Consider the following 287519-nt stretch of genomic DNA (forward strand, 5'->3'; position numbering starts at 1 on the left):
AAAGCTTCAATCCAGCTACAGGGAACCAGCAGAAACAAACCAAGCCCCTTCTGAACTAAAGTTTCCTTCTCATGAGGAATCTCTTCTCTGGACATAAATGGAAGCCAAAATCACCATGCAGAGGAACGCGCTGTGCTCACTGCAGACCAGATTCAGAGCCATACTTTGAAAGGAAACCTGTCTTCATTACAGACTGAGCCAACATCATATACAACAGTCTGCTAAAACCCACGTCATAAAATCTGTCCTTGCTGCTGGGTGTCTGGCTGCAGATACCTGTTTTAAGGATTAGACAGTAGCACTTTTGATCTTGGTTTTGGCCCCTGCATTACATAGGCAGCAGCACACCTCATTCCTCCTCCCATCTGGGACTCTGCAGCTGATGAAGGGATGCTGTTGGGAAAGATGTCTGATGCTGAGGGACTGCCCTGGCTCCGTGCAGGCACGGGCTGAGCCCCATCTACCATCCCATCCTGCCAGGCCAGTATTTCAAACACTATCACCTGCCATCAAGGGTGACTGATTGCATGCCCCACTGCCCTCAGAAGGGCACTTTATGGGAGCCATGTATCGTACTAGCCCTAGGGCACAACGCTTGCTCGTCTCCCTCCCTGCAGCATCTCTTCTACAGTGTTGAACTGGGGACCTAAGTAGCAGCACAAATCAATTTCCAAGAAGGAAAAAAAAAATAATCCTATCTCATCCTGACCTCCTCCCCTGCTGGAAGAAACAGAGCGGCTGTAGGCAGAGCACGGTCACCATCTTGTCTCTGTTCCTCCGGGATGCCATTAAAAGGTTATGAAAATACTGTGCGGGAGGGAGAAGGGAGTTATTTTCTGCTCCCTTCTCCGCAAGGGCCTGCCTCTTCCGCAAGTCCTGACCCATCACAGAGGGGGAAAACTGCTGAAAACCAGCTCCAGTGACTCTCGAGGAGCAAAGGCATGCCAGGGCAGCAGATCACTTGTGCTCCTGTATTCAATCAGAGCACTGTACTACCCACCCAAAATTAATTTTCTGTGCCACTTGCATGCTTCTAGCACAACGTTGCACTGTCTGTGTGTGTGCTGTCACCCACTTGTGTATGAGGGGACCAGGGAGCAGAGCAGGAGAATGTCAAGGGCAGCTGTGTTTGCCAACCACTGAGAGCAAGAATTTTTATTCAAATAAAATACCAGTGCACTTGTAGATACTATGCACAAGTAGCTACTCCAGTGATGGTCTAACAAACAGATACTCAAACTGTCGGGCTCCTAGAGCCCTTAGATATGAAAGTCTCGTTATAAGTGTTACTATCGACCAAAAAGGTGAACTTTGCCTCTGAAGCAGCTCTTCCTCAGGCAGCAGGTGGCAGAGCTGGGGGAACAATGCTTTCACCAGGTGACATTTCAGACGGCAGGGAGCAGAGCTCAGACCACAATCTTCTTCTACAAAAGCGACAACCCTTGACAGCTTTGGCTGAAGAAGTTTGTGCAAATCACAGGCAGCTCTCAGAAGTGCTGCCACTTTCCCTGGCGAGGGCAGACTCTTCTGGTGACAGTTGGGTTAGCTGCAGCCTGCTCCAAAGTGATGCACCTGCCTCCTCCTTGCAGCAAAGCTGCTGCTGCCCCTGCCTTCCCCTTTATCTCGCCATCTCCCCTCTAGCTTATCTACATGGATATTTCTGTTGTCACTCTAAGTTGGATACTAATTTCATCCCACAGCATCTCATTATAATTAGCTCTTAATTGCCACTAAACAAAGAGATCATTTTGGAAGTCTGTAACAATCTTCCTTGAAGAATTATTTGAGCACTGAACGCTAATTATCTGCCCCATATGCCCCTGTAAACATTGTGGATAATGAGAACTATTTCAAGAGGAAAATTTAAAGTGCTGTTACTCACACAAGCTCTGGAGGCCTGCGTTGTCTCTGCGGCTCTCAGGTGAGCACGGGCTGCAGTGTGAGCCCACAGACCTCGCCCAGAGCAATGTGTTGGTCTCTTGGAGACCTCGTAGTGTTTGCAAGGCATAGACCACACCAGTCAGGGTGTTTTGTGACCAGCCTCCCTTCCTCTGATGCCCACCATGTCTTTATACTGAAAGCATGAACATTTCAAGGAGCACCTGTAAAACACGAGGGGTAAACACCACGGGCAGTTGCAGTGCCCTCATGGCATTGCTGCTGCTGTTGCAATTGGCACTCTCAGCCAGGTAAAAGCATGCAGAAAATCCCGAAGACTTGGCACTTCAGGGCCAGCAGTCACTCAAGGAGCAAAGAGAGAAGCAGACTGTCAGAACCTCAACATCATCCTTTGGCAGATACAAAAGCTTTGTCTAAGACTTGCTTTGTTCCTGAACAAGTTAAACTCCTGCAAGATTTGAAAACCAACTGGATGCAATTTGACAAATTCCTACCAAGAACCACTGCCTTTTCCAGGCAGGAGTTACAACAAAGTGCCAATCAGCTTTATTTAGTCACCTACCTACCGCAGCAACAGCGAGACGGCACAGAGAGGAGACTGGTGCTATTTTGCTCTGCCTCACGTTCCCCATGCCTCTTAAACCAGTCACCCTACCAAGAGCCGTTTTAATGTGTGGTTGTAGATCTCTGGAAAATACCACACTGAAATAAAAGTACAGACTCGGGTTTATGGTTTGTCAGTCTACTGATGTGCTCTTCTTTCCCCCCAACCAATCCTTTTAAAAAAAAAATAAAAATAAAAAAAAATCAGGAGCTTTTGTTAGTTTTGTTAGGGTCCGGATGGTTGGTGAGCTCAGATAGCTTCTGGGAAAATGCTTCCTGGCTCTGCACAGAAATACTTTTTGGAGAAGTGCCCATGATTCAGAATCCTGATGACTAGCAAGTTTCTCCTTTTTCAATTGCACTTAAACAAGCCTTCAATGGTTTAAGACAAAATAAAGCGCTCCAAAGCCACGCTACCAAAACAGCCCCCTCTGGCCACCCCTTCGGCAGCAGCCCATCTGCCAGCGGATGGACCTGGCACTGAGCTGCATGAACAGCACAAGGAACACCCTGGGAAGCACCTCCCTGGAGAAGCCAACCCTACACAACCTATTTAATACCCAGTGGAAGTCTGTATCATGCCTGTTAATACACTGGTGCTTAAACCCATGAATGTGGTGCTAGGGGGTGAACTTCCAAGAAGCCTTAAGAATATATTCCTAAATGTATTGTACAGCGCAGAGAAGTCCTTTGCAACAGAAATAGAGGAATGACTCATTTCCTCCGTAGCTGCTGCTCCAGCGCTCCACTTGCACAGGAAGCGGAGCAGTTACCTATGCCGTGCCGGCAGGAATGAGCAAACTCCAGAGCAGTTTTCAGCATGTACAAAAATACCTGAAAAGCCTAAATTTCAACAGGTGCTCATGTTCTAAAAAAATGTTATCCCAGATGATAACGTGGGATAGAGAGGAGGTAGATTAGCAAACAGTTCCCGAGGACTCCCTCCCTCGACAGGAGTACTGTGTTTCAGTGGCTTCGTTCTGCAGAGTAAAACATGGGAACCCAGAGCTGGGAGTTGCCTTCTCCCTCACCCTGCAGCACGTTTGGTAAGCAGGCTGGGGTGCCGGTGATTTCAGCTCAAAGTTTCTATTCTCCCCGACTTGAAACTGGAAAGCAGTGGACTAAAATAGAAGTGGAAAAATAGTCCATCCTGTCACGTTTTGCTGTTCTTCCTCTGTGTCTTCAGCCAGCGGGTTTGTATCAGTACAGAGACTTGTCGCAGAACTCTGCCATTTTCTCCTCTAGGAATCTTATCACAAGAGGAATTTTTCTTCCTTAATTTGATAGCTAGTAACCTTCACAGCATAATCCTTGTCACTTCTGTCATCCTGATTCCTTACCTCCCATCATATTTTCCTGCCCAGATTATTGAGGAAACGCTTTGTGTCAGGGATAGACATCTATAGAGGACCATGAGTATCATGAAAACAGCAGCAAGCCATTATTAAACCCAGTCCAAGCCAGAGAACTGCTTATTCTGTATGCAGCTTTGGTCCTGGTTTTAGGGAAGAAAAAAAAAAATCCCAAGGGTTTCAAGAAATGCAGACCTGTAACTTGAGTACGCAGAAATTTTCCAAACCTCTGAACCAGTACTGCTATCCTTTAAAGGGAAAAAAAGGCTTCCTTAATGCAGAAAACTGGTACGCAGTGACATTTGATGCATATGCGTTTGTAACAACCTTTAAGAGTTTTGCATGTAAATCATTATTTGAACACTAACAGACTGTCGTGCAGATACTGAGCATATGTTATCTACAGCTCTATTGCTGATTTCATAGTACAACGCTTTGAGTCTCTTGAAAAGCAGTTGCAAATATGCCAATTCTTGGGTATGGATTTAAAATAGGACGCTGTAGGCACACACAAGAGCATAGGTAGTCTTTTAATTAGGCATACCTCCAGGTTGAGAAATCCAAGATGGCAATACAATGTAGAGGAAGCTCTGTGCCAGCCCTCCACGTCCTGCTGGTTTTGGGGTTATGAGCTACTCAGACCCCTCAAGGAGAGCATCAGCAAGCACAGAAGCTGAATCCACAAGCCTAGAGGGGTGCAGGTTCCCTGCCCTTATGTTGATGGCAGCTTCCCAGAACTATCAGCACAACAAAAATGGGGCTGGCTGCTCTGCTGCCAGCTCCTCGAGTTAATTATCGTCAGTCAGAACTTCACTTACCTCAGGAAGACTCAACAGGCAGACATTTAAAGAGGTGACACAGGAAATAAAACAGCCTGGAAAAGCATGTTTCTCCTGCCTGAACTCTTTGAAAAATGGGATGAAAAAAGCCTTATGAAAACTGGATGCACACATAAGAGTCCTTTCCCCTCCAGGCAGCTTTAACTCGCATTAGCAGTACTTAATCAGCAATTCACTACTGACCTTGGCTGCATTACAAGGGAGGTATTTGCACAAGGGTGGAAGGATTTTAAACAATTTATCCAATGAGTTGGATGCAAACAGGCTTTTCTTTAAACACCAAGCATGCAAGTCCTTAGGCCAGTTAATTTTTGGTTAACAACAGATTTATCATGAAAGAAAATCCCTATGTTTCTCTGATGATTTTCTGCTGAATAGAACCTCAGGATTCAAATGGAGAAATACTTCAGAGAAATGAATTAATGGAGACCAGAGGATTGTTACTGCTTTTAAAGGAAGCCATTAATGTGAGATAATTTTATTAAAGAGGTAAAGATCTAAATACACTTCCTCTGTTCTGACTTGGGTGACTGAGTGTTGACACTAAAAAACTGATATTCCTTAAATGTTTGCAAGTGAGAAGTCCATTAACCAGCTGGACTTTCTCAGAGTCCTATAAAATGCGTGGTGCCCCTCTTAGAGAAGCTACTGTCAGCAATGTAAGAGGCAGGCACACAAAGATCTGGAGATAGTTATTTGCAACATAGCTTTGATTTAATAATCAAAAATGTAGAAATCTTGCTGTTATTCAATTCTTTAATAGGGAAAATCAGCACAAGCCACAAGTGTATAATTTTGGCATCTTACCAAAGAGTAGTAAAGGACAGGTAACTTGCTGGTCCATCCATTCAACTCCTGCTGGCTTCAGCAGGAGTTTTTCCATATTTAATAAAGCACAACCTACGTGATTTGGAACGGAGGCGTGTTTGTACATGCCATACAGAAAAGCTCACAGAGATACCGTGAAATGAAGTCCTAGCTCGTCATTAAGAATGAGGAAAAGCAGATATTGTGCAGTGACCCGAAACAGAAGGTGGGGAAACAAGAACTGATACCTTCATAACCTCAGAGCACTGCAGCACAAACCTCAGCGTGCTCCATTTCAGAATTCAGCAACACAACCACCTGCGCCAGCCGTGCTCCAGTCTCTCTCCTGGCTTTCCTCCCGTATCTCTCTGCACAACTCCCAAGGCGTGGACTTCCTGGTTTCCCATGGTTTTGCCACTTTAGTCGTCTCCTCCTAAAGAGCATATAAACCTGCAGTCACAGTTTTACGGCTGTAGGTAGCTTTTACTAAGACAAAAAAATAAACAAACCAACAAGGAATTTCAATCTTGAGGCACAGGTGCTTTAAAACAGCTGTTTATTACTACAGTGAAATATTAAAACAAGAACACCAACTTTATGGAAACAATAAAAGTGCAAATGTATTTTGATATTAAATAGGAAATGAATTTATAAATGTTTCATTAAAAAGGGGCTGACATTTTGAGCCTATAAACACTTTTTGAAAACAAAACAAAACAAAAAAACAGCAATAGCAGCTGAACACTTTAGTTTAATCTTTGGTCTAATTATTAACCAGCAAAAATAGTTGTACCAAAAACATCCATTGCAGACAGACATTTGAAATTTACATTACTCTGTAGAAATTCAAATTCGAAAAAGGAGGAATGTTTTTGAGACACTTAGTCAGATAAGAAATAATGATGTCTTTGAGAAATACATATTATTTTTCAATACAACAAGAAGTCACGTGTATGCATTTTGGCATTGCCATTGCATTTTGGCAAATAAATTTACTCTTTCACAGGCGTGACTCCCCATCCCAACCAATGTTCAATAAAACCAACTTCATTTGCACAAAGTCTCTGTAACATTAGCTTGCAGATAAAGAGAACCAAGAACCCACATTAGTGCTAAATAACATGCTCTTTCTTCTGCATTTGTGTTTCAGTTTCCACGTACAGAGGCCACCATGCTGAACCTGTAGTACTACATGGAAACAGCTACGACCTTAACACATGGCACATATCCAGAACCCTGGTGTATTTAGTACAGTATCGCCAGGTCAAGTTCTCTGCACACCCCTTGCAGATAAGGCTCCGTAATGGCACCAGGACAGCACAGTTCCTACCACTGTCACGTTTCTTGTGGAATAAGATGAACAGCATAACAGAACCCAACTTCCCTTCCGCTCCTTTTGTCAATCAGACTCATGAACATACGCTTTGCAGTGGATGAAGAAAATACACTTCATGTCTCAGTTGCACAACAGAACTGCAAGTTAGTCTAGAGGTCTCCCTCAGCCCTCACCTAACAGCATGCACATGGTCACCTCAAGAAAGCTTGCCCGGATGGATTCAACTGGTTTGGAAATACTGTCAAAATAACACCCAGTTAAATCTCCTTTCCCTCCACCCCAAGTCTGCCAAACTCTCAATAGATCTCCAACCTTAACCCCATGTCCTTTGGCTTATTTGTAGTGTGTCTTCACTGAGAGCTTACCATCAGTCTCACTCACCCCTCAGCCCAACTTTCATTTTCTATTTATTTTCTCCATCTCTCCTTGCCATGAATTGCCTGATGCAACCATCTCTTCCTTTTATTACACTTTAACGACAAAGTTCTTACCAGGTCTACTACAGACTCCCACCAGTACAGAATCCACACCAAACATGCATCCCTTTTCGCAGAAAAGATCACTTTTCAGAGAGAGGGATGCACAGCGATATGAACAAACCAATAGCTGACTGAAACGGTTATGATGCAAGAATTAACAGCTGGAGTGTTTTTGTCATGAGCTCAGGCAGCCACAGTACCCTGGACTGGCCATCTAGTCCTTCAGGCAGACCTGCATCTCATTTCAGTCACCAAATAACACAAATCTTCAGAAACAGTACACATCTTGGTCTGCTAGAAAAAAAAGAAAAAAAAAAACAAAACAAAACACAACGAAACAAAAAAAAAAAAAAAAACACACCACTGACCAAGGTAGCTCACTTAGCCTTAAATACCATGTGCAAAGAACATTTGATCAATACTACCTTTAAATACACTATTTGTATTTGTAGAAAGAAGCCCAGCGCTTCATATATAAAAATAACCCAACTTGCGGGTGTGACCTACACTATAATTACCTGAAAATAAGACAGCAAGAGCAGTTAAAAAAATACACAGACAGAAGTAGGCAAACATCTGCCTGGGGAGTGTTTCCATTTAGAAAAATAGATTTTTATAAAGCTTCATAGATTTAAAAAATGTTTGTTTTGTGCTTTGTTGCATAGAACTGTGAATAAAGCACACCAGTATCTCTATGTACATCAGGGAGAGGAGGAGTGTATTAGTAATTTCAAGTTATCCTGAAGCTTCCCAGGAGTTACATTTAGTAATTTATAATTCCTTTCAGATTGCTCACCTAGGACACAGTAGAGTGGGTAATCAGGCAAACGTTAACATCCTGAGCATCAGCAACTCAGTAACACGTTTTGGCTTTCAATACATCAAACACTTGAGCAGGTGACCCAATGTTTTAACTTAAAGCAAAGATTTGCTATTCTGCATTTGCTGACACCCTAGGATACATCAGGCTCCTGTACCGGGAACAGAGGACACTCGCAGAGCTGCGTTACACCTCACCAGGTTATTCCAGAGACCGGGATGTAACCAGGCAGAGGCCCACAAGCCCAAGCACTCCATCAAGCTGGACTTCATCACCAAGGCCAACAGGAGTAGTTTAACAAACAGTTAAATGGTGCCTGTTCAGCCCGGTAAGATGCTTTGTGAGGTATTCTCAAACAGTCTTTCCACTAGAAGTGGAAATTATCTCACTGATGCTTACATTTAGAAGACACCATAATCCATAGCCTAAGACTGTCCCACTGTACCACGAAATAGTGCTACAGAATTTTCAAGTACCCTGAAATATTTTACTTCCTCCTCCCCACAAAAAGATAATGATTTGCTATAGCACAGCACTAGAAAATCCCATCAGGTTATTTGGTCAAAACACTGCCACAGTCAAAGAACCGGCTAGGCATTAATCCAAAAATCCCACCACACTCTTACTGGAGAGCACAAGGGCACAGCAGTCAGCTTACAGCACTGAGATTTAGACTGGTTGAAGCTTTGTTCCAAAACAAATATAAAATATCTTTGTTTTGTTGTTGGTCCTTGTGTTAAAAAAAATTCTGAGAAAAAGTTACTCAAAAACGAACAAACAAAAAAACGGTTCAAAACCAAGAACCCATGAACGGACTCCCACATATTTCTGTCAAAAGAAGGTTTTCTCGGGGATGATTCAAACAGCATCCCTTTATGAAAATACTAATGCCTCCTCCATAGCAAGTATTTAGAGCAGCCAATTCTGGTAGAACGAAGGCCTTTGTGAAAATAAAGTGCTTTTTGTTTCTTTTTATCCATATTTCAATCCTTCAGTAAAACCTTCATTTAACACAGAAAGGCACAACTAGATTCTTCATACATAAGAGAGGTTTAACTTCTTCCCTCGATGCCACATTAGCATGCATATTATATTACCATTCAGCACGATGTATTAGATTACACAGGAAATTTAAATCATGTCATTGAACATTTCAAACTGAGATCAGCACCCATGCTCTAATGCTCATCTCATTTTAAGAGCATCTCGGTACATTAGGAGGTTTTGTTTGCACTCATGGGATTTTTAAATCCCAAATGGATTTTGTATGATAAAAAGCGAATCTCAGAAAAAGGTCAATTTTGCCACTAAAACAACAAGTTAAGACAGATTTCTAGAATCGTTGCTTGGAGCTGACTGAACTTTAACACTTCCTCACTAAGGCATTTCCCCAGAAATTTCACAATTCTCCACGAACCAACAAGGATGAGATTAAAACACTGAAGCAATCACAATTTCCTTAAGTCTTCGCCTTTGGTTTCCTGGTTTTCTCAGGTCAGGGACAAAACCGCAGAACAGTTCAGCGGGTGCCACCTTCCTCGGGGAGACGCGGGCTCTGGGCAGACAGGCAGGCTGGGCACGTGGGTGATGCCGGTCACTCTCCATGCAGCTCTTGCCGGGCCTCGGTGACGTGCCTGCACGGGGCGGGCATCGGCCGCAGGTACCGGGGTCTGCTGTACACCCTGATGAGGTGCGGGGCCTGGCTCCAGGTGTAGAGCAGCTGGAAGGCGGCCATGTCCAGCGTGGGCCCGTCGAAGGCAGCCAGCAAGTTCACAGGGGCGGCTTCCTTGAGGAACCTGGGCAGTGCCACGGCCTCAGGGAGGCTGGTGTTGCCCAGGAATAAATGCATCAGCACCTGCTTGCGCAGGCAGTCCCTGAGGTACATCACCAGGTCCTCCAGCCGCTCCACCAGGAACCGCTCGTCCCAAGCCTCCAGGGGCCCCTGCAGCAGCAGGGAGAAGAGGGCTGTCTTCAGCACGTAGGAGGAGAGCACCCGGCCCCACTGCGAGCAGAACGGCTCCTCCAGGCTCTGCCTGCGGAGATCCCGCAGGCCCTTGAGGATCTGCAGGCACTTGAGGTGGCAGGAGGAGGCTGGGGCTTGCTCCTTCAGCCAGCTCAGCAGCCGCTGCTCCTGCCGCGAGGCGTTCAGGCCCCACAGGACCTCCTGCGCCAGGGCTGCCTGTGGACCCTCAGGCGGCAGGGCCGTGAGGTAGAGCGCATCACCCAGGGGGATGGCAGGGATGAGACGCACGGCCATGGAGATGTGGCAGCACACGTAGTCGGAGCAGGGCAAGATGTGAAGCGTCGGCGGGCGCCCTGGGCAGGCCGAGAGGCTGATGCGGCAGCGCTCCTGCAGCCGGTACCGCACGGCGCCCAGGCAGCGCTGCAGGTGGCCCTGGAACCAGCGCAGCACCAGGGCCGACGAGAGGAGGCAGCGGCCCTGCGGCTCCACACAGAAGGCCTCGGTGAAGGGCCGGTAGCGGCGCGGCCAACCGGACCCAGCAGGGGCCCGCAGCCCGCACACGAAGGCGGCTCCCGGTCCCAATCCCGGTCCCAATCCCGGTCCCAATCCCGGTCCCGATCCCGGTCCCGATCCCGGTCCCAATCCCGGTCCCAATCCCGGTCCCGATCCCGGCCCCAGGTCCCGCCGAGGCTCGGGCTCCAGGCGCGGCGGCAGGCGCAGCGGCACCAGGACGTCGAAGCAGTCTGGGCTTCGCACCTTGTGCTGCTCGTAGGCGCTGCCGATGCGCACGAAGTCCCCGCGCAGGCTGAGGGCCAGCGGGCCGGGCTGCAGCCCCTGCGCCTTGGCAGCGCGCACCAGCTCGGCCACCACCCGGCCGACGTGCGCCTTGCTGTGCCCCAGGACGTGGGGCGAGAGCCGCAGCTGCCGGGCGTGGAAGCCCTCCAGGGCTCCCCGCCGAGCCGCGGCCGCCCCCCAGCCCGACCCCGCGCCGTGCCGCTGAGCGCCCCCCGCCGAGCCGCAGCAGCGGGCCAGCAGGCTGCCCAGCAGCACCGCCAGCAGCAGCAGCAGCGCCGAGCCCTTCAGCAGCGGCACGGAGCCCGCCTCCGCCGCGCCTTCCTCCTCCTCCTCCTCCTCGCCCGCCGCCGCTCGGCCCCGCGGGGCCTGGCAGAGGCAGAGCAGCGCGGTGCACAGGCAGGTGGCCAGCGGCCACAGCACCCGCACGTCCAGGCTGTCGGACACGGCCGGGGCGCGGCGGGGGCTCGGGCCATGCCGGCCGCCGCCCGGCCCCGCGGGCGGGGAGCGCCCGGCCCCGCCGCCGCCGTCGTCCCCTTCGGCCGCCCCCAGCGCCGCCGCCGCCCCGCTCCCCACCGCCGCACGCCCCCCTGCCTGCCGCCGCCGCTCGCTGCGAGGCTTCCTCTTCCGAGGGAAGCGGCGCCGCGTCAGCCGCCGAGTGAGCTCAGAGGAAATGCCACGGGCCCGGCCGCCGAGAGAGGGCCGGGGGCGTTGTCAGCCCGGGGGCCGGCCGGCACCGAGCCGCCCGCGGGGCGGGGAGCGGCACCGCCCGCTCCTGCCCGGGCCTCCGGCGGGCCCCGCTCCTCAGGGCCTGGCCCGGCTCCTCAGGGACCGGCCCGATCCTCAGGGCTTGTCCCGGTTCCTCACCGCCCACCCCGGTTCCTCACAGCCCCGCACCGCAGCCAGAGGATGTCCTCACCCCAACATGCCCCCGGAGCAGCCCCCTGCCCCTGAGGGTTCGGGCAGGCAGCCTCAGACCCATCTCATCGTGCTCCCATCACGGCCGAAGAATGTTTTGGGGCACGCATTTGGCGTAAAACTGCGTGATTCTGCAGCTCCCCCTCAAGGGGGTAGGGAGCAATGGGGCCAGGGCAGTGGAACAGCATCACGAGTACAGCATTGTCCATTTCCACAAATAAAAGCGATAAAGGTCAGCCCCATGGCAGGGGAGTCATTGTTGGTCACAGCTCTGTGGGCATCAGTGCCTACAGAACAGCAAAGTTGTTGCCATCAATACATCGGGGTGCCGATGGGCTGCTGTACCAATAGCTGCTTGCATTGTGGTCTGCTGCTGTACCAATAGCTGCTTGCAGCCTCTTCATTCAAATCATGAAAAAAGCCTCTTCTGTTTTGTTTTGTTCGTTCCTCCTCCCCTCCCTTTCACCCAAATCACTCATCAGCTGACAAACTAAAAGGGAAGAAGAAATAACCCCGGGAGAAGTTATTCATGTGTTGCACAGGGCCCGTTTCCTTGCCTGCTGTATGACAGCTGCCATGATGTCAGCCCTGCTGCCAGTAACGGCGGCTGTCTGCACAAACCAGATGGGAGAATTTGAGATTCATCAGAAATACACACCCAGGGCTACGGCGGGACTCATCCCAAGCCCACGAGCGGCAGAGCCAGACAGGTTGGAAGACAGGCACAGAAACATCTCCACGCTCGCAAAGCCTCCAGCACTGCTGACAGGGTCATCGCCTTTCCCTCGCAAGCTGTGGTCTGTGGGGAGCAAGTGGCAATGTGACCTGGAGATTGCACCAAATAGTGCTGACCGAGGGAGATGTTGCACATAGTTAACCCTGCCTTTTGTTGCCAAGAGCTGGAGAGTCATGAGCCGAGCCTGTTGAGCTCGAGGTTCCCTCAAGAACAGCAACTCTTGGGCCCTGTTCTGGGACCGAGCAAGTGGAGCCAGGTGTGGGAGCACTCACATAAAGCTTTTGTGGCACGGTTTGCTTTTAGGAGGACAGTGCAGGCCAGGGATTGGGAACTAGTTTGCAGAAGATGTAAGGAAGCACACTTGCTTCAGACTGCATGGCTGGGCTGTCACAAGGTCTTTACATCAGCAACCACAGCCAAAAATGTCAGTCTGACAAAGTTTCTTTGTTTGAGCCCTCCCTTGGCAAGCCTTTGAGGTCTATTGCATGAGGAGAGGGTGTGAAGCAGATTCAGGTGTGTGAGCATCCTGCTCCACAGGAGAGATGTACAAACCCGACTGCTGCAACCGCTCACACAGATACTTCTCTCGGAAAGCAGAACATCCTGGAAGCAGGGTTACTGCAATAAATATGAATAATAGGACTTGTAAAACCCCCAACGATAGAAACTACCAGTGTTGCTAGTTTGTTGCCTCTCAGAGGAGCAGGATAAATCACTTCTTTGTCTGTGGTTCCCTTCAATTTCTCAAATACCCGAGCCACGGGAAACTGAAGAGCTGAGGAATTACTGCTCTTCAGTGGACAAGCCATGCAGGTCAGCCAGGACTGCAGAGAGCAGCTGTGGGCCAAAATCTGGGAGGAATAGTGTATGTCCTAGAGGAGACAAGGGGGGAAATACTGGCAGCATCGTTAGTTAACCTAGGAGATGTACACAGCTCTATGTTACCAGATTATGGTTCTGACCTTCAATACTCAGCATAGAAGCCATAAGCAAGATAAAGTGTCAGGCATGAAACAAAATATACATATGGCAGCCTACTAGATTTAAAAACATAAGGGCGTCAGTCCACGTGCTCGTAATTTGCATTTTTTTATTTTAGTTATGGTTATGAAAAGGCAAATCAGATTCCTCCACATTTCTGTCCGCAGCCCACATCAGTGCTCCAGACTCACTGAGAGGAGGTTTGAGCAGTCCCATGAGGCCTCCGGGACTCATCTGTCACTGAGACCTCCTCACCCAACCCTCTCCCTCAGGGCGCTGCCAGGTCCTGATGATCTCTTCAGACCTGCTTTTCCTCATATCTCACATGATGTCTCCCTCATGGGCCGTACCAAGCCCACTACAGCCAAGCTGTATTTCTGGATGCGTCTCTGTGTCCTGACTAGCTTTTGCTTCAAAAGTCCTGTGGTGACGATGCTTAAAACCAAGAAATGAGCATATTGAGTTCCTGCTCTTCAAAGACTTTAGAGTTTGCGATCGCCTGGATATCTGCAGGCAGCATCTCACATTTGCAGCCAGGGAAACTCCTGCCATGCAGTAACACACAAATCCAGTCACCCAGCTGGTCTGACAGTTCAGGACATGACTCCTTTACATAACATTTTCCTGTCACTGTTTCTCAACCATAAGGCCAGATCTTGTACTGCTGTTGTTTTCTCTAGAATTCCTCCCCTGCTTTCTGCACAGATAATTCAAGATCATTTTTAAACACGTATTTTGCTGGCAGTGTTAGCTCTGTCTCAGATGTCAGTGCAGACAGGGCCATCATCCCTGGCTGCTCTTTGTTTAGTAAATGTTTACTGAGTTTTGAAGCTGCTCGCTGAACTTTAAGAAGCATCTATATAAACATGGGTTGTGGTTTCATTTCAGGTAATCAAGTTAGAACTGCATTTCTGCAACACAGCTGCATCTGCACAAGGCTGGGGGAGGCCCCACTAAGGCACAGCAACAGCGTGTGAATGCAAGAGATTGAACCCAGTGAACTGAAAACACTGTAACAATCTGAGAAAGGAGTTAAAAGAAGGAATGAGTCAGGGAAATAAGTGCAAGAGAAAGGCTGCATAAACGTTTGTTTTTGTAATTTGTCTTTATATGAAACAAAACATTACTTCAAGTACATAACCGTATTTTGCAGAAAGAAGCTCACGCTCAGTAGCCAATATGCTACACGCTGAGATGTCAAACTGGGTAACCAAGGCCAAGCAGCCTGAATTCATTCCCAGGCAGCCAAACCAGAGTGAGACTCGAGATTACATCTGAGAACTGCAGGGAGCTACTGCTCCAACACTGACCCTTGGAGTTCTAATCAAGATTTTTTAATTTTTTTTTAAATAAAGCAGATGAAAAGGTAGGGAACCATAGGCTATGCTATGACATCTCAACCAGCAGAGTAATTCCATGCTCGATGAGGACATTGCTGACAGCTGAAGTCACAGCCTTGCTCCTCAGAAGTGTTCTTCCAGTGGTCGGATTTTTGAAAATGAACAGGAAGTGAAAAGCACTTTTCTCCCCACACACTCCTTGTTTCACGTTTTCCTGTATTCCTTTGTAAGGCAGGATAAGAGGACCAAAGCATTTATCATGCTACTCACTGCCTATGAGCCATCACTGCAAGCACTCTGTTCTGCACCAACAAGCAGCAGAAGTGGTTAAAAAGCACAGCTGTGCTGGTACAAAGCTTATCCTTTAAGAAGCCCTATTACAAAACACCATTGGTCCAAACCCATTGGCCCATAGCTCCCACTTTCACTAGCCTGTGCTTCTTTACACCCTCAAACCCAAAGTGTTTCATATGCCTTCAGGTCTTTGCCACAGGCACACTGATTTTTGACCCAGCCTGCACTGTCTTCATGCAAGGCTGACTTGAGGAGCTGCCCCTCTCCGCTCAGCAGCCAGCCAGCCACACCTGCAGGAGCCTGCGTGGCCGTGCCAGGCACCCGCTGCCCACCGGCTGCCCTTGAGCTTCGCAGCACGGCTGCTAGCACTACAGGAACAGTATACGGGGGAAAGGCTGCAGCCTCCCCCCCAGTTCTACATGAATTTATCTCTGCAGGTTCTGCTGGCTAGAGGAAATCCAGATGTCGCCTGCCCCCGTGGGACACGAGCCTGGGGCCATATGGCAGCAAGCGTGCATCAGCTGCTCCAGATGAGTGCAAGCACGGGCTCTGTGCATGCTTGTGCAGGTGCCAGCAGTGCTGGGGCAGCCTCGCCTGAGCCACAAAACAGCCGCTTGTACTCCAGTATCCACAACTTCAAAATTGGGACCAGAGTTGGCAACACTGGTTTTCACCGCCATCATTGAAGTTACCAGCCAGTACCTCCTCAGCCAGCAGCAAGAAAAGAGCTGGAGAGCCAGGGGCTGATGAGGGATGGCCAACAGTCTATTTTGCAGGACCCTGGCTGCTTCCGTGTGCCCTGAGCACAGGTAAAAAGCTTTAGGCAAAAAGCTGAATACAGCAGAGGTAGGAGACTTCACAGGGGTGAGCAACTGCCCAATTTTGCTGTCAAGAGCTTACTTGGAAATTGCCAGTTTAAGAGTCACTCCATCTACCTGCTCCCACAAGCTAATAGCATCTGATGGCTGCTGTACCAGAAATAAAGGGGTTGTAAACACAAAACTACTTTCAGTTATCAAATAGCAGCAAGCACTGCTGCTCATTACACATCATTGCCATTCTACTGAAATTACGCTGCAGGGGCTGTATTTGCTTTGCAATGGAAACAGCTCATCCACGTTATCACCGTTGATCTGTAGTTCACGTTTTACAGCCCATCAGAGAGGAAAAGAAACAAACCATTTTATCTTGTCTGGAGTGCTTTGCTCCTCTTGTCACTTGGACTATCAAGGTTACATTGAACTTGAGGACAAGCAGCAGGGATGTGACTCGTCCCTCCGTGTCTGGGAGCTGGACCACAGGCAATGCATTTACTTCTGGAGCGGCTCTCCGATGTGTTTTCAGCCTCTCCTGGAGAAATAGCAGCTCATTTGTTTGGGTTAAATTATCTATAAACTCCACTGCTGGCAAGTTACAATGCTAATGCTCCTTGTTTTTCACTTAAGCAGCGATCTTATTGTTCCTGTATAAAACAACAACAAAGAAGTTGATGAGGTTTTTAATAGCAATTGCATACTCCAGAAAAATAACGTCATACACCAATAACCATAGCCTCAAAATCACAGAGAATCCACAACATTGATTTTTACTACCATTGTTTAAATCACCCATTGTTTAAATAAATGTTATCTAAACACTTGCTTCAGAATGCCCCCTATGCAGGATATCCTGTTTGCTAAATAAGGAATAATGTTATACTTAATCATGTACAACACCGAGCTAAAAATAGACAGCCCAGTATATACCATTTGCATGACATCCCTGCGGGAGATTCGTGGAGGCAAAAAGGAGTGTTGGGTATATAGCATCCATTAAGTGTTCCACCGAGAGCAGTATTTCATACATCTGTGTAACTGATATGTCAGTGCTACAGCATGCCAGACACTGTCTGAGACGTGGGAAAAGCAGCCTGCACCAGAGAGCTCGCCGTCTGGGCAGGCAGAAGAAAGCAGCAGAGAGGCAGAAGGCACATGCAGGTGATGACATTTGGTGCTTTCATGATGTACCTGAGGTGCAAGCCTTAGAACCCTGCTGGGTGTCCCACGTCAGTGCCTGCACCGGGGAGCCCAAGCTGCACGTAGCCTGTGGCAGGTGCAGGAGGCAATATGTGGGCACCCCTTCCTGCAGCAGGGAGCTACAGTTGCGAGTGGGTTATACCTGCTGCTTCATACCGCACGCTATTAAACAGGCTAAAGCAGAAAAGTACAATAAATCACACAGAAAAAAAAAAAAAAGTGTCTGGAAGAGCAGTCAGACTCAGCAACCCAGGCCTCCAGAGCATGCCCATGGACATCCAGGAGTTTGTCCTCTCATGTCCTCTCTTAAAATATTTCCTATTTTGTAAGTGGGATGTTCCTGCCCCCTCTGCCAATCTGCTCCCTCGCCAGCTATCAGCAGGGTGTAACACTGAATCAGGAGGTCTGCGAGCAGACCCAGCTTCTATGAACCATGTATAGCCCAATACAGGATTTCCTTGCTGCAGAAGGACAGCTTCCTGAGTAATTCATACAACACTCTCTTGTCCAAGGCAGTCCTTAGAGCCAGAAATACCCTGGCTCTGTGCTGGTGAGCAGCACAAGCATCAGCGGGCTCACCTCCAGGTTGGCACACACTGTATGAAAGCCTTCAAGGGCTCTTTTTTGGATCATGCAAGCAGAGCATTTATGCTTTCCCCTTACGCTGCTGTTCAGGAAGCCATGCCTATATGTTTCCAGCAATGTAATGAAACAGGAACAAAAACAGACAAAGAAAAAAACCCATATCTATATTAATGTACACTTACACACCAAATTCTGCCCACCAAGCCGTGAGCATGGGATGGGAGCATGCAGTGACATCCTCCAGGAGGCTGAGGCTGATGCTGCTGTGGAGACAGCCTCAGTATGTGTGTGTTCAGATGTAAATTTAATCACCAACAGCGATGGTTTAGCTTAATTAACGGTAAGCCACTTAAACTTGTGTTTGCTTCTGCCTGAGACGCGCCATAACTTGCTGAACTAATGAAAAGTGATCGCATAGCTGATTTCTAATTTGCTGATTAAAGCAGAGTAATTTAAATGAGGATTATAACAGTTTTGTTGCACCAGTTTGGGGTTATTTTACCATTTGATCAATTTAAAAATCAATTTAGCAAGATTGGAACATTTTAAACTGGTCTAGATTGTTAATGTTTGTTTGTTAGCAAAGAGAGAGCCTAGGAATGAGAATTGAACACCGGTTTCAACCTCCTATTTATTGCTCAAATTACTAGAGCACGTTTTCCCCTTTGCTTTCCAAGAAAACTATGCTTGTCCTGCACTCTCACTCTGACTAACTCCACAAGCAATTTGGTTGAGATTAGGGAAAAGAGCAGAAGTCCAAACCATTACTGTTCACATTTTTGTACAAGAAAGCTCCTGTGGAGGTCCCCAGGCCTCACAGGAGGTCGGCCCTGCCTGGCCCGCTCCACTTGGGAGACTTCCACAAGTTCATAGCTTCATTGGGTGCTTAGAGCATCACTTATTCTTTCCCACATTTAAAACATAACTTTTCACAGAGTATGTAGAAGCTTCCCTTGCTTTCACCACCACCTGCATAGATCCCATCCACAAGCATTTTTCCATTTATCCTGGCAGAAAGCCTCATGTTGCACAGCAAAAACAGCTCCTCAGTGGTACTGATTACCTTGACCACCAAACAAACAAACAGAAAACCAAAATCACTTCTGCTCTGAAAAATAAAAAAAATAACAGTGCGAGGGAGTTAGAAACAAGACCTCAGGCTTGTACTAAGGCTCCCTGCTGTTTTCAGCGGCGCTGAGGATGTGTCCGTGTCACTGACGGCTTTTGAAGAGCAGGAGCTGCTGCCTCCCGTTGGCGATGCTCATTACAGGGCAGCAGCCTCAGCCTCAGCTATCAGCCTTCCTGGTGTCTTTTAGTTTTAGGCTTTTACACCCCTAAGTTTGAAATTAGAAAAGGGCTTTGTGCCTGACAAATAACCTGTGGTGGTGCTGTGACCATGAAGCGATGCAATCCAGCATGGAGAATCAGAGGCACATTGGGTCATGCGCTGTTATCAGCTTGCATCCTCCTATAACGGGACAATCCTGGCTCAGCCAACACTAATGAGCCTGGACCAGATCACTCGCCCAGGGAAAAGACGGACAAAGAGCACTGCAGGAAACATGAGTGAAGAAGGATCTGCACAGGGAAACCTACTTGTCAACAGGCTTCAATTAGGGTAGAAAAGGCAGGCCCTCTGCCCCCCAGCTCTCATTCTGTGGGGCTGGAGGGTGGAGGTAGCTCGAGAAGCCTGGTCCTAGACCTCCTATCCTGTTGAGGACTGAGAGCACAATGCTAACAGCTTTAAAGGAAAGCAGCAAAAGAAGGAAAAGCAACCCCAAAATGATAGAGCAGCCTGAGCCAACACTGTTTCTCACTCCTTCATTCCGAAGGGGCTGACAGCATAGGTGATGCACGTCCTTATGATGCTATCCCTCCACCTTTGCCATCCCTTCCCATCCCCCAAATGGGATCTCTGCAATGGGGGCCCCAAAGCTTTACCAAGTGCTCAGTGTTTGGTGTGGCACTGTGGCCACACAACCACACAAAGGCCCCAAAACACAACCCTGGGGCTTAGACTTGTGCCCAGGGAGGATTCACCAAAACCCCATCAGCAAAGCCAAGCCTGGTCTCTTCCAGCATCCCTCTGCACTGATTTCTCAGGCAGCATCCCTTTAAGTAAGATTAAATGCTCCCCAGATTGATGCAAAGCAACAAAATTAGCTCATTAGTGATACAGAAAGTGCAGCATATCCCCATCTTTGTTTAAGGCCAGTTAGATGAGCTCATTAAGTGACAGCTATTTTTACATCTAGTGTCATAGGTTTCCTTATTAGTACAGTGCCAACCACTTGAACAGAGGTAGAATCATCTTTCACATCCTACCTAATTGAATTTAAATCAGTTTTTTCCATTTCCCATACAGAAAGCATCACTTTGCTCTCTGGAACTGCAAAATGCAAGCCATCCTGCTCATCTCACACAGGTGCAAACGCAAAGCCAGGCCACCAAAGCAACAGGCTCAGCACAGGCTCATTTAGGTGGGATCGAGACCAAGCCTGAGCAGCCTCTACAACAAGCTGGCCCACAGCCATGGTCTGTTTCCTGCTTTCCCTCTAGGAATATGCTCTGTCCCCCTGTTCCCTTGCTGATCTCTCAAGTGATAGCTGCAAGTGGAGGATGAGAACTCACAGCACTTCAAGAAAACAGCAGGAGGTTCTGCAGGTTGGGCAGCAGGGCACCTTCCAGAAGAGTAAGGAGGATGCTGAGATATTTTGCTTGGTACCATCAGTATCCATCCCCACTGACATGAGGTCCCCACAGATGGCTTCTCACCAGCACTGGCCTCACTCTGCCCATGAAAACATCACTTCCCCTAGCAGCTGGGGCACCAGCACCCCTGGGACCTTCATAACTAGGTCCCCTCTGAATTGGGAAAGGACATATTCATAACTAAAGGGGGACATAAACACATAAACATCTGGAGAAAGCATAGGGCAATAAAGACCATGCTGAAAGTGTTCAAGGGAAACAGTCAGGCACCTTCATAACACCATGCGCTAGGGACGGCGGATGCAGTGCTGCAGAGCAGACCTCACTGGCCACCCTTGCAACGGCTTGATGGTCATCATGGCAGCAGAAACTAGGGATGTCTGTGGTGGCCTGAGAACAAAAGGCCTGAATTGAAAAATAAAGAGGAATGGTCACCCACCCAGAACTAGTACTTTTGCCCAGATTGTAGCTCTTAAAATGACATGACGCTGTCCCCATACACATTATTCACCTCCCGCAGCTCCGCTCTGGCTGCTATCACAGCGCGCCAGGTGACAAAGGCTTGGGGACAGACGCCTCGGGCTGGACAAATCCCAAGCTCCCTTTGAGAGCACTTTGATACCAAAAGAGACACACTTGAAATTTCCATACCTTTTCCTCCACTGTGCTTACAGCTGTTCTGGGAGCTGATCGGATGTGAGCTTTAACAATTCATCTCTGTGGGGAGGCTTGGGTTGTTCAAGAAACGCGAAATACCAACGGTCGCCTCTAAACTCACTGAGAAATTTCAGTTCCGACAGTTTCAGCACCAGCTTTTGGCTCTGAAATAACAGATCCTGCTTCTAGGTCAGGTTTATTGGTCATAAGCCTAGGAAATACATTTTAAATATCACTCCTAAACACATTAAAGCACAATGAATTATTCCTGCTGAATGAGTGCCTCATTGAATTAATTTCCCTTGTTTTAGTGAATCATTCATGAACTTTTGGAAATTAATCTTACTTGAAATGTTCACCAAATACCTTGAATGAGCAATTCCGAAACAATGGGTTTTTTTGGACACCATTTGCCTCCACTGTCCTCTCACTGTCATTTGTGGTTCAGTTCCTGCTGTGTGTGCAGCCACACACATGCTACAGCACTGACTTAGCTGCCTGATTAGATGACTAAATAAATAACAATATAAAATTAATCAAATGAAGGTGTTTGTACGAAGATGAAGCATCCCCCCATCCAACCAATCAACCAGATCATTGATTAAAGAATACAGGGGAAAAAAAATAGAAACGAATATAACCTGCTTTTAGTTCTATCTATTTTGTATTCAGTCGCTCAATGGAAAAATCATCACCAAGTTATTTTATTTGCTATAAACTCACACTAATAAAATTTACACCCCATAACATCTTTAGGGAAGCATGAATAGTATTCCTTCCTTGCATGTAGTGAGTGGGTAAAAATAAATATTTCTTTCCTATATCCTTTCACTATGATGGAAAAGCATCCTCCAGTAGAGCTCACAGGAAAGCATTATCATTGACTGAAGAGGAGATGAACTATAAACAAACAAATAAACAAAACCCAATGTCCTAGGTGAGCAGGGCGAGCCTGGAGTAAGAATAGAGTGGGGCACAACTGCCAGACATGCCAATGTTTGCGGTGGTTTTACAGTGTGAACAGCTATCCATTAGAAATCGTCCTCCTCAAACCTCTCCTCTTGGCTTTATGCTGTGTTTCCATACCTCACACACGCAGCTCACGCTCGTAATTTGTTCTGTTGGTTTCTCTCAGCTGTGACAGTAAGAGTCTTCACAAGCAAAATGGTTTGGTGTGTCTTTTCATTTGTTGGTTGGTTTGTTTTTAATTTTCCATCCCTCAGTGGATCAAAGACGAGCATATTTGTTCTGCTGACTATTCTTAACTCATTGCAGCTCAGCCTGGAGTAAGTCCTCTGTACAAGATGACGTGAGTGGTATATTATAATGCATCTGCCGAATACAAAGGCTATATCACACGTATTTTGACAGCAGCAGGGAAAGTAAAAAGGTGAAGTATAACCACAGACTTTCTTGTCATTAGGAAGCCCTCTGTAAACACGACACAGGGCTTTCACCACTGCAAATGTGAAATTTATTTTACCACCTCCATCTAAAATACCAAATCTACAGGGAATAATGAGTTGATAGGAAAGAAATGTCGAATCATTAGGTCACTTCCAAGCCCCAACTTCAAGCAAGCATTTATATCCCAGCACCTTTGCCACACCACAGCCAAGCAATGCATCAGGCAGATCCAGCTAGCTGCTGAACCAGTTATTAACTGCCAGCAACGCAAGCTGAAAGCCAGGCTGTACTTCGCCTGCTCCATTTGGGATTTTTCCATGGGCTGTGCTACAACCCACGGGAAGGCTTGAGGTTGCTTGTGTCTGCTTACTGGTACAAATCCTCTTGCTGGTCACAAACCCAAAACATCCCCTGAGCATTAGGATTCACGCCACATCTGCAGGAGGGGAGCGTATGTTCCAGCTCACGCTGTATTAGTGCTTGTGCCGCATGTGTCTGCGTTTATGACAAACGATAATATAACCAGATCTAGAGTTTGTCTGTAAACACACATAGCTGTCATTTTCCTTTGCAAGGCTCAGCTCTCTGACAAGAGAACTCATTTCTCATGCATTATCCCCCTAAACATATGCCTGATGTCTTACTAGATTCTCACATTGTATGTAAACAACAGTACTCGTGTCACTTAAAATTGAGATGTAATTATTTCTCATTAGCAAGTATTGCTGTGGTATTTGAGTGGGAGGAATTGAAGAGCGGACACATTACTTTTTTTTTTTTTTTTTTTTTTAATATAAAACACATTTCAGCCACCCTAAAAATTTGCAGGCATGCTGCATTTTTTCTGCCAAAGTCAGACCCAAGAGGGCTGACAGGATGAGAGGCAGAGGCAGCACCTTAGCCATCGTTAGCAGTCAGCTTTCTGGTCAGGGCTGGAAGTGAGCCACTAAGCTCTGCTCACAGAACAACCTCACCAGGGACTTGAAGTCCCTCTGCTGTTCTTTTGCTGGGTGAAAAATGCATAAAAGCTGTTAAGTCTGGATTTTTCTGTGAGATACCAGGAATGGGGCACAGGTGGTGCAGACACCCAGGAGGCCCAACTCCTCTCAAAGCATGATTTCCAGGAATTTCTGCCCCTCACCTGCTCGGTGACCGCAGGCAAGTTGCAAAATCCTCAGGGCAAGAGCCCTGCTGTGGTTTTGGCAGTGGGACACCAGCCCCAGCAAAGCAAAGCACTTGTGTCTTCCCTTCTGAGCAGCAAGGTGCCACCTCTGGAGCACGGCCCTTCCCTGCTGGCAGAGAGGGAGAGAGGGAATGATCAATCAGCAAGATGAGAAATCTACTTTAGCCCAGATACAACAAAGATGAATATGATCAGGTTGTTTGCCTTGGCACTGTCTGTCTGCTCCTATAAGCAAAGGCTTCTCACTCCTCGAAACGTTTTAGCCATTTACATACACAGTAAGCAGTCCCTGACTATCCAGCAGTCCTCAAACCACCGACTTGGGAAATCCATGACAGCTTGCTGAAATGCAACTGGCAGAGGGTGCCTTCAGAACAGGCTGCAGAAAGCTATCACCCCTCACCCCTGCTGCCTCCGCTCTGAACCAAGCAGCTGCTGGCAGGTGGCTGGCCAGCAGCCATAAAGAAAAGTGCTTCTAGTGCCAGTAGTCTTTTCTTATTCTGCAGTCCACAAAATGTATTTTACACAGCAGAAACACAGAGTGCATGTGTTTGGCTTACTTTCATTGCTACCTCGGTGTACACGTGCCCATCTGTACCGTCACATCGATAAATCCACACATCCTAGGCGCAGGCAACATGAAAGAACAAATCACTGACACGCAAACAGTTGGGTAGAAAATAACAACAGGGAAAAACAACAGCTTCAGGCATTCATTTGAAGCCTGGAGTCTAAAACAAACAGCACGGGAGACAGCCAAGTTGGTCACTGGATCTGTCTCTTGCTTTTGCATTCCTCTGTGCCAGCTCAGGAGCCCCACTACAAGGGGAGCATACTGCTCAGTGCCCTCCTTCCTCAGGACACAGTCCCACTGGCTCCTACCTTTTGCTGTGAAAGCCGTAACTGCAGTGGAAAAGCAGCAGGAATGATGCAGCCACACAGAAGAGATGTGTGCCCTGCTGCTGCCCTGGTACCCACTCAGCTCCTTAGTGTAAGGCTCAGGGGGGACACGCAGAAGGAAGGTGAGATCTAACAGTAGCCTCCAGCTTTCCGAAGGGTACTTAGACTCAGACTGTGAATCTGTTTAGATCCCAGATAATCACTGCTTAGATTTGGGTCCTGCTCTGTAAAACAGTACCATAAGGTGACACTTCCCAAAAATATGTGAAGGTAACAGGAAGCTGCATTTATTGAAAGCACTTAATGATAGAGAGCAGAATTTTCCTTCTAATGCAGTCAAGTTGTATTAGAGACCTGTTACCGCTGTTCCAATTAACTGTTAATTCAGTTACTCAGCACTAACTCACACCCCCAGCTCCAGGTGTAAGTGCCAACAAGCTTTCTCTAATGCAAGTTAAGTTTTGCCACTCTAAGTGGGAGTTCAACTGCAGAGCTGCTGTCATTCCCTTAAATCTATTCAGGTTTTTTCATCTCAGTCACTCCAGGGAAACAGAATTAAGAAGTGGTAAAATGAATGGTCCTTTTAAAAGCCCTCCTATCATCACATGTTCCTCCTTTAACCTGGCCAATATTTTAGACTTCCCCCTTTGAAGTCTTTAAGCTGAAAATACCTGCAGAACTCAGCACAAGTGACATGCCACAAATTTGAAACTGTTGACAAAGAGTGACTGGCACCTGTCTGAAATGATATCTTCCCTGAAGTCAAGAAACCATGCAGACAGAAAGGACCACACAGATTAAGTAAGCCCCTAAATGCTAGGGAAAATCAAAGAGGTACAATTCACGTCATCACTAGCATAAATTGTAGGCACATCCTCAGCCTACCTACAACAAGCCTCGCTCTATTACACTCAAGTAAGCCACGCAGATTTAGTCCAGACAAAGCTCAAGCCTGTTATACCTGGCATTCATCTTGTATCAGTAATATTTATCATCTCAGACAGTGATCTAGCGCTCTGCCAAACAATCTGATGAGCCCCATTTTACATAACTCGCGGCACAACGTCCGTTCAGCTTATGTCAGCATAGTTACATTAATCACAGACACACGGATTTGGCTTTTGCTCAGCCTAGCTGCGGCAGCAAGAGACCAAAACACATCCTGCCTATAGCCAGCTCCAAGCCCCTGTGGCGTCACACAGCTTTGCCATCCTGGCAGCTCTCCGGAGTTGAAAGGATGCAGATCTTCAGAGCTGTTTGGAACGTGCAGAGCCATCCTTTGCTTGCATGACAGAGCTGCAGCTGTCTGCCCACTTCCCTTTGCTTGGCTTTCCCTTCCCAGAGCCAGCAGCTGTGCCTGCGGATGGTGCAGAGCTATCAAAACATCAGGAAAAGCCCCGAAAGCTTGGCACAAGACCCACACCAGCTGGCTGTCTCTCCAGCCTGACAGAGAAGGCATTGCCTGCATCCTTGATCAGGAGCAGCTTCAGGGAACAAGGGCCACCCCCGTCCCAGCACCGATTGAGGCAAGAAGCAGTGTGGGAGGGCTCAGCTCAAGGCACAGGCCACAGACCCACAGACCCTCGCCTCACCGAAGGAGGAGGAAACAATGGTCAAGTCCTGTGTTACTGCGGAGTGGCAAGAAGCCATTGTTACTCTGAGGGGAAGCATTTTATCTCACTGCATACTACGAGACACAAATCATGTTTATTTTCAGGCTCCCCCCAACCCAAAGGGGCTGCGAAGACCCCGCCATCTCATCCGCTCCCTGATTTGAAAAGGCAGCATTTCACAGACTCCCCATCTGAGCCAGGTTCCTTTTCCTCTGGCAGCACGACCCGAGCCAGAGCAGAGTTCATTGGGAGTCACAGACTCGTACAAGTGACATGCTTTGACTTCTGCCTGCCATTAACCTCTGCCAGGATGGCTGACATCAGCCAGCTTTCGTTCTGGCTGAAGACAACATACAAAAAAAAAAAAAAAAGCACAGCCTTGCAGAAGCTCTGTATCACGCTTGACCACCACGTGTCTTTTTGCTGCCTTTTATCACCTTTTGTAGTCTTTCAAAACTTGAAATAAGTTTTGAAACAAAAAATGTCCATTTTGCACCACAAAACCAGAAAGCACCTCCATTTTCTATGTCGAATAACAGAAGTAAAGAGTAACTGGCAGCAAACAGAAATGCACAGCCATGAAATTGGCAGAACAGCTCACCCCCACTAACGGATGAGTGCAAATATGCTGCTCCAGTAAAAAGAAGGAACAAATCCTGATCCAGAACATAAAGCCGAGTTGTTCTCCCAATTCCTCCCTCATGCTCGCAGCTAGAGACAGCATTACTGTCTGACAGCCTCCTCAAATGTCCATGATGTTTTCAGCTGTTGAGGACAAAGAACTTGCTGTGAACGCTTTCACAGTTACTGCAGATATGGCCAAACACAATGACCTCATACAGTGATTTACTGATGTTTCCACTCTTCAGCCAAACAAAACTCACTAAAAATGGGATTTGTCTCTCAAACGGTGTTGCTCCAAATGAGCAGTGTGTGATGGTCCCAGAGGCCAACCACGCTTGGGAAAAGGATCACATAGACCCTTCTGTGCCAGCAGCAAATTCCCCAACAGCACCACAGACATCCTCAGAGGATCTCTCTGACCAGCACCATTAAGAATGGTTTTGGCAGAGTGCTGTCGATCTAGGAAAGCACCACACATGCCTCGACTGGTATTCAATCCTGAGGCAGCAGCTGAGAAAGCAGGCCACTGCCTGGCTCAGGGCTCCCAGTTTATACCACAGGCCCACTGTATGTGTGGGTGTGTGACTCCCAGCTTTGATTCAAAACACTGTTCTCCCTCCTTGATTTAATCACGGACAGTGCTGCCCCATGCTGCCCTGTTATTAAAGTCTTTACAATAGAGTATTCATCAAGCCTTTTTTTTTTATTATTATTATTTTATTATTATTTTTTACTCAGTTATTAAAGTTCATGGCTTACATGACTGCGCTGCACATTCTTTCAACACTACTTGCTACCGCTTCAGCCACTTTAGTTAACTATTCATTCATGCCAATTCCTCACTTCTTCAAACAATTTAGAAATTTTCCCATACCCAACCAGATCAATGTTTCAGGGAAATTAAGGTAAGAAGTTCAAGAGATTTAACTTCTGTTCAAAGAACTGGTCAAGTCAGGAAGACGTCTTAAGTGTAACGGGCCCTACCTTTAATAAACTCATATTTACATGCCTACTACTCACAACTGTCTGAGGCTCAGGCAAGAAGAATGAGAATCCATTAAAGCTACCCTGCTCTATTATGTAGTCCCTGAGAAAACAGTGATTTAGCTTTGAGTTCCTTACGTTATTCCAGTGGATGTGCAAACAAGTCATTGATAGAGAACCAAATACTACTTTGTTTAGACAATGTAAATAACATCTGCAGTTTGAGTATAACCAGGCCAGCCTCGCAATGGTTTGATAAAAAATATTCTCAAAGAATGTATAAAGCATCAGTCAGAATAAATCATACAGGAGTTCCTATATTAAGATTTTTCTTTCAGTCTAAGCTCCTTTACAAAAAAGGGAAAATTATCCTCTTGAAGAAGTCTTTCATGACAAATTACACACTGATCAGTACCTGCAAACACTAACAGAACTACTCAAAAAGGCAAACTCAGATGTACCTGGATTACATACTGCCTGAAACCTTACCAAGCACACTGATGCAGGATGTTCTGGGTTCCTGTACACACCTCAGCATTGCTTCTCCTCCCCTGGTCTCAAAGCAACTACAACATCAGTACATAGAATTGGTCAGCAACACAAGACCAGAACCATCGCACAGCAACTCAATAAAAGAACTTAGTTGGCTTCAATAAAATTGTGCAGATTTGCCATGGCATGGTGGCCCCGTTCCTTATTATGGTAATGGGCAACACTGCTACCATTTTATTTCTTGGTTTCTAGTTCCTTCCTTCTCGGCTAGGTTTACATCCATTACATCCCACATCCAGAGCTGACCTGTCCAGTTACGCCTGGCTAGCACATTGTTAAGACCTAACAACCAAGGCATGCAATCTTGCAAGAGGTCCTTTTCATCTCTACCAGTTTAAGGCATACTAATTCCATCGTACTTTCATCATCTCATTAGAGTTTAGCAGAGCAGATATGCAGAAGTGTGTCCTGTGCATTCCCATCGGTCCATGGCAGGATGTCAGCAAGAAGCACGTGGAAATTGTTTTAAAGTTGAGAAAGCAACAGCTTTCTATTCAAGAACCACTGAAGACTAGACTAGAGGCAAAGATAAATGTGAAAACTGTAAGAGAAAATTAAGTGCAATTCCACAGGTGCTCCAAGTTGCTCTCTCCTGCTGTATATACCCAGATAGTGCATGCACTCAGGACAAATTCAAGGGAAGAAAAACTTCAGTTAAAAATAATTCAGAATTGAGCCAATAGAAAACAAAACAACAAAACCTCCACAAATAAGTCTTCAAATGAGAGTCTTATAATAACAATCTTTATTCAAGAGAAACTGAAAAGAAATACTTACTAGGACTTCATGTACTTACCCTGAAAATAGAACTCAAGAATATGCTACTTATTCAGTATTAACCATTTTAAAATGAGCTCATGAGCTCCAGCTTATTTCAAGAACATATAAATTTGAAGGCAACAGAGAAGATAGTTACCACTTTCATACGTGCATATATATGTTCTATATATCCAAACTCTCTTTATACACACATATATATAAATCATGTATATACAACATATTTTACTGCCACCTTGTGAACAGTTTCTGAATAAGGAGGTTAAAGTCACATAGACCCAATTCTATCATCATTCACATTTAGCTCAACTGACTTTAGTGTAGATACCTTTTGAACAAGTACTCAACGCAATGGCAGAATCAGGTGTTTAATGAAGAACATTTTAAAAGCCTGAATAAAATAGATTTTAGTCTTCCACAGTTTTCATAATCTTTGGCTTCACAGTTTATTGCCACAAACATTATGGAAAATATCACTATATTCTTTCTGATAAAAATATCGCAGCTTTGCATCCAAGCTGTATTACTGTCTTCAGAACAGAATAAGCTGGTGCCTGTAAAACAAAGAATAAAAGACTAAATGATCCTAGTAGAGTGGTGTTGTCTTTGAACTACATCTATCATAAGGAATAGTAAACATTTTAAAAAATTCACCTGTATTTTAACCTAATCTACCCTAGAGAAAACCAAATAAAAATTAATTCTAAATAAAGGTTCCATTTCACTACAAATATAAGCTAAGAGGAAAAACAAGTGAGGAAGCTACACATTCCTCCTCTGATATTCAGGGGAGCACAGTATTCTTCAGTAAACAGAAATATTTCAGTATTACACCCCTTCTATCATGGTTGTGTTTATCTATCAAGATGATGCCTCAATTTTCCAACTGTATTAATAGCATTTATTAGCCATATTTTAAAAAATATTTAATTCAAACTTAAAGAAGATCTTTACTGTCCAGAGGACAACTCTTAATAAAACACAATCACTAACACTTGACATGAGTTCCAACAGATTCAAACCGTTCCAGAAATATGAAAGCTCTAAGATGCCATGCTATGTCAGCATTTTCTTGTCTTTATCTTCAGGAAAGAATATCATAGAATCATAGACTCTATGATTCTATGAATATCAAGCTCCTTATTTTCTATTTCTCAAAGAAAAAGCTGTGTCACAGTCACTGAATAAGGAAGACAAGAGTGTCACACCTAGATCTTTGCTAACAGCACGCATTAGTTAACATTGTACTTACTCCCTCAGCATCATGCTCCAGCCCGATGTCATGGTGCTCCCGTTCATCATCCCGAAATTGCTTTATTATCTTTAAAAATAGCAGTTAATTAGTAAATGTACTTTGCAGAAAAATCAAGGCAGCTAGAATACAGAACTACATCTCGTTGACCGTTGTATACACCAGGACTGGCATCTGAGGCTCATGTCTCTCAAAAGCTTCTCAAAATCCTGAACCTCCAATTGGCCAAGAAGGGGATTATTTACATCACCCCTAAAACCTATTCAAGTGTTCAAAAAGTCTTTAGAAAATTAAGCTATGGTTTAGTATACCACTGTCTTTTTCAATGTTTTAAGAAAACCTGTAGTCATAGTGACTTGTAACACTAATTTCACACATACAACAGTTACTGACAATTTAATTAAAAAAAATTGAAGTCCTTGCCTTGACAGACAATCAGTAACAGTGTCTTCCGGTAACTCCACAGGGCTTTTGTCCACTTTAGTATACTCTAAAGAACACTACTTTTCTCTTCAATTTTTTCAACTAGTACGTAAAGGTTTAAAGAATTTCCTCTTGAGATACCTACAGATAATTAGGACTGCTTAATGATACGCTCAGAATTTACACTCAGGTGCTGTCCCAACCCAAGTGGTTTGCATTGGTTTTGCCTTTATTACTGGTCTTCCTCATACTGACACTCTGAATAACCTTGCTGCTCAACGTTTCCTCTGTATTTCACACTCACTTCTTAGCCCTTATTTTCATGGGCAATATTTTCCTCACATAGATCAGCACAATTTGATTACTTATGATACTATTTTGGTATCGAGACAACAATTTGGAAGGATGCAGTCTTGGCTAGACATTAAACTAAGCACAGCTGAACACAGTAACGGTCAGCAGAGAGCTGGAAATGTGCACACAGGCCCTAGAGCAAGCTCCCACCACCCAGAGCACAAATGAGGTGAACATGCAGCACTTGAAAGCCCCTCATAAGCACCCTACAGGAGTGTGTCCCAGTTTGATGCTGGAAGTACTTGGGAACTAGTTCTCTTGCAGAGCTAACAAACATTAGCCCCGTTCATGCTCTGAAATGTTCAAAACTAGATACAGTCATATGCAGTATAAGCAAAATGTTACTATACAGACATATTTTTTCTTTTTGTTTTCCTCTAAACCCTTCCTTTCATTTAAAAATAATCAAGATTTAAGTACAATTCTCCCAATCAAATGGAGAGTGATGAATTAATGAAAGCATGCTGAAGCTAATCTTACATTTTAATCTTGTTCCTCAATCAATTCAGTGTTATTGAAGGAACAGCCATCCTTTTATCCTAATGTTCCTATTGACTTCGGAATTCCAAATGATAGAACAAAGAGAGATATGCTGCAAATTCAATCAGCATATTGTTTTCTGAATCAAGTCACATTATGTAGTTCAATGAATTTGTTATGCTAGTTTTCAAGTCATGGTTAAATACCTGCAACAGCTCCTTGTACTTTTCTGGATCTTCTTCCATAAGAGTTCTGATCTGGTTGTTATAGTGATCCGATATGCTCTCTTCCACTGCCACCGTGCAAGCCATCGCGCCCTTCTTTCCAAGTAAAGCGCTTCCAGCCCCTGCGATTGGGGTACCAAACATATGCAATGAAATCTGAAACAACGTAAAAAATTTAAGTACTTAAAAATTTCATAAAGCAAAACCAGCAACAACGTGACAAACTCACCTAAAACAAAACCTGCTACATTCCAAAAAGGCAGCAAAACAGTAGGTCGAACCCTGTAGGCAATCATTAACTCGTTAAACTTTTTCAAGTGGTCTTTTTCTTGATTCCACATTTGCTGCAAAAAAGAAAAATGACAGCAAAGCGTAAGACCAAAAGAAAAAGTTAAACATTTCCAATAAAGCTAATAAATGAAAGAGTAAACTAAACAGCTGAGATCACACACAATGACTGTAAAGGCAACATTATTAACATCACAAAAAGGAAATGTGCAAGAAGGGGAAGTGAAGAGCTGACTGTGTATGCTTGCAGCCTAGAAGGCCAACTGCATCCTGGGCTGCAACAAGAGTAGTGGCCAGCAGGCTGAGGGAGGGGATTGTCCCCCTCTGCTCTGCCCTTGCAAAGCCCCACTTGCAGCACTGCGTCCAGGTCTGGAGCCTCCAGCGCAAGAAGGATGCAAAGCTGCTAAAGCAGGTCCAGAGGAGGGACGCAAAAATGATCAGAGGGCTGGAGAAACTGTCCTATAAAGAAAGGCTAAGAGAGCTGGGGCTGTTCAGCCTGCGGTGGGGGGGGCCTCACTGCAACCTTTCAGTGCTTAAAGGGGGCTTCACAAAAAACATGGCGAGTAACTCTTTGCTCAATCGGATAATGACAAGACAAGGGGGAACGTTTTTAAACTAAAAGAGTGGAGATTCAGATTAGAGATTAAAAGTAAATTCTTCACTCAGAGCGTGGTGAGGCACTGGCACAGGCTGCCCCATCCCTGAAGGCATTCAAGAGCAAGTCAAATGAGGCCCTGAGCAACCCGATCCAGCGGGCAGCGTCCCTGCCTGTGGCAGAGGGGTGGCATGAAACGACCCGTGCGTCCCTTCAACCAGAGCCGTTCTATGACTCTAAGATAAGACAGTTACAGCTAGGGAACACAAGAGTTCTTTTTACGCTCCAAGCGCTTTCCCCAGAGCACCAGGACAACACGCAGCAATTCCCCCCCGATCAGCCCCCCGCTCCTTATAATCCTAACCGCCGACTACAAGGCACACAGCTCGGGGAGCCGTGACCTTCCCCGTGCGGCTGCGTGGCGGGGCGGGGGCTGCCCGCAGGGCCGCACCTGTATGACGGGCCCCGCGGTCGACCGGCCCAGCACCGCCATCTGCCCGGCGTAGATGCGGTTGGCGCCGTACTCCCCGGCGTGGTCCACCCGGATGATGCGGTCCACCACGGCCCTGTTGATGCCGTCCAGGCTCGCCGCGGTGCTGCGGAGCCTGGGGGCTCCCCCCGAGGCAGGCCAAGGCCGCGGCGCCCCCCCGAGCCCTCCCCGGGGCCGCCCCAGCGAGCGCCGCAGCGCCGGAGCCAGGGCCGCGGCCGCCGCCATTTTGCTGACCCCGCCGCTCCGCGTCGCGGAGCGCTGACGTCATCACCGCGGGCCGGCCTCCCGCCGCCCCGTCCCGCTCTCCCATTGGCCGCTCGGCGCCTCCGTATTGGACAGCGGGGCTGTCAGTCAGAAGCGGCGTCCGCTGGTTGCCGTGGAAATGCCGTGGGGATGGGGACGGCGGTGCTAAGGGGCCGGCCGCGCGCCGCGCCTGGGCGGGAAGCGGCTGAGGGGCCCGGGCCGCCCCGCCTCACCACAGCCAGCGCTACACGGGGGGAAAAATAAATCTGTAAAGCCCCACGACGTCAACGGAACTTTTCTTAAAAAACAAGTCAGCCACTAGGTTTAAAAAGAAGACATTTATTACACGTTAATTTCCCAGAAATGAAGAGAGAGAACATCACAAAACAGTCCATAAAAAGAACATGGTATCTCATGTAAATTACCAGTGTCCTGACAGAAATTTCAAGTTATGTACACATTCTTTGCACAAGTTCTTGAGAGGAACAATCTTTAAATAATAGTAGGCTACCTAGAAACATTTTTCTGAGTCACACAGCTCCGTCACCTCAATTAACTAAGAATTTAAAGGGTACTGGCATATAAGTTTCGGAATGCTGTATTTTTAACTACAAATAGCATAACTCTCAAATATTCACAGTTTAGAACAAAAAGAGCAGGCTTCAAGACATCTGTACATGAATGAAGGCAAGTAATAAAGCCTTACACGTGTTAGAGGCTACTCCGTGCCCATAAGACTGCAGCAGGGACACCCCGTGGTGACCTGACAGCTGCTGGTTTCTCCCTATTCACAGTGTTTAGGCAGAACTCTCCTCTGCTGGTTTTCTCTAAACCATTTTATCTAGTGTTCAACTGGCCTTACTGTCTCAGAGCAAAATAAATATCAAAGTCTCTTGAAAAATTTACAAAGCTGATTTCAAACCCATTACATGTTTTCTTCTCCTATGGACTATTTCAAAATGCTGACATTAAGTTGCTTTGCTTTGGTTTTATATGGTGAGCAGGAAACACGTAAAATCACACCTCTCCCCTCATCAGTTGTTAAAGTATAATTCAGTTGTTAAAAGTATAATTCATAAAAACAGTGTAAACTTTTTAAAAAAAATTTCAGTTCTGATTACATTTTACTCAAAACACCTGAAAAAAACAGGTGTATCATAAACCCTACCAATCTTGAAATTGCAGCACCAGTAAGTGTCCTACTGTACAATTTTTGGACAGGTCTAACACAGTACAAATAAACAACATTCCAGTCTTGGAAACTGTAAGGCCTACTAGCATAATCAACATGAAGAACGTTAAGTATTCCTGACAGAGAATGCAGTGCCACAGTTCCAGTCAGCTTCGCAGTTTTCACATTACGCTAATGTTCTCTCCTTACCTAGCGATTCCAGGAGTGTCAGGAAGTCAAGTTCTTCTGGCTTTTTTGTGGTTTTCAAGTACACTTCTGAGCTTCTGTTATTTTTCTGATTAGGAACAACTTGTCACGACTTTCCTGGAAAGACAGAATACAAAGTACACTCTAGATAAAAAGAAGTACAAGTTACCTATACACAGCTTATTTCTTTATTAGGAATAAATTGGTGCTCTCACTAAATGGTACTCTAATTATCAGTTAACAACATCCCCTCAACTGCCTAAACAATTTTAAGTTTACAATGGTTTTGAATTCATTTACCTCACATTCAAAGTTCTGCTTTGGGCCTAGCAGAAACATCTGACAGACCCAAAACCTTTAAAAATGTCCTTCAAGAAGCCTAACAACAGTGAGCAAACAGAAATAAAAAGCAAAAGCAGCAAGGCTTTTGCTCCTAAATGCATTATAAGCTTCAAAAATCTCTTCCCAGCACACTGTTTTTCTAAGGACAGATTGTTAAGTGTCATATCTAAAAGAAGCACTTCACAAAACCCAGATTCTTTCTTAAGAAAGTGAGAAATAGTAAAAAGGTGAGAAATAGTAAAAAGGTGAGATTTGGACTAGAGCAGTTTGCAGACAATATCAAACTGGTAGATGGCAGCAGATTTTGATGATTGCAAACAAGCATATCTGCACTAGTGACATTCTCCAAAAGACTAGTTAGTGGTGATTTGCTCCACCTTGAGTACCTATTGCAGGTAGTGCTGGGACCCACAGTCAGGAATAAGACCAGATGTGACTTAATAGAAATATAGGCCTGGAGAGAAGGGTAGTGAATTAGGTGCCTGTCCATGACAGTAGAGAAGGAAACAGTGACAGAGGTCGTATAAGATGGTGGAACAGACAGGAGCCACAAGGTTGAGGTTCTAATTTGGCAGGAAAATACATGCATATGGGTAGATTTAAGCAAGACAACAGATAAAGAACAGCAACAGCACTTCTTAGAGGCTACAGTTGCAGCTAATAGCTAAGCAAACCAACCAGACTGAAAAATGCTTCTGTACTTCAGTTATTTTTCCCTTGTAACCTGTAAAACATTCTTCACTGCCTGTCCAAAACCAGATATCCAGAAGACTTTGAAAACTGTTGTTCCTCTGCATGCCTGATTACTGATACAACAAGGAAAATTTCAGGGGCACAGAAAAGATAGTGGGTCAAATCTTACCATAACCAGTTGTTCCCTCAGCTGCTCAACCACTCTTTTATGGGCTCCAGCCAAGGCAATAAAATAGAACATAATAAGGCTGCGAACAACAAACCAACATTATACCTTAGCATCATACAAAACAGAATTGATCAGACAAAGGCTGTTAAGGATCAGAGGAAATACAGTTTTGTCCGTATGAGAAAAATACTGGGGAAATAAAAATAAATAAAAATCAGCACAGAGCTGGGCTAGGTAGGGCATAGCTTTGCTCAAAATGACCTGTGAGATATTTGCGTTGTCAGCAGGCTAGGACAGAGCTCTAGGAGATGTAGAGGCAGGGCCTCTATCAGATTTTACAGGTTGTGTTCAGACATGCCCAAACACACACAAAAAAGAGGACTTGATTCTTCCTCGGTACACAGCAACAGGTTCAATTCAGGAGAACACATTCAGAAGAAAAGGCTGGATGGAGTCTGAGATAAATTGCATGGTTTCTCAAGTATAGAAGTTGAAGAAAATGCCTGAAAACAGTCAGATTAAACTGAAATGAAAAAAAAAAAATCCATTTAAACACAAGAAAAAAGAAAAACCATATTGCTGCAAGAGCAACCAAACACTGGAAAAGGCTGCTCAGAGAGTTTGTAGAGTCTCCACTTTTAGCAACATTCAAAACCCAACTGAACAAAGTACCTGACAAACATGAATAAATGGCAAAGACAAAAGAGCCGAGGCTTCATAGAGTCTCTGGTGCCTTTAACTGCAGATGGACAATAATTGTTTGGGACCAGTTCAGTAAGGAAGGAAATGAACCATGCAGCTGCATGACTACATAAGGTCTTCTCACTACTCACCAGACAACCATAAAAAAGGGTACTGCAAAGGCTTCTGATGCTATGCCATTAAGGACCATCTGTAGACCTGTCGGAAACCCAAGTATTGTATGTGGAACAACTGCCCATGAAGTGTTAAAATTCCTGAATGGCCCACATGCCTTAGAGGAGGGGATACTGTCAAAGAAAAGAAGAACAGAAAGGAGATGCTACACCAAAACATAAAGACAAAATAATCCAACACAAGCCCATCACCTTGTTGCCGATGGGGTAAAAGCGTACTTCATCTTAAACCCATGTTTATATGGACTACATAATAATTTGACTTCATTATATGCAAGTGTATTTTATTCTAATTTATTATTACAAGTGTATGTGGTGTCTGCTTTCTAGGGAAATTTCAAATTTGCCTTAAGGCAAATACCAACTTCATAGAAGTTAAATTGCCACTTACTGTGCTATGCTGATTCCCAAAGGGATAAAAGCCAAGACGAGCCCAATCAACAGCACCACCAAGAAGAAAAAATTGGAACTCGATGCTCTGATAGGCCTACCTGGAGGCTTACGTGTGTGTATCAAGCTGATCTGGAGAGGAAAAGGGAGCAAGACTGTTACCAGGTACATCTGTCTACATACGCGCAAATACACCTCCCCCACCAACTTTATTTTCCCATCTTGCTAGCTGGTAGTGTATTTGAAGTAACCATCATTCCTTTGATGGACTGAGAAGGGATAAGACAAAAATGATTTACATTCTTCTATAAATCATCATCTCCTGTTTTGTGGAAGGGTTTGATCCAGAGAGAGATTCACACACTTGCACAGAGCCAAATGACACGAGATATATGGTGTATGATCTATGGTGCATCCTTTAGTTTTCATCTGCTGAAGCTTCACTGAATACATCCCCTCTTGTCAAAATTAAAGAGATCGATATGAAATTGTTGCGCAGGAGATGTCTAATCATAGAGCAAAGCTTCTGATACACTGAAATCACATCTCATATGTAATACATCTTCCATTTCCCATTTTGCTTCCAAATATGTAGCAGCTTGGCAAAATCTTGTCCTAGTTCAAAGCTCTGTTGATGGTAAACACTTTTTTTTTTTGCAATGATTTGTTATATATTATCTTTTATTATAAAAAGATATTCTTTTAAAATAACATAATGAATTATATTGATGATGCGCACCATTAAGGTGCTGTTTTGCTTGATCTCAAAGGAAAATTCTACCTTGTCTTAAAAGCAAAAAAACACACAGAAAATGGAATTCTATTACCTCATTTCCAATATACTGCATCCTCGTTTTTTTGTTTTGTCTTTAAGGTTTTGTTTGTCTTAAATCAATTAAATATCTGTATTGAAAACCAAACAAACAAAACAAAAAAACACAGATGTGCTGCTCAATTTTATTTACCACACCTTCATTACCTTTTTAACGTAAAAGATGATGAAGTATTTTATAGTTGCTATTGCAGGAAGAAGTGGTGAAAAGAAGGTTCCAATCCAGCAGATAGTCTGTCCATAAATGATTTCCAGGACATTGTCAGAAATCCCAAATTCCTGCAAACCACACCACTGAACTAGCTTCCAAGAGCAATGAGTAACTAACAACCTAAAAACAAACAAACAAAAAAACATAATTAGTTCTAGAGTTCAGCTGAATTCTAACACATCTGAAATATCTGGAATACAGAAATTTAGCATTAAAGCATTAGACCACACAAAATAAAAATGTCTAAAGAAGATTCAAATATCAAAAACTACATCGATCTGAATAGCAAACAAGTACTCAAATCGCCAGAAATATGTTTTATTTTAAATTTCGCAATTGAGTTAGAAATATAGGAAATTAATAATTGAAAAAAGAAACATTTCATAAATCATTTTTGCAAAAGCACGCTCAAAAGGCAGAAATACTTACATCCTAGGGAAGTCCATAAAAAGGGTCACAGCAAGAATTATCATGAAATCAAATATCAACAGCTTATACATTTCTTGCCCAACCGCAGACTCCCAGCACTATAAAAGCAAGTCAGGAAAAAACAGGATTTTAAGTCTAATAACAAGTGGGGAATAAAATCTGTCAATCAGCAGCAAACTTTTCAATCGGTTAACACTAATATAGTTCAAGTTGTATTAATCACATTTCTAGAGCGTTCAAGTGTTTTCAGAGCTTCCAAGCTACGCTTTTTGTCTGTTTTTGAATACAATTTGTCTTATTGAAGCAAAAAGACAGTAACACAACCATCTCCAAAACACAGCTACCTCAAATAAACTTCATGTCAGTCACAAAGTCTGAGCTAAATAACCTGTCACTGGAACAAGATCATTGGGGTTTTAGATAAATGGAAGTTGTATGAGAGTTGTACTGGTGTGCATTAAGCAGTAAGCAGCAGCACTAAGTACAACATGAATGACAACCTCAAGTCCAAATCTGAATAGCTCTAAACAAGCAAGTCTCATGGAAAAAGAATCTTTGTTTTTAATCATCTGAACTTGCAAATAAAGATAAATCTGCTTACAGGATAAAGTTTGTAATTGTATCCACAGGCCTTACAGTTGTCATCGTCACAATGGATCTGACTCCACAGTGAGAACAAGAGAACACCAATGTTGGCCAACCGCACAAAGACACACCTGAAGAAAAGAAAAACCCAATTTTAAAAGTGCCAAAGCACAGCCATTCTGGCACCTGACTCAGTTTGCATAGGAGCCCAACGAAGCTGCACAGAGGCCAGAATGCGAGAGCTTTAATGGAATAACCAAGCAGATAAAGCTTGCTTTCTTTAGTAACAGGTTAAATCACTTTTCACCTTCAGGCTACAGTCCCTTAGTTTCTTTTCACAGTATTGTTTTTAGATCAGTCTTTTAAGTTCAGTCCTTCAACCCACAGTGGGCTGCTATTCTCTCAAGAACAGTTTGAGAGGCCAGATGACAACTCTGTGTGCAGCATTTTCCTCTTCAGTGCCTTCGGGCCTTCAGAGACAATAAGCCACATCAGAAATAAAAAGCACAGGGGCTTGACCAGAGTTCAGATGCTTCAGTCTGGATCTTACTACCTTAAGCTGCCAAATTCCAGTTCTTCATGCTGTCACTTTAAGGTATCTTTTATCCCCAGACTTTTAACTTCTGCCTTGAGCTGCTGTATAGCACTGTAGCACAAGTAAAGCTGGTTGCTGTGCACACACAACTGCTCATCCAGGGAGCTGCTGCACATAAAGCAGTATGAATTGACAGCTCTGCAGGCAGCACTTTCTAGTAATTTCCCTACAAACTTTCAGACTGTTGAAGATGTCCAGATCACACAGCTAAATGGAACAGAGAGAAACTTGGACACTAAATGGCTGCACTGTACTGTCACCAAACAGGAGACTGTTTCCAGATTTTAAATGAAAGCTTCCAATGAAACTTAAGTCAAACAATGCCTGCCTGGCTTACAGTGCCCTGGCCCTCCACTGCAGGGAGTCCAACCTCTCTGTGTCTTTATACTGGAATGTTTACAATATCTCTAACCTCTCAAGAACAACTTGTTCAAACATCCTAGGCTACAATAAAACCATCTTTACCTCAACAGTGTCAGCTTGATTTCAAAGGCTGGTGAGTAATCTTCAAATCTGATCAGAATTGAAAAGATCTGAGGAGCAACAAAGTTGGCCAACGTGATCACCATTGAAGGCAAATACTGAACTAAGAGATTAGTCTGGAAGTCCGTATTGCTGCCGTTCTGTACAAGAGATGAGAGAAAGATGAGACTACATGCACACATACATTTCTGACATTGTGCTCCTTTCAGATACCTACCCAGAACTCAGGCAGCACCTGTTTTTCTTCAGCTTCTTCCTATATTTAGAACAAGCCTGACCACTGCCGTTTCTGCAGTTTGCTGCTACACACCCTTGCTTTCTTCTCCCTTCCTTCTGCTATGAATATTTTAGTGCTTCCCCAAAGCTTCTGTTGGAAGAGACTGTTTTCACCAAGACTTGCATTTGGCCATATTACCTAGCCTAGCACTAAATCTAACAGCTTTTAGACCTATGCCAAAATGCCAACACTTTTCAAGTTATTCTTACAGGTGCCAAGCAGCTCCCCGACTTTCCCATTATTTTAACAAGCTCCTCTACCTAATAATTTAGGCAAAGTCAAGATATCAACTCTTATTCATAAAGCTCCATTTCTATTAGGATCCTTTAACCCTGGAGTCCTACAGAGAGCTCAATTACTGTTGTGAAACTGTTAAACTGCTGCTTGCTCATGCTGTTCTGCTTCTGAATCACTCCTCCCATCTGTTTGTCCTGCCAGGGGTGAACATGCTAACAACTGTATTCTTTACACTACTGATGCAAGAACCTTTTCTTCTGCAAAGCACTCCCTGCTCCAAGACTTCCTGTCTCACCACACAGCTGTAACTCAAGCCACAATACAGATCATAATCTTTGCTCTCCCCTTCCCTTACTGTTTGTTTTTGCAGCTGAACAGTGAACCAGATCAAGAAACTGACCATAATGAAGTTTGTTTTGACTCAGCTCCCTGAGTCAGCTCATTGCCCAGACACACTAGTGGTTGTATAGCAGATCACAGATGTGAGAACAGTTACATGGCAAGGAAAGCGAGGGCTTCTTTTCTTTTCAGCTGCTCCAAGGCACTCGAGACAGAAGCCTTTGCATCAGAGGAAGACATCATTGTGCTTTTTCTTGCACATGCTTCTTGATCCTTCTCACTCTCTGCTACTAGTAAGTATAGGCCTTTTAGAAAGCAAGTGTTTTCAGATCCATTACGTGAAAGGTGCTATATTAAGATACTTGGCTTTCACAACACTTCCTCTTGCTCTAATCACCACACTTAATTGAATCTGTCCTAAGGTCACGTCTGATACTTACATTGGTCTTTTCTTGAGAGAAGGCAGTTGCTTTATAAATAGAGTAAAAACATCCCAATAAAACTGCAAGAACAATTATATTTAGAAATATTCTCAGAGAGTAGATGCGTAGCTTTTCTTTCATTGTCCTGTCAGCTATTTTTCGTTTAATTCTTTCTTCCTCCAAGTCTGTCTACAAACAAAAGAAAAATAAAGTTTCATTTTTTGATGCAGGATATAACTTTTGACACCGTATATTCTACCTCTGGGATGTTCAGGCTCTGTGATATGCAAATCTATAGCCTGTTCTAGGAGGGTCACTCTACAGCCTGCCCAAATGGACTGAACTGAGAGTGCCTATTCATTGCCACAAACATGTCCACGCAGGAATGGGAACTCCCTGTGGGAGCCCAGCATGGTTTGCCTCCTCAGTCTGGGGGCCCAGTAGCCAAAGACAAGCAACTTGTAACCTATTACATCTACTGTATTAGTAACATCTTCTTGAGAAAGACAGCTTGTCTATTGTGAGAGACTGGTCTCAGATAGCTTGGTACTAAACTCTGAAACAGGCCGGCCTGCTCATCTCCATAAGGTAAGTTATGACTCAAACTTTTTCTGCTCTGTGAAGGTCAAGTGGAAGCTGACACAGAGAAAAACAAGCTCAGCCTGGAGAAACTAGTCATGTAAACTTTGTATATTTCATCTTAACTCATGTGAAAATAGAGTACTGCCTGTGAAGGCAACATAACCTGGACAAAGCCAAATTATCCAGGTATTTTCTGAGGACTTATTTCCTTCAAATAGTATTTCAAAGAAAACAAAAACTTAACAAAGAAACAGAACTTCAAACATTTCCTTCAAACAAAAGGGACAATTTTTTTTTTGTTTTTGTTGGTGGTTGGTTGTTTTTTTAAGATATGAGTTTTTGAGGCAAAAATGCAGTAAGAGCCTATGTGGCTCTGGCTGTAAGATTTAAAAAACAAAAACAAAACCCTGAAGATGGCAACTGAACTTTACTGGAGCAGAAAGCAACTCACTGTAATTTATGAAATCGATAATTACAGCTTTGTGGCTTGAGGCGGAAATATTTTTTTAGAGGTCACTGTTTCACTCCACTTCCAGTGTACAGATAGGAAAGAAAAAAAAAAAGGTAACTGGCTTCACCCAAAAAGCCTTTCAGAGCTCTCTAAAGATACTTGGTAAATTTATTAGCTCCCTCAGTATTTTGAATGTGCACATATGTCAAAGACAGCTAGTGAAAAAAATTTAGCATCTTCTTATGACAACCATGCACTGAATTTGTGAAGTATCCCTTCTGAATGTTATTCCTCTCCTAACAACTACCTAACACGTTGCAGACTTACAATCCAGCATATTCAAACTGACTCCCAACAGTAAAGGGTTTTTTTTTTGCCCACAACTAGAATAGCTTTTCCTGTTTCATTACGTAGAAACTAACACAGGAAGCGTGGTTGGAGTGTGAGGAAGAGGCAGATAAACAGCAAACAGGTTTGGCTTCAGTCCCCAGTGAATCGAGGAAGGGCCTTCAACGTCAGTACCAACTCTTGTCACGTTATACCACAGTTCTAGCTACCTAGAAAGCATGTAAGAGGATGTGGTTCCCTGGTTCCCAGTGTAAACTACTTCAATCCTTCTTATCCTTATTCCATTACCTGCACAATTACACACATCTCTTTTTAGTCATCCAAGTTATATTAAACGGTAATTGTAGAAAAATACACTAGATACTCACTTGGAGCTCGTACTGCAAGCTGCGATGTTTTAGCCGTGCTGCATTCAGATCTGTAATGCAGAAGTCCCAGCCTGCAAAGACTTTATTACAGTAGCTCTGAAACTGATCTTCATCATGCACCAAACTCCGCTTAAATCCTGACGCAGACCTAAGGAAAAGCACAACTTTACTTCATTCAGGACATATTTTACAGAATCACAGAATTTCTAGGTTGGAAGAGACCTCAAGATCATTGAGTCCAACCTCTGACCTAACGCTAGCAGTCCCCACTAAACCATATCCCTAAGCTCTACATCTAAACGTCTTTTGAAGACTTCCAGGGATGGTGACTCCACCACTTCCCTGGAGCCACAGGGAACAAAAATAACCCAAAACACAAAAACCCTACAGCTCAAGCAACCTAGCTGAAAGCCTAAATAATTCCCTAAGAGCAACCAGGAATATCTGTATTGTATCATTGAGTTTGAGAAAATTTCAGTGCGTGGTTCTGGAGCAACCCAAGACAACTGAGACCAACACAGGTTAATTCACTGTGCCGTTTAGCCACGTTCATTCTTTCTATTTTTACATATACAAAATATTGTTGGAGTTGTGTTCTCCCTTACTCCCAATTTCAGCTCCCCAAAAAACAGGCAAAGGCCACTGTGGTGTTGCAACCTCAAAAGATTCTCCATTTCCATATAGAACTATTCTGTAATTCAGTGTTCCCTACAAGTGAGAACGCAACATTAATTGTGCAACACATAGCAGTAAATGAAGTATACCCACATCTTTACCTTTTTATTATCCAGACAAGACTTAGCGCAAGGTAGGCAAATGTAGTCAGCAGGTATGCTAGTGGAAAGTTGTATCTCACGTTACGGAGCACGGCAGCATCTATTGCGTAATAGCCATAAAACAAACTTGTTGTTTCCAGGAATCCCTGTGAGAAAATGCAAAGAACACTGTTAAAAAAGAATTTGTAACAGTAGCAAGACTGCTAGGCTCAATCCTACCTGGTTTGAACCAAGTGTTTTGTAAATTTAAAATTTCTGTTGGGGCCACAAGCAAGCTACAACAGTCTGTAGCTTCTAAATACTGACATGCTTCTAACTGTCATGTGGACGCTCCATACTTAAAATCCCTCCCCTCTCCAATCAAACAGCACTGTGACAGGGACACTAATAAGCTACAGAAAGCACAAGAGAAGGCATGCTCTAGATCATGCACCATTTAACAGCTGGGGAAGAGAGGCACAGGCTGCAGTGTGCAATGAAGCTTGACACTCAGTAAAAATCTGTTTAAAAATGCCCTTCTCACAGGTAAGGGATAAATGCTAATTTTACCCAGTGAGCCTATGCCTTAACATTTTTGAAAATTATCAAAGCACAATTCCTTAAGTAAAATATTTTTGTGTTTTACATGTTATGTGAAACTTAAGGGAAAAAAAATGAAATTACTTACAGTTCCAGTGAGCAAATCTTTGAGGTAAGTATAGAAGTAAACAAGTCCCTTATTACCACTAGGTGTATAAACTGTGCAGAGAGAGTCTGTTAAAAGAAAGGCAGGAAAAGTCACTCTAATAGTAATGCCCACTAAACTGCCAGACCAAGTTAATTCAAGTATGACATGTTCTTACAGGAAACAAACAAACAAAAACAACACAGTATTCCTCTGTCCTGGTGGGTGAGGGAAAAACTAAAGGCATAGGGAAATCTTACAAACAACAGCAGTACACAGAGAAGATGTTTACCTGTGTTCTTTGGAGAAATTTTAGCAAAGCTACTGTTGAAAATTCCATATTTAGAGATGACAGTGGGAAAGGTAACAAAACCAAACATCAGGATAAAAATTAAAAAATTCAGCAGGACCAGAAAACGAAGGAAGGAGAAGTAGGACTGGATGCCAGTACCAAATTTCCCTGGGAATAAAAGAAGCATGTGTATTACTAATTAAGATGATAAAGATCACTGAAAAGTACAAACAAATTAGAATTTCAGTTACACTAACAATAATAATATAGCAGTAGTAAAGAAACATTACTAAAGCCAGTTTTAAGCACTGTGGGCTTTTAGAAATGGAAAAGGCAATGTGACTTTTTAATCACTTTCACCATTATATTTCTATCTATCCTGTTTTATACAGTTAACCCTTTCTCATCACCAGTAATGAGGGTAACTGTTTAACCCATACAGGTACATCTGACATGTAAAACCACTAATAAAAGAGCAAGTTGAAAGAGGAGAAACCAAAAGAAGGTGAATACCTTCTATGCTGTGAATATCATGCCGCCAAAGCTGCAAGTAAGATAACGATTCCTTGATATCCTTGAGAACTTTTCTCCATGATTTACTACTCGTTCTTTTCCACTGATTCCATCCAGATAAATATTTTATATTGGCCTGCTGATAATCCCTAAGAAAGACGAAATACAATTACTGAGCACAAGAAATACTTTTTCATTGCATGTAACAGGACCTAGTGCAGTGGAGCCTGCTTGGAGCCTTCAGAGGGGTATCACAGTGCTAGCAGCTGGAGTAACGTATGCTAGTTGCCCCCATTTGTTCCTCTTCTTAACTGCCTTATCAGGTTAATTCAAATATAGCAAGTCCTCTCGTAGAAAACACTTGCCTCTCCTAGAAAAAAAATAATCAACTCGATAATAGGACAACACAGAAAAAACACGTAGCTGTACTTCCTGGCAGGATCTTTGAGAAGTCAGTGTCAACAATCTCATATTCACAAATGGCTGAAAAAGGAAGAGAAAATTCTTCAAAAGCATGTTAGTAAAGACATCCTGTTTTAAAATTTTTATCTCTATAAACTATTTACCTTCCCTCTTACAACATTATAAATGCAGCTGTTCAAAATAGAAAAATAACATTTTTGTTAGAAAATCAAGAAATCAAGAGATTTCAAAATCAGAATGAAGGTCAAAACATGTTGTAGGGTAAAAAAAAACAACTACCTTATCTAAAGCTATGAATAGGTTTCAATATTAAATTCAGTGCATAACATAAAACAAGCATTTTAAAAATTATTAACTTTTACTGATTCGGTTTTCCTAAAATTCACTGTAAACTGCTAACTCAATGACTTTGAAAAATTGTTTCTTTGTCAAATATGTATGGGTGTAAACCATTCTAAGAATAATCTGCAAACAAATGTCAAAGATGACCACAAATTGTCTGCAATTTTTGGTGATTTTTCAATAATTCCTTGTAGATTTTTATACAATCTGCATATACATTTTCATTTTAAAAACTGCTACGTGGCCAGCAACAGTGTCAAGGAGAATTCTGAGTTGCTCACTGTTTGCATTTTGTTTTAAGAAACCTTAAAAACAAACAGCCCCCCCCAGAAACATAGCTTGAAAACTGATGTGTTTGCAGCAAATGCTGTTCCAAAGCCTGACACCCCTGAAGAAGGGCAGCAGTTAAGTACCCATGAGGAAGGAGCACTAGAGCAGAAGACAAAGGCTCTGATTTTTTAATAGTTTGTACAAATCCCTATTTATATGCATAAGTGACTCACTGAACAGCGTACTGTGTCAGGACCACAGCTATTGCCACATGTGCTCTATGTTGATGTGGTTTCCATAACTTAAGGTGATATTAATTTCATTCCACTCAGCTGAACATGAAATAAGGATTTGGATAGGAAACCTGATTAAACCCTGCTTGCGGCTATCAAAAAGCAGCAGATGATCTCATTTTTAAGTGTAAATACTCACAAAAGGTTTCATTGTATGGAAACTACAGGCTACAGCATGCAATGTTTTAAACAAACACTTCACAGAACGATCTGGCTTGTGTTTGCTTTGCATTTTAAATGTAGGCGTGGGCTGCATATTCATTCCAGACACTGAGTATTCAGCATTTATTATATCAAGCATTTTGTGTTGGCAGCTGCTTACAATACACACACAATTACTGATCTGTGGAGGAGCCAAGGAGCCCCACCAGAATCCCATGGCATTAGAAACTTGTCAACAAGCTCAGGACATCCCAACTCCATTCCTAACAAGCACCATGGCCACAGAACTGCAATTCCTTTTTAACTGAGGAATCAAGCTTTATACACTCAACTTCAAATAAAATTCCGTGTATGGAGAACGTTCCTTTACCATGATCTAGATCTTCTGTAGCTCCTTGCGTACCATCTGCAGCGTTAAGCTTGACTCCAGAGGCAGGCTGCAAGAGTTGTTACCCAGGTTCAGCCACCCCTACCTGGTCCTTCCCATTTCCAGCTGCTCTTGCAAGCAATAGTTTTCTGTGGCGCATCTGTTTGTACTTTCACCTCTCCCCTAGCTCATCACCGCAACTACCAAGCACCTGATCTAAAGGTCCAAATGTGCCTAGACAATAATGTTGTAAAACCAAGTAATGGACTCTTTTCCCAGAAAAGCTTTCAGGCTAGCAGCAGGACAGGAGACAACAGACAGGTTACAAGCAAGAGACACAGGCGGGGCAAAGCACACAAGCCCCAGCTGAGGGTTACCACCAGAGGACAAGGAACTGCTCACGGGGAAAAAAAAAAAAAACAAAAAACAACAACAACAACAACAATTTAAGAAAGGGTGAGAGGAAAAAAAAAAAAAAAAATGTCTCAAAAAGCTCTTTCCAGGCAGAATGCGACACATTAGGGAAAGCATGGTGTATTTGAGAAAACTGCCAACGGGAATGAGGAACAGCAGCAGGCACAGCAGAGAGAAGGGACTAACTCTAATGACAGATGATCTTTAAAAAGGGCAAAACCCCAAGACAACAGAAGGAAGTGAATCGTTTCAGAAGCCAGGAACATGTTTGTCTGCAGCAGGTAATTCGCAGTTCTCTTTTCTTCCAGCTCAGCTGGTCAAATGCTCCTTAATGCCAGCCAAGAGCCTCCAGTCCCACCTCCGCAGGTGAGGATGTGCCAGGGAGTCCTGTTTTGTGAGGGAAGAGCCTGGGGGGCTTCTTTTCAAAGCCGCGCCCCACAGGGCCGACTAAACCCCATTCTATTTCTGCCTCCCATCGTACGTGTAATACACGTACGTGTAACAGCGTGTAACTTTTTTAAAAGTCAAAAAACGCGTGAAGACTCACCGTAACCTCCTCTTCTCCGCGATGCTCAAGGCGTGCTCCCTCAGGGGGCGAGCGTCCAGCTCGGCTCCCTCGGGCTGCGGCCCCCGGGCCTCTCCAGCTCGGGCCCCCAGCGAGCCCTGCGGGTCGTGGCCGCCCCCGGGGCCGGCCCGGCGCCTCAGCACGGAGCGGTAGCTGGGCAGCTCCTGCAGGAAATCCGCAGGTGCCGCGGCGTGCGCCTCCTCGGGGAAAAACATCTCTGCGGGACGGAGGAAGCACGGCGGTGAGGAGCAGAGCTCGCGCAAAACATGGCACCCGGCCGGCGAGGAGGGCAGCCCCGTTACAGCCGCCGGCACCCCGGGGCGCTGAGGGGGGACGGGGGCAGCGCTGCTCCCTCACCCCGTTCCCTCAGCTCCCCGCTCCCTCCCCGCGGGCGCCCGCCGCCGCTCCGTCCCCACGCAGCCCTCACCCGTCCCGTCCCGTCCCGTCCCGTCCCGTCCCCGCTCTCTCACCGCTGCGGCCGTCCGCCCCCCATGCCGGCAGCTCCCCGGCGACCCCGAAGCCGCTCATCGCCTTCCCGGGGCCGCCCCAGCCCGGCGCTGCCGTTTCCGGGCGCTGCGGAGTCGTGAGGCGAAGGCTGCCGCGGGGCCGGGGCCGCTGGCGGGGCGGGGGCGAGGCTCCCGCTCCGGGCCGCCTCCGTGGGGCGCCTCGCCCGAAGGGGGCGCCCTCAGGCTGGGCTGCGGGGGTCGGGGGGCCGAGGTTGGGGTCTTTCACGTCCCTATCCCCGTCCCCGTCCCTGTCCCCAAGGGAGCGGCTGTCCCCGGCTGAGGGCAGGGGGTGGTGGCGGCGGGGGGGCTTCTCCTCACGTCCCCGCCCGGCGGAGCCCCGCGGTGTGAGGAGCGGCTGAGGTGAGGGGGCTCGGCACCGTGGCTGAGGTGTCCGGGTCCCTCCCTCCTCGGCATCACTTCGGACGTTGAAAAGAAGGATTTCAGACTTTGGGGCATTAAAGTCTGTTCATTCCTCATACCCAAGGCTTAGTTAAAAACCACATGAAGAAACATGGCATATAGACACTAACAAAAACTTTTTCTTTTTTTTTTTTTTTTGTAGCGAAATGAGGCCCAAACACCCAGCGAGTGAGGGGAAGGCTAAGGCGCATTGGCTCGGAGGTGGGTTTTGTTTACGTGTCGTCCCTTACTGGTACCTGACAGTGCCAGGTGCACTAAAAACTCCTTGCAAATTGATATTTGGTCAAGTCCTGTCAGACCATAAGCCTGAACTCCCTGCCTTGTTTGGAGGAATTCTTACCTTCGGTGTGAAAATACCATGTACGTGAGGAAAAGTGTTAAGTAAAATGAAACCTACAGTAATTTCCACATACTACATGAGAAAAAGTCAAAGCATTTCTGGCATTTCTTACTATGTTTTACTGATAGTTAAACAGACAAGATTTTTCTGAGTATTTCTCATCCACTTCCTGCAGTAGCTGTTAAAAAGAATCTTCATTAAGTTTCAGGATGATGAATCAGACATAAATAAGGAGATTTTTTTTTTTAACTTCTCTCACCTGTGTGTCATCATGTCAGGTATGTGATCTTCAAATTGATTTATCAGCAAGAAGACTCGATATGGCTACATCACTTTTCATAATAAAACCATAAAATGTTAATGATAAAACTGTAAGCTGACATCTAAATGTACTCAAAGTAATTTAGGTGTACATGTTTATGATTAATAAGTTGATGTATTACTTGCAGAGGAATAAAGATACAGAGAATACTGAGATGTAATTAAAGCACGGGGACTTCCTTATTGCACTGAACTACTTTTCAGAAAAACATTTTGTAGATATTCATGTTTTCATGCTGGTATATCAGTCTACAATATAACTAATATTGTCAATATTGCTTTTTGGTTTTGTTCCTTTTCTTACCCCTAAGAATAAAAAGCAGAAAGGTAATATACTTGCTGATTAATAAGATTACTTTTCTGAAATGCCGTGGGGGTAGAAAAACATTGGGTTAATGACCCTGTAAGAACAAATTTAAATACAGATTGTACAAATTGAAACAAGATTAACTTTCCCAGGAATTATGTGAGAACATGGTCTATTCTCTCTTTCACTAGAGAAAGTTTTTTAGGCACTTGGTAATGTTTCAGTTAATTTTGAGGATCACAGCAATCTTAGGTGTGAGAACAGGAAGAGTAGCACACTGAGGTGAGCAGGTGATAGAGCTGGAGTCTGCCAGTTGCACAGCGATTGCAGCAGCTTCTTTTCTTGCATTATTTGTCCAGTGTATTCTGTTCACACAAGTAGCAGTTTTTAGTCTGTGTTGGGCACAAAAGCCAGTGCCATATACTATTTCCCACAATGCTGGAGATCCGGCTGTCTCATTTAGAAACAGCACATTTCCAGGACGTTTTTTCTTTCAATTTCCTCTTCATAATGCCACAGTTTAAAATGGCTACTAAAGGTTCACAAAAGTTCTTAGTGATTGTTCAATTCTGGGGCTTCTTCTGTTCAACTACCCTGTGTTTTCTCTGCGGTCTCTGCCACATGCAGGCAGCTCCTGGATCAGTGCAGGAGATCTACAGACAAGTCCTCTGCAGTCACGTCAGGAATGTTGCTTTGGGCAAAACATAAAGTAGGACCAGGAAACCTCACCTAACTCTATGTTGAATGCACCTGGTACAGGATAGATATGTTTTACCCAGTTTAGGAGCTGGAAAAGCACCATCCATTTGGTAAAAGTGGTCCTCAGGCGTTAAAACAGCACAGCTTCTGAACACAGAGCAAATTGGTTTGTTACTGATTCCCCAGTGGCTGGTAAGGGTGTCTTTAGTCGAATGAAATAAAACAAAACAAACACATAAAACCAGAGAGGTACGTATCATGCTAAAGGTGAAGAAATTCTGTATGTTCCCTACAGAGTTCAGCAACCTGGGGCTGGTATGAAATTCCCCACCCAGAAGCTGCTAAGTACTGCCAGCTTTAGTGTGAACTCACTTTTTTTTTTTTTTTTTTTTTTACCACTAAATGAGCCTTCCTGCAATACAAGATGCAAGGTCAAGATTTTTCTTTTTCTCTGCTATACAAATGATTAATCCAATAATCAATGTTAACACACCACGTGTCTGAAACTAATTACTTTCTGTCTCTTTGTACTTTGTGTCCCTTTACTATTGCGATCTGAGCCAACAGCAAGGCATGCCTTAACTCCTGGAGGGGAGGCGGGTGCCTGAGAGATCAGCTGGAAATAAAGTGACGTGTTCTGCACCAGGTAAAGCAAAAAAAAAAAAACGATCGTTTTGCTCCTTCCCTCTCCGTAAGCCTCAGGAGCAGGACTTCACTGGGGCGGTCCAGGGCTGCGGGAGGAGCCGGCAGGGTGAGGGACCCAGGTGCCTGCTGCGGGATGTGGGGTGGCCGGCAGCAGGTGAGGGGTGGGGGCTGTGCTGGGGTTTTGGTGGGGGCTGCGCTGGGGTTTCGGTGGGGGCAGCCTGGGGAGCTCCTGGGGGACCCTCAGGGCCTTGTAGCTGTTCTCCGATGGTGGGGCTGGGTGGTGGTTTCTCTCTGCACCTTGGGCTGGAGGAGTCGCCTGAACAGCCAGACAGCTGGCTGTAGTTTCCTAAGCTCGCTGATAATGTAGACGGATACAAGTCTTAAGGCTGGGTTGCATGTGTGCTGGGGGATGTGCCCGGCTTCTGCAAGGTGGGTGGTGAGTGACCACCTGGAGTGGTGTCCTCTCCTTGGTAGCAGCCCAGTTATGTGGCACCTCGCAGCTTCAGCTCCCCGTTTGTCACTAAAGAGCTTCTGCTGGCTTTAGCTGGAAGGATCAACCCCACAGGGGAGGATTGCCACAGCAATTTTCAGCCTTCCCTGATGTGTTCAGTGTGATGGGGTGTGCCACGCTCTGGACTGTGAGGGGTCACACCAGCCGTGCTGTGATCACCAGCTTGCAGTGCGACGTCTGGCAGGGAAATCTCCCATTTAAGAATCATGCTCTTTGTGGTCTAGCATTTTGTAACACCCTCAAAACACACAGGCTTACTACTTAAACATTGCTCTCTCTTCATTCAATCACAGAATTACTTTTTTTTTTTTTTTTTTCTCTTTATCCCAAACCTACAAAGGTTTAAACTCTTCCATGCAGAAGATTACATTCAAAGCCCAGTCTTTACATCCAAAATTCACTGCTAAACCTCTTTCCCTTTGAAACAGCCTTTGTTAAGCAAACTGCAACAAGTCAGTGGTACTGGGTTGAGGCTGTGCTAACTTCTGCTTCCACTGACCTTGTGTCACTGCAGTCTTGTCTGCAACTCATGGGACTCAGCGGCCATATCCTTTTCCATGTAGTAGTGTTATACACCAGTGTAAAACTGAAGCTGTGCTTGAGAATGGTGGCTCAGATGTGGGTGCTGTGTCAGTCCCTGCCCACGTAAAACAGCCCGACACAGGACAAAGCAGCAAACTTCCCATACTAAGCAATGTAATGGAAATTGCGTCCTGTTTTGGGCTAGCGCAAAGCAATCAATTATTTTCCTTTATTCTTTTCTCTCCCTCATATTCTCACCTCTTTTATTATTTATTTTTTTTCTAGAGTAAACTTGTGGGACATGCATATGCTGGAAGGTCTTTTTTTCTTGCCATGAAAGTGGTGAGGTGTTGTGGTGTTGCTCTATGGGCTGACATAACAGGCACTAGCACTTTGTCAAGATGTCCCTGTTCATAAATTTATGAAAGACTCTGTGACGTGTATAGTCCATAGCTTCTGTACATTCACTGAGGAGTAGAGCCCTAATGTACTGACGTGTTACACTGTGTTGTAATTTACCTTTCCTTTGTCTAAATAAAATAAAATAAAATAGTTTATACAAAATTAATTGTCCAGCAATTTGAAAACTGCTTGTAAGGATTTTGAAGAGCTAGGAGAAAGCTGTGACGGTACTGACTGTCTGCTCTGCTCACTGGTTCTTCCCAGACATTTTCTAGCTTCCTAGTTGACTTGCTAGAATGTGATGAATAGCTTTTGTTTTCCCTCAGGGTCATCATAAGTGCTAGCTGTGCAAATAGGATGAGATGACAATATCCTAACAGGAAGTTAAGCTAAAAATTACAAACAGAACAATAGCTTTTTTTTCAGATCAACAAACTTGTGTGTCTTCAAAGCACTGTTTTGACATAAAATGACTGTATGTGTAGTTTCTGTGGGGTTTTCCAATAGAACTTGTGAATGAGACTCCTGTAACTGATACTGCTCATTAAAGTATAATTTGAAGGTTGCATTTAAACTGAATAGGTGTCCATTGCACATACAGAATAAACAAAGCAAAACATTGGAACTGTTGTTGTAATCTGTATCTCCTGCCTCTAATACTCTAACAGATCAGGTGTGATAGGCTGTCTTTCCATGGAAAGCAGTAAAGTCAATTCCAAACAAGTGCTCTTGAAAAGTACTTATTTTATTTTTATTTTTTATTTTTATTTATTTTTATTTTTATTTATTTTTATTTTTATTTTTTGTAACTAAACATTTCTTTCAGATCTGAGTAGCTGGTAGTGTAGGTTAGTAGACAGACTTAACAAACTTGTTTTGCAAAGCAAGATTTAGTCCTCATATGCAAAGAAGGTGATAGTTTGTAGTTAGGAAATTTAGTCACAAGACTGACTTGCACAGGTATGAAGTGATGCTTGTCTTAGCCTTTTTTTTTTTTTTTTTCATAATAATGATCAGACAATGAGCTAGGTAAAGTTTTTCAAGGGTCACAAAAATAATGCAGAATTCTGTTCACAGTTTCTTATTCTTGCTAATCTTTCCTCTCTCTGACAGGTATACTGTTTTTACAAAATCCTCATTGTATTTATATCAGTCCACAACAGTTGTGATTCTGTGAGCCCGTTTAGGTGGAGGAGCAGGTATTTTTGTGCTAGATGAGGGAGAGTACTATGAAGTATCCAAGTTTTAATCCATTTCCATTAAGCAAAAATTTTGAAGTGTGTGCCAAGTTCTCAAGACACTTAACTGGACACAGAAATTAAACTATATGCTGTAATAATTTTTTTTAATGTTTCAGGGGTATGTTTATTATAAAGGCACTTAAACTCAGGTGGAGCTGTAGAATCCTGCTTGAGACCTGCAAAGGTTAAGTAGCTGTCAGTCCTTCTCTAAAAGCCTTATCTAAGCAACCACGCATAATAGAAGGGATTTAACTTGCAAACAAAATTAACAGGATGAAAATGTTGTAGTGTCACTATATTTTGGGGGTAGGAGGAAATTACAAGAAGACTACTAAATGGAAAGGACAAGGCAAATCAGTGAGCAGGTAAAAAAAAAAAAAAATGGATATAGAGCAGATAAGAAGCCGAGTTTATTGGGCTGAAGCTGTTTCTGGAAATGTTGGGAGCAGCCAGCTGACAGCGGAGATAGTCCAGCAGTAGGATGTCCCCATGTCAGACAGACACTGTTCTCCCTGCTCCTGACAGCTTGCCCAGCCACTCTGCACCCTGCTCTCTCTCATCAAGAATAGATGGGGGGGGGCGGGGGGCAGAGAGAACGGGACCTGTATTCTGGTAGGGAGCAGTGAACTATAGGACTGGGAAATACCTTCCTTTGTAAGCTTGAGGTTCAACAAGGTGTTGGGAGAGGCAACAGCATTGTGACAGTAACAGTGATGCTGTCACCTTTCCCTTCCCATTTTTCTTACCTGCAATTTTACTCTGCAGTGGTAAACAAATGAATCTTTGCTGCTACCACATCTCTTTCACTGGGAAGATCTTTTGTAGCCTCTTTTTGAGGCATGGTTTGCATTACTGAAACTAATTCGGTAGACTTCAGTCGAAGGTCTACCGTAATAAAGCTCTGTTATTGTCTGTTGTGACAACAATAAAAACACAATAGACAGCCAGTAAGAGGTGGCACTTGTCAGTGCAGACCAGGTACTTTGGAAATATGCATAAAAGCTAACCTTCACTTCCCTGTATAATTCACACTTGTTTCATTGCTAATAGGTCAATTTAAGATCCGTTTTTCTCAAACTGAGTGCTTGTTTAGCTCACAGGCTCTTTAGATTTCTGAGAGACTTCCTGGTTTGTTGCAGCTGTGTTGAAACTGTTGGGGTAGAGATGGTGGAAGAATAGCGGTTAGTGCCAGACCTTTGCTACTGATGCAACATGTAATCTAGTTTTAACTCCAGTCTGACTTTCAAACTTACTTTTTGCTTCCAGAAATCAATCTGATATTCAGTTTGAAGCTGTGTGGAATGTGTTAAACAGGAGAGGGGTTCATGAATGAAAATAACATATATCTTGGTGAAATACTGTTCAGTCCTAGCCTACAAAATTAAAAGATCTTTATGCTAAAGGAACACATTCCACCATATGAATCATTTTTTCCATGATTTCTATCCCCTTCATTCATCATTGTTAGGTAAACTATGATGTAGTTCCGCAGTTTACCATTTGCATTTGTCTACAAGATTTGCACAAGTAGAATTTACTTTACGTAATCCTTGTTACTGAGAGATTACAGGTAAATGACTCGAAGGTGTAGATGGCTTTCCTAAAACATGATACCAGGGCAAAGCGTAATTAGCAAGACAGTCACGTTTGCTTGATTAATATTCTAAAAGAGGATCAGTGCCTATAGCAGTGAATTACCCAAACAGGAATAGGTGACAGTAACCTGGAATATTTTGTCATGGCTGTTGGTTTGTGACGTGAAAGCAGTTATTTTTTTTCTGGGAATCGATCCAGAAGCGCAAATTTGCACTGCTTGGAGTTTCCTGTTCTTTATCATTACAGAGTGTGTTGAGTGATTTAAGCGGAAAGCACCCTTTCTCTACCTATCCTGTACCTTACTTACATATCTACATGTATGATTCTTAAGCCCACTGACCTTAAACCCTTCTCTTCTTCAGAGGGAGAGCATAAGATTTGCCTCATTGTTTGCCAAAATACAAAATGTCATCCAAAAAAACAGATGCCACCCTGTAAAGGGTTTGTCAAACTCCTGCTTTCTTTCCTTGATAAATAACCTTTGTTCTCCAGCTATGTTATTTATTTTTTCCTTCTGGAAAATAAAATTTTCAATGGGAAGCAAAGTCTAAACTTCATAGCTGTTCCTGGAGCTATGATTTACTGGATCTGGTCATAGGTCAAAGAGAAGAAGGAAATGTTTTAGTTTCAGTATTACATGCTTCTGGTTCTTTCCAACAAATTATACCTGATCAGAAATTTATAAACTGCCAGTGCATGAAACTGCAAACCAAACCAATAATGTATGTACTTGATTTGATAGGAAAAGTTTCTCATGGTCTTTGGGTGTGGGATGGAGGAAGAGGGTGGATTGGTGTGCTGTGTGTACACCCTATCTGTGCTACCTGTGTAACCCTGGCATGCCACTTGTACACCTTTAGCACGCATGCACAGACACACCTCCATCCCCTTCTGCAGCACTGTGTGCACCAGATATCACAATAATCTTTGGGTAAGTACAGCCTCAGACAAAAAAATGGGTTGTGCGTGTTCTTGCTTACTCTAAATGCCATTCAAGGTTTAGGATCTAATATTCTCAACTAGCAAGAGAAAAATCTCTAGTTTTTGCAGGAGCAAACTTCAAAAATTTGAATATGTCTCAGCCTACATGGGGAATTTATTTAAAATCCTCTAAGCTTCAGGAGTGCAGAGAAAGACGTGTGTTGTTTCACGTGCTGGATTCCTTCTTAGACTGTAAATGTCTCTATGGATTTTTGCAGAAATTTTGGCATAAAGTGCATCTTTAAACTCAAAGGAAACAAAGTGAATAATGATGGAGCCCATGGACTGTCTCTCGGGTTTATTTGGGTGTTTTTGCAAGCCTAAGGTCTAGAGTTCTTCAAATGAAGTAAGAGAAAGAAGTAATGGATGTATTTTTTAGTCATGCTGATCTGTTTCCTCTGGTTGGGTGCATTTTAGTGGGCTGGTTGGTGTAGCTGGGTGATGCTTACTGCCAGAACAAAGCGCTTCTGGGTAGTGCTGGTTCTACAGAACCTATGTTTATCTGTCAGAGTGTTTGATCTCTACAGTTTGAGCAAAGACCAGGCAAGTTGACAGGCTGGTTAGATCTGTGCTCAACTCTCCAGTTGCCTTGCTGGCAGGCTTCACAGCTTTCTGGATGGCTGAATCTGAGAGTTTGGCTTCCTGGGAAACCAGCGTATTTTGGGGCACTCTTCAAAGACAGTTGTCTGAGAATTTTCTTCCTCTGAGAAAGGCATCTTTTCTTAGATAGCTTTCCATTACAGTTTGAAATGTTAAATGCTCTTAGAGAGGGAAATTTGATTTTCCAGGCAAATTCTTGCAGAAAACGATCATGATCTTTTTCAAAAATTGTACTTCTATGCTTTTTGATGAAGTGTAAGGACAGAACATGCTAATTCCTGAGTAGTTTGTATAAAACTCCATATATATTGTAAGCTAGTTCTCAAAAGCTCATCAGGGGCTAAGTAGTTTTCTGTCAAAGAAAGCTTAGCTCTCAGGAGATTAAAACTTGCTATGACTTTTCATGTAAGACCCTTACATTTGTTTCCTGGAGTGATTCTTGATTTTCTTTGGGGATAGAGGGAGGAAACTCTGCTTATTGCTTGTTTGATTACATGTGAATCTCACCCTGTCTCAGTAGGTTTTTGCCTGAAAAATACAAGTTTCACCAGGGGAAGGCTGTGTTTACAGTTTCTTGTTGGCAGGGATCAAAGTCCATTATTTACAGAAGCCAAGGGTGATATGGCACATACCAATTGCCTGCTGTACTTTTTTTTTTTAACTGAATGTTTGCTGAAGATGTGGGCATCATTAAAACATGCTGCATCATGATATAATGAAAGCATAGACAATTTTCTAATTAACATGTAAGAATCAGTTATCTATGTTTACAGGCAAATCTCTTTGCAAGTCATTGTGCAAAACCTGGACAATGTTTTACAAATGTATGTTACACAGCATGATTTTAGACTATCTGCCAAAATCCTTAGGTGTGTAAATGATACGATAGTAATTAAAGAGCTAGGGTTTTGACAAGCCTTCAAAAGCCTTAACAAGACACTTCAATTATCCATTTGGAAGATACTTTTCTTCATGTGATACTTTCTTTACGGTGGTAGAAATTAGAAGTGAGAACCACAGAAGACAGAAAAGCTGGTTGAGAGGGTAATGTTAAATGAGATTCAGCTCTACATTTCTAGGAGTGGAGCTGAAAGTAAAGCAGGGAATCTGATAGATTTTGCCAGACATGTCTTTTTGTTTTGTTTTGTTTTATTTTTCTTCTCTGTTGTTGGATATCTTCCCAGCTATCAAACTTGGCATGACGCCTTTAAGAGCAAATGCTAAAAATTGCTTCTTTTTCATTTTTTGAGTATGACTTCTGAATAATTTCAATAATTGCTTGTTTAATATGGATTCTGTGTTTAATTTGAATATGAGGTTCTCCTTTTGCCAACTTAACTGCATACTCCCATTCTTGTAAATAAAGTTAAACTCTGAACAAGTCTGGTTTGTTTAGTGCTAATGTGGAACATTGTAAGAAATAAAGCTAAGAACGAAACTATTTACAAGATCAATACATTAGGTCATTGGAAGAGCCCTCATTAAAAATGGTTCTCTAAATAATGTCAGCTATGTACACAGCATCGATCCAACGTGTTGTGTGTTCACAACTAAGGCTTAGAGGTGCTGTTGCTAGTATGGAAGTGGGCAGACTTCACCTGCTCTTTGTTTTTTGGAAACACAGTGATCAGAGAAAAACTGTGTGTTTGTCTTTTCCTGTATGAAGAAGAAAGAGAATTTTTCTTCTTAATATTTCAACATGTTCTTACTTGTCTGTCAGTGCTGGGGAAACATGCTCAAGCTCTTTATTTTTTTGTAGAGATAGCTATAGAAAAATACTTCTCATTTTACCTGCAACTTCTCATGGACCATAATTTCTCAACAGTAAGTAGAATAAAATCAGAGAACAAAATTAAAACCATTTCCCATTTATACTGTTTCATGTTACTTGTTAGAAGAATGACATAATTAACTATTGTGCTAAAATGAACTTCCTTTTTTTCCATTTCATATGTATATGCATCTGTTTTGTAATTAGGTCTGATATTTGTCTTGTCATGAACATATTACTGAGGCAGCAGAGACAAAAGTAAGGAAGATTTCTTCCCTCAAACCACAGACTCATCATGTCTTATTATTACAATGAAGCTTTTGAAAATCCAGACTACCACTTCTCAGAGACACTGGAAATTGATACAAAGTGAGTTCATTTAATTCTGCTGTTGTGACTGTGCCATAAAAAAAGCAATTTTTTAAGTGCAGGGGAAACTTTTTTTCCTGAGTTTTGATTTGTGGAATTCTTTTAATCCCTCCTTTTTGCTCTCATTCTCAGGCACAAACTTTTAAAGCTGTCATCAGGAAGGTGGCATTTAAGAGAAATGGCTTGCTTGCTTGCTTTTTACGTGTTCATAATTTATCAGTTGTTTTTTTTTTTAGGACTTATGGCATAGATATCATGGATATTTTTTAGTTTAGTAATTTTCACAGCATGTTATAATCTTGCATGTCCTTGTTTTCCAAGCACTTACTCATGTTTAGGCAAACTCCATGCTAAATTCAAGTGGAGAAAGTTTTAGTCTTTCTAATTCAGTTGACGACCAAACCCGAGTTATGATGCTGAAGTTCTAAATACAAAATACCTCTTCGTATCTGTGCTAGTACTCAGATTTGATGATAATAGGTAACAATTTTTTAAGGATATCTATTGAAAGATTTTATGGCACTCAAGTTTTTCCTTTTTATTGCTCACACAGCAGGAGGTCTCAACGGAATCTGTTACCTCACCAAAACCCCTGTGATTCTTCACCATATGGTAACAACAGAGAGCCCAATGGAAGAAGAGAGAATTACTCTCCAGCCATACCAATGGCCTCCATGAGACATGGCTCTGAATACAGAGAAAGTTTTTCAAGAGCTGATGTCCAAAGGAGAAGTCCATATGGAAAATTCCATGGTATGTAATTTCTCCTATCAACAATCGACATAAACATTGAAACAAATTATGGCTCACTCTATCCGGAGCAAGTCCTGTATCCTGTAGCTCCAGAAGGCTCAACTGTCTGCATATATTTGTACTTGGTGGCAGTGTGGTGTTTTGTTTTGTTTTGTTTTCCTAGAAAGGAGTTCTGATGATATATTAACAAATAACTATTGTAGTAACAGATTATTGGTAAATACTGACTTTTATGGAGTGTGTGATTCATTGAACAGTAGGATATACATAGTAAAGAGGGAGAATTTTTTTTAAATAGGATATATTGCTGTATTTGTAGTAGAACTGTATTTGGTCAAAAGACCTGATATTCTGTGTGTGTAAATAATCCATAGCAGCACACGACTTTCTGTATAATTCTGATTCCCTTCAACAGATAATCGTTCCTTTGAGCCTGAGCCAGAATGGGCATACAGCCCACCTTCTCCCTTCCATCTGTTGGATGGCCCCTCTGCTCCCAGTTTTTCCAGTGCATCAGAAGGTAAGATACAAGGATTGTGATGAATCAGAATACCGAACGTTAGTCTCACCTTCCATGAAATAATGAAAATTTAAAAAGCCTTCTTGTTCAGGTATGCAGATTTTCACTTAATGAAAGGAATCAGAACACACTAATTCTATTTTACTGTCCTACATCACTGTAGCTGAATTTTTCAATATCTTTCTGAAAGTGATGATCTTTGTTCCTTGAGGAATGAAAGCTGTAATACCTACCTATTTTAACTCAAACTCACGGTAAGTGGGTCAACATAAAAAATAAAACAAACCCCAACTTATACAGTTATCTGAAAAGGTTCATTGGAGGAAGAAATAAAGGGAGGATAGGATGCATTTTTTTGAGACTGTTTTTAGTGAATTTTTCTCTCTGTTGTCTAAAAATAAAATCTGGACTATAGCAGTAATTGGAGATTTATGTTCATTAAGATATAGATGGATTGAAATAGTACAGTCTGAGTTCCCCCTTAGCCTAGCATAGCAGTTTATTGTTAATTTTCTGGGTAGGAACTGTTCTTCCCATATCCTGTAATCTTACTGTTACAGTCAGTTTGGTTCCTGCTTGCTGCTTCTTGAATGTAACTAAGAGTTCTTTTCTGCAATTATAACCTAGATGCATTGAAAGAAACATTTTTCTGTACTCTCATAGTAAGAAATTCTTTGATTTTTTCCTCTTTTCATCATAGGAACATGGTCTTTAATTTAAGATCTGATTTGGCAAAATCCTGTTTGTATTAAGGTGTAACAAATTTTATTGGTATTTTATTGTCTTGCTCTGTAAGTGACCATAGAGAGAGGACATTTCCAAACATAGCTTTTTCCATAGCTTTTAATACCTGGTAGGAAGGAGAGTGTGCATTTCTAACATAATCAACTAGAGGTTAAATGTGTAGGTACTGAAAGTTCAAGAAGTACCTCTACAAGGAGATACAGTTACTTTTCTTTTTCTGATTCGTTTTAGTAGCTATAAAGGAAGTTGGCTTAAAGTAAAAATGACAGTAACATCAGGACAGCTTTAGACCTAAGTAGTAAATGTGGCTGGGGGCCTGCAACATGTGCATCAACTAGCAGACACTTCAGTCAGTTGGGGCCTTCCAAACTAGAGGGTTGAGCTCAAAAGGGGGGGGAGGTGTAACATTGAGCAGATTGGCCATTAGCTTACTTGGGAGCTAAAGTAAGGAAAGCTGTGGCTAAACTCATTGGCATCATAGCTGGAAGACAGATGCATTTAAGGAATAAAGTTTGAATAATTGGATGAAAGAAGCTTGACATATGGAATACCTTGAAAACAGCTGCGATTTGGCCCCAGAAAAATGGAAGCTGATACATATATTCAGCATGATTGAATGTGATTCTGAAACAATCTCTCAGTCAGTAGAAGGATTTTGAAAGAAAGGAGGTGTCTTCTAGGAAGAAAACCTCCAATAATCAATGTGGACGTTTATGAATGGGTTAGATGAGACAGTTTTCCATGACAGCTGAAGACTGGGCCCAATACCATTTTTCCAGTGTGTATCTGAAAACTTGCATGCAATCATTGGGCGTGACCAGGGAACACGTGAGAGGGAGGGCATACACTTGCATGTAGGCAGAGAGATTGAAGGGTATATTTTTAAGTTCTTTCTGTGAAAGTGAAATTGTCCGAAGACAATTTTGCCTAGGAGCATCCTGACTTATTATACAGTTCATGTTACTTAGCTAACTTTATTCAGAGGAGTAATATCTTACTATCTATTTCATATCAACTAACTTCAACTAAGATTACAGAATAAATAACACAAAAGTCTAGCTTTCAAATCATTAAGTAGTATCTTAGAAATGTAACTATTAAATGATGATCAGCAATAGACCAGAACCTTACAGTCTGTTAGTATTGTATCTTCCTTTATATTACAGCTCCTTGCATTAACATTAAACAAACAGTAGAGAAGTGACACTTATTTTTTTAACATTCAGTATTGTGCTATTTCCATACATCTCTATTAGGGTACTGGTAAGGATATTCTGAGCTGTATCATTAAGTCTCAGAACCTGCCACATGTTAGTGGCAGTGAAAGTGGGGAATATTATTATATCAATTTCATATTTTTTTCATAAAAACTACTGTTTTATCATCCCAAAACTTGGATTTTTCATGTTTTTTGTGCAGAAGAAAAGTTAGTTGAAAATCTTGCAAGTATGTCCACCCGTGAAAGGATTAAAGCAATACAGAAAATGCCAGAGACCATGAAAAAAAAGAGAGAAATCAGGTAAAAATAGAAGTTTATCTGTTTAGCTTTACAAGCAGCATAATGTTGACATCTAGTTATCAAGCATATGTTGCCATCTGCTCAACTTGAGTTTGTTACTTTGAGTATGAAAGAACTGAAAATACTTTTTTGTTCACTTTTTAAAAGTTAACATCTTGCAAGAAAAAATAATTTAAAGATGTTTCGGTGTCCTTTCTGTGAGTGAGAAGAATCTTTTACGTAACATGAAATGAAACAGCAAGGCAATGTCTTTCAGCATGCAGGAAAACTTGTGATTATTATTCAAAGGGAACTTGGATGTTGGTCATTGCAAATTAAGAACAGACCACATGATCTCAGCCATCATGTCTAGTTACATATAATTACTTAATATCTGTGAATATTATATATATATATTTCCATCAATGAGTTAGTGGAGGGTCTAGGATATGCTGTCATAACTCAGCTTGTAATGGACAAGAGCTGTGGTATCAGCTAATGCAAAAACAACCATTAGAACTGACTCCACATTCATGAGCATGTGTTTGCGGCAGCTTCTTTGGCTTCTTGTTTTAATTACAACCTGTACTATAATGCCTGTCACCCTCTGCCCTGCTCTTCCTCAGGAATAATGTTCTTAGAGAAATAACAGAAAAATCAGGGAGACGTGGTACTCAATTTGACTGCTGTACAAAGTGTCTACGCAGAACAGAAGTGGTAAGTGTCAGACACTTCCGTTTATCACAATCAAGTAAACCACTACAGCTGCAGTGTTATTATTGTCTCCAGAGGTATTTGGCAGCTTGCTTTCTTACTTTCCAAAGAACCAATTCATTGCTGCAGTGTTCATTAGTAATGACTTGCATTATGGTAGCCGTTAGGAACACCAGTTCAGCATCTTACAGTGTATGTAATGGGAGAAATATGTACTTATCATCAAAACGGAGCTGTAAAAATGTGAGTCTGCATTATGTGAATTTGAGCCCTGTGTAAGACTGCTTGCTGAGGTCCATCTCTCTCATATCTTTTGTACTTCAGTCATTTCGACGATTTAGAAACAGCTTGTCAGAACGTTTTCACCAACTGTGGTTATGGCACAAGACTCTGAAGATCATTGGTGGCGAGTTTGGAACAAGTGTTCTTTCGTATTTTATTTTCTTGAAGTGGCTGCTAAGTTTCAACATCTTCTCATTCCTCATAAACTTCAGTTTCATCACAGTCCCTCAGTTTATTGCAGCAGAACCAAATAACCTTTCATTCACGGGTCTGGAGCTGCTCACTGGAGCTGTAAGTATGTAACAATGGATTTGTGTTAGTACTCTCTGCAACAGATCTACTTTAAAAATCATGACAAAGTAAAAAAGCAAATATTTCTTCTTAAGAGATTGAGTTAGATGTTTATATGACTAGAAATGATAGTGTGTATTTGAAAAACAAAACAAAACAACAAAAACTACAACAAACATTAACCCAGGGTGGAACTCATTCTAATGAATGTGTCTTACTGCAAATGATTGCTGTGTTCAGCAATATATCAAGATTTTTTCCTTGTTCTTCTAGAAAGGAGTGGAAGTCAGGCCTTCTGGAGGTGGATACAATAGTCTTTAGCAGAACATTTTTCCCATGTTAATTTTCCTCTAAAAATACAGTAAAGATTTCAGTATATATTCCTGTGAGTTTTGCTTATTTCTAAAGCTTTATTCTTCCAAGGAGTGCACAGATTTTGTGTGGCAACCCACCAACTGTAGTGTGCCCTGTAGACAGGAGGATCTTTCACTATGTGGAGATCTTTATATTCAGGGAATAAAATTCCAGGATATTTATAAACAAAAATTTTGCATTGCTCTAAGTTTAGTAGTATTCATCAACTACTTGATCTGAGAAGACTTACTCTTTTTTTCTGTCTCTGACAGTTGTAAAAATTGTGTCAATTTTATTGTTGTTGAAGGATTTCTCTGGTTAATAAACACGATTCTGCTCTTGCTAATGCTCTTTTTCAAAAGGAAAGGTGTTCACCCTTTCTTTCTAGAATTGGGTTTTAAAGTATTTGGCTCTATTTTATAGTAATGTTGTTTAATTTTGCAAAGTACAGTCGTCATTGCAGGAGGTCACCGGTGATGTAGTAACTCACGTATTGAATGTCACGTGCTTCCTCCTTGGTTCCCTTGCAGTTGTTACAATTTGTCAGTTCAGAACATTGCTCTGAAGAAATAAGCGATTAACACTTTCCCTCTTCAGGAATTTTCAGAGAAGGGTAAATCCTGCAAGCATATTGAATGCTCAAAATCATCCCAAATGATACAAGTCATTTATATACCTCTTAGAGTTCTCCAACATATGGAAGTTTATAGCTGACAGAATGAAAACAGGGTCCAGTTTTCACAAATTTAATCACACCTGATTTTACAGTAGGGAATGGGACAGCTCCCACATCTGAATTGTGCTTCAGGTGATGGTACTGCTCACTATATACAGGTACTAGAAAATATTCTGAATGATGTCCATATATTTACAGGGTTATTTTCAAAAAACAGTACTCTACTATGGCTTTTACACCAATGCTACAATCAGTAAAACGGAGAATGGTGCATCTTATAACATGCAGCTGGCCTATATTTTTACTGTTGGAATGTATTTTGTCATCTGCTTGCTTATCTTGTTGATCAGGTAAACTAATTATATATTCTTATTTCATTTATATTAGCCAAAAAATATGTAAATGTCAGACAGTGATAATTGCCTGAGTGTGTTTCTGTAAGTCCTTATTTCCAGGTCTCAAGTTTAAGCAGAAGATTCTGCTCAAAAGACAGTCTCACACATCAAACTTTCATTAGGTGAATGAAGAGCGACTGCAGAATAGTGAGGGCCATGCAGGTGAATCCCAGCTCAAAGCAACTGACAGCATGATCTCCCTTTTGTAATCTGTTGCTGCTGACATCATATAGTATTGACATGGCCTTCTAATATCCATGAAGTAATGATTGTCAGCAACAACTGGGAGAAAGAAGTGTGAGAGTTCACTCTTACATTAAGATTTATTTTCCATGTCTTCTTATGTGAGATGCTCTGACATAAGTCCACTAGCCAAGGGAAGGGATGGAAAAGCTGACTCCTCTCCTCTCCCCCTTCCCGTCTTGCACTGCTGTGAAAACCTGACCTATTTCCCCATTATGCATCTCACAAATTTAATTTTTTGTTGCAGCATGGCAAAATCCTTCTGCAGGAACTTCATTAACCCTCAGATATACTCTGGAAATGCTAGCAAGCTTCTCTGCACTTGGGACTTCAATATAACTAATGAAAAAGCAGTGAAGCTGAAACAAAAGAATCTCAGCACACAGATAAAGGTACAAAATACAGGAGATGCAAAAAGGTGCAAAGAAGCATAACTAGCATGCTTGGATCACTCTGCCAGAATGTATGCACAAATAAGTCTCCAGACCAGTGACTCAGGCGTGCTAGTCATGTTTCTAATAAACTTAAGTCTTCCTGGCTGTTAAGTTTCATTTGATTTGAACTTCTGGAGTTGTCATAGCTACTTGTTTTTCTTTTCTCTTTAAGCTACATATAAATATTTATGTCGTTTTATTCTACTGAATGAATGCTTTTGTTCTACTGAACGAATCTCTATGACTATTAAACATATGCTAGAATATTGCTTTTTTTTTTTCTTTTCCTTTTCGCAGTTTAAATATTTTGTCAACAAAAAGCAGACTTATCATATTAAACATTAAATTAGCATAACAGAGAAACAACTTCTAGGACAGGAACACAAAGTTGGCCATTTAATTTTCCCAGGATATTACTTTGCTGATCTTCTAGATAAAAAAAATCTTTTATTCAGTCTCTCAAGTAGTCACTTGAAACAGGTTTTCCTTCATGCTGCTGACTAAGCAATTCTTCATTGCAATTTGTTTCCTTGCAGGAAAGCCTCACTGATGTAAACAAGGAAGTTCTAAATTATTCTGTAACAGAGACACTTGTTCACATTCTTATTCATCTTGGTGCCTGGGCTGCTTCCCTGGGAACAGCAGTGGCTGCTTGTGCCAGTGTTTACTTCCTCGCCATTAATAATCTAGAGGTAAGGACAGACTTTGCAATCTGTTTTTAGAGACGTTATTTTTCCACATGGATGTCATACACAGAATGCAAGCTGTGGTCTGTTTGCTACTAGGGAATGTAGGAAAGCGTGGATGTTACTGCCAATACACACACACGTTCTTCTGTACCTAAAGAGCTGGTTTGCAAAGACTCACACCACTGGGACTATGGCAGGACTGTAGGACCTGAGGAGTCTGAGCAAATCTCCCACTTCATCCCAGAAGTTGCATACCACGGCTGGCTTAGAGCGCAGCTGGTGGCCTTGAAAGAAAGTGCAAGAAGAAGCCTCAGAAAGGACTGCCTCTCCTTTGCCCTGGAACAGCTTTTAAGCTGGGGCTCCCACCTGTGGTCCCATGTAACACAGTGGAAGGGGGGGGTCATTGTGGTGCTGGATATGGGCCAGTAAAACACGGTGGCCTCTAATCAGAGAACATTCAGATATGTGTGTCAGGTGTGTGGGCACAACTTGAGGAAGCATTTCAGCTAAGGTTCTAATTTCGGGGTTGGTTCTTTTTGTTTTTCTTCTCTCAAAGCTGTTTATGGAAGGGCATAAAAATGACCTGGAGAGCCAAGCTGCCATGTTGGTGCTACCAATTGTTGCATCTCTCCTCAATGTGCTCATCCCATTCTTCTACTCATGGCTTGGACAGCTGGAGAAATTTCAGAATCCCAGAAACAGGACATATGTCACTATTGCCAGGTATTTGTTGCTCCCTCCTCTTAGTGCTTTTTGCCTGAAGTTGGCTGACTCATCTTTTTTTTTCAGCAAGCTATGTCTAGATGGTTTGGTGGGCAGTACTGAGGTATGGAACATGTGAATTCATCTTCTCCAAAGGCTTCTGCATGCTCTTCCATCCCTATTCTGTTTGCTTTCTGTGAGTCTTCTGGAGTGTTACGTCTCTGCATGAGGACAGGGTATCCTTCCGAGTTAGGAACACTGTGACACTGGGCTTGGCTTTGTTTGTAGCTCCCATAGATAGCTACTGGGCTGTGAGCCTCCTGGGGAAAGGAAGGGAAGTGGAGAGAGGAGTGAGGAGGTCTAACTTTGCTATAGATGCCTGGAATTAACATTACATTACCACCAGTGCCCCTCAGGCCTTCCTCTCCTGTGAAGCCCACACACCCAACCAGCAGCATGTTTAGGCCTGTATCAAGGTCGTCACACCTGGCTTCACTTCTGCCAGGACAATAGAATAACGTGGCACCGGAGCTCCTGTTAGTCCTGGCACTGTGCAGTGCTATTGTTGGTGTGTAAGAAGGTAGCAACATGACCGATGGCCATCCTACCATTGTTCCTCCCCGTCAGCTTACAGACTAGTCAGTGCAGTTACTGTTACTTTTTCTTTGTAGAAATATCATCCTGAAAATATCGATTATTGGAATACTGTGCTACTACTGGCTTGACATTGTGGCGGCATCAAAGTCCCAAGTAAGTTTCAAAAGTATGCGTCTTTGACTTATGATAACTCTTTAAGAACCACGTTGGTAATAGGCCTGCTTCATACGAGAAGTACATGGAGTCCTTTGGACAGCTGAATTTCCCACCCCAGCATTTCTTTATTAGAATTTCCAGAGAAATGAACTTATATAGGAGAATGAGTCACCCGATTTGAGTCTCAGCTGGTTTGCAACATTCTTCAATGAGAGGTCAACTGTGATTAGTTAGGGTGCCAGCAAGTCTTTGATCCATAGCCCAGATTTCAGATGTCCAAGCATTTGCATTTGGGAAAGTTAAAATCACATAATTATTTCTTTCAGATACATGTATGTTTTTAAAATTTATTTATTTGTTTTTATTTTTTCCACCTCTTAAAGTGCTGGGAAACACTGATTGGCCAAGATATCTATCGTCTTATTCTGGTTGACTTCATATTTTGTTTGCTTGGCTCTTTCTTTGGAGAATTTTTACGAAGGTGAGCACTATGTTCCTAATCTTGTTTTTATTAATTAGCCAAAGACATAGTTCTTTTGGTTGGTTGGTTGGGTTTTTCCCCTCCAATGTGAGAAAAGGAGAGGTCCAACAGGAGCAGACCTAGGAAAAAACTGAAGCTTCCTCAGTTCTCTCTACCCAGCATGGTCTCTGGGTACATGCCTTGGGTATATTCCAGCTCCCTCTTAGGAGAGGTCACAGTGTGTACTGTTCTACTCTCCCAGTGTGTCCTTGTTCCCTTTGGAGATGCAAATGCAGGCAGAGAGGAGTCACATTGTACTCCATTAGGTCTCCTTCATGGGATGCCAAATGACCAGGTGTCTCAAGCAGAAAACCCTGCTTTTCTGCATGCGCACAGGTGCACTGCTGGCTTTTCTTGGTATGTCCCTCTGTAAATGTTTTTTCTTTTTGTTACATCACTCTACAGAGTGCATGCAAGTTTAAAATCTCATTTTAATCAGTCTTATTAGGGATGTAATATGTCTCTCTACTGTAGAGGTCTGTAGTGTGGTGTGTGAGAGAGCGTTTTTAACTGAAAGTAAGCTCAGCTAAGTGTGTAAACAAAAATTCGTTTAATTCAGTAATGTGTTGCGTGTCCCTTCCTACTGCTAAACATTATTTATGACTACAGTAGTATAGTACTAAGTGCTTGCCACCTCTATAGAACATTTAGGGATCCTGGCTATACTTCTGTAGGAGATCTTTATGATTGTTTGCCCTTCACATGTGATGAGAACAAGATTGGTTTACAAGTTAGGACTTTGACTTTTGTGTCAAATCAACACAAAGCAATGTTGAGAAGCCCTTGATGACTTTCCCTTCACAGCTCTTGTCAGTGTACTTTAATCCTCCTGTGTTATCGTTCTCTTTAGACATGAAACCACCTCCCTACAAAAAGTCACAGTACTAAAACTGTGTCATCAACCATTATGAAAGTTCTCCACTGAGCTGTGTGAAAGCACCAGACTTACAGTCATAAAAGGTTAAAAGTACAAGTACATTTAATTACTTGTATGTCTTCAGAGTAACTGAAACACAGCCCTCAAATGTTGATGATGCAGCTGATCAGGTGGTACCCAGACCTTTACTCAAGGCAAGATGGGACAGTAACCAAAATCCTCCCTGTTCTTGCTACAAAAAGCAGAAACTGAATCTTCCCATCTCAGGCAAAGAATAAGTGATAAAATTAGGTTATAAGTCCTCAAGCGGAACCCTTGGGGTAATTGCTTACCTGTGTGTCTCAGCGACCTGCCACCTCGGTTAGTTTAAAGTAGAATATGTTTAGGATATGTTGCAAATGTCAGTTTAGAGGATTCATTTTTTTGATTAAAGCTAAGAATTTTCAGGAGTTGGGAACTGGAAAGCTGTTAGGTTTTTGTCATGAGGTTAATTGTCATTTCAATTGTTAAATCATAAGCATAAGCATACTTTTCTGATATAGTTATAAATCCTTTAATCCTTTTTTTTTTTTTTTTTTTTTGGTCTTTTTTTTGACTTGCATTAAAAATGTCCTAAGTCTTTCTTACTCCTGTTGTGTGTTATGGGAATTTGCTTTTGTCAGATTCTTCTGTTTCATTTTAATGTGCTGTCTAATCAACAAGCTGTGGCTGCTTTGTGGGACACGTGGTTAATGGAACCCCAGAATAACCTGTCACTGACCTATTTGCAGAGGTTTATACCATTTAACAAATTCTTTTTTTTTTTTTCTTTTTTTTTTTTTCTTTTTTTCTCCCCAGAATTATTGGAACTATAGTCTTTGTAAGCCTGGGAATGCCAGAATTTGATATTGCACGAAATGTTTTAGACTTGATCTATGCACAGACTTTGACCTGGTAAGTGGTAAATTTACAGCTAAAACTTCATTTGCATGTAGGAATACCATGGAACATCCCGATTCAGACACTTACGGGTGCTTCGCATCATGAAAGAAAGTGTAGGACAAGTGTCCAAGAGAGATGATATATATCAAGTACCTTTGTAAGGATCGTGACTTGTCAGTTCTGTGACTGAAATTATTACCCGCATAATTACAGTAATTTAGATTGTGGCCCCCTGGTCTGGGAGAAAACTGTAAAAGGAATATCCAAAAGTTTTGTTTTAATCCCCACTGGAATAGTGTTCCTGTTGAATTAATCTCAGTGTTAAATACCGGAAAAACTGCCTTATTTCCTCCTTATTTCTGAGAATGAGTACAGTACTCCAGTTATGAGTTTTGCAGATGTGTACACAGATATGTATATTTAAAGTTGCATGTTTCTAAAGGTTAACTTACTGTTACAGGATCACTGTTAATATAATTATACATTTGCCGATAGCCAAACTCTAACTGTATATTAATATAGTGTGATATTTTCTATTTTTGGTGCACTGAGCACTGTGTAGTGAATAGTGAAGATGTAATTTTTTCTTATAAATCTTTTCTGTTAGGATTGGTATTCTCTTCTCACCTCTGCTGCCTGGTATCCAGATGATATCATTTTTTATAGTATTTTACGTGAAAAAGGTAACAAGCTTTACATGTATTCATCATACAGTACCATGCCATTTACACTGCTTGAAATATGGGCAGGATTTATTGGGTTAAAGTGCTGGGTTTGGCTAGACGCTCTGGTTTTGTGCCCAGGGGAGCAGTTTGGTTGGTTTTGTTGTTGCTTTGTTATTGTTTTGTTTTTGTTGGTTGGTTGGTTAAAGAAACAACATTTGTATGCACACGTTTGAATTGCAAACCTGTAAAACTTGAGAGGGCAGAAGTGTGAAAGCATAGGAATTAGAAAGGGGAGAGAATAAAGGACTAAAATTAAAGCATAGGGAACTAATGATATGTGCATTTCGTATGCATAATGCACATGAACTATACATTAACTAAGTGCATGTGGCAATATAGATACTCATCCTATTGCTGTGATTTTGGATTCTCTTTCTCTTCCCCAGCCACCTGTTTCCTACCCCCAAGTTATCTAGGTCTAAGTGGGGTGAATCAGCTAAATATCATGGTGGAAATTCTTCTTTTCAGTGTTCTTTGTTTCAGCAGTGTGATTAGACGACAGATTGGTTATTAGGTGACTGAACAGTTTGTAGCGTTGAATGCAGAAGAACAAAGCTACAAGCACAAATTCAAACTTCCCTGAATCATATCACAGAACCACTTGAGTTGGAAGGGATGTTAAAGCCCATGAAGTTCCATCCCCCTGCGACCCACTAGACCAGGTTGCACAAATCCCATTCAGCCTGACCTTGAACACCTCCAGGGATGGGGCATCCACAGCTTCTCTGGGCAGCCTGTGCCTCACTGCCCTCTGAGTGAAGAATTTCCTAACCTCAAATCCGAATGTCCCCTTTTAATTTAAAACCATTCCCCCTTGTCCTATCGCTGTCTGCCTATGTAAAAAGTTGTTCTCCATCTTTGTTATAAGCCCCCTTTATGTACTGAAAGGCCACAATGAGGTCTATCTAGAGCCTTCTCTTCTTCTAGCTGAACATCCCCAGTCCTTCATAAGGACAGGTGCTCCAGCACTTTGGTCATCATGAACATTTTTCGTGTGTGCTGCAAAACCAAACTACCCAACGGAGTCCTCTTAGTATTTGAAAGACTATACCCTTTTTCTAAAACTACATTGTATCTATCAAGTTCTAGAAGTCCTTGGATACTTTTGATAGATGCTATTCTAGCAATTGCTTCCAACAATTTCAGTAGTATTGACTTAAATCCAGTTAGAGTGATAAGTAACAAAAAAAAAAAAGAGTATATTTTCATCTCTTAAAAGGTCAGCCTAATGAAGAATTGCCAACCCCCTCGCCAAGTCTGGAGAGCAGCTCAAATGACAACGTTCTTCATGTTGCTGCTGTTTTTCCCTTCTCTCACTGGAGTCCTGGCTGTCATTGCAGTTACTGTCTGGAGGTAGGGAAGAGCACTGAGATTCAGTTCCAATATGTTATGCTGTGACCTGATACCAAGCAGAAGAATCTGTGTTGTTCTGTAGACAAATTTGTATTAATTGCTAAAGGAAGGATTCAAATATTCATGAGATGTTTTGTGTTCTGAAAACACACTCGGAAAGTTTGCAAAAAAAAATGGTTAATGCAGAACTTGTCCCATAAGAAAGTGGGAGGGGAAACTTTGTTGCCTTCAAGTTTTAGTATTCTATTTAAATGTCAGAGAAAATCATTTGATTCATCCTTTCCTTCTCCTGAAAAATTTCTGTGACCCAGCCTGTTCCTCGGATTAAATGTTATAGGCCATACCGGGCCTATTAGACGTTATAGGCCATGACTGTCTAGATTAGTTCAATTTCAAAGCAAACAATATTTTCCTCTTCCTGTCTATCTGAAAATGTTCATTTTTGCTAAGGAGACTACCTTACTTCACCACAGCTTGTTGTTACTGAAAGTTTGCAGTGACTCGTCCTGGAAGGCAAGGTGGGATGATGGTTCCTTTACACATCTGTTATGCAACTTTGGAAATTCAGATTTTCAAATTGCTGTAGCCTGTGCTACACTGATTGACTTGTTACATTTAGGTCAAGATTATGTTCACAGGTTGGTGCAGATCCACTGCGGCAGGGTGTCTTAGATCTCTGGCTGCAGTAGTCTCAGGGGGACATTGGGGTGGCATTTTAAGGTGCACGAGTTGACCCAAGTAAAAAATCAGACATAAATGATGGAAGTTCCCTGAGGGTCCAAAGAGAACAGAGAGCTATAGCAAACTAATGAGAATCTTCATCAACAAAGTGTTTAACTAAATCACATGTTAGTAAATGAAGCTTTAAATAGCTGTTTTCTCACACTTTCAGGTTAAAACCTTCAGAAGAATGTGGTCCTTTCAGAGGTTTGTCTTCTATGTTTGCAGCAGTCTCTGAGTGGATAAAAATACTGGAAAATTACACTGGCTCAAAATGGGTAGTGTGGATCTACAACAACTTAATTACTAGTGAACTTTTCTTCTTCATCCTCTCCATCATTTTCCTGTAAGTATCTGCTGATGAAAAGCACTTGAAAAGAACCTGAAGTGGAAAAACCTGGCTATGTCATAGCCATTCTCCATAACTGAGTTACAAAGTACATTCTAGAGCATCAGAAATTATTAATAAATTGGAATATCATGTCTTTGAAGTACATAAATAAGTTATAAAATCTATTCCTTTTATGTTAGGATGCCAAAGCTCTTTGCAAACCAGCTTCATTCTAACTATAGAATATGCTGCTTTCAATTGAATGCTTTTAGTTTAGTGATGCCTAGGCTTCCAGATCTTAATACCATCAGTTTATTTAGCTTTAGGGCCATCAGCAAACAGGAACATGCTGCGTACAGTTGGCAGGTGAAATTACCTTTTTCATTAGTGTATAAATCAGTAGGAAAAGAGAAATCATTCACAAACACAGGTAGTACAGGCTTGATCTCTACTAGAACTTTGGGCAACATAAAAAGTGGGGGTTCAGAAGGTGTTTTCTTTGTCTTTTCTGACCATGGGGGCACAGTGGTGAAGGCCATGGTGGTACACAGGTGGCATGTTAAAGTGAGCACAGTATTTGGGGGCATGCTAATAAGTACGTTGCAGTCTACATCCAGCTAATCTCAGGTAAATTCACATAGTGTCTTCCTGACTGAAAAGAATTATATTGGCAAAACCTGCATGTGCATCTTTAAGGTATTTGCCCACTGGTAGGGTTTGAAATTGTAGCTGTGCTGCTTGCTATTTCCATCATAGCCTGTGCACACGTAAGAGCCCAAACCTGTTCACATTAAACAAGCACCCAGCCATTCAAGTGGAACCAGAACTGGCCTGGAAACAATAAGTGTTCAGTGTTGTGATTTAATGTCCATGAATGTGTCTGAGCAAATGACACAAAATTGGGTAAGAACATTAGGTTCACGTTTGTTATCTTAAATGCAACTTGTATTGTTTACTTATGTTAATTGTACCTCTCATCTTGAATAAGTCTGTAAACCTTTGGGTCTTTTCCAGGAGAAAGCAATTTCATGTTTGCCTTTTGATATGCAATTATATGCATACAGACATATACATGTGTATATTATTAAATTTTTAGTGAACAAAATGAAAAAGATAACTTTCTGTTTAAGCAGTGACTAGAAGGAAATACACATGCGTATGAGTGTTCATCTGTTGGACTTTATTTATTTATTTTTAGAATTATTACTTATCTTTACTGGCAAATAATAGAAGGAAGAAAGACCATGGTCAAGCTCTTATATAAGCAAATTGTTAACGTAAGTTCATCTTTCACCTTTATCTTGTTTAAAGTTTGGCTTCCTTGTTGATTTTCTCACACTTGTATTGTTCAATTGTAATCTGCTCCTCCTATAGCAATGCAGATGAGGGTGGTAGCCCTTCTGCTTGTCAGTTGCAGGGAAACTTACAAATAGAGTTGCTGCAAAAAATTTTTACTTCTAAGCTGTGCTGCTGCAGCTCTCTTCATAGATTGATTAAATAGGAATCTTAATGATTATTCTGGTCAATGGTTACTCACAGACCTTGAGCCTCCCTTATGATTATTCCATTCCAGCTAATGATAAATAATTTCTTGACCACAGGTAGGAAAAGATAAAGTGTTTTTACTTCGAAAACTCCATTTACAACAGAGGGCAAAACAAAATCCATCTGTGCCAAGAGGACAAGACCAGCAGGTCAGTTTCGTAGTTCAGATATTCCTGTTTCAATTACATGTTCATTATGATTCAATGGGATTTCTCTAGTCTTTCAATTAGGATGCCATTTTCAGCTATGTCTGTGTTTAAAACTTCACCTAAATTGCTTGCTTGCTATTTAGCTCCAGCCAGCAAAAGGATATCTGGGATATTCCCTACTTACTCCAGAGAGGAATTTAACTTGGGAGGATGTAGAAGGTCCTTCCCCTCACTAAATATTATTTATGATTATTAAACTGCAAGAAAACATTTCTAATCTAGGTGTAGTGATGGTCAGAAAAGGGTTCAGCCACACTTAAACCTTGCCTAGAATATGAAGAAGGCTGCATTCCTCCCCTGACTCTAGATTTCCTTATGGGTTTATGTTTTGTGTCCTCCTCACCCATCTTTGCTGATGTGTTGAACTGAGTGCCCTGATCTAACCCGATTTTAAATCCCACACAACATCAATAGACATCTAACATCTTTAAATTAAATTTATTTTTCAAGTCAGTGGTGCTTGCTGAACCATCAAATTAGTGTACATGTAGGTGCTGTGCAGTGTTTTCATTTAGGCTGAGTGAAAACTCTTTGACCTACATACTTGGGCAACAAAAAGGTTTGCTAGGCCCAAATAAGTACCTGTCCCATGGAGAATAGGTTGTCATCTGCAGTTGCTGCTTTGCTCCCTGCCACTTCTCATTGCCATTTTAGAGATCTGAAATAAGATAGGGCCATTTTTTTTTTCTTCTCCACCTGTTCATTCAGGTTAGTTCCTAGTAAGTAGGTCTGGATGTCACTCTCTGCTCCATGCTCTTCCCTGGCGTGTACTCACCTGCCACAATCTCACATATAATTGGCACTAAGTTACAAGCACCTTTGTCCTCACAGTTATCCTGCCTCCCCAGGCTTTCCTTTGCCTAGAAGAGAAAGAAAACAAGCTAACATAACTGCAAAACAATCAGAAATACCAGGACAAAAGTAGTCTCTTCAAGGCAGGAAGCTCCACGTATCCAAATTCAGACAGCATAGAGAGACCGGGCTACTTTGCACAGCATCCAGTACTACGTCCCAGCTCTGTATTTCCTCTATTGTGCACAACTGTATCTGCTTCTGTTCCATCTAGTTATTTGTGAATAAAGAAATATAAAGTATTCTAATAACAGCTAAATCACCTGCATAAGTCTTAAGGTGTCAAAGAAGCCAGTCCGAGAAAGAGAGGTGTTACCAGAAATAGTGGCTAAAAACAAGAGTCTGAAAAGGAAAAACTGAAATTTCATTTCTGTGTGGGTGGCAAACCATGAACACCTAGGTCCTTTTTATCTCAGATCCTTCCCCAACCTCTCCTATTTATAAAATTGGGGTTGTGGCATTATCTGACTAGGTGATAATCTAGCAAAAAGTACCATGCAGTTTGCAAAGCACTAAGGTTGTATCCCTGTGTCACTATGAGATGGAGTCCTGGTCTGTACAAAGGGCAGTGCCTCAGCACTCAGGCAGGTCCTGGTACAAGCCAGGTTGCCTTTTGGCTTCTAAACATCTCCCAAAACCATGGGTAATAGATGTGGGCGTGGGTACTGACCATAAGACCAGGACTGGAAGCCATAATATATTACTGCTAATGTCAAATATTATGTCTTTCAGAGAAGATCTTCATACCACCCATCCATGCAACGTGCCCAGCAAGAGCCAAACTACCTAGGCAGGACGTTTGACAGAAATCAAAACGCATCCTACAATGAGGTGAGATAGTCAAAGAAGGACGTCTCTGCTTGTTTTCCCTATATAGAACATCGAGCATGTCCCTATATAGACAATGGGCATATGTGGGACAAAGAGGACAGACAGTCCTGTACATGTAGAAATCATTTTAAAAGATTGATTTGAAGAGATGAAAACATATAACCAGAATAAGTGTTGGCATATTCATGTTCATAATCCTGCTTGAGATCTGGAGAGAGAATGGTTTACTTACAGGAAATGCATAATTAAATACAAGATAACAAGCACAGGAGGGAAAACTCTGACTTAAATCTACTTGTCAATTTTGTTTTCAGTATCCCTATTCTGCTGGGATCTTGAAGGGGACTGGCTTCCCACCTGGTAAGCAACAAATGCTAAGCACTGAGAAAGCAACTCTCACCAGCTCAGCTCAGTAAAAATGTTTGATTTAGTATAGACACAGCATACAACAGATTGAGGTAATAGACACAGACTTTTAGCACCCTGTATAAAGAGAAAACAAAAAGACTGTTTCTGGGGCCAGCACTTGCTGTTGGTAGCTTATTGGTAGCTTGCTGCAATGTTGGGTGGTGACTTCTGAAGACTGATCTCGAGGTTCAGTATACTTGAGTTGAATTTTTTTGGGTAAATGAGATTCTTATTTTGTCTTATGGGAGCAGCTGTAGGAAAGAGTATTGCATCATATTAAATGAGTACTTAACCACTTCTGAAGTGGTTATTAACAACATAGAGTCCTTAGCACATTGTATGTCCAGAATAAAACACAGAAGCCTGCCTGGTAGCTTGAACCATTCCTGCTTCGTACAAACACAAATGTTTGACAGATGAAACTTAAAAAGCATGGGGCTTTCTAATGCAGGATGGCTATTGTACCCACATCAACACAGTTAACGTTATTTCTCCTGTGAAAAACAGATTTGGAGACATCCCAGCCCAGCAGCAGCCCAGGGGTGTCTGAAGCAGTGGCACTTGCTCTACGTGCCAGACAAGCAGCACAATGGGAAGATTAAGACGACGTAGATTTCCAGCTGTGAGCAGGCAGAGTCAGTGGTGAATGTTGTCATTGATGCTCTGCAGAAAACAATACTGATTCACATTAATGACTGAAACAAACACTTTTTCTTCCCCAAATGGAAGAAAAATAGGAGACTGCAAAATGCAGTTTGTTGTAAGAAAGACAGGGAATGCACTGCATGTTTGGTTTGGTTTTGTAGTGAAATTGTAGTGATAATGTGGCCAGGCCTGGAGGAAGTCTTTATCTTGTTTCAGTAAGGGTCACCCCACAGCTAGTCATTTGTTGTTGACTAAATATAAGAAAATTTGTGCCTAATTTTAAGTAAAAGCTTTGGTCTAAAACTATTTTTATGTGTTAGATTGTTCAAAAAACTTTCATCTGATCTAAACCAAAGGTGGAGTATCAGTCAAATAAAAAGAAAACTGAAGTGCAGTTGTTTTGAATGACAAAGATGTTGTAAAGGCTGCAGACTAACGTGTATGAATGACTGTAAAGCTTTTATTCCATCTTCACTCTTCAGAGCCATTTTTACAGGGTTTATTTCAGTTACTCAAAACCAGCTTGATGCACTCAATTTTTTAAGAATGGTTTCTTACCAAACATCTCACCTGTGTAAAACAAAGTTGTGAACAAAAAAGTTTATGACACCTGTTCCAGTATTGAACAGAAGGGATTGGAAGTAACACAACAGGGACATTTTTTTTTTTTATCATGTGACTTTGAGACATTCAGTGCAGCTGCTTTTTACTCATAGCCCCAACTTTGCTATGATGATAAATTTTAGCTTTTTTTTGTTTTGTTTTGTTTTGCCTGGTTTATTCCTCCCTAGCTGCTTTGGACATAAAAATGCCAAGGAAAGAGATACACCTGTTTCTCACGCTCATAATTTACATTAAAGACAACCCAGAGATACAAAAGATATAGAAAAAAGGACAAAATTTACATGCAAGACCAGAGATTCAATTTTATTATTTGTTTCTGCATGCGTAGCCCTGAAGTCTGGCTGTGAATATTTCAGTATGGTCCAGTGCTGGCACTGAGGACAGTGAGATTCAGCACTACCAGCAACCCGAGCAGCAACAAAAAGAACAGACCTTTGTAGAAAGGATCATTTGCTGTTAAGCCAACTCTTCTTATCAGAGATTTGAGAACAACTGTAGAACACAGCTGTAAAGACAGAGGTTAGAACTCAGGGCTGGACAGAAACTGGCTGAAGGTATAAGTAACAGACACAGATACAGAACATGCACCAGAAGGCTGAGACTGTTGACTTTGCAGTACTTGGTAGAAAAGTGACATGAAAAGGTTCTTGTAATCATAACAAGAAAAACCACCTCAAGGAATCCAGCACGCCTCCTTACTCCTATGTTTCTTTGTGCTTATATATAACTTAAGATAAAAGCAAAAAATAAAATAAAAATTCATCACCCCTTGCACAAGATAGCATTCACTGACTAAATAGCCTTATACTTAGCTGCCTGAGTAGCAAGTTTGCTTGAAAAATAATAATGTAATAGAGTCCATTTGACACCACCTTAGGCAGCCCTCATAGTTTCGGTAGCATACAAGGCTATCTACTTCCAGAACGTTATTTCATCTTCTCATCAATGTGTTAGATTATAATTACTTCTGCTGCTGTCTTTCAGGAGAGAGTATGTGCTGTAGCAAATATCCAACTCATAGAAGTAAAAAGAAAAAAAAAAAAAAAAAAAAAGAGAACACATAAAACCAACAACAAAACCTTTGTAAGCAGACTGGAAAGATAAGATTTCCTGAAGTGTGGCACATGCCAGGAAGTTTGCAACATCCGCACCAAACAAATTCAAGTATTCTCTTAATATGTGAAGAGGAAGATGCAGTTCATCTGCCACTAATTCAGAAGTTTGGACTTACCTTAATTAGGACAATTGTTCTTTCCACTGGTGATTTAGCGCACCAACAACACCTACATAGCTCAAGGGTCTACCTTACTAAGATATGATTACACAGTCTAGTCAAACATGCACACTGTTTTATGTGCAGTCTAATGTAGCTTGTGAGATTACATCTGAATAACTTGTACCAGGTAACCAATCCATTATGTTTCAATCACTCATTTCTGTTGAAATTAATATGACATTCTTCTGAAATTAAAGTACTAAACTTGGTAATCGCTATTTTCCATATAATGGCTATTAAGAAAAGGTGGTCTCATTTATGTTGGGGCTGGCTCCACGTGAGTTTTATGCTCTTTGCTAATCATCCACAGTCTTCTCTAACTACCAGCTCCTTCCAGAGCGGAGCCAAAATTGTTTATGGCATGTTAACGGCAGCTGTGATGATAACACCTAAGAGTTTTACTTAGAAAAAATCTCAAGCAACCTGCACTCGTTTTGACATACTACATCAATCTACTAGTGCACAGCTGGTAAGTATACTGTACCCTTAAGCTATCAGATACTTGTTTATTGTGACTGCAGAATCTTTTTTTATTTCAAGTTAAATCTGGATTACAGATTCTTATGTATCCTTGTGAATGTCCTTCAATCATGCAAACGATTAGCAAAGAAAAAAAGACAGCTCTATTTATTCTACCACTAGCAGCACTCGGTATGTACCTTGATTTTAAAAATAAATACATTGATGTGCAGTATTAATAGAAGTAATCTAGCCTCCCTTGGTGCTTTTAAAAAGACTGGAACATAAGAAGATAATCAAGTTTTAATCATTAATTCTCATAGTCTTCACAAAGAACATGGATTGTTGGCTTTTCTTTCCCTGTTAAGATGCAATACAGCCATTTTTCCATGCAGTGGAGGGAAATACACTCGCCCTCTATTTTGGCACCATTTTCACCATTGTTTTCAGAACAATAGTGTAGATGCTTTTAAGATACCGTAAATAAACCTCAAATTATTACACAGTTATAGAACAAACTGTTTCAAGTACTAGAATCAAAGTGCAATTTTACATTATGCCATCAAAAAGGCTGATATGACTTTATAACCAAGATTTAAACAATGCAAAGGAATAATAAAGCAATCTGCACATATAAAGATTGCCCAGTTATCTTATCAAAAATCACCCTTTCACATTACAATGTGATTTCCCCAGACTACCAATGGCGGTACGTCAGCTTTTCTCAGTGTTGCACCAGAAGGTTTTCCTGCATTCAAGACCTGATCACATAGCAGAAGTAAAATACTGTTCCTCCTCTTCCCAGAACTATCATTAGTAGTCCCATCTGCATTAGTGGATACTGTCTTGATGGTGAAATCAGACCTGCCTGAGTAAGAGAGCTTCTTTAAGGTGGTGAATAAGTAACTACAGGCCTAGTAATGAGGATCACAGTCTTCTACCAAGCTGTCTGTGATGTAGCTGGATTCAAGGACATTTTCATAATATATTTTTTCTGCAAATGTGTTCACTGTCCAGGCAACCACTTGAATTCCTTTTGAAGACCAGTGCCTCACATAATCTCTGAAAGGAACAAAGACACTGTAAGAGGAAGACAGACACTATCAGAGTCAAGACAGACAGCACTACGGTTAAAATTGAGTTTCAAGTCTTACAGTGGTAACCCATCAGGAACGACGGTTGCGTTATCTTTTGCAACATGTCATTTTTTGGCATGTGTCGCTACTGTAAACAAGCAAAAGCAACAGTATTCTTTTCCTTTGAGATTACACTTAGCATCTAACATAAAGTAAAAATAAAAGATAGAGGCTTAAAGAATAAAATAGCATGTAATAAGGAAACCATCTATAGAACCTTACACAATACTAAATAGAACATACTGATTAACATACTATTCTAGTGAACGATAGTGCCTCTTAATATATTAGCAAGCTTTAATACTCACTGAGAAACAAAATTTTTCTGTATGAGGAAGGCTGAAACCCCACATAATCTCCATAAGAAACTGTGTAGGCTCCAATCTAGAATGACATCCATCATCATATATAAATAATGTTTCCAGAAGGAATCGAAACGAGGCGTCCCATTTCCAAGATGACTCAGGTGCCAAGGCCGGTGTGTCAGGGCTGTTACCACATTTCTATCAGCTTGTCTCATCTGGAAGATCAAGGTGAAAAGACTAATTCAAACAAAAACCAAATTGCTTTAAATATAAATTGGAAGAGGCTGGATACAAACTGCTAGCTTAAATTTACAGGTCTGCCACAATCCTTCTCCCCTTTCCCCCCAGATCCTTTCATAACACTTTTAGAAAGCTGTATATGATCCTGTACTGTTTTCTTAAAAATGGAATTAATAAGCAACTGCTCTTATGTAAGAAATAAAAAATTTAAAACGTGCTGGAGCAAAACGATCAGGCAATGCAATAAAATAAATGATAAATAGCCTTTGCAACAAGAATTAGGAAACAGTTTTAAGAAAAGTCTACATTTACACCAAAATATGGTATTTATTTGTCAGTTATCTTGCACATAGATAACTGGTCATGTGCCAACTGTAAGAGCGACACACTTTCAGAATGGAAGGAATCGCTGTAGATTCGTAAAATGTACATCTAATGAGCATAGAGCAATCTAATCTAATCTAATAAGATTCATGCAGGATTTATGATTTATGCTTCATGTGGTTTTAATGTCTCCACAGTTTTAACAACTCAAAGGCACTCTGGAAGTCGCATATCTTACTGAAATTCCCAGATAGAATTAAAAAAAATCCAAAATAAACATCACCTTATAAACAACATCTGGCATGAAAGAACAGACTATGCTGCTGTTATACAAACGAGGAAATTCCAGGTAGAGTTGTTTTAGGGCATCAACTGCCTGCCAATTAGAGATACACACAGATGTTATATTTACACAGACTCATATATTTACTTTACACAACAAAGTCATTTTAGAATAACCCCCTTTAAAATACTTTCCTGTTTTGTGCAGCAAGATTGACATGGAAAGAGGGAAGAATAACAGTATCTTGCTCATAGCATTATCTCACAAACGCCGGTTTTTTCAACAGAAGCCCTTTTTATGATTCTGATTAAGAATGCTACTCATTCTAGTGTTTGCAATACCCTTACATACATTACAGAAAACATTCTGAAGTACTGTCTAAGGTTTTGTTCAAGGGCAAAAATGAATTTATTTCCATATTTTGCTATGCTAGAATAAAAAATAATTTTAACTTAGAATGAAACATTCAGTTGGAAGGGGCCTTCAAAGATCATCTAGTTCAACTTGCATAAAATGGTAGTGATTCATCACCTGTATCTCTCTCAGTAATGCAAATTACAGACAATTGAGATCCCCAGTTGGAAGCTGCAGATGAGACACTAGGTCCCCACAGCACAGGCGGGGAATTTACTTTGCTTTGTTGTGTGGTGGTGACGTGAGCTAAACTTGACACTCACGAGTCACATTCTAATTTTAAGTTGCCACTTTCTGGTTCAAAGGAACGGGGTGAGGGAACACACTGTTTTTGGTTTTGACAGGCCCATTTTGCATTACTTAAGTAGCAGACCTGGCTTCACTCATGTTAGAGAGGACTGTACCACAGGTATCAGCTTGAGACCAACAGAAAAGGGTGAAAACCAAAAGCAAGGGTGAAAGAAGGTATCTTATTACAGTATATATAGTACAGTAAGCGGTACCTGATTTGCATGGCCTTTGACATCAAAGTAGATTGTAAGGTTGTGATGCATAGACTCCACAACAGCTTCTCTCAGAGTTGGTACCTTTTCACCCTGAAATTTGCTCCTGTAGGAACAGAGAGCTCCTCACTGGAATGCTGTCAAGATACCCATGGACATGCACGCACACACATACATCCCCAACTACACGGAACGGTTTCCTAGGGATTCCTAAAAGTTTTAAGTTTACACAAATTTTAACTGCTAATTGATCAAAGCAATCATCTTGTATATCAAGGATTTTTACCATTGAAACAATAGTTTCAGAATAGCAATATTTCCTTTACCATAGCCTGTGTTTTGCAGATGGATTAAGCCTCCTAATTTCATCAAAAGTCAAGTCACGCAGTCTGCCAGACCCATCAGTTGTTCTTTCGACTGTTTCATCATGCATTAGAATGGGAACACCATCGGCGGTAAATTCAAGATCCAGCTCAACACCTGTTGCTCCATTCTCAGCTGCCTTAAAAAGAAAGAAAGAGGAAACCATTTACACAACAGAACAGATAGCTTTATAGAATTAACACAGGCACAGGTACAATTCATTTGTTAAAAAGTAATAAACTACTAATGTTCTTTTCAGTAAGCCTGATCTGCAAAACAAGGTAGGTTTTACCCAAGTTCTTGTGAGAAGCATTCGTTGATCAGCTGAATGGATGTAATCTGTGTTACACACCGAGTGATAGTGTCAGGATGGGGACTGTTTCAGGATAAAATGCAGAAAAAATCCTGCTCTCTCCTTCTGGCCCAGTACCTCCCGACTCCAGAAGTTGTGTTACCTTCTACAAAGCAGAGCTGCAAACGCGTCCTGTTCCTAAGGACCATTATTTTATTTCATTACGACTCGGGACAGCACAGCTGGTGACACCTTACCCCGACCCAGGGGCTGCGCTCCTGCCCCCGACTCCAGCCTCCCACCCACCCCACGGGGCAGCTCCGCGCTCCCCACAACCCCGCTGCGCCCCGACCGCTTCGCTCCCGACTCGTCCGGGGCCAAACGCACCCCGGGACCCCCGAGGCCCCCGGGCAGGGCTGGGAGCGGCGGCGCTGACCTGTCGGATGGCCGCCAGCGTGTTCTCGGGCGCGTCGTGCGCCCCGCCGCGGTGGGCGATGCGGGCGGCGGCGCCGCGGGGCTTGAGGACACGCTGGGCGCTCTGCGGGGCGGCGGGCTCCAGGCTGCAGAGGTGCAGCAGGAGGTAGAGGCCGGCCGGCAGCACGCACGACAGCGCCGGGCTGCGGCTCAGCGCCAGCAGCGCCACCAGCAGCGCCGTGAGGGAGCCCAGCAGCCCGTCCCCGCGGCACAACATGGCGGCGGCAACGGGACGAGTGTGGCTCCGGGCCCCGCCGCCTCACCTCAGCGCCGGGGCGATGGCGGCGGCGGCGCCGTGAGGAGGCGGCGCGGGGCCGGGCTGCGAGGCCCGGTGGTGGCGGGTAGGGGGCGCTGCGGGAGATGCGGGGCGGGGCAGGCGTGGCTCGGGCTAATCTTTATTTATTTTATTTTATTTTATTAAAAAATTAGGCTCGGGATAATATTTATTTTATTAGCAAATAAATAAATAAATGGGGGCGGCTGAGGGAGGGGTGCTGCTCCGCAGGGGGTTGCTGGAGGTTTGTGTGTTTGGTTTTGTCCTGTCAGCTAATTGGGAGTGTAACGTTGATAATCTTAATTATGTTCCAGTTATTATGTTCCCAGCTGGCTGCCTGCTCCCACCCAGAGCGAGCCCCAGTCCTGTGAGAGGACAAAAGCCAAAATCATCAGAAAGTATCGGAGCAATGAGATACAGAATGGGGTGAAGGGTAAAGAAAAGGGGTGAAGGGTAAAGAAACGGGCTTGTCTGGGCTGGGATAAGAAAAGTAGAGCAGACAGCAGCCTGTCTTTACATAAATAAGGATTTGGGGTAGGATGTGAGAAACTCGCTCTGTAGCGAAGAACACTTTCCGACCAGAGGTGGCACAGGTACCAGGGAAGCTTCCGAACTGTGTTCTGATCAACAAACACCAACGCCTGTCACACGGCGTCCCAGCTGGTTCTGAGCATCTCAGCTGCTCTTTTTGTCTGTGGCTTTGTGCTTGTGCCAGCCATACACAAAGGAAAATCGGACGTGTACATACAGACGACACACAACAAGTAACTGAACATCTTACATATCTGAAAATACTTTGATAAACGATGGCATTTTTAAGATTCAAGATGAAGATAAAAACACAAAAGGAGCTGTTTCTGGAAGCCAGAACGTCAGCCTTCCCATCTCGGGGTGCTTGCTGGGATCCAGGCGCTTCCCCCACCCCAAGCGGCTGCCGTGCCCGAGGGCTGCGGGGATGCAGCGCCCCGGGGCGCGGTGCGAGCCTCCCCGTGCTCTCCCTATCACCACCCACCCTCCCTGCGCGTCCCCGTCCCCGCCCGGCAGCCGCCGGGCCCTCGCTCCCCTCCCGCCCCGAGGGCAGGCGGTGGGCGCGGAGCACGCCGGGAGTTGTAGTGCCGGGACGGGCGGCGGCCGGGAGGCAGCGGCTGAGGCACGGTACCGGGCAGGCCGCGGCGGCGGGACCGGGACCGGGACCGGAGGGGGCTCGGGGAGGGAGGGAGGGAGGCAGAAACGGGCCGAGGGGGACGAAGCACCGGCAGCGCCTCCTGAGGAAGCTGGACTGTGGTGGGCGGTTTGTGTTCTCGGTGGCAGGGCTGGTCTGTGTTGCTGCAGGGAGACGGGAAGGGGGGGGGTGGTGAGGTGAGCTGCCCTCCTGTCAGCCCTCCGAATATCGAGGCTGCTCTGGCCTTAATATGGACTTAACATTAGTATTATTTTAATTTAGCTGCATTTTCTCTTTTAAGCGGCCGATGAGAAGTAACTGGTCGTAATGGGAGGCCTTAAAGGTTTAGTCTTTGATGGAAATGTTTAAGGTTACCTTTAACACATGTAACTGTGTGTGTCTGGGTTACCTCAGTGCTTGTCTCATCAACGGGTCTGCGATTGAACATGGTTTTTCACTCATATATGCAGATCTTAAAAGCAAATTAGCTTTGCTGCTTTTCTTAATGGCAGGAAAAACGTTGAGTGACATTTCTAGCGTATCATTTGTTTCCCAGATACAGTGATACAGACATAAAAACTGAAATTCGTTGTGTTGTTGTTTTCCTTTCATGGCCTTGGAAGTACAGTAGCTTAATTTTATTGCTCTTTGCTGTTTAGTTAAATGAAAATGGAGGACTATGAAGTATTCTGTAAGAAGCATCTTACCAGAATCCAGGGAGAGGCGATAAAGACAGAAACCTCTTTCATTGTTCAGCACAAAAATATCTCCTTCATTCAGTTCCATGGAGTTCCTGTGCTTTCGCCCCTGGTAAGGCTTCTCTTTCTTTTTCTTTCCTTCCCTGATGTGTTACCTGTGCTTTGATATGTGTGTAGTGACGCTTCTGAAGGTACAGTTCTGTTTTAAGGTACTACCTGACCGCTGCTTAGTGTAGTCTAGGCATTCCTAGCTTTAATTTTACAAGGTAAAGGGGTAAGTTTTTTTTCAGTTGGTTGGTGTTTTTTTTTTTTTTTTTTTCTGTTTGTTTGTTTCAATGACTGCTATCATTTCTTGATTCTTCATTTATTATTTTTACATGGAGAGTGAAAGTATTTGTAGTGTTAAATAGATAAATGTTAGTGCTGGGCTTAACTCTAATATTATATTGACATTCTAAATGTCAGATCATCTGTTTGTTTAAAACTGTCCAAAAATAATAATGTGACAGTGGGAATAGGAAATACTGAGGTTGTTAAAAAGCTTTTTAATTATACTTCTTTTTCTCATATATTTATACCTTCCTCCTATATATTTTACAGGGTCATCAGCTACGTTAAAGCTATTCTAAATTTAAACAGATCCAAGCAGGAAGCTGTTGGTAGTTTGTGTTGCAGTGATGGGAATTATGAATGGAGAGTATGTCTGACAATGATCTCCAAAAGTTGTGATGCAGATATACATTGGAGACTAGAAGAGTATATTGTAATATTTTTCATTTATAAATGGGTGCATTTTTGAATTTTCATAAAAGAAATGTATAATTTGGCTAGACACTGCTTAATTTTGGACAACTTTATGAAACCACTTTTTGGAAATGAAATTTTGTAAATTTAGTTTTGACTTTTATCCAAACTACATATTCTAAAGTAGTAACTTAGAAGATTTTCTGATATAGGTTTTTGAAAGGATCCAGAAACTTGTTAGCTTACATTTCTGTTTGTCTGTCTCATTGTGAAATTCACCACTGGTTCAGAGGGCAAGTGCAAGCTAGTCCTTCACAGAGCTTAATAAATTGAGTGCAGGTAGGAAGGTTGGTCACAGGGCTGCTAAAAGCTCCCATCTCCATGGAAAACTGGGAAAGACCTGTCTTGCAATCTGAGTCCTGTGTCATTTGAAGTTGGCATTACAGCATGTAATGCTCATAAAAAAAAATATAAACTATCTTTTGAATTCATATTCATTAGCATGTATGCCAAAAAAGGCATTTAGTGCAACTGCATAAAAAAAGTGTAATTGGTTAAAAAGAAATTGGCATTTAAAGTGTGTGCAAAATCTCAGCTTAGGTGTTGATTTTTTTTCTTCTGTTCTTAGTTTCTGTGGTTTTAATTTATTTCTTTAATTCTGTATTGTAACTTGCATTTAGTGGTATAAACCGTGTTTCTTACACTCTGTTTTGCAGCTGAACTTTGAAAAGAAAAAGGAAATAGAACAGTATAAACAGAAAGCACTGGATCTAGAGACCTGGAGACAGAACTCCAAGAAAAGAGCTTTACTGAATCGTGTTCAGGAGATTCTAGAAAATGTTCAGGTAGTGTTCAAACCCTTTTTATAGCTTTAGAGGAAACATCTCCTTACATATGCTTTGAGAAAGGGCTGGGATTTAGGTATTCACTTGTGAAATTAATAGCAGTTAACTCTCAAGAACCAGCATTTGCTAGTATTTGTGCTGTGTGACCAAATGATTATTTAGCAGTAGTCTCTACATTCATTGTAATGTATGGGATTTGCTCTTCACTGCTTGTTTTGGTGTATGCAAAAGGCAGACCACACTAACTGACTGACTGTTGCTTTTGTAACGCTCAAGCAACTAGATTATAAAAGCAAACAAACGAAACTACTGTTGTTACAGCAACTGGCGTGCTTTGTTTGCAAACCTGTGGTTTAATCAGAAAAATGTGTATGTGTATATGTATACAACTTCATGATTACAGAAGTAAAATTACCTTTGAAACAACTTGTAATTCAGTTGGGTGCTTTGTAATTTTACTGCAACTATTTTTTTTCTTTGGTTCTTCGGTGATGAATTCAGTAGGGTTTTAACTGAAAAGAATATTAAATACAATCAAGCAGTATTATTTGTCTTTGTTACATAGCTGTAATACAGCCTTTAAATTAACTTCTTGTTTGAATGGGTACAGTTAATGCTGAGTGTGTTGAGTTACTAAGGTGGCAAACCTCTGAGTTACCAAGCTTGTAGTGTTTACTGGAGCATGCATGGCAACAGTCACCTGACTTGGGATTTGAAGAGCAGACCAGGAACTTGCATTCAGTACAAAACTCTTTTTTTCTTTTTTCCCCAAGGATGTCCCCTTGATAATTGAATTGCAACATGTAGGATAACCTGTATTTTAGTGTGGAAATCCTTTTAACCAAATGCTGGCTAGAAGTACCATGTAATTTTCACTTACATAAAAGAGAAGCTACATAATGCATGAAATGTAACTAAAGTTGTTTTTACAAGTACTTAAAAAATTATATTTCAAGTCTCTGGATTAGTAAAGAAATGAAAAAAATATTTTATAGTTCTTCTATTATCTTTAGGAATTATTTTGATTTGTTCTTAGTTGTCTGTAGGTTAATCTATTTGATGCTGAATTCTTTCAATTGCATTTCTTATTTAATATGGACATGATTTCATATTTTAACTGGAATCTTGCAATACAATTTGAAGCCAAAAAATTATTTGAATGTATCCAAATTACTGTGTGAAGAAAAAAGCATCTTTACATTCAGATATTTTGTATCACTAAAAATTCTGAGTGGACCACTATCCACATTTATATTTTAATTCCAGTAACCTTTTTCTCATTGCATGGAGCTCCATATTGTGAGTAATTTGAAGGAAATTTGCAAAATATTGAAAAAAAAAATTGAAAATTTTTATAGGTTTTAAGGTCTCAGCATTCTCTTTTAAGTGCAGATGAAGTTTGCATTAATTTGAAAAATCAGAGATTTCATCCAAAATATGTGATATTTTTCAATTTTTATTTGCAGATCAGGAAGGGATCTATTGCAAGTGATGTGAACACATGGGAGGGTGTGAATACGTGCCCTGCTTCAGACTCAAAAGCTTTGACTGACCTCACAGCTCCATCTGATGACAATTTACCATGTTCTCCTAAACAGCATGGTCCCACAGAGTTTGAAAAGACTCCAGAACTCATGTCATCAGATACAGTGGAGCAAGTGATATCCAATGTGACAGAAGTACTTCAAGCAGCAGAAGAGAATGTTTTTTCAAAGCAAAGCGAGAGTTGCTTCTCCAAACACATACCTTGTCCAAGGGCTGCATCTCCTGATAGCACGCAGAGTAAGCTTGTGTCACATGCTTTGCAAAAGCAGGAGGTAGCAGCAGTGCCATCATCTGACAAGGAAGTCCAAGATCCATACGCAATGAGCCTTCAGAACCTGCTGAAAAAATCCAGGGAGTACGTAGAGAAAGAGCAAACAAGGCGTAGCTCCAAAAGTAATTCAAAGAGGAGTATGAGTGAAAGTCATTCAGACAAAGAAAATGATGCGGTTAAAACACCTGATTCTGTGAAAGAGCGAGCAAAGCTTACAGGCAGAAATTCCACTGCTGTGCCGCTTGATAAGCCTAGTCTTAATAAATCAAATACCCTTCTCCAAGGTACCTCTGCTCATACCAGTAACACAAGTATGTCAACTTTATCCAGTTTTTCTAAAGTGGACATTCCTATGAGAGTTGGAACACCCCCGCTGGTGGATTCAGATTCAGATGAAGAATTAAAAAATACTTCTGCGGTTGATCGTGACAGTAGCATTGTCAGGAGCCTCATGGGATCATATACCAAATTGCCAAGCCCAGAGCCAAGCATGAGTCCTAAAATGCACCGAAGGCGCCCAAGGCCTCTATCGATGGGACACATTGTTATCAATAATCCTGTGAATGCTTATGAATTGAGCCCTAAAGGCAAGGGGAGAGCGATGGATTTAATCATGCAAGATATTGCTGATAAAAATAATGTGTCTGAATCAGTGCCAAAGTTTATGGTGGACTTCTCTATGCTTTGCCCTAGCAGAGTTCCTGGTGTCATCAGGAATTCTGCAGCTCCCTGTGATGGGCTGGTGGTTGGCAAACTAAATCGACATTCCTTTGGGCCCTTGGAAAGCAAGGGGCCGTTGTCTGCTACAGTGGAAGGACAGGTGGCCATGGACAGCAGGGGACCATATAAAGCAGAGACTGCTGCTACTACTGCAGCTTCAAAACTGAATGAGCCATTTGCCATCAGTCAGTCTACAGTAACACAGAAGCTCCTAGCAGTGCATGAAACCAAGCCATCTAGTTTGCTCGAAAATACTAAATGTAATTCTCCAGTAGAACTCAATAAATCTTACGATGTAGAAAACCCATCCCCGCTGCTAACACAAGGCAAGAATATGCATCAGCAGATGGATACTCCTAGTGTTCCCCCGGCAAATGAGCAGTTTCTGGAAAATACCTTTGAAAAGGTAAAACGTAGACTTGATTTGGACAATGACAGTTGCCAAAAAGAAAACAGTTCCAGTGGTGTAACAGTTGGAATGGAAGAACAAGAGAAGCAGTGGTTGCAAGAACAGAAATATTCTGTGGGATCAGTTTACATTACCAAGAACGCAGCCCCTGATTCAAGTATAGTAAAAGGTAAAAGATTCGTTAGTTGATGGTTTTTCCTTCAACTTAGTTCTCAGTTTATAATTTTTTAGGAAAAACCAATGATAATGTTATAATGTAGTTGTTGGTGGTTCGAAGTATGTATATATACCAAAAGAAACAGTTTGATTATGTCAGTTACCTTTTTTCAGTAATTTCATTATTTCTCTGGCTTTTAATCTCATTATTTCTCTGGTTTTTAATTAATAATGAATTATGAAATTTAAATTGCTACTTGAGCCTTTCTTAACTGCTACAGAATGGAGTCATTGCTGATTTAGGAGTCGATTGGAGTCAAAAGTCTTATAACATCTGTTGGTAACAAAAACTTGATTAAATAATTTATGAGGAAGGGCTGACTAAAACATTGTTTCTTAGTTTGGTGAATTCTGTATTTATTCTCAAGGGTGTCGTTTAACCACAAAAAATACTAAGTTCTCATCTGAATGTAGAATTTTGAACTTAGTTTTAATAAGAAAATAATATTCTATTAGACTTAAATAAGCCTACTGAAATACTCTGTGTAAATTAAAAGAAAATACCTTTTGAAAGGTAGGTTGCAAATTATTGTATAGATATTTTCTTCCAGTTCAAGACTGTTGCATTTGTGTGTGTCTCTACCACATCAAGCCAAAATGGCTTAAGTATTTTAACTCAAGTGAATGTAGGTATACTCTTCTCAGAACTAGATTTTTTGCATCTGTGTTTTAATGTAGGCTCAGTTGGTGCCACGTGCTTATCCTGCAAATATGAACATGCAAATATTTTGAAGGACTGCACTAACTGATAAAGTTCTGTGTAATACATAGTGGCAGCTTCATATCAAGGTTCTTGCAATACATAGTGGCTACTCGATGTGAATGATGCCATGTTTTTTACCGATGGTGCAAATTACTCCTGTTAAAACTTGTATACCTGTGGCAAGGATCGCATATAAAATGTTTGATGCTTGATTCTTTGTATTGTATATATCTTCTTAGAAGAGATTTTAAAAACTAAAATGTTGGCCTTTGAAGAAATGAGGAAGAGGCTTGAAGAACAGCATGCACAACAACTGTCGATTCTGATAGCTGAACAAGAGAGAGAACAGGAGAAACTGCAGAAGGTAAAGCAAAAAAAGACGAAAAATTCCAAGCTGAAGTCATGTGTGTTGAAGTTTGTCAGGAAGCAATTGGTTTTAAAGTGTATATTCTGTTGCTTTGCAGTCTTAGAAAACCAGTCTTACAGTTGATTCTTTAATTCATAGGAACTGGAAGAACAGGAGAGGAAACTGAAGGGAAAGAAGGTTGCTACAACAGAAATAGAAATTTCCAAAGTGAACATTAACAGTAGGATGGAGTTGGAGTGGAGAAAAAGCGAAAGTGGCTTACTGGAAAGTGTGCAGTCTCAGCTGGAGACAGTCCATAACACAAACTCAACCAGCATTGGTAAAACTTAGAATATAATTAAATATTGTGAGATGTTTTGCTCTGGGGTGCTTGACTGAACTGACTGCCCAATGTACTAATAGAAACAGGGCTTCTGTTCACACCTTTTGTCAGCTGCTGCCTTCAACTGCTGACAGCATATGTAAAACAAATTTTATTTTGCAAGTTTTTCTGGGTGGCAGTTTCAGCCATTCTTGTACTGTTCCACGTGTTGCATCTGCATAGAGTTGTTAAGGGAAATATTTGAGTAAGGCAAGTTAAAAGTAAATTGATCCGGTCAAGGATGAGGACATGAATTTGCATCGTGTCACAGAATGTTCATCGTGATGCACGTAGCTGTGGTCTAGTGCTCTTGTGTGGGAGGATTAGAAGGGCTCTACCGGGGGGTCATGTCTGTAAGGATGTACAGCAGTAGTCAATGGCACGTCTTGCCTGTTCCAGTGTGTTATGAAATGTTTGTTCTTTTTTTTTTTCCATTGGTTTATCTAATTTTGCTCTGAAATGAATCAAATTTTCAGATTGCTTCTTGCCTGTAATTGACCTTGTAAACAAAGTTGCTACCTCTGAGCTGAGTTCTGCTTCTGGACTGTTTTAAGGTGCACTTCTCAAACAGATGGAAAACTGATGTTTTAACAGGAGAAGAGCGAAGGAACTTTGAGAGTAAAATTTCTGAACTACATGATTATGATTATTTATTATTCATCTTTAGATGCCATGTTAGCAACATGAAACTCTTCAAAACTGCTTTTTTTTAGATGTTTTATGGATAAGATTTTGTGTAGCAACTTTAATATTACGTGAGTGATCTTTTTTTTCGTGCTGTAGCATACAGATATTTTTTCTTCCAATATGGAAGTATTATAGTCCACAATGTGAATAAGAATAGCTAACAGCACTGGGAACCTCTCTGTTCTTTCCAAAAAGACTTCCTGACTGCAGCCTGAATTAAAAGTTTGTGTGTGATTGAATTTTTTTTTTCCTAATTAGTTATTTTTATGGAGTGCCGTCTTATGTTTTGTTCTTAAGTATAGTAATTGCATCTGATCTTGTATATAGAGCTCTGTGTGTATTTGTATGCATAGTCATTACTTTATGGAAAGAAATCTGTGTGTTAAACTGTACACTCTGCTTTGCATGCAGGTTTTGCCCATACTACAACACCTAACACCTTCACTTCAACAAGTGAAACTTCATTCTACCTCTGGGGACCATCGGGTAGTGGAGTTATAAAAACCTCAGTATCTAGGCCAAGTAACAGGATCAAAACTAGGTGGACGCAGGTAAGGAAAAAAATTATTTATAAATTTAAAAGTCCTTTAGTTTTTGTAAGATGCTGGCAATTCTGTAATAGCTGTATAGTAATAAATTTCACTGAAAAGTTTGGTATCCCTTCCTCTATTGACTTAAATTACATGGGACAACTGTATAGCACGTTTTTCTTGCTATTACTATATGCAAAATAATCATATAACAGTATATTGCTTCTGCTAAATTAATACTGTAGTGGGTACTTCTGGCCTAGCCACTAGCCAAAACTTTTTACCCTTATCAACAGCTTGTTTCTTACTTCAAAACTTAAGTAACTGATGTTATTTGAGAAATAATTATTAACTTCTGCTTTGTTTATTCAATGTTTAGAAAATGCTACTTTTCTTTTAAGGTTTTCAGTCCAGAGATACAAATGAAGTTCAGTAAGATAACTGCTGTGGCAAAGGGATTTCTTACTCGTAGACTCCTGCAGACAGAAAAACTGAAACATCTTAAACAAACTGTAAAAGTAAGATCCACATTTTTAATTATGTGGCTTCTCCTCCTGTTGCGTATGTTCTTTTTATCTTTCTTTCTCTCCTGTTGTCAGTTGACAGTTGAAGTAATGCATTTCCTGCTTTCAGAAGAATTTAGTAGTATCTGCCATTTGAACACATTTAAGTGCTGCATTGCTTACTGTCATAAGGTCCAAGTAAAAGACAACCTGCACTACGCAAAAAGTTTGTGATGATTCCTTGGTTGTGAAGGATTACGCTTGGTGCTTAATCTCATTTCCCCCTCTCCCCCAGGACACTATGGAGTTCATAAGGAATTTTCAGTCTGAAGCCCCATTAAAAAGAGGAAGTGTTTCAGCACAAGATGCATCCCTTCATGAAAGAGTAATGGCTCAGGTGACATAATTTAAACTTCCTTTTTCTTTCCTAGCTATTCTGCTTTTGTAAAAAGAAGTTGGTTGTTCATGTGTGGTAGTATAAATACATGAAACTTTCACAGTGGCTTTATTCAAAAGAAAAAGTTTAAACTCTGTGAAGAAAAGATTAGATTTTTCTGCTGACACATTAAGAGGGATTTCTAAATTACCTTTTAAAGCGTTTTGTCTAAACGGAGTTTGGTGATCATTTCCACAGGAAAGTTAACTATTTTATAAAAATTTTAACTATTCTTTCTAGCTGCGAGCTGCTCTGTATGACATCCATGACATATTTTTTACAATGGAGGCATCTGAAAGAATGAGTATTCTGCGTCATGATCGTGAAGTTCGTAAAGAAAAAATGCTCAGGCAAATGGTGGGTTATAGTCACAACAATGCAAAATGCTTTTTTTTTTTTTTAGAGTTTAAATATGTTTTGCTTTTAAGAGACTTTTTTTTGCTTTTAAGAGACTCTTCCTGACAAAGTAAAAAGTTTACAATCTTAATTGTTAAATTGTGCTCGTGGAATTATTAAAAGTTAAAAATAATAAGAAAAATCACTGCAGTAGGAGATACCTGTCTTGAAACTTTTAGTGCATAGACGTAATAAACAGTGAAAAACATGATGAAAGTGACAATGAGGTTTCGGACTTTAAGAATTTGTTATGCCACACAAGCCTTCTTGATCTGGTAGTATAAGGAAGATTCTTTGATTTTAAAGAAGATAAAAATCTTGAATTTAGCCTGAACGTGAACTTTGTACTGAAAAGAGAGAAATTTAAAATATAGCAATATTTTTATTTGTTTGTAAAGTAGGGTCAGGTCAGATGAGGTTAAGCTCAACTAAAGAGTGTTGCTGTTGGTTGTTTTTGCCTTTATAGGATAAAGTAAAGAGTCCAAGAGAGAGAGCAACGCTTTCAACAGCTACGCAGAAATCTCTGGATAGGAAAAAGTACATGAAGTATGTGCAGATCTCCCTTTGGTGGGTGGAGGGTGCAAGAGGATGGGTAGGAAGAGTAGGAAATAGTGAAAATAAGTTTTTTTGAAAAACAGATTATTTGGAAACCAACATCCCTTCTAAGAAGAATGAATAAAAAAGCTTCAGGCATGTGGTGTATTACCACTTGTAGCAGTTCCGTCTTAATTTTGAGACTTCTTGCCCCTATGGGCAAAACGGTTGTTCCAGGTTGTGCATTTACAGCGTATTTCAGTGGTGATCAAAACAACCTCTGTGCACTCAATTTATGGTTGACTTCTGTAGGTTATTTTATCAAACTTTCCAAAGTGCCTAGTAAGAGAGATACTTGGTAGACTATCTCTGGCAAGGAGTATTTTTGGGATGGTGGCAGACATCTGTCTACTGTAAAGCAGTGGACAGAATAGAAGTGTTACGCTCACTCATGCGTAAAAAGTGGTTATCTGTAGAACTATTCTGGCAGTATTACATGTAGATGTAGATTCTGTTGCTGGTTTTCTCTTGCTATTTATGTTTAAGACTTACATGATGATTTTGTGACTTAAATATGCTTCAAAACTGTTGTTTCTCTAGGGCTTCAGAGATGGGAATGCCAAGTAAAAAAATAATCATAAAACAAAAAAGTCCTGAAAGCCGGTGAGTGAAGATTACTCTTATTATAATGCTTCTAAAGAACTGTCTTATAATGTTAGATTCTTCGATCTTTGTTGCTTGTTTGTCATCAATCAGCTTGATTTTAGCCATTATTATGGCATTAATGAAATCAGATTTAGTGTGGTCTGAGAAAAGGGGTTATTACTTCTGAAGTTAGAAAATACATTTTTTTAATTTTCCTCAAAGTTGATTCAGAAATTATTTGTTTACGGTTTTAACTCTTTATGTTCAGGTTCAAGGTTTCTCTCAGATACCCTATTAGTATCTCTTAAGCTTTACTTTTGTGTGTGTGTCTTCGCTTTAAATAGCTAGTGAAAGTAGTATTTTTACTATGGAATTTTAATTCTTGCCACTTTTGCCCACGTGTCAGAGCCTGCTAGCCATTCTGAAATTTGCTGCGTGAAAGATGATGCATAATTCAGTATACCTTGTGAGATTTTTTTTATATTTTTTTAAGAGGGGAAAAAAAGCACTAATAGAAGTTTGTGTTTTAACAGAGTACTTCAACCAAATCAAGGACAGAATGCCCCAGTTCATAGATTGCTTTGCAGACAAGGGTAAGGACACAGCATGTTCTTGGCCTAACGTTAAAAGTAAATGCAAAGTGCAAGAACACAGTAATTTCCAAGTAATATTTAGACTTAATGGTGCAACTGTTGTTCAAAGGCAAAATAATTCTCACAGTACTTTGAGAGTGTTGAAGCTTTATTTTACCTTGTACTGCAAGAAAATACTTAGTGTTATCATCCTCTTGTGTATTGTCTCCATTTACACCGTGTTTTGACATTTCTATTTGTAACATTCATTCCATGAAGCTTTGCTTCCACTTAATGAAATATATGTATTTTTAAATGTAGACTGTAATGCCACAGTATCTGAACTGAATCACTTTCTTGTACAGAGTTTTAAAATTCTCTGGAGAGATGTTCTCTTATGTAATGTATCTTCTTAAGCCTTAATAATGTCAATAGGTGTTGGGCACATAGAATCATTAAGGTTGGAAAAGACCTCCAGGATCATCTGGAGGAGCCTATATGCGATGGCGTAAAAATGATTTAATGCCAAATAGTTTGATAGTGTCTTTATATTTTTGGATACGGTCTTTCAACATTGATGCAAGTGACTTATTAACTCTTTTATATTTAATTAGAACCCCTAAGACCTCAGTGAAGGGGGTTGAGCAAAATAGAAAGAAGGCCTCAGAGAGCAGAGTGTCTAACAAGGCTGTTCCAGGTGTGTAGAAAATTGGTGCTTGGATCGTATAGTAAATAAGTTACTAGTATCGAGAAAAAATAGATGGGGGATATATTGTTTTCCTGTTCTTGTGCACCTGCTTTGCTGTGTCTTAAATCTAACCTGTCTCTTCAGACATGCACTGGTAACTTAACCATCCACTGTAAAGTTCTGTAAATGTGGGGTATAGAATGTACAACATAGCTCATTTGATTTCATTTGCCAGATGCCCAACCATAAGTAATTTTTCCAAATATATTCACTGTAACTGTTTGAGAGGCTAATAGTCAAACTAGAGTTGGATCGATTGTGTCATTGCAGTTCTGTACCTGTGTAACTTGTCCTTCCAATAGGCTTTGTTTCGAAGACAGGACAGTTTCAGAAGACTTGCCAGTGGGCATTTAGTCTCCATAGGCTGAGACTTAAGTTTCTACTGTAGCATCTTACTGAATGTGTGAGTCTTAATGAGGCAAAAATAATACTCCAGAAGTGGAGTATTCCTGAGCTTGCATACAGAGATAACTGGTTGGTTACCTTTTTAATAAGAAGGTTTGATAATAGTGCCAGACCTCTCTGTTTTCAGCCTGTTCAGGCATGAAGAGAATAAAACACTATGAAATATCTTTTGCAATTTCCATTTTTTAATCTGATTTCAAAGTTCTTAAATGACAAGCATTTATTTATCAACAGATGAGTTGATTTGGAGTTTTAAAAGCAGTTTAAGATCTTTATTACACTTTGCTCTCAAAGGAGAGTTCCACAAGTCAAGTATAAAACAATTAGGAACTTCTGGGCTCAAGAAGTCAAACTATAATGTGGCAGAATTTCAGCTCCTTCTCATGGTGTTCTGAAATAACATTGTGTATTAAGTATCAAATCTTTCCTAGAAGGAAGATTCTGCACTTACTGCTGACCTGGAGCAATGCTATAGGGAGTACCTCTGTACTTTAGTGCAGAGTGTGTGCTGTTCAAATGATCTGTTTTCTCAGAAATGATTGTCCTTGTACTTTGTGAAGCCTAGATAAGTGTCTGTAGAAAGACATACACTAATAAGAAACCATGCATATACATCTTTAGTACATACATCTACATTTCATTTTGAAAGGAAATAAAGGGGATGGGGGGAGGAGCAAATGATGAGATCCCAACCAAGGTTGGTTTGTTTTATTTTTCAGTTACCAATTCTCCTGGCAGTGTTGTCACCACTACTGTGCAGCAAGGCAGTTACACAGTTGCACTCAAAATTAGCAAAGATTGTAAATAATCTCTCTGAAATAGAAAGAAGAATATTAAGCAAGCAATATAACTGTAGCAAGCAAAGGTAACCATATGGCAGTTACTATTTGCAAGTTTGATGAAACAATCAATAACCCTTTCAGTTACAAAATTACAGCAGTTGTAAAGAGTAGTGATGAAAGGATGGTGTCAGTATCAAGCTTAGCATTGATTAGGGATCTGGATGCTTCCCCAGTCTCATATAATTGATGTTCGGGGTTGTGCTGGGTCTGTCTAGGCTGGAGTCACCTTTCCATGCAGCAGCCACCACAGTACTGTGCTCTGCTGGAACAGCACTGGTATCACTCCAGTGTTGTGTCTATTGCTGCGTAGTGCTGCCACAGCATCAGGACTCGTTCCAAGCCCCCAAGAGCCAGCAGGCTGGGGGTGGGCAAGTGATGGGGAGGGGACATCACCAGGTCAGCTGACCTAACCCAACCAAGGGGATATTCCATAACACCTGATGTCACACTCAGCAATAAAAGGGGGGCTCTCGTGGGGGAAGGGGCTGTTCCTCCTGAACAACCGCTATGCATTTTGAGGCCCTGCTTCCCAGGATGTGGCCAAACATCGCTCGTTGATGGGAAGTAGAGAATAATTTTTTTCCTTCGCTCTGTGCTTCCACACGGACTTACTGTTTCTTTTGTTTCTTTTTCTCCCCATTCCCTTTCCCTTTAATTAAACCTTTCTCATCTCAAACCTTGAGCTCTCTGTGCTGTATTTTCTCCCCCTTCCTCTTTGAGGAGAGGGAGAGTGAGAGAGCGGTTGTGGTGGAGCTTGGCTGCCCACCCGAGTAAAACCACCACAGGGGTGTGATGATCTATTGCATTTTTTACATTTAAGTCTGACATCCAGTTAAAACATTCTCTGTCACTCTCCAGCATTGGCACTGTGTGTTGCTCTGCTGAGTCCCCAGGTCTGTCTTAATTGCAATTATCTAAGTTCTGACAGTTAGTACCAGGCAATGGAAGGAATCCTTTGGAATATATCTCTAAATTTCTCATTGCCGTTCTTTATTGCTACGTGTTGACTATCTGGAAAGCTGTGTAATGCCTCCTGTTGTGACCTTAGAACACAAAGTAGATGATTTAACCAGTTGTAACTGGAACTAGACAGCATACACAATATAACCTCAATTCAGTGTTTTAGACATCACATAATTTCCTGTGGTATTTAACAGACCACGTGGAATTACTGGTATTAAATAAGTTAGACTACTTATACTACACATGTAGTAGAAAGGCATTCTGAAATTACTAGATGGGGAATGTTTGGCATGAAAGAAATCTGCATAACTTTGCATAATGAAGAATACCTTAAGTTGAATATATTTAATGTGGTTTTCTGTATATAGGCATTAATTTGAATAGTGAAAGATTTGGCAGTATGTTGAATATATTTGGTTTTAGTGAAGTAAGTTTCTTTTCAAGACAGATTCTTGAAAGTCAATTGTAGTAAGGCAACAAGTTTTGTCTGAGAGAGACCATAGAGAAACTATAATCTCAAGTCATTTTGAAAAGAAATGACATACTTATATCTGTAACTATGCTAAGTCTGCAAACTCTTAACCCATAATATTTCTATTTTGTTTATTGTCCTCATTCATCCCTAACTCGCAGTTAAATCCCTAATTTGCAGCTTGTTAGAGGGGCAAAAGGGAAGAAGGATTAGTAGAATACAGATATCCCAGATGTCACTTAAGCATTCAGAGTAGGTGTGAGAGAGAACTTCAGAAGAAGACAGTGATGGAGCCATCAAACTACTTTTTTTTCCTTTCTTTTGACTGTTCTTTTAACTTCTGTCAACAAAGTGCTTTGTAGTTCCAATACCACTCTGATTGCTGTCTTTTTCTAGCACAAAGGTATTTTTCTTTAATAGGTGGTCTTAAATTTAGTTTTTGTTGTGTACTCCTTGAATCCAAAGGTCTGTACTAAAGAGAGAACCTAACCTATGAAGTCATCCTTTTGTTTGTTTTTGTTTTAATGGGGCAAAGAAGCTCAGTCAGCAGCTTGCAAGATGTGCTAGGCAGGGAATTTACAGGGAGAGATTAGGCAGGGGGGAGAAAACTAACTTGAAATATGTCCACTTATTTCCTAATAGTGAAACATTAATAAAAGTGGGCTGATTCAAAACTATGTGCTTATTTTCTGTTTGTGAGATTTTTATATAACTTGGAGTGCACACAAGGAGAATTATGAGGGTAGTTTTCAATCACTACTAAAGCATCGTGCTTGTCAGCCTGGTTGTTTGTCATATGGGATCACAGGTGAGCTGAAGAATACAGCACAGGTGAGTGCTGGGCCAGCAAGAATGTCTTTTTGCGTAGTGGGGAACAGTGTTCAGATGTCAGGGATCCTGCTGTGGTGAGGTCTCTGGGGGCATTTCCAAAGCTGCTTTGCACCGTGCTGAATGAAGCTCTTGGGCACCTGTAAGTAACCACTCTGACTCTGACAGAGTAACTGAGAATCCTAAAAAAAAAAAAAAAAAAAAAAAAAAAAAGACTGGCACCTATTTGTCACATTTGTTTAATTGCCTGGTAACTGTTTCTTTTCCATGGCTGTCTTCCATTTTCACTGCTCTGCACCATGTGATACAGCTTTCACTGCTTTCATGTAAATGTTTGCTCACATTGCTGGACACTCTCAATAACTGCCTGAACCTAATGAATGCTGAATTGTGCTTCTTTTTAGCAGCCTGCAGTGCTAAACCCTTATCACTGGAAGATAATTGTGCTATGCATAGTGTAATATGGCTTTCTAAATATGTATATATTTAGAAATTTGTTACACGTGGAGAGATTTTTATTTTACTTTTTAATCCTAAGCAGCTTTCTTTTTATTATAAGGGCTTTTTGCCTGATGAAGTTATTCATACTGCTCTTTTAATCCTGGTTGTGTTTGTCAACATATGGAAACCTACAACTGTTCTCCTGAAAAGACAGTTCATTTGTATTAAGATTTGAGTATTCTCTGGTGCGAATATTATTTTTTTTTAATAAGTTATTGAAGTCTCTTTATGCTTAACAGTAAAGTTGCTGCTGAGTTATAGTTATCTGATAGCTAATAACTGCATTAGGAGTGTGGCAGATGCAAAGTATTTAATTCAAGTCATGCAAAGTAATTTAAATCAACAATTCCTATAATATTTTACCAAAGAGGTTTTGGCGAGTGAAGGTGTGGTGAGTGCAAGATTTGGTCCTTTCCTCTGTGTAATGCATGTGTGGGATGTTGCAAAAAGACAAGGCTATTGTTGTGGCAGCACGGGTGCATCTTGGTTTTGGCTGCTACTTCTTTGTGTCCCTTTCTCAGTTTTGGAGCTCTCTTTCTCAGTTTTAGCAAGAAGTTCTTCCCATTTGCAGCTGCTTTCACAGAAAGCTGGATCACAAGATGGGAAAGGAGCTTATCTGTGAGGAGAAGAAACTACCAGTGAAACTTTGCTTTTTGCCTATGCCTTATACTTGCTTCCCTCTGGCTCATGCACACTTTTCTCCTGAACCTGAAAATTACTCATCTCTGGGAGTTGCTATGCATTCAGAACAAGTGCAACAGAAGAGAGATGTGTTTTTGTGTGAATGTCTGAGGAAGAGAGTTTAGGCCCACATTCCAAGAAACCATAACGAAGATAATTAGAAATACTAAGGTCAACTTAAAATGTTAACTGCCTGTGCTTTGCATTATTCTTGCTCTGTCACTACTTCTTTGTTTATTAATGTGGGAGGTGGGAACAGAAAAGTTGTCTTAAATATTTGACTTTGTATAGTATTTTCTTAATTGATAATCTGTTTAAAAGTAGTACATGGAATAGTTAATCATATTTAATCTGTCGTGATAATGTTATAAACAGACTTTTTAAAAATTTGCAAATTATAGTTGTACATCTTTTATATTAGCAGAAAAGACAATGGAACAATTACTGGGGAAGGAAAAACTAGAATGTGTTGTTACTTTCAAGCCTACTAGTAGTTTTAGTAACCTGTTTTACTTACATGTTTGTAAGGCATTTCAAGTGTAACATTATGAAAATTCATTTTCAAAGTAGGCACTGAACGTATAATAATACTTTAAAATTTTGTCTTTTCAGCTATATTTGTTAGATAATCTTGTTTCAAAAGCAGTAGTATCAACTGTGAAATGGTAATATTTCTACTTTGTTTTTAGGAGCATATGCAGGAAGAACCCAAAGAAAGAAGCCAAATGTTGTGACAATTTAAGACGACAGCACTCGCTGGGATAAACAGGCTATTTTTTAATGATGACATTCTCAGCACTGATTCAAGTATTTTATGCCCTAAATGTTTATGTATATTCAGAAATGATAAACCTGCTTTGTTTTTTTCCAGATAATGACATATTCATACAATCATATGTAAGTAATAAAGGGCTGCAAAGCTCTAATACCGTGGAAAATTGCATGTTAAACTTATTAGATCTTCATACTACTGTGTACACATAAGATTCATAATGTTAAAGAAGACCATAGAGCGACATTAAGTTAATTCATGACTTAACACTGTGTAATTCTTGTATCTCTCATACAATTTTTGTATGACTTAAAATTGCAAGTTCTGTGTATGGTTGGCACCATAAATATGCATATATATTTTTAGTTTCATACCATAAAGTTAAATCAGTTAAATAAGAAAAAAAAATCTTAAACAAAACTGAGCACTTTGGTCAGTGAATTTGTCAGCAGCCTTTCTGAATGGATTTGTGTAAATGCAATTACCTAACTTCATGTCTGCTGAGTTTCACAGGTATGGATCCAGATTAACTACTGGACAGACAGATGTACTTGCAATGACTGTACCAAAACTGCCCCTTTATACACATGGTAGATCAAACCATTGTACTGGAAGTCCTATGATTTTTTTTTCCTTCCTGTCTGTGGCACTTTGTTACAGAAATAATTTTAGCTGAGATTAAGAGAAGTATATGTTCAACAAAAACATGAGAAGGCAAGATTTTAATTGTTTTATCGTTTCAGACTTGCACACGATTGTCTATAATAATGATTCATATGACTTATGTTTTCTTTTTGACGACTGCAGTTTTTCTGAGCAGTTTCTCTTGTACCATGATCTAACAGCCCTTGTACTGAAATCATGTTTCCTGGTTTCAGGGGGGTAAAAACCTCTACCAAAACCCAAGGAAAACAGTCTCTCATTTAAGAAAATCTAATACTGAAATATCATGTTCATATTTTGTCTTGGTTGTCATACTGATGGATATTATTCTTCAACATGAGGGGAGTGGAAGTCTCTAAGTTCTTTCTCTTAATGAACTGGTGATGGGATGTTAACATTAGAAACCAGAGGAAAAACTTGGCTACTTAAGTCTTTGCAGTGCTTACTTCTTTGCTCTTTTACTGTAGAACTAGGGAACTGATTACTTAAATGTGAAATGGGTTATATTTTGTTTTCTTCCTAGTATCAGTACAGTGCAACCTTGGAGGCTTTGTAACATGTGGACACTGATAAAGGAGAAAAAAAGACTGATAAATTTTGTTGGGTTAAACAGTAACTTTAAAAAGGAGGATTAATAGTAAGATGAAGAGAGTTATCTTCAGCAACGAACAAGTTGGCTTGCTTGTGGCACTAGTTGTGACCTCTATCAGTAAGTGTGTCCTCTGCAGCTAGTTACATTGTTTAAAAACAAATGTTTTGTACCAGGTGATACCAGATTGCTTATGTAGAAAAAGCAAAATACTTCCTAAATACTTTGAAGATGTCACTGCACAGTGGTTCGGTGCTGTAACTTTTATTTGAAAGCTTCGGGGTGCCTTCCCTAATGGTGCAAATGTAACAGTTTATACCAGTGGAGAACCTGCCTCCTTCATATAAATTCTATGGCTCTTTAAAAGTTCAGATGTAATCCAAAAAATGCCTGAGACAAGCTTCCTGCTTACTGAGTAGTCATCAAAATGCTAATATGATTTCCTTTGTTTGGAAACTGCAGAAATAGGAGTGGAAAACATCTCAAAGAGAAAAAAAAAAAAAAGACAAGTGTAACCTGTGCCGCAGGTGGCAAAGCTTGCTGTTGATATATCAGAGCTAAGGACTGATGCTTTTAAAGGATGTTTTATATACTGTATTTATTATTAGCATAGTCAATATGTTGACATAAAGATAGGTTTAGTGTGTGAGTAAAAATGAATGCTTACCTTCAGGTCAGGTTTCACACCTGAACCTCTTTTACTTTAAGCATGTTTCCAATGTGTGTAATAAGACCTTGTAGCACAACTTCGTTTGTTTTTAATGAACTTTCATGCGGCCTTTCTCTTGACAAGTGCCAGAGTTTGTTTTTTGTACTTGATCTGTGTTTTTTATTTATACATACTTAATTTATCTGACTTTTTATTTTGTGTGCAACTGTAATATCATTACAGAAGTGTATTTATTTTTGTACTTTCATTTTCACCAGTCTTGCTTTTTACTTAAACATGTTGCACAATAAACCTGCAATCTTTCAAAAGATTGTGCTATTTGTTTGTTTTCCCCCTAATTGCACGAAAATCGCCGCGTTAACTAGGACGGGGCCGCGGGATGGGGCGGGGCGGGAAATGGCGGCGGAAGGCTCAGCCCGGCCGCCACACCACGTGACGGGGGGGCAAGATGGCCGCCTTCCCCTGGTGAGCCGGTGGGAGGGGGCCGGGGGCGGGCAGGGCCCGGGGCCGAGGTTCCTGAGGGGGTCGCCGGGCTCTGCGGCTCCGTGAGGGGAGCGCGGGGGGCACGGCGGGGGGAGAAGCCTTCGGGAAGCGAACCCCGGGGGGGCTCGGGGCCGCTGGGCCTGAGGGGGCTGAGGGGGCGGCGGGGGATCCTGGAGCGTCCCCCGGGGTCGTGGCGCCGCGGTCCCCCCTCAGGCTGCCGGGGAAGACGGGGGGGAGGCGGCTGAGGGGGGTGGTGGCTGAGGGAGCGGGCTGCTGAGAGCCTTTACGGGCTCTTCGTTTGTTTGTTTTCCCGAAGTAAACAAGAAAAATAGTTTAGAGCAGTTCCTTTTTTGGCCTGCTGTGATCCTGCTGCATTTTATGATGCCCCTCTAAGAGGAAGGGGCAGGGGAGGTAACGGAGGTTCGGTCCCGCCGTGCCCAGGGGATGTCGCTGTTGATCCCCATCGGAGCCTCCTTGGTGGGTACCGTGAGGTGAAGATTGCTGTGGAGAGAATTTAATTTTGCTACCAAGGGCTTTAGTTTCCATTAATTACCTCATACGAGCTAACTGGGACTGGGCGCTGTGGTTGTGGGCACGCGCTGAGGAAGCAGAGCCCAGGCAGCAACACGAAATGTTTCCACAGGAGCACAGCATCCCGCCGGGGAAGCTGCATCTTCTTTGTTATTAACATGAGCAAACGTTTAATATAAAGTGGAAATAATTTGTAGCTGTAAAAGTTTGTTGATGGAAACCAGTTGAAATTTTATATCAATGTCAGAGCCGTGCTTTCTAAACTAAAGCATTTTGTACTGCAGTGAATTTAAAACGTGTATTTACACAGCTAAGAAAATCTGAGGGTATAAAACAGTTGTAAGCCATCTGGTGGCTGCTGGAATTGCTGGCGTGCCCTTAGCGTGCCCTAGTGACCCTGCAGAAACTGCAAGGAACAGGCACGGCTGCAACTCCCAGCTTTCTAGGGGGCTGGGAGCTGAAACAGCTCCAGTAGCCTGTGGGGTAGGGTAATAGCAGTCCCAGGAGAAAGGACCGCTTGCCGGGAGGAGGTTGGACGTCTGGCAGGCGTTCAAGGTTGATGGCAACCACAGTAATCCTCCTGTGTGAAAAAAGCTTGAAAACTGCTGTGGAGAAAGTACCTGCAGGCAGGGGCGTATCCTGCTGCATGCACTGCAGGTGGAACCCTGACTTGGCCTGAATCTTGTTTTCTCCTGGAAGCTGGCTGTGCTGCTGTGGCCGAGAAAGGAAAGCTTAATCTGCTTTCCCTAGAGGAGAGGCAGAACATCATGGCAAAGCGAGCTTGAACTCCTTACTCGTATTAGTTCCATTACAAGCTGTGTTGATCACTTGATCACATTGTAAATGCACTTTCTAAAGACTTATTTACGGGGTAAACAGCTCTTCTTCATTCCCACATGTGTATTTGATGCGTATGCATGCCCAGTGATGCCTTACGGTGTGGTTAGAATAAAGCTGATTTTGGCCTGGGAATGGTGTGCCAAGGGGGAGCTGTGAGCAGCGTCTCTCTTTACTGTTGGTGTGGAAATATAAGTAAAGGAGGGTATGGAAATACTGACAGAACGGTAACAGAGCAATAGCAATGCTGTAATTAGGAAGCCAGAGTCTGTCAGAAAGATTGTTCACCCAAATGCTAATTAACCCATGAAGTAAGTGAACAAGGAGAATAATTGAAGCGTGGGACAATAGTAAATTACAGAGACTATTCCTGTGTAAAGAATGATGCATGCAGTTGACATCTTTTTTTAGTTTCTTTTTTGTCCTGCTTTGACTTAGAACTCTAGGGAAGAGTAAGCTTTACCTGGACATCTGCGTTCTTGCAGTTCCACAGGAACCAAGGGCATGAGAGCTGAGGAGGGAGTTTTACTCCTTCTTAAACGTTCTTTGAATAGGAATTTTAAATTCAACTTTTTTTTTTTCTTCTTCTCTTTTTTAGGGAGGCGTGTATGGTATATAATATTTATATTAGAGCTGGATCCTTCACACAGCTGAAATTCTTCCTAATGACTTTGTGTCTGAGTAGGAATAGCCGTATACATTAGCTTTTTTGGGAAGGATGTGTATTACGTGGGGGGAATGTTTTGTTTCTGTTAGGAGCCTGATTCAAGACACCTTTGCAAATCCACTGTTTTCACTTGTGGATGCTTTACTTACCTAAGGCCTTAGTGCATGCTATAAACTTTCTCAAGATCCTGAAGGAACCAGGAAAGAACAAAAAATTTTTTTAAAGAAATCAAGAAATTGTGGCAGGTTGAATGCAGAGAAAATTATTTTAAATATATTTTTTTAGGTTTTAGTTGTTACTCCCTGGATCTCGTTCTGCTTTAGTTCTTACCTATTGCTGATGGAAGGTACCACATGGTAGCTGTGATGTTATTTGTTTGGGGAAGGCAGGCGTCCTCTGTATTTTTGTGACCTTGCGTTTTCAGTTCCCCATTTTAACAGTACTACTATTGCATACATGAAATGAATTCATTTCACATACTGATGTGTTGTAAGAGATATTAGAAAGCATGTGTAACTCTTCGTTCTCTTTTAAAGTTGTCACCAGTGTTAGTCAGGGAAGTTGTAGTTCCCCCTTTTCTGCCTTCCTACATTATCAAGTGTTTTTAAAAGCCTTTTAAAATATAAAATTATTTAAGCAATTAAAAATAGGATGGATGGTCTATTGTAAAAAAGAGCAGTGTGCTTAAATTGTGGTTAATAAAATGTATTACTCTTAGTTCCTAGTGGTAACATTATTTTACTCCAATACTTTTATTTACGTTGATTTCTGGAATCAAGTCATTTTAAAATTAGAAATGGAGATGGTTCTCTCTTAATTTCAGATTAGAAATAAAAATTGAAGTGCCTATGGTTTTGTGATTTATTTCACTTAATGACATACTTAATTTTGTAGGAGAGGCAAGGCTTTTTATACAAAGGCTTGTCCACAGTGCAAGCATACAAGTACTGATAGGTTTTTTCCTCATCATTTTACTGTTTTGACTTTCATTATGAGTACAGTGAACAGATGGAAATAGATTTCCCATGAAAGAGCTTTGCAGCTACACAAATTAATCTGTGCAGGCCCTCATTATATCTGTGCACAGTCACTCAGATTTCTTCCCTTGTGTTTTCACACTTATCTTTTTCCTTCACTCTGACAGCTCAGTTTAAAAGCTGTGTTTAATAATCTCCATAAGCCTGTCACACAGTCATATGCTTGGTTAAATTGCCCTTTTTGTGTTGTTTGGAACAGAAGAGAATACAGCTGAGAGAATACAATTGAATGGTTGCAAGTAAAATTTATTCACTTTTAGTTTATGTAACTGTAAGTAAAGAGAGAAATTTTAGTCTGTCAGTTGAGTTATTTTCCAATATGTGTTTTTTTGTAAATATGCCTGCATCTGTGTAGACATAAGAGCTGTTTCTCTGTTCATAAGTATGTGATTATTTATATGCATATATACTTATCCTTTAATCTTGTTTTTTAAGGCATGCAAGATCACGGAACTATGTTTCAGAATCTGATGTGTGCAAACTGGAATCCGTACCCTTGGATTTTGGTGACTACCATCCGTTAAAACCCATTACAGTGAGTTTCTTTTTGAGCATTTGGAAAATGAATGCAAATCAAAACTGATTATGTTCCGCCCTTACTTCAAAATTGAAAGGCTTTGAAACTGGTGGTGGTACTAGCTGCCTTCTGTGTTAGTGGCCTTTTGTTCTAAAGGTATGAAGGTTTATTCTGTTGTTTGTCCTTTACAGAAATTTGCTGGTCCTGTTACGCATCAAAAATGGTCCCCAACTGACATAGCATCCCAGCTTGTGGGTTTTCTTGGTTGCATTAAATGCTGAATAATGGATAAGTTTGAAATCAAATTGTTGCATTACAAATAACCTGCATAATTGCTTGATATAAGATTTGTTTTGGGTTAACTTCCAGTCAGCTGTATGCTTTAAAACATTTATCACTACTTTAATGTACGAGAGGCTTTTAAAAATGCGGATGTACAAAAAAAAAGCTTCAGAGAGATGATAGTCATACGCTAATGAATGATAAATGGACAGCAGCTTCTACTCGCGAAGGTCAGCAGGGAGGATAAGATGAAGTCCTTAAAAGTGGATTTGATGTTCAAGGCGTGTGTAGTGCGAAGGAAAAGTAAAGATCAGACTGGCAGAGGAAATGAATAGCAAGAAAGAGGTTGCAAGAGAACGAAGAAAACAAATAGTGAAGAGGTACTAGAAAGAAATTTAGAATGGATGTTCTTAGAGTTCTGTACACTGAGAAGAAGGAAAAAAAAAAAAAAGTGATGGGAATGCTCCCAGACTCAGGGGGAAGAAGATGTGCTTCAATTTAAATGCCAATGCTGATTCCAAAGACTTTCTTGTAGGTGGGTCCTTGCTTTGTTGCAACAGTCCAGTGTGTGTAGTCCGTATTTTCATCTTTTATTGAAGGGAAGAAAGGGAAGACAATGACTTTTTGTTAAATGGTTTTGAACTTTTCTTCCAGGTTACTGAATCCAAGACCAAGAAAATGAGTCGGAAAGGAAGTACTTCATCTACTTCCTCTTCTTCTTCAAGTTCGATGATGGATCCATTGAGCAGTGTTTTGGATGGTACCGATCCCTTGTCGTTATTTGCAGCAGCTGCAGATCCTGTGATTACTACTGCTACCATGGTAATAACTAAAAATGTCAGAGTTATCTCAACTTCATAGAGCAAAATGACAAAGCCAGCTCTGGATAAAGTATATTTGTCTCACCAATTAGATGTTTAATGTAAATAGAAAATATATGGTATTAATAGAAGGAAGTATTTCCATTACCTGTTTTATGTTGATGTATATTTATTTAAATAGTTTTTTTTTTTAATGTAGTAACTCATGGAACAGTCAGTAAGCACTCAGAATATCAAGCTGAACTTTATCAGTCTTTTTTTCTAGATTTGTATTTAACATTTGCACTCGTTCTCTCCTCATAGGATAATACACGAAAGAAACGAGATAAAGATGACAGCTCAGCAGTAGGAAGTGACTTTGAACCATGGTCAAGCAAACGTGGTGAAATCCTTGCTAGGTACACAACAACTGAGAAGCTCTCTATTGTAAGTGGCAGCTTCTCCAATTTTATTTATTTATACTAGACCTATAATGGATCTTGGATGCCGCTGTTCTGTGATTTTTGTCCTGAGTAAATTTTCTCCAAAATTTCGGTTTTAATGTTGTAGAAGGCTGTTCCACAAACTTCCACTTCTAATTTGTTGTTCAGACCAAAGGTCTGTTGATACTTAGGAGCTATCACTTTGTCTTTTCATAACAATAGAAATAACTTGTCTTATGTCCCTTTCTAAATTATTAGAGGCTTCATTAGCAATGTTATTACCCTGTGCATTCTTGGAATGCTAGCAAGAACATGTTTTCTAAAAGTCTGTGTTTTCTGTTTATTCACAGAACCTGTACATGGGATCCGAAAAAGGTAAACAGTTTCTTTATATCCAACAGTAAGAGTTTTTGCTTGAAGTAGGATACAAGTGACAGATTAGTAACCAGGAGTAGTTGAAATGTGGTTTCCACACATGCACGACTACGCACCCTTCAATATATGCTTGGATCTATGCTTTTTTGTGAATAAGTCATCTGGATTTTTACTTAAAACAATTACTGAAAATAAACCAACAAACCACCTTGTCTTGAGTTCCTGTAGGCTAATGAATTCCTGATTATGTGTTGTGGAAGGAAATAGAATTCACTGCCTTTCACTGTAGTTTAAAACTTTTTTTCCATTTCAAGTGAGTACTGATGATTTTTTGAGGATCATATTTATCAACTCTTCTGCTTGCTGGAAGGGAAGGCAAACAAATCCCGTGGGAACTTCTCAGTTATTTTTTTACATGAAAGTGAAATGATTTCAACTATATGCTGAGCGTTTGAAAAATAACCAGATCTTAAATTTTTCATTATATTTTCTAGTGAAGCAATTCTGAGTTATGTAGTCATAACTGATTGCATATTAAATCAGAATATTTATGTATGAGTAAATGTGCAGCATTTAAGTTTCTGAATAAAATGAAATACTTCTTTGGATCGAGAATGGTCAAGAGCTGAAACAGGATGTCGAGAGAGGTTATAAAGTCACTATCCTTACATATCATTAATTTGACTGGATAACCTGCTATAACTTAAAGTTGGCCACAGACCTCCAGAGAGCTTTTCTGACCTAAATTATCCTATGGCTCTATCCAGTCATTTTCTCCATACCAACAAAACTTACAAGAAAACCTCAAGCTGTAATTATATGTAGTTTTGATTACTTGTCATTCCATGTTCAAAGCAAATGTAGGTAGGATTAAATGTTTGTCTTCAAAGAATAGCTACCAAATGAATTCAACTACCTGGCTCCTGTCACATGGAAGTGTGAGTTTGTCAATCTCCTTCAGGTTTGTTTCCCTTCTGAAGTTCAAGTGAAACTAAAATATAGTCCCCTTACAGGAAAAGCTACCGCTACTGGCTCAGCAGTTTCTGAAAAAGTGAGAACTAGGTTAGAAGAGCTGGATGATCTGGAAGAGGTAAGAAAGGTTTTGGTCCAATTACGTTGCTGTTTGAAAAGTGAAATAAGCTGGTGAAATAAAAATCTTCTGTGAAACTTTTTAAGAAGGTCCTGAATCTGCATATGCTTATGCATTATTTAGATAAATCTATTCTCCACAGTAACTTCGATCTTTGTAGAATTTAGGCCAAATCACTCTATCTTGTATCACTAGAATTTGTGATCCAAAAATTCACCTTATCTGCCAATGTCAATTAACATTTGTACTGTTTATGGTCTGCAGCTGCTGTAAAACTTCATGAAGCCTAACATTCTGAACATTGGATAATTTTGTATGTTTCTAGGTTGCAGAAGCTGCATGTTGTCTACCTGAACATAATTATGTTGTGTTTACTTATTTAGTTGAAACACTGAGTATTCAAATTGTTCTCAAACTGCAGTATTTTTCTGAATAAGGCCGAAGTGTTGTGTAACTTATTTTCCTAAAACCTGAATCTGTAGGCTACTGCTACAATTGCTTTGGATAATGTTTTGAAACTTCTTAACTAACTTCAGCTTGCCTTTTGCCTGAGCAGGCACAGTTCTAATAGTTAAGTTTCACAAATACAGGATTGGCTTCTTGGAGTAGAAAAATACAGAATCCCTTACTGTAAGGTAAGGTGTAGCCTTGTGTGAAACTGTAACCGCATTTGCATTTTCTCTCTTCATCTATGATTGTTTCTACTTATGGTTGTTTCTAGATATTCAGATATTATGAAGCCTGTTTTGAAATACAGCTTGATAATAAATTAATCAGAATTTGTCCTAACAGTATTTTTTTTTTTTTTTTAGTATCACTGGTACATTTACTGAAGACCATTACAAAGTTAAGAAGGGAAAGTGAGGGAATTCTCTAATAAGTTGTTTTTTTTCCACAGTGATTTGACTCTATAATAATGAATCTCTCCTTTCTTCTTCTTCTTCCTTCTCCCCCTCCTTTCCTCTCTTATTAATTAGACTTGTGTTTTCTTGCAAGGGGTCACAAAAAGAGCTGTTGAACTTGACTCAGCAGGATTACATGAACCGAATCGAAGAACTCAACCAGTCTTTAAAGGATGCTTGGTCCTCTGATCAGAAAGTAAAAGCTCTGAAAATAGTCATTCAGGTCAGTGTTACGTTTTTGTAGTAATTGCAGCTTGCCACCTGCCTGCTCATTATTATCTCTTAATGCTCTGTGGACATAATTATTAAGGACATCATGTGGCAGTTTTGAGGATTTTGATTAGGGTATGTGGGGCAGAATTTCCATTAAAAAGAGTGGCCAAAAGACAGATGTGCAATTTTTACCCAATTAAAGAGAATTATAATAAATAACATGTTGTTGATACCAGCTTCTCTAGGACTTGGAATTTCCTTTCCTTTTCTCTTCTTCCCTACCCTAGGATGATAATGTCTTTTGGAATCGTCAGTGTTCCCCATTCAGATCTGATATAGGACCCTAGCAAAGTGCAGAAAACTCCTTGTTTGTTTGTTTGTTTAATCTTCTCCACAGTCTTCCTCTTCCTCTGTCTCATCTGAGGTCATGGACTGTGAGGGGGGCGCAGGGAGGAATGGGACAATTAAATGTTCTCTTGTTTGGCTTGGCCTTTAAAAGATGCCACAGGCAGAGTGCATCAGAGGACAGAGGAGATAATGACATCCTTAAAAGCTGTAAAACTGATGTAATGCTAATAGTCATCAAGAAGGGTTATATAAAATCAGGAGTTTTTTTTTCATGCTGGATACTCTTGTGAAAACTGTTAGCAGCAACTTCATCTTAAATTGTGGTAAAGACAATAAAAGAAATGATGTGTAAATAAAGGGAAGTCAGGAAATGATACGTAACCTAAAGTGTCTAATGTTCTATTGTAATATGATGAAGTCAGCAAATTATTCTGAAAAAGAATCATGTCATTGTGAAGTGTGTGAATACTTTAATGAAAGATAATAAAATGTTAGCAGTCTTTGGAGGAGGAAAAAAGAGACACAGAGGCACTGTATTTACGGTGCACTAATACATATGCATGTATACAGCATGCACTGATAATCTGCACGTTCATACTTTGTAAAATAATATTAAAAACGATGTGATTAATGTTTTTGAAATAACATTGTTTCTAGGATGGGGTTCAGTACTTCATTTTAGGAAAGTTGTATCAAAATTGCAGGTACTTCTTTCTGTGTATTGTTCACTCTGTGTTTGAATTTTGTACTGCAGATGCTCATCATTAATTGAAAGACTGGTGAGAATGAAATAGGTGTTTGGGTAATTAGCATGAACACAAAAATCCTTCATAAAGGAGTCTCTATATAACTGATAGTTAATTCTATACTTATAAAGCAGGATAGAGTAGAAACCTGACAATTTTTCTTGTTGCTGCTGCTTCTTCGTAAGCTGCATAATTTAAAAAATCCAGCATCCTTGTAGAAAGCTCAGTAGTTCCCTTGACGTCAGGCTGTGATTATACACGTAGTCTATCACTGTTAATGTCACATACTCATCAGTGTGCAATAGGAGGAGTAAGTTTAGCCTTTTTATATTTTGATTATTTTCAGAAATGCATACTGAGCTGGAAAAAGTAATTTAATTTGAATGCCAGGACTATCTTGATTTCAGAACTAATCATTGAATTACACGAGTTATTTGGCTATGGGGACAGAACCTTCATCCTCTCTGTGAGAGTTTTAAAGAGCTTGAGTGCAGAAGGAGTTCTGGTTATTAAGGCAGGATCTGAATTTATAGCACAGTAGCTACATGTGAATTCCTAAGTGCCTTTATACAAGATGCTTTACTTGTCAAGACAGAATAAGCTAAGCTACTTACTCAGAGTAAGCTGAAATAAGTTGATTATGTGTGTGAGCTCTAAAAACAGTGGTATGTGTTTGTGGGATAAGGAGGCACTAACCAGCGGCTGAATTGCCTTTCTGTCGGGGTGCTTCACTGACCACACAGCAGGAACGATTTTGCTCTGTGTGCAAGATGCAAATGCACTCACCTGTCTTTGTGGTGCGCTCCTGAGTTACTCCCTGATATTAAAGCAAAGAGACTAAGGGTGCCTGTCTTTGAAATAAGCTCAAATGTTATGATTTACTTGTTTTAAGAAAGCAGTTGTGGGATATCAGATTGCTTCCTGGATTTTTGGAATGCAGTGAAAACTTGCACTTTATTTACTTACCCATTGAAGCAGGGGCAGAGATGTCAGGGAATGCTGTACTTGGCAGTCTTAACTAGAGACCAGAGAAGACACTTTGGGCTCACGCAGGGATGAGGTGAAGCGCTCTCCCCCAGTTGTTTGCTTCTGCAGGCAGAAGCTGATTCTTGTGAACAAACTTCAGCCAAAGTTTGTGACTGCAGTTTAGTCTGCAGTTTTTGCATAACCTTGGAAAACAAGGTATAGCTTGAATAAATATCTTATAAATATCTTAATTTGTCACTGTGTGTTTTAAGTTCATGTGGTAAATTGACTTGTTCCTACCAGGACTTACATACAGCAGTGCTAGAACTAAATTGGCTGATCCATTTCAGATGTGACTTTGCACCAGCTGTCATCGTAGGCCAAGTGCCTCAGTCACGTTGTGTGCCCGGGTGTGGTGATTGATTAAATTCCTCCCTAGAGCTGACTATGGACCAATTGGCTTGTTTCCAAAATGTTAAAAATCGTTATGGGAGCTGTAAAGATGTGTTTAAAAAGCTCATTAGCTAAACTTTTAAAAATTTTTCTTAGTTTATTCTATATCAAATTTTGTCTTTCGTATGGATGCTTAGGTCAAGGATAGGAAACTGAATAATACCCTTTAAAAAGTTGTTTTAGAGAAGTGCCTTTTTATGCTGCTTCTGGAAGAGAATTTGTCTTGTCTGAATGAATGCATGGGTCTGCAGGGTCAGCTGAAATTCTGCAGTATGGATTACCCTGTATAAAGGAAAAGCAGGTCTGTGACACTGCTGGAAATGAAGAATAACCTGAAAAATACAGAGTAGCATGATTCATTATGCTAGAGATTTTTGTGCTTTTTGCTGGATAATTCTTCATGTTGGTTCTCTCCGTCTGTAGGTATTAATTTGGTCCAGTCTGTGAGGAGTGAAAGCACAAACTTGAATTGTCCTCTAAATTTTTTTTTTTTTTTCCCCTTGCAGTGTTCTAAGCTTCTTTCAGATACAACTGTAATCCAGTTTTATCCAAGTAAATTTGTTTTAATTACAGATATCCTTGATACTTTTGGTGAGTATCTAATTTACAAGACTTATTACACAATTGTTAATAATATGAAATAATGTTTTCGTAATTCTAGAAACCATTGAATAAAAAATACAAAATACCTTTGCGTTTCCAGTGATCTGCTATGCTTCTGTGTTCTTTTTTTGTTTTTGATGTAGTAAAAGTGCTGAAATAGCTGTTTTATAGTGAATATTTTCCAACATATATGCTTGGGAACCAGTGATACAAATGTGTTATACAATTGTTCAGAAACTTATAAGTGAAATCTTTAAAAATCAAAATACTTTTTGTAGCAGTTCTGTGTTTTGTGTGTTAGTGAACATCTAGAACAAAACTGTAGGAAAAAAAAAACCACACATGATCTCTGAATTTCAATGTCTAAAATGCTATAGTTATTATGAAAATACTTTACTTTTGACAACCTCTTGACAATATTTCATTCTGTGTATTTGTCTGGAAGTTTTCTTTAGCTTAGTGGGGATTATGAAGTGATCTAAATGTAGTTACCAAATTATTTAATCTATTTAATGATCTTTTAGGTGAAATTGTCATTCAGCTCTGTCTGACTTCCTTGTTTTTCTGCTGTGTTACGGAAAAAATTTATGGTGGTATTCAAAGTTGAAGGGTATTAATGTTTAGCAGGATATGCTATGACATAGAACCAATTGTTTTTTCAGGGCTTGCTTCCTCTTTGTTCTTTCCTACTTTCAGCAAAGTTGCTGAAGATAACATAATATCCAAACCCTGCAAAGACAGGACACCAGCTGTCCTTCCCAGGCCTGGGAGAAACCTGACCTGTGTGCTATTCTGCACTTTATGGAGCCAGATAACATTTTTTGTGTGTGCAAAGAGCTGAACTCAGACTATTAAGATTTCAGCTTCACTAGAGGGCAGCATGATGTTAACATTCTAAAAAGTTGTTTTTGTTTTTGTTTTTTTTTTTTTCCTGATGATTTCAATGCATGCTGGAGAAAGAATCATCATTTAGTGTTTTTGCTGTTTAAAAATGGCTTATATTTTTTTCTTTCTTGAAACAGGTAAACTAGTGTATGAAAGAATTCTGTCAATGTGCATGGACAATCGTGTCTCTTTGTCAGGTAACTTTATTTCTAATGTGTGCTGCTGGAATAAATCATGTCTGAACTGATTTGAGGAAGAATTTGGGAGGAGGGAGGGAGCAGGCATTCACCGACCTGGTGATCACTTTACTAAGCAAGTGTGATCTTTTGAGCTTGGGCCTTTTTCATGTTTTCTGTTGAAGTTCCAAAATAATATACAAGTGTAATTTGACAGTTACAGTACAAGTGTACAAGGAGAAACCTCTTTAGGAAGTCTTCTAAACATTCTATTGAAATATGGGCATGTCCTTGTATTGTGAAGTGTATTAAGTGCCTCATCCTGAAACACAGATTTTTTATTCTGTACTTGGCACTACAGCAGTAACATTAGGTTGCAGTTAAATCCATAGAATTTGAGCCAGAGCCTGAAAGCAACCAATATTGAAGTTTGAAATAAACTTGCAGAAAATCCTTCAATTTAGCTGTTGTGGATCTGACAAACATTAATGAGGGCAGACAGTTCTTGTACCACAACCTAATTACTGAGCACAGCTCTGGAGAGTTGAGCTCATGCTGCAGCTGTAGAGCTGCCCAGGGCATTGCTGGTGGGAGCTTCTGGAGCAGCTATAGCGGTGAGAGGGAGAAGGAAGATCTCTGCTGTGCTTGCCGTGCGCATCTGTGTGAACACCAGAACCCCAGGGGCTTTTAGGCTCAAGCTCCACATTGGTCAAGAACTCCTTTGGTCCTAGCTGAGGAAGAGCGACTTCCTATATTCAGTCTGCATCAGTAATGCAGCTTCTCTATAGTCTCGGAAGTGGAACACTTCTGTGTGGAACAGGGTGTTCTTACCTTCCAAGAGCAGGGATGGGACACCACTGGTTTCTAAATCTGCTTCAGAAGGAGTTTGTAAGCAGATACTCACAGCAGAAGCTGTTTGTGTAGCTTTAGCACTGAGAGAAGAGGGACTCAGCCTTCCCAACCATCCTGCTTCAGACCCATGTGGGTTACCAGAAGCCTGTTTTGCCTTCTGTTTCAGGCATCCTAGAGAAAGAGGAGGCAGTTTGCCATGCAACTGCATGCCCACCTGACCAGAGTGCTGTCCCCATAACCCATCTGTTCCTCCCTGGGATGGCAGCTTTTTCCTGCTGGCAGCTGATGTAATTAGTCCCGGAGCTCATGAGGAGACTGCACTGCAGTGCTAGGTGCTTAGTGAAAACAGCAAGTGTTCTCTCAGTGCTTAATATTGCCCACCCCTTCCAATATGGTTTCAAGTAATATTCTTTAAAAAATACATTAGACTTCTCAAGTAAATAATTAGAGTGCTTAAACCTCATCTACCATCTGTATATGTGTGCATTTGGTATAGATTACCTATGCGTTATTTTATAATTTCTGCTTTTATGGGGAGGCAGGGGTTAGATTTCTCAAGCAGCAGATCCAGGATTAGCTTTGGGTGCTTGACTTCAGTTTCTGATATGTTACTTAATGCAAGTTGTTTTTTCTAGCTGCCCGTATACTCAGTTCTTATTGCTGCAAGAGAAAGCTGAATCAAGCATATTACTTAGTTTATTTTGGTGTGCCTAATTTCTTGCTGAAAGGAAAGAGAGTACAATTTTAAATCTAGACTGAAAAGCAACTTGTTTCCAGGAGGAATGTACCTATTTCTGTTGTTTTTTTTTTTTTCCCAGATAATTTTTCTCCAGAGAGCGTTAACGATACTGCCAAAGAAACATGCTTAAACTGGTTTTTCAAAATTGCTTCCATCAGAGAACTCATTCCCAGATTGTATCCTTGTCAGTGAGACAGGTTTTTCATAGACCTTTCCAAAAATGAATGTGTTTACTGTAGCAAAACTCACAGTAATCTGTTGTTTGTACTAACTTGGTTTTGTTTGTTTGGGGCTGCATGTTTTCCATTTAACTTTGAATCATGTTTAATAGGCAACTGAATGCTGAGTTACTGGCTCTGAACAGCATGGCAGTGGTAGAGTGGATGTGTGAAAGCGGGGAATAAATGAAAATCTTTTACACAAATTGTAAAGAATAACAGTGTAGTGAGGTTAATTACAGAAAGTCTTGAAGGAGTTTGTTCAGTATGTATTCAGTTTATAATTTTGGTGTTGTGTTTTTAAATAGCATGTTCGTTAGCTTTGGTCCTTAACTTGGCTTCATTTTAGTTATGTGGAAGCAGCAATACTGAAGTGCAATAAGTTCCTATCCAAAACGTAAGAGTAAATGTTAATTGTGGGAAGGAAGTGAAGGGGCAGACATATAAGCTAATTTCAGAAGTTAAGCATGCAAATTCCATCATTGATAAGGTGTTAATAGGTCTGAGAAGAAGCAGTACTGAGGGGTTTTGAGTCTGTGGTGATAATTCCATGCAATACGGAATGTGGTACATGGACTGTGGTACAAATTGGAATGCAACAGTGCTTCTGGGTTTGGGATACGTGTATGATTGTGACATCCAGGTATTTGCAAATTAGAAACCAGTGGCTTCAGATGGTGGAGAGGAAAGCAAGATTGTTGAGATAAGTGAGGCAAAAAGAAGGAAGAGAAAACTGAAGGGAAAATATTGATGTGTCATATTAGTAGAGACAGAGTTGGAAGAACAATTTAGGAGCAATGAACCATTGTCTATTGAAAGTCTTGATATAAGCTTCTGTGTTGCCAAACAGTGTCAACTGCTGAGCTGAAAATGTTCCTTTGCATGTAATTGTCCTTTTTAGTTAAATTTTGAAACGAGTGTTGTAAGCCAAATTGCTGCTACAGTGACAACTTCATTATCACTGAAAGGCAGTTCTTGTACTGGAATTGATGGGCCTCATCTCCAGGTACTAGTACAGCTCTGTCAAAAAGAACCTGTGGAAAAATGGGATGTACAAGAACTTCTGCCAGTCCTTTAAATGGTTGCTTTTTTCACATTGAGTTTACAGCCCTTCCAGAGCTCTGCTGTCTCTCCGAACTAGAAGAGGCATTTCTCACTTGCACTTTTTGCAATCCAGGCATACAAGCTGGCTATCTGGGCAGCTCCTAATGGCAAATACTGTAGTTCAAATATAGGATATCTGTTAGTATTCACCTTAAATTTTATTTCCGAAATAAAATTTTGTGCTAATATGCTTCACCTTTGGTAGGTGTTCATGCTCAATTGTCAGTCTACTGAGTAGCTATTCAGGTCATCTGTCTGTGGTATAGTTTAGTTACCGGATGTTAAATCTGTTTTCATTTCTGAAAATCTTAACAGGGGGATTTCTGAGTGTCTTCCACGATTAACGTCTATGATTAGAGGAATTGGAGATCCACTGGTCGCAGTCTATGCAAGAGCATACCTTTGCAGGGTAGGCTACCATTTAGCACTTCAGATCTGTATCCAAGACTTAGTACAGCTAGCCCTGCTGCTAATGGGGGAAAAAAGAAGGAACTACCATTTTTATCTGAAGTAGTCAGAAGCCTGTCTCTTCCTTCAGACAAACAAAAAAATATATATTCTCTTTGCTTTAATAATGGGGGAATCTTTCTTTAAGTATTTATAATATGTAAAAGGTAATTTTACATGCTGCTTATGCCTTTTCTTTTATCTTCAGGTAGGGCAAAAGCCAAGACATACTTACCCAAGAAGAGATCCTAAAATGATTCAAAGAGTCATCAGTAGTGGAAAAGTATTTGTGAAATACATTTTTGAAGTAGTGGCGATGATCTTAACTGTAACTGGAAAATATAAGGGCTGTTAATTGGCAATACTTGCACAAATTCAGCTGCCATTAAAAGTTGCAACAAATCTGTCCAGTGTTGATATATTTGGTATATCTGAATAAACTGTCCAGTATGCTTTTGGAATACTCTTAGGGGTGCACATATGAATTCCTGCATTGGCAAGCAACTTCTATCTTCTGCTTTATTCTAAGACACGAGCTGCTTAATTCATTTGATTTTGAAATACAATGATGCCTGTATTTTTTTTTTCTCATAGCCTAATCATTACTGCTACATAGCGCAAAGTTCCCAAAAGTTTTTATGAAACAGTTTATAAGCATAGTCTAGCTTTTATTACTCCTGATACAGGTAAAAGAGATGCATAGAAGAGTTAGGGCTACATAATTGCACTTACTATTAGTATATTGTTAGTGTGGAAGAGCTTAGCATGCTCCTTTTTGTTCATAAAGATGAGCATACAAAATAAATAGTGAAAACTTTCTTGCAATAAAATACCAGCTGTTTAAATACTGGCTTTTCTTTAAAATAAGAAAACTTAATAGGAAGTTTTTCGATTGAAAGGCTTTTAATCTTTTGTATTCCAGGTACACACATTATATTAATACTTCCTACTGAAGATGGGGATTTTCACTGATTTTCTCCAGTGAAAATAGATTTTCAAAAATATAAATCCTTAAATAGGAAAACTGTAGTACAGACGTAAGTGATGTCTAAAGCCACAGCATTGTAAAATATGGCAATAAACGCTTGCGTGAAACCAGAGAACCAGTTCTGAGTGCAGTGAGGTGACATGTTTCTCTTTAGCCGCATAGTTAGAAAGGAAACGATACATAAAGCAAAGTGATAGGTGACTGTCTTGGGTTTGTGCCAGTAACCTGGGCTTCGTGATGAAGTGAGCTGGAATTGCAAACGTTCAGGGATTCCAAAAACTCAGATGTTTGAGTCTGATTGAAAAGAGGATCCTTAATCTGTTGAGATTTATTTATTTATTTAAGGCTGAACTGTAATTAACTTCTTGTATTATGCCATGTCTTCATTCTTTGAGAAGAGTTTTGTATGGATTTGTTCTATTTGCAGTTCCAGCTTTACTACACAGGCCTTGTATTTGTGTATAACAACAACCTTTATTATTTATCAGTACTATTTCTATATCTGTACTAATATTTTCATTTGAGATCTTTGATTCTGTGGAAAGAATGAAGCAATACAATGAATATAGGCTGTTGCAATGCAAGTACTAGTATTTCCTCACTGCTTATAGACACATGGAGTTGATGTTATGAGAACTTTGTTTAAATTCAGCTGTAATTACCTCAGAGTAGTTGCCAGTGGACTCGACTATAATAGCAAGCATGGAGATAATCAAAAGCATGTGATTCAATATTCAATATGTTTGTATTTTTGGTATATTCCTCTGGAAAATATATTTTGTCTTACAGTTGGAGGAGGAGCACGGGTGATAGATGCAAATAAAATCTTCCTCTTTTAATACAGGTTGGGATGGAAGTGGCACCTCAGCTCAAAGAAAGCCTTAACAAAAATTTCTTTGACTTTCTTCTAACGTTTAAACAAGTAAGCAATTGGTTTTTGTTTTCTGAATCACATAAAGATACTTCTTAACCAAACTACCATATAAATACTTTTCAAAAAAATCAAGTTCTTAAATTTAGATTTAGGGATATTCCTGTGCCCAGCTGTAGCACAGGAAGCGTTACATTCATGCTGGTTAAGTTTCAGCTGCTCTGTTTCTGTGCTTTAATAATGTATGCTATGAGCTTGATATTTTTCCCCAGCTAGCAAGGAATGCCTCAGATTGTCTATGCATCTTTATCATCGAATCAAAGAATCATTTAGGTTGGAAAAGGCTTTCAAGATCATCAAGTCTAACCATCAATGTGAACTACCAAGTCCCATTGTTAAGCCATGTCCCTTAGAGACATGTGAATGTGGCACTTAAATACCTCCAGGGCTGGCAACTCCACCACTTCCCAGGGCAGCCTGTTCCAATACTTGACCACCATTATCTGTGAAAAAAATTCTTCCTAATATCCAGTCTAAACCTTGATTAGGAAAATATTCCAAGTATCCAATCTCATGACAAACAAGAACATTGTTTCAATTCGTAAGCAAAATTTGTCATAATTCTGATTAAGTACCAACTTCACTGCAATGTGTTTGTTGTTGTTGTTGTTTGTTTGTTTTATTTCAACAGATTCATGGGGACACAGTTCAGAATCAGCTGATAGTGCAGTGTGTGGAAATTCCTTTGTATTTGACTCTATACTCTCCTGCTATAGACTGGATTTTACAGTGTATTGCATACCGTGCTCCTGAGGTAAGTAAGTGTGCTAATGCTTGGTACTAATGGCAGTGTTACAGTAGAGAACTAGTTTTATTAAAGAGTTGATAAACTCATCCTACGTTTTTCCCCGCTGTTTAACTGCATAGTGCAAGAAGTGAAACTAGACCACTTTAAATTCATAGGCAGTATGTCTGTTTGTTTCTTGCTGTCCTTTAGGTAGTTTAATTTTTATTTCCTGAATTCATTAGTTTCTTCTGTCATGCAGATATAAAAATGATTTGAGTAAACTGTAGCTTCGTAATTGTTTAACATAGTCAAGAGGCTATTTTAGTCTTAAGTCAGTCTGTTCTGCATTCCACGGTAGAGAGTTTGTAATAGTCACCTCTTTTGCCAGAGGTAATTGACCTTGGTGGCAAATAGAAATCATTTTGAGAAATAGCACAGCTGAAGGGTTGCAAATTTGACTTCCATAAAATAGTGGTTTTGATTAAAATGTCACTGTACTCATTCCAGTAGATGTGTTTTATGTTGTAGTACACTGTTGTTTTCTTGTGCTGTAAATACAGGATAAGACAGGATTATTGGAATGAGTTGGGTTGGTAATTAAAACAGCTTTTAGTAGATTTTACTACAGTGATTAAAGCTGAATTTATTTATGAAATCTTACTAATTTTAGTAAGTAATTCTTACAGGTTCTGCTTACTGAGATGATGGAGAGATGCAAAAAACTGGGGAACAAGTAAGTATCATGTAATGCAGAAGATGTGAGTCTGTAATGAGTGCCCATGAGTCTCTGTAATAAAACTCTCTCCATTTTGAAAACATATCTTGGATGCACAGTGTAGCTTTTGTTCTTCCTATAGCTTACTAAATCATAATTATGAATGTCTATTTTCCAGAGATGAATTCTAAAGGATGGCAGATTACTTGTAGAGCAAAAGTTAAATTAATTTAACTCGGTTGCTGTCTCCTAAGCCAAAGTTTAGGATGCATAATGTGTTCTATATCAGCCGTGTCTCTGATTCCTGGTTATGCTTCATTTTTCTCTGATTTCCTTCCTTTCCTTCCCCCTTGTCTCCCCTGGTTACGGTTAGCCCATACATTCATTTTGGAGGGGAAGTTGTAAAGCAGCTGGCACCTTTGGAAGAATATTTAGATGACTGCTTTTTTCGAAACTAAAATTAGTACCCAAATGTCTCCTTGAAGTCTGTGTGCAGGCTAATCACATTAAGTGAATAATTCAGGAAGATTGAGAGTTTTGGATGTGCTTTCTGAGTTATGTGAATGTGATTTGGCCTGCTCATGAGCTAATCTCTGTTCATTTTACTTGGTAGGTAGGCAGAGTTCTATGAAAGTTTTCAGTTACTTTTTTTTTTTTTTTTTGGGTATGCTTTGTACAGTCTAGTTGTGCAGTGGCTGAGGAACTAAATTATGTTAATCACTGAAAGAGGAGGAATTGCCAGCATTAGCATTCTGTGACTGAACTAAGGACTGGGGTAAAAGTGTGATTTTAAAAATGAAGGAAAGACTACTTTGTGGGAGCGTGTGAGTTTGAGTTTATTTTGTGTGTAACATCCACACAAAAATCATCCACATATTCTGCTGTATTAATTATTTGGTATAGGTGTTGATTTGTTTTGTGGAACACATCTTTAAATCAATTGTTAGCATCCTGTTCCAAAGATGGGCCAGGTGTCTCATCTTTGCGATCATTTGCTCTTTGAAAGAAGCACAGAATGATGAGTATAATGAGGTGGTTTTTTTTTTTTTTCCAATTAAATGTTTTTGGGATGTCTCTTATTGGAAAATTGAATAATCCAGTTGAGATGGTCTATAAAGTGTGATAGTTTTCTTTAAAATGGAGTTCTGTGGTTTTGTGTCTTCTTACGGCTGTCAAAATACCACAAAGCAAGTCACATCAGTTCATAAATCTTTAAATAATCTCAGTATGTTCCGAGAACCATGTTGCAGCCATCTAAGTGAAAAGTGACAGCCTGCTTGTCTATATTGCAAAGCATATACCTGGTGAACTCAAAGTACTTGTCTAATGAAAAAAAAATGCAAATTCTAGTCAGATTGCAATGGGACCGCTAATGCTCAGTCAAAAACAGAAGGGTTTCTGGGCTATTTTAAGTGCTCTGTACAATTTCCCTCAAGGTAAACTGCCTCAAATTCAGAGCGTCTGCTTCAGAATAGTGAAGGACACAGCGTTGCTTGGATTGTGAGACAGCTTCTGTGCTAACTTGTGTCTGAGTTTGCCCAAAGGAATTGCCTTTTTGAATGATAGCAGATTGTGTTTCTTATATTTGCACAGTAGTATCAGTAAAGTGGGTTTTACAGTAATGAGTTGAATCTTCCATTTAAGTTTGGATCAATAGTAATACAAACATGAGTCTAAACAGTTTGTTATAAATATCTAAATATATCACTGCCAACTACTGTATAATTGCTGTTTGGATTTTTTTTTAATCCTAACAGTGCTGCCACTAGAAAACTCACTTTTATAATGCATACTTTTTTTTTTAATTCAGTGAGAAAAAGTTTAAATTAGAGTTTTGCCCTGCCCAAGAATACTGTACTGCCCAAGTACTGTAGTCAAAAAGGAGAATGGGTTTCAAGAACTTCTCATTGCTGTTGAACTGTATTGATTTGTCTTATGTTCATTGTAGTGCTCTGCTGTTGAATTCAGTAATGTCAGCCTTCAGAGCAGAGTTTATTGCTGCAAGGTCTATGGACTTCATTGGCATGATTAAAGAATGTGATGAATCTGGATTCCCAAAGGTAACTTTTCTCGGGTAATTTATAACACTTATTTTTTGTCTGGCTGAGTTATGATCTACTTCTATCTTTTCTTTTACTTTCTTATCTGTACACTATTTATACTAGTTGCCTACATAAATTGCATGTTATTTAAATAAAGGGGATTCAAACAATCTTTCTGCATACTCTGCCTACTAGAGGAGTGTTGAACAAACATGCATTTTCTGCTTTAAATTTAAAATTTCTTATTATATTTCAGCACCTCCTCTTTCGCTCTTTGGGATTAAACTTGGCATTGGCTGATCCTCCTGAAAATGATCGCCTTCAAATATTAAATGAAGCCTGGAAGGTTATAACAAAGCTGAAGAACCCACAGGTGAGTTATTGACAGTTGTTTCACTACTGATCCTTTGTTCAGGGTAAAATTGTAGCCATTGTTCAGCAAGCTGTATATTTTGCATGGCATGATTTACGTTTTCTAGATATGTAAAATTGCCAAAAAAAAAAAATATGATACCTGGTAATATGTTTATATAATCCCTGCTTTTCTGACCTCTGCTTACAAACAAGCAGTGCAGTTGTGGAAGTTTGTCATTAGTGCTAAATCTTTAGGTCTGCATGAATCATACTTCAGGAGTAATTACTTTAAGTGTAATTTTTGCACATGTATTTCTTTCCTGTAAATATTGGTAGTCATTAGAGATGTGTATTTCTAGGATTATATCAACTGTGCTGAAGTGTGGGTGGAGTATACATGCAGACATTTTAAGGTAAGTGATAATTACTTTGCTTCCTCTGAAGGTTTTCTGATGCAGACGAAGTGCCTGTATTAGTAACGGTATTAAAAATGGAAAAGCTATGAGTATTTAAGATGTCTCTAGGACTTCTTTAGTGTACAAAAAATGCATTTCCTTTAATGAAAGATGAATAGGGACGAAGGATGTGGCTTTGAAGCAGTCTTTCTTGCCCTCAAACCCTGCATGGTATTTCTTACCTTTTATTGGACTAGTTTAAGTAACGATTTACTGGAACTATAGCTAAAATTCCTTGCTTAACTGGAGTTGTGTAGAAAGCTGATGCTTTGGCAAGTGGGAATAAACTATCTGATGATTTACGTGCTGATTTTGTTACTGTATTTTGTAACTCCTATTTTTCGCTGTACAGAAGCGAGAAGTCAATACAGTTTTGGCTGATATTATCAAACACATGACTCCTGATAGAGCGTTTGAAGATGCTTACCCACAGGTAAAGAACCTATTTTTCCAAATCTGTAAAATCTGTGCATTTTCTTAGATCAAACTAATTCTTAAACATTTCTGATGTCTCTTAAAATAGTATAATTATTTTTAAAGGCTGTCTATGGTTTGGGAAGCTTTTTTGAACAATATGATGTTGTGGTTTGTTACTCTTTTTCTCTCTCAGTCCAGGAAAAAAGGTTAAAACAATGATTTATGTATTTAGAAGTAGCAATATCTAATTCTCAAGTCAACAATATTATTCTACTGAAGAAAATCTGCAATCATGGCAGGCTGTGAGAACTGAAGTAAAACATAAATAATGATAAATCTATGTCTACTTCAGTGGATTTTACTGTCCAGTTCTTGAGACTGTATGTCAGGTGAGATACCAATTAGTTGTAGAGGTTCTAGAAATGTTTTGTGGTTACTTGGAGAGTAGAAAAACTGCTTACAAAAGTAAATTTAACAAACTGTACTTCTTGTTTTAGTCAGTCGAACTGGAGAGGATGCAGATTATAAAACAGAAAAATCTTCCTAACTATAGAAAGTAAAGAACAAATAAAGCCTGGGTAGGCTGGTCATCCTCTCACTTCTTATGAGTTCTGAAGAGTATGCTGGAAAAACATCTGCTAGGAATAGCATAGCTGTAGTTGATCCTGCTTAGGGGAAAAGAAGTGGCATCAACGAACACTTGAAGTGTCTTCCAAACCTGTTTTATATAAGTTATCAGAGAAGAATGTGCTCTGGTTTAGATAGTTTTAATGTAACTTGTATTACAATCATTTTCCTTTTTTTTTCCTTCTTTTTCTTTTTAGCTGCAGTCAATTATTCAGAAAGTTATTACCTATATCTATGATTTCTCTCTGCTTTTTTCAGTGGTAAGTAATGCTATGCTTAATAAAATTTTAGGAGGAACTATTTTCCACTGTTTTTGCAAGACAGCTAACCTGACTTGCATATCTAAGTTGTTTTCAAATTAGCACAGCAAGAGGACTTTTTATCAAGTAGATAAGTGCAGAAACATCTTGGAAGCTCTATGCTGCTTAATACCTCAATGTTCATTATTCTCATTTCACTTTTCCAATTTTCTACACTTTGTTGTTACAGCATAAGAGACAATCAGTGGGAAATAAAATACCATTTATTTGTGTATGTGTTTGTGTAATTGCTGATAACTGTTTCTATGTTCTATTATGGGGTTTAAGTTTGTTATTGAAACAAACTGAAAATTAGGTAAGAGAATGCATAAGAGGTAGGGAAAGGAAAGAAGACAGCAGGTATCAAATTGCTGAAACCAGCTGAAGAATAAAACTGAAGACTGACTGTGGCTTTGGAGTCAAGTCTTGTTCACAAGTTACTTAGATAATTCTGAAAAACTTACCTTCGCTATATTTTTGAGACAATATCCAAACTAAATATCTCAGTGTCTGAACAACCTCAGCCCATGTCTTTAAAGAAAATGCAAATGTCCTGGACCTTCATAAGTTGCCGTGGATACATCCACAATGGAAAACATGTGACCTGTTTTAATAACTAACATTTTTTTCCATAGATGTCTGAATTTCAAGTGATGTTAAGCTGTTTCAAGTGTATGACTGCTTTTTAATAATTTACAACATTTGGTTCAAATGGTTTTGTATTTTGTTTTGGATCGCTCCAATCAGTAAACTGGTAAAACCTTTCAGCCATCAGTGCTTTGCCATTTGTTTCCTCTTTCATGGAATGGAAAGATGGTTCTTCAAGATAAGTTACTGTCTTAAAAAAAAAAAAAAAAAAAAAAAGATTAAAATTATTTTCAATAAAACAGCCATGATTATAAAACTTATCCAAAATATTTATTCTTTTAATGTGTTTGTAAAAATAACTAATTTTACTTGTTTATGTATTTGTACTTCCAGGAGAAATTCTTGCCATTTCTGGATATGTTCCAGAAGGAGAATGTGAGAGTGGAGGTTTGCAAGTGCATTATGGAATCTTTTATTAAGTAAGTGGAGATTATTCAGATTAAATGCACTCTGGAGAATCTGGGCAATGGATTGAAAGATTGTTTGGGAAGATGGACTGAGCCAGTGTTTAGTTTAGTCCACATAGCTTGTTGAGGATGTTCCAGTCTGTGGAGAAGGAAAAACAAAACAAACAAACAAAAAACCCACAGGTGTCTGTTTTGTTGATCTATTGATTGACTCCTTAACTCTTCACAATGAAAGCTGAAATTGAAGTAATGCATCAATGCTGACTTACTATTGACTAACAGATCAGTTGTCCCCTGAGCCTTTATCAATTTATCACTTTAGGTAGTCCATGAAACGTTTTTGTATTTCATCTGATATCACAGTGCAGAATTATTACCTTGGAGTAACAGAAGAAGAGGAGAGGAGAGACAGACTGTTGTTACAAGCTCCATTATATAGAAAAAATGGTTATTTCCCCAGTTGAAAATGAATTTCAAAGATGAGACTTCATCTTCAAATATTGTAAAAGTCAAGCGGTCTTCTTCAATTAATTTTGAAAAAAAAATATTCTTTATCACCTTTTTGTTTTTAAATAACAAAATTGCAGGCAGATCCTGAATTACAGTGATCCAATCTCTCACACTGAATTGAGTTCTACTTTTTTTAAAAAAAAAAAAAAAAAGCATCTTTGTACATTCCAAGTATTCTTTTTTTCTGTGTTGTGTGTTTTTTTTTTGTTTTTTTTTTCCATCATTTGTAAGTTTGGGAAATATGAAGACAATCATTTTCTGCCCTACATAGAACTGGTGTAACACAGTCTCAGTAGATGATCAAGTTTTCGTTAGCAGAAACTTTATAAGGAAATAGCCTTTTAGCAAAAACCTGCAGCATTCAACTGTGAGAAGTACAATCAAAAAGTGCTTTAAATAGCAGAAAAGGCACAGAGAATGTCAAATGCTGTGCAGGTTCTTTAGGGGGTTAAATGCTCAGTATATGAACAGACACACTGGTCATTGATTCCTTCAGTCCTGTCTTCCATGTGGTAGAAGTTTAAATTTGCGATAAACGGTTCTAGTCAAAAAGAGGGAAACCTCCTCCTGAGTTTTACACATTTTTGATGTTCCTCTTCAAGCACCTGAGTTGAAAAGCTTTTAATACTAGGTATCCAAAGAGCCTTTTTTGTGTATGGAAAACAAGTACTTATACTTAGGTGTTACTTTCTACCACCAAGGTACCAAATAAGCGAGCACAGGCACTTGACTGCCATGTTATGCATCTACTCCGTTTGTCTAAATGTTTAGCTATGCTTTTGGGTTTGGTGGTTGTATGCATATATTTTGATGAGATCCCCCACTGAGTCTTCTCATCTTAGTAGTGCACTTGTACCTCTGGACTTAAGCATGACACTTATCCATCCTGTCTGTTCATCAATAGCTGAGAAACTATATTTTTTGGTAGATCTAGGAATGTTTTGTTTTGACATTCTTAGATTGATTCAACTTATCACGTCTAGCTTGTTGTGTCCCTTAACAAGTTAGATTCCATGGCTTGGCAGTAAACCTCCATGTATTAAGGTAAAATTTCTTGACTGGTTTTAATTGGAACTCTACGTTTGTTAACCATGTGATCTTTGAATTCCTGAAGGCTAGAAAAAAAGGAATATAAAACTTCTGTAGATTGTTAGTGTCTTACAGCATTGCTGGTAGGAATTACTCGTTCAGTGGGTGTGCTATTCATTGTTTTTCATTTTGACAGTGCGGGATTTTTCATCACTTTTTCTAAAACATTTTACAGGCATCAGCAGGAATCTACAAAGGATCCTGTTATACTCAATGCTCTTCTGCATATCTGCAAGACAATGCATGACTCTGTGAAGTAAGATTAACTTTACTCATATTAATAACTATCATTTATGCAAAGTTTGGCTGCTTGGTGTACAGTTTCACACTTCTGAGACTGTTTGTTTCATGGTGGATTAAGACATTAGTCCAATTAGTAGTGAGGGAAGAGCTGTGTGGTGAAGTGGTAGCACATAGTATTTGTTCCGAAATTAGTGCTTATATGGAATACTGAAACAGAATTTTAAAAGGGAAGTAGCAGCAGTTTTGTAGAGGTTGTTAGTAAAGCAAAGACACTAAAAACTACATTTAAAAAATATATTTCTGGGAATGAAACTGGTGTCATCTTTGAGTTATAGCGAATAAGAGACTTTATGAGCTTTAATGAATATGTACCTATTAAAGCACAGATTGCCATATTTAATTTATACATTTATGCCCTGCTTTCAGCCATTACCAAGGGGTGTGAAATCTTTAAAAGTACAGCTGAAAGACTTCTAGAAACATCAGTAAAGGAACCTAAAACAAGGGAGAAGCTTTTGAATAGTTTTTTCCCCTGAATTCTCCTCTTCCCTTTTCCCCTTAATTTTGAGTGCTGAGGTTAGGGATCTACTTTGTGCCGTGTTGCAAACCCCATGTTTGAATGGCAGGTGTGTAAAGGTCAGGGCCATTTTTTTTTTCTGTGCCAGATGCCTTGTGATATGCCAGGTTCTCAGCAATTGTGACTTGACAGTCTACCTGTAATTTCAGCTAATATTTATTTAAAAGCTATAAATAGAAAAAAAGGGGGTTTGTATGCCAAACTTTGGACTGTGACAATAGTTCAATTTTGTTCCATTTTTGTAAAAGTTTCAAGTAGAGTGTCTTAGAATATGAGCCAGATACTTGTGAATCAAATTTCAAAAACTTCTGTGTAATGTGGAAAACAAATGTGGTTAGTAGGTTGTTAAAACAACTAACAAAAAAAAAATTGTTTTGCAAAAATCACACAGAAATCTGCATCTGACTGAAAAAAGAGTCACAATTACCAGTGTGAAATCTTTATATCTTAAGAGCAAGAACTACCCCGCACGCACACTTTCTGGTTTGAACCCAGAGCCTCTTAGTATGGCAGGCACTTCAAAGGAACTTGTAACTTTCTCAGCCTTGATATGCCATGAGTGCAAGATTTATTGTCAATTACAAAGTCAGGTTTGGCATGCAATTTCAATTTATACCTGTTTGAGTGCTTTATTTTGTGTTAGAACACTGCATTTCTGTATGTTGCAGTAAAAGCCTCTTCAACCTTTTAAATAGAAGAATGTATTGAAGCTAAAACAACTTATTAAAAAAATTAGGCAGTATATGGCAAGCCATATTTGGTACTTCCTCTGACATTTTGCCAAAACAATTTTGCTGGGTTTTGGAGCTTCTTACAATTCCTTAAACCAGCAGCTCTTTTAGCTGAGACAAGATGATGTACATAATTTGCTGGGTTCTGTCTTTCATCTTTTATTGGCAAATCATCATAATTCTTACTACGTTAAAGTAACCCCTGCATCTATTCTTGCATGCTGGTTCAGGAAATTCCCAGCCCATTGTGTAGGGCTCATTAACCCAATAACAGCCGTTGGAGGGTGACAGCCTTTAGACTGGCAGTGGTATGATTCAAAATTGAATTGGAAACCTATAATTGACCTGGAGATCCCATTACAACTCTTCTGAGCCTCTCAGAGCCCATCAGTTGACTCTCTTGATTGGCAGTGCCCTAATGAGCTAATCATGCTGAGATTTTCTTTCTCCCTTTACTGAATTTGTATAATAAAACTATTGTCCTCTTCCCATCTGGTGTCTAAGCTAGGAAAATGGTAATTGCTACACTAAAGTTCAAATCTGGAGCCAACTACATAATAGTAGAAAGATTAAATTGTATTAGTTAATTGTTATTTATCTTTTTACTTATCCATCTTCAGTGAAACAAATTTGACTTACTGCATTTTCATGTGATGTAAATTTGTTTCAAATAAGATTTAGACTTCGTACAGAATAGGTATCACTGATAATTGTAAAATGAATCTTGTTTTTATGTATCAGTTTAAGAAGTTCTAACAGTGCTGCCTTTTTGATATTTTAGTAACAAGGTGATGTTAAAGAGAATTCTTAAATGACTAACCCGGTTACATATTAAAAAAAATATATATTTTTTCTAAAATACACACATTGATTATTATATACTATTTAACGTGCATATTAAAAGCTGTTCCCCATTAACAGGATGATTTTTCTCCTAAAAATGGCTTTACTAATTTCTTTAGGATTTTATAATCAGTTCCTACTCAAGTTCTCATGTTGTAACACAAGAATGAAGCCACTTTCTTGCTTGCTGCAATTAAGAACTCTAGCTTAGCTAGCTTCTGTTCATGCTGAATCTAAGCTTCTGTAAAATCTAAAGACTTAGCAATTTTTACAATTCTTAAATTTAAGAATTTAGTTTGGTGCATGGCTGACTTGAAGATATGTATATTAAAATTATTCTCATTCTATAACTAAAATTATGGGACTAGTGGTCTTAGTATTCAATAAATAATTTATAGAGACATAAAATTGCATAAATTAGCATGTATAATTTGAACATTTACAGATAAATAGTTAAGAAATATTCAGAAATCTAACATATACATTATCTGTTATAGTGCACTGACACTTGAGGATGAGAAAAGAATGTTAGCAGCTTTGATAAATGGATTCATAAAAATGGTGAGTAACAATTGTATGCAACTGTTGGCGAGTACCTTACCACTTGGATTTTCATGAGTTCCCCATGAGAAACAGGTGCCTATGTAACTAAATTAGAGATCGTACGTGACTTGCCAAAGACTGTTGAAAACCCCAACCAGCGCATTTTAGTGACATAAGTATGTGAGTGTTGAAAGAAATATACAGTGGCGAAGCTGGCATGGTGCAGTATGCTAGTTTAAACTGTATGTGTATATTTAATTTTTCTGCTATTTTTTTAATCTCATGTAAAACACACTAAGTATTTAAAAGCTAAACAGTAATTAGTCTTTATATTACAGCCTCAGAGAGATCATGCTTTTGTGAAATCCCACTACCCATCCCTCAATGAGACCATTTATCTCATTTACAAATGAGATAATTTCTATCATTAAATCAGTAGTCCCGCTAAAACTCCAGCTGACTTGAAATTAATTTTTAACCCTTCCCTCCTACTAATCCCTGTAAAATCTTTTGTTCCTGTGCCTTGTGTTTGAGATGTCAGGTTGTTCTAGGGAGATGTTTGTAAGCTTTTGTTGTGGCTCTTCTCATTCTATAACCATGTCTTTTCAATCTTGCTTTTCTTTTGTACAGTAATAGCTGACAGGCTTTGTCTCTACTTGTCCCCTTTATTCTTTGTTGTAATTCTATGAATTTATCTCTAGATGGTTGCTTTCTCTTCAGTTTTCATATTTAGCTATATAATAGAATGTTTTTAATATATTTTTTTTTCTTTATTAAGGGTTATATGCAATATAATGTACAATTTTCTTTAAGAGGATTTCACACATTGAATAATATTTGATGTGGCTTTACAGTCTGGGGGGAAGAGTGGAGGGACAAGAATCCCAGAGCAGCAAAATGGTACAATTTTTAAACAAGCCTACGTTAAGATATGGAGAGAAAAGTAGTTGTAAGTCATTCTTACAGCCAGGCTTTTTAGTGAAAAATGTTATATTTCTAGAGAAGTTTTCTTAAGACTAGGGCTAGAGAATCAGCAGTTGCACAAATATAAGAAAGGCAAGGCAGTTAGGTCTGTAACACAAGATTGTCTGTAACACAACACAATCTGGTGCAGATCCTTTGATCTTTCACTGGATGGACGAAACACAAGTTTTTACAGAATTAAAAGGAAAATTCTTTCACATGCGACTTGAGAAATGAGGAATAATGCAACCATTACTCTTATTAGAAAAAAAGTGATCCATTTGAATCCATAAATGTAGACTGCCTGGAGACTGTTTCTCTTGCTAGGCTTTTGATTGACAGCTGAGACACTCTAGCTGACAGTGCTCAGTTTTGAAATCCGAAGGGTTGGAAGTAGGGCGTTCTCACACAAGGGCTGTTTTTGACTTTTCTTTCCTGGCAGCGTGCAAGGCTACAGGCTTTTGCCATACGATATAAACATTTATTAAATAAACTTGAGGAAAAAAACTCTTTTCTTACTGGTATGCCTAGTTACAAAAATGATCTTTTTTTTTTTTTTGAGGCCCTGTAATGACTGGGAATTAGACATCTGAATACAGATTCACTGATTTATTTCTGTTTTTTTTGTTTTGTTTTGTTTTTTGTATAGTCTATACTAACCCTATGTTCCTAGTTCCATAGTATCATGAATTCTGCTAATTTTGAAACTACTTTTCACAAATCTAGGAGATAAATTTTGATTTTTGATAAGTATTTGTTTTATTAAGTAGACCATGTGGAATATGAACAAAAAAAAATCAGCAAAACCTTCAGGTTTAAGTATTGGAAAGCAGTTAAATGCTTGTACAATGGTAAAATGTATTTTTGTTTCTTCTATAGGTTTCATTTGGCCGTGACTTTGAACAACAGCTGAGTTTCTATGTTGAAGCCAGATCAATGTTTTGCAATCTGGAGCCTGTTCTAGTCCAGTTGATTCATGTAAGCTATAGTTTATCTACATTATCTTAATACTTAGGGTTATATTTGCAGTTCTCTCATTCCCTGCCCAGATTATTGTGCAGTGTTTGAAGTCTTTATATCAGGTGTTTTAAAAGTAGGCTTTGATCTTGTCTCTCATTTTTATCACCCCAAATTCTCTGAAGTTCTTGCTTGACTCTGAAATTCAGATGCATGGTATCATTGCAACAAAGAAAATTAGCTATCTTGGGAGAGATTTCATGGCCAATAAAATAAATAGTACTTTTATGTATTCGGAATTTGGGTTCTCTCTTCTATAATCCTCCATCTAGGAGAGATTAGACTGTCTCTGGTCTGCAGACATAGTCAGAATCCTGCTGTGATTGGGAAGCTTAATTGCTTTTCTGTATCGAGTCACATGACAGGTGAGCACTTGCTGCATCTGATTCCTTTGTATGATATGATAAATCGTATATCCTTTTAAATCCTGTTTTGTTTTTGTTTTTTACTAAATGAGTTTGCTAGAAATGGTGATTTCTATATTAGGAAGGCGATGATGAGAGAGCACTTTAGCTGGGAAACAAGGGATGATCTAAATGCTTGAATAAATCAACAACTCTACCTTGACAAACCTTCAGAATCACATTTGCTTTAAGGAACAGTCACTGGAATTCTCAAAGTGAAGAGGAAGTAAAAACTAAATAATACAGTGGGAACACCATATATGGGTTCCTTTTGACAGTTTCTGTTCTCTAAATGCACGCAGTAAAATGTGCAGTTTATTTGCAACTGACCTAATAAATCTGTGCATTTTTCTTAATGTTCTGCTTTTGTTGTTTTTGTTTCTTTTTTTTTTTTTTTTGTACATGTGCGTGTGTAGTCTGTGAACCAACTAGCAATGGAAACAAGAAAGGTGATGAAAGGAAATCATTCCAGAAAGACTGCTGCATTTGTCAGGGTAGGTCTGAGTCCAATAAACTTTGAGCCTGCCTTCTAAGCAGATAAGGTCCCTTCTAAACTAAGTCATTCTATGATAAGTGCTCCTTTTGATTTTCATGCTTCTAAGTCTCTGCAGTTACTGTCATATGAGCTTTGAAACGCACACAGGCTATTCAAGTTCTTTGGATTCACATCTTCTTGCCTGAAACATGTCAACTAAGATGAATTTCATCTTCACGTACTGTGAAGGAGTTTGCATATGCTATGGTTAATGAATGGATTTTCATTGACAGCACTTGCATATGATGTTCTGGACAGAAAATAGCTAAGGTGACATTGGCCAGGTTCTGTATGCCTGGGAGCCCCTTATTCCATATATATGTTTGGGCTGCTCCAATAGGTTTACATCAGCAGCATGTTGTGCTAGATCTCCTTCCTCCCAAATGTACACAGTGCCAGTGCTGTGACCTGTTTGATACACAACTTGTCGCTGAGGACCAGACCTAACTGCTTTGCTAGTTAGGTTTTGGTCATGAGCTACATGCTGGTTACTTCAGAGGGACTGTTAGAGCTAGAGTCACAGATTAAATTTGGACCTAATCTATTAATAATAACATTAATAGTAAGTATAATTATTGAAGTAGTAAAGAGAAAATTGAAGTTGCTGATTTTGGACTTAACATAATACTAGCTGTTTAGGGAAAGTCTTTCCATAAACTGATTTACAGATTTTGTTTCCTAATCAGGTATATAATCAGTAATGACTGCTGTAACTTCAAGTAAGGAATTTTGTTCATTTTTTATTACTTTATTTGCTTTAGGCTTGTGTTGCCTTTTGCTTTATTACAATTCCATCTCTGAGCAGTATCTTCACACGCCTTAATCTGTATCTACACTCTGGACAGGTTGCTCTGGCAAATCAGTGCCTTTCACAAGGTAAGACGAGTTAATTTACTTAAAGGTTTTCGATTTCAGAAGTATTTCTAGCTGTGAATAGTAACTTGGTTGAAAACATAAGTCATATAAGTATATTTATTATGTAATTAAAATACAGCCCTTTTTTTAAGCACTGTTAAAGTGAAAACTTATAATATTAAAGCAACTCTTCAATTTCAACACTAATTGGGTTGAGTAAATAAGACAGCTGACACTATTTAACATAGTTGTGGATGTGAGGCAGGTTGTCCAAAATTAAATAATTTTAAAATTATGGAAACATATTTTTTTTCTCCTGCATAATTGTCCAAGCACTCTAATAGCAAATAATGTGCTTTAACCAAACTGTCAAAGAAGAAACTAGTTAATCTGTGTAGTAGTGCACAGGCTGATAAAATCATGGAAAGAGATTGAAAAGATTTAAAACTTAGGCTAATGATACTAAAACTTGCTATCAAAACACAGAAGTGATAAACACTCAGCTAAAGATATGCCCTGTATCAGAGGGAAATGAAGAAGTAATACCAGATAATGTGAAGAATGAAAAAGGTATTTTCTTTATTTGATCTGAATTATTGGCTGAAACAGGGCCTGAGTATGGTTTTTGGCCATCCTGTTTGTTCAGTCCTAAGTAATTTGAAATTCTGACAAAAGGTGATTTGGGGAAAAAACTAAGCTACTCTGACAACAGTATGAGCACTACGTATGTATCACTGTTTCAATATGATCTTGTTCCTGTTCATATTGCAAATGAGAGACAGTTACCTATTCTGAAAGTCTTCTCCTACCTTTAACTGTTTCCAGTATCTCTATTTTCCTTTTCAAAATGTTGTCTTTCTACTTTGTTTTGCAATTCTAGTATCAACTTGAAATGTGTCCTTTCCAATGGTAAATGCTTTTTTATATATTTTTTTCAATGTAATGGTGAAAATAACACACAGGATTACTTTGCAACATCCTTTGTTGTTGGCTATTAATTCTGTGTTTTAGCTCTATGCTTCTTTATGAGACAATTAAAAACATCTTTGCTGTGATGATTTTAACCTATGACCACTACATCTTTACTGTCCTTGTGTGTTCTGCACTTGTTTCATTCTGCTCTTACTGCTACTGTGTTTTGTTGTTGTTGCTAGGGCTCCTGCAATGAATATTCAAAATTCAGAGTGAACTCTGTGTGTGCAAATAAATATCTGTATATTTTTTACAAGTAACAGTTGATCTGATTCTGAGCCACCTGGATTTGACATTGTGCACAGGCAATTTTGATATTTGGAGTTTGCATTTTTCCTATCAGGCTGTCCCTTTTGTATCCTTGATGGCTCACCTGGCTGTGAGTTTGTGCTTGCCTTGCGTCACTGGGGTATGGTGGGCCAGATAATATTGTGCTGCTCTGCCACGTCTGAATATTTATGGTTACTGAAGCAGAGGTCAACTGGGCATTCTTTTGATGAAAAGAAGCATAGGCTGAGTGTATTTAAGTCTTGTTAGCTAAGCTTTGTTGCTTCAAGTCACAAAAGATTCCTATGTTTGTCAGAGGAAGGTATATGAACGTAGTAAAGTTGAAATTGTAGCTGCATTTTTTTGTGCTCTGCCACAAAAGTCATAGGTTAGACCTTTGGAAAGGCCTTGTCTTTGGGAAGTAAAGCGAGAATGCTTCAAGTGGGTTTAACTTGCCAGAAATTAGATGCACGCAGAATATTGAAAAGGATAGATTTTCAAGTAAGGAGATGCATTGGAATTTGGTACGGGTCCCCCAGTGGAAATGTCTGAGATAGCCTTTTAATACTGCTGTAGGGAACGTACTGTAGGGACTAAATTCCTGTTTACGTAGAGACAGAGCAGGGATTCATTACCCAGCCTGACTTCTGCAATGTTGTATGAATGAAAGGTGAATATATCTTTTCATTCGCTTACTTGGGTTTCCTTTTCAGTTTGATGTTTTCCAAGCTCTGCATTTACCAGTAAATTCCAGCTGCACAAACAAGCTGACTTAGGATGCTGATTACGACTTTTTAGTACAGGATGGCTGTTGTACTTCTTTGTTTTGAATGCAGTGCTGCCCGTACAGCAAAGGCGAGGGATTTAGAGTAAAGCTTTCTGTTGTGTCCAAGTATGTTGTGCAAATAAAAGATCTGCAAAGTTGGTTGTTGTGAAATTAGTATTATGCAGTTTCATTGTACGTAACCGAATTTACCAAAACTGGGCTCTTTTCTTCCTATAGTGTTTAGTTTAATTGACCAGCTTTACCTTCTCCATTGTATCAGTTTTTGTTGGTGGCGCTGTGTTGCAGTGCATCTATTGTTGGAAACAAATCCAAAGCAGTTTTTCCATAGTATTCAGTCTTTGAAGACTGTGCTTTGCTCCTGCTGAGACCAACTCTGATTAACAATTTTTCAATTTCTGAACTCCTTTTCTGCTATTTTTGTGATCCAAGTCTTGCCTAACTGAGACTGCTGGGCCCCAACAACTGTCTTTTTTTTTTTTTTTTTTTTTCTTTTTCAGTGTGAGAGGTTATGAATGTGCACAGCTGTTGTCTGACTTGTGAATGCAGTGCACTCACTAAACAATGAATAGGCATCCTCATTCTGAAATCTCTTAAGGTAGCAGGTGTATGCAAAGTCAGTCTCTAAAATACATATTTATTAATGACTGTATTCTGAATTTTAGACTCACAAGCTAGAGAGAGAAACATTTAGCCAAGCTCAGTTTTTGTGGAAATGAAGCACGTTCTAAACTGGTGGATGTTCAATAACTTGGTTCATTTAGCAAGGTTTTATTGTTGAACACTTTTTTGCTTCCTTAGAAAATTTATTTGGGGCATAATTTGTGTTCAGAGACATGTCATTTGCATGAGTAATTTAGCATTTGTTAAACAGACAACAGTGGCACCAGGCTTCGGACATTTTTCTGAGCTATCATTGCATGTTCTGGTCTATTTTAGTTAGCTAAAGTGTTCTTGAAAATTACTTTTAACACAGTTTAATCTGCATCTCAACTGAATGTGTTTCATGTGTGTAAGAAGTAATGATTAATTCATAACAGCAAATTCAAATCCAGTCAGCTAACTGATGCCAAATAGACGCTGATCTATTAAAACCAATGCGGCATGAAGTTTTAAGAGGGTGCAGTTAATGAGAGCATTAGGATAGGAAGTGAAATCTTGTCTTATGTGTAACCTTTATTTCATTCCTGATCGGAACTAGCTTAATCAGTTTAAAATTGGGAAGAGAAATAAAACTGGAAGAAAATGTACCTGATCTGATGGCTCAGTCAGTAGCGCGGCATGCATATGTGCATGTAGTTTCTCTTTAAAAATTCCAGCTGTTGTGTTTAGCAATTAGAATTCTTGGATTTTTTTATTTTTTTTTTTAGCTTTAAAATCCTTCTGGGAGTGTAGTTATTTCAGTTGGTTGAGTTTTCACTTAAATATGTAATAAAAATGAATTTTACAGGGTAGACTTCTGTAGATAATAGGATGTTTTCTCTAAATTGTTAATGTATCTAACTTGAAAAGGGAGTAAAGTTACCTCTTGGGGTAGATAAGTATTAGAACTGTAACTGTCACTTTTCTTGGAATAGATCTGCTTTAATACAGGTGAAACTGGGTCAGAAACATGAATTTGTAGGTGCATGAAAAGGCCAATATTAATAAACTGACCTAGTACGCACCTGTTAGCATTCAGAGTTTTGGCAGAGGACAATGAAGAATCTAAAATGACAAAACTCATTGCATGATTTGGAGATGTAGGCTCAAAAAGTGCTTACAAACTGATTTTAAACCTAGTGTGTCCTATAAAACCAGTGGGGAGAGGACTGAAATTAAAACTAATCTATCAAAGAAAAACAGCCTTATTTTTATTTTGGATCAATTCTCCAATACAGTGTTGTAATACCACATCTGCAGAGAGGAAGGACACAGTCTGAAATTGACGTTACTGCTGGAAAGAAATATTCAGAAAATGACTTCCTTAGTTAACTGCACAAATACAAGGAATTTCCCTGAACACAGATCAAGTATGTAATATTTCTGCACATCAAGCATATATGAAAATGTCAAAGAATCCTGTGGACAATGTGGGCTTAACATTTGGTTATTTTAACTTGACTCATAGGTAAAAATATTGAGATGAATTGTTACAAAAGATCCTGTGTCTGCTTCTGAGGTCCAGCATTGGATTATTTTTTTTTCTTCTGGAACTTCTGATTATTCCTTCTCTTCAAAAAAAAAAGTCTTTACATCTTTACCGAGCCTTCCAAGTGGGTCTGTCTCTTACTTACTTGTTCTTCCCTGCAGTGATAACCTGGAACAAATGCTGGAAAGAACAGCAGAGCAGGAGTAGGGAAACAGAATTAGCTTTCTAATATGTTCTTTGATTGTACTAAGCTTTTTTTGGAGGGCTGTCTAGTACAGTGAGCCTTCACCCAGGTGGATGTCTGTCCAGGTATGCTGTTCAAAATGTATTAAATATGAATACCATCTCTTTTGTCTCCAGCTCACAAGGAGTGCTTTAAAAAAAATGAATCTATAATTACAGAAAGTTTTAGGGGATTTTTTTTTTTTCCTGGATCCGTTACTTGCATCTCTGGAGAGCCTATTAAGAGCCCACCCCGGGAAGAAGGACACTAGATTTTACAGCAATTGTGTGCGCTTTCTCTTTTTTATTTTTTTTATTTTTTATTTAACTGAGTCACAGAACTGTGCTTTGTAGAGGCACGCTGCCAGCATAGAATAATAAATTCTCATCAGTCATGCTTTCTGTCACAGGGAGTGCTTGGACTAAATTGAGATTAAATGCATGCTTCATTGTGTCACTCTTCTGGATTTTGAGACATAGGTATTATTTTAATTGCACATATTTCCTCCCTGTGGAAATGCTGCTTTTGGCTGTCAAAGAACAGACAGCATGATTTTAATTATTGGTCACAGCATTCAGCAGGTGGGTAGAAATGACGCAACTTTCTGGTAATGCATGTTGAGTGGTGTTTTCATCTTAAAGGCCTGTGAAATCCTTGCCTCGCTTCAGAATTAAAGTAATTAAATTGATTCTGTGTGACTTATTTAAAACATAATGTTGTCAAACAAAAATTTGATAAAAATGGAGAGTCTGTCCCCAGAATCAACTGATGCATATATTTGCTTTAACAAATGCAGATTTTAATTCTGAAGCATACAGTGCTTAACATACGTCTAAATATTCATTGGGCTGTTTTTTAAATGGAACCAGAACACATTTTCACTAGTGGATTGCAAAATTAATTTGTTTTCTACTTCAGAAAATGTTACTTTTCCATGAATATTCTCTAAACATGCCAGGCTTCAGCCACACTTTGGAGAAAGAGTATTATGGAATTAGTAGTGAGTATTTTAAAATCGTACCCATATCATATTTTAGCATACTTTCTCGGTAATATTAGAGAAGAATTTTATTAGTAAAATTTCCTACCTAATCTAAAATCTTTATAGATGTGAAGAATATAAATAGAGAGGATTTGACATAAAGAGTTTAAAGAAAGAAGAACCTAAAGAGTTTTTTCGAGTTACAGTTAGATTTGAGGACTTCCCAGGAACATGAAGGAAAAACAATAGTTGTATAGAACTGTAAAACCATTTAGGTTGGGAAAGACCCTTAAGATCATCAAGCGCAACCATCACCTACTACTCAAGTCCTCCAAATCATGTCCCGAAGTGCCACGTCGCACATCTCTTAAACACCTGCAGGGGATGGCGACTCCACCACTTCCCTGGGCAACCTGCTCCAGTGCCTGACCACTCTTTCCGTTAGGAAATCCTTCCTGATATCCAGGGTAAATTTCCCCTGGCACAGTTCCTCGTGTCCTCTCACCTGTCACCTGAGAAAAGAGACTGATGCTCATCTCAAGGCAATCTCCTTTCAGGCAGTTGTAGAGTGCGATGAGGTCTCCCCTCCATCCCCTGGAACACATTCCAGCAACATGATGTCTTTCTTGTAGTGAGCAGCCCCAAACTGAACAAAATATTCAAGGTGTGCTCTCACCAGCACTGTGTACGAGGGGGACCATCACTTCCCTAGCCCTGTTGGTTGGACTACTTCTGATGCAGGCCAGGATGCCCTTGGCCTCCTTGGCCACCTGGGCACACTGCTGGCTCGTGGTCAGCCGGCTGCCAACCAGCACCCCCAGGTCCTTTTCTGCCGGGCAGCTTCCAGCCACTCTTCCCTGAGCCTTTGTCGCTGTATGGGGTGGTTGTGCAGCATGATGTGTCCTAGCCTTCAGCTGCAGCTGGTCTAAATACAGCCTTCAGTGCAGGGTGTCTGGGGACCATGGTATTTATTAAAACAGATGGATCAATCCTTATGAATTTCAATTTGTAACCAGTTTTTACTTTTTGGCCTTTGTAACTTCATGTGGGATTGAGTTCCACAGTCACGTGCTACTTGGAAATGTACTTCACAGGGATTTTGGGGGGATTTTCTTGAAATGTGAGTGCAGCTGATCTACTAGTGATATTTTGAGGACATCAATCATTCTCAGTTCATTTTCTTCATTACCTATGAGAAGCTGAAGTTGATAGGTTCCTGAAGAATTTTTGTCCTTGTAGTCTTTTCTAATGAGGAAAGAGATCCATGCCGTAGCACCTTTTTAATCTTCTCTTTATCCTTTTGGAAATGGGAAGGTCAGGACTGTATTGTAGGTAGAAAAGCACATCAGCTATATAAATGATATAACGGCACTTTAGTTTTCCATGACTGGCCTAATGATTCTTATAATTGCTTGCCTTTTTGACAGCTGTTCAGGGTGTGTTTTTCAGGAAACCAACCATAATGACTCCAAAATCTTTCATGAGTGTAAATAGCTTATTTAGAGCTTATCTTTCTATAGTAATAGCAAGTGCTGTTTCTTTCCCCACATGCCTTGCTAATATTAGATTTCATCTGCTGCATTATTGCTCAGAATCATGAGCTCCATCTGCAACTCCTTGCAGTCATGTTCCGGAGTACTCTGCAAACGTTGTCACCTCCCTATCCACTGCTCTTCCCAGCTCATCAGAAGGATGTATCTTTCTGCAGAAGCTTAAGGAATTCAATAGTCATTTCACTCCACTTAGAAAACTCTTATTCCTGCTCTTTTCCCCTTGCACCCCATCCTTTATGAAGTTATGAATCCTTAAGAGGACTTCCTTCTTATCCTTTGTCACCTTAGGGTAGGATTTTTTCTTATTTTTCTTTTTAAAAGCTTTGTAAACATCCAATTATTTGCATTGGCTGGATCGCTTAACACAGACTTCCAGGTTCTTTGGACAACTTCAGGGGTTTGAGGAATGATTTCTCTCTGCAAAAACCATGACTCTTCAATGTTGTATCATGGTGGGGCTTTTGATTGTTTGTTTGGTTTTGGTGGTGGTGGTTTTGTTGTTTGTTTTTTAAACTAGTGGTGTTCTCTATAAAGACTGATGATATTTTACTGTACAGTCTTTAGAGATTACATGGAATTTAGAGAGGCAGGCTGAAATTTGTGGTTGTATTTTTTATGTCCTTTGTTTATGTGCTTACTGATTACAGCTTAAAAATAAAACATTTTTTACAGTGTTTTTGGTCTGACTGTATGATGTCCCTGTATAACATTAGGCCTCTGTGTGCCTTTGTCGGGAAGTACTAAGGCCTTGCGAAAATCAGTTTTATAATCAAGCTTTTCCTCAAACTGGCAGTAGCAAGCTTCATCCACATAATTACATCTCTGTGTGTGGTTAATTCATAGTATGGATTAACGTGGTACATTCCAGTTCACCAAACAGCAGTGCATTCATTTTCTTATTTCATCTTTGTTACTTCAAATAATTCTTTGTAGTTTCTGGATTGGGAGTGATGTTTAGAGGGTTTCAGTACTGGAAATGTTCAGTAACTCAATAGCTCAAGGGCAGAACACATTTCAATAAAGTGAGAAATCTATCAGAGTGACCTCAGCAATGTTAAGAGAGTTCCAAATGTTTGCAGTGCTTTGTCATCAAACCAGTGATGTGCTAATTTATTTAAAAACAACAGCAGTGAAAAACCCTGCTTGCTTGCCATTCATTTTTGCACTACAGTACAAGGCTTCATTGAAGTTCTAACATCTATTGGATGTGGAAGCAAAACTTTAGAAGTATTAGGGTTGGCTTAACAGTATTGTAGGACATGAAGGTGATAGGGGATGCCGAAGATGTTGTATGGTCCCTGCTTTTGTCCTTTGGATGGACTTAGCCTTTTGTAACTGTATCTGGGACTAAAAATAGTTTGTGTAGGTATGTCAGACCTACTCACTTTTACTCACTGAGGGCATACTTCAGGAGCTTAATTGTTTTCCCATCTCTAATGGCTTTGTTTCTACCATTTTTTTGGTGTTTTTTTTTTTTTTTTTTTCTTTCTGCCTGCAGTCTTCAATTAGTACCATTTAATTGTCTTTCTTAGATGCAGAAAATACAATAAGCTAATTTTTTTGTATGCAAAGATTGATACATAGAAATATATGGAAGTGAGTGTATTTTTGTGGTTGCGTATTATTAAACAAACATGCATGTAGGTACCATAATAAATACTGATAGAGCAAAGCATTAACAGCATTCCCACTTGTTTTTTTCTGTAGCAGAATATTACTGTAAGTGCTGTCTTGGGTGTGACTGTAAGTTTCCCTAGCCTGAAGGTCAGCATGTAAGCTCGGGGGAAAGATGTATAGGATTATGGTCAACCCAAATGAAGGAGCTGCACTGAAAGGATAAATTTAGCGAAGCGTGAAGTTTGTCATGTTCGGTGCACTGCACAAGATATTAACAGCAGTCTGGGAAGACTTTATCATGATGATTTGTTGTAATGAACAGGCTGCTCTCCCCTTAACCAACCTAGCAGTGGTTCACTTTAGAAGCAGGATCCTACTTTTGGCAGGTAAGAATACAGCATCCCTCATTGGAAGAAGCTTTTTTCATTTTTTTTCTTGTTTTGTTTTTAATCAAGAACAAAACATCGCTGTGGCTTTTAAGATTGCTTCTTGCACCTTTTGGAAACCAGGAAAAGCTGGTGCGTGGTTTTATCTTGAAGTATGTCTACAGTAATAGCTCTATAAATTGACTTTTAAAAGATGCAGAGAAAGCACTGTTGCATAACCTCATAATTGATGTAATTCAGAATTAAATACTGATGTTTTTTCATACTTATTAAGAAAATAGCCAGTGCTTCCATGACAACTTACTAAATGAACTTTTACTCCAAACTTGGAGCATGTGATACATGCTCTGTCACTTTTCCACAAAACAATAGGGAGGTAGTGTTTGGCAGACAGTTACTTTTCTGCAAAATCTTTAATAAAACCTTTGTATTAACATGAATTCACTTTCTCTTTGCTTCTTATGAAGCGCACGTACCTTGGTTGTGTATGCTTTAGGTGTTCAGGCACAAGGGCAATTTTGTGGTTAGCAAAGGCTGGCAGTACTCTCAACAGAATGAACGTATGCCCCTTAGCCAGAACTTCTGGATGTGCCTAAGTAAAATGTCGTCATTGATAGAAAATGCAACTAACTGCTTTTATGTTGTATTGCTTTTTTGGCTTACCTTGCTGCATTGGGGTCATAGAGGGCGAGGCAAAGAAGGAGAATCCAAAGCAAGGGAGCCAGAGCCCTGCAGTGTTGCCTTTGTGCTGAGGCATGACAATATTTGAGTACTTGCAGGGGGCTCTGTGGATGCGACCAAGCAGCAGTGGTGAGTTTGAGAGGAAGGCAGTCAAATGGAGACAGCAGGGATGCAGCAGCCCTGTGACTGCTGTGGGTAGGGAAGAAGATAATGGAAGCACTGAGGATCTTGTTGCAACGACAGGGACTGCTGAGCTGTCTGCGGTGTGTACAGGTTTCTCCTCATCCCCGGCAAGCCACTGAAGTGGGGCTGGGAGTGCTGCCGTCACCAGCAGATCTAATGAGGTAGCTCATCTCAACCAGGGAGGAGGCAGTTCTTATTCTCAGGAATGTCAGGAGGCCAAGAGGAGTAAATCAGGTCAAATTGTGGTTGTTCATAGCAAAGACAAGAGGTTTTAGTTTGGGGCTGAGGTAAGTTTTGAGGAGAACCGCTAGGACTCTGGTGGTTGGGAGAGCAGGTGTGAGGTACTCTGCAGCTCTTCTGTTTCGCTGTGGAGACTGCTGCACAGATCATTCCTGTCCTCTTACAAAACAACTCAGAAGGCAAGTTCCCTGCACAGACATGCATGCTTTGGCATGCAGACTATTTTCTGAGACATGCTTTCTCATTTGTCTGGTCATATGTTCTGATTATATGGTGATGTGGGCACGTACATTTTTTTTTTTTCTTTTTTCTTTTTTTTCTGCAGAGACAACTGTGGAAATGATAGCAATTCATTTACTTGAGCTAGAACGAACATCTGCTGCTGCTTCCCTTCCTCTAATAAAGGAAAGGACAGATCACTTACCTTCCTTTGGGTTGCCTGTGTAAACTAATATGTTCTTTGAAATAAATAAAAAACATTCCTTCACCTCAAATTAAATGTGCAAGATAAAAGAAAATACGAGGTTTGAGTGAAGGAGTCTGTATGCAGGCACTGAGAAGTTCAGAAGTTCTCAAACACTCACATGCTGAAGCGAAATAAGAGTCAGAAGAATTAGTTTTTCCAAAGCACATGTTTCACTGGTATTCCTCATAAGCTTAAATTAGCTATCAGATGGTACTATATTTAGCAAATTTGCTTGGAGTATCATGTGTTCAAATGAATTTTTCCAGAGCAAGCTCTGCTCCTGAAAATGACCATGCATGCTTGTTAGTGGTTTTCTCCATCCCTGCCTAACACCTCTTGTCTTTTGCCAAGAATTATCTTTGCTAAAATTTGGTTTCATGGCTTCGGTCTGTGTTCTTGTAAAATAAAGATGAATACAGCATTAACTCTGACGTATGCTTCCAATTATATAACTAAACATCTGGAAAGGGAATATGACTAAATAACTTGAATGGGACTTGGATGTTTTGAAATGTAGCCAAGAAATTGCAAAAGAATGCTGCTGTCAGATTTTTTTTTTTATGAACTCTTAGCATATATAGCTGCTCTTCTAGGGTAAGAGGAAAAATCTTATTGTTTTAGTTTGAAAATATTAACTTAGAACATCTACTCAGTTTATGATTAATGCTATCAGCTTTTTTTTTTTTTTTTTTTTTTTCCTGTAGGATTAAATTGGCTGTATTTCCTTAGAATTTTAACAGCCTTTGTGAATGGATTAGTGAACAAGTTAGCATGATCTAATATGTACAACCCCACCGCCCTTCTGGTTCCCCATTTTTCTGGCACAAGCATTTCTTTAGATAAGTTTATTTTGAATTGTGTGATTTTATTTTGTTTTTATTTTTTTATTGTTTTTATTCCATATATGCCATATACTTGAAACAACAATGTCCAGCTGTTAAGCAAAGTAGAAGAGTGTTAAATTCAGAAATCTCCAGTGATGTAGGAACTTCTGTTGGAAAAACAGCATTGCTTGAATTACTACAGATTTTGACTGCTGAGTCTTGAGTTTCTTTACAGTTAAGCATATGGTCATTTTTTGTAGTCTATTTGAAACAAACTGTAAGCAACCATCAGATCATAGGCTTGAGTGCAATAGCAGTTGGAGTGATAATAGAGCAACTATATTTTTATTTTGTAGCTGATGCTTTTTTCAAAGCTGCAGTGAGCCTTGTTCCTGAAGTGCCAAAAATGATCAGTATCGATGGAAAGATGCGACCTTCTGACGCCTTCCTCTTGGAATTCCTTTGTAACTTTTTTTCCACATTATTGGTTGTTCCGGTAAGTCACTTTGTGTGTGTGTGTGTGTGTATTTGTGTGTGTGTGCTGTATATAAATAGCACACAGCCTAGTCGACTTTCCTGTTTAAAAGTTTACTGTAGATTCTGGTTTAATTTGAAGTTCTCTCTTTATTGTACAATGAGACAAAAATGTCAAGTTCCTTGAGCATTATCTGGAGTGTGCTGCCTCACAATTTTGGCCAAAGAGCGCTGTGCGCTGAAGCCATGGGTGTATTAGCAGCTAATCTTTATTGAATCTAGTCTTCCAGATTTTCCTTTCCATGTGTCATCAAAAAACGCCTCACCACAAGTCCAGAAAATGCAGCATTGTTGGTTAAAAGATGAGGAAGAATTGTAAACTAACCTGAAAGATCTGAGATAAAACTTACATAACCAAGGTATTTTGTTGACCGTAGAGAAGGAGGAGAGGCCTCTGTCTCACAAGATTTCATTGCAATAGAAACCAAACACTTGAAGATTTTACCTCCTTCTGTTAACAACTCTAGCCCTCTCTGAGAAGATTCTGTTTTCCCTGCAAGGATTGGTTTAGTATCATGGCGTTTTATTTTATTTTATTTTCTTGTGGCTTTTTTGTTTGTTTTAAAGTTTGAAGTTTGTTTGTTTGTTTTTTTCCCATCAAAGCAAGTAGGCCTTTCCTCCTCACAGTTTCCTCTTTTATTCTCCCTTTTCTTTGACTACATGTTCAGTGAAGTAGCATAGTGTTACTGTCTGAATCCTCATAATTAGAGAAGCTTATTCTCCTTTTTCCAGTGGAAAGGGGAATTTTCAGCAACGTGGAGGTGCTGTGTTGTTAAAGGGGAAAGGCTCATTGCCACCGCAATGTGTCAGTGTAGTCCACTGACTAGAGAAGTAAGATGTTGAAGGAAACTTGTGTCAGAACTGGATGCTCCTCTGAGAAATGACTCAGACTAGTAACAGATAGCTGGAGGAGGGAGATCCAACCTCTCAGATTCAGTAATGAAAAACTTGCAGTGAGATACCAGGCTTCAGAAATCAGTTTCCGTAATTTCTCCTGTTTACTTTGCAGGGTAGACAATCACAAGAAAATATCCCTAGTGAACTGAGACTTGTCTTGGAAACGTTTGTGTCATTACACCAGCTGTGAGCTGGAAATAAGCTGGGTGCAAGTATCAAAAACTGCTTGCAAAAAAAAATCATGGTTTATATAAAGCAGATGTCTTTATAATTATATTCCTTTGATTCCAAGATTGTTGATTGTCTGTGACTTTGACTTCCCAGTGTAGGTGTTCTTCTAAAACTCATAATTATATGAGTAATATATGTGCTTCTGTAACTTACTGACATTATTTGAATTAAAAAAATCTACTGCGAGTGTGTAATTTTACAGGCCAAGCTGTTAAAAAGCTGATAATTCTGCACTACTCCCCCATGGATAGAAAACAAAGCATTTCAAAGTTTGTCTGTGGAGGCTGTCTAGATCAGGTTTATTATTATAGATCAAATGGTCATTTTAGAATGAAACTGGAACGTATTTTTTTATAAAAGAAATTACTGGAAGCACACTTCAGAAAAGGAGTTGTCACCTTCGATTGTATTGTAGTTTTTGCTCTTTTAGAGCTAATCTTGTGACTTTAAAATACCAAATGGCCCCTAATAATCCTCATTTTGTTTTGGGGTTCATTGGGGTTTTGTTTTTTGATTTTTTTTTTCTTTTCTATAGGACCACCCAGAACAAGGAGTGTTATTTCTTGTGCGAGGATTACTAAATGTGATCCAGGATTATACTTGGGAGGATAACAGCGATGACAAAGTCAGGATTTATACTAATGTTTTGCATCTGCTGTCTGCAATGACTCAAGAAACATATATCTACCATGTAGATAAAGGTAATACATGAGGGTGATCCTGGATTGTGTGTTCCACCATGCAATTTGCATTATTGCTGTACCTTGCTAATGAAGATCAGTGGTAGTAAATGTTATACAATGGATTATTCTCCTATGGAAATGGATTTAAAATAACCATGGGAGGTGGCTGCCAAGCAGATGTCTAGTCTATTATTGAAGTGAATTTGTGAAAAGTGGTTTACTTTGTTTATGGTGATGGTGATGCAAATACTTAGAAACATAAGCATTTCAAGTAGATATTAAGACTTTGTATGTATGAAGTGTTTTCTTTCAGTCTAAAGTATCAAGATTTGTATATACCACTGGTGTTTCATTTGCATTTATTAACAATGGTAGTTCTCAGAATATGATTTGACTATCTTGTTGTTTGTATTCGGTAAAACATGAACTGTTTGGCCAAGTCCTGCTGCCATTGAAGATGATGCCAAAACTCTTCTAGACTAAGGAAAGCAAGGAAAATGTGAAAATTGATTCTAGTTGTTGCTTTGCATTTGGGTCTAGTAGTCATTTTTGGACCTGGCAGCATCCAGGAATATAGGACTGGCTTTTAGCTAGGAGATTCTTTTCAGCGCTATGCTGAAAAGAATTTCCCTAAAATCAAGTAGGGAACCAAGTGGCAGTCACTTAAATAAGATTAGTTTTGTTTGCATTTCACAGAGGAGGGTCATTTTATAACTTCCAAATCTGGTCTTCTATAAATTGCTGGTGTTTTCAGTAGCAAACAAATGCATAGCTCTTTAGCCAGACTTAAGCTTCAGTTTGTCTCTGCAGTTGATTCCAATGATACGCTGTATGGTGGAGACTCCAAGTTCCTGGCTGAAATTAATAAACTGTGTGAAACAGTGATAGCACAGATCCTGGATCATCTCAAAACCCTTGGAAAGGAAGAGGTATGTCCTTAGTTTAACAGGATTTAATGTACAACTAAAATTACTTTAAAATTGAATAAACAGACCACCTTTTTGACCAGGATTGGTCTTTTAGAAAGCTCTGGGAACTTTACAATGAGAGGGAATTAGTTTTACTTATTTAAAAAAGGGAATTGATTATGTAGGCAGACTTAGGGTAGAAAAATCTAATGATGCAAAAGAGATCATGTAGCGTTTATAATAAGTTTTAAGATACAGACTAAAGTTAACTGCTTAACCATATGCTGTACCTGGATAGTCTGATAGAGGTGACAAATGTCAGAGGTTCTGTCCTACTGATTGTGGCAGTGTGCCAAAGGATGCAATTCTGCACAGAATGGTGTCTGCTGAGCAGCATAATGAGGTTAGTTTGTTTTAAATTATACTAGGGCTCAAGGCAGTTAGTGTGGGTTATGGAAAAATGATGCTCAATGTGGCATAACTTTTTTTTTTTTTTTTCCATTATGAGGGTCTTTCTGCATATAATGAGCTGAGCTCCATGTTGCAATCATTGGCCTAAGCTAGAGAATTGGAGTTGAGTGCCACAGCCATTCCTTTGATTGCTGTATAAGATCTGCTCCTTGTCCATCCTGCTTGTTTCCTCCTGGCTGTCACCTTTCTCTCTGCGTAAATAAACCATATTTTCTTGACAGCTAACAGTTTCTGAAAATGTCCAATTCTGTAACGAACAAAATGAGAATTCATTGTTAGTCTGTTACTGGGTCAAATACAATGGAAACCTCCTTTAATTTGGAAAAGCTTTGGATCCCAGACACTAGGATGAGAAGTGCAGAGAATGAAAATGTGTTTATTTTTTACCCTGTTGTTAGTACAAGGTCATATTTATTCAATTTAAGAGAACAAAAAGTCTTTTGGTAGTTGATTGGATTTCTTTACTGGAGTTCAGAGGGCCTGAAGGATCAAATATAGCTTAACTGACTGGGTGTGAAAGGCAGGTAACTGTTGTTTTTCAGTGTTACTGAAATCATGAGAAGTTACTGTTCTGTTAGCATACGTGTTTCTGAGATTGAGCCACTCCACAGCTTCCTAATCGCTCCTTCCAAAGTACTCTGTATTGATTGCAATCTAGCGGCTCGTAGGCTGAAATGGGAAGGTAGGAGATAGTAATTTGATGGCACTTTTAAAGTACCCTGTTCGCACAGTAGCCTGTAGTGTTTACCTCTACAGAATGTATGATGCGATGCATGTTTGGAGACCACTATACTAAGTTGAGCCTTTTCACTGCTGTTACTGTCATACTTGTCTTTTCTTAAAAGACCGTAGAGATGTAAGATAAAGAAAACCTTTGCTGTAATGCCTTTACATCACTGTATGTATGACCACAGTGAGTGGCATTTTTTTCCCCAGAACAATAACAGCAAAAAAGACACATTGCTTAGGACTCTGGGTTGTATATTAGGTATTGTTTTGCTTCTGATTCCTACATGGAGTATGTAGATGAAAATGTTTGCAAGGCTTCAAATCTGTGGTTTCTGAAAGGCTTTTTTCATCTTTTAAGCTTAGTACTTTGAGCGATGAGATTCCGTATTATTTCACGGATGCATTTGTTGCATAGAAAACTGGATTTAAAGCTAAGCAGCATGGATATAGATCCTTCCCTACCTTTGTCACTGTGGTCTTGGATTTACTCCTATGTCCATCCCTATTTACCAAGGGGGAGCATTTATTTTGTTTTGTTGTGTAAAAGTCCTTGAGAGATTTCAGTAAAAAAATGCCATGTAAGAATGAATAATTCCCCGAGGAAGCTGTTGTTGCTGAAGAAATAGAGGTGACGAGAATATTGTCAAAGAGACCTCCCTTTGTGCTAAAGCAGCACCTATCATAAAATCACTGTGGCATTTGGACTGCTTTGGTGTTAGTGACCTTTTATTGTTCATCTGCTTGGCTGCTCATTTAAATGAAGAAGCCTCTGATTTCATTGGGTTTTTATTGGTTCGTTTCCTTTAAAAGCCATAAAGGAAAATAAATTTTTCTCACAATAAAATGCTTTCACCAAATGGCAATTTGGAGGAGAACAATGCATCTGATGTTAACACAGTGTGATCTTTTTGCATTATTAAAGTATCCTTCATCTACATTGCAGTGCTTGAACTAAAGTTTCACTTCTGGACAGTTCTGTAAAGTTCAAGCTGCTCCTGGTGACAAGAGTATGTATCAGTGATTCCTCTCACTACCTTATGTGGGTGGGTGGAAGGTTAATCTTAAGCTCCAGTTTCTTAGAAATGTAAATACCTGGCCTCTCGCTGCTCAGTGATAAATGTCCAGATGGAGCATGTTTTCTTCAAATGCCATTTTTGATCCAAAACATTAAGAGCAGGTGGTTGTTGCTGTGCCAGCGCCGTGTTAGGATGGCGGTCTGCCCATGTGCCATGTGATAGATACTGGACCTTTTATAGCAAGTATAGAGATGGAGCAAGAGAAAGCAATTCCTGGGTATCCTTTGGAGGCTTCTCCTTCCAACACAGCTAACTTAGGTTTATAATATGAACCTTATAAAACTTCATTTGATTTCACATGTGTTTGAGCACTGAACAACAAGCAGAGTTGGACAGAGTTTTCCTTTGTGTGTGGGTGTGCCTTAAATTGAAAAGAGCTTGCTCTTCCTGAAGGATTGTGTGTCCTCAGCCAGGATTCTCTAAAGGTGGTTAAACATTTTGTTCCTCTTTTGGGAAGAGGGAAGCAAGAGAATTTACCTGTTGCAGTTTCCAAAAGACATTGCAGCTGGTGGAGGTGCCTGTTTTGGCATGTTTGCAGCTCATTTGCAGCTGGCTCAACAAGAAGGATGGGTGCATTGCCACGAGGAACTGTAGCTAGCTAGCACACAGCCACTCCACTTGTTTTTAATACAGCCTTGTCCACATACTGGTGGAATGTAAAGACTAGGAATAGATTGATTGGGAACATTGCCTCTGCATGCTTGTAAGATAAATGGTGGAAACCAAAATAAATCGTGATTTTGCTAATGGCCCAAAGCAGGATTACTGAGTATAGTTTTTTGGAAAGCATGGCCTAGTCCTCCGCAAGCCTCAAGTTCCACACGGAGCACAACTTTTTTTAGGTTACATTTAGAGAGAGAAATGTAGCTGATGTGAGCAGCACCGTGAACAGTGAAAGATTTAAAAATCAATTAATGACTTTGAAATAGCTATGAACCAACCATGGTGGCAGTCTAAGAGCTGGGAATAAAACATTTTAGCTTGCCTTCGCTACAAGGTGAATTACTGCCCCCTGAGCCTGCAGGGACTGCCACTTGTACTCCAGTTGAGTATTCCAGGGGGTGCTTTTGGACTTCTCTTTTAAGGATTGTATCCAAAACAAGGCACTTTTTCTTATGATCATCCTAGTGTGCTGGAAAAGTGGTGAAATAGGGGCCACACATCCTCTTGGATGGTCTGTGAGTTCCCAGGAGCAGTGTTGGTTGTTGCTGCTTTCTCTGCCCAAGTCATTATTCCCTTTTGTTATACATGAACTCGTTGCATGAGCTGCTGTTTGTGCTAGGGGCGTCATTTATCCCATGTTAGGGCAGTTGTGTAAGGCAACCTGACCTCCCTGATGCAGCTCCTGCTCTTTCCAGTGAACTAACAGATGTTACGAGGTCCCAGAGGGCTTCCCATCAGAGCTTGTAAGGAAGGGCAAGGCTGCCTGTCAAGGCTTTATTCAGGCATATCTAGATGTGGATCACAAGGATATAACCACCAGCTTCACAGTGGTGCTGGAATTAATTTCTGGCTAGATAGCCCTGGTAATCCTAGCAAACAGATGCCGTATCAGCATGGAGACTCAGCCTAGACCGATATATTTAGTACCCTGAAGCAGCTTTGCAGCCCATGCTGAGCGCTGTGCTGCCACAGATGGACTGGTACCAATTCTCTGAGCCAGTTGTTTTAAAGCTGTCCATGGGAGCAGCAGTAGACTAGATTTACCTTCCGAGGAAGCAACGAATCCAAATGCCCAAAGGCTTTTCCAACAGAAAGCTCATGGTATCCTTATGTTGGAGGTGTCTGGCACAATTCTCTGAAAGACAGGAATGTGTGTTTGTAGCACTAGCCAGCATGCCATGAAAAACAGTTACGTTGTCTGTTTTATGAAAGATTCCATTTTTATCTGATAAGCTGTATGAAATTTAGACTTTGCACTTTGGACGGGCTGGGATATGGGGGATCACGTTATGGGATGATGTATTATTTTGTTTCATAGTCATCAGCGTTATCCCGTGAGTTATGGAAAACACAGTGCCTAAAGGCTGGCAGTTCTTTTTGGTGTGGGAATTGTTAGTCCCATGGCGTGCGTTGTTGCCAAATAACTGAGCTGTTCCTTTCTCCTTGCTGCCTGTAAATTCCTCCTGAGCTGGAGTGCCACCCGCAATTCAGTCTCTGTGAGGCCAGTGGACTCAGCAGCGTGCTGGGCTGGAGGTCGGTGCTGTGCTGCACAAACATTGCTGCTCATCGTCACCTGAAGCCTTGTCTGACTCTTGTTAGTTTGCAGACACAGGGGATTTAGTGCATACCTGCACTGCCTCCCTCTCCCTTTGCCTTGCGTTGTGTGACTGGTGACAGGATGCCAGGATCCTGTCAGTGACTTGTACCTGCCCCCAGTACGATGAGTTAGTGTGCGTCTTGCTCTTCCAGCTTTTTCGTGTTCCTAGATCTTTTAGAAGTACACGTTTCAAATTTGTCAAAATGTCATCCTCACTTTAAAGAACGGGTGGTACGTTTGCATTCGTACTGCCTAGAAAACCTCAGTAGCTGAGAGTTGGGCTCCTTGAGTAGAGCTGCTTTTGCAACCTGCCCAATAAAGTAAGTGTCCCACTTCTTATGAGGACACAGCCCACTGCTTCCCAGGAACCTCTCTGAAGGTGACTTTCAGCAGAAGATGCACAGGCGTCAATGGGAAAAAAATATAGAGGTACCACCTCATTTTGCTAATTCAGCATATATGGTGAATGTGGAAGGAGGGAGGCTGCCTTGTGAATAATGTGGCAAACACTGGACTAGCAGGCGGTGTGCAGTATCTGCTTTTCCCCCAAAGATGTTAGTCCTAAAAGAGAAATACTGTAGTAATATTTAAGCATTGACAACTGCTGCTACTCTTACTGACCTCCCGAGTGGCATTTCTGCTCTTTGTGTTACTGCTGGATGAGACTGATTGTGTTTCTCTGGCTGGTAAGGAGTGCAGTTCAACACTCCCTACTAATGGTGGTAGTTTTAGTCTGTAAACCAGATTAGGAGCTACTGGGATAGAAATTGCCAAAGTAGGTAACTGTTAGAGGAAGACCTGTTGTCTTGGTAGTTCCATGTAATTAATTTAACGCTTAGAGAACTTCTCCTGGGGCCTTGAGCAGCTCTGGGCATTGCATGTGTGTGTGTGCACGTGTGGTTTCTGCCGTGTCAGATTTGCTCGGCACGTACTGCCGTGTGGCTCACGTACTGTATCAGCCTTCTGCTTCTTGTTTGGAGCATCCTGCGTCCTCTTTTCTTGTTAGACAGTTCTTTAATGGCACAGCGTTCTCCTTTTTCATATTTATCTGGGGGACTGATAGCTCAGTGCGTGCCATTTCTTTGATTAATAGCATCTGACCTCTCTTCTGCTGGCAGTGAGAAGTGAAATTAATTTACTTTCGGTTCCTTAGGGAAAGGGCAGAGACTGTGTGAGTGCCTTGGTACAGTGTCAGGAGAGCACGAGTTGCAGCTATCACTCCTCTCTCCCAATCCATGCCTCGTTCTCTCTGTAGCTTTGTATCTGAGCACTGTATATTCACTACCCCTAATGTACATTTAACTGCAAGGGCCAAAGTGAAGTATTAAATTCATTAATCAAGGTGATGAGCTGACAGATCTAGCTGCTACCCTTCTGCTGTGGTTTCTGTGTAAGATGGAGCTTTGCTTTTCGCAGTGGTCTTTCTTGAGCCAAAACCAAAGGACAGCTGCAGCAAAGCAGTATAAATACACACTACATCTCAGATACATCCAACAATCATTTGTCTTTCTAGCCTTTTAAAACATTTCATAGGAATGGGCAAAATCTGCAATAGGATTTTTATTACTTCTATTTTCCACTCGCTCCAATTTGGGGTGGGAGCACCTTTAAGTTTAGTGCAGAATTGTCTGTGCCTGACAACTCCCCTGCAGAGGCTGAAAGGCATGGCTCTCCTCCAGGGTAGAGCACGAGTCCTCATCAAGGTCCTTCCTCAGCAATTTTAAGGATAGTAAATGCAAATATGGTGTAAGTACATCGGTATCATCGAAGTTTCAGTAGAAGAAAGGAGGTGGAAAATGTCTTTATTAAAAAAAAATAATAATAGAAGGAATTGTTGAAAAAATTTGAAATTGTGTATGTCTAGTCTTAGATGTATCATGGTCTCTCTAAAAAATAAAGAACAAAAATTAAGGGAAAAAATGTGAAGTCATGCTGATCAAAGTTGGTTGGTGGGAGGGCGATTTCTACGCAATTGTGTGAAGTCCTGAATTTAAAATGTCAGAGCTACATGCTATGCTGTGCTGAAGTGGCGTGAGATATAGGAGTCTTGGATAATTTTGCAGTTAACTTAGGTTGGTTTGTGATTATTGGTTCTTGTTGTATTTTGAATGGGATGTACAAACTGCTCGTATTTCTGTGCCTGTAGTTGTTGCTGTGTATTACAGAACGGGTGTCTGCCCCTTGTACTTGTAAGTGAACTTGAAGAAATTTTGCTGGGATGACTGTATAATAATACAGGATTTTTTTAATTATTATTATAGACCCTGAAGCGACAGAGCCAGTTGGCACTTTATTTATTTAACACTATTTTAGCTCATGGAGATCTACGAAACAACAAGCTAAACCAGCTTTCAGTGAATCTCTGGAATCTTGCTCAGAAACATGGCTTTGCTGACACCAAGACTATGGTAAGGAATACTGCAGAGATTCTTTTCCAACTCCTTATTTGGGAAAAGGTTGCGCTACTTTCTTGATCTGAATAAAATATAATATAAATCCTGATATAAATCTGAACAAACTCTTTACAACTCACTGTCATTTTTGTTTTATTTTTTAACATGCGTAAATTAGGTTAAAAAACAATATGTTTTTTTCATGCTTCTTAATGAATAAGCAACTTATCTTATTTGGAGTAGTCTACTATCTTTCTTGCATTTTAAAAACTATTTCACGTGTTAAAGAGCCTGGAATTATTGGGTGCCGCACTTTTCAGTACAGAAAACTTAAATTTCAAACAAAACAGAACATTTTTATATAGTGGAGGAACTGCATGGTATAAACCTGAAAAGTAGGCATTTTAGAGCCTTTCTTAAGGAAGATATACATGATAAGGAGTTCTGGAGTCAGAAATGGCAGCAGTTGCATATCCAGTGAAATTTAGGGAGAATCACAGGAGTGTCTATTAAAATGTCTTCACGTAGCATACATGATGGGCTCTGAAATAAGAAAAGACACACAAAATCTCAAAATGCCTTTCTTTTCACACCCAGGTAAAGACGCTAGAATACATCAGGAGACGAAGCAAACAACCTGAGATGAGTCACTTTGCAGACTTGGCTCTTCGGCTTCCTCTGCAGTCCAGAACCTGATGAATGCCTCTTTTCCAAGGAGTCATATGTAAAGTGAGCATGGAGCCAAGGCTATAAATCACTGATTCTTCTGGTTTTTGACTGGAATTTGGTGTATTTTAATTCTACTCAGTGTGACAGATTTACTTGGACACAGGTAAAACTGTTCTGAGTGCAATAATTTAGTCTGAATTTGTTTCCAGATCTGCCATTATATACTCATTTTAAATCCGATTTAGTTTCAGTAAAGGGTACTTTGAACCTCTGTGGTTGCAAAAGCCTCTCCAAATCTAATCTGTTGTCATTTTAGTGACAAAGGAAGAAGATAATCTGCACGGATCAATTCACAGCCTCCAAACTTCATCCTGCTTGCAGAACAGTCTTTCTCCTGTGTAGAAAGCAGTATTTCAATATAGTAATCCTACCAAGTCATCTTTCTGCTTTGGGATGCTGCCAACATTTGTTTGGTCAGTTCCAGTAAAAGAGAAAAATGGCTGAGATGTTAGTGTTCTAATTTCTACCATACATTTTCACAGACATGTTTATGCTTTCATTTTTAGTTCAGTGGTGTTTTGTAAAATGGCGGGAATCTTTAAATGTTGTTTGCAAAGGAAAATGGAAATGTATGCAAAGTACTCCATGTTCTCCAGTACACTGTATCACGGAATAAAACAATTTGCAGCTCACCTATTTGTTCTGGGGGAGTTCCTTTGTGTATACAAATTTATCACCTTACCATTCTGTAATTTATCTGTATGTACTGCTTTTATTCCTAATAAATTTCACTCTTGCCACTTCTGTCCCATGGTAAGGAATCGTGTTGATCTTGCATCTATTGCTACTTCTGCTTAGTGGTAAATATTTTAATGAGCTAAGTCATATATATTGAGATGTATATTTGCACAAAAATGTTTTATTTTGTTAAGGTTAAACATATAATCAATTTTGCCAGAACCATATATTCAAGGAGTTAGCAGGCTATTAATAAATAGCACCCAAAATAACTGCATTGTTCTTGTGTAGTTTTCATCTCTTCAGTGGCTACTGAAACAAGGTACATATAAAATATGCATTTTGTGTTCAGGTTGTAAGGAATTAAACTAGGACCCTTTGGTAACATAGTCTTGTACAAACTATATATATGCATGTGTATCTATACATATGCAGAGTAAAATTGCAGAAATACAAGATAATTATGAAGTAGTATACACTCAATAGAGAACCTTTCCGACTTGTAGTGTTCATCTTAATTATACTGGCTTTCCTTAGATAATTCTGTACAGTGGACACACACAATGATACGGCAGTACTGCATGTATTATCATGCCTCAGTTTAATTTAGCTTTCCTTCTTGCTGCAGCTGTACAAAACAACCTTCAACAGCACATGGCCAACTCTTCCTGTTGGACCTGGAAACTCTACCCACAAACTAGGTAAGTGGTATTGAACCATGAATTGTCTAAACAGCCAGGTGGGTCACACTAGAAGCAGTTGTATGGCAGAAACTGCCTTCCAGGGGCAAATGTCCTGCTACAAACCCAGTGTGGAAATTCTGTAGAATGGAAACTCTTATGGCAGGCTTACGAATGGCCCAGCTGTTCCTTTTCACCATACAGACACCAATTTCTGCCTGTTGTCTTTTGAGCACAGTATAACTTTATTTATTGATGTAAGACTGCCATGAGAAATGCTTTCAAATGTTTTACTGATGTTTTTATTGGTGCAAAAATAGCTCAATGACATCCAGAAGGCTCTAGTTATCAGGAGAAAACTCAAAACATCTAGCTTAGAAGCTAGCACCACCATTCTAATCAACTGCTTTTGGCTTACTTCCATGTGAGAGCAAAACTAATTTTAGTTAAAGCACTTCACTCACTATAGACCTGAATTTTATCCTGTATATATTAAATATGCAGGCTAGAGCAAGTTTGACTGCTTGAACAGTTATTTTTCCCCAGATACCTGTCTTGTTTTTCAAACTATGATGTTTTCACGTGCATAATGTTATCAAGAGCAAGGTGCCAGGAAGCTGAGCAACAGACTTATATGTGATATGATCCCAGAGAGGGGAAAGAAGTCCTCATCCAAAGGCAAGTCCAGGACTACCACCACCTTCAGCATCTTCACTGGTGGCAATGCAAGAAGACCAGTCACTACATATCCAAGACTGGCTCTGCAACAGAAATCCGTACGTGCTTTCCCGTCCCACTCTTCCCAAAGGAAGTCATTCCTTGAAATTTTCCTACCTGTTCCTTTATAACTACTTCTTTGCTAGGCAAGCAGTTGAGGGCCTGAATTCAGCATTTGTCTTAAATCAGAAAATACAGCCTCCACTACTTGAGGCAAAGCAGGAGCTGAAGACTAGAAAGGCTGGCTGATGCCAGTCACCCAGCTTTGAGAAGCACCAGTGCAAATCAGGCTCATGCTGTCGGAGTGGTGGTTTTAAGTAACACTTTAAAGGTGATGGTTTCCTCGAAGCAAAGCCTGTTGTAGGCAGTAGTCCAGCATCTCCTTCCCAGGTACGGGAAAGAATTCATGGCAACTGTTTATGCTGGAGCCTCTGTGTGATTTTTAATTTCCCCTTAGGAGTTGCCCAAAATGCACTGGAACAAATGCTATTTTGCAAGTGTATTTTCTCCCAGGAGTCAGCTGCTTTCAGGTAGAGAGTCCAACTGAAAAGGCTATTGTGGAAGGTAAGATTGCTTTAGAACAAGAAAATTAGCAGATTAATAGGCATGATCTTATGAAAAAGAATAGGTAACTGCAGGAAAACAGTGAGCTGGGTAACTAGAGACAATAACCTGAGCTAGGGCATAGGGGGGATCCCCTGCAAGGAGGCCACTGTTACTACAGCAGGAATAGACACAAGAGACGGTCACCTGTTCCTGCTCAACAACTAGAACTACACCAAAACTTAGGGAACAGTAGCTCCTGTAATGGATGGCACAGACAGTGACAAAATATGACAGTTTTCCACTATCTCTGTAACTTCCTGCAAGACACTGAGACTGCTTTGGACCCTAAAATTCTGAATACAACATATACAAATGTACTCTCATACTTTGTACTCTTAAAGTCAGAGTGCAGGTTGTCTGGAAGACTGAATATTAGAAATTTCATTCAAACTGACATATACTGCACCCAATAAGCACATTATTAAAATTACCTTGCTTTCTATAATTTAGAAAGTCTAGATCCATGTATTTGGTGCTGCTATCCACAAAGCGTTTAGCTCTATTTACAAATAACAGCTGCTTCTTGAAAATCAAACTGCACAGTTAAAACAAATAGGATGTTCAACAGTATTTGTTATTATATTGAAGATACTAATATTTAAGAAATCGCTTTCAGAGTTAAGTTTCCCCTGGTCAAATTTGTAGGCATACCAGGAGTGTTTCTTCAAAGTAAGAAACCATCGCTTTGAACCACTCATTGAGTGTAAGAATGTGAAGATTTTACAGAATGCTAAAATCCTTCTGAATCACAAAGATGCAGCTAAAAATAAGCCCATGAAATCAGCATTTAAAAAAAAAAAAGTTTTTGTAGGCATTGTCCACATATCTTCAGTCTTTGAGGGAGGCTGGCTCTTGACTGAAGAAAATATTGTAAAGGTTTCAAAAACTTACTGTTGAGTTCAAGTGAGTACCCAGCTCCACATAATCTGGAAGAGTCAGCTGTAGACTTGTACTAAAAAGGCCTCATCAAATTTGTTGAACATGTCAAATTTTATTTCAAGTAAAAAAAATTGTGGGAAGTGAAATTTACCCATTTAATTTTCATTCTTTTTATTGCTTCAGAGTTCTAATCTTCAAATTTTATAGATCTAGATGTATATTTGTCTATGTACACTTTTTTGGTGGCAGCAGGCTGAAATCCAAGACCGATTCTTCTATGTTGTTTCAAGTCCATTGCTTTATCAAATTCCATCTTCAGAGCCTGCTGTAATTTTTCCTCCCCTTCCTTGTTCAGAGCCATGTTTGGTTTGTTTGTAGTTGCTGAGAGATCTTGGGTAGGTGCAGAGCCCTTTTTAAAACCACCCATCAGTCGAAGGAATTTCATTCCTCTCTCAGAACTTTGAAAAGCAGCTGTACTCCACTGGCCAATCTTTGTATCCTGTGAAACAAAATAAGATGAACACTAAAATACCACCTTGAGTAAGGAAGACAATTTCCAGCTGTGCACTGTGAGAACACAACCAGCCACCAGAACCTGACAGGGCTAACAATGCTAGCAGTCATTCACGTCTTGAAGGGTGTAATTAAAGAATGACATAACCATGCATGGCTGCATCTTCATTAGCTCATTTAACCTAGAGACAGAGTTTGATGCACTTTCAGAATCTCTTTTCCCTCTGTCTTTAGAAAACCTGACTTTTCTGCTCTCTGGGTAACGTTCCCCTAACTCGGAGTGCCAGACCTTGTCCCACCATTTCTCTTACTTTAAGACAATTGTAAGTTTTACTTTTTTCTCACTTTCACGGTTAACTTTTCATTTTCCTACGTAAGTAGCTGTTGCTTCTGCACTATTTTGTTGCATTAATTTAAGAGATGGTATTCCATCTGGCTCATATGCATTAAGGAACAATTGCATTCTCATCCCCCTAGTTAGCAATTATACTGCAAGGGTGCAAAAACTGAAGGCATACCCTTAACCAACAGGACTAAACATAATACTCTTAAAACCTCACCTCAATTGCAGTTTGTTCTTTCCACAACTCTGCCTCTCACTGTATTCTTTACCTATTTCACTCCAGGATTCTTTTCTTGCCTGCAGATAATGGCTCCTTTCTGAGACTATATGTAACATCCAAGTAAAATCAGAATTCAACCACTTGTTTGTGTATAACCCAAGATACAGGGTACAATTTAGAAAGCTTATGAACTTTTGGCTTACTTAAGACCATGCTTCATTACCAAAGGATCTTATTTGACTTCTGAGCTATAGCTAGGAGCTACGCAGTCATTTGTAACTACTTTTGGCAAGAACTGCTACTCCCTTTTTTCTTTAAAATTGGGGGTGATATTAAATGGAAGAATGCTTGATCATTAATTAAGCAGACTGATCTGGCTACATCAAAGGAAAAAATGAATCTAGTGGTGTGTTTGTGAGCCTGAAATTCTTCCAACTGAACAGTTGTAGTTTGCATGAAACAGTCATTCTCCACTGGACAGCCAGCACAACACACAGTATGCTATACAACATTGCAGGCAAGCTGTGGCAGGTTTTGTAAGTTATAGAAATATAGGGCTGGAGTATCTTTCAATATCACAGGTCAGAATACTTCTCATAAAAGAAAGTTGTCCATAATACTTTTGATAAAAGAAAAAAAAAGTTGCCATATAAGCCCAGGTCTGTGTCATGGAAGCACACACATGATAGTCCTTTCTTTGGAATGGGAGACAGATGCAGAAATCATTACGACTTGTCAAACCCTGTAATTTTTTTTAAGTGAACTGAGAGCAAACACTACACAGAAGTTTTGCTGCAGCATTTCAGGCTCACTATGTGTGAAGCTCATGATTTAGTTTTCATAGCTTGTATTCTTCTATGTACTAATAAACAATGATATATTAGCCCAAAAAAGGGGATCCCTTGCCAAAAAAAGTAATTTTTCCTCAGTGATTTCAGACTATTAGATAGTTGCAATTGCACAGCTCACGGCAATCTGCCTCCCACTGCATAAGAATGTACATGAGTTATTTCTGGGATTCTGTTGAGGTCTTACTTTTTAGGCAAACTGGCACTCCTGAAGAACAGTTTTGCAGACAACTAAGAATCCTTATTTATTAGCAAAGCTTTCTCTCCTCCTGAATCTTATTACTTCTGCTGAACATTGTTGGAACAGCTACATTATTGTATGGCAAACCTGCCAGGAGGCAGGCAGTGTAGGATGCAAAAACAAAGAATAAAGAATCATCTTTCAAAGTGGTGGAAGAAAGATGCAGAAGTTAGGAAAGTGCTGCCTGTAGGTATCACAGACGCAGTGTCAGTTATCATCTCTTTCACCTTTCCATGTACATCCTCATTTCTGTGTCTGTAAATTCTCCCAGAGAGCTGTCACTGAATTTTATCTGAATTGATATGTCCATGGCCTAGAATCATTTATATTTCACAGTAAGCAGAAAACATTTTTGTAGCAATTCACCATGGCTAGTAATCCAGAGGAACCAGGGAAAATGCTGCTTTTGAGGACTGATGATGGGAATGAGATCTCTGAACAATTCCAACTCACACTGGAGTTTCACTGGTCAGCTCCCAGATTGCCTTAGTATTCGTTCCATAGCATGACCTTACATTCAAGCATGTAATTCGTTCTATAGCATGACCTGAAATTTACAATCAAACTGTGGTGCAAAGCCACGTGCATGAGCTGCATACAGAAAACTGTGCAATTTTCAGTGTTTTTTTCAGGAACTTGCTCTGGGATGCTGTTTCCATCAGATCAAGGTCTAAAATCATACATACCGTTTGCATTTTGGAACCATAAACTTCAGTTTTTCCAGATTCTCTATCAATTTCTTCTTGTAGAGCCTGCCGCCTCGCCTAGCATGCAGAAAAATCAATGAAAGTCACTGCCTTCAGTGTGTTTAATGACAATTTAATTCAAAGTAAAAAGATGAGGGAAGAATGATATGGTTACTTATCTTCACTATTTTGCAAGGATAATTAAAAAGTTGCATGTGATCCCCTTTCACACACAGCTTAAGAACTATGCTTTTTCTTGTGGTATTTTAAATAGACATTTTGTAGTATCAGGTACGTTTAGTCTTCCTTCTAACTGCAGGTAACAGCTACACTGAAACTGACAACAGTGATGAGAGGCAGAGAAACCTGTATTTAACCAAATGAACTACTCAGAAGCTTCTGACATTGACTGGAGCTGTACATTTTGGATTTAACCCATAAGAGGTAAAGCACATTTTAAGTAGAGCTCTACTTAGAGACATACTGGCATAGACCAGTAACGAAGCAGTATTTTTGTTACAAATTCTAGGTAGACCTTAAATACTTATTTGCTTTAAATCACACGTAATTAATACAGTGCATACATACCTTGTCTATATTAACTTCATCACAGTTTCCTTTTTTTTCCTGCACAATAGTTACATCATCACTATGTTCCTATAAAATTGAATTTTTTTAGAATTAGAAATTTATACAAGAATAAACGGTAAAAATAGTAAGGAATGCAGTAGTATTACTTGGGGGGCCAGAAGAAATAGTCAGACCTAAACTGGAAATGCCAACTGAACCTGTGCATTTCTTTGAGAGGGATTTTCTCTCAGAGAAAACTTTCACAACAGATTTTTTTTTTTAAGCAAAAAGGGTAGGGGACTTTTTAAATTCACACATAAAAATGGACCTGCCAACATTACTGGCGCATATAGTAACATTTACAGACAGGGTCATTTCAAATTAAAGACTTTTGTAGGAGCTGAAATTGAAATAGGGGACAGAAAGGAGTGGAAAAATCAACCAGTGGTAAGATAATGGCCCCTCTAAATGCACGTGACAAGCTTGGATCATGTCGATCCCACTAGCCACTGCTCAAAATAAACAAAACCACTCGAGAGGCAGCTGGTTTGTGCTTGTCTTATACAAATGCAGAACAGGTGATGGTCCTCAAGGAGCTTTCAGTCTGGAGAGTATGGGGAGAGGCATGACACGTACATAAGCTTTCCCTGGCAATGGGAGCAAATAGCACGATAGTTCTACATTTGAGAGTGAGGAACAGGAACCTGATGTTAAAGACTGAACAACTACAGCAGGAATGGATGGGCAGGATGGCAGGAGGTAAATCCACAAGCGGTTACTGGTAACTCTTCGCCATAGCGCAGCTGTACAGCAGCTTGTGCTCCTAACGACTGGAGTTTTAAGATCACTGCCCTTGGTCTTTCTTTTCCAAATTTGTATTAAGGATAAGATTGTTGGGCACCCAGTGTAATAGGTAAGTTTTAAGCCCAGGATAGCGGTAAATTAGAGCCATAAGCTTTAGACCAGGCTGAAAAAAGCAGCCAAAGGGAAGATCTATTGATACAGCTAACACAATAATCCAAGCATGAAATAGCCAGGGAACATTAAGACAAGGAAAAGTTTTGTAACATACTTCTGTCAGCAGAACCTGCTGTTAGGTTTTTGAGGGTTTACAGTTTTATTTAAAGCCATGAATGATTTACCTCATTTTCCAAGCTACCTTTTACACACTGATTTCACACACACTCAGAAGTATATCCATTTACAGAAAGGAAAATACTGTCTGCAATGAGGAGAGCTTGCTCTCTTAACTGAAAAAAAGAAAAAAAAAAAACAACTTCTAGATGGCCTGGTACTGTCTTTTCAGATTTCTTAAAACAAGCGGGAAAACTGTCATAAGATTCTGCAAACAGCTGCACTGGATTTTTTTTTTTTTTTTTAAGCTGGAATGGTAAGTGGCAGACAAGCAAGAAGGATTGGTTTGCCCCCTTCCTTGCTAATTCACAGCATGTTTTTGACCTACTGAAGGTCACTGAATGGCAAATATAAACCCCTGTCAGGGGGTTTGCAGGTCTCTTCTTCCTCAAGCTTCCTGGAAGGGGAGCATATTCACACACGGAAGGGTTATGCTATCTGCAGCCAAAAAAAAATCAAAGTAAACTGGACCCTTTAACATCGGATATGCATTTGTTGTATTTGTCATTTGACTCTCCTTGGACTCCCTAACAGCATGAAGTCTCTTAAACACAAGGCATGCCAGACGTCATGGTAGCACCTTTGCTGTGAAGCTAGGAGTGCTTTCTTAAACGGGAGAAGATCCTGTGCAAGCACAGTGGTAATGTCCTTGCCAGAATGACCACCCAAGCACCGCGCCTGCCAACCAAATGGACCAGTGTTTGCTCACTCTCACAGTTATTTCCTTCTAATGTCTACAGAAAAACTGAGAAGTTCAAGACCGCAGGCTGTTCCCACAGACATCAGTGGCAGTATTCATTCAAGTGAAAGAGGACTGAGCCTTGGATGCCCACGGCTGGCATATGTTCTCCTCCCACACACACTCTAGGCTGGTAGCCCAGTGTGCTTGTACAAGCTGCCCGTGTTGTTCTACAGGCAATGCAGTTACATCTACAAAATGAGGGAGCGCTAACAGTGACAAATAATTATTGGCAAAACATTTTCAGAAGCTGTCAGCTCCGTTTTCATATTTTAACGAAGGGACTGAACGCCACCTGCTCCATACTATCAAGGTTTAGCACACAGCAGCCTGAGAAGTGATGACAGCATGTGACGAGTTCACTGTAGGTGCAATCAATTCACATTCACTTTTCTCAAAAACTTCTGTATGTTAGCATACAGCAATCTTAGAGTTAATGTTGTGTATGTTTTGTATTAACTGACGTGTTTTGTATTGTCTGTCTTTCTCTCTCTGGATTATTTCAGCCTCCTTACTTTGAGTTGCCCGTAATGGTATCCAATGGGGAAAACATGAATCTCTGACATGAAGCGGGTAGCATTCCACACACTCTTCATAAACTTGCTACTCTGCTTGCTTCAGAAGCCCAACAGAGGATTTTTCAAGGTATGCAGCAGTGTGTGTGATGCAGTGTACCCTAGAAAATGGTTCAGGACTGCGGCACAATTAAATGCAAGACTGACACGATCAGCCATTTATTGCAGTGGTGTCTTTTGGCCTGGCAGGAACTAGATTTCTCTAGAACAAATTAAATTACCTAGAGTTTGAAATCTTGAGAATTTCTCTAAAGTAGCTTTTATTATGTACCAAGCTGAATATGGGGAAGAGGAATAAAGTATGCATCACCCTACCCCCTTTCTCCTCAGTAGTTTGCAGGGCATTTGTTACATTTTCCATAATTAGATAGCACCATCAGGAAGGTCACTTATTTTAAGACTTATCTTGCCTCCACACACGTGAGCAGCTGCAAGAATCCAAGTAGTGTCCAACCATCTCAAAAAGACAATGTAAATTTAATTAAAGGATATATCCCAGCGATAAAACCACCCTGACTTTTGAAAGCTCAAAAGGAGAAACCTAAAGTCAAAAAAAAAAAAACAAACCAGCATCTGCTAGTCTAGACATCTCGATGGTCTAAATTTTGGAAAACTTTGAAGAAACCCCTGTATTTCATATCTTTCATCTTTTAAATACATCAAACAGATCTGTTCTCCCCATTCATCAGTTCCTCTCCATGTTTACTTCACCACAGAAATAGCAGTACTCAAGGATTCTTGGATGAGATTTCCTTTAACAGCCTGGATACGGTTCCATTTACCTTGAGTTAAATTCACACAACTCTTAAAATCTATTTATTTCTAGTTTTGCATAGTTGTTTCTTTCCCCTCCAAATTAAGAATGTGTTCTAGTTTTTGTTTAGTTTGTTCCCTAGTACTTTTTATCACAATTTAGACATCAATGCTCTGGGTCTACTCTATATTTAAGATTTTCTCTTAAGTTTCATCCAAGTTAGGTAACACGTTTTGGCTAAAATTCCCCCCTTGGTTTCTAACACTATACAGTTCCAGTAGCAACAGCAGCAAAGTCTCAAGGAAAAGAGTCTGTCTAGGAGTTCAAGGTATTCATGCCACCACTGTTACATACCTGCTCTGGTATTCTGTTTTATATGATTGTTACCACTTTTTAAAGAGCTAATGAAAGACACAAGGACATTTATAATTATATACCAGCATTCTTTCTGTTCCACTATTTGCTGTTAAGCGATTTATGTATTTTGTATTTTCACAATCGAAACACTAAACTACTACAGCACTGGGCATAAAAAATAACTTTCCTGTTTCACAAATATTATGTGCTATAATCAATAGATGATCTGATGCTGTGTGCTGTTCCTAAAAACCCAGAGGAGGCCCACATTGACCTTAGTGTAACAGGCAGAACAGCCTGCAAAATAGGGAACTGATGATGTAAGATGCTTTCAATTCCTTAGCAGGAGGGTGCAGATACCTTCTTTACAACTTACCGATGCCTCTTTTCCCATGTCTTCTCCTCTGATTTTTTTCTGTTTTATATTTGCTTTTGAACCTGTTTCTTCTGCAGAGTCTCGTGGTACTTTTTTTTCCCCTTTTTTGTCACAGGGCATGTGATTGGAATTGCATAATACTATATCTACAATGTCCCCTGTGGCACATTCAGCTAGCTTCATTTCGCTCTCTTTGTTCTTTTTGTTGCTTTCTAATAGTGTTATTTTTTGGCTGTTAGATGCGTTGTCATTGCTTAAAGAAACTTTTGAGTAAGTAGTTTCCTTGTCCTTTTGAATCTTCTTTTTCTTCTTCTTCTTGGTTACTTCACTATTATCTTTGTTATTCTTCCAGTATTTTTTTCCAGACAGTTCTTTCTGCTCAGACTCAACTTCTTGCTTATCTTCACACATTAAGGAGAAAACATCTTTGCTTTTCTTGTTTTTCTTCTTCTTCTTGGTCTTTCTGATAATTTCAGAGTTCTCAGTAGTTTCTTCTTCCTCTTTATCCGTGAATGTAATTTCCTTTCTTTGTCTTTTTCTGAAGTCACTTAATGCAATGGTTCTATCATGAACTCCACAGATATCCTGATTACCTGCTACAGGTAAAAAGGAGTCAGGCTTCTTTTTCTTCTTCTTCCTCTTTTTTCTTCTCATACAACCTTCCTCATCACTCTGAGTAATATCTGTTCCATGACTTTCATCAATACCAGCTTTTTCTTCTGAAATGCATGCGTTTGTTTTTTTACAGTCTTTTTTAGAATGCTTATATGCATTGTCCTGAATGTCCTCTAATGCAGAAGAGGAAACATCTTTCTTCTTTTTTTTCTTAGTTACTTCACTACCCAGTTTCAAATTCAAAGTGACATTCTTTCTGCGTTTTTTGAAAAAAAGTTCATTTCCCTGAGTACCATCTGTATAATGATTTGAAAGCTCATCACTGCTGTGATTACTCTCTAGTAAGAAGGAGGCACGGCGTCGATCTTTTTTTCTCTTCTTTTTGAAAATCTTAATTTGTTCCTCCGATTCCTCTTGTTGTTCTACATCCAGATGGCCTTCTACATTCACAAAGCTTTCTGAACATGTTTCTTTTGGTAATTCGGAGCCAACTTTCTTTTTTTTGTTTTTCTTCTTCAGATTTAATTGATCTAAACATTCATCTTCTTTTAAACTTTCCTTTTTCCTGGCCTTTGTTTTTGCCTCAAACCGGTCATCATCCCCTGCTTTAATGACACTTGGAACGCCTTTCTCAATGTTAATGATAGTCTGGCTCCCACTACGTTTCACTCTTTTATTTTTCTGTTCAGGTTCCTCATGAATTTGTTTTTTCTTTCTCTTTACTGTCATTCTAAAAAATGAAATAAAGATGTTAGTGTACAGCTTCAACACAATGATGCAAATCCTAGCCTATTTGGTCTTCCTTTATTCTGAAAGCATTTGGTATCTCTGACTGCAAAACTGGAAAAAAAGTGTCAAGGACAATCTGCTTTCTGCAATGGCAGGAACCAGAACTGTCAGCAGCACTGAAACTATAGTTACTGGAGTGGTGAAGGGGTGACTTTTTGTCTTAGTGATGTCCTAGTTAGTTTTGTTAACTTTTTATTTGTCTTTTTGACAGCTGCTGAGCATATTTTCACAGAAATATCTACCCTCCAGAAGTCCTTCCTAACAAGATACATACATGCATATAAAATCAATCAGTAAGTATAGTGAAGGTGGATTTCCACACAAGTATGACCTTTCATTTACGCGTGTTGAACTTCTCATCACTTCATCTACCACTTACTACCACAGAATTGTTTCAAAGCACTGCAGCCATCACCTTGAACTTGCTCCTGCCTGCAGCTCCATGGCCTTGCTACCCGCTTCCTTTCTCGGGACACTCACACCTACGAACAGGTTAGAGCAGAGACGCCTTTGGGACCCATGTGCAACGCTCCCTCCCATTGCTGAAAACCCTATTTGTGCCTGTTCGGCTCCCATCTTTTAACCAATTATTAATCCACAAGATTTCCTGAGGTGCCCCTTGTCGAGCTTTTTTAAGGCCCCGGTCCTTAGGGGCGCACCGCACCCGAGTGCTGCCCCCCCCCCCCCCCCCCCCAACCCCATTTTAATTGACCCACCGCCCCGACACCGCGTGCTTCCCAGCGCGGGGGGCGGCTAACCCGCCTCCAGCTCCTGGTTACAGGCGATTTCACCCCGCCGCCCCCCTTCCGAGCCCCTCGCACGCCCCGCAGGCACACGGGAACCCTCAGTGCGGAGGCCGCCGCTTACCTGCCGCGGCCCATGTGCCTCGCCCGCCGCCCCGGAAGGGGAACGGGAGCCGGGCCCGGGGCCGCCTCCAGCCGCGGGTAATGGCGGCGCGGTTGCCGTAGCGACGCGGGGCGGCATGGCGGCGGGCGGGCGGCCGCTCAGCCTGTGGCAGCAGCTGTGCGCAGGTGGGCGCCGCGGCCGCGCCTCGCAGCCGGGCCTGCCCGCTGTGTTACGGTGTCCTGCTGGGCGGCCACACCGGCAGCGGCTCGGTTCGGTTCAGCTCCGCAGCCCCGCGGCCGCTCCGTGGTGGCAGGGACAGGGGCAGGCTCCCTGAGGCCGGCCCCGAGCTCTGCTGAGGGGCAGGGCAGCAGAGCCTGCCCCGGGCAGGCAGCCTCTGGCCTCAGGAAGCCCTGCTGCTAAATTCTGTCCAACCTAAAAAAAAGCCTTTTTTGCTAAATTTTCTCCTGCCCCACAAAGCCCTTTCTGGCAGCTGAGAGCAAGTTCAAATGTGTTTTTACTCAGGATCATTAACGTTATTTTGATGGCCAGCATCTTTCAGAAATGTAATCTTGGTGCCTGCTTCTGTCCTGTGCTGCCTGTAGGGCCAGAAGTATTAGTGCAGGCCTGAGGAAGCAATAACAACATTGCCTCTGTTTGGCGAGGCAGTAATCTGCTCCACAAATGAATCCAGTGCTGTGCTTTGTGGTGGCAAGGGAGTTAGATTACTGCCTTGGGAAAGCAAGAGAGGCGACAGGATTATTGCTATTATCATTGGTATTCAGCAAAGGCAAAACTCACATTATTACAACCTGATTCTAATAATAGTCTTGGTCTTTTTCCCAAACCTGAGGTGACTGAAAATGTTGAGGAGCTGAGACTCCACCTCTGTTGTTCTGTGGTGTCCAAATGATGTTTTCTTCCTTAGTGCTTTGCAAAGCCTTAGAGTAGGTATTTCACGTAAAAATGGCCATTTGTTATGTAGTAATAAAATCTCTTTTCTAATGTGACTCCGCTGAGGCATCTGCACTACCTACAGAAGTGATGATGCCAGTAAATCTCATAATTAAAATGGTGGAGTGGTAAACCTGCTGCTTTGCCTGTAAGAGTCTTCTGTCTTCTGTTTTTGTGTAATCTGTATGTGGTGGCTTTTTTTTTTTTAATTTTTTTTTTTTTTCTTTTCATATCAGGTCCATTGGCCTTCTCTGTTCTTTTTCTTACCCTGATTCACTCTAACGTAAGTGGATCATGTACTGCTTTTGCATTGTTTTTTGCAAGTGGAGAGAATAGAACTTAGCAATGTCCTGGGCATTTCATTGCTTATAGATGAAGTTGAAAAGCAGTACTATATACTAGTAAAACCGATGATTAATGCCATGAAAGCATATGCATTTTACTTTCATTAAAATATCCTAAATTATTATTTTGGTCAAAATTATTTTTTCCAATAGAGGGTTATTTTATCACTTAGAACCTTGAACTTGAATTAAAGCCAAGGCAAGAGGCTTTAAAGTTCTCCCTTGTTTAAACACTTTAGATTCCCTATTAAAAAAATACTGATGTTTATTGTTTCAAACTAGCATAAATATCTCTAGAAAGTAATACTTACTTAGAATAAAAATAAGTGTTTTTAAAGTCTCTTGGATAAATGCTGTGCTTCTTTTTACTCAGAGTATGAAGCAGAACAGCCTCTGTGTCCAGATACTCCTGAATCAAAACGACAATCTGTGAGTATAGTTCTATTAAAAATGTTCATAGGGCCTCCTATTTTAAATAACTAAATGGGAAAATTAGGTACCCGCAGAGTAGTCTTATTCATAAAATGAAAACAAAACTACATTTTGTAAACAACTTTTGTGAATTAACAAATGCAATATTCCAAATCATTGCTTTTATTTAAAGCAGCTTGGGTACTGCTGCCCTAAAATTAGATTACCAGCTGTGTTTGGTTTGTACGGCTCACTGTCTTCGTGCTACGACTGTCTGCTTTGCAGGCAGGAGTCAGAAGTATGCAAGGATCTCTTTCTGGTGGTGTCGCAAGCAGACTGAGTTGTGAGATATGCAAAAGAGGAGTAAGCACAGCGAAGGAGTTAATGCCCCACTTTCACATACATAATAGGGCACTTAGATGTGGACACTGTACCCAGCAGAATTAAACTTGATCACACTTGGTTGAGGTCTAATTTTGACCAAGTAAAATCAGTCTAGGAAAACTTGGTTGGCAGACAGAAGCAGTATGTAATTTAAGAAGGACAAACCCATTTATCTCTTTGTCCCCAGCATTTCTATGAGCAGGAAAATTAATTATTTTGAGCATCACATATCATTTAAACTAGCTATCTTTTAGATGCTTTATCTTATTACACTGCATTTAGTTTATTTTGTTATTTTAAAAATCAAGACCTTGTAGTTAAACTTGTCTGACACTTGGTAGGTTTAGACCTTTATATAATGTATCCTCTTTCCCTAAGTGAAACGAACTTCATCACAGGACATTATTAAATTGGAATGGTGAACTCTGTTTGGGACATGTATTAGTCTGGGCATAATTTATTGATGTATTTGCACATTTAATGTCAAAATGTAATAGTATATCTTTTTATGTTTATGTGTACTTTTTTAATTTCCAAAAGGATCATTTTATGAACTTTGTATATGGTAATGTATGTAATATGGCAGTCATTGACATGCAGAGTATAATAAGCTTGGTGGCCCGATGACATAGTTTTCACAACACGTTTTCATACCAAATGAATGCCAGTGCATTCATGAGTATAATAGGAGGTATCTGAATTTCTGTGACAGTTATAGTTCACTGTCTATAAGAGTACTCTTCTGGCTCACTGTAACAGTCCGTGTGTTCCTAAAAACAGAAGTAAAATGGTGAACTATCTTTTCTCATGGTGTCTATAATTGGTTCTGCATGGGGAAACTTAAGATTTGGATTTGCATCTGCTCTGAATTTGTCTGCTTGTGCTTTGTTTAAAAAGAAAGTTTATTTTCTTTAAAAGGTGCATGTCATGACTTCTGAACAATATAGAAACAAATATTTAAGCATCTGAATGGAAAAATAGTTATTCAGAAAACATTACCAATTTTAATTTTCAAAAAATTACTATTTTATACAATGGATAAATTATTTTTTAAACTGTGATACCTCAACAACTTCTTTTAAAAACATTCATGTACCTTCTGTTAGGTTTGGATGTTTTTTATTGAAATGGAAACTACAAAAAAAGTGATTTTTTTTAAGTATGCAGAAAATACTGAAATAACTTAATATTTGGTTTAGAAATTAGAACTTTTTTTTTTTTTTTTTTAACTGAATGACCTTATATAGTTCTTCCTGTTGAATTGGTTCTGTTTTTTACAGTTTGATTGTGGTATTTTTATAGGTTACATTTATCTTGCATTTTTCTTGAACAGGTGTCTTTGGAAGCAGGAATGCTGCAGCCATTATGTATGGGACAATTTTACTCAGCCCCTGCAGCTGATACTGTTGTCCAACAGTTGCTTCCCAGTCCCGAGGCAGCCCCCCTTCCAGAACCACCTGATCCAAAAATGTGTAAGTAGGAGTGCATCATCTTGAACTCTGCTGTGAATATTTTTCTTGCATTTGACAAGGATTTGTCATTTGTTGTGCTGAAAGTGGTAACAGCTACAAAACCTTTTCTGAAATGGAATTGCACTGGGCTGTATGCAGGGAGCCGGCTTGAGCTCTTTGTCAGTGGAAGAAAACCCAAATGAGATGGTACACATTTGAAATCTGTAACAGTGTCTAGCTGTTAAGGTAGTTCTACTCTCTTCTGATAAACTGACTTTTTATTTGGCCACTTAAATGAGTGAAAGACAAACGTTTCTGCCTCTAAATTAATAATGAAAAACTAGCATCAATAGACTAAACAGGTAATTAATTCTGAAAACTGCTTTCAAAATATCTTTGCCCAATTGATTACAAACCAGACATAACTGATTTGAGTGGAAACAACTCTAAAGTTTCGTTCTTCCATTTTTAACAATTTCTATATATATTTTTATCAAATTATGAAGTAGTGATGTTACTTTTATTATGCATTTTAGCCCTACATTTGTCTTTTTTTTTCCTTCACCTTTTTCCATCACTTTCTCATTCTGTTTCATCTCTTCCATTCATTCTTGCCCATTAGGAATTCCTGTTGCTACGCAGAAGCAGTGTTACCCTCAGGTTTTGTATATGTAGTGTCCTTCCAATTGTGAACATTTTCTCGCAGTATATGAACCAATTAAAAATATGAAGTAGAGAAAGAAATTCAGTGTTTCGTGTATTGCCAGAAGAGGAAACTTGCATGACTTAATCTTTACTGCACACACTAAAACCTGAGTACTTACTAAATGGCAGGCGGTCTGGCTATAAATTGAGGACAATGCTTAGGCCAGTAAGCCAACTCTGCCTCTCTGAGATCCTAGCAGGTTCTATTTTGTTTCTGAGAGGATGGCTCATACTGCTTTCTACAGGGTCATGCTCTCTGTTCCCTCAGGCCCAGTAAACTTCAGTTCCTCACCTGTGGTGTTTTCATTTTAAGGGACAGATTTAAACCAGTTTATAAGTTGACGGTGAAAGGTCTTGTTAGGGAAGATGGGAATGTGGGGAAAAGCTGAGAAAGAAACATAGCCTGAGTCTCTTGGGAAGTGTTTAACTATTAGCCTGCATGTCGCACATGCACAATAGCACTGCTGATTTTTGTTTTGTTTTGTTTTGGTTGTTTTTGTGATGCCAGCTGTAGCTGCCTTCTTTTGCATGGAACTCAGTGATGCCAATGTGCATGAGCACTTAGGAAACATGGCAAGTAGACCTCGGTGTAAGAGCAGTGCAGTCATATGAGAGATGCCAACCTAGACAGACCTTTCACTGTGGCAAAATTGGGTATATGGAGAAATGTTCAAATTTCTGAAGGATCTGGGTAGGAAGTAGTTATGAGAAAGAAGTCACAGCACCACTAAAATACAACCTTTTTTCCCTCTGTCTAGAAAGTGAATTTTACAACCAACTGTATTACTGCAGATTGCAAAGGGCATGAGTAGAGATACCCAGAGAGGTTTACATGTAGCTGTAATGGCACTGAGTTTAGCATAGGCTCATTTACTTTTCTTCCTGTCGGGGTAAATTAGTCTGCATTGCTCCTCATTTTCTATGCTAAGCTGCTTCTGACATCTGAGTTTACTCATTTAAAACTAGTCTGACATCTCTGAGGCATGCTGTAGTTTGAAGTGTTAATGTACCTTTGGTTTGAAATTTGCTCAAGTTTATGTGTTTTTGGCTGAAGGAAAGGGAAGACAGATCTGTGGCTGTATCTAAACTGAAAGAATCTGTGCTTAGTTCAAGCTGCAATGGTATTGATAAAATGACTGATACTTGATTTATGCTATCTGATGTTTGTCTTTTTGTGATATCCGAGTGCTTCCCTGTAAGTGAAAGCTGTGCTGTTTTGCTCAGGTTCTCCTCGAGAATACTTAGAGTATTACATCTTTCCAGTGCTCTTACCCGGACTGGCTGAACTTCTACATCAAGCAAAGAAGGAAAAGTGTTTTGAGGTTAGTTCTTAGTTTTCAGTTCAGATCAATGTCAGGAAGTCACAGCCTTTTATTTCACAGTCTGTATTTCTTTATTTAGTCTTTTACAAGAAAACCGATGACAATAATATGAAATAACATATCAAGAGTTGTTTCGGATCTTGCTAGCCTGGAATGTTCTTTTGTCTGGTAATTTAGAACACATTGCATACTCACCACACTTGGTCATTATGCATCTAATTCTCCTTAAATATTCAGTTACATCTAGCATAAGTAGTGTGATAATCCAGACAAACAGGCTTCCTTTCAGACTTGTACATGTCACTCATATGAGAGTGATGTAAAGAACTTGAATTTTACTTAACTGAGTAATGAAATGAACTCTGTTATTTTTTCTGGTCTAACATCCTAAGATAGGTGTACTTTCTATTTTAGCTTTATAATTCCATATAAACTCTATTTAAGTGGAAAGCAGAGCATCATTAATGAGCTTATACGAATTGTACTTACAAAAAAATCGTAATCTTCTGTATGTATTTACAAATTTGTTTGTGTGTGTGTGTAAACATATCTAGAGACATTCTTAATTGTATGTTGGGAATGTGTAAAAATACATGAGAACTGATACAAGATAAAGCTCACTGTATCAGCATAGCTTAACTCAGTGATAGATTAGGAACTGGTAGTTGTGGGGTTTGCATCATTTCAACTATTTTCTCTAACTGGAAGTATTTTTTTTTTCTATTTGTTTCCTACTTTCTGTTTGTCATGAACACTTTTAATTGTAAGGCTTTGCTCCTCTATGTTTTTATGCCTGCAACTGAATCTCTTCTTACTTGCTTCATAATATAAAGAGCAATTAACATAATTGACAATGAAAGTATCTTCCTTTTTGTACATGATGCATATCTGAGGAAAACAGTCTGTGCTGTTTGGGTTATAGATCAAAATGAAAGCTATGTGAGGATGATTTTGTGTGGGTTACTAATCATCTTAGGTCTCAGTCTACCTCCGCTCCAACCACTGGCATATTCCTGTTACAGGCTTATATATATATGGCAATAGACATCATGGAAAAATTACTTGTAAAAATTACATATGTACAGTTTGACACTGACTTACATGTGCTTGGCACAGCAAAAAAGTCACAAGTTCACTTACCAAAATTCACTTAACCGTGCTTGAATGAACACCTCAAACTTGCATTTCAAATCCAATTCTATATTTTTAATAAAAGTATGTTATTTCCATTTTTGCTTAGCCTTCACAAGATTTGTGTCTATAACTGATTGGTTTATAGATGATTGTATATCTATTTATAATTTGTGATAGTACAGGTGAAATAGGAAAGCGGTTCACCTACATGCCATTATGACATGACATCTCTGTACATTATTCCTGCCATCACACTTATGTTATCTGGCCTAGAACAGATTTGATTGAACATATATATTATTCATCACACTTTTAATGAAATTTATATTGATTTTATTTTATTATTTTTTTTTAAGGAAGCAGATCTCCTTTAACAAAAAGGGAAGTCTTAAAGCTGGCTTAAAATACTGTCCTAAAGAGATCTTATGAATTTTGGAAAGTAATAAACTTAATACACTTAATACAAAGTTTGAGAATTCTTAGAAATACTTCAGTTTTCAAACTCAGCACAAATTTGTCTGTACTTTGTCTGTTTTTAATCGGAGATATTTTGCAGAGGTTCAGTGGTCTATAGGTTAGAAAGTATCTGTTCTCAAAATAGATTTTTGTACATTTCTGTGTTGCTTTATGGTAAACTAAGAAAAGAAAGCAAATGTGAAGTTTCTGATATCTAGATGCTTCATAAAAAATAGCACAGTTTATCAAAAAGACACTGACTGATTTTTGTTTTAATTTGGAGAAATGTCCTGCTCTCGGTGAAGGAAGTTTAGGAAAGCAAGTTTATGTCCGATGATCATTTTCAGCCATGACATCATTTCCTCCTCCTTTTGAACAATAACTAGTAAAACAATAGCTCTTGATGCTTACCATATAACTCAATACTTGTGTTCTTTTCCATTACTGTCCAGGTATTTGTACTTAGACACTCTTTTTCCTTATCTGACTTAAATGGGTAATTTCTAAGTATACTGTTATTTCATAATAAGTGTGTTGTTCTATATGAATTTGAAGAAAAGACCATGCCATACCTTGCATTAAAATGGAACAGATTTTTAGGATCAACAGCAGAGCCCTTAGACACCCTGGAGAAAGTTAAGGACAGGGAGAGGGGTTCTTGTGATAAACACAGCAGAAAATATCTATGAAAATAGGAAGAGAGCAACGAGTAGAAAGAATCATGGAATTAATGAGACAACAGCAGAGGTAAATGATGAATTGTGATTAAGGTAACTGATATCATAAAGGATGAGATCAGAATACTGTATTTGAATTTTGGCTAGACAAAAGTCATTAAAGACCCTTTACAAAGGGCAGCTCCAATAGAATAAACCAGTGGAAGATAAATGGAAGGAACAGTGGAAGAAAGGGAGGGACAGTAGAAATGACTGCGGTCAGTGTGGCACAGGGCTGGAGGAAGAGAGAGAATTCTGAGGGAGAATGAAGAATGTTTTTTATGAGAGGAACTAAAGGCCTTCATGTTTTGAAGGTGAATGAAGAAGAATGAGAAAGGAATGAGAAACGAAGTAGCAGAGCTGTTTAGAAATTGAAACTGGGGTAAGGCAGATTGCATCAGGGGACCAGCTGAGGAATTCAAGGAAGAGATCAGAACAGAGATACCCATGCCTGGGAAAGAAGAATTATAGAATCAGAAGAGAAAGTCGGGAAAGGAAAAGGAAAGGGTTATGCTGAAAATAGTCATTTGTGTAGGAAAGAAATCTTTCAAGATCTTATTTGGAAAGTGACCTAGCAACTTAAACATTTAATTTAAAATAGGCTTTTTTTTTTTTTTTTTTCTTACCATGTCGTGCAAAAATCTAGAAAAACTATCAGCTTCCAGATATATTTGCAGACTTCAAACTAACGTCAATATGAGAACGGTCAGCAGAAGCTTCATTTTTAAGTTAGGAGTGAAAGAGACCTATTAGGTTGTCCAGTGTATTCCCATGCTGAATTGTGTGTTTTTTGTTTTTTGTTTTTTTTTTTTTTCCTACCATAATTTCTCCTTTGCTTTATCCTATCTGCTGTCAAATGTCTCTGGGGGAAAGACTATTTTCTTAAATCTCTGCTCTCATGAGACTTAAGTAATGCATTCATTTTTCAAAATTAAAACTGATCGATGTTTAACATTTTTATTATCATAACTTTGATGTTTCATTCTGGTTGGCAATTGCAGAAAGAGGTTGCTGTAGCAGACTCTGTAATCATAGAATCATTTAGGTTGGAAAAGACCTATAAGATCATCTAGTCCAACCTTTAACCTATCATATGGAATATGTTTTATTTTACAGTATGTTAGATCAGGGATAGTAAATGGAAGAAGATCTTTTGATAACTTTTCAATCTCCTGATCCTTGATCACCAATGTTTCTGTATGATTATTACAAAGCAAGTCATACTTAAGCTGAAAAATGAAAAATGAATTCTAATTATAATTAGTTCACAAAGACATCTGCAGGTTAACAATGCACATTGTGCAGATATTTCCTGTGTTTATCCTGATTCACGTAGCATAGGAGGAATGTGTCAAAGACAGGTCAATTTATATCATTTTTTCCTTCTATAAATGTTCACTGCTGTGCAACTAAAGATTTAATTGACTGACAAAGTGAACTGTTTCCTGGCAAAAAAATAACAAAAGAAAAAATGTTCAGATCGAATTCTTCCCTGATAAGCTCACTGAATCTGACAAGAATAAAATGAATTTGTTTCCTTTGATAACTGTTTTGACAACACTGCTCTGATTGCTGCAAATTTATTGCAAAGGAAAAACAATTTGCTTAAAACAGATTAAATTACAACTGCTAGATTAAATTGAATTTTGTTGTCAAAGTATAGAGTTTATTCTCTGAAAGAATTCACTGAGTAATTGGACCCAGTTTAGTACTGTAATTGAGAATAGCTGTATGAGAATGATCAGACACTGTTGTTTTCAGCTTCTGTTCAAGTAAAAAATGTAAATTTATCATCTAAAATAAGCTGTAGAAATCTTTCCAGTGAAGGTGTTGGTCTCTTAAAGCTTAGGTGCTTGGCTTCTAGGAACAGTGCCTGGTATTATCCTGACAAGTGTGAAAATTCATTAGGGAGATGTGTGTTTCTACACAGCCAAGCACTGTAATGGAGCTCTGTATGAACCCTGAAGGTTTTTTTTTTTGTCATGAAAGAGATCATAAAGACACATGGGGTGCAGGACTGATAGCTGTGTTGTCATGTTCAAAGCAGTTTTCTTTCTTTTCTGTGGATGCCCAAGTGTATGTCTACCTATGATAAGATTCACCTTGGAAAGTAGATGCATTCTGGGGAATTATCTAGGGCTGCCAAACAGTCTAACTGTATTCCTCGCTATTGTCATCCCCTAGTTACGTGACTACCCCATGTCCTTCACCATGCAGTCAGCACCTTGTGTAATGTTTCGCATCCACTCACCTGTGGCTGGAATTTAACAGTGACCATCAATTTATGCCATGTGCTAGTATCCCAAACCATGAAGCTATATAGAGCACTTCTTTTCTGCCTCTGTTTACATCTCCCAGATTTTTTTACTTCATACTCATGCAGCACAGGGAGTGACATGTATGATGAAGGTAATACATAGAGTCAAGTCATCCTTCATGCATTAAATCTCTGATTACGTAGTTATTCTACTTTTCTTAGCAAGTGGTAGTATTTCCATCATTTCTTACATTTATTCAAAGCTCCAACCTCTTTCATGCTATCTAGCAGTATCACAAATGCATTTGACCAGGTTGAATTGTTTTCCTAAAAAGTAATAATTGCAGTTGAGTCCCCCATCTGAAAGGGTAAGGGTTACCTTCTGGGTAGGGATAACCTTTCTCTTTGCTAAACGGCTTTATTTTGATAAAGCACTCAATGCCTCTCTTCAGCAGGGGCTAAGTATTCACTGTCAGGTTGTGTATGTCCATAACACATCTTGTGTAAGAGTGGTCTGGAAGAAACTAGATAAATTCTGTTATTCTGACCAGCAGTCTAGGTTGTGTTTTCTGTATCGTGGCTACTCTGGTTTCTGAAATGCTGAATAAGCACCTGTAGTCATTTGTACACTTAATCTGCAAGGATGTAGTGCAGAGAGGAAACCTCTAAGAAAAGAAAGGCTATAATCAATTCTGTATTGATCAAAATTCATGCTTTGAATTTTGAACTCAAGAAGTATTTTATAGCATGTAGTGCAGTCCAGATAAATAGGGCCTGGCTGCATGACTCGCTAAGGATACCTAACTGCAAAGCATTTTGCCAAATTCCCCTTAGTGGTGAAGATATCTCCGAAGTGGGAACAAAGGGCACAATCATTTTGCTCCAAGACTCCAGAATTTGAATTTTTTTTGCCTGATTGCAATGTGTACAGTGTCTGTGATTGTTGTTGCATGTGCTTGATTTGTGCCTTCTTTTCCGGACTACCCAGTGGATGATTTTGTCTGAGCAGCCATACAATACGCTGGGGGGGTGTCTAAGTATGCACAATGCGTTCAAGCTGGTTCCATGCAAGAGGAAACAATATTCATCGGTGTTCTTTCTAAGCCTTGGAATCTTATTAAGTATTTTAAGTATGATAACAGAGCTTTGAACAGAATGGCAAGTAATTTACAACAGATTTTCATATATGAGTTCTGTTAATTTCTTTGCAATGAGATTGCCACTAAGAAAGATTGCCCTTCAGAGATATTTGTTATAGCTATACTGCAGCAAATATCAAGATAGTATATGTAAAATTTTCTCACTCATTTTTTAACTTGGCTTGAAAGCATTCCACAAAAGGTCTAAAATTTTGGCTGAGCCACTGGCTGTTGGCAGTAGCAATATTAAAGTAGACAGAGTAATGTACTGTATATTTTATTTAATAAAAGCAGTCAATTTAGCTTCTGTTCCTCTCCACTAGTAAAAACATGTGACCAATCCAAAGATAATAAATAATTTGAAACTATCTTCTGTCTTTAGAGGAAAAGGACGAAATTTATTGCCTGTGATTTCCTAACAGAGTGGTTATACAAGTAAGTTGATCATGGCTTTTACTTTTAATTATGCCCAGTGATTCAAATACATTAATTTACAAATTGAATAGCTGCAATTTAAACTAAGTTGTTTTCTATTTTTTTTTTTCATTATCAGCCACAACCCAAAGAGGAAAGATGAGTCATTCACAGAATTCTTTTCCATTCCTTTTGTTAACAACTGGCTAAAGAACCAGTAAGTTATTGCAGTACTCAGAGTAACCTTTTATCTTTTTATTCTTTTCCTTCAGTTATTACAAAAAAGTAATAGAGCTTCAATGCATTATAATTTTCCCCTCTGAATGCCCATTATTGTGTGCAGCAGAGAACTATGTGATGCTTTCTAACTTTGCCATGCATTAGTTGCAAGGTATTTTGTACCGGCATTGTTCTCAGATAAATTGGTTTAGAATTCTTAAACATTTTAATTGTTGCAGAGTGTGGGACATTTGAATAGCCTGGTAGTATTATGAATATATTTCTCTTAAGGAACAAAGCAATGTTTTCAGTGTTGCTGTGGAAATATTTGAGGATACGTAGTCTAGAAATTCTTTCCCTAGCTGTAAGTAGCAGTTTTGAAAATACCTGTAATAATCCTTGGCATTAGAATGCATTTATGCTGATATTTATGACTTTGCATTTGAGAAATGAACATTTCTTTTGGCAGTCTCAGTCTTAGGTTCCTCATTATTACTGTAGAACCAAGCGACACATCAGTTTTGAGAAAATGTTACTGTCCTTGAGGTTACAGTTTGTTTTCAATCTAGCTGTTGTATGAGAAAAGAGAAGTAATACGCTACAGTGAGAGAATAAAAAAAAAAAAAATGAAGGTTAGATTTGGAAGAACTTTTCTGTTAGAAAACTTAATTGGAGACTAGATTGGTGGTTGGTTAAAACTTAGAGATGAGCATCTTTGCAGGCATGTTTGTTTTGTTATGCTACTTACGTGGAAATTGAGCTTTCTTGAACTTCTGTCATGTGAAATTTAGAGTAAAATCCTTTGGAGAAGCTTTAAGCTTTGAGTCAGAGTAAAGCTCATTGGCATTTACTGGTCTTTGGAGACAAATTGGTGATTAAGACACAGTTACTTTGGCTGTCTTAGAGGTAGTCATGTAGTTAAAGCTGTGTAGGAAGCTTCTGAGCTTCTTTCTGTGATGACCCAGTTCATCTCAACTCTGTTACGTTCAGGTACCTGCTGCTACATCGTACTGCCCAGCCAGTGTTGTTCAAACCTACCATTGATGGGACTCTTGTAATAGTTTCATTCTCTAAATCACTTGGCCTTGCCAACAAAATTCCTGTTTAATGCAGTAGGGTTGTCCTACTCAATTCTTATGCATACTGAGGAGCCATTGGACAGTAAGGCAATTCTGATACCATCGAATTGTGAGGGTGGACATCTGTACCTAAGATAACAAAGATCAGTTTTACAAACATTTCCTCTTGGAAGTAAAGGTGACCTAAGTTGTTCCCTGCTCTCTCCTGTTCTTCAGCATGCTTCTAGCCAGCCTAATATCACCCTGTTGGGGAAGATGCTTGGTTATTCTGATCAGGGACTTCCCCTGAGCTAGAAATGCCTCTGCCAAAATATGAGGGGTTTGTATAGCTATTTAAATTGTAGATTGTTTCTCCAATCTGGTTCACCTGGGAGCCAGGCAGGCCTTTGCATTGGCACAAATGAAAGATTAAAATGAAGGGCTTGGGGCAAGGTGAAGAGAACAAATGAGCTGGTAAGATATAGAGGTGGTGGCAGGAACTGCTTAAGTCAGCTTTGCCAACAAGAGAAATACACTGTGGAATCACAGCCTGAATGACTCATAGCTTCTGTTCGGACTTGGGCTCCTGAATAACGTAGTGACGGATCCACAAGGACACTGAAGAGTCAGAGTCCTATTTAAATTGATACACACTTGATCTGAAATCCTCTAAACAATTAGGCCTTTAAAAATAATTTATTAAAAATCAACTTTTTGTGAACACATTAAAATTACAGATTTCTCAACAAGTATTGCTTATAAAGTAATCATTATTAGAGCAAACTGAAAGATTGCAATATTAAATGGGAATGAGAATTTATTATTATGTCCTGGATATGACATTTAAAATGTAATTGAATCTGTACATTTTATTGTCACTTCCATTTTTAACTGTAGTACAGGTTTTATGTTTTAATAGGATCAGAATATATGTAACAGAATATGCTAAAAATCGTTGGTCAGGTTTTCATGGGAAACATCCTTATTCCAACCTTTTAGATGGTATATTAAAGAAACAGAAGAAAAAGGTGTTGCTACAGGTTTAAGGAGTAAACTCTTCTGTTGATTTTTTAGTTACATGTCTAAATTTGAAAAGCATAATGGAAGGTCTGTTAAAGAGGAACACATTTCTAAACTGTATTAAAATAGGGTTTATGATTGTGAAGCTGTCTTCATGCTTAAAAAGATATAAAAAATAAAACAAAAAAAAAGAAGGTTAAATATTTCTTCTGCAGAGATCCAGCTTTTTTAATATATTCCACACTTGAGTATGACTTTTTTTGGCTCTATTCCAGTGCCTCCAGTTTTTTCTTTGATGTTAATTTTTTTAAGAATAGTCAAAGCCACAGTCTTATGAGCCTCACTCCCCATATGATGTGTTTCTAAATGAGATCTTGCAGCCTACTTTTTCTTTAAAAGGAGAGCCAAACACTGCATCAGCTTCCAGAATTTTGAATGCAAACATTGTAGCTTCAAAAGCTGGTTGCTGTAGGTGAAGAAGTTGGTAAAATTACTTCAAATTTGTTTCCAGCTTTAGTATTTACAATAATTGCTATGACATCATTAGATAAAAGCCCTAGTATAGTTACCTTGTCTTCCGCTGTGCCCTGTATAGTACCAACAGCACTGACAAAATGTTATATCCCGTGGGAATCCTTGATTACTGAAGCAGATTTCAAAAGCAGGAGAGGGAGCAGCTTCAACGCTGACTGGTAATCTACGTTTCAATTCCAGAAGAGCACAAAGCGTTTGTATTGTCTTTAAGACAACACAATTTGTGTTGTCTAAAGCTGTACCTTTTAGAAGACAGAAAGCTGTAGTTTTAACAGGCAACTAACAAAAGTTTTTGGAAACTTACTAGCATACATACTGATGTCCCTGTCCTACATTCAAGACCAATGATATAGTCAAATAAATAAATCTAATTAAAGTCTTGGATGTTTTTGCACTCCTTCTTTAAACATGCTAATGAGGAACACAGTTGCCTTTTGTCAGTATTTGCCAGTGGTGTTTCTGGTTGAATAGCAGTGAAGCTCAATCACAAGTAACCAGACTGTATATACTGAACCAGGGAGAAGGAAAGAGCTTGACCTGTGTTTATGCCCTGATCCTACTTCATCTTTGCTTTTCTACCATAGATAGGCTGAGATTTTGAGCATCACAGGAGTATCATTAGCCAACCCTCTTGAGTCTATTTAATGGAAGAAATAGGTAGAAAACAATTTTAAATAAAAATGTTCCACTGCTCTGAAAAATACTGGCATTATAAATGTCTGCTGTCACATGGATTTAATAATATGACAGTATCATTCAAGTTCATCTTCTAATTTACGTTCAGTGAAGGAAAATGGTGTATGGATCTGGGTTAGTAATAACTGTGTGTATTTTTCTGGCTGTTGCAGATTAGTCTTTGCTTATATTACAGGGATTATAGGAACTGAAGAAGCCTTTTATAAATAAACATTTGTTTGCAAAAGCTGATTTATCTGCATTTCCTCATTTTCTGTATAAAGATATTTACCTGATACTCAGTTCAGAAGGTCACATTTCCTGGTTTAATATCTGTGTATACTGAAACAAATGTGCAGATATAGAGCAAATAAATTTATCATTGCTTTAATAAAGTGGCCAGATTATATTTATTTACTTATTTATAAATGGTTACTAAATATGAAGTAGTGGCTTTTTGCCAAATATCTGCATATGAATTTATACGCATTGATTTTTTTTTTTTTCTCCCCTTCATCCATTCCCAGTATTCTAATTAGACAAAGCGTGCTGGTCTCAGCTGCCTTTACAGTTGACTTCATTGTCAGTTCTCAGATGGCCAATAGGGGTAATTTTGCATGGGTGACTGATTTCTTTCTTTCCATAACATGCCCATTTTCTACAGGCTTTGCTTTCTGCACACTTGTATTTCACTGGTCTATGTCTAAGTTAGCCTTTTTTAGTATAGATTTCATTTGCATGATGTTTTCTCTTTATTTTTCTCTTAATAATTTGATCTTTACCTTTTTAGTGTAATGAGCAGCATCTTTACTTATTATAATAGAAAAATCCAACAGATATGTCTGTATGGATTTTAGTCTTTGTGGATCTAAGCAAAGAATTGAATTCTTCCACGTAACTGGAATGTCAAATTAATGAAGGAGAAAATTTTTGATTTAAAAACAGTGTTTTGGAAAATTGCATTGTCAGAACTTCTGTCACAAAGTTTATATATAAAATATTTATATTGCATAATGGTGTTTTATGAGGCTGAGGTTTTATGGCTACAAATCCTGATGCAGCACCATAACTTGCCTTAATTTACGTAAAGATTGTCAAAATGGCAATGAGAAAATTGAAACTGTATTAGTGGTTTGTGATGTCTTCCTAATGTTGCTGTTAGAGCACTAATTAGAGACTATTGATGCTACTGTTCATTGTTCATGTTTATAGGATATGAGGTCTGATTTAAAGTATACAAACATAAATGGAAAATTCTCCACTGACATCAGTGGACTTTGGAATGGGTCTATGTTTGGTTTCCTTCAGTCCAGTGCTGCACTCTTAAAGAAAGCATAAATATTTGTCCCACAAAGGAGAGAATTGAGGCAACAAAGGGAGAGCTGAGTTTTATCATTAAAATGGATAAGTTCTGCACATGTAGAGAGCATATTAAGGGGGAAGAAAGCCACTATAGTTTTCAGACAGAAACTAAGACAAAAGATACTTCTTGTGTTATTATTTTGGCTTCTTGCTGTGCTTTCTCTTCTTCTTCTTCTTTTGTTGTTCTCTTGTATTCTTGTTACCATTCACCTGTTCTACCTCATTCTCTGTTATATGACCCTGCGTCCTTACTTACCAAATGTCTCATGTTAGTTCCATACCATATTTTCTTTTTACTACATCTTTCCTTCATTATAAATAGGTAGATAACTATATCAATAGTTTGTGTTAACAGATGCATACATATTATCATTATGACCACTTTGATAATATTTCTGAATGTATTTTTATAGTTTTATTATACTGCAATATTTTGGGGACAGTAACAGTTTATTTCTAAATGCCAATAACTTATCTAGATTTATTTATTTATTTTTTTTGCTACTACAGTTACGAATGATAATGGATGCACAAAATTGTCCCCATTCTAAAGTCTTTATGTAGAAGTAGGTAATAACCTGAATGAAACTGCATGGAGTAGATATTTTTTCCTAAATGCTTTGTGGTGAAAGGAAAGCAGGACTAAACTCTTGGGTTTTCCAGCACTGTGAATATGGAGGTGTGGAAGGGGTTGAATATATCTAGCTGACACTAATGTATTTTACATTAGATTTATTCATCCTTTTATGTTATCAAAAAACATAAGATTAATCAAGGCTGAAGTTTGCATATTTTTTCTTTTGGTGATAGCAATTAAACAGATGATTTAAAAGTGAAATGTTTGTTTCTTCACAATCTATTGCCTTTATGTTTGAGGGTTTTCAAAGTAAAAAAGCATGAGCCAGCAAAGCTGTGGAAGATTCAGAGAATAGAAGCAGGCAAAAGGGGTCAAAATATTGTGTGTTTTTATTTTTTTATTCTTCATTTAGCTATTGACAGCATCAAGGAACTGTTACTTGGAGAAGGTGATAGAGAAGAGTTCAGACAGTTAGCAGGAGTCACACTTCAAAACGTCTGCTCATTTGCACTTCCTTTCTTCAGAAAGTTAAATTGGGTTATGCCCACATTCACAGTCCTTCAGAAATATGCCCTTCATATAATGCACAAAAATGTTTTCTTAATGAGGATTTTTTTTCTTCAAATGTTTTCTCTAATTATAGTGTGTTTAGATTACTGCAAAAGAAAACCAGTGGTTAGTGTTTTCTTTCTGACTGTCAAATGGTTGCGTTAATACTAATAATGTTAAGAGAGGTCTCAGTTCACACTCAATTTGGCCTGTGGAAATGTTCCAGGAGTATTTTTATCAAGTGTCTGTAGGAATCTTTCCCTGGAAACTTGTGAGGTTCATGCAGTGATACTGTAATATGTGGTTAATATATCTAATTGCTTTTAAATACCAGGTCAGATAAATCAGTATTTCAGTCTCACTTTCTGTCAGCAGTAGTCTTCCTGCTTTTTGGGTAGATATTACATACTTAATAGTATGTATAAGAAGAGATTCTATAGACCTTTTTTTTAAAAAAAAAACATTTATAGATTTTTTTTTTTGACTATAATATTTCTAGATTCTCTGAGTGGGAATAAGAAATACTGGAAATTTAAAAGAAATCTACTTTGACAAATTTACAGAGAAAATCTTTTGATTGTTTAGGCCAACAATCAAAAGTACTTTCCAAACCTAATACTTTATCAGAATCCTTTTTTAAAAGTTAAGCAGATCACCATGTTCATTTATTTGACTGTCTTGTATTTCTTCCTATTCTTTGGTCTGTTCTTTTGTCTTTTAGATTATGAATTCTGTAGTGACTCTGTCATTGCATGTGTTCATACATGATATAAATATTCAAGAACAATAACCATCACAGTCAAATTAAAGGTGGAGTGGTTTGGGCTGTCATCTTGAAACTTCCAGGCCTCCAGAGGGCCTGATGCTTGTTATGAAGGGTTACTTCATTATTTCAAGAGACTAGCTTTCTGAAAAGAGAGAAAACCCTCATCATTTATTGACTGCACCTGGGTACTTCACTGTCACCTGCACTCCATCCTGTCACAGGTACTGGCGCTCTGTAGCTAGCACAGTGGTCTTGCAGGCACCTTGCTGCAAGACTGGTGGTTTGATTTGGAGGTTTTCTGTTACTGTTAGGAAATGGATTGGGGAAAAAGAAAAAAAAAAAAAAAAAAAAAAAGAGCAATTACAAAATCCTGATTTACACATGGTGATTTTTTCCTTGATTATTATTATTATTATTTTTATTTCCTTTTCAAGGAAGGAGTTAGACCTATCTGTAGGACAGATGGGAGATTAGTGACAACTGAGGTTTTTGGACTTAGCTGCACAACCATACTGACTGTATACAGAGTCCATCAGTGTGACTGTGAGCCTGCTCCTGTTTGCTGACAAAAAGGTACAGGTTCCTTGTCTGTTTTGCTGACAAGAAAATGGAAGTTCTTCCCCCTCCTTGCAAGTTCATTGAGAAACCCAGATTCTCTCCAGGAGGAGATGAGACACACATAGAATCATAGAATTTCATGAGTTGGAAGGGACCCACAAGTCCAACTCCTGTCTCCACACAGGGCCACCTCAAAATCAGACCCTATGTCTGAGTGCGTTGTCCAAATGCTCCTTGACCTCTGTCAGGCTTGGTGCCATGACCACTGCCCTGGGCAGCTGTCCTACTGCCTGATCATTCACTGGGTGCAGAACCTTTCCCTAACCCCCAGCCTGACCCTCCCCTGTCCCAGCTCTGTGCCGTTCCCTCGGGTCCTGTCGCTGTCCCCAGAGAGCAGAGCTCAGCCCCTGCCCCTCAGCTCCCCTCGTGAGGGAGCTGCAGGCCGCCATGAGGCCTACCCTTGGCCTGCTCTGGGTTGAGCAAACCAAGGGACTTTATAACTCTAGTGTTGCTCTAACAGCAGTTGTCTGTCAGTTATGCCACAGAGCCAGTATACTTGTTTCTTGTTACCATGTTTTAACAGGAAAGGAACTAATATGGTTAGTCCATCTTCATGGTGGTTTTTTTTTGACTGTAGTCTGCCCAGGATAAGATAATTTTTATGGATACTTCGTGCCTTCAGTAAGAACGTCTTTCAGTACCTCATACATCTATTTAATGAAAGCCTTTTTTGTTTCTTCTGGGTGCTAAATTCCACCTGCATAATGTACTGTAATTAGTAAGTATCGCACATAATCAGGATCTGTAAAATCTTGATTGCTCAGAAAGCAAGAAACACATTTATTGGCATTTAACTGTCCTCTGGTCAGTGCCTGCTTTATTCAAGTTTGGCAAAATATATACTTCAGAAAAAACATTTTATTGATACTTTTTTACACGTGCAACTTACTTTATTCAATATATGATAGATATCAAAATAGATATTAAAATGTTTAGTGTGTGGACATTTAAGAGTGTGCATAATCAAAGACCGAATAAGCAGAATATAGCTACTGTGCATTTTACTGTCAGTTTTAATCTTCTTGGAGTCATACAGCTGTCTTCTGCCACAAATGACATATTCCCTCTTTTCCTTGTTCACTGCTGATGGGTGATTACCTCTGCTCAGATTCTATTTTTATTTGACCTGAAGCCAATTGCATATATTCTCTTAGATAAAAATGGACCTGACATAACTTTTGTTCTCTAAAGCTGCCCTGCTGAAATGATTGATATTTGCCAGTGAATGTCATACTGAAAATTAAGTCCCATTTTTTATGCTTGATTTTATATTGGTTTCTCAAATTTAGTGTGGGATTCTAAGCTACATACTTTTATAATTTATAAATGAAAGCAATGCAATGCTAGAGTTGGCCTTGCAGATGTATTCCTTCTTAGGAAAGTTCAGTGTCTTTGAAATAACTGCTGTAAAATATGTAGGTCTTCCTGTGATTTTTACACTCTAAGATTTGGTTTTCAAAAAGATCAAAAATAGAACAGTGAATGAAAGCCTATCAGCCAAACCAGCACAGTCCAACTTCATATTTTTAAGTCTGATTATAGAAGGAGTTAGCTCAGGAAGCCTTGCTTATCTAGCACTTATAAATTCCCTTGAGCGGTAGAAATGCTAATTAATGTTCACAGAACTAAAACTGTTTAGCTTAATGGAAGGACCTCTTTTTATTTTTGCCTTATTTCCACTCTTCCAAACAGACTGAGTTTTTCTTTCACATTGAAATAAATGTAGGCCAAAACCCAGCTGACATGACGATGAGACCAATTTAGCTGAGTGTACTGACTCAAACGGTGTAGTCAGTAGAGTGCTAGATAACAGTTAAGATTGTGCTCAAAGTTGAAGTGTTCCTTCAGTGAAGACAAGCCCTAAGAGAAAGGCCTTGGAGAGCATAGGAAGCTTACTAGGGCAGAGACTAATAGAAATTAAATTAAGTGAAAGGAAAATGTAAGCTGTCAAGCCTCCTAGCCTGAGCTGGAATATACTTATATTTCCTAAAGAAACAGAAGAAGTAATGCTTTAGCCAGTAAGTGCAGAACCGGATGAATAGCTTGTTTATCTATGGTCTTTGTAGGATATGCGTCTTTATTATATAAATATTATAAATAATATTCCTGCAGAGTTTGCATATGTCACTAGTTTTGTTCAAGTAGGCATACTTTAAGACTAATACTGATAAAAACATATTTGGTAGTTAAATCCAAGTGATTGCTGAGTCCAAACTCATGTTGTGGTCTTCCAAGTCAAAGCTGTGATCAGTCCGTGTCTCATGCCGGGAGCGTGGCACCATTCTAACATTGTGCCAAGCCTACTGCTTATAAATGGTGTTTTCATAAATAGTAACATTACTGCTCTATATTTCTCTATTGGCTTTAAAGACTATATATTATATTCATTATAAAAGAAATCCATATAAATTAATGTAATTTCCTCTTCCAGATAGATGTGTTTTGATCAATGTATGTGAGAAATAAATTAACATCCATAGAAAATGTTTTTTTGCAAAGCACGGCTTGATACTGTGATTTGAATTTTTGTTAGTGATGGCTGAAATGTAATTATAGTTTCTCATTAAAAATAGCTGCAACAGAATCACCAGAAATGCTCTCAATTACTATATATTGTGGCTGAAAATTGTTAACTTTACATATCTGTTCCTTTCTTTTATCACCAAGCGATGTGTATACATTATCAAAAGTAAAATTTCAGCCTTTTAAGGGCTCCTTTAGATGTTTCTGAGCATGGATGCACGTTTATGCCTACACAACTATCTTTTTTTTTCATTTTTCAGTACATTTCACTTTTAACTGAAATTATAAGGTAACTGAATGTACTAAAAAGTATTTAAGTTGTACGACTTTAATAATTAAGTTATAAATATTTATGTGATAAAATTGTTCATTGTTGCATGCACATTAGAACCTTCTCTGCTTTACAAATGGCATGTCTCTGTCTCTCACTCCCTTCCCACCACCAGCCCAAACTCTACCATATTGGTAGGAATTTAAAATCCATGTAGAAGAGCAAGAAAGATTACTGCATTTGATATGCTATTTGTATATTACTGTTTTAAGGAAGAAGTGATTGTAGTGTACAAAAGATACATTTTTAAAGGAGGTATTCTTTGCACCTTTTATCTCAGTATCTCAGAGCAATAAGATATTTTAACTTTCAAGCACGTGAACAACCTTTCTCTTTTTTTGTAAAATATATTGCTAAAGAAGAAAGTCATTTACTTGTAAGGGCTGTCTTTTACAAAATCTTATTTTTTTAAAATGTATTTTTTACTTTTTTAGTCCTAGGCGACCAATGCCTCTGTCTCTCCACCTATCAGAAGAAGAAGCATGCATAATAATTCAGTCGTTCTGGAGAGGTTATCGGGTAAGAGTAATCTATAATTACTTTGCTTGATGTTGAATTTGTAGGACTGTGAAGGCCGTAGGGAAAATCCTTACATAAATTTTAAGTAGGGGATACTATAAATAGCTGTTGAGACCCTCATGGTTCATTGGCTTTGGATGTTGCTATGCCTTATGCCTGGTGACTACAATTTCTTCACAGGCATTTATGCTGATGTAATCGCCCTGTTTTCCTCATAAAATCCACTGAAGGTTGGAATATTATTTTTTTTATGAGTTGATCTTTGGCTAGTTGCTAAAGTGTTACTTGGCTTCATTCAGGGATATTTAAGTGAGTGTAGAGGTACACAAAGAGGACTGGTGAGGTCTGTACAGAAATAGAAGCATATAGAAACAAAGATAAAATTGAGACAAAGAACAAGACGGGAGATACAGGAAAGGAATGAAGGCTGTTATTCAAGGAAAGGAAAAACAAAATGGTAAGCAGGTATGGCAAGCCATAGTAGTAATATAGCACTAATGCAGTCTCCAATTTAAGGGGGAAAAGAGAGGAACATAAATTAATTATGAAGAAGATTGGCTCATACTACTATTTTGGAGTGCGACAGCAGTGCTAAGTCTAGGGTAGGATATAAATGATTTTGAAAATGCTGAAAAGATTCTGGAAGCCTTTCTTTGAAAGGCTCTAACACCTTCATGCTTTGCGAAAAAATGGACTTAAAATCCATGTGACAAAAGAAGCATCTTTGACTGCCTTTTTCAAAATTTAAGGTTGTAAAAAGCCTCCAGCTATAGCATTAGTTTCATTGTGTTGGACAGTAAGGCATCTCTGTCTCTACATCAGGTGTTCTTTAAATCACAATCAGAACAAAACATTCTCTGTTAAGTTCTTTACTATTTTAACAAGCATGAATACGTAAGAGTTGCTACTCTAATGTGCCAGGCAGACAAAGATGACGAAATAATCCTGAAATGATCTTCTTGACTGATAGATTTTTATGACACTTGCTGTTTTTCGTTTTCCGTGATTTTTTGTTTTTTCCGAACAGAGATGATGACACTAACATTAATTAGCATTGACAATATCACTGCAGGCATCCTCACAGTGGATTATTGCAAAGGCAAACATCCAGTAACAGTTCCATTAGAGCTGAGCAGTGCAAGGTTGCTCAGATACCTCGTGCTTCAACCGAAGGTTCCAAAGGGCACTGTCCCTTCTCACTGTGTTAAATTTAGAATGATAAATACTATGGTGAAAATTTTAAACCAGTTCCTAGAAATGAGAGGGTAACTATAGCTTTAAAAAGCAGAAGACAGAGAAAATAACTCAGACTATAAAATTAGCTGTTACATATTTTAGCTTCTTATAACTGAAAGGACTTGGGCTTTTAAAACTTACCATTAAAATCAGAATATAAAGTCAAAATCATTAGTAACAAGTTATTACACAGGGTGACGTTATCTTTGATTTAAATGAGAATTTATCACAGTAATGATAAAGTAGATTCTGAAAAATTAGAAAATATTTCAGATGATATGCTTTTAAAAGAAGTATCCCAGACATGAACCTTGTAATTTTATTTTATTTTATTTTATTCTTAAATGGTGTCATATAAAGTGTGAGAAACCACAGCTGATAATTTTTCACTGACACATCTTGTATGGAATCTCCATTTTTGAGATACCTTTTTAGCCGTACTGATCTAGGCAGTAGACTTTATTTAGTCATACAACTGACTGAGCATTGCATCTTTGCATGGATATTTCACTTGTTTCTGCCACATGTAGCTGTCTGCATGTGCCAGTATCAAAACCACATGAGGTTCAGCAAAAACAAGGTGTCAGGCAGTAAGGATTTTTCTATGTGAAGAAAAAAAACCCCATAGGTATAGGATATCGAGCACTTTCTGATAATAAAAAGTTAATTAAAAGCGTACATACCTCCTTATCTGAAGCAGGTTTCAGAAAAATAGTTGTTGTGGTAATAATAATTAATGGCTGTCATCCACAAAGCCTTTGCTAGAATCTTTCATACAAAGACATTTATGAGTACTTATTTCAAGTTTAATCAAGAATTAAATCCCATAATAAAAAGCAGTGTTAGCTACAGAAGCATTAGGCTGCACTCTGAAACACAAACAGCAATCCAATTACTTTTATAACCATTTTCTGGTAAAAAGGAGAAAACTAATTAGATTGCAGAATTTTATATAGGACCTAAGCAGAAGAAAGCTACCAAGAAGTGACAGTAGCTGTTGTGTGACCCTAATGGGAAAGGTTTCTGGGTGTCGAACTTGTCATAAAGAAAGGTGTAGGGGGTTTTGAGCAAAACGGCAATTTGCTGTTGCCACATCCATTGTGACCGTGGAAATCTTGTGCTTGATTTACAAATATGAAGGCTTGCTCCAAAGAAACTTTAATTAAAATTATCTGTTTCCCATCCCTGGCAGAAACTGTCTTGAAGTTCCAGGACTAAATAACATAATATTGGGTAGCCACTGTAGTCCAAAGGAGTAATGATAATGTCATTTGTTGCATGTGTATATATGAGACACAAGAACAGTCTGGCATAGTACTCTGAGGAGATCAGAAGGGAAGATGTCATCTTGAGAGGTCTCTTTGAGGCAAGAAAGAACAGCTGGAATAAGGCTTTTGACAGCTCTTTCATCAGATTTTTCTCTTTACTTCTCACATCCTCTTTTATTGATGTTCCATTCATCTGTCATGGGCCAAGGCAGTACTCCAATATCTGATGAAAACCCTTGATTGGTAGATATCAATTTTCCAGGCACTTTTCCAATTCAAGAAAATGTATTTCTTCACTCTTCTACTGCTGGATCTGTGCTTAGTGCCATTTATTCTCTGGGGTCTTTTTAATATTTACAATTTGCGTAACTATTCTAGGCAGAAGGAATTTTTCATTAATAGAATTTTCTCTAATGATTCTGTCCAAAGCTTTAATGTTATCCTTCCATAGTACTATCCTTTCTTATATACAAGAATATGTTGTGACATATTCTTGCCTAGCATTGAACACAGTGTATTTTGACTATGTAAATCTTGTAATATTATGGAGCTTAGACTGGACAGCATTACAAAAATATTCAGTGCTCTTTTGTGTATAAATATTGTTTGAGCAAAAATTAAATCCAAAATGAAGTAGGTTTATCTTTATATCTTACAAAGTGTTCTCGTGCTTTTGCTGTCATAATTTATTTTCCTTTCCAGCAAGGTGTGGTGACTAGCAAAGGCTCAAACCCAGAAGGTCACGCAAATATTTGCCATTCTTAACAGCAAATGTAGATTCAGTCGGGTGACTTGGGTTTTTAAAGAGACACATTATTTCTCTCAGTTCTTTGTTAGACTCCTTCAGTGCTTCAATGCTTTGTTGATCTGCAGGAGAGTCATCAGTTGTTTGGACAAGATTTGAACGTTAGATTACTTACCTGAGATTTGGTCGATGAGTCATGGCTTTTTAATTGTGCTAGAATTGTACTCTGATTTACAAAATAGAGGCTACTTTCTGCTAAATTATCAGAGCTGTGCTAAATTAGAGTTTGTTAAGAATATTTGGAACGCGTGGATAGGATTCTGTTAAGTTCCTATCACCTGTTTTACTGAAAGTGACAGATTTGCATTCCTTTTTCTTACACATTTCTAAAAATCTGGGAGTTCGTGTTCACTACTTGGTTTTGATACTGGACCTTGCAGTATTTTAAGATATTAATATATTGGGGTTTTTTTTGAAACATTATTTGATGGTTTTAATTAAAAAATAATTTGATTTTTTTAGCTAGTAACATTAAACTAATGTTGTTATTAATTTTTGAAATTTTATATTAACCTTGAAAGAACTAAATATATCTTTTATAGAAGATAATACATACCTGTATTAGTATAATGGGATATTTTAAGAGGCCTGAGAGGTATCTGATGTCAAGTCACTAAGTAAAAGTCTTCCCTGTCTGTATTGATCCTATAACCTTGCATTGTATTTCTGCTCTGTCAATGCACTGAAATATATATCTGAAATATGGCAAGTTATCTTCTTAAAAGTGGATTGAAAACTGCTCTTGGAGTACATTTGCTGTCTGTTGCTTTCATGGTTGCACCACAAAGGAGAAATTCTGTGTGGAAAGAATACTTTTGCTAAATAATTTATATTGTTTTGATTAATGTTTTTAACAAGTGGAAAACTGCATCCTCTTTTGCACTGTGTGCAGTTCAGGAAAGCATGGGAAAACTGGGATGTAATGGAGTGGAGTAATAGTGTTCAAATCACACAGCAAACTCATTACCATATCATGTAAGAATAAAATAAATATAAGAAAGTCACTAGAAGATCTAAGTAGTCAGCTTCATGAAAGTAGAAACATGTCTAGGAGAAACCAATCTTATTGCTGCTTGTTTCGACCATGTTACTCAATTTCGGCCTGAATAACTAGGACGTTAAGTCCTAAAACGTAATGGCATTTCATCTATGTAACAATTAGAAGAAAAAAAAGACACACAGAAACTCCATTTTAAATAATGTTGTTATAATTTGAATGTGACTCTAAGAGAATAAACGCTTCCCATTGTTTAAGCAAATACTAGCATGTCCCCTTCTTGCTGTTGTCCAAGGGATGGTTTCTCTTCTGGATTTTTGCTCGAACGCTGGAGATAGTAATTGTGTGAATGCCAAGGTATATGACAGGCAAGATACTGCTATTTAATCCAGTCTTGCTTAGAGCAGGTTTAAGTAGACTGGTAAAAGATAAGTTCTTTCTTATGTTAGTAGAATCCATACCAGTACAAAAGCAATAAAAGAGGAATTCAACTTAAATGGGGACAAGGCTTGTGACTATTGTCATTTTATATGGAAGCAGGATTAGGCTCTTCATAGGGGTGATTGCCAAAGAATGGATACCATGTAATGCATTCCAATTACTTTAAATAACAGATTAATGGCTCTCCTGTTTGTGAAAATTCTGTGGCTGAGATTGTCAGTAAGCCTATTTGCAGCTGGTAGCAGGTGTGAATCAATTTGCTGGAATAAATTTCCTGCTGTATGACCCTTCATGTGCCTCTTCTGTTCTATTATGTTGGTCAGTGGGCTGGTTTTATAGTGTTGTGGTTTTCTAAAGGCACTAATACCCTTCACTGTAATGCTTTAAATTTTAATTAACTCAAAGAATGAGTGTCTCACTGCAATCACATTCTCAGGAGTCCTTGGTAATCAAAATGATCCCCTAATTGGCATATTTATGTTTTCAAAGGAGTTTGTCAATTATGTGGCTTTTATTTCTGTTTAAGCTGAAAACTGTAAACCTCTGGGATCACACTTTTATATCAAGCGCTGCAAAAAGGACGTATGTCACATATTTGCCCAGCCACAGAAAAAATACCTCTTGTCATACCTCTTGTCATCCTGGGTAACACAAATGTACATAATTTTAGTTGCATATTCTGTTTTCCTTTTCCAGGTCCGCTGTGATAGGGAAATACAAGAGCTACGTCAGTGGCAAAAGCAGTTCAGAGAGGAAGAACACATTTCTGAAAGAGTGGAAGAATTCTGGACTGAGCAGGAAGACAAAGGTAAGTGGATTAAATTACTGTAATGATTTTTTTTTTTTACATTAAGTGTTTAATTGTTATACTTCAAGTTGTATTAAGAAATAAGACACACAGTGGAACACTGATCATGAGTGACAAAAGAAGGCAATGTCTGGCGGAAATGCCTGGTATGTCTTTACAGTTACTATGTAAGTTAGTTGCTTGTCTAACGGAAAGTGCCAATGGAAAGTATGATACTGGGCCAAAGCTCAGTAACTTCACAGGACTATGGTAATGTGGTGGCACAGTATTTCCTAGGCAGGATTAAAATTCTACCAGCTATGCAACATTCGAGTACTGTTTTTTATCAGACAGGTTGTGTTGTAGTTTTTCTGAACTGCAGTATTTCTATCTGGTAAATGTTCTACTGCCATTTTCCTCTAGTTATTTATAACAGAATCACAGAATTTCTAGGTTGGAAGAGACCTCAAGATCATCGAGTCCAACCGCTGACCTAACACTAACAGTCCCCACTAAACCATATCCCTAAGCTCTACAACTTCCAGAAGTTGGCCTGTACTGTTCTTACAGTATTTGCTGAGGGATATGAGGCCAGGTTGCTTTAAGAACCAGCACTGCACCATGTTTCCTTTTTGCTGTGATTGTGGACGAGGCCTTACTGACAGGGCTGGAGTTATTCTTTACTTATTCAGGCACAGTGGTATAATAATGATTTTTCTGTGCCTGCTCTCTTTGTCTAATAACAACGCAGGAGGATTTGCTAGCTCCTCAACCAGTCTACGTTTTTTCAGCCTCTGTGGCTGGACTCATATGTGATACTACACGTAGGGATGTGAATTACGAGTCAGTAGAAGAGGTCGTTCAGCTATATGGCTCATGAGCTCTTGAGAGGGAAAATTCTGTTTTACCAGTCACCATTGTGTGGTCCTTCATTCTGACCTGCCAGAAGGGCTGTCCCACCCTGTATCTATTGCATCAATTTCAGCCGTTGTTTAAGTGCACTATGGCTTTGGATCAGTGAGAGGTTTTAGTGTTAGTTTCCTACGACATCGTTTTCACGTGACCCCTGTATGTACCACAACAGAGGAAGTGAGCTGGGGGAGAGAGGGATAATCCCTTTCAGAAGCCCACAGCTTGGTTAAACGGAGCAGAATTTGAGGTGGTATTCTCATAGCTGGTTACTGTTCACAGCTGAAGAAATGCCAGCCTCCAGATGATTGGTAGGAGCTAACAGTCAGTGGCAAGTATTAGACCTCCTCAGGTCAGACCACAAAAGGGTCAATGGCCTAATTCTGAGTTTGTGGGACTTCACTGGGAAAAGAGAGATTTACGTTTGAATTCTTGTAGGGTAAGGGAGTTTAGAATCAGTTTTCTGTGAAAGTTTTTAAAAATACTGAGAGCTGGTCAGTTAGATACCAATTATCCAGAAAAATCAACTGGATTTCAAGAGGCAGAAAATCGCTGATGTGCAATCTGGAATTGGGCAGCTTCATTGTAACGGGTTGCCTTTGGTCTCAGTGTTTTCAAATGACCTAGGCATTTTTACTGAAGCACTGCATATTTGTAGGTCAGCGTTTGGAGCTGTTTCTCTTCACTGCGTCTCCAGGCCTTGTCACTGCTTTCTTGGTTAGACTTCTTGAGCAACATGCCCAATTTCTAGACATTTAAAGTCCAAGCTGAGACATGGAATTTTTCCAACTGCGGCTTCATTCAAATGTTGTTTCTTTCACTATTTTGTATGCAAGCTAATTCTTCTTCTAAATTATGTGAAGTTATTGTATTCATGCACAGATACAAAATAGGGTATTCTGGAATTGAGTGCTTGACATTCTCACTGTATGCTTTGTTTTAGAAACTACAGTAAGGATGTCCGTACACAAAGAGTACTTATTAATATCACTGCTGGAGCAATTAGGGCTTGTTGTATATCACAGATCACAGAATTTCTAGGTTGGAAGAGACCTCAAGATCATCGAGTCCAACCTCTGACCTAAATATAAATATAATTAGGGTCTTGCAGTTCTTCAGTAACTTTAGTCGTCAAACCTTTTGTGGCTACTGCTAATTTCAAAATCGTCCTGCTTTTTAATAAATGATACAATGAAACTTTTCTACCAAGCAGTTTAATTATAAAATAGTCCATGCTCAGTAAATGCCAAAGGAATTAACAGCAGTCAGGTCATTAACCTAATGCACTGCAATTATTCTTTCACTTTTTATTGTGCATCCAGTCTATCTATCCAGTCACAAGTAGATCAGGCTTAAAAGGATGACATGAAAGTTCCAAACATTTCCCTTTGTGCTTGTAATCTTATGTAGAAAAGTTTGCCTAAAGGTGAAGGGGAAAATATGTCACTAATAACAATCGTTGTAACAACAGGAATTACAAAGTAGCGTCTTGTTTTCAGCTTTCCATATTTTGATGTCTTTTTTTCCTTCACATAAAATAAATGTAATAGGTGCTTGGGGCTAATAACAACATTTTAAACTAATGCTAGATTTTTTTTTGTGTGTGAAATCCTGGCACTTCCAGATGGGCTACATTTTCATAATACCAGCAAACACAAAATTGTAAATGGGTAAGGTCTCTATGTTTTCAAGCTTCCTTGTCGACAAGCCTTTGATTCCTTAAACTTCTTTCCAATTGTTTCCTAGTTATACTTGTATAGCTGTTGGATAGCACTAGTTATGAAGAGATCCAGTCAGGGCAGTGTTGCAGTTACTCAGTGTTGAGTTTGCTGTTAAGCAGTCTGAGGTCTGTAAAACACCAATTATTTCTGCAATCACAACTGGGTGAGTAGGTATTCCTACTGGATGTTTCTAAGGGACACAAGGTGCAGTAGTTATAGTATAAATCTTTCAAATAGATGTCTTAATACATGGTGCTGTTGTACCACAATTTCTCCTCTATTGTGTGAAGTGGAAGAGTATTTAAACCCACTTGCAAACTCCAGGCAGTACTGGAAGTGACTGTTTTAACTTGTTGCTCTGGATTTCTGAAGTAATCTACATAATTGCATAATAATAAATTTTATCACATAATACGAAATGAATCAGTGGCAACTGTCATCCTGTCGTACAAGGTAAGATGTTAAGAAGCTACTTCTTTGTGCCTCCTCCTCTTGTCATCTGCAATGCTTAACCTGCCAGTCACATGCACAGGCTGGTACTGCCAGGTGATTTAATGTTGGCAGCTGCAAGAGTCACGCAAGGTGGACGTAGTACTGCGGCCACCATGCCCAGGGCCTGGACAACCTCAGCAACTGCTCCTGGCTCACCTATGTTAGACAAAGCTCTTACACAGAGGGAGGTCTGACTCCAGTTGTGCTTTTCCTGTACTGACAGATGGTGACAGCAGCAGCAGCCACTGGATAGTTCTGTGGTTTGCATGTTTGCAAGTGCGAGGAAAGCAGCTTCCTGTTGGAAGTGTTTTCCTGCCCAAACAGCCATTCTTTGTGATCTCCAGGGAAAATGTGAGCTGGATGGAGACTCCTGCAGGCTAGCTTCAGCTGTATGGTGCTGTTTAATGGAATATGTCCAGTGAAATCTGCTTTCATTGTGATCTTGGAAGATTTATAGTGTATGTATTAAAACTTAAGTTCACTAGACAGTATCCAATGGAGAAACCTACTTGTCCAACACTGATGGCAGAACTAGTTGGTGTTCTGCATACACTTCAAAATGCATGACATTCTTACAGTGCTCCTTCTCAGTATTCACTGTTGTTAGCATAAGGACTGGCCTGCATTGATAACAGTTCTGGTGCCAGTACAAATAGGAGTAGATTCCTCTGAGGGGGTATTTAGATACGCTGAGAGGCAGCCCAGAACTAACAAAGACAGTAATGAATGACAGCACCCTTATGGTTCTGCACATCTATGCCAACAGCAAGGACCACAATCAAAGCTGTTCCTGCCTGTTGTATTTCAGTTGTGAAGGCTTACGTTTGAATATGGTCTACAGAAGCCTCACCGTAGAATTTTTTAAATAATAAAGTCAGTTAAGTATCAGCTAGGAATATTTGCTCACAATGAAATCTGTGAAAAGGAAAAGTTAAAGCTGTCATAGAAGTTATTTTTCAAAAGACATCATGTTCAAAACCTTCCTTTATTTATCATGGCGTCCTTGGTTGTCTTGCTATTTCAGCATTATATAATGCAAAGTGTTATGAGCTGGCACACTTTTCTGTGTCTGCACTTTGCTATATGCAGGACTTTTTGGTCAATGCTTCACTTCACTGTGAAATGTTCAGAACATTAAGAATTTTCTTCAGTGCAGTATTTATTTTAGTACAAATACTGAAAACGGGAAGTGTCACAATTTTTTTTTTGTGATAGCAATTTGTTATGAGAACTGTATAGATTTTCCAAACATTTATTCATATTATATTGCAATTGTAATCCACAAATGTCAGGTTTCATTTACCAACCCATGCAATTGCTCAAGGGATATTCTATAGCTGAAAATAATTCATTCTGAGGAGTAAAAGAGTACATAACAATAGGAAAAACATGCATCTGTATGTGTGCACATATATGTGGGTTGTTTGCGTGGAAAATTCTTAGTTTTAGTAACTTAGAGCTGGAAGATGAAAGAAAACAGTAATTAGTACCAGTATACAGAAATAATTAAAAATAAAATCCATCCAACATAAGTGCTTGTCTTCTAGCAGATGTAACTATATGTAAAGAAAATTTTGGTAGTGACCAACATTTTCTTCAAGTCTTTATGGGATTTCATAGCCTATTTCTTGTGGTTTATTAAGAGTTTAGGTTTAAAAAAAAAAAAGTAGATATTATTAAAAAAAAAAAAAAAAAGGATACAAGTAGATCTTTTTTTTTGAAATTCAGAGTATGTTTTCAGAAGATAAGATGAAGCCATCTTCAAAATGTTGGTAGTAAGAAAAGTGGGGAGAGGGGAAGTGGCTTGTGCCATTTGGCAGCTGGATTCATTCAAAGAATTGTCCCTGAAGAAAGTGAATTTTTCTATAAACTGTACTTAAGTTGTTTTGGAGAGTAATGCAGTGGTAAGATTTCCTTTGCCTTCTTTACTAATTATTTCAGAAGGAAAAACAAATTTCCTTTTAATCACCCTCACAGAGCTTTCCTGTCATCAGATTAATTATTTTAGGACTATAGGACACAGCTGTTCCACCACTTCAAAGTATGTTGCAAAATTGCTTCTTTTCAATTTTTTTCTTAAACCAGTGCTAATTCTTGTTGTTTATATCACATTAGCTTGCAATATTATGAAATTGTTTCTGTAATGATTTAACTGAGCCCTGCTAAGTTAATTTAAGAGTATCCATACATAAAATAGCCGAGGGGCGCAGACAGATGGCTATCTGGAAACAGCTGTACTACTTAAAGAAGTTACTGTCCAGGGGTTTTCATTATCAATCTCAGCTGTAATGCCTTAATTAATTTTGTTAGTGCTCCAGCTGCTCTTATTTCTGCTATTATTATTCTGCTGTTTATTAACATTGTTAAACCCTGTTTCACTGTAAAATCAACAAGTTTGGGTTAAGCAGCCTTCATCAGTGATTCAATCTAACCCAGCTGGCTTCGCACTGAAGTGGGTTCTGAGCAGTCATACAGTAATGAATAGCATAACACAACTACCTTTTAAGCTCGTCTTTCTAGGCTTTTGGTCGAACTGAGTTACTGTGAAATCTCCCCTTCAATTAAACCACTGAGCTCTTTGCATTAAACTGGACAAAGCGCTTGTTGTTACAAAAAAACTCAGATGTCACAAACAGAGCAATGGGATTCACGATCAAAAGAAAAAGGAGAACTTTTAGAAACTAAATATATATCAGTGTATTACAAAGTTAACTACATTAAGAATAACAATGAAGTCTCTCTTAAATTTGTATATGACTCTAACTCTGTTTAGTAGATGCTGTAAATAGTGTTGAAACTAACTGTAGGGGATGAATGGTGAGCTGCCAAATAGCTTTTAGAAAACGCTGACTCAAGGAGTAATGCGATTCTATTGACACTACTAGAAAGATCAGCATACCTTCTGTGAAATATCAGCCAAAATGCAAGCTAACAGTCAGGTTCTGCTGTGTTGTGGCTTTCGGCACAATGCTACATATACTTATTTCACGGGTATGTTTTGTCCAAATGCTTACAATTTTATAAAAGTATGTTTGTGTGTTATAGACCAGTGTGTTACTTAGAAAGGATATCAAAAGGAAGTTAGAAATGTAGATATATCATAATAACTAAGTCCAAAGGCATTATATTGTAATAAAAAAAAGCCCAAAGACATTCTTAATTTATTTTCTCATTTTCAGTAAGTGTAGTCATCATCATTGAAACAAATAGTGACATTTTAGTTTTTGTTAGAATGTAACCCAGAACAAAACACTTTTTGAGTGTTGTTTCCTTGTTTGTTTTTTAAGTAGGGACCCAAAGTGTGATTTTTAGTGGGCAGCTAAGGTGACCAACAACATGCCCATTAAGAAGGTAGTCCTGTGCTTCCTTCACCACGGTTTCTGCCGTCCTTTCCTTTTCCCAGCTCTCCCAGTCGTGGCTGTTCATGGTGAGTCGTTTTCAGCTGGCTGACCTGCCACAGCGCTGCTCCCAGCTCTGTGCTGCAGCCCTCTGGGTTAGTGTTCTGCTGGATCAGCCCACTCAGCTGACTGGCCCTGTAATGACACAGCCCTTAGCTCCAGTGGAAGGGAAATGGTGCAGCAGTAATAGAGGCAAGGAAAACTGCCCACGTGTGATGGCAGCTGGCTTTTAGATCAGCTAATCTGTCCTGTGCCTACTGTGTCATATGAAACCATACCCTACGTGGTATGTCTGCTTGGTTCGGTAGGTCAGGATGTAATGTAACCTCATATAAACCACTGATTCTCCCCACACTTCAAAGCACATTTAAAAGCATCTCTCTGACTCTTTTTTTCTTTTTTTTTTTTTTTTCTTTTTTACTTTGCTACTCTTTATTCTTCTTTCCTTCAACACTAGTTATTGATAATTTTGAGAGTTGCTTGGGGGTATAACATGCGAAGACTTTGCATGAAAATTACTATAGAAAAGGAAGTGGGGAAATGAATAGCAACCTGCAGGACTGTGGAACTCTTAGTGCATAGAGCTACTAAATTTCTTTTTGAGTGGAAGGAAAATGTATGTTTCTTTCAGCCTTTACCTGAGATCAGAAAGATGTAACATACTTAGCTGGCGCTTTGATTGCTCCACTCTTCCACTGCTGTAAAATTCCATTCCAAAAAAAGGTCTATATTTAAGGTGTGAAAGTACTTACTCTTAACAGTTTCTACTTCCAGACTGAAAATATAGAGGGAAGCATAACACTCAAGGCTCAGTTGAGTGGCTTACAGATTTAGGCTTGTAGGGAGTAAGAGAAACCTCCTCTGTATAGCCCCACTGTTTTAGCACAACTGATGGGATAAATTTGTTCCAAAATGTTTTACAAAAGTTTTTTTTTTAATTTTCACTCCACCATAAAATACTGCTAATAAAAAACAAACAAACAAAAACCTCCAAAGGATATGAGTGAATAGTAAACGAGCTTGTTTTTTTTTCTTTTTTTTTTCTTTTTTTTTTTCTGAAGATGATGGCCTTTCTGTTTTCATTATTCCAGTTTGCTGAAATTACTTTAATGTAAATGTATTCAAATAGCTGCTTCATTTACCTGCCTGTTGTATGGGATCATACTCGGCAGGATGTGACAGTAGCAAACACCATAGGAAGGGCTGCTTTTGGTTTCATTAGGCTGCTGATCTACCATTAGATCTACCTTGTTTAGGAGAGCTGCTTTTCCCAACTTGCTTTTCTTTAGGGCTGCCCATATTAATTTTGTCAATACCTGCAGCCTAAAGCACCCATTTCAAACTAGACATAATTTGATGCGTTTTCTTGCTTTCTGTCTGGTATCCCACATAACTTCAGATGCGGTTTTGCTTTAGTGCTTTTAAAATGAAATAGGTCTTTGTTTAATGGCCTGATTGATCAGATCTGTGCCTCCATGCAGTGGATGAAACCTGTGCCATTGTGATGCTGAGCAGTACCTTCTGCAGATGCAGTACTGATGAGACACTGCTGGAAATTAAAATGTATGTGTTGTACAATGAAAGGAAGTTGAAAATACTTGGCTTTTGTTTTTGAAAATACCTAAATCTTAATGCATTGCTTAGGTGAAAGACAGACTGCTACAACAGTTGCTTCTCTCTGCTGGTGTGCTGTTGAAAAAATTAGTTCTTTACACACACTGTCTAGTACTTTCTGCTGTTTTTTTCCTAAGTGTTTTCCTTTCTTCTTTGTATCTGGGTAAAATTAGTAAATTTTTATGTTTAAAAAGCATCGTTCTTAGGAGGAATAGTAGAAGAAATAAACATTCCTGGTTTTATGTTTAAAAAAAAAAATTGCAACCCTATTAGCTACCAGTTCTTAGAGGTCAACCGTAGCCTTGGCTTTGCAAGGCACAGTGAATGTACACAGTGTGTGGAAAATCTACTTAAACCAAACTGAGAAACAAAATAATCTTCACAGCAGGTGGGGAGAGTTGATTTCAAGATACAGGAGGGAATATTCCTTTATGCACCATTTGATTTCCAAGCTGTATTTCTCCTTTAGCAGTAGAAGCTATTACTTACCTATACTGAGAGCTTGCAAACAAAGACTTTTCCCTTGGGAAGATGCACCCAGCAACGTGCTGAAGAACTCAAAATGTAGGTGTTCTGTCATTGGAAAATCCTTGAAAACATGAATGAGGCTGCAGATAAAGGGGAGAAGAGGCTGCATATTTTAGGAGCACATCTTGTGCTGGAGCAGGAACAGATGCACACTGTCAAGAAGCAAGGAAATGCAGTCACTCCTACAGCTGTAATGTGTCTCCGCCTGAATTATGAAGTAGGATTTGAAAATTGAATAGACTTACCAAGTCAAGTCAAATGGAGGAGTCTAGTTTGCATACTTCTGAAGGATGGCTGTATCATAATCGTATTGCACTACATAATGATGTCATAGCACAACAGAATGAATTGAGGAAGGGAAAAATATTAAAATTGGTGCCCAGAAAAAAAAAAAAAAAAGTTTACAAAATGAAACTTCTTGGAATTCATTTTGTAAACTAATCTGTGAGTATAGTAATGTGTTCTAATAGATACTTATTTAAGAGGCCATTGAAGAAGTTACAGTTGCATGCATGTTTCCAGACTGAGTAGTTTCCCCCAAAAAATACTGAAAAGAGGTCATATGCAAATAGAGCATCTTATGCTAGGGTTTAAAAATATATTTTAAATGTAATGTAGGTGGTAATGTTGGATTACTTTAAGAGGCAGTCTGAGTAGCTAATGAATCTCTTAAAAACCGTACCTCCATGGTTTATGAAAATTCAGCTCCATAAAATGTAAGGAATTCATCATTTTTATTTGACAGTCTCCTTGTTTTGTATTTTTTTTCTGCTTTGATCAAAGGTGGTTGAAATTTAGTCATGCTTTCAGGTGATATTAAACAAAGGGATTATTTTTTTCTAATTTCATCTGCCCTCCTTTAACTGTAGCTGTAATTCTTTAATTTATCTCATAATGGAGCTCTTGTAAGTGGGGACCTGCCCATATTCCATGGTTTTTACACTTTTAAGGTGCTATATTCAAAATGATTTTAAATGGATTCATGTATGTTACTGCTTTTGAAATAAAAGTAAACGTTTAAGCTTTCAGTGACACAAAATACATTACAGCTTCTTTTTAAAAAATGAAAGAAAATCCAGGAACAAAGCAGTGAGTATGTGGTGTTTTTCATCAAGCCTAATTCAAGATGCTTGAGATGTTTCTGAAAGTTTAATCTTGGCACTAACAGCTGAGAATGTAGTGATAAAAGTCATAAGACTCATGATGTAGATTCTGCTTTATTGGTCCACACCCCAGACTCAGATATCTCTGAAAAGTTATAAAGAATACAGGAACATTTAATTTCTGAAACTACAGTGGGAAGGTTTGGAAAGGAAAAAAAATGAAGATGGCAATTTAGATAAGCTACAAAATATGTGATCTTCTGAACTGAGCTTACACAGGCACAGCAGTTATCAGCCAGCACAAGTCTGAACTAATCCTCCAGTGGCATAATTGTGCTTTTACCCATCACTGCAGTTTTTAATAATAATTTGTAATGGAAAAAAGACTGTTGCAATTTGGTATTTGTTCTGTGATTATAGAAATATATTTCATTTGATTGTTTTTCTGTTTTAAAGGAGAGGAGAAATTCTTAATGGGGTTTGCAGTTTGCGTTTTTTTTTGTTTTTTTTTTTTAATGTTTTTCAAGATAGTAGTGAAAAAATGCTATATTTTTACTGAAAATTCAGGGGGGGGTTGCATTCAGGTATGCACATTTCTGTTTCCAACTATGAGATGTATTAAAAGACTGAAAAAAAGGCTGTCACAGTGTAACAAGTAAAACCTCCAAATATTCCTGCAGCAAAGCTAGACTTGAGACTCTTTTGATTGAGAAAAAAAATAGGGAGACAGGGGAAGAAGGACCACAAACCAAGTAGAGTCTTAAAATACAACTCGCAGATCAGTGAAGAAGCAGATGATGGACTGCAGAACATTCAAGCTGCTTGCCCCAAACTTCCCTTTGTATTACTCACTCACGTCTTTTTCAATGTAACTTTTTAAAATTTAACCTGATCACTTGGTTTAGTCTGTGAGAGTTTACATTTAGTGACTTTACAGAACCTACCATGTATAGGAAATGCCTCGGACAGTGACTTTACAGAACTTACCATGTTTTCCATGTAGGAAATGCCTCAGAGAGAAGAGGGATTCATGGGTGTAAGTAAAGCATTTGTGAAGCTGCCCAGAAAATCTGGCATTCTAGTTTTCTGCCCCAACTGGCTTCTGCCTGTAATTCCCCAAATGCTTGTTGCTGGGGGCCTGGCACTCTGAGATTACTTCTATCTGCTTCTTGTCAGCTTCTTTCCATTTTCATGACTCTTTTTCAATCTCAGCTATTTACTTGCAAAACCCACATTGATCAGTTCCTGCTGAAGATGTGCTGGGTGCCTTCCTTCTGGGCTTTTCTCTGAGTGCTGCATCTTCTTACTTAACCTGTTGTGTTTCTGGGACTTTCTTTTAATGAATCTCAGGTCACTGAGTGTTTTGGAGGAGAGTTGGGCTGTCATTAGCATACAGTCCCCAGTATATCTAGTCCTTTGTAGTTTGTTCTCTCCTAAACTCAGGTGTCCATCTCAGTCAGTGTAATGGGTGTCAGTGCTTTCCTCTTCGTACACCTTGAACTGTAAAAATGCCATCCAGATATTTAACAAATTTAAAGATTTTGAATAACGAATTCTTAACTGTCCTGTCCAAATATTAGGAAAGCATTGTGTATTCACAGAACCACAGAATGGTTGGGTTGGAAGGGACCCTAAAGCACATCCAGTTCCACCCCCCTGCCAGCCAGCAGACCAGGTCGCCCAAATCCCTTCCAGCCTGGCCTTGAACACCTCCAGGGATGGGGCGCCCACAGCTGCTCTGAGCAGCCTGTGCCAGTGCTTCACCACCCTCTGAGGGAAGAATTTCCTCCTAACCTTGAATGTGAATCTCTCCTCTTTTAGTTTAAAAACCCTTCCTCTTGATCTATCACTGCCCATGTAAAATGTTGCTCTCCATCTTCTTTATAAGCGCATTTTGAGTACTGAAAGGTTGCAGTAAGTTCGCTCAGAGCCTTCTCTTCTTCAGGCAGAACATCCCCAGCTCTCCCAGCCTCTCTTTGTAGCATTACATACACAAATACTGCTAGACATCTTTCAGCCCTTTTTCTCATCTCCATTGCTGGTTGTTGGTGTTCGGGGGTCTCCTGTTTGTCAGCTTACACTTCCCTAATTTGATCCTAAGTGAATAAACAAATTCCCTGACATTGTTTGTTCTCTAAAGGAATTAAATGCAGCCAGGATGACTGCATGTGCCTGGTATTTTGGAAAAATCTTGGGCAGACCTGTCACCAGAAAGCAAGCTAAGAGCTTGGTGGGCTGTTCTGGCATCACCTGCCCTCTGCTGCTTTCATTTCAGACTTGGTGCTGCCTCATCTGTGGGTTTGCAGCAAATGTCGTTATGGGAAGATTAATTATTTTATGAACTGTGTTGTTGCTTTGGAGAATTAGGTTTGTCCTATCACTTTTCTGTGTCCTTTTTACAAAAGCATCATCTGATGAGTGATCTGGTGGTTCTGTTTAAGGTTCATGAGTAGCAGGTACGTCTGTGGGCATAGGTTTCAGTGTATTTTATTTTTTAAAATATATCTTTTTTACAACATAGCACTTTGCCATTAGTAGTCACTGAAGGTTTCCTGAAGTGGAAGGTTTCACTAATAATTGCCTGCATGTTAACTTCCAGTAGTAAGAGGCTAAAATTATACACACTTTATAAAGAGCTGTCTCTTTAAAAGTCAGGTCTTATTTCAGAGAGATTGCTGGCAGCTCCGATTTCATGTTCAGGCTTCCTTGGCATTTCATTGGGAGGCTGGGGTGAAACTCCTTTCTATATATATATTTTACTCTAAGCCCTTGCTAATAAGTTATTCCAATAGATTTTCTTTTATGGATTTTCATCTTCTTACAGTCTGAGTCTGTGGTATTTTTCATTTCTGTTTTCACTTGTTTAAATTACTAAATGTAATTCTCATAGTTCTTACGATTTAAACAAAATCAGGAGTGTGGGTGTATAAACCTTTCCTAAGCTACTGTCACAAACCAGTTGTATTACACAGTAGTGTATAAAGTAGGTCAGAGTTTCTTTACTGTTAGGCTGAAACAGCCAAGTCTTAAACCAGAACATCAGTCCTGATTCTGGTTTTGTGCATTAAGATGAGGGAAAATTGCCTCTGTTATCAAAAATGGATGGTAAAGATGTTTGAACTTAATGCATAGATAAAAAGGACAAAGACTTAAGCAGGCAATCCTCAAATGTCTAATAGGAGTTTTGCAGATTTTTGAAAATCCTATTCCGAGGAGTTGCCTCAAACAGTAAATCCAAATACATTCAATGCCAGTGCTTCTTTTAGCCGTCATCTGTGCCTCATCATTGCAACACGTATACCATAAACTGTATTAAATGAGCTGCATTTCCAAGGAACGTGGCAAACAAACAAACAGATGACTTTATTACAGTAGGAACAGCAAGTCAAAAATGTAACAGCTAACCGTTCTGCTTGGAGAGATCCTCACCTCGCTTCCAAGGAAATTAAGTAGTCTTCATTAGTGCTTCTTATTGTAGTGATGGGTGGAAGTGTTGTGTGATTTAGAATATGCATGTGACTGAAGTGGGGTTTAATCACATTAACGCTGCATTTTAAAATAAGAATTGTTAAAATCAGTAATGTGACAGCTGTGTACTGCCAACAACTTCAACTGTCCTGACAGTAGAAACCTTATGACCTGTGCGGATAGAAACCATAACATTGGAGATAAAAGAGATGCCCAATACTATTTGTCAATTGCAAAAGTGCGCACCATGAGTAAATCTTCAAGAAACAATGAGACTGATATAAATGCATTAGATGATGTGGGAGAGATTGTTTGCCCTATGTATGTGCACATTTATACTGTTTGTGTCACATCCTGAATAGTGATTGTAGAAATTCACCTGAAAAGTTCTCTCCTTTTTCTTGCTTGTGCTTTTCTTTTCTTTTTTTTTTCTTTTCTTTCCTTTTTTTTTTTTTTTTTTTTTTTTTAAATTACTGTCATAGCACCTAAGGGTTTCGGTCTTAGGTCTTGAAAAAGGAGTTGATGTTTCAAAACGATATGAAATCTTGTAATAATGCCTCCCATTCTTGTGTCATACTTCTATTTAAGTCTTACCTTACACCTCCTATGAATGCATAATGAATGCTCAGGCACTCTCTGTAGATCTTTTTCATGCATTCCGTTACACAAACAACTTGGGAGATAAGGTGTGTGTACTTCTGCGAGCTGAATCCAGCCTCCTGTGAGAATGGTTTTCTTGGCATTGTCCTGAATAAGTGGCATCCTCAGGCAGTTTGTTCTGCCCAGCTATGTCCACACGCCTTTCCCCAACCTGCAGGAAATCTAAAGAGAGGCTGTCCCCATTGCAGTAGAACCACGCCACTGCAGTGGCAGTAATCTGCTAGCAGAACTGCACAGTGACTAAGGAGGTAGATCGGGAACTGTGCTACTCAACTTTAATATTCTTTCAAGGTAATTGAAAATAGAGATGGGTCTTTCTCTTGCTCCTGCTGAACAAATGGCAGGACTCCCAAGGCTTAAGTGGTTAAAATTCAGCGTATGAGTAGCACGGTGGTAAGCTAGTTGTTCATATCGGCATTTACAATATTCACTGCCTCCAGATATGTGTTGTCTGGAAAAATGTGTTGGATTATCAGCTAATGTAAATTGTTCTAAACTCTGCAGGAGCTCTGCTGATCTGCCAACTAAAGGTCTTGTGTAGGCCTTTAAAAATATCAGAGCAAGGTAGTTCAGTGTGAGGTGTCACAACCTGAAAAATACATTTTTCCAATGTAAATTTCTAGTGAAAGGACTTAGCCAGGCAGCCTTTTTCTCTGTCCTTCCAGCCTATCTGAATCCTGAGGACATCTTTTCTGTCTGCATAGGAAGCAAGTATATGTCGAAAGCTATTTAAATAACTGTCTGCAATCCAGATTCATGCTGACAACCTGTGCTTCCTGTTTAGTGTGATGTGATTCTGAATTGTTATGCTTAAGTAACACAGGTTATGATGAGACATGGATGCCCCTGACTAAAGCTAGAAGCTGCCTAAAACACCTGCTCATTCTAATATGGAACAGCATGTGTGAGCCCGGGGGTGTCTGAACTTGTTGCATTTTTATGAAATACTGGCAAAGGTCTCCTCAACACCAAGGAAGGTTAGGTAATTAGATATCCTGCCACCGTGGTCATATTTGGGGTTTCTAAGGCGTTCTCTGTGCTTCCTCCTCATCATACATCCCCTTTCCAGTATGTTTTCTACTAGCAGAGACCTTCCAGGTTGGTAGCACTCTGAGCACCTCAAATTAGCACATTTCCCTGCTGCAACCCAGTATTCTGCATATGTACCAAGAGGGCTTTGTTTGCTCTTTACAGTTGCATACCTCAGAAAAATAACTAAGTTCTCCTGAAACTTTATGTAAAAAAGGGATTTTTTTTGGCTTATTTGGCCTTCTTTCCATTTAACATAATGTTTATAGACATTCCCCCAAAATTTGCTTGATGCGAAATGTGTACACTATAGCTGTATCTTCTGAATTTTTTTTATATATTTAAAAGTTAAAAAGTGGTTTGTAAAATATTAAACTACTAAGAACAGAATATGATATGGCTCTATCATAGAAGTAGACTGAGGAACCAGACTGTTGTATCAGCAGAAGAAAAACATTAGGTTAATCTGTATTACAGCACTCTGAAAGAATACAGAGCTTTGAAAACAGCTTTCACTAGGGGGGTGGGACATTTTACTTTTATGTAGAGCTTTTGTTCATTTAGAATTGTTTACTCCAGCAAGCAACCCTGTGCTCTTTGTTTGACTGATTTTTCCCATTTGGCAGACCCTTTGCAATCACATGGATAACATTCTTCTTTCCACTGAGACATAGAAAAACTATTCTTTATTGACCTTGCTTGTTGTCCTTAATGGCAAAAATATATCTACATACTAGGTGAACCATATTACTCATCACTGACTTCAAGTGAAAATTCTTCAAAGCAAGCAACTCAAAGAGCTGCTCTCATTTTTATTTTTTAACAATCCAGTGATTTCTCCCTAGCAAACAACTCTGCCCTCGGCTACACACGCCCAACTCCCACAGCTGGCACTGAGAACTGTGTACCAGTATCCGAGGGCTGAAGTTGTCTTAAAAGAAAAAATGCCATGCGTAGAAAATATGTCTTCTGGGTTGGGTGGGGGGAATTTTCTCCCTTGTATTGAACAGCAGAGTATTTGCTGGGGAAGTATGGATGCGTACTTTTTCATTTCTGTGGATGTTTTAGAAAGCTAAGTATTTAATGTTTTATTTTGTATGGTTGCAGTGGGAAGCAAATTGCAAGACTTAGAACATACACAAAAGCATTCACCATTTCAATTTTAGTTTTCTCACCAGTATCACAAAATATGGATTAAATTGCGTGGTACTGATTTAGAAACACATTAGCATTACAGTTTTACTTTGACATGTGAGTTGTTGTAAATCAAAGGGAGATTACGTAAGGGCCCAGCATGCCAAGATGAAATTCTGTTTTAATATGAGCAAAATTTTGTTGAAACAGATGGAATTGTGCACATTTAGCCAAATTTTGTGTCCATATTTATTTATGTTTCTGAATGCTCACATAAAATCTTTTCTGATAGACATAAAACTCTGGATGAAATAAATGGGTCTCTAGTTAGCATAAACTGGAGCTGTTTTTCTGACTTCTGCAGAGCTGCAACAATTTGTGTAAATTCAGGCTCTGCTCTGAACAGTCACATTTTCAGAAACACTGTGTTTCTGCAATTCCAAGTGAAGGCAAGGAAAGCTAGGGTTGCTCTGCATTTCTGAGCGGAAAACTCGGAGGGCCTTTTGTTATCACTTAGCACATGTGCTGAGAAAGTGTAAAATGAAGATCACAGGGACAGCATTTTCGGTGATCTTGCATGTGTACTTACTTACATAAGGCACAAGCAGAATAAAAAGTGGATTGGGCCCCCTGCTAAGGTCCCCTCATTATTTTTTAATTCAGCCTTGTCAAGTAAAACCCTACTTCGGCCTTAAAAATTTCAGTTAGAGAAGATACTTGTACTTCTCCTACTAACTCCATACAAGTCCAACAACGGCCTAGGTGATTTCAAGAAAAGAGTAATAAAATGTGGATACCAGGTAGTGTTGCTGTGGTTCAACATGAATTTATTCCATCACTTCGGCAGACTTCATCTGCACCATTATACCAGTACCCACCTCTCTTTTTTTTTTTTTTTCCCCTGCTTCATGATGCTGGTGTTTTACCAGATCAGGAAAACAAAACCGCTTTTGAAAAACTCTGATAAAACATCAAGGTTACCACAATTCTGTGTTGTTCAGCCACAGCTGTGTGGTCCTGCTCCCCCCCCCCCCCTCCTTTCACAAGTGCTTGAGCCAGTTCAAGGAACTGCTGAGCCAAGTGGAAGAATCAAAATTAGTTGTAGTGTTAGGAGCTTGTCTGTGCAGCTCCTTGCCTGGCTCACAGAGGGTTTGAGAGGTGCTAGAGCTAGGGGCAAGCGTGGGAACGTGACCAAAGGTGGAGGAATCTTGCCCTAGCCTTTAGGAGACAGTTTCCTTCATTTCAACTTTGCTCATACTGCAGAAAAAATATAGGTGGATTTTAACATCAAGCTAGCACAAGTGTTGTAAGTAAATAGTAAAGCCTTTATTCTCGTTAAGAACAGCATTTTGAAAATAAAACATTTGCCCATGCTTTACAACCTTTGTAGTTTTGTATAGTTATGTACAGTCATCATGGTACACATTGATTGTCTTGAAAATCCTTTAAAGATGTACTTAATAAGATACCAGTATGCAACAATCAGCGGAAAAAAAGGTACGTTATAAAACACACATTAATACATTTAATAAATATATTATCTATCAAAAATGAGCTTTAGCTCTCATCAATTAATAAAAAGCACCTGCTTTGTAATCCTGTAAGTTGGTAGAATAGTTCAATTGTTTTATTATAAAAGCTACAGTGCTCCCTTTTGCATTGCCTTTGGTTAGGCCCAAGGCATCAAGCTCCAAAGCCAACCAAGATGTCTGTGTTTATACCAAAAACAGAAACATCTAGTTCTATACTTCATGTACCTTGTTTGTAGAAACACGTGCATGTACTGAGAGTGCTATTCTGAAGATGCTACATATTTTCTGGCAAGTGTCAAACACCCTCAGCTCCTCTGAAAGCAGGACAGGACCTGTGAAGTATGGCTTTGGATGCTTTTCTACCCATTGATCAGAAGCCAGTTATTATAAATCTAGTTTTGGTAACAATTTTTTCAGATGCTTTACAATTTCTGTATGGAAACACCACGAGTACATACCATCAAGGGACAACATAGTAGCTTTTATAGTGTAAAAGCTAATTAAAATTAACTGAACAGTGAAAGGCTTGTGCTTACACTTATGTTGTTCACAGATGCTCTACATTCTAGATAACTCATAAAAGGCAAAAGTAAACAATGTGTTTACTGTAACAGAAATATAAGTTAACATAAAGGTGCCTTTCTTCAATTACATTTTTATTTGGGGCATTTTACATAACAAACTAGTGACTTACAAAAAAATTGCTTATTACTAATTGTATGAAGTTGGAAAGTAAAGACCCTCCTAATCTATTGCCACACCTTCACCACAAATTAAGCCCAATCCTGCTACTTTGCAATGGTGTGAATAGTTCACACGACCAACCAAGGACAGTAGTCATGTGAGTAGCAGATTGTAGAATCTGGCCGTATTTTTGTATAAGGCCTTAAATTCCAATCAGCTTCGTTATGAGCAGGATTGGGAACTCTATTTATCAATTCAGTCACACCCAGAAAAAGAAAAAAAACAACACTATTTCTTAAGAGGACTATATCTCATACTGTTTTTGTCCAAGGTCTGTAAAATATGTATTGTAGTTCATAAATCTCGGCTGTAGCATGATAAAACTTTTAAAAGGAAGCTGGCCTACCATTTATGCCATGGTCATCTTATATGTTTTTACGGTAGTTTTCTGATTTTTTAAAACAAAACTCTTCAGGCAAGTGATGATAAGGGGTTTTATATTCTTCCAAATTATGCAACTTCTGGGTAACTATTGCTATCATAAATGTTACTTTATTTGATCAAAGCTTTGCTTTTAACAAGCAAAACGTATTTCTAAGTCACTGGATAGCATGCAATATCCACCCCTACCCTACTTGGTTACCTAGGCCACCTAGTTACTTACAAAATAAAATAAGCAATCCCTACAACAAGCACATGCTTCCTTTGCCTTGAGGAGGGAAGGGCAGGGGGGAATATCTGACATGGAGCTAACACACTCCTTTATTCATGCATGACAGAAAACCATTGCGTCTGGAAGAGAAGGGCTGTGAAATAAAATCCTATAAGATGATCATGGCAAGAATGGCAATATATATTTTTTCATATATATATACACATATATATCAGTGTGCAACACTTAGGGACTGGTCTTGCAGCCTCTGTACCTGTATGTAGACCCAGACTGCTCGTGGGAGTACATTTCTGCAGGACTAGGTTCCTAATTCAGTAGAAATGGAGGTACATGGAGAATCAGGAAGACTCTTGAAAAATAAAACGCTCATTTCTTTTGCAGTATACAGCAAGTAACTTCTTTCTGTGAAGCTACTAAGCTATTCGGTTATTTGTACATTATATTTTTTAGTTTGAAAATATATATTTTTATTATAGCATATGCAAAGTTTATTTGTTATATGTTTCCTATGCCCTCAAGTAAAAACAATTTGCTTTTAGTATCGAGGAAAGCTAAGATTAACATCGGCCAAACAGTGAAGATACAATGATGTTTTCAATGTCTGATATGTATTAAATGTTAAATAAAGGAATGATTGCTTAAACATAATGAAAACCATGGCACAAACAATGGGCAATGGGAACCTTTCAAATAACCTGGAGAAAACAAAGATAAAAAGCTTTGAGAAAGTCTGCTTTATATCAACTCAAAAAAGTGGAGGTGGGGGGGAGGACGAGGGAAGAAACTACCTTAAAAAACAAAAACAACAACAAACCACCTCCAGAAAGGAGATTCTACCCGCTAGGCACTAAAACGCACAACCACATTTAAATGCACAAACAACTGCAGTCAATGGGACTACTCATATGAACAAGGATTAGAAACAGAGGCCTTGACCCTATATGCTGCTGAGTTTCTCCTGACAGGTGATCAGTACTTTTCAGCTGCCACCGAATTCCTGCTCGACGGGATCAGCCTACCAGCCCAGACCGGCTTGTGTTGTGCGGTGGGTTGCCCATCATCCACCATCACAACGAACGTACTTCTGGCAAACCCGCATCACGTTCTCTCCCCAGCTAAGTCTTTGCAAAGCGTATCCCTCCGAAGTTTCCTTTCATGGCTTCTTCTGTAGGAGAAGTGACAATGTGCGCGGCTCTGCTCGCACCTGGGGTTGAGGAATAAGAGGGAATCCGATTCCAGGCTTCTGGAGAAAGCTGACTATGCTGGACCTACACTTCTTCTCTGCCTCAAGAAGCTCCATAACTCCCATAAACCGTGCACAGACCTTTTATCTCTCCAGAACTGCCTTCATACACAGGCTTTTTAAAGAGAAGAATATCAACCTACAGTGTAATGGTAATTGAGTTGCCACAGAATGACAATGCTTGACTGCACATGATGCTACGTGATGTTACAGTACAGCTAGGTAATGAAGCAAACAAGGACTTTTCATGGCATTGGAAATGAAGGTAAAAGGAGCAAAATGGAAAGAAATCCTGTATGTTTTCACACTGTAGTGGCAATCTTTTGTGGCAACGTGAATTAAGTTTAGGTGAAAGGAGGATATTTTGCAAGCAGCTGGCAACTAAAATCAGGCTTGCCTCACACACTAGTTACAGACAAGAGAATATCTTACATTTCAGAATGCAATATCCCTCTCTTTCATTTTGAAGTGTGCCTACTACTATTTTAAATCAGATTCAGCTTCAGGCTTACAATTTTGTTTTTGCAATTAGTTTATCAGTTCAGTGGTGTTCACATTTACGCAAAATCCTCTGTAGGATTTCACAAGCTCCTGGATGTTCTGTTGCTTTGTTCTGGTACTGCTATGGATTCCTCCCTCAAAGACACACTGCCAAGGAACAAAATCTGCAACAAGGATTCTTACTCTCTACAGCCTACAGCCTTTCACCAGAGGTGTCGTCCAGTGTAACTTGGCGGAGCAGTTGGTATCTGCAAATAAGGATAATAAACCCATAACTGAGAGATCTAGTGTGTTCAGACATCAGTGTTACCATGCTACATGTACACATCAGCTTTAGAGCCAGTATTTCCAGAGCAAAATGATGCAATGAAACTCATGTTCAATCCATACAGTGCATTTACCTCTGTAAAAGCCATGACTATAAATTCATTTCTCTCTCATTTTACTATCTAATGCTCTCCAGTAAGCTTTGTATCCACCTCAGAACAAAACAAATTCTCTAGCATCTTATCGTCCTTAAACTGCCTTTTTCCTGAGCTGCATAGTCTAGTATCAGAAAATACTGGAACAGATGAATCCAAGTATCGAAAGGAAGCTATTCATTACTGACAGCAAAGCACAAGCCTCATTTTATTCAAGTCAGTATGTTTCCCACTGTATTACCCACACTGCAGAATCCTCATACCTAGTCTCTCTTGCTTACTAAACCCAAACAAAACTGTTCTTACTTACAAACAAAAGAAGAGACCTGCAATCAGATTGCATTCTTTGGCTTTAAATGTTGAGGCTGAGTTATGGAATCAGCTCATGATTCAAAAGAAAAAAACCCAACTCACATGAGTATAAACTGGCTCATGGGTAAATTTTTAACAAGCATGTTGGTATGCATGAAAAAACATGAAGATGAAAATTACTTTCTTAACATTATGCCTACTATATGCAGTTTCTTAGCTGCAACTTAAACATCATGCGAAAAACATTTAGAAAGCCTGTTTGGCATCAGATCGCTGAGCCATTCTTACAACTGCAAGGCTGCAAAAAACAGGTCTATTGAATAACAGCATGCCAAACTATTGCCTAAGAGAGAAAAATCTACGTTGTTATCATTAAAATATTCTATACTCCTCTTTTATGAATCTTTGACAGAGATCCATACATATGTAACTTACAAAGAATTATGGACGTTTTACAAGAAAGCGGAAGATAGGTGAGAGACCACCGTTATCTGCAACATTTATTGTTATTTAGAGTAAAGTACTGGCTTGAAACACTTGTGTGACTCACAAAATCTTGAAAAAAAAAATCAGGTGGGAAATTGTGTCACTTGCTAGTTAACAAACTTAACACAAGTGTGATTCAAAGGGGTTGTTTAGAGTCACTAAAGAACTTGGTTCACCCAAGCTACAATGCAAAATGTGAATGGCTAAGTAAAGAAATGCAAAATACTCTGTACTTACATCTTTTCTAGAGAGGAAGGGGAGCATTACATGCATACTTGCTCCCTGAATTTTCATGTATAGCTGTCACCCTGCTATGAATAAGCTAAATGCAGAAGGCTTTTCAATTAGTAGCAGTTGCATATGTATCGGTACAAAGCAAAGATTTCTTAAATCATCACATTTTGATACTTACAGTCCCACCATTTAGCACAACTGCCATCTCAGTTGGCTGATAAACATTGCTTCTAAAGGGAGCACTAGGTCGGCTTCCCAAACTGCCGTTTCGAAATCCTGCCGTCCTTAGCGCTGTGTTTAGAAAAGAGAGATTGTTCTTAGAACCCGGTCAGTGCTGCGCATCTCCTTTGAAATCATAAAAGTTTAATCCTCCAATTTAGTTACTGGGAACTGTGCCATTTATTTTAACTTTTATGCTGCCATACCAGTTTTCACATTGCTTTTGAACAGCAGGTTTTTGTACAGAATTGGGGAGGGATTGCAGGAAAGAAATCAGTTTTACATAAAATTAACTGTTTGCTGTGGAATGGGAAAAGTTTCTCAAACTTTGCTTAGTCTCATTTCACCAGGTGTTTAATGTCTCCAGTCAGAGAACCTGTGATGCATCTTGCACAATGCTTTCTGCAAAATGCTTCCTCTATCAGTCTGGATACTGTGGGGTTAAGTAAAATGATATTACTCTTTGCTTTCTATCAAACTCAGAGGACAGAGATCCAAAACATTGCATGAGCCAGCAAGCATGCTCACAGTCCCCACGAGCATTACTTCAGCATGACGAGCACATAAGGATTTTCCAGATGTTTCAGATTATATTTACTCTGCGAAACTAGAAATATGAAGTAAATATTGCTTTCAAATAGCTTAAACATGGCAATTAACTGAGGCAAAAGAGATGCTGACTGTCCTTCTGAATGTTTATAGCAGACCTACATTAGTGTCTCCATTAATTGCAGCACAAGTTTGGATTCAAGATGTATATTCTGAATGAGTGATGCGTAGTTAGGGATGTGCTTCTTTCCCTCTAAACCAGTCCGGGGATTGGCGCACACATACTCTATTTTACTTCAGGGGTAAATAATGGCTTCACTGAATTCAGATGTGGCCAGGGAACAGAGCTCATTTATACACGCTGCTTGAGCGGTTACAGTGGGCAATACTCATCTGTCAGCTGGTAAATAGAAACATGCCTGGATCTGGCACCTGGGGCAAGAAATTCTCTGAGATTTAATTGAAATTACAATACTCAGCTCTCTAGCTGAAATTGAGGATGAACTGAAGTTTAGAGGAATTTCAGCATAAACTTCAATGGAGTCAGGATTTAATATCATTGCACTGTGTGCAACAAGATTTAAATGGATCCTACAGCCATACACATTCCTCCATCCACTGCTGCTCTTCTCTTTGGGAGTTGGACACAGAGATGAAGAACAGTGTTCATTTAGCACAGATATTTAGAAATCCAGCCCTACAAATGCTCAGCTGTTTACATATATATGGAACCTTATCTGCTCTATATTTTAAAGTTATATATATATATCATGCTATATTAACATATTTTGCAAAACACTGGGAGGACAAAAGATGAAAGCCTCTACACTAGAATTATGTATCTTTTATTTTATGTTTAACTACCTCAGGCTCAGTAGTATTCCTTCTTTGTAGTTATGCTTCTTATTGTGTGTCACACAACTGATTGCTCTGATATTTGATAGTACACACAAAGAAAGATCTCTCTATAATGCATCCTATCGTTAAAATATTTACACATTTTAGTATATAATTTACATGGTGATTTCAAAACTATTTTAAAAGACACTACATTCAATTTCAGATTGCTGAGTTTTCCTTCCTTATTACTGCTGTTAGTCTAAAATATTTCCAACATGAGAATCAGAGAGAAAGTTGCCAAGAAGGTTTGAGTAAATGTCATGTCATAGTCTCCTTTTAACACACATTTTAAATTTAGTTAGCTTTGTTTTTAGGCACTGGCTCAGAGGATGACTTTTAGTACTAAAAGTTATTAAATGAAATTCAGTGAGTAACAGAGCTTATTGGGCTTGGGTTTCTCAACAGTTGTAGCACTCCACATTTCTTATCCAGGTTTTTCATGTATAAGACAAACCCTATTTGCTTTGCAGAAGTTGCCCTGTTACTGAGCAATGCACTTTGAGACAGCACTGAGAATTCATTTAAGTTGCCCTTTTCCAGGGATTCTAAATACTTAACTAGTATTTTTTAGAAGACATGGAAATGAGAATAATTATTCTAAGTAGATATTTCAACATATCTATCACATGAATATTAAAATTACAGATTAGTATGTTGTTTAAATAACTGAATTTAAAACTGTTTTGCTTTATTAATACTTAATGGTATTCCTGGAATAGAACACCTCTTGGTATGTATAACTTGGAGCTATGTTGTGATGAGAAAAAGGAAAAAATGAGACCATATGCTTATTTGAACCTATAGTTTAAAGGTTATTCAGATTTTTAGAATGATTATTAAAGTCTTTTTTTAAAAAAAAAAAAGGAAAGCAAATTTGCTTTATACAGAATGAATTAATGGAAAATACGTTTAACCAAACATGTTTTCCATTTAATACTAACCACTTATTTAAACAAATATTACAGTCAGCAAACCACGAGATGGTTTCTAGTCAGAGAATCACAGAATCACCTAGGTTGGAAAAGAGCTTCAGGATCACCAAGTCCAACCATAAATCACATCTTCCAAAATTTACGTATCATTGTTATTCTTAAACATCATTATTATTATTATTGAAGAAAGTATCCCTCCTTTAATTCCTGAACTCTTAAAGACAAATTCTTGAATTGAGGTTAATTAAATGAATAGCAGAAAAGATTATTCTCTGTATACCTGCAAAGAGCCAATTGCTAATGGATTCTGAGTGCTTAGCCACTGACAGCCGTCAGTGCAGTGATATGACTTAAATTAACACTTGCAGCCTTAATATGTGACTTGAATATTTTTACTTGTATTTACTTTTACTCTCCACCATGAGTACGTTTTGTCTCCAAACCCTGTTGTAATTCTATATATACACTAGAGAACAACTACAAAGGAAAAATTATTCTGTTTTGATTTATTAAAAACACATCCTTCTTCCACATGCCATGGGAATAGGATTGACATGCATTTATTATGATAAATATTAATAAGGGTATCAGATAAGGAAATCTATTTTGTATTTAGATTAAAACATAACATCATAAATTACACTATAATAGATACTATAATTCTTTTATAGCTATCATACATTAATCCATTTCACTAAAAAAATTGATCACTAATGACTAGATAAAAAAGGAGCTTCTGTGTTTTTTTTTTTTTTTTTTTTTTTTTTAAATGTATGCATGAATGAGAATAATACAGGCTGAAAGATCCAATTTTCTTCTTAGATCTGCCTTAGTCAGAAATAACTCCACTGAAGTCACTGCAGTTACCTTACTATGAAATTAATTTAATGGGAGTTGGAGGGCAGTAAAAAAAGAAAGATGAATGCATTTACAGTCTATGGCAAAGTTGCCTCTACTTCTTTGTAGCATTAGTAATAAATAAGCATTCTTCCATCCACGTGATTTTTGTTTGTTTTATCACTACCTGTGTTACATACTCACAGATCTTCACTCCTTTCTGTTCAAAGCTTTCATACAAGGAGGAAACCTTTAAAGTTCCTGCTAAAGCACTTGGAGGGAAAATATTTTCCTGACCCGACACTGTCACAAACATGAGTGCCCTTTTCCTACATGTCTGGTGTACATCCAGAGGAAACATCAAAAACAGAGGAAAACATCGATACGTAAAGATGAAAACAAAGGTAAAGTGCCTGGATAGTCATTGGCTGGGATGCCAAAGTTCTCGTCTCAATTACAGTGAATAAAAAGCAGTTTGTATAATACCAAAATCCTTTGTCCAATTGTGGGAGTTCACCAGAACACAACCTACCCTACACAATACCATCAGGCTAGTCACATAAGCATCCCTGTATATTTTCTGATCTGTGTTAAACTTTCAGCAATGGTTTGGATCTCTTAAACAACCAGTTGGGCTCTGACCCTTTTGGTAATCACTCATTTTCATTGCAAATTTTCATTGTGTGTCAGAACAACACATTGTTCTGTGTCACCAAACAGCTATGACAAGGAAAGCAGCCATTACCTTGAAACCTGTCTCTGTGTATTCTGTTCATATGTTAAAGTCTTCAGGACAAAAAACTGTCTTTGAACTTGCCTGTATACCACCTTGCATTTTTTTTTTCCTCCAGCATTGTAAAATAGCAAAGTCCTATGATATTACTGGTGGCATGATTATTATGCTACAGGTAGTATGATTAGTAATAATTATTTTGTTGCTGAAGAGGCTGAACACTTTGTAACATGGAGAACTTACTTGATTTTTTCTTGGGTTTTAAAAAAACACTTCATATAAAATGTTGTTAGTAATGACAAAAATATATATATTATTTACGTTATTTGAAAATAGAAGTTATTTTTCCAGTGTTTTCCTTCCGCTTTTGGTGTTGTTCATTTTTTTCAATGAAAAAAACAAGAGTCATTCTAACCAAAAGACATATTTTCTGTATTGTTTTTCCTCTACTACTTTCATAATTGATTTTTAACAAAAAATTTTAAAAGTGAGCTATAAGCAATATAAAAAAAATAAAAATGTAATGAGCCCTGTTCTGAATACCTGAAAAACATCTCATACAGATTATTTTCTTTGCTACTACATAAAAATAGTAAATTCTTACCTGCATTATGTTCATCCATTGAAAAGGCTTTATTTTCCATGTAGCTCCGAGGAAGCTGTATATCTTCCTCAAAAGCAGTTTCACGCATCCTTGGCTGTGAAGTATCAAAATAATTGGGAGTGTTTTCCTGCTGTGATGGAAGGATGCTACAGTGGACCTCAGGGATAGCATGAAAAATAACAAACACCCAACCACTGGACACCAGTGCAATAGCAAGAGTGGGATCACTCCATTTGTCTCTTCTCTTTAGTTCAGCATTACCAAAGAGGTACATAGTCATCCAGGCTACCCAAATCAGAATCGAAAAGAAAAGTGTTATAATGAGACATACTCCATTTTTCTTCCATTTCTTAAACTTTCCACAGAGAGTGAAAAGAGAAAAACCCATGGTAAATACCATCAGGAACATAACGTAAATCAAAGCCATAGCAAAATCCATCGGTTCATAGCTGCAGGCCAACTTGTTATCTCTGACAACTGTTAGTATTAACCACTCGGTTGCAATAATGACCTGAACAAGCATCAGGCAGATCGCCACACCAGCTAGATGCCAGCCAGATGGACTTTTCCCATGTCGAACTAGTCTACGAAGTCTCCAGGCTTGAGCTAGCAGGCACGAGAAGCACAAAGCAAAGATAACTCCCCATAGAAACCTTCGGGTAGAGCACACCATTTCATCTTCTTGGATGATGAAAGCAAATGTCAGCCCAAACAGTCCAAGAGTCCCAAAAAGAAAGAGGAAGTGCATTCCCAGGGGGCTCTTCTTCTCTTTCTCCTTGATGAAGGGCAGCCTCACCAGCAAAATCAGCATCAGCAGCAACGTTGTCAGCACACCTGCTCCCGCAACTGCCTCCACTACTATTCCCCAAATGGCATCCAGGTCGCACAGGTACACGTACTGCGGGAGGAGGTCCAGTCCGCACCCTCTCGGCGTGCTGGAGTTTTCAGAAGAGCCATAGCTGATCACGAAGAGGAGGAAGAAACCAATGGCTGGGTAGGTTTTCATTTTTCTGTCTGAGACAATAAAACATTGGTTTGTTTAGCTACATGTTACTTCGGAGCATTTCACAGCAATTGGAAGTACAGCCTGTTTCAATAGCTCACATTTACACTTGTTTTTTGCACTGAATTTTCAGCGGAATTAGCCTACCCCATCCCCTTGTGCTGCCCTCCCAGAAAGTTACTTTTGCCTGTTGTACGCTGAGTGCAAACTGATTCGTTTCTGCATTTGCATAGATTGAAAATGTTTCCCATCACCACCCCTGCAAATATTCTAAAACGCAACCATAAGAAACAATTTATCATGTTGTGAAATCATACATTAACTGTGGTGTTTTACTGTTCAAATTTGGCTTCTTAAAGAATGTGTGAATTGCACTGAATCTGATACGAGTGTAAGTTGCATCAGAATTAGACTATTTCAGAGGCTTGCTCCTTTACTGGAATAATGATAGAGTTAGCCCCCTTCCTCCCCTTTAAAAAAAAATAAAAAAGAGAGACAAAGCAGTCTGAGGAAAATAAACATTGTGCTTTATTTTTTTTTTTAAAGGAAAATCTTGTTTTCATCCTCAGTCAATAGGCAGTTATGATATTCATTCCTTTCATCCTCTTCCAAAGCCCAGGTATTAGATTGCATTTGCGAATGGGAATGGTTGGCTAGAGAAATCTCATATTCCGCAACAATGGTGCACACATGCAGCGTCATCAATCAACTCATCAAAAATGAATGTCTCTTTGTGCTTCTTAGCAAATCTAAAGCCATTCAATGAAACAAACAACAAAAAACAGAGCTTCACTTTCCTCAGCCTACAGAGTGAACAATTGTAAACTCCCCAGGAACACAACATACCGTGCTCAATCACCAGGACCAAAAATCTGGACAAATTCCAGCAAGTCAAGACAAATTCCTAGTTTTAGGCAGAACACAGACTAGGTGATTTTAAAAGATGCATGTTACGCCATTTGCTTTTACTTAGCAAAGCAGGGCAAAGGAGAAGATTGTTAAAAATGTAACATTTAAATGAATAATCTATCCCAGAGAGTGTAAACACTACGTGTACCAGATATGAAACCTCATCCTGTTAACCTTCACTTGCTTAATTAGTGCTACAGATTTCAGTAGGATTACATTCAGTGATGTGAACTGCATGCCTAGGTGAAAATGCTCAGAATAAGAATTTCATTATATGGTGTGTGGAGACCTTATGGAAGAAAAGCACCATGGAAGCAGGCACTGAGTTACTCATGTAACTCACATGACATGCTTAAGATATACAGCAAGAAAGTGAGATGCTATCAGTAACTTTTTTACAACTTACACAAAGCCCTAAATGATTACTCGTATAACGATGTTTTATAAATCAGAAATGTGTTTAATGAAAACATCAAGAAGTTTAATGAGTTGAAAATGTTTTAAAGTCACAGTGCAATGTTGTTACATTGGACATAATCAGTCCTAACCAGTGCCAAAACTATTTACACATACTTCATGAAACAGTGCAGCATCTATTACAGATGAGCACTATGGGTTTTCTTCCAGTGTGTTATAATCCTGTAACAGGCAAAGTTAAATCTTGAGAATCGCAATCTTTAAGCTAATGTTCATCCCCTTTCGCTGAATAATGAACAGTGCCCATTTTAGGCTACTGCCAGGAGACGAATGATGGAAATTACACTTTCCTATTAGAGGAACCAAGACAGCAAATGCGCTAATATAAATGTGTAATGACTTTATGGTCTTCATTTATGCAACAGACAAAAAAGCTTATTACAAAATTTCATCTCTGAAGTAGAAGCTGTGACAAATAAGGTGATAGGGCATCGGACAAACAAGAGACAAGTAATGAATGAGCTGTGCCTGCCCACAGAAATTACAGTATCCTCGCACTGTTGGAAGGGCTAAAATGTTTTAACGCTACAATGACTTGCAGCTAATGACTAAAGATTTTTTCCTACCTAACTGTAATTTTCTTTATGGTGAAATGGTAGAAGATTTACTTATTTGTACCTGATTTGTATAACAGGTTTCTCAATAACTGTCATGACATGGTAAAAACACTGACTTTACACAAAGAAAATTAATCATCAGTGAAATATATTCATTTCCCTATTGAAAATGGTCATGCTCAATAAATATCTTTACGAGTACAGAATTAACTAGAAGGAAACATTCCGAAGGTAACTTAGGAATCCCTTCTACACATAGGTGGTTCTTACTCCAACTAGTGCATTTACTTTTTAGGATATCCAAAACATCCTAAAAATAAAAGTGGGGAATGGTCACCTGCTGGTACAAAGGGAGGAAATCCACTAGGATCTAAGGCAATGCTGTGAACCATGGGTACCAATTTCAAGAAGCAGGAGATCGTGTGGAAAGTTACTCAAAACTCATCCTCAATGTCTCCCAAATCGGAAACAATAAACAGCCCTTTAAATGAGGATCACGTTAATTTTCCACTACCCTACCACTTACAAATAATGATATACATGCACTAAATTGGTTTTAATACTAGCTTTGTTTATTCACTGCTCTCCAAAGACCTGGCGGTAATGAATTAAGTGCAAGTATCTCTAGTTCTAAGATATTTTCCAGTTTTCTGGTTACTTTATTCTTGTCATGTAACCCTCATGTGATTGAGCTATTCTAGGACAGTCTGTTTCCATGGAGATTGTGCTGCATGGGTAAGCAGTCATATTGTCAGCCCATCATTTGTTTCCTCTTCCTATTTGGAAGTGTTTGCGAAAGGAGGGTTAATACATTTGGAGTAGTTTCCCCTCCACGAAGGAGTAGTCTCTTTAGGAAAGGGGAAAACACAGAAATTCAGAGATGTTCAACTCAGGAGTTTTCCCAAGTTTCTTCCATCTGTGAAATTACTTTTGGGAGAGCTGATGGAAATAAACAGTAGTTCTCTTAGAAAGCTCCAATGCAGCTACAGCATAAAACAAGAAATCTCTAGGAATGCTGACAGGTATTCTTGGTGTGCAATCACATTCCCATCACGTCAGCAAGTCATGCTGAACAGTAAATGCTTTCTACATCAAAGCTTTCAAACTGGGCTTCCTCCAAATGAGGAATCTTCTCCTTGTCACTGCTATAGATACAGCCACGTTTGCAATCAGTTTAGTACACACTTCTGCCTGACTAGGTAAGAACTGACAACATTAATATGCAAACCCCGTGATGATACCAGCCCAAATCCTCTTGCTAGCACTGTTCCTCAGCAGTGAACTCACACTGGCATATAGACAAGGAAAAATTGCATTACAACACTGAAGTTTTAGCTTTAGCTGAAACCACAGACTCAGTAAGTAAAAGGGAAAACTATGAAGTCTTTTTTTTTTTCCAGAAAAGTTGTTTTGGAAAAGCAAAGTATCAGTATGGGTTTGTTGTTAAAATAGTGCCTTCCTCAAGCCTGTGTTGTGGGTGGAGAGGCAGAAGCCTGTGCGCCTCGATTTTACTACAGAATCTCATCTCTGCTCATTATTCCCAGTAGCTACATAAATCAGTGACTGCAGGAGAGTAGTATTTTTACCTCTTTATGTCTAGATTAGCTCTCAGCAAAGTTATGCAACCTCTCGGCAGTAACAATAGCGCTCTGTTTGACTGGCACCTCACTCCTACTCCCACCGGAGAGCTACAGCGATAGTAATGCAGAAATGTCACAGAAACATTCCAGCACACACAGTCAGCGACACCAACGTGTCTCCGGCAGAGCTGAATGAAACTGTTAATACAGGAGGAAGTCAGATTGATTTTTTTTGTCCCCAGATCCCCCTCCAAAATCAGACTGCAGTACAACTGGTTAAGCCAACATACCTGGACCCGAGAGCAATCAGAAGCACATAAAACCAATTGAGGAGCTTTAGGTATTTCAGGCAAAAGCAGAAAGCAAACAGTAGGACAGCTTGGAAATCCAGCCCTCAATTTTTAGTCTAAGATCTGTTCTCAGTTACCAAGCACAAACTGCTGTTTGCAGCGGAGTGAAGTCCCCTGCGCTATCGGGTGTAGGGGACAGTGCAAGAACCAGTACAGAAATGGCAGACATGGAGCTGCCCCAGCGGTACAAAGTACAATTGCAAGCAAGCAACTGAGCAGAAAGAGAAAAATCTCACAGTTGTCATCAGAAAGTTGTCATGGTTAAAAATCAGTGAGGCTTTCAAGAGCTGAAGCCTTCTGACCAAAGACTGCAAATCTGTTACCTAGTCAAACACATGCTGCTGTGTGCCATTAGAGAATATCTATAGCAAGAATAAATCTGTAACCATGTAAAGGTTTATGTTATTTATGGTTAGATGCATTGTCTGATCCCCTTTTTACAGTCCTAACGTTAATCAACTGATACAGGAGGAAGCATCTGATCTCAGAAAAAGGAAAACAGCCCAGTAAATAAAAGCAGTAGTAGCACAAATAGTAACCTGCTCAGCCACGCACAGGCAGAAGACTGGTTCACTGTAGCATTTCCAAAAAAAACCGCCCCCACCACCAAGTGTTGTGGAGAGATGGTAGCGAGTGAGGAATTAATCACAACACGGGATCTCTGCCAGCTCCTTTTGATCAGATTTGAAGAATGAGCTTCAAGACTGATAACAGAGCAGCAACAGTCGAGCCAAGATCAGTCTACTGAGCAGATGTATTTCTAGAATAATAATTAATAGTGCAATTGCACTTTGTATGCAAAAACACAACCCTGGTTTGGATTTACCCTGCGTTGGAATAACCCACGTAATGCTCACAGCTACAGAAAGCATGACCCCTCTCCAAAAGACGTAGGAAAATGTGTTTTCATTTAGAAATACTTTGCAACGCTGAATGTTATATGCAATGAGCTTTCAGCTGTTCTAGGTGCTCACCATTTCCTTCAGTCAGACACTGTATGTCCTCTGTACCTAAATGTTTATGACTATGAAGTCTGCTCTTATTATGCTACTATCGACCAATGACACCAATCAATGTTTTTCCTTTGCTTTGCTAATTCTCCAACTGTTTCTCTTCATGTCACAGCCTCGTGATGGAGGGGTTCCCTTCACCTGATGGCCCTGATGCAGGGAGACAACAGCTCAGTACCCACAGCCCCGGCTGGTAAGCGGCACATAAAGCACCGCACAGGCTCCGTGCTCCAGCAGCGAGAGCCCACCGAGGTGTCGAGGTTCAGCGGGCAGGAAATCCTGTTAGCCTTGGGATAAACATTAGGTCAGGCGTAAACAAAGGGTTCACATAAGTGCTAAATCCTATCGCTCTTTGGCTTCGGGGAGAAGCAATACAGAGGGAGGGCTTTTTATTAAGTGGAAATTAAACAGCTGGCGGGGCTCAGCCCTCCCGAGCCGCGCTGCACCCCGACCTGGGGCTCCCACCTTCCAGCTGAGGCCGGGACCGGGCAGAAAGGCGCAGCCAGGGGCCAGCAAAAGGCTTCTCCCCCCGGTCCCGGTCCCGGAGCACAGCGCCCGGTGCCGGGGGGCGCGGGGCCGGGCAGCCCCCGCCTGCGGCCGCTTCCCTGCTCCCCCTTAATCCTCCCGCACCGCCGCCTCCTCCCCGCCCGCACCTAGCCTGCTCCCCTTCGGTCCCCCGCTCCCTTCGCTCTCCCCTCTCTCTTCCCAGGCTCTCCCTCCCTCCCTCCCCCAGCCTGGCTCAAAGCCCCCTCCTCGCCAGCCCTTCCAGGCGGGGGCAGCCCCCTCCTCCGCCCCCCTCTGCTGCCCTATATCCACCCTAATCCCCCTGCCGGACTCCCTGCAGCCTGCTGTCTGCTGCCGGCCACCGGGCTAATTCCGCGGGCGCAGCTCGGGGCCGGCACCTCCGGGGGCCAGGAACTGGGGAATGGGGACCGGAGAATAGAGACCGGGGGCTGGGGAATAGGGACCGGGACCGGGGACCCCACTCACCCGCTGGCTGCTGCAGCCGAGGCCGGCGGGGCAGCTGTGTCCGCCTGCCCGCCGCAAGTCACATCCCGGAGCCTGCGAGCACCGAGCCCCCCCGGGGCTGCTCATGGAGCGCCTGGCCCCGGCACGGCACGGAGCGGTGCGCTGCCCGCCCTGCTCTGCGCCCTCCGCCCCGCTGCGCTACGACCCGGCGGCGAGCCCCCTCCCACCGCCCCGCCCCGGCACGGCTCGGCTCGGCTGGGCTCGGCACGTATCCACCTCCACGGGCACTGGCACGGCACGGCTCGCCCCCAGCCCGGCCGGATTGCTGCTGCGAGGTGCAGGGAGCGCAGGGCACGGGGAGCCGGGAGCAGGCACCGTGCACAGCCAGGCGTGCGGTCCTGCGCGCCCCGGTGCTGTGCGGACGGGGTGCGAGAAATCCGGGCTGCGCACCCATCCCGGCACGCCGGCTGTGTGTGCACACCTCGGGCTGGTTTGGGGCTGGCAGGGGAGGGAGGCTTTGCAGCTCCGTGGCAGCTGGGGTTTGCGATGGGCTGGAAATATTCACCCCATCTGCCTCCGGTGCACGTGTCCAACCTGCTGCTACCTTAGACATTCAGAAGAGAGAAATTGTATTGAGCAAACGACATTTTCCAGGTTGCTTATGCAGCACAATTCAGGAACAGGCCCTGTGAGCACATGGGGCCCCACAAAGGCGATGCTCAGAGCTGGTCGGTGCCTCCCAGCTCGCAATGTGCAGCTCACGTCCCCCTTCCCAGCTTCTGCACAGTCCTTTCTGGGAAAGCTGCAACCCCTCCGAAAGCAGATGCTGTATTCACAGGACAGGGCTTCCTGCAGATTTCAGAAGGAGTTATTTGTAGCACGGAAAGACAGCTTCAGTTGGTGATGTTCATTGCACAGCAAAAACTTGTCTGCCTTTTAAGCCTTTAGACTACATCCACGCAACGCCCCTGTGACTGGCAGCCGCCCTGTGCTGTGCGTCAGTCTTTTGATGCTTTCAAACTGCTAATGGGAAACTGGGCAGACACAAGCGCAATGGCGTTGTCGGCGGGGAGCGATGGACACCTGTCCTTCCTGACTGCAGGTAGCACGCTGTGCATCTTGCTAGGCTTCCATATCCAGAGCCTTTCAAAGGGAAACTGCCGAAATGTGTTCTCCAACACAGATCTGTAACCTTTAACCAGCCTCATGCTAGCACGCATGGCTTCATTTAGATGTCACTTGTTATGTCCTGGGGGGTTACCTGAACTTCTCAGGGTAGCTGACGTGCAGTAAATCAGATGGTGCTGTTGCAATGCTATTCCCTGTGTTTAGGCTGGGCAGCAGGAGGAGAACAGCTGCAACAGAACAATTTCATGTTTCTGCTCTTTTCTCCCTTGCTGATGCTGGATTTTAGGCACTGGCGTTATTTGAGTCACATGTAAGCAATAATACCCTGCCCTTGCATCAGTCGATATCTACGCGCTATACAAAGTAAACCAGGAATTTTACAGAAACTGAGGCAGTGAGAAGTGAAGTGGCTGTGAGCTGCCCAAGGTCACTCGGCAGCCTGGCAGGAGAGTAAAAAGTACCGATTCACCAGCTCTGCCTGTACCCCCACTCCAGCTCAGGAGCGTGAGCTTGCCTACTACAGTAACAAGCAAAGACCTTCTTGTATATAGATAAACACACAGAGTTCTCTGTACCATGCTGGATACAGCGAGGTAAACCAGAGGGGAGGATGAATCACAAGAATTCATGTGATAAGGGTCTTGGCCCACTCACAATGGAGCAATGTACTGAGCCCTTCAGCAAATGCAAATTTTTGTCATTGTTCCCTTCCCTCTGTGCATCCCTACCACAACTCTTGGTACCAGTAAAGGAAATGGCCTCCTCCATTTGCATTTTACTGGCATAGCAGGGAAGATAATGCTCCTCTCAACAAGTACTGGTGGAACATTAACAAATAAGCCTGATTTCTCCCCCAATGAGGCATATTTTTTAGTATTAGCTGCCATGAATCTGTGAAGGATAGAACACAGAATTACCAAGGACTATTGTAGAGTAGATGGACTAAACCATATCTCCCTTTGCATTACTTTCTTCTGGTAGTTAACGTTAAAAATATGTTCTGAAAATATGCTTTAATTAAGGGGAAAAGAATTTTCATCAGTCAACCATCAGCTCATCAGCAAGTTTGGTGTTTCCTTCCCCCAAGAGAACAAGAAGGTAGAAGGGTGGAGTAGCCACTGTGAGCCAGGTGGGCTGTAGGAATTCCCTGGTTGTAAGTGGTGCTCCCAGCTCCTACCCCACTGCTAGGACTGCCTGTGAAGTGCACCCTGCTGTGGGGTGCCATGTAATACTTCCCAGAGCAGAGGATTTAAAAAGAAGTAAATTCATTTGCTTTTGTCTGTCTCTGAAAGATTGATAAAACCACATAATACTTATTTTTCTTTACGCTGGGCAGATATTATGCTCAACTTAAAACAAAGCAAAACAAACCAAACCACAACACTGCTTTTCAGTAACTTTGTTCTTCCTATATTCTACAACACATACATAATAATTACCTGATTTTTACCTTTTTTCAATATTTGACTTCCAGCTTATGACAATATGTAAACAGAGAGCCTGTATGACACTGCATGTCCCCAGATTTTTCTCTTCTGCAGCAGTGCTTTTAGCAGTACGTGACAGCAGAGAGCGAGAGCGCATTACAGCAGCCCTGAGAGGATGGCACTCACCTATCAACAAATGCCAAACCTGTATTGCCTCAGCCTGTCATCCTTGTTTCAGAATTTCTTCTGTCTCCCAACCTGAGATAAAGGCAATTTCCATCCTCTATTCTCTCCTCCCCTTCAGCAAGCCTGGAAGGTGTCATGCTTCCTGAAAAGCTGTCAAACAGTATTTCACCAGCAGCTTTCCTGTTGCACAGCAAGTCCTGCAGAACCTGTACGCTTGGTAGAGTGATTTTTTGACTCCTACCAGCATGGGACTGTGCTTGTGCTGGTGTAATTTAAGCAGAATATTTCATTACGAGATCAGCAATAGGTACATGGAAATGATGGGGATTGTTAAGTCTGCATTGCTTTTTTTCTTTCTTTTTTTTTTTTTTTTTTCTTTCTTTTCATTATGGGAGCATGTAGAGAGGCCCCAGGCAGACACGGGACTGCACCACGTGAGATGAAGCCAGCCCTCCTGAGTGCAGTTCAGTCTATGAAGCAGCCTCCTTTCAAGCAGTCTTTGGAAGAAGACCCTGAGACAATCCACGTGGCTTAATCACGGGGTGACCAGGCTGTGGTATCGCTTGCTAGATGTTCAGCTGCCCCAGTGATGAACATGCAAGATGATTTCTCCATAACTGCAGAGGGTTTCACACATTGCTCCTTGCACTGCCAAGGCACAGTCTGCTGTCACAAGACACAGGACTCTGTTAAATTCAGGGAGGAGAAAGGGAAATGAAAGAAGAAAAGAGTTTTGAAATCAACTGGAAGCAAAAGATGGATGACAGGAAGGAGATGGACACACGGAGGAGAAAGAATTACTGAAACATTAAAGATAAATGTAATCCAGTACAACTTGTATTCATGGCACAAAAGAAAGGTGCACTCAGCATGGATAGTGTGGGCAAAAGGCCATGGTGTTGGATGTCACATCCACATTCAGATCCCAATTGCACCTGTTTTTCAACTTGGGTTGGACAAACCAAGGTAACAACACGCTTTTTATAGCATTGCACCTACCCATCACTTGTCTTGTCTCGCTCTATACAGAAAGGAAGTGAGTGTTCACCACTTAGCAATCAGCTCTCAACACCAGGACAAGAGAGCAGCAATGCAAGCAAGGCTTACCATGCAGTCAGTATGATACTTGTTTGTTTTCCCAACACATTTCTTTTCTACATGAGTGCTCAATAAATGCTGCAAAGAAACATGGACAAGTTAAAACTGAATGTACCTGGCAGAATTTGATTAATGCAAAATTCAGATCAAGGTGTTATGTGGCACCAGACATAGGTGGTTAAAACTCTTATTTTTGTACACCTTCAAATCCTCATTTCACAAGGAAAAGCTGCCACAGCTATTTTAATAAGTACATCTCTGTTTTGTGGACTTGTGAAGTTACGCACTGTCTGAGGCTCCAGCTAGACAGATACCTCTCAAGCTGGCCAAACCATTCAGCTTTTAAAAGTTTGTATTTGACCTTTGCTCAGGCAAAGTCCCAGATCTGTTAAAATAGATCTGATCAGACAAAGGATGTATGCTTTTCTGTTTCTGTCCTGAGACCATTGCCTTAAAATTGCATATGTTGGGGAGCTTGTGACCCTTGCCAGAACTGCTAATTTCTGTTTGATGCCATAGAGCTTCTTTTTGGAGATTAGCTGTGGATGCTGGTGGGTGCAGTGGGGTGTCTCAGAGTGCCAGCTTTACGTTAGGAAGTAAATGAAGTGATCGTGGAATAGAAAACCTCGCTCTACCCATGGATTCTCATTTTTTCCTTAAATCACTCATCATGGTTCTTACTGATCCATTCAAGATTTTTTAAAAAATTATTATTCTTTTGGATTTTAAACAAGGTGCAGCCATTCCAGTAAGTACTGTGTATGGTGGCTAAATGAACAAGAGAATATTTTCTTAGCTTTCACTACAAAGGTTGTCTTGGTCACTGCAATCAGTTGTGTTGTAGACACATGACTGTGTTCATAGGAGGAGTTTGTGTTCCAGACACGATCCCTGCCTAGGGCTGCTGCAAAGAAAATGTTGCAGCCACCTAAAATGCACATACAGGTTTTCTATGTTCTGTTCTCTCACGTTGAAGGTATCAGCTGGTGTGACTGTGCCAGCTTGAATGTGCTTATGTTTTAAGTGAGTGTGGTGGTTTTCTATGATTTTTAAGATTATTATTTTTTTTAATTTATATATGCTAACCCTGAACCTACACTGAGATGTAAAGGTATTTTTTTTTTCCGAATGCAGCTAAGAATCGTGTTATTGCCTCATCTACAGTACCATTAATGTCCCCCTCTTGACCCCACTCAAGAGCTTTGCTGACCTTCCCTTTTATTGGCATGCTAGCTGAAAAATATTGCCCCCTGTTGCAGACTGTCTATATGTATAAGCAGAAATAAATAACATTTGCATTCTCACAGAACAGGGAACAACAGCCCCTCTTTGTGAGCTGCCCAGGTTTTTTTCTGTTGCAAAGACTGTCACCTACTGGCCACCGAGCTCAGGAACAGCATCTGATGAGTCAAAGATGCAGCTTTGCCTTTCGAAATGTCACCACCAAGATGGTCCTGCTTTATCTAACCCTAAACAGAGCAGTAATTCTGTAAATGGAACTGGATTAAGAACCCAGAAGTCCTCCTGTTTTATACAAAGTCCAGGTTTCATGGAGTTTTATTGCAAAGGAAACTAAGATCTCTTCACAGTGGGGGAAAAATCTTGTCCCTTTAAGCTTAATGATAGCAACCAGTAGTTTAAAAATAAGCCATAACCAACACTCAAGGGAAAGGCAAAAACAATCAATCAATGAAACAAAACCAGCCATTCTGCCTGTGGTGGATTTTCATTGTGTGAGGCTGTGGATGCAACAGAACCTGAAGAAAGGGCCAGATCTCAGTATTGGCCTGCAGAGTTCAATGGGAATCAGAGGACCTTTACAGAAGATCTGCTCTGTAGCTCTTACACAGAAGGAGGAGAATTGCTTTTAGCCCTGTCCTAGCCCATCTCTCACATCTCTTTTCACTGGTGGTTCATTTTCTGCCGGTCTTTGGGCCAGAACCTCAACCTATGTAAACAAGAAATGTCTGAGTTCATGGCTGGACTATGGGACCGGGGTGTGCTCGGTTCTCTCTGTTGGAGGACCCTGCTCCTCCCCAGACCTGAGAGCAGGTATGTACTGCCTGGAAGATGCTCTTCAGATGGGTTTTTCTTCTGTTTAAGACACAGAAATGAGTTGCTGAGCTGGACAGCAGGTGCTGAACTGCAAAACTGCCTCTTTACCATTTATTCTGATGGAGCTTCCTTCTGTGTAGCTCTTTCTAAATTCTGTATATTTTCTTATACGTACTTGAGCTGTATTGCTGGCATTCTGCAGGGTTGCTGATAGGAAAGGGAAGCTGGTGCCATCCAGGCAGTTTCATGGCAACTATCCTCAGCCCACTGGGTGTTACACAAGGGTATTGCAGCCAGAAAGCACATCTAAAGTAACCCTCAAGCTCACTGCTGTATGTCATACTGAAACTTTGAAGAGGATGTTTTTCATATGCCTCTTAGTGTGCATCTCTAAAAAATAGATTTATTGTAATTTAAAAATACTTTTTGACCATGTCTGGAGCCAATATGTAGTGCTGAATATGTTCAAACTGGCTGTATATTTATTTCTTACTTGAAAAAAAGTATATATTTATTTATTTATTTATATATATATATATTTATTTTATTTTATTTTATTTTATTTTTGTAAAATGGGTAATTATTTTCCTTCAATTCATTCCTGTGCTTGGACACTTACAAACTTTGGTTGTTGTCAGAGAACACTGCCTGGACATCTTTTCTATGAAAGAAAGTGGGAAGTTTTAAAAAAAAATCTACAAGATTTTACAGAGGTTAGAGTCTGAAATTCCACTGAATTCAGTGAAAAGGGTCATTTAAAAGATTTTAGGATCAGATTTCCAATGCTTTTCATGAGAGGCTTTGGTCTGCTGGATTAAGAGGATGCTGTCTCAGTTTCCCCCCCGTACAGGAAGGATAATGATATTTTCCTCCCCTCTAAGTTACTTCTCTGCCCATTACTCGTGCTCTGTTGTAAAAGAGTAAAACACTTCAAGGCCATGCAGTGTCGAGATGGCTTCGAAACCTCTGGCTTGCAGCCAAGGAGACCCTGGAGCCAGCTCTCACAACCGTCAGCAGTGAGTAGCCCCAGCCTTTCCACTTTCATTGAGAACACAAGCCTTTGCCTGAAATGCTCTCTTTTTCCAAATTTATGAATGCAAAACGAGAAAAATCCCTCTGGCTTCCTTGTCTGTGATCCACCCACACTTCTCAGTAAATAATTTCCTTGAAGCTGGTGATGTCTTTATTCAGGCAGAGGATGGTTTGGAGTGCTTTGTGAGTGCTGTGGAGGCTGAGGAGGGCTGCCTCTCCAGAGGCCATGGCGCAGCCTCTCCAGCCCCGTCTGTCACTCTGTTTGTCACAAGGAGATGTTCTCTCACTATTGGAGAAATATTTCCTCAAAACTACTCATTTTGTGGTGGATTTACTTTGTACCCAGACACAACACAAATTCATGTTGTTTTGGGGGTAAATAAAGGGCAAGGAAGATTCCAGCCCCCAAAATGTATCCTTCGAGTTTTATCATTGCACTGCACACTCATTGTAATGGTCCTTGCTGTGCGTTTTATTGAGGGCTGAGTCATAAGCAGATCATACTGCTTTGGAAGGAAGGAAATGGAATTTGGGTAAAAACATTACAAGTCTCGAATCCAGCAAACAGAGACTGCTCAAGCTGTGAAAACACGATGATGTATCTTAACAAGTGGGAGAACTGAAGGTCAAAAAGAAATTCCTTGTGCTGCATTATAGATTTTGTCACCTGAAGCTTATCTGGACTCTGATTTTTCTGGTGACAGGGCCTTTGCAGTGAGAAGGGCAGATCCTGCTCCTGTCCCTCCCTTCAAAAAAAGGAGCTCCCTCCTGGCTCTCATATTTCTGTGTTATGATGATAAACATTTCCTCACCTCTTGGGGCTGATCTTTGCACACAGTTGTGGTTGGGACCTGGTAGAGGCAAAGCATTTTTGACTGAGGTTGTTAGGGAAGGTGAAAGAAGCTCTTCTGTTAGGGGAGCACCTCTGTGGGTCGTATGAAGGTCCCTTTGCAGATGCCCTTAGGAGCTCTGCCCTGGGCTGGGGAGGAGTCCCACAAGCTGAGCTGCGCAGCTTGGAAGAAATCAGCACAGCTTCCACCCCCTCGTTACAAGTCATCTCCATCTCATGTCATGAGTAGGACGAGTAGGACTGGTCTGCAGTATAGTGCAGGAGTTGATTCAAAGAGTGATCTTTCATGCCCTTTGTAACAAACAGTACCTTTTTTTTTTTTTTTTTTTTTTTTTTTTTTTTCCTCCTCTCTTATGTTTGTGTTCCTTAAGGCAGAGACTGGATCAGGTGCTACCTCCATTGCCCTTTCCCTGGGGTGCTACTGAGCACATTCAGAGGGAGGATATGAGAGATGAGCAGGGGAGAAAACACCAGGAGCACAGCCCAGCAGCAGGAACAGCTCGGGCACAAAGATAAACTGCAAAGAGAAATGGGGAGAAGGCAGCTGGGCTCAGGGCTCCCTGGGGATCCACGTGGACAGGCACAACTGGCTGCAGCTCAGAACGTCCCTGACTTCCAGCCAAGTCTTGAAATAGGATTTGCAGAGAGCTGTGTGTTCAGTCACTGATAGTTTGACTTTGAGTTTGTTCAGAAAGTTAAGTTTCTTGATTTTTTTCAGATAAAACCTGGATGTTGGAGTTCAGAACCTTTTTGGTTTTCTTCAGGAAGCACACCATGGAGAGAATCAGATGTATCTGATTCAAAGCTCTGGACAAGCTGGGTCCTTCCACTGCCTTTTCTGGTGCGGGATGCGACTGCTGTCACATTCTCAGATGTAGTTAAGGACCAGAGACGTTCCTGTAGCAGGATGTCTGTATAGGAGTCAGAGCCATGCTCATGAGAGGTGGCTCAAGAGTGTCCCCCCTGCATCCCAGGCGGGACTTCACGGTCCTTCCTCTGCCTCCCCTGGATTTGGCAGGTCATGGTTTGCTGCAGTCAGTTAACAAAAGAGCCTGAGGCCTTTCCTCCTTAGATATATGCCCTGGACTTAGCAGAGCGAGTGGGAATTGTGTGGTCTCCTACGCTGAACTCCAACACCCAGAGGCTCCTTGCAGGATGTAAGAGCTGCCCAGGGACCCAGCGCTCCCCTGTCCCCAGCTCAGATCCTGAAAACAGTGCCTGGGGACCTTCCCTCCTGGGAGCACTGGGTCTGTGTCTGCAGTGCTGAGACGCCTGGTTTGAGCTGTTTCACTGCGCTGTGAGCTGAGCTATTGCTGCATTACTTCAGGGGAACATTTCAGGGGATCCCATTCCTGTGCCTGGGAGCTGCTTGCAGACAGCCTGCTGCTTCTGAAGAGTCACAGTACCATGAGGCACGGCCAGACCAGTGCAGTTATTCATCAGATTATTATTAGAAAAGATACCTGTCAAATACAGCTGTGAAAATGTGGCCTCTTTCTTTTCCTCCCCTCCCCTTGGCCATCTGGTCTTCCTCCTAAATGCTAGGTGCAGAGGAATTTTATTTTGTTAAGGTTCAGGGTCGGGCTGCAAATCTGGCCAATGTTCAAAGGGGCTTTGGAGAACATTTGATGTTTCTGAGAGTCCTTGCCATAAAGGGTCACGTTTGTCCGGTTTCTAGTATGGGTTTTGTATTGCAGAAGGGAGAAATAAAAGGCCCTTTCCATCTTTGGGATAAAAGGAATTGAACAGGAAGAAAATTATAAATTTAGTTTTAGAAATATTAGTAGTTTACTTTCATGAACTTCTTGACTTTAAAGAATGATACCCAAATAGGTGTTGCACAAGCAGAAGGTTTCTGGTTTAATTAGGATGTGTGCACACAGGCTGTCTCTGTAGCATTCTTAGACTTGAGGCGTTTATTGGCCCCTGTACCTCAAACTCACACTGATTGCAGCTGGAACTCAGGACCAGGAACTCTGCAGCAGGGCAGAAGTTGGGCTGCCGCAAACCGGTAGATCAGGATAGCTAAGTGCCTGTAAGATATCTTGATTTTGCAAATATTTATTCAAGTAGCATTGCATTTAGTTAGCAAGCCCCATGGGTGTCATGGCACTTCAAGTGTTTTCAAACCCTGACTTTACATCTTAGTAGACTGAAGAGTCCCATTTCTGATTTTGGGCAAGAGGCTTCCAGATGTCCTTGTATTGCAAATACAGGTCCAGGTGCTGCACACAGCTATGTACAGACATAATATTTGTACTTTCCAAGTCTGGCAGGTGGATTTGTATATCCATATGGGAAGGAAAAAAAAAAAAGAAAAAGAAAAAGAAAAGCATCTGGGTTTAACCACTATTCTGTTAATGTTGGGGGGAAGGTTATTTTCATTTGCCTGTTGTTTATCATTGTAACATCAGAAGATAAAGGTCTTTAGTGAGCAGGATGAAATGTTGCTTTGTTTTACTCCTTACAGTGTTGTATTTGGCTGGAGAGCTGATGCTGTAAGAGCGAAAAAGCATGTAAATAACTTGTTTATCATCAGATGGGTGCTTTGTGCTGTAACAGGCTGTGCTGTTGACTTGACCTAGCTTTACTTTCCCAGAATTTGGGAAGCTGACAAAGATAGCTGAGGAAGACTTCTAAAACAGCCAGCTTTTGATTTGAAAAAAAGTGCAGTTCCACAACGAATCACAATGCTTTGATCTTGTGGTATTGATTACATGAGAAAGGAAAGGAAGGTGGGAAATGGAGATATTAAAATAAAATGCCCAAGCGCAGGTTTAAAGATACCACAGCAAAATTTAAGAGCAGTGTTGCGTAAGCAAGTGGGATTTGTGGGGTAATCAGGGAAGCTGGTGACTGGCAACAAAAGATAGCTACTTTGTTTGTTAAAAGGTTATTTTCTGTTCATCATGAAGAGACTTTTTCACACCGAAATACATATAAAAAAATGTGTGAATCAAACATTTTAACATAAGCCAGAAAGTCAGTTCCTTTTCAGGCTTTTTTAAATGCCTAAAACTTGAAACTTTGCTCAGTTCAAAAGCAGAACATTGAAATTCAATGGAGAAATTTTCTTGCTGGATGCATGGAAGCAAAATCTTAAAGTAATTTTTTTCAGAACTACAATTTCTCAAGCTTTGGCCAAAGTTGATACTTTTGGCCTTCACCAAACCATGCAGTTTGTTTACTAAGTTATTTGTTTAAAATTTACCTACTAATCCTGCTGTCAGCAGGAAGAGCACATGATGTTTCTCATCCTGAGGGACTGAGCACCTCTCCTGAAATCAGCAGGCTGTCTTCCACCGAGACCTTCTGACGGCCCTGTTGGATGGTTCTGATGACTTACCCTTGGTTTCTGTAGCTGAGCACCCAGTGTGACTGAGACATTAGAGCATGTTTATAGTAATGTCTCATATAATTGCCTTTCTGCATGTTTGCACAAAGACATACTGATCCTGAATTGCAATTATGACTTCTGAGAATGTGGATGGGTGGTTCAGAGATGAGGGAGAAACAAGGAGATGCTTAAAAACCCTCCTTGTTTCCCACTGCTTGGCAGGCTCTGTGCAAGGCACGTTGTGCCTCTGCTCCCTTCCTCTCCTCAGTGAAACACGATTAATGCTGTTCCCCACTGGGGCTGTTTGTGAGGCTTAATCTGGCCTTTATAAGCCTCAGTAGAGGAGGTTCCACCAGAGCATGATCACATTAGAAGAATTATTGGGTTGGTTGGAAACTTCTTTTGCGGTGTGATACATCTCTTAAATAGCCTCCCCTATGAAAAGAGTCCTCTCTAGGATGAGGAGAACATCAGTGCATGATTGTGCTGCTGTATAACCAGATGTCCTGGGGGAGGTCTTAAGGCTGTGTTGCTGTCTCCATTTAGCTGTGCTGATGGAGCTGCCCCGTATGGGGAACTCCTCATGAAAAGGGACACAGAGCTGAGATCAGAGCTTGAAGCTTATGTCTGGGAGGCAAGATTGCCTGGCCTCACTTGTATGCTGCTTGAAAACAAGTGAGCCCTGTTTTCTCTCATATGAACAAATCTATACATTTTTCTGTGAATATGACTAGGTATTTCCTGTGCTTGATCCTTCTTACCACTGCATTTCAGCACATGCAGTCTTCTGTAACAGTCCTGTGCTTTTGGGAGCAGAGGCGTGGAGGAGCTGCAGGAATTCAGGACACTTTCAGGAGAGAAGCAGGGTTTGGCTTCTGCTGAGGTCTGCTTTGTGCACACACTGTTGTACTTCCCTCCCCCTGCCCAATATTTGTTTTGCTTTAACTGAGACCTAGCACGAGAATATGATATGCTTTGGAAAAATGCAAGAGAGTATTTTATGTAGTATCTTGTCCCAGTGTTATCAGCAGAAGAAAATGCCTAGAGTAGTGCTTGGCCTGTTAGTCCTTCGGAATGTGTCTCTCTTACTCCACAAAGTGTTACTTGTTAGGTAAAGTAACTGTCAGGGTTATATTATCCTGAGCAATGGGCTTCTAAAGCTTCCAGCAGATTTCTTATCTCAGGCCACTGATAGTTTGCAGAAGTGTCTGGATGAAATACATGCTGGCAGTCTCAGCTGAAGTAGAAAAAGCCTGTACACTTTCCTCACTGGGAGGAAGGTTCTGGATGTACGCAAACCCCAGTAGCTGCACCTCCTGTCTCCATACCCTCCAGCAGGTACAGCTGGATGCAGACCCATGTTTTCCTGTAATTTCTGCTGGGGTGACTGCACCACTCAGGCGTTTGGGCCCATGCGGCAGGAGCAGGCGTTAGGGGTGAACATGGCTTCTGACAGGAGCCGTCCTGCCATAGGCCGTGTGGCCAGCGAAGCGATCCCTAAATCTCTTACTTACCTCCAGCAAGCATTTTAAGTGTGTGAGGAACTTAATTAATTAATACTTGTGAGGCAGTGAGCTCTTTAGAGGAAAAAAGCAGGGAGGGGGAAGGGAAGTGAATTTTCACTAGAGCTGGCAGAAAACTTTCTGTCAGAGTACTGAGCAGTGTGGTTTCTGTCAGAGACGGAGCCAGGGTTAGGCCTGCTTCTCCTTAGCCATTTATCACTGCCAAGAAGTGGATTTTTGTCACAGCAGCACTCCATCCAGAGCCAGCAACCAGCCACGTGGATCTCTGCGCCTCAGGTAGGGCTGTCAGTCGGCGGTTAGCTGAGTTGTGCTACCTGAAACATGGCAGTTTTCCTGAATGTGGTGACTTTTCCAGCATCTAAATTAATTATTTGCATTAAGTTCTACTCCAACCACATCCTTTTAGTTTTAAAGAAAAGGAAATTCATCAAAAAATAAAAATAAAAAAATCTCTGCTTGGAGCACTGCTTGTCCAGGCCTAGCCACCCCTAGCCCTACCCAGATCAAGGCAGGAGAAAGCCACCATCTCCTCACTTCTTTGTCAGTTCTCTGCTCTGTGGAGCCAGCCCCTGCAAAAGCGGATTTATTTCAGTTGTGTCAATACACAGAGACCTTCAGAACTGAGCTGGAAAAGTCATTCCTGTGAGTAAATGATTACTAACTGACTGGCCTCTATCTGGTGACTCCATGGTCACCATCGTTTTCCCTAATACAATCTGTGATCGTTGCCTGAGAGAAAATTAAAACAATTTCCATCCAAAAAGACCATCATTAGCTGGACTGATGTCAGCAGGGCCTCACAACTCCAAGACTTTGACATCATCTCATAAATTAAGACGATGTTCAGGCTGGCCAACACTCTAGCAGTGTATGTGGCCATTAAAGGGCTGTGATAATGAGCCTCGTAAAATGAAATGCTGAATATAGAAATGAGGAAACAACTGCTTGCCTTCAGCACTCAGAAGCATGCATGAGGGCTCTCAGCCAAAGTCAGCATAACAGATGTAGTCAGATCCCAACTCCTTTTAGCGTAAACCTGGAGTTAGCAGCTTTGCAGTTACTGATGCTAGGGGTGAGAAGAGACACCTGCCTACCACACATGCAAAGCAGTGGCAGACTAAGGAGATGAAGAAAAAAAAAAAAAAAAAAAAAAGATGAAGTATTGCTGTCAGAGTGAAGTAAGATTGCAGTGACTGCTTAGGTGGAGTAAATGTCTCTTAGCTTTGGGAACAAACCATGACCTTTGTTATCTAGGCCATGATCTCGCTTTCTCTGGAGCCGGTGCCAAAGTGCTCCTTGACTTTGCTGTTGCCAAACAGGCTCCAGCTTGTTTTGTCTGTGAGTGACACTGCCCCTTGCAAATGATCTGTGCAAGCAGAGTGCTGAACGAGTCAATTTGGTTCTCTGTGCCAGCGATAGATCTGATCTCACAGGATGTTATTGTGCCAATGCTTTTAGCCAGTAAAATTTTGGGCAGCAGTTATGCAAATGTTCAGATTCATTTAGCTGCATGAGTACACTGGGAAAATCAATGAAATCACTTAGATGATTAAAATTACTCTGTCCAAAGTGTTTCTAGCCTCTGTACAGGTCCTTGATCTATATGGATGGCTTGGCGCTTACAAAGGTAAAAAAAAAAAAAAAAAAAGCTTTTTCCTTAAGAGACCTCGCTCTGCTTGAATGCAGAGAAGGTGACTATGGGCAAAGCAAGTTATTTTTCTACTGGCATATGTTATCTCTATGTCTCTGTGTTGTAACATCCAGATACTGTCTGTGGGAGACAAGAAAAACTATTATGCTATGCTCAGTGAATCCCTGATACTTGACAGTGTGTTTTCTTTATTTTTAGTATTTCCTGGAGAAGGGCTGAGTCCATCCATGTGCAAAATATTGCAACTGACAGAGAAGGGAGGCATGCATGTGTTTCAAGACATGTGCCTAGGGTGGCTGTGGTTATGTAAGGGCTCTTTTGACATAGCCAATTACATAAAATAGTAATACTGGAGAGGAAGGCAGTAAATGAACACAGGGAAGGAATATATTTGCAGCAGTAGAGCTGCAGGTGACAGGAATGGAGCAGAAGGGTCAGTAGGTTCCTCACGGGCTGCTCTGCTATTCTGGCGTTCACCTGTCCAGTGACCCCAGGTGCTGCTGACTTTCAGCAAGCGAAGCAGGAACCCTCCTGCTGCAGCCCCTGTGCTGGAATGGCCACAGGCAGCCATATGTTAATGCATCTGCAAGCAGGGGAGAGGAATGAGGCCACGAAGCCTCCCAGTTAATAAGATGCAATCTTCGGAAAGCTGTTGCTTTTGTTACATTTTTAAGAGATATGTTCTCACTGAGCTGCAGGACACACAGCATGGCCCGTTCTGCCGCTGCAGTGGTAGGAGGGGAAGGACGAGTGCTTGCTTAGTGACTCAGTGTGTGCACAGCAGAGGACGTACGCAGAAATGCCCAGTGAAGCATACGCTCTGGCTGTGGGAGCTCATCCCCAGGGTAGGATCCGTAGCACTGATATCCCTGAAGATGACACATTGTATTGAGAAAGGCTTTTCTCGGTGAAAAAGAAGCTCAGAATTGTCTGGGCAGGCAGTGGACTGTCAGCCCAGTCCAAAGGTGGACTCCTCTCGACATACTGCGAGGTCATCGCTGCTAGACCTTCCTCTCCAGGTATCGCTCTTGCTCGGACATCGTTATTGCTTCACTGGTTTAACAGCACCGTGCCTGCTGGCAGGCGGGGAGAGGGGAAGGAGGTTTGTACGCTTGGACTATCCTACTGTATGGCAGGTAATAAATCATAGATCTCCCTTGAGAACAGCCACACTGCACGTATATTTCATGTGCTTTCACCTATGTCAACCTTCCTAGATGTAAGGGCCACACTGCAACCAACCAAAGGTGTCTCAGCAGGCCAAATTTGGGCCACAGAGCAAATATTTCGTGGTCTGCCATGCAGGTTCCAATGAGCTCTGCTGTCTGTGCAGCTTGTAGCTCAGGACATGGTGACCTTTGCCCAACTTTCCTTCATGAGACTCCTTGGCGTGGCGGTTCTCTGCTGAGGACTGCCTTCGTTACAACCAGGTGTCTTCGCACATACACGGCGACCAGGTTCAGCAGCAGGAGGGACCACCCAGGTGGGGGCTGACACCAGATTCGGTGGGGCTTCAGGAGGGGTGCCTGCCTGGGGAAACGCACATTTACCAGCTCACCTCCTCTAGGCCAGCGGCTTGCAGGTTAGCCCAGGTTTTGGTTAGTTACCGTCGGCATGACCTGGGGAATCAGGGTTTCTGTCCCCAGACTGCCTACTCATGCATGTAAGCATGAAACGGTTTGTGTACGTCTCAGCATCACTGAAAGCACAGAGTGTAGGCTAGCCACTTGTAATGCATTTCCAACAGATGGTGCTGCAATGCCACCAAAAGCGAAACGTGTGTAAGGAAGAGAGGCTTTAGAGAGCGTATCCTACTCCCCATGCTTTCCCCCTCCCTGGTTTCCTGGTTGAATTGTAGTGTTTCTAAGTTTCCCTACAACAATCCGCACAGATGTTCCCTGGCTTTAGAGTTTATTCCTAACAGCTTTATGTTAGTTATGCTGCCCAGACCTCAGGGGAGGAGTGCCACAACAGGACACTGCCTAGGAGCCTGCAGCTCTTCCACTTCTCCAGTCCCTTGGTCTAATCCATCTGCTCTTGCTGCTGAGCTGTCACCCACTGCAGACTCAGGTCGGCCTTGACATGGGCCCCACTGCTGCAGTCCACCTCTCGTGACGTGGGAGTAGCTGTGCCACTGCCAGCACGTGCCATCAACACAGAGGCTTCAGCCAGCTGCTTCTTGTACCACGCAGTTAGGTGTTAGATCATTGGCAGCCTTCTTTCTGTCTAAATATTATTTAAGTTGTTGAGTCATTTCTCGAGACAGGGACAGGGCTTTTGATGTCTCAGGGTGTTGAAGACCTGTGGGTTTTGGGGCTGGCAGCAGCAGGGCCTTCACTTGGAGCTGTAATGAACAGTCATATTGGCAAGGGAGCCACCCTTGTGTTGATGGGATGCCTCAATGGACGTTCCTTGTCTCCTAGCTTTTTGTTATGCACTCCTTTAAATCTTACACTTTTACTGGAGGGCTGATAAGAGCCTTTTGTATGCACCTTACCCAGGAGATGTTTCCCTGGCTCTGCAGCTACTGGGGAGCTCAAAAGGTCACCTAACACCTGCAGTCTGGGGTAGGGCAGCCTCTTCTGCAGCTGTAGGTCAGGGCCTGAGCACACTAATTGGTCCTAAGGACCCTGATCTGTCCTCACCTGGATCCTCCCCTTCCCCCAGCTGTGGACTAGGAGCTCTATTTAAGGTCAGCTCAGGGGTTTTTACCCTTTTTTGAGCTATTTTGTAGGATTGCTGGTCTCTGGCTCAGTCAGAAGCATACATTGCTTGGCCATGGAGCTGCTTTATTGCCCTGGACTCATATGGTAACCTCATTTCTTGCTGGAACCTGGCTGTGGTCTCTGTACCTGCCCTGCTCACCATGCTCAGGTACTGTTTCTGCATGATTTTAGAAACAATTTCCTTCTGGTGAGATCTGATGAGTGTTGTAGGGGATTGAAGCTAACAAAAAGTCTGTGAGCAGTGGAGTGTTTTCACCTTTTTGGTGGGGGAATAGTTATGGGGATGTGCTCTGGGCCAGGCTGAGACCCCAGCGTGGTGCTGGGCAGTTGCTGGTGGCCTCATGTGAAAACCTTGGTGCAGTTTGTGATTCTGAAAGGCTGCTGGGGCCAACATGTGCGAGTTTGCTTCTTACCTTCCCTGTTGTTTAAAACTGGCTTTGTTCTTCCATTTCTCTTCCTCCCCAAAGACCTGGTACTTTCAAATATCTTCACAAACAAGCCAAATTATCTTTATTAGATGCCGAAGAATGACCCTGGAAAAGTGAACTAAAACTAAGCTCCTTTTTGATACAGGCTAGAAACTCTGCTTCTTCCCTTGGTCTTGGTGAGTGCATAGGCAAAACCAGCAGTGCCTGTGCCTAGGGATTGCTCAGTGGTGGCTCTAAAGTAACCCTGACTTAGAGGCTCTTGTCTGTTCTCCTGCCTTGCTCTGTGCTTCTCCAGCACAGCCCCTGGATGGATGCTCTGCCCTCAGGGGTGCTGAGGGGCTGCTGGTCAGCAGGAGGGGGCCTGACACTGATGGGGTTCTTCAGGCTCAGTGCTTGAGTCTTCCATTGCCCCTGCCAGGTGTCTGTGCTTGTTAGGATGAACAGGGGCCAAATTCTTGGTTTTCCTTTCTGAAAAAAATATATATAAAAAAATCACTATTTATTAGAAGTAAAACTGCAAGGAAGGGAAAGCCAAACAGGGCTATGATGGGGAATAGGCAGGAGGGACAGATTCCTCTTTCCTCCAAAGCCCTGAAGAGATCCACCAGGAATTAAAGGCTGCCGTGTGTCCCCTGCTGTCCTCCCACTGCCTGTCACTGCCCCGGGAGGCTTGCCCACCACTCCTTGAAACAGGAGCAGTCCACATCCCTCCTGCTCAGCTTCCAAGCAGCCTCTGGTGCCCTGGGCAGGCAGTGCCGATGGATGGGGCCAGCCCTGTGCTCTGAGCAGGACCGCAGCCTGCTCACACCTGCCAAGACTCTCTTACTCTGGGACAGCAAGCAATTTCTTACTGGAAATGCAGCAGCCTACACATGTCACAGGGGAGGGGAGAGCCTTGTTCTTCTTGGCTCATGTGAGCTCTGGCTGCAAGACCTCTCTGCGTGGGAGTTGCTGGTTTGCTGAAGGAATTGCCAATTTCTACTACAACTCTCTGCTTATTAGGCACTGAAGATACTTTTCTGATTGCTAGACAAAGCTCACTTAAATCATCTGCTTACAGATCTGCTTGGCTGAAAAAGCTGGGATGTGGAGGGAGATTATGGAGCTGGTTTAATTGCATCATTATGAGGGCTGGGGATGCAGGGAACATTGAGCTCAGGTAATGAGTGTGGTGGTGAGGTTCTGACATGTGGCATGTGCTGGTCCTCTGTTCCTGACCTGAAAGACTCAAGGAATGATGTGATTTACCCTGAGCTCTGTTATGGTACGCTGCTCTGACATCTGTTCCTAGAAGCACTCAGGATTTTTCTGTGGGTGCAACTGATGGGCCTGTCCCTTGCTTTCCAGCCTCAAACATGTTGGGAACATCCTGTGCCTAGTGCCATGGTGTGACACCAAGTTACAGGGATGTTAGTCCTGAGCAGGTGCTAGTGCAGGGACAGGAGGTCAGGAAGGGGCAGGAGCTGGGAGTTGTGGCAGGGCCCTGCTGCTTGCCAGGGTCAGGGACTGTGAGTGCAGGCACAGACCTGCACAAACACCCCACATAGCCTCCATGTGCCCATCCAGCTGGGAACTGTGTCCTTGAAGCCTGTGCTACAAAATGAATTTGCTGTTGTTGAATGGTGCTTAAAGACAAGAATGGGAAGAGTATGAAAACACACAAAAAAAAGTTGAAAATGGAACTTCCCTTCCCAGTAGGTCATCAAGTTGCTATCCAGCCCCCTTTCTGGCCTCTGTCTCCAGGAAACACTTCTGAGATTAGTTGCACTGCAGCCCTGAACAGCCTCTCAGAGCCTCGATTAAATCCCATTATTAACAGATCCAAACAGCAGGTGAGGCATTGATCGGAGCTGATGATGCCCTGCTGGTTGGCCAGGACATTGATCTAGACGGGCACCTCATCTTTGAGACCCAACTCCACTCCCTCACAAAAGGACAATTTCATTTCTCAGTATTTCAAGGCTATGAAACAAAGTGATTCCTTCTCATGTCATTTGTTCAGGTTGATTTCTTCAGAAACCCAGGGGAGCCCTTATACAAATACACGACGAAGTGACCAGTTTGCCTAACTGATGCTGACAGTAAAATCTGATCCCACCTCCATGTAGAGGAACTAATGTCAAGATCAATTCACCCTAATTTAGTTGAAATTACCCGATCGCCCTTTGGAATACTGAGAACATTTTGGCTTTATTCTCATGTTAATATTTTTCTAGGGGATTCATTCTCATTGCATTCAGAATAGAAGAGTTGAATGCTGTATGCAGTTTAAAGAACTGTCTGTTAAAACGATCCTCAGTTTCGTGGGCTGAAGTGCCATCCTGGGGGCAGAGTGCTGGTAGCAGTGATGGCTGGATTGTACTCATGGGGCAGGCAGAAAGCTCAGCGGGGCAGCTGGACTCCTTTGTTCTGCACTTGGCCTTCGAGCTGTGACTCGTAGCACAGTGGGACCAGTGGAAAATCTCTGCTCAGCTGGGAATAGAGCAGTAATTTGTCTTGAGGCAGCCTTTGGCACACAGGACAGCTTTCAGGACAGCCAGGCTGCTTCGTCTTTTTTGCATCCTGCCCTTACGGGAGCAGCGGTGAACCATGGCTGTGGTCCTGGTGGGGCTGGGGTTTCACTCTGCCTCCTGGTTTTGGGGCTTGTGCCCCTGCCTGTATGGACACGGGAGCACTAAACTGCTATAGGGCTCTGCACGTGGTCCTGCTCATGCAAAGCACCACAACTTTGGGGCTTGCTTACACGCCCTGGCACTCTGTGCCGACCCCAGTGGTTGGGATCTTGGCTCCTTCACCCAGGATTGATGCTGTTTACAATCCCAGAGCAACTGTGTCATTATTCATGTGGCTCCGCTGCAGTCATCTGAGCGATGACTCCATTTGTCACATGCAAACCTCCCACGGATGGGCCTGTCGGAGGTTTGCCTCTCTGCCGCTGGTGTCATTGCAAACTCATTTCCTTTTGGCCCAGCGTGCCTGCACCAGCCCCCAAAATCCAGCCCTGCAGCCCCTCTTAAAGATGTTAAGGCTCTGATTCAGGGAGGTCTGGCAGCTAAATTACATTCTGCAGGTTTTTAGGCCATTAAGGTAGGTTTTTAACCTGTTATGTCTGATCTGATTCCTGGCCATTCATGGCCCTCCTGGAGGCTGTGAGTAGGGGCTGGCCGTCTTGTGAGGGTGCGGTGAACTTGGCTGAGGTGCGGTGCTGGGTGATCCTTCCTGCTAACCCTGCAGGCACTGGGCTGAAGGCAGGCAGCGGGAAGTCAGGTTACAGTCTGCAATCATGATGGGCAGGAGCATTTCCACAGCCACACAAAACAAGCTGGAGCTCAGGGGGTTTGCTCCTGATGGATCCCTTGCTTGGGCACAGCCTGTGCTGGTGTGGGATAGATCCCATCCCATCAAGGGCTGTCTGCTAAGAGCCCTAGGTTGGGCCCCAAGAGAAGCCAGTTTGCCCAAGAGGGTGTGAGTAAAGCGTTGCTTTAGGGAATGTTGGGCTGTCCTGCGCCAGGGCCGGTGGCACTAGGTGGCACCATTGAATTAGGAGTGAGGAGCTGGGGTGTGCAGAGCTCGGGAGCTGCCCAAGGGGACTGGGACAGGGAGCGCTTCTCAGGGGCATGGTCAGGGCAGCCTCCTGCTGGGGCATCTTCTGCCACAGCCTTGGGCTGACTTTCCCATCACAAGCCCCTCATGCTCAGAATAATTAACTGGAGAGCAGAGCCCCTTCGCCCCTGCCTCCCTGCGCTGTGTGCCCTTGGAGCTTCTCCCCTCTGCCCCCTGTCCCGAGGAGCAGCTCACAGCAAGGCTGGGGGCTGCAGCTGAACGTCAGCAGGGGCAAACCAGCTGCTGAATGTCACTGCCACCTCTGCATCGCTCCTGCTGAGTAATTAGCTCTTCTGTCAGCAATTTGCAGCCGTGGGAAGGAGATTTTTTTTTTCCTTTACCTGCTCGACTTTCTATTTCTGACTTTTTCTTTCTGTCTTCCAGCATGACGGGGGCTTTCCAATCAGCTCTTGCTTTGCTCAAAGCCACCCTGTACCCACAGAAGTTTCCATGGATGTATTTACAATGACACAGGCACCACCAGCAGCAAGAGCTGCTCCAAAAATATTTTTTTCTTACAAGATATTTTGATTAAAATATATTTTAATCTAAGTATTCCCTAGAAAATGTAGTTTTATGGAAGCAGACACCAATATTGTCTGGGGGTGTTTTGCTTGTAAATATTTAACATCAGAATTTCCCTGTAGAAACAAAGCATAAAGCAATGGAAAAATAGAGCTGAGGAGGGATAAGAGACTGCACGCAGAAAATTCAAAGCTAATTATCAAAACTAATTAAAATGAGAAGTTGCTCTAACTGACTAGTGATTGATTAGAAATTGCTGTTATGTTATGAGGACAAACATATGCAAAACATTCTTTTGTCAGGGGAGAAGTCATTAGGCACAAATTGCATTGTGCTTTTGCCACGAGCTGTGGGGAGTGTGCCGGGGGTCCTGGGCTGCCCGAAGCTGGTGGTGACAGCACCAACATGGGGTGGGGGGGGGCCTTGCAGCCCCGTGTGCTGGTGGGCATCGCTGTCTGGGAGTTGGCTGCAGGTTTTAAGGTTTTTAAGGCATTTGCACCTGTCCTAAAGAAAAATGCTGCTCATCTGTGCTGACTCATCAGGGTGATGCTGGTGCAGGGCCTGTCATTTGGCAGGGCTCTGTGTCCTCTGGGTTGTGCTGCTGGAAATGAGGCATGGCTTTGTAAGCTTGGGTGTAACCCCGGAACAAACTTCTGAACCTGGGTGTAAACCCAGACTGGGAAAGCAGGTAGCTTGTGCAGGGGCTCCAGTGCTGTGTGCACAGACCTGGGGGTACCTGGGGGACTGACCTAAGGTGTCCACGAACACCCAAGTGTCTGGGGAGTGTGGAGGATAGCTCTACATCGATAATCCAGGTGGAAATAAGCTGCAAAGCTGATGGCCAAGCTTTTCCCTGTCTGGGTTTGTCCAACCAATGTATTTCCCTGATGGACCCAGAAAGCTGGGTTTGTGCCCAGCTGCCCCCACTGATGCTCCCTGTAGCAGTGCTGGGTGGCCATTGAGCTGGGAAACCCAAGGTTACGTGGAGGAGCCACTGAAAAATACTGTGTATCTTTCCCTTATGTGCTGCTGAGCAGCCCCAGAGCTGCCTGGGGCTGACTCAGTGCAGCATGAAGAACCTGGGATTGCTGCTGCTGTTACTCTAAGCTGAAGTGCTTATATTTATTCCATAAATACATTAGCCTGTTACCATTGTACTGCTGTAAGTATAGACTGCTATGTCATTACCTTACACTTAGGCAAGCTTTTCTTACTCATGTTCAGGCTCGTGCATCTTCTGAGAGTCACTCTGAGGTCCTCCTGCCTGGTCCCTGCTGCCTGGCCCTGCGCTGACCCAGACTTGCATCTCCTGATGCCCCTCCTTGGGAAGCACACCAGTGGAAATACGGTACAAAAAGCTCCTTTCCCTCTAAAACATAACATCTCAGTGTTTTAGAGCAGTTGCTGCTGTTGATGTCAGTGCATGATTATATAGGTTAAAATATGTTCAGCATTTGCCTTCTCATTCAGAAAATGTGTGGCAGAATAGCAGTGGATGAGTAAGCAGAAGTTTTTGGCAGTTGTAGTTAAAGATGTGGAAAGAGATATGGCATCAGGAACTTTTTTAAAAACAACTTATGCTATCTCTTTAATGCCATGAAGCATCAGTTAATGCTTGGAATAGACTGTCATGTAGGGTGTCAGGGCCATGATTAGGCAGTTTCTCAGACTTCACCTGTCAGCAGGAAGATATGTGCTTTGCATCCCTTCCTAAATAGTTCACTGGAACTTCATTTCAAGGACAGACAGATAAAGTTTTTACCGTTTAGATGAGGGGGACGTGAGAAACGGAATGGCAGAGGTGATAAAAACTGGTGTGTGATGGGAGAAATGTTGCAAGGGACAAAGCTAGAGACTCAGGTGGGGGACAGAGAGGATCTGAAATGAGCTGGAAAAATAATTGGCATAGTTTGTTCCTCCTTTCTTCCTATTTCACTCTTTGTTCATCCCCTAATTGGTTAGTCAGACTGACCCATCCTTGTACCAAAAGGTTATTTCATCTCTAAAGTGTAGCAAAGCCACTGAAATCAAAACTGTGCATGCTGGCAGGAGTATTTAATGCTGCCTGGTGTTAATGACGCTGGCTGGCAAGGCTGAGTGTAACACTTTGTTCTGTAGCTGTTATTTCAGAGTGAGTTTGAGCTTGCTGGATGTTGCCTCCTTGTCCCAGCTCACCTGAGCTTTCCTTCCTGTGGCGCAGCCCCTCTTCATGGTTGCATTGTTAGGGGTGAGCCTGAGCTTCAGAGTAAGGATGCCCGAAGGAGACCCAAGGGACAGAGGCTGGGGAGCACTTCCTTCTTGTTGTGTTTTCTGAGAGACAGGGGCTTAGGGTTAGCATACTAGAGGACAGTTCTGTAACCTGTTCTCTTCAGCACCAGTGCCTGTGTTGTGTGCCTGTTTCTTTTCTGAGCCTTCCAGACATTTGCTGAGTAGTGTAGCGAGCAGCAGTCACTGGCCTGCTTCCTCTTCCCCCTTAGGAGCAGCACTGACAGTGAGTGTCTTGCAAGCTGCTCTTTGTAAATGTACAGTCATTTGCTAGCAGAGGGCATGCCCAGGAAAGCTGCAACTCCTTAGATCCCCTGAAGTGAAAAGCTTTCTGCCAGAGCTGTTGACTAAAGAAATGTATCTCCCCATGGGTGGAAAGTGATCTTTCAGTGTGGTGAGGAATGGAGCACGTGGAAGAGAACTCTTCAGGAGCTGGTGTGCAAGCTATGTTCAGTGGCAGACACTTGTTTGTGTTGCTCAGATGCCCTGCGGTCTTCTGTGCCTTAGGTAAATGAGCTGATACTGAGGTCTCTGGGGACATGTGGGGAGGTGACGGGTCTGACAGCAGGTCGTGCTTTACCAAAACCACCCCAAGCTTCAGGCACTTGTCCCAGTTTGGCTGTGGACCACGAACAGTTCAGCTCCCACGTGGAGCGCAGGGGTTGGAGTGTGGCATTAGTCTTAGCAGGGTGTTGTACAGCACTGATGTCCCAGTGCTTCAGGGTAAAGAAAAAAGAAATAACGGTCTCATCAAGGCCGGGGTTTCAAAAATATCTTGCCTTCCACTCAGGCTCTGTTGCACTGAAATAAATGGTTCAGCGGGCACCTTGATCTGCCCAGAAGCAGTCTGTGCTGCTGAAACTCTGTGCTGCAAATGTTCTCTGCAATAAGATGATGTCCCATTTTTCCTTTTGAATAGGAATGGGAAATGGGTGAAAAGACCTTGAGAAGTGTAAACGCTGTGCTAAGGGCCTGTCAGTCTGGTCTGAACTAGGGTGCATGCTGTGATTGACACGTGAGATGGGCTGCCCATTTTGGGGAGGTTTGTTGAGGGGCTGCACCTCATTCAGTTAATTCATGATTGGAGAAAAAACACCTTTCTAATCTAACTTGGTTTGACTTTCCCACTGTTACAATGTGCACCAATTTGCTGAGTATTGTTCTGTGTTGCTCAGCCCATCTAACGCTGCAGGATTGTCTTCTGATTCTCCTCACGGAAATGTACTGCAGCAGCCTGTAAAGAACAAGTCATTTGATTGTGCCTTTTAATATTCAGCCCTGACCTCCCAGGTATCAGTGGGAGCTTTGTTGCCCCAGGCCAGCTTATGCTACAGGAGATGACCTGGATGAGAGCAGGTCCTGGTGCAGCTGGGCTTGGTCCCAGTACAGGGTGCTGGCCTCAGGGGCCTGCGCTCCTCCTGTTGTGGTGCTGGGTCAATAATTGGCAGGAGCAGGCTGGCTGCCCAGCTTTGGCTGGCCTGGCTGTGTTAACCTGCCCTGCTTCTACAAATTTTGGGCCCAGGGTGGTGGTGCTTCAAGGGCTGCCTGGTGCTGCCATGAAATGCTTCCAGAGGAGCTGGTACAGCTTGCTGCACCTTCTGCTATGATACCTAGCAAGGGTGTCTTCAACTTATCTCAGGTGGGTGTTTACTCAGGGCCCCTAACAAACTATGAATAAACCTAAAGCTAATGGCTGCAAGAATGGTGAGGCAGGTAAGTCTGGAGGGAGGGAGGCAAAAGATCCTGGTGAAGTAATTGTGTGCTGGAGGGCAGCTGCTGGCAGAAACCATTAAAGGGCAGTCTTGATGGCTTGAAGTCATACATTAATGAGGTGATGTGATGTCATGCTGACAAAGTTTCTTGATAGAACAAGGGGATTGCAAAGGAGGATTGGGATACCTCACCTCAGGGTGGACTGAGTAGAGGTGAGAGGTGCTGTGCTCCTCAGGCATCAGCCAGGGTGCCCCAGCCTGCAGCAGAAGCTGTTACACTGGGCACACAGCACTGGGGTTTGGGTCGCCCTTAGAATTTCTTATGATACCTGCATGAGGTGAAGTGTGGAGCAGCAGCAGGCTGAGGAAAGCCATGTCTGGGCTTCAGGAAAGGGAACAGGGCTGCAGGGAGCAGCTCGGGTATTCTGCACGCTGCTGCCTTGGACTGGGCTGATAAGACATGACAGCTGATAAAGGGCTGTGCTGACAGGTGAGCACATGCTGTCAGCTGGATATCTGCAAGTGGGAAATGGGAAGGGTGCTGCTGTATCACCAGATCTGTGAAGCCCAGGAACAACTTTTGGGCAGTATTTAAAAGCAAAACCTCAAAATGCCTCAGAGCCCTTGTTCCTGAACCCTGTGTTCCCATTGCTTGGCTGCTGGCTTCTGGGGACAGGGGACCTGCTCCTGCCTGTGCTGCTCTGATGTCCCGCAGGCATGGCAAGGACAGTAGGGGACAGCTCTGGGAATTTTTCTAAGGAACTTTGGAGTTTTGGTCCTGACAGCCTTGGCCGAGCTGAGGGGTGCATGGACTTACCTGTGGGTGCTGAACTGGTGCTCTGCCCGTTCCTTCATCCTAAATCCTGTGCGCTCTCATCTCTCTGCAGCCTGGATCAGAGCACTTGCCACATGTGTTTTTAGGCTGCTGGAGGGCTTGGTGGTGTTGCTGGGTGGTTCCTTGTCTGAAAGGAGTGGTGCTGAGCCCAGGAGAGAGGTTATCTCTCTAGCCTGAAGCTGGCTCTGTGCTGCTGAGCTGTCCCTGCCAGCTCAGCCTCTTTCATTATTCACTTTATGGCAGCAAATCACAAAGGGATGAGGGAAGCAGAGTCCTTTGTGCAAATGGCCCACAAAGCCAGGACACCTGAAGTATTGATGCGTGTCTGAGAAAGGACTAACCTTTAGCCAGGTCTGAGCTTTGTTAGAACATCTGGAGCTGTTCTGACAGGTGGCTCCCCAGGCACTGGTGGCAAATGAAACCAACGTGTGCTGCTAATTGCAGATGCTCATCTTGCGCTGGGAGCTAAAGTCCTCTGAGGGATTAAGCCACCCCCTGCCTTCAGTGTGGGCAGCGCATGGCAGGTCACAGCAAGGCTGGTTAAGCAGGTGTAAGAAGTGCTGTGTGAGCTTTGGCTGCCGCTGGTCATAACGTGGCTCACTGTTCTTATTGTAGGAAGGGCTCGGTGTAAGGGCAGAGGGCTTGAATGCTCCTGGTGCTGCGGCTGGGAGGTGGAGAGTGTGCAGGTCACTCTGTCCTGACTGACACCCTGGGGGAGGTGGAGAGCTTACAGCTTGTGGTGCCACACCAGAGAGCTCTGGGTACCTTCAAGAGGGAGAAGAGAAAATGGGGAACTTCAAAACTGCTCCAGTGTTAATGAACTCTGGTGTTTCCTTTGTTTTCTGGATTTGCTTTTCTTGTTGAGCCTGAGCATAAAGATAAAACAAATATAAATGCTTATGCACTATAGTAATGTCTTGTTTTCCCCACCTCTTCCCAAAGTCACCCTGCTGCAGTGTGAACCCCATCATATTGTTAATTAGGAATGGATCAGTGTGCCTCTGATTAAAATTCTTCTTACTTCATGCCTTTTAACTAACTACAGTGTCTTTGGGTTTGTGCCAGCTTCGGTTTTATACCTTTGAAGAATCTCTAATCTGCACAGCACAGACCAGCCAATTATTTCCTTTATAAACAGTAAATATCCATTGAATCTTTTTGTTGCTGATGAGGATGCTCCTTAAAATTAGGTCTATTTTTCCTCCATGTTTTGCTAGGGTAGAAAATACCTGAGATGTACTGTCAGCCTTATCCCAGGTGTGAGGGAGAAAAGGTGATGGAAGAGCAGCTGTTGAAGAGGTTCCTTTAGGCTGAATGAATCCAGGCTGGAGCTTCAGAGTGAGTTCACAGCAGAAGATCCTATCTGGAAGGGCTGGATGCTGTGCACAGGCTTTTCTGTTAATGCATGTTGGAAATGCAGAGCAGGGCTGTGACTTATTCAGGAAGGGACTTTTGTCTGAGCCTGATCCTGGCCTCTTGGTCAGACCTTGTGTGCCACAACATCTATTGAAGAACAGAACACTGGTTACCAAACATTTGCTGCTTTATCAGGCTCATTATAATTTTATAAGAGCTGAGCTTTTGGGACATTTTTCCATGTCACCTTTGCATTTTGGGAAAGGTATTAATTTTCTGCATGGAGGAAAAAGAGCTTAAATTAAACCAAAATCATGCCTGTCCTGGATGAGCATGACCACCTGACAGTACCTCACATGTCCTTAAACAATCTTTAAACTATGGAAGATTCTGCAGCTTTGGTTCCAAACTCGGTCTTTCAGAATGTTATTTTTCTAAGCTGTAAAAGCAACTTTTGTTCTCTTACATTTTGGTGTAAGCAGGTCTGTCCTCATTAGCACAGAGTTGTTCTTATATCCTTCTTGAGGGGGTTGCAAAGTGGCTTCATACAGGCAGACCACGAAAGCTCAGATGGAACCCAGACAAAGGAGTGGTGCTGACCTGTGGAAAGGTGTTTGTAAGTCACTTGTGGATGTCCTTGCTTTGTTTGGTGTGCTATTGAGAAGCAATGACCTAGTAAATCTCCTGAGGTTCTGGTGATACTTCCCAAAACTGATACTGGGTCTCTTTATAAAAGTGTGTTAAATGCATCTTCCTAACAAGCTTTGCTTGCCTTTGTTCTTCAGTTTCTGGTTGTAACATCACATCAAGAAATAGCAGTCAGTATCTGACCCACTTTAGGTAAAGCTAAAGCCAAGAAAATGCATTGTCATCTGTTAAATAACTGTAAGGGGGAAGCCAAAGGAGGAATAACATCCTTGTTCTTCTACCAGCCTCAAAACTAATGGTACTAATACGCCTTTCTCCAGTTCTGCCACAGGACAGGAGCTCTGCACTCCTACAAGGATGTCAATCAAAGTCCTTTGCTGCAATAAACAATAGCTCCAATTATCTTGACAGCTGATGGCAAGAGCTAGGAGGCTTAAAACTTTCCCAGAGGAGTAGGTAAGATGAGAGCAAGCAAACAGAGCTAATAGTCTCCTGTTGTACTGCCTTGATGAATGGGGAGCTGACACGCCGTATCAGTGCGGTGGGTCTAAGGGTAAATAAGAAATAGTGTCACTGGGGGGTTTCCTCCCTGAGCAGAGCCAGCTAATTTACTGTCAGCAGTGTGACTGCAGCAGAGATGGGCACAAGGTAGCTTGTCAGGAACCTGCCCTGCTTCCCAGGCAGGCTGCCTGCCAGTCTGCCTGTTGTATTAATTTCAGCTCAAGGTAGCTCAAAATGGGCTCAGGTGCGGTGCTTGACCCTGACTTGAGTCCTGCACAGCGTTCTCCTGGCTGTTAAGGGGGTGGTAAGGAGGTTAAAGCGCCGTGTTTGCAGTATCATCTTGGACATGTTCTGTTCAGCCTTCCTCATCAACAGAGGTGTTTGCTGATTCCCAAACCCCAATATATATATAGCCTTGTGCGTGTTAGCACCATATATTATGAAGCACTGGGACTTGGTGGTGGAATGCTTATTCTGCTATCTTTAGTGTTCTGTATGGATACCCACATAAAACATGAAATCCCTCCCAGAAGTGAAGTCATCCTCAGCAGTGGTCAGCTGAGGAAGCTGGGAAGACACATTTAACAAGGTGCCTTTAGCAGACTTAAAATAGGTCTGAAAATGCTTTTAAGGTCCTGGAAAGACTTATGTCATCTTGCTGGGGCACTGGGGGCTGTGTAGGGGAGAAAGCTATATGGAAAGATAAAAATGGAAAGTAAAATGGAGGGCAGTTCTTATTTAGCTGTTACTGATCATTTTAAGTGTTTTGGGGGCTGCAGAGATCCGGACTTTTCATTTGATTATAGCACGGAAAAGGTAGTTAATCACACAAATGAGAACCTTGTGATGCTTTTAAATACAATTTAATGTTTGTGGCTTATAAGCGCTACAAGCTTTGTTACTGTCTTTAGAGCAGGGATGTGTGGTTTATAGATTGGTGGTCAGTGGTGCTCTTAACTGAGTGGGGACTTGTGCAAATAAAATCTGGATGCTGCTCTCCCCAGGAACAAACTGTTCTGATGACTTTCTGGCTCTTCAAAAGCCCTTCATGTGTAAAGCCCTGGAGAAGTCCAAGTTTGTATCTAAAGATGTTTTGGGGGACCCAACTACTTTGACAATGAGACATTTTGTCTGAATTAGGTTTTCTGAACATGTATTTTTGAGAAAGAAACTGTTTCTATAGCCTTTATGTGTGAGTGATCACAATTGGTGTCTCTGGTATAAGACAATTTTATAAAGTTTAAGATGTGATGTACAGGTGAAATAGACAGGTAACTGTATTTGTGGTGTATTGCATGAAATGTTCATAAGCTAAGAACCTGTCTTGTACTTCATTACTAGTTCACAATAACATGCAAAACATTATATAAATTCACAATGTGTTGGTGTGTGTCAGCTTGTTAGAAGTGGGCCGTTTTCACCTTGGAGAGAGATGGGCAATAGGAGAAAAGAAACTGAGTTAAAGCGTGGATGGGTGGATCTGTGGGTATCTGCAATGTTTCCAGTCCTGTGAGTTAGTGGCTCTTGAAGCTGGGGGCATCAGCAGTGCTTTAGGCTTCCTGTTGTGTGATCTCTGGCCTCCTACCTCCTTCCGTTACCTCTTTCCAAAACTTTTCTAGGTCAGCAGCAGGAACTGGATCATAGAGAGAAGCTGAAAACTCTTCTGCCAAAATCTTTCTCCATTTGACTTTTCCAAACTCAGTTGCTGCTTTCTGCAGCTCTTTACATACTCTGTTCTCTTGGCTTTCAGTTCAATTCCCTAAGCTACTTTCTAAAGAGGTAGGCTTTGGCTGCTCTGGAAACTAGAGCCCAAGTACTTTAAGAACTGTTTTGTTTTTTTTTTTTTTTGCTCCCAGGCTTGCCATGGCTCTTGTGGGACTGTCTTCATGGGATAACAGCTTGGGTGGCTCAAAGACTAACTGGTGGCAGGGTCTGTGAACAGAGGATGAGCTGCTGAGGAATTTCTCAAGCTAAAACTATACAAAGGAAGATTGGGTCTATTCTTCATTCTTTGTGGATCCTTGCTCTGCTGAGAACAGAAGAGGCACCTGGTCTGACTCCCTGCATTAATGAGCCTTGTTCCACTCTCAATCTGCACTGGAACTGTTGCAGCATCTCTTTTAGGCTGTTACTGTTGACCTTCTGGCTCTGGATGCTGAAGGGTTTCTTGGTAAGCCAAGATTTGCTTAAAGTTTCTGACTTCATCTTGCTTTGTGCAGGCCAGATGCTGGTGGTAGGTGTGTGGCGTGGTGGTCTGAGGGCAGACTTTTCTTCCTGTGCTCTGTGGAAAGCTGTGCAAGTAGGAGTAACGTCACTGGGTGAGTGTGGCTGGAGAGCTGGGCACAGTGACACAGTAGTTCCCCAAACCAATAATAGTTAGGCAGCTGCTGCAAAGGTCTAACAAATCAGATGAGTCTTCTCACCTTCCTTTCCCCCTCAGGCCTCTTTACAGTAGTTCACAATTCATAGTGAAGATTAGAGTCTTTCACCTCATGCCTCGTGAGGACATTGTTGCTGGGATGGATGGTACCCTGTGTGCTTCAGCATGTGCCTGCTTTATTGGACAAAAGACCCTGAGAACAGAGAGGTATTTCAGAAAATGTAAAGTTTTCCCAGAGAAATGGAAACTAGCTAACAAGATGAAACATCTTTCCTACCAGCACAGGGAGCAAAACAGTAAAAAAAGAAGGGTGGCAGGGAGAAACAGGAAAGAAAACTAAAAAGCAATTAAAATGCAGCCCCTTCCTAATGCTACCAACTACTGCAATATTTGTGTGACGCAGTTAATGGGGCTGAAGTCTGGGTCCTCACTGTGCTGGGGGCAGGCAAAGGGTGACAAGGGCTGGCAGGGAAGGTACATGGCAGGCCCCAGCATCCCCCAAGAGCAGCGCTGCTGGTGACAGCTGTGCAACCATGAAAGCAGCTGGGAGCAGAAGTGCCCCGACTTCTATGCCCCCCACCACTGTGTGGAATAATCCTGGTTGTGGGGCAAGCCTTTAATCAGAGGTGGCAGCTTGTATCCCATTCCCAGTCCTGCAGTGTCACCCAAGTCCCAGTTCTTGACTTTCACCTCTCTCGGGTGCAAACATGGCAAGAGGAATCAAATTTACAGCCCACAGTCTTGCTGCCAAGGACCTTCCGCCTTGGGTTTTGTTCCTTCCAATTTGTTCTCCTTGCAGCCTTAGCCACTTGCTGCTGCCAGTAAAATGCATGCTGTCAGTGTCTGACTGTGCCAGACGTGGCATTTGATTTCCAAAATGATTTTAAAAGCTTAATTTGTTTTATTCTCCATTAAAGAAAACTTTCCTCTGTAAGGAAGACATAAATTAGGATTTGGGGATGAAGAGGTCATGCACGGGAAGGCAGAAGCTCTGACTTTCCCAGTAACCTCAGACAAGAACTAACTCTATGCTCTGCTGTTGTGCTGTTACAGGGCCCGTCTCAAACGGGTCACCTCTTGCCTAGGCTTGTGTTTAGTATTTTTTTCTGTATGTTTTCTCTTGAGCTAGCTTTCCTTGATCATGGGTATTCCCACCTCTGAGCTTTGGGTTTGAGATGAGCTTGGAGGACTCAACTGCACTGCTTTAAGGAGAGCTTTCTTGCTGTGCTCAGCTCTCTGTGCCAGGTCCTTTGAGTGGGTTTACAGATGGGATGGACAGCGTTGCCTTGTATCTGCCATCCAAAAAGCTTTCCTGGGCTATGAGATAGGCTCCAGAAGTCTAAATGTGCGAGTCACCCAGACAGAGCTGAAGAGCTAGTGCAGTGCACTGGTTGGGAAATGTCGCTTGAAGATGGAGACCCAAGCACTCGAGGAACATAAGGACAGATGCTTCCTGGATTTTTTTTCCAAGCAATTTGCAAGCACGTGACTGTTCCTCATCCTGTGAGAAGGAGGTGGGACATGTGAGTAAATCTGTGAAGCAACCACTGGAACACTAGCTATCCTTAAGGGTTTCCCCCCTCCTCCATTTCTATCAGACAAAACTCTTCCATCAAATTGGTCCTGTCCTATTCTAAGAAATTTGGCCCATGCATTTCATCTCCCTGAAACAGAATTGCAAATTGGGAGCATTTGGCTGAGTTAGCTTCCTGAGTAAAATCACAGGATTGCTTTTCATTGGAAAGAGTGGCTGTGGCTGTTCTCATTTTTATTCATTTATTTTTTTACAAGGTGAGTCTTTTTTTTTTTTTTTTTTTTAGAGGTGCTGGTATAAGCGAAGCTGACTTGCAAATGAAAACTAATGAGTGAAATTACCGCATTAATGAAGAAAATCTTACTAGCAAGATGTGAAAAGTATTTTAATCATAATGAATAGGACAAAAATAAAACTTAACTCTTCTCTAGTATTTTAAGAATTAAGTTTAATATTGGTTATGGCACATATCTCTATGCTTCAAAGTACCTGCGTCAGGGCTGTCAGGAGAACACAGCACTTCTAGTAACTTCTATGATGACACATTTATCAGCTTTGATCTGGAGGGACTATTATGATCAGCTTGTCTCATCCGATGTAAATAACCAGTCCTATAAGAAGTGGCCTGAGATGTGACGTGGCACAGTGCAGCACGTTATCCATGAGACAGATAACAGTTTGATGGGGCAGCTGCTTCACAAGCTATTTCTTCTACTGTTCAGCCAATCTGGTTTGCATTAAGTGAAAGCTTTCTCAGAGGTTCCATTTATCATCCCTTTAGAGCACTGCAGACCTCCTACAAAATATAGGCCAGTGAATGCTGTCTGGTGATTTTTTTTCCATCCACCTTGAGCTACAGGCTACTTTCCAGAAATATTTGTTTGCGAGATACTGTCACTGCCTGCAGAGGCCAGGTGGTAGCAGGTGAAATCCCACATGGTTTGCAGTGGTGGTTTTCTCTGTGCTCTGCTGGGATCAGGGAGCTGAGCACCTCTTCCCTGTGTTCTGCTCTGTGGGGATAGATTGGAACTAATTCTCCTGGGGGTGGGGTGTCTGTTCTGTCTTTAAGCTTCCTTCAGAATATGCCTGGGACATGAGACGTGATATACCCAAAGGTGGTGGGTGCCCAGGAGCTACAAGTGGATCTGTAGCACAGGATGTTGTAATGAGCAGGTTCTACAATGTGGTTTGAGGATGGTTGTGAAGCCTATGGGCAAAGCTGATGCCTTGGCAGGGAAAAGCACTTAGAAGGTGGCAGCTTTGACTTGCAAGGGCTCTGCTCCAAAGCTCTGATGATGCGTTGCCAGGCTGACTGATGTTTGTAGCAGTGAAGTGTATTTGATGGCCGCTCTGCAGGATCACAAAATAAGATGCCAGCTGCATCACAATGCAAACAGTGCTCTGTTTTGCTGTCATAGAATTTATTCCCAAATTCAACTGAGAGGATTTATCTGAGGCTCAGTTCTCACATGTCATGGCTTGCATCTTCTGAACTTTCTAAGCTATGCAGTCTAACATCTGTGGGGAGGTTGGCATTGTGAAGTGATGTGGCTGGGGTTACAGGCAGTGATCTGGAGATGGGAGGTACAGATGGTGTTGCCAGCTGTGGGCTGTTGGGGTCTGAGGAACACCAACAGGTCTTAACTGCCCTGAGCAGCTTCACTTGGGTCCTCCATGTACACTCTGCCCATGGGCCCAGTTGTGGTCATTGTCCTCTTAGCAATGCTGACTTGAAACTCTGCCACTGGAGATTGAGAGGAAGCAAATGTCTTCAAAATATCTACATGTTTATATAGACATAAAAGCCAAGAGGGAAAAGCAGTCACAGGATACCTTGAAACTTGAGAGGTGAGGACTGTTTCTGGCTGGACAGGGCTAGATGGAAATGCTGAGGAGGAGTGGAAGGTGGGAGATGTCCTGTGCTGCACTGGAAGGGGCTTACAGAGGGAGGGGGATGTGGTTTTATTTTACCTACAGTGCAATGAGCATTCTCCCAAAACATGGGCTTGTATCTAAATGGCATTGGGTATAGTGGGAGTGCTCCTGCTTGACTTCAGTGGGCTGTCTCCCACTTGGAAGATGTTTTGCTTATATATTTTGTTTTCAAATATGTTCACTTTCAAAATGAAATGGGTGCGTGTTATGGAGGATAAAAGACTGTCGGCATGTAAGGTAGCTGAAGGCCTCATCCAGTGAACAGTACATATTTAAATTCTTACTAAATTAGTGCTTTCTTAATGAGGCCATCCTTATCTATGCAGGAAGATGGCTGTGAGAGGAATGAGATGCACTTGGAGCAGTTGTTTTCAGGTCCCTGTCTTTGTCCACAGGTGTTTGTGGAAGGCTTAGATTACACTGGTCAAGAGGTAAGCGTATTGTTTAGAAGCAAGACTAAGAATAGCTGATTCTTTCTGGCTTTAGGGGAGTAGCTTCAACAATAGCAGCAACTCAGGCAATTCCTTACCTTTTCCACCTTTTATCTGCAAGATTCCTTTGTTTGCGCTGCTTCTGCGTTCTTCCTTCTGTGAAGGAGTGAACGAGATGCAGCAAGCTGTAAGGAAATATCAGAAGTTGGTAGAAAGTGAGCTTTGAGTTTACAAATGCAAGTATTCATCCTGAGATGGTGACTCTGTTGTTCCCATCTAGCTGGGGAGTAAACTGCTATTCAGTTACTTGTCAAATCTAAATTGTGCACCAAAGATTTGAATTTCAAATCTCAAACCCTTGCAATGCAGTGCTCATAAACAAGTTATGGATCAGGAATTAGTCACCAAAATCATTATGACTAATTTTAAATAACTTAGATATGGGGAGGGGGAGAACAAATCTGCTCACAGATCATTTGCAAGCTGAAGAAAATAGTCTAAATATTATTCATCAAGCTTATCAAGCTTCATTCTTGAGTAATGTTGTGTCATCACTGGCAGGTGGTGGGAAATGGCATAGCATACCATAATTAGTAATAGCCACGTATTTTTGATACTAGTTTATCTGTGTGATGCATTTCCAGATGGTTTTGAAAATGGAATAAAGATGAAACAAATTTCCTGGATCAGAATTTGCTCTGTAGATAATGAGTTAATTCAACACGTATTTAAAAAAAAAATAAAAAATCTAGATTATTAAGGTATTGGTAAATGTTGGGATCATTCCAGCTTTATTGTTGGATTTCTTCTTAGATCGATATCACACACGAGCACTACCGTAAGTACGTGTTACAGTGCTGTCTTGCTAGGTGCCTGCATACAAAAGTTTGTTTGCAGATGCTTGCCATGTAGCTTTGACAAACTTCACTTGCTGACCCCCCAGAAGTTACCAGTGACTTCAAATGGAGATGTTTGACATGGTGGGCAATAGCGCTGTCAGCCTTGTTTCTAAGCATGTGCAAATAGCTGTCTTCCCATGAAGGTTCAACAGGTAGCATGGTACTGAACTGGCAACAGTAGGAACTTCCTCAGATGGGTGCAACCCTCCCTTAAAGAAGTAATGCTTATTCACAACATGAAGTGTGCTTGCTGGGTCACAATGTTCTCATCTGCAGGTCTGTAGCCTTCACTAATACAATTTTGCATTCAAGTAGCCTTCAGTTTCATCAAACATTTCTCAAGTCATGTCAAAATCTCTTGACCTGGCATACTTGGACATCTTTTGCAGCAGAAGTGCTGTCTTCCAGGAAATCTTCAAGTAATTTCTTCCCTTTTGATCCCTGTTGACCATCTATAAACTTGCATATATCAGTACCACCATCTGCAGATGACTGCAGTGTAGATGTGCAGAAATTGAGTTTCTGTCCTACCTGAAGAACCATGGGTCTCTAAATGCCCTAAGCTTAGACATCTGTGAAGTTTGGTATGTCTGCACTCTTTCTATAGCCAGTGGGGAAAAACAGCTCCAGGTTCTTTATATCCCAAGAGAAGTGTCTGACTGATGGCAGCTGCTTGCTTTGACTGTAACTTTTTGCCACCTAGGTTGAGATAACTCACCCTAAATTTCAGGGTGACCCCACCTGGTGACTAGCTGGTACCTGAACATATAGGTCTTATATAACCCAGCTGTGTTCTGGCTAATTTACTACAGCAGTGAGCTTTGGGTTATATGAAAACCTAGTAATTTTGGGGAGGGATGTGTGGTGGGAGCTGCATCGGGTTGGCTCCTTATTCAGAGCTCCTCATCTGGGCTGAGACCTACTTTGTGGTCAGTCTCAGTGTGTGAAGTACCCAGCTGTGCTTCCTGAGGTAGCTGTTTCCTTGGAGCATGCTGAAAAAATGGTGTATGGGGAGTGATAATACATACATACATATATATATATATGAAGGTTATACTATGGGCACCTTCTCCTGGAGAGATCATTCTATGGTAAGAAATAATCTATTGCCAAGCTGCGGTAACATTTGGGTGGGAGTGCTTAAAAACAATTCAGTGAGATAAAGCAGATGAGGGTGTTTTTAAGCTGCAAAAGGAACCCAACTAAAATGCTTCAGTGGTCAAATTTGTACGGGTTGTGAAAACTGGCATCCTTACTCAGTGGAGGAAGCGAAGGTTTTGGCTCAATTTCACATCGGTTAGGATGGCAGCTTTGGCACAGGGCTGCTCTGGTACCATTGCTCAGATCAGAGTAGAAGAGGGACCTGTGCTGACAGACACATGGTTTGCAGCCCATGGAGATTCCTTCTGCCTTGAGCTCCCAGAAGAGAGCAAGGAATGAACGCATGATCTTTTCTGAATGGACTCAAAGTTTGTTTACTGGAATTTAAAACTCAGGTGAATAACTTGCTCCTGGGCAGAACAAGAACAGACCAAAAAATAACCCATGGAAGAAGGTGTCTTCCCAAGACACAGGCAAAGGAGCAAGCAAGCCACCTCCCTGGGAACACCCGCTGTTGTAGCAAAGGACCAAAGGTCTGTTTCTTAGCAAGATGAGAAGTGGGCAGGGTAAAAAAAAAAAAAAAAAAATTGAATTGTGGATATATGAATTTGTTTAATCATGCTCCTGTTTCTATTTCCAGATCTTCTGATGCAAAAAATATAGCTTCTAACACAAACCATGAGTGAACATGTTAAAAATGAACTTGGGAGAGGTAGGGAGGCTAGAGACAGGAACCCAGGCAGGAGTGAACTGCTTTCTCAGAAAGTGGAGGGTAGGGGAAATCCCCACATCTCTGGGCCTGAATTTTGAAAGATGTATCCCTCAGCTCTTCCTACTTTTTTCAGCACCTGTTGCTTTCAGCTGAGCTAAGGTGAGCCTTTGAAAACCAATTGAAGTTAAAACAGATATGGAACAGGTCTCTGTAAAACATCTGCCTTATCTTTACATTTAATGAATTAACAAAGATGAGCTTGGAAGAAATGTAATAAATTATTCAAAAACCTCCTATGCTTTTGAAATGCTAACAAGTCAAATCCTTTGAGACAGCTTGATCAGATTATGGTGTATCATACAGCAAATCTAATTGGTTATATTCAGTCCTGAATTATCAGATTTACTGGTTGGCCAAACTAATTTAAACAGGGCATATAACACGAATGCTGTGTAGAGCTGAAATAATGCTAAATGGCTTAAATATAAATTAACTCCTGCAAAATAAGGAACTCTGCACAAATTCTCTTCAGTCTGGGAGCTGGGATGCACTTGTTCTTTTATCAGACCTCTGCTCAGCTGCAGTGCTCACAGCTTTTCTTCCCACTTGTGCATGCCCTGCTTGAGACTGAGTGCCCCAATTCACTGACTGGGGGTTTGGGACTTTCTGATCACCAGGCTTTTAAGGCAAACATAAAACCATTGTAAAGACTAAAAAATAAAACTGAGTTTGGATTTAACTTGATCGCTTCTGACCTAAGTGTTAGCAGTGTACACAATAAAGTTTGGCTTCATGATGAGCCATGTGGTGTGGGGAAGAAAGAAGCTCGCTATGGGACCTGTAGCTTAGCACCTTCTGAGTATATGGGTCAGGGCAGATACTTGAACACAACTCATTCACACCGAACTCTGAATCACGTTCTTCATAATGACCTAACCAGCCAAGTATTAAGGTGCATATCTAAGTACTTTTCTGCAAAGAGTTAACTCTACTGTATTAAAGCCAATAAAAGAAGCGGGAGGAATCCTCTGCAATGCATAGGCTGTCTTCTCTTTTCAGTAAGTTTTAGGGTGCAGCTTCCAACCAAAGCCACTCAGAGGATAGGGCTGTGGTTCATGCCAATGAGAAATCCATAATGACCATGGGTTTTCAAGGGCTGTGTGTTACACAGGGCTCACAATGATATGTTTCCAATGAAACATTTTCCTGGATGAGAGGAATGTGTAAAATGTGGTGATTGTTTCCAGAGCTGTTTAGTTGCCAACAGACTTCCTTCAAAGGTTTTAGCTGTGTAAGGGCTTTTGAGATAGCGTTGCCTGGCAAAGAGATCTTAGGCATTGCTCTACATTTTCTTTCTCACTTAAAGCTGCCTTGTTTCCATCTTTCAAACCTTTGGGACAGGCTGACACAGGAGAGAGCATCCAGTTCTTAAACCAGGCAAAGCTGCTGGGTGTGTGAGGGTGGGCAGGGGGTGACAAGGTGAGCCTGACAGCCAGCCTGAGGCGGGGAATGGGGTGCTCAGTATACCCACAGCTCATGGCAGAGTATTTATTACTGCTCACCTCATGAGGCTTGGAGCATCTCTGAGAAGCTTTAATTATCACTTTCCCTTCTAAAGCATATAGCACAAAACATTGCTTAAGAGCTTCTTTTGTGCTTCTGAAGGCTCTTGATGGAATCCTCTGGCTATCTCTGTGTGTGAAGAAATAACAAGGCTTGAACAGTAAAAGCATTCTCCTTTAGAAATGTATTTTCCAGTGCTTGACCTATGGTGATTGATAATACATGTGCCAAGTGAATGAATTCTTCTTTACCAGCCTCAGCAATCTCAATGCCAACTGCGTTTGTTATTCAGGAGCACTTGACGCTGACCAGTGCTCTTATCTCCTTGCTTGGCAAAGAGGAAGAACGAATGCATCTCTCACCTCCATGGATGGCAAGCGTTCAGGCTCAGAGCACAGACACCAGGGCGAATTGGCTGTCCTTTGCCTGGGTGGGCACCCCTGCAGGGTTTATTCGGAAAGGTGGAAGGGAAGAATGCTAAGTGCAGCTACACCCAGAAATGCTGATCTCCTCCTTCACCAGCTGTCATCCAGGCTCTTTGGGTAAGTTGTGACATGTCAGTGTGCTTGGGCAGCAAATCCCAGTGCTTTTGTGTCAACTGCAGAACACGTTAGAAATTCAGATTGAAAACTGAGGTGAAGAGGAGCCCTTGCATGTTTGAAAGGCAGTATGCTTATAAGACCATTGGGTGCTAAAGTCCCAGCTCCTTGCGAAGCTCAAAGAAATATTGTGTTTGGAGGAAACAGGGTTTTATTGGACAGCCAGTTCTCCATTGGTGTTGTTTCCTTGGGTGGAAGGTGTGGCACTGATCAAAGTAGCAAACTTTAATGAAGTTTGCTATGCTAACTTAGAGAAAGACTGGAGGCTGTCCCCACACCTCCAGTGGTCACTTTCATCTGTTGATGCACCAGGATGTTCCAGGATCATCCTGCTGGGCCTGGTTCTGAGCTTGAGCTGTGTGGTTTTTTTTTTTTTTTTTTGCCAGATGTTAAAACCTGAAAACCTGAAGTCTTGTGCTTGCTGCTGCATTGGTGTACAGTTGGTACAATAAGAGTATCTTGGCCTGAGTAAGTCCCTGCCTTGGCACATGCATGCTGCTAAATGCAAAAAGGAGAGGTGATATAAAGCAAAAGCTGTTCATATGGTATGCCTCAGTCCCCAGGGAACAGGCTCTGCAAAGACAGTGCTGAGCAGCACGAAGAACTAACAGCTTGTGTGCAAACAGAATAATGTGTAACGAGACAGCTAGACAGACAGAGGCGCAACCAGTGTGGTAAAAGACAGGCTAGGGTGTTAAAGGCAAATATTGTGATGAGCCTAACGCTGTGCGGGGAGTGCTGCGGTACAGCCTGTGCTTGAGAGCAAACAGAGGGGTCTGTGATGCCTCCTGCTACTTCAGAGACAGGGCATGCAGTGACTTGGGCAAACAGAGGAGAACAAACCTCTTGGTCTGCTGCCCCAAGGCGGATGTGTTCTGAGTGTTTATTCAAAAGCATCGTGTAGTCCTTGTAGGTCTCTAGTGTAGCTTGAGCCCAGTCCTGCTGCCCTGGGTGGTGAAGGGCTGCTGGAGATTGTGCCGTGTGGATTTGGCTGCAGCACTGGGTAGGTTTGAAGCCCAAATGCTTGGTTTACTCTGCTGGTGCCCAGCCTTGGATAAGGCTTGTTCTGGGTGCAGCAGTGTGCTGTGCTTCTAGCTGCATCGGGGCTGGCCCTGCCACGCGAGGGGACCTCCTGCTGCTTCCTCCATGGCTGTGAACTGCCACGGCCCCAGCACTGACCCGTAGCACTCCACTGCTCAGCATGCGGACAGGTTTGGCCTAAAACTAGCTTTTTTTTTTTTTTTTTTTTTTTTTTTTTTTTTTTTTTTTTTTTTTTTTAAATGAGGCTAGGAACAACTCTTTTTTGGGCACAGTCAGGTCACAGTACAGGTCTGAGGGTGTTTGCCTGGGTCCGTGGGCACCTTCAGCAAAGCTGGGCAGGGCTGGGGCTGCAGCCAGGTACTGCTGCAGTCTTCCAGTGTATTTGTCCCTTCTGAGATTACATTAAAAAAAAAAAAAAGCTCTTATAGACATCTGATTAAGCATGGTAGGAAGATGGAACAAGCTTGGTTGTAATGTCTTTTAAGCATCAGTTGAAGAGACAAGGCTGGTCCCCTGCCTTCAGAGCAAGCTGTGGTTAAAAGCTGGCCATCTGCAGTGAGTAGCAGACAAGTGGGTGAGCACCTGGCAGATGTTTAATCATTTTGTGGATTCTGCCCTTTCCACTTAATTAAAAATCTGCCTGCTTGCAAACCTCCTCCTGCACTTCTGGGGAGAGGTTTGTTTTTGCTGTGATGAGTGCTCAGATGGTGCTCAGTGTTCAGGTGGACAGGGCTGTGATGGACTATGGAAGTTCTGACTTCACAGGGGCTGCATGTTGCTGCTATACATTAAACTGGCCTAGCAGGGCTGGCTGTCCCCGCTCCTTTGGGTGGAGGTGTTGGCTGGGGAGGGCTGCCTGTAGATACACTGCTTTCTTTATGGAAGCCCATCAAGTGTTCACATGCTGGGGCAAGAGAGCTCTTCACAGAGGGATGGAGTGGCTGGAAAAAGCTTGAAGTGATACAGAAGGGTGTAACAGCTGTTTAAGGGTGGATGGCCTGGTGCAAAACGCTCCAACTTAAATAGCTTTCCTCTCCTGTGGTGGGCATTGATCTTTGTCCCCCTTCTGTGGGAAATGGGATGGATGGTCTCCTTTGTGGATAGACCTAGCAGGGGATGGCAGATCTGCTAGAGACCTGTAGTGAGGTGACAGTGCAGGGAAGGTGTCCCATGCTCTGACTGTGGTGTGGTCATGGGTGGAAGTAGCTGGTGCTTGGAGGGAGTGACACCAGTGCCTGCAGCCCAAGGCTTGCACGGGCTGGCTCCCCTGGCTGCCTGTTGCTGGCTGACAGAGCTGTGAGGTTCTCCCGTAGCTGTTTCCTTTTGGATAGGAAGCAATAGCTCACCCAAGTCAGCTTGACAGCCTGAAAAAGAATTGAGTGCATCAAATTTGCTAGCAGAAGCTCACAAAGTCTTAGGCTGTTTCCACTGGTCTGCACAGAGCTGTGAAATCCATAGGACTGCAGTAGGGAAATGATATACATATTCCTACCTTAAAGCTCAATATGCCCAGGTCCAAACTGCTGGAAATCATCCTGGCCATGACAGAGGTCTTCTGTGCTGTCTGCCAGGGTAACTACTTGCCAGAGCAAAAGAAAAGAGATGTCCTTTTACATTTTCTCTTTGCCTGCCAAAATTGCTTTTAGTCACTGTTTAACCTTTTCGCCCCCACGTGGCTGTTTTGAGTAGTCTCTTCAGCTCTGTGCTTAAAACAAGGGTGGTAAGAACTGAGTTAGTTCCTGCTCCATGTGATAGTGCGAGAGTGCTGAGTCCCTGAGCTGCATGGTACCTCCTGCCCATCCCAGGCTCTGGTGTGAGTGGAAAAACCTACCAAGCCATGGGCTTTCCATCCCACACATGGGGGTGGGAAATACTTGGCTGCATCTGCTCCAAGGGAGAACATGAAGGGAGCTGGGGAAGGGTTCAAGGCAATATTGAGCTGACCTCGGTGGATGTGGCTGGAGTGCCAGCTGCAGTGTTTCTGAATACAATTCTCTTAATCAAGAGGTGGTTTTGTTTTACAGCCCTGTGGTGTGAGAAGCAGACATTAGTGGTGATTTGCTGCTGCGTGGGCTGCTAACTACTCAATGAACGGCTGCAGATCTGCTCGTTGCAGATGTCATCAGATCTTGCTTTATAGGTGACTTGAAAATAATATAAAAGCTTCTTTAGGCTCCTAGTGGGGAAAGATGCTGGTCCAAATCTTCAGCTAGTGCAAATTGGTGCAACTCCACTGAAATCCATAAAGATTGATTGACTCTGTTAGAGGAGCTGCCCTGCTGGCCTTTACCGAAATGCTGCTGAAGTTACCGGGCAGTTCACATGGGCTTTCACTCTGGGGAGGACACAGAGTGGTTTGGAGGCAGTGAAATATTGATTCGGAGAGACACCAATAAGCAGTTTGTCCTAATAATCAATCCCAGAAGCAACATTAGCATAAGTCAGGATTAAAGCAGAACGTGTCGTGGTGAAGCACGTGCTGCAGGCTGCTGGCAGACCCCCAGGGCAGGCTGTGCATCTGCAGGGAGGAGCCCTGGGTGGAAGACGGCTTGAGGTGTTTGGAGAGGGAATTTTGTCAGATATCTAGGAAAGTTTTGTTTTAAATCCCCATTACCAAGTGGTAAATCGTACCTGCATCCCTCTACCACTTGATGTGGGGTTGAAGGCAGAGCTGTGACTCAGGAGGCTGGCCCCAGGGCATGGGGAGATGGATGTGGACCCGGGCTAAGCCAGGGAGCAGCAAGGTTGGGAACTCTGACCCTCTGCACAGCAGTTATCCTGAGCAACAGATGCTGCGTACAGGATATGGTCCTAAATAGGAGCTGCTTGCACTCTGTTCTCCTCTGCTGCTTGGCAAACCTCTCTCAGAAGATGGACTGTACTGGGCAAGGTTACAGAATCACAGAATTTCTAGGTTGGAAGAGACCTCAAGATCATAGAGTCCAACCTCTGACCTAATGCTAGCAGTCCCCACTAAACCATATCCCTAAGCTCTGTCCTGTCATATCATGCATCCTCCTTTACTTGTCTTGGGGCTGAAATGCTTAGGCTGGCTCCTGTCAGCATGTCCTCTGCTTAAACTGAGGGGCCCAGAGGGGCTTTGGGGTTTTCCTTGCCACACACTGCATATTTGAGCAGATTCTTGTGCGAGTCTGCACTGTCCTGGCAGTGGAATCCTCTGTCTTACTAGTTGGTACTCTCATTTCAGACATTCATTAGGCTTAACTTTTATTACCTCTTTTATAGTGGCAACTTTATGCTACAATAAATCCTGTTAGTATACTAAAATGCTGGATCTTTTGAACTTCACATAAATGAAATGAAGAGCTCAACAAATGGCTGCGGACAAAGCCATGCAGTCTTGCTGATGTCGGCATGGTTTCAATATGTTTGAAGAAGGACACTTGTCTCTGTACTAATACTGCTGCTGATGAATAGGCATTACCAGAATGCTTGCTAAACATGTGCCTGCTGCATGGAAATCGTATCTGGTGCAGGGAAAGCATCCATCAATCCTGTTGCCTCAGCTAACATACAAGGAAATACAAGGAGTGCAGTGCAGGCTCTGCCAGCTGATGGTTGCTGCTGTGTAATTTGTACTCTGAACAAATCTGCAAAGATGAATTTGACAGATGGTGGGGGATGTGGGAATTCTCTGAATTGGGAGAGATTGTCCATGGGATTTCTTGAAGTTGCAGTCACTGGAAATTTGGCTGTGGTAAGATGGCAGGATCTGCCCCTGCCTCGCTAATGAGCGGGTCCTTGGCAATCTGGATTTGAGAGGAATTGTCTCTAGCAGTTGGCTAATGCACAAATGGAAAAACTCTGGAATGCAGGGCTCTAGTCATTGGTAAAGCATTAGTTCACCAGGGCCCTTTCCAAATTGTTTTGCAGTCCTTGACAAGATCTCCTATTGCTTCAGTAAGTTTAATTCAAGCATGTGGAGAGACCAAATGAACCCCCTTGGTTGCTGTGATCTCTGAGGAGGTAGATCCCCCTGAGGCGATACCTACAGAAAACAGCTGAACCCATGAAATACGTAATTCGGGGGTGTGAACTGAAATGTTCACACTCAGAATGGAATTACCCTTCCCTCTTCTCCCTGTGTCTGAGTTGTGGCACCATCAGGTGATTTGGAAAGCAGACTACTGGAATTTGGTCCTGTAGACTGAAATCGAAGGCAGTATGTATTTCACAGAGCAGAAATCAGCATTTATCCTCAAAACTAAAAAACTAAAATATGTTTTTGACAGACAAGAACGTTAGATAAGACATGTAAAGGCCAGCTTGCAGTACAAGTGTGGCTGGGAGAGGTCTACCAGGCTGCTGTTGCACATACATGTGTCAGCTGTTAACATGTCCCTGTAACCCCTGACATGCCTGAAGCCCAAAGCACAGTAACTCTCTTCAGCCTCTGCAGGAAAGCAGATGCTGCTGATACTTAAGATCAGTGCAATAGTGCGAACCTGTTCAATTGGAACAAATGTTCCCCAAGAAGTCCCTATTTCCTACTATTTGACTTCATGGGACACCACCCTATGCATTATAGATCATAGCTGTGTTTAAGGGGTTATCTTGAATATGGGTTTGGATATTGCTGAAAATCTTTGACCTTAGCATGGAGTTGCAATTTTTTACTCGTCTTCTATTTTTGTAAGGGTCACTGTATTGAACTGTATAACTCACTCCATCCTTTGGCATACTATTTCCAACACTGGCTATAGTAGGTGATTAAGAGTACCTTTCTGCTTTTTTTTTTTTTTTTTAACCAGCATCTTTTTGCAGGGAAAGGGTTATCAAATCCTGTGCTTAGCATCTGAAGTTGCCTCTCAACAAGGGGAGTAGAGTTTCTCTTCCAAGCCCTGTGATGATTGCTCAGGTGTTACTCAGTCTGTGCTCTTTGGAAAGGTGCGTTTTCAGGAAGGGACCTTCCTATCTTTTATCATGTTTTTTCCTGTGTTCCCTTTGAATCTCAAATGCATGTGTCCTCCCTACACACAGATACAGCCATGAAAGGAGTGGTGTGACTGGAATGGCAGTTGGTCTTCTGAACATAAAGAGTAAATATATATTTTTCTCATGTCTACTTGTTTCATAACTTGTTTCATACATACATGGCTACTCTCTTGTTATTCCTGGTCTTATTTCATTTTTCCCCCAGATTCTGGCACCTGGAAATAATTGATTTGGGACTTTTTTCTCATTTATTTCCTTCTGCAGACACAGTAATTTTCACTTGTCCCAGGATCTATATTATTGATCTCTCATGGTCCGCTTCACACTAGCAAATGCTTCTATCCCAATTCCAATTGGATTGACTTTGGTTTGTTGGCCAATTTGAGAGCTGGCGAGCTCCTAAGTGACTCCTAGTGTCTGTGTAATACAGTGAAAAGCAAGATTCAGCTGTAATGATTCTGAAGGGGACTATTTATTAAGGCCACTTGGTGTTCAGAGGATCTTATACTACTCTCTGACTTTCCAGCCCTCAGGCAAATTAAATTGTTGACTGTTGTCAGTCTCCCATAGCTTTCTTTGGCTGGCCTGTGTCCTGGGGACTATTTAAGTTACACAACCTGCACTGTGTCCTGAGAGCAAGAGCTTAGGCAGAAAGTCAGGAAAATCTTCCTGAAGTTAACTGTATAAAACCACTGTGAAAATCTTACATAAGATCCATTTGTGCCCATAAGAGTTCCTATGCAAGATGTCTTTTGCTATTTTTAAAAAAAGAGCTATCGCATTTTGTGGCGGTTGTGGGGTTGATGGTGTGGTCAGTCCTTTCCCAGCTCAGCCAGTTTTAGAGCAAGGACAGGGTGAAGCCCATCTCAGCGCATCACTGAACTCTCCTGTGGTTTGGATGAGCCACTGAATGGCTGTTGGGTTAACTTCTGCTCCAAAGCTGCATTTTGGGGACTTGTACCCTGGCTTTCCATTCAGTTTTAGCATAATTGTTAGTATATTCCTATACAGAGTGGAAAAGCTGACTTGGTTTCCCAATCTTGAAGATGTGCAGGTCTATTAATGGGAACTGCATCCAATCAACAACATCCCTAAGAAGTTGCAGCGAAGGTCCATTGAACTTGTCTGTGTTTTTTCAAGGAGAAGCATCAAGATCAAAGTCTCAGAAAACCATTTGATCTTCAGCTGTAAACAACTGCTAAGAGAACATATGCTATATTTAATTAGTACCCAATGCAGTCCTTGCATCCGAACTCAACCAAGCTGGTGGAGTTTAACCATTGCTTAAACCAAGAAGAAAAGAAAGATGAGCACGGAAATAAAAGACCAGTGCAGAAAGAAGAGTCAAAACCAAATTTCAGTCCTTTGGTGCTTTGTTTCCTGCAAGAACTACTAGAATGCACCTGAAACACTGGTTTTGCTTTGGGATTGTATCTGTGGGTGCTTGCTCTCCCCTTTGTTTTTCCACTGGCTGTTCTTAAAAACAGCATCCAGAAAACTCTTGTTAATTCCAGAAAACTCCTGTTAATGAGTTCTTATTCTCAGAGGCTTTCTCTTATATGCACCTCCCCACCCAATAAAATGAGCAGATGGCTAAATCTGAAGAGTAGTTCCCAATTTTACAGTTGATTATCAAAACGACCTTGGTATGCTTCTCTCCTTCTCCCCCTGCTTGTCAAATACTCTAAGTTGATATGGTGACCTGATGGCACCAAATCCTGGGGAGTTTTGTAGTGAAGGTGGAGTTGGAGCTCTCCAGGAGAACACTTGTATGTGGAGCTATCAGCACATCAGTCTCTGACCTTAATGGTATTATTTGTATGCTGAGGTTCACATCTGTTTTTGCATTTTAGTGGCACCCAGATGTAAAAATTCAGTTAAAGGCAGTGGATTTCCCAGTCATTTGTGTGAATTGAGTCATTATTGTAATGAGGAGTAATTATCTATGTGGTCTTGGAAGGTCATTTTACTTGCAAACTTGATCAATCTGGAATACTTCCAATAGCTAGAAGCATTAAAAAAAAAAGCAAACTGGCAAACAAATAAAGATCTAACACAACAGATATGCTTATCTTCATTGCATGAGGAGGCTGGCTGGATTATTCATTGGGTTCCTATCAACCAAATTTGTGAGATTCAAGGTTTAACAAATTCTGTCTCGCTGATACTCTTGAGAAGGTAAGTAGTGAGGCTACATAACAACTCTGGAAGCCTGTTTTTCCTACTCACTCCCCCCCTCCCCAAGCTTCTTAGGTATGATTTTGTTCCAAAACAATGATGCATAGCCATGAAACAGCTTTGCCCTTTATCACTAATAGGAAAAGATAAACTGAACAGACCTGTTTATTCATTTTGGAGGAAAAAAAAATTAAAAGGCTTCTGTGTACTGCAGTAATGTAATTCCTAATCAATGACAGTAGGTTTAACAGATTTATGGGTTTTAAACTTGTAAGATTAATGGCTACACACATTGATGCTGTCAAAATGACAGTATCATGGTCACGTACTTCGTGAAACAGATAGCAACCTCCTGCCAGACGTGTCCTTAAGGAAATGCAATTACTGCTGCCCATTTTACAGTGCTTAACTTTTTTCCTCTTGGTAAGTGACAACAGAATGGGTTTTGAGAATAAATTAATTTTTCTGGATGGACTGTTAACCCTTCATGCCTAGCAGCTAGTTTTATTAACTCAATGCTGGCATAGTGTTTTCTGGGGTGGCCCAGGCAAACAGTATAAATCTGTGCCAGAAGTACCATCTGGAGCACTCAGCTCCAGAAGCCGTGCAGAAGGATCAGATCTGCAGCGTGACTGTCTCATGTTGGACTTCATTAGTGTAGCAGTCACTGACAGTGCACTTGGCGTCACAGCTTTTTGGGGTGGGTGTGTGCATGTGTACATATCTGTATATGAAGCATAGCAGGAAGCTTCTGCATAAGCTAAGTAGCTAGAAAATGCAGATGTGGGAGAATATCTGCTCTGACTGTGGCTATGCTCAGGATGGCAGAGTCACTGTCACTTCTGGTTACATGTGGTTAGAAGATTCTGTGCCCCAAGAGCTGGTGAGGTGCCAGGTCTGGTGGGAAACACCATGCTGGCCTCTCTGAGCTGGTATGACCTTCACATATCTGCTTCTCCTACTGCTGTAACTCCTGAGCGCTTAAACTGCAAGTCCATAACTTTGATTTTAGGTTATTTACATATTGGAAAGGATCAGGTTCATTTCAGCAGGCTCTGTATACCACCAAGGTATTTATCTCCAAATAATAGCCTCATGGTAGTTTCACACAGGCAACACAATGTATTGAAAAATGAGACTATTTTATCTGGCAGAGGAATTTCTAGCACTTCTGTTTAAATACCTGTATAATCGATTTTCAAATAACTAAACCTATCTCATCAGCAGTCAGTCAATGAGTTCCCATGTTGGGAAGCAGACTCTGCTCTATAGGTAGGTCATCAAAATATTATAACTTGTGGGGAAATCTGCAGAGAAATCACTGTCAGGAATGTCAGTGATAAGCAACAACACTGGAGTGCCTTAAAGACCCTGAGAAGCCAGGAAGCAAAGTCACTGATCAAGAGATGTAATTTGGCATAATTTCCTGCATCTTTTTCTTGTCTATGGTACTTACCTCGCAGAAGTGAAATACTTGAGTATGCAAAGAAAATCATAGTGTCCTAAAAGGCTTCTGGTGAGATCAGCTTCCTCTGAGAGCCAAGGGAGGGAACTCGAGGGAGGTGTTCGGGGCTGTATGAGAACTCAGTGGCGAAGCTGGGAGGAGTTGTTTGGTAACCTAAATTCCCTCACTGGCACCTTTTCTATGTGTTATTTCTTCCTCATCTTCCATGCAGACACTTTGCTCCTTTTATTGGTACCTGCCAAACTTGCTGCAGAGAGTGGCTTTTCTCCAGGTGAGTTGTCTGCATGGTATAATGATGGTGAAGTGCTCTCTGAATTGGGTGTTTTGTTGTCCCCAGAAATGTGTTTTCTGAAGTACAAGTTGAAATTAAATACCTGTTTTTTGATAGTAGATGGTCCCCAAAGAGTGACTGGTCTTCCTGGTTCACCTGTGATTTTTACCATTGTCACTTCTGGCGGGGATACACCTGCGGAGTGGGGCACAGTATGCTCAGTGCTTGTGATATGTAATAAATCTCGGGTGCTCATTTCTAATGTATGAGAATTTACAGTTACCCTAAGAACTTGTTAAAACTGCAGTTGGTCTCCTTGGCTTTCCTCATAAGCCTTAGAGGTGCTTTACGATTGCTCACTATTGTAGACCTTATTTTTGTGCTTGAATATCATTTGTTGGCTCTGGACTTGCAAGGTTGATCTCCTCCAGGGGTTTTGAGATGATACATTCAAATCCATGTGTAAATAGCCATCTTGGAGAAGTGCACCCTCTCCTGGCCTCCAGGACTTTACAGCCCTGGCTCCATTTTCAGTCAGTAACCTCCAGTCCATTTGCAGCTTCTCTTAGTGTTTTCATACTCATCTTTCACATGTTCAGTGCAAAAAGCTTAGCACGAAGTTGGCCTCTCCCCGTGCCTGACCTGCTTTCGCTGTGTATTAAGGCCCTGTCCTCTGGTGCCAGCTGCTCATTTCAGATCAGAAGACAGCAGCATAACAAGGCCAGTGTGACCTAAATTGCTGACCTGGATGTTGGCACACGTTCCTTGGAAATATGCAGAGTTCTTCCTAAATCTGTAAACCATTGGAGAGAGAGGAAAAAAAAAAAAAAAAAAAAAAAGCAACTTCTACAGTTAAGCTATGGTCCTGATTGTATTTCCCATAGAAATTTGTCCCAAGCGACCAGACACTGTGCTGGCAGCATTTGTAATTGATGGAGGCGTATTCAACCTAGTACAGCACTGTCAGATCACACTGACTTTAGCACAACTGGTCTGCATCTAGGGCCTGTACGTGTTTTGTGGCCTGCTGGTCAAAGGCAGGGCTCTTCTGGGAATCAGGCCTTTGCTTGACAGAGGTGTCTTAATGGCGGATCATCTGAAGTAATCCTTAAGGCAGTTTTCTACATCAGCGTAGTTCTCAAAGCATTCATAAAATATTGTGTCAGTGCTGCTCAGGAGTAACCAGGTATGAAAGCAAACATCTGTCCTAACCCCAAGTCTTGAAGCAGATCTCTATACCTGCTGAGAGCCCCACCTGGGCAGTGAAACCTCAGCAGTGGGCACAGGTTGTGGCAAACTATATTCACAAAGCATTAGTACATCTTCAGGTACCAGTGTGTTCTTTGATTTTGTACTAATGCAGCTTTCAGTTCCTGTTTGTTTATTTATGTGAAGGAAACATTGGGTTTAGGGATGGCAGATGTTTTGGCAAAGACAAAGTCAGTGACTGGAAGGCCTGATCCAGACGAACTGTTTCTCCTGATCATTCATTGTTTAGCTGGGAGTTGACTGGAAATTAGCAACTTTCATTTTTGAGCCCCT

At 40.6% G+C, this 287519-nt stretch overlaps 10 protein-coding genes across 14 annotated transcripts; 4 read left to right on the forward strand and 6 right to left on the reverse strand.

The window, feature by feature from the left end:
* Positions 1 to 9182: 9182 nt before the first annotated feature.
* Positions 9183 to 15839, reverse strand: ITPRIPL2 (ITPRIP like 2; the record flags this gene model as incomplete). Its single annotated transcript, XM_084296159.1, has 2 exons — positions 9183 to 11514; positions 15780 to 15839. The coding sequence occupies 2 exons, from the start codon at positions 15837 to 15839 to the stop codon at positions 9730 to 9732; spliced, it is 1845 nt and encodes a 614-aa protein (XP_084152285.1). The 3' UTR covers positions 9183 to 9729.
* A 13680-nt stretch (positions 15840 to 29519) lies between these two features.
* Positions 29520 to 33509, reverse strand: COQ7 (coenzyme Q7, hydroxylase). Its single transcript, XM_084296292.1, has 5 exons — positions 33236 to 33509; positions 32131 to 32245; positions 31884 to 32023; positions 30421 to 30489; positions 29520 to 29722 (listed from the first exon to the last, which is right to left on the reverse strand). Exons 1-5 carry the CDS (start codon positions 33497 to 33499, stop codon positions 29645 to 29647), a joined length of 666 nt encoding a protein of 221 aa, XP_084152418.1. The 5' UTR covers positions 33500 to 33509; the 3' UTR covers positions 29520 to 29644.
* Positions 33510 to 34916: 1407 nt separating this feature from the next.
* On the reverse strand, positions 34917 to 49143 carry TMC7 (transmembrane channel like 7; the record flags this gene model as incomplete). The annotated part of the gene is given in 17 exon segments (XM_084296160.1): positions 34917 to 34952; positions 34956 to 35012; positions 36100 to 36178; positions 36933 to 37088; positions 37366 to 37496; positions 38344 to 38527; positions 38837 to 38934; positions 39438 to 39552; positions 40482 to 40639; positions 41793 to 41963; positions 43524 to 43671; positions 44300 to 44445; positions 44967 to 45052; positions 45256 to 45423; positions 45769 to 45917; positions 48587 to 48821; positions 49075 to 49143. Coding segments are annotated over 17 exon segments (2175 nt in total). The 5' UTR covers positions 49133 to 49143.
* Positions 49144 to 51480: 2337 nt separating this feature from the next.
* Positions 51481 to 78945, forward strand: TMC5 (transmembrane channel like 5). Of its 2 annotated transcripts, XM_084295812.1 has the most exons (22): positions 51481 to 51843; positions 59674 to 59835; positions 60389 to 60588; positions 61004 to 61108; positions 63272 to 63371; positions 63977 to 64067; positions 64389 to 64637; positions 65866 to 66017; positions 66553 to 66697; positions 67276 to 67431; positions 67985 to 68151; positions 68802 to 68880; positions 69267 to 69364; positions 71118 to 71213; positions 71809 to 71884; positions 73146 to 73279; positions 74172 to 74345; positions 75529 to 75607; positions 75932 to 76024; positions 77669 to 77767; positions 78082 to 78127; positions 78683 to 78945. In XM_084295812.1, the coding sequence occupies exons 2-22, from the start codon at positions 59762 to 59764 to the stop codon at positions 78775 to 78777; spliced, it is 2508 nt and encodes an 835-aa protein (XP_084151938.1). In that variant the 5' UTR covers positions 51481 to 51843; positions 59674 to 59761; the 3' UTR covers positions 78778 to 78945. The 2 variants fall into 2 exon arrangements, 1 of the variants encoding a protein (XP_084151938.1); XR_014618877.1 differs by lacking the exons at positions 75529 to 75607; positions 78082 to 78127; positions 78683 to 78945 and having other exon boundaries at positions 77669 to 77713.
* A 792-nt stretch (positions 78946 to 79737) lies between these two features.
* GDE1 (glycerophosphodiester phosphodiesterase 1) lies at positions 79738 to 85796 on the reverse strand. Its single transcript, XM_084295964.1, has 6 exons — positions 85476 to 85796; positions 84711 to 84886; positions 84385 to 84490; positions 83468 to 83560; positions 82624 to 82835; positions 79738 to 82241 (listed from the first exon to the last, which is right to left on the reverse strand). Exons 1-6 carry the CDS (start codon positions 85728 to 85730, stop codon positions 82094 to 82096), a joined length of 990 nt encoding a protein of 329 aa, XP_084152090.1. The 5' UTR covers positions 85731 to 85796; the 3' UTR covers positions 79738 to 82093.
* A 1816-nt stretch (positions 85797 to 87612) lies between these two features.
* CCP110 (centriolar coiled-coil protein 110) lies at positions 87613 to 106573 on the forward strand (the record flags this gene model as incomplete). Its single annotated transcript, XM_084295963.1, has 14 exons — positions 87613 to 87759; positions 89108 to 89236; positions 90703 to 92350; positions 93340 to 93464; positions 93606 to 93786; positions 94927 to 95066; positions 95447 to 95563; positions 95844 to 95945; positions 96225 to 96341; positions 96847 to 96926; positions 97515 to 97577; positions 98093 to 98152; positions 98746 to 98828; positions 104261 to 106573. The coding sequence occupies 14 exons, from the start codon at positions 87613 to 87615 to the stop codon at positions 104311 to 104313; spliced, it is 3045 nt and encodes a 1014-aa protein (XP_084152089.1). The 3' UTR covers positions 104314 to 106573.
* Positions 106574 to 106716: 143 nt separating this feature from the next.
* VPS35L (VPS35 endosomal protein sorting factor like) lies at positions 106717 to 162029 on the forward strand. 2 transcript variants are annotated; one of them, XM_084296303.1, is made up of 31 exons: positions 106717 to 106730; positions 110256 to 110355; positions 111274 to 111441; positions 111744 to 111866; positions 112213 to 112237; positions 113251 to 113327; positions 114324 to 114452; positions 117462 to 117546; positions 118581 to 118640; positions 120290 to 120386; positions 120778 to 120825; positions 121848 to 121941; positions 123812 to 123889; positions 124530 to 124652; positions 125312 to 125358; positions 127289 to 127400; positions 127639 to 127755; positions 128096 to 128149; positions 128544 to 128624; positions 129433 to 129495; positions 130516 to 130601; positions 132364 to 132444; positions 135080 to 135143; positions 136968 to 137066; positions 137926 to 138003; positions 138806 to 138920; positions 150565 to 150704; positions 152406 to 152571; positions 153364 to 153482; positions 160259 to 160405; positions 160988 to 162029. In XM_084296303.1, the coding sequence occupies exons 3-31, from the start codon at positions 111298 to 111300 to the stop codon at positions 161084 to 161086; spliced, it is 2751 nt and encodes a 916-aa protein (XP_084152429.1). In that variant the 5' UTR covers positions 106717 to 106730; positions 110256 to 110355; positions 111274 to 111297; the 3' UTR covers positions 161087 to 162029. The 2 variants fall into 2 exon arrangements, with proteins under 2 accessions (XP_084152429.1, XP_084152430.1); XM_084296304.1 differs by lacking the exons at positions 106717 to 106730; positions 110256 to 110355; positions 111274 to 111441 and having other exon boundaries at positions 111788 to 111838.
* Positions 162030 to 164477: 2448 nt separating this feature from the next.
* On the reverse strand, positions 164478 to 174383 carry KNOP1 (lysine rich nucleolar protein 1). Of its 2 annotated transcripts, XM_084296112.1 has the most exons (6): positions 174307 to 174325; positions 173855 to 173921; positions 172036 to 173380; positions 168119 to 168187; positions 167531 to 167608; positions 164478 to 165178 (listed from the first exon to the last, which is right to left on the reverse strand). In XM_084296112.1, the coding sequence occupies exons 2-6, from the start codon at positions 173881 to 173883 to the stop codon at positions 164867 to 164869; spliced, it is 1833 nt and encodes a 610-aa protein (XP_084152238.1). In that variant the 5' UTR covers positions 173884 to 173921; positions 174307 to 174325; the 3' UTR covers positions 164478 to 164866. The 2 variants fall into 2 exon arrangements, with proteins under 2 accessions (XP_084152238.1, XP_084152239.1); XM_084296113.1 differs by lacking the exon at positions 173855 to 173921 and having other exon boundaries at positions 174307 to 174383.
* Positions 174384 to 174421: 38 nt separating this feature from the next.
* IQCK (IQ motif containing K) lies at positions 174422 to 203134 on the forward strand (the record flags this gene model as incomplete). The annotated part of the gene is made up of 9 exons (XM_084296161.1): positions 174422 to 174470; positions 175954 to 176009; positions 177709 to 177847; positions 179756 to 179853; positions 185938 to 185990; positions 186109 to 186186; positions 196636 to 196720; positions 202164 to 202275; positions 203046 to 203134. 9 exons carry the CDS (start codon positions 174422 to 174424, stop codon positions 203132 to 203134), a joined length of 759 nt encoding a protein of 252 aa, XP_084152287.1.
* A 16480-nt stretch (positions 203135 to 219614) lies between these two features.
* GPRC5B (G protein-coupled receptor class C group 5 member B) lies at positions 219615 to 236187 on the reverse strand. Of its 2 annotated transcripts, XM_084296357.1 has the most exons (5): positions 236048 to 236187; positions 229172 to 230185; positions 224576 to 224688; positions 223127 to 223191; positions 219615 to 222403 (listed from the first exon to the last, which is right to left on the reverse strand). In XM_084296357.1, the coding sequence occupies exons 2-4, from the start codon at positions 230175 to 230177 to the stop codon at positions 223147 to 223149; spliced, it is 1164 nt and encodes a 387-aa protein (XP_084152483.1). In that variant the 5' UTR covers positions 230178 to 230185; positions 236048 to 236187; the 3' UTR covers positions 219615 to 222403; positions 223127 to 223146. The 2 variants fall into 2 exon arrangements, with proteins under 2 accessions (XP_084152483.1, XP_084152482.1); XM_084296356.1 differs by having other exon boundaries at positions 219615 to 223191.
* Positions 236188 to 287519: the final 51332 nt, after the last annotated feature.

This window comes from Netta rufina, assembly GCF_964035555.1.
Source record: "Netta rufina genome assembly, chromosome: 15".
Lineage (NCBI taxonomy): Eukaryota > Metazoa > Chordata > Aves > Anseriformes > Anatidae > Netta > Netta rufina.

Excerpts from the sequence above, each read along its gene's own strand:
- KNOP1 (XM_084296112.1), bottom strand. The coding sequence starts at position 173,883 with ATGGAGCTGCAGGCAGGAGCAAGTTCAAG. Across the intron at positions 167,609-168,118 it reads ATGAAGTTAATATAGACAAG|GCGAGGCGGCAGGCTCTACA; the intron begins GTATGTATGCAC and ends TCTGCATGCTAG. Across the intron at positions 165,179-167,530 it reads ATGGTTCCAAAATGCAAACG|GATACAAAGATTGGCCAGTG; the intron begins GTATGTATGATT and ends TTTGTTTCACAG.
- COQ7 (XM_084296292.1), bottom strand. The coding sequence starts at position 33,499 with ATGGCGGCGGCCGCGGCCCTGGCTCCGGCGCTGCGGCGCTCGCTGGGG. Across the intron at positions 32,246-33,235 it reads CCGCGGGGCCCGTCATACAG|CAAATGTGGAATCAAGAAAA; the intron begins GTGCGGCCCTGC and ends TCTTTTTTGCAG. Across the intron at positions 30,490-31,883 it reads AGTACAAGGAGCTGTTGCAG|ATAATAAAGCAATTTCGGGA; the intron begins GTATTTAACCAT and ends CTATTTTTAAAG.
- GDE1 (XM_084295964.1), bottom strand. The coding sequence starts at position 85,730 with ATGTTGTGCCGCGGGGACGGGCTGCTGGGCTCCCTCACGGCGCTGCTG. Across the intron at positions 84,887-85,475 it reads CGCTGGCGGCCATCCGACAG|GCAGCTGAGAATGGAGCAAC; the intron begins GTCAGCGCCGCC and ends TTTCTTTTTAAG. Across the intron at positions 82,836-83,467 it reads TGCCAGATGTTGTTTATAAG|ATGAGACAAGCTGATAGAAA; the intron begins GTGATGTTTATT and ends TTGATCTTCCAG.
- TMC5 (XM_084295812.1), top strand. The coding sequence starts at position 59,762 with ATGTCTTATTATTACAATGAAGCTTTTGAAAATCCAGACTACCACTTC. Across the intron at positions 64,068-64,388 it reads GTCTACGCAGAACAGAAGTG|TCATTTCGACGATTTAGAAA; the intron begins GTAAGTGTCAGA and ends TTTGTACTTCAG. Across the intron at positions 68,881-69,266 it reads TGGCGGCATCAAAGTCCCAA|TGCTGGGAAACACTGATTGG; the intron begins GTAAGTTTCAAA and ends CACCTCTTAAAG.
- VPS35L (XM_084296303.1), top strand. The coding sequence starts at position 111,298 with ATGAGTCGGAAAGGAAGTACTTCATCTACTTCCTCTTCTTCTTCAAGT. Across the intron at positions 120,387-120,777 it reads AGAGAACTCATTCCCAGATT|TTATGTGGAAGCAGCAATAC; the intron begins GTATCCTTGTCA and ends GCTTCATTTTAG. Across the intron at positions 138,004-138,805 it reads AGACTGCTGCATTTGTCAGG|GCTTGTGTTGCCTTTTGCTT; the intron begins GTAGGTCTGAGT and ends TATTTGCTTTAG.
- GPRC5B (XM_084296357.1), bottom strand. The coding sequence starts at position 230,177 with ATGAAAACCTACCCAGCCATTGGTTTCTTCCTCCTCTTCGTGATCAGC. Across the intron at positions 224,689-229,171 it reads AATGGATGAACATAATGCAG|CGCTAAGGACGGCAGGATTT; the intron begins GTAAGAATTTAC and ends TTCTAAACACAG. Across the intron at positions 223,192-224,575 it reads TTGTGCTAAATGGTGGGACT|ATACCAACTGCTCCGCCAAG; the intron begins GTAAGTATCAAA and ends CCTTATTTGCAG.